Raw genomic sequence first — 260,566 nt, 5'->3', positions numbered from 1 at the left:
GCCGACCCGGGTTCAAATCCCAGCAACCCATATGGTCCCCCGAGCACCGCAAGGGGTAATTCCTGAGTGCAGAGCCAGGAGTAACCCCTGTGCATCGCCAGGTGTGACCCAAAAAGCAAAAAAAAAAAAAAACTGTAGTCCAGGGCCAAGTGATATAGTACAGAGTTACACAGCCGTCCTGGGTTCCATCCCCGGCATCCCACATATATAGTTCCAAAGACCCACCAGGAGTAAGCCCTGAGCATCTTTGGTAGTCCAAAAACAAAACAAAAATTGTACTCTAGGATTTGACAGTTTTAGTTATTAATTAAATTTCACCATCTGCGCTGAAGGCTGGTATTTAGGTTTCTTAACTCCTGATTTATTTTGTGTTCCATCTGGAATGTCAGCGTTACTAATAAATTTCTGTCCAATTCCACCCGCTTCTTAGTCTTCAGTAGTTAGAGATGCGACTCACCCATGCATTATATCAATGTTAAGGAAGTTATATCAATTATATTCAATGTTAAGGAAGTTATATAAATTATTATAAATGTACGGTATCTTAATGATGACAGCTCTAGTCGGTAATTAATCCACTTGGTACTCTTCATGGAAGTCAGTGCTACAATTATTTTAATATGATTGTCAGTTTTGAATGATGCAGTTTAAAATTGGTGTTGTTAACAGGGGAAGTCAGGTTAATCCTCTTAATGTTCAATGTCAGATTACTGAAATCTCCAAACATTCCACTCGGTTTATAATTAAACAAGGGAACATTTCCTAATACGCTCAGATTTTATAAACAGGACTATTATTTTATGGTATATTTTGACATATTCTAAACAGAACTTAGTTTTTCCCACCTTTTAAAATTGAAATATATTTCATATGCTACATGCAGTATTGGGGATCAAACTTCGGTTGGCCACATTGTAGGCAAGTGCCTTAGCCTACTGGGTCCTTCTGTCTCTCAGATCCAAATTTGTAGTTTATTAAACTTTTGTCCAATAGCATGTTAGGTGGTAGTTACAAATGTTCACAAAGAAAATCCAGCCTTAAATCCTAAACACAGGCCAGAAAGATGCCCATGCTTTGCATGAAGGTTCAGTCCTCAGAATCTTGCACTACCAGATGTACCCCAACCCGCTAACATAAACATACCTTTTGGGTCCCCCCCTTACTCCCTTCTCCTTTATCCCTGTTTTGTTGTGGTGATGTGATGACAGGAGAGTCACATATGTGATTGTAGTAACTTTCATACTACATTGGTTTCATACTACATTGGTTTCATTGGTTGCAGTATGTCCAAGATTGAAATCTTGTGGTGGCACCTGGAAACCCAATATTAGTGTTACCAGCTGTGTTTGGCACATGTAAGGTGGTGCCAAGGTTTGAGCTGGCAGCCTCACAGTTGCAAAGCAGGCATTCTGCCTCTGCGCTCTCCCCAGACCCCAATCCTGCATTTCTTTAATGGCAAAACAAAATTAGTTGAATGCTAATTAATGCCATGGTCAAAGTAATCAGATTACAGAATCAAATTGTAGCAACATTTTAATTATTTTAACAAAGATTTGCACAGCTCTTAGTTATATTATCGACTGTTATCCACTAGCAAACATTTGATGAAAATTCTCATGACTCATAAACAGAACAAATATTGCTCTCCAAGGAACCAGGATTAGAAACTATTGGTTTTACCTGCAGTCAAATGCATAACACACACACACATACACATTTTTCTTTTTCATATATAAAGGAGAAAGCATCAGATTAGATGCTCAGAAATTAGTCAGAGATTTGAGTTTAAATCTGTGTTCCTCTTATTAATTAGATGGGATAGCTCCTTAAGGAAAGTTAAAGGACTTTCACCTTATTTTCCACACTGTAAAATCAGGCGATAATAAATATACTAGATTCAACAATTATTGGAGGCACAGGGATCATTCATCAAGATAGAAAATAAAGTCTTGGGGGTTAGAGAGCTAGTACAAGGGTTAAGGCACATGCATTAAATGTGACAGACCCTGGTTCAGCCACCAACACCCCATGATCCCCTTAGCTAAGACTGACCTCTGAGTACAGGACCAGGAGTAAGTTCCGAGCACCAACAGACCTATGGGTGTGACTAAAAACTCAGCCCCTTCCCCCACAAAAGAAAAGAAAAGAAAAGAAAAATTGGCTAGGCATATAACAAATCTTTGTAAGTTTGACAGGTCATTGATGCACTGTCTGCCTGTAAGAGTTTTCCTATAATATAGTTGTTCAGCAAACATTTCCTCTGAGCTCAGAGAACTAATAGAGAGAGAAAGATGCTTATTTTGCACGCGGCCAACCCAGGTTCAATCCAGGTACCACACATGGTCCCTGAAGCACCACCAGAGTGATCCCTGAGCACTGCCAGGTGTCATGCAAAAATAAGTCCAAAATAAATGTTTTCTCACTAGAAAATGAAAATGACCCAGATTCCCAAAGCCAATCTGCCTGTGAGATTAGGTTCATCGTGACCATCTCTCTCACCTCCTGCCTCTGTGAAGCAGCAACTTCCGAAGTAGCATTCCAAAGCGTACAACTGTAGTACCGGTCTTAAAGAAACAAACCAAGACATATTTCTACTTGGACTCACTTGCTTGGTGAAGGAATTCAATGACTGGTATTTGGTCAAGGTCAACACAACTTCTGTTGTCAAAGACCTGGCTGGAAGGCTGCAGTGTCCCAGCCTATCATGAGTGGGGAGGTACCCAGTCCATATGGGACCATTTCCTTGGGCAGATTAATGGAGGAATGTATGGATAAGTCACCAGGAAGGCAATTTCTGAAACAATGATGTCACTTGATGAGTAAAGCTCTATCTCCTCAGTTCCTATATTAAGCAAGATCCTCCCAAGGGGAATTCAAGGTTAAACAGAGTTCACACCTGAACCAGAACTTCAGCAAGCAGGATAATAATCACAGTGATCACAGTTATTTATTCAAAATGACCTTGAAAGCCAGATACTACATTGAGGACTTCATGGAATGTATTTTGTTTATTTTTACAATTTTAATGATATACTATTATTTTCCCATTTGCAGACCTTAGGCTCAGGATTTGAAGACAAGCAATGTAATTTCAGAATTAATATCTTAACAGCTTTACTATACGTTAGGAATGCTTTTGTCTCTTTAAAATAAATGCCCAGATTTCTCAAAACTACCCTAGAAAAATTCCCAGGGAGGGGGCTGGCAGGGGAAATCCTCTTAAAAAATAAATAGGAGCTGTAGAGAGCTCAGTGGGTCGAGCACATTCTTCACATGCTGGAAACCCAGGTTCCATCCCAGCACTGTGTGGTCCCTTGGACTCTGACTGGGAGTAGCTCCTGAACATCACCAGGTGTGGCCCATAAATATTTTTTTTAAGTAGTTTAAAGGCATCTTATTGGTAAGAATAAACCAATCAGTGCTTCCCCTAACAACCATGTGTAACTTTTTTTTCTTTGCTTTTTTTTGGGGGGGTCACACCCGGCAATGCACAGGGGTCACTCCTGGCTCTGTACTCAGAAATTACTCCTGGCGGTGTCGGGGGACCATATGGGATGCTGGGAATCGAACCCCGGTTGCCTGCGTGCAAGGCAAACGCCCTACCCGCTGTGCTATTACTCCAGTCCCCCAACCATGTGTAACTTTTAAACATTACTAGACCAAATGAACAAATCTCCATTACACTAAGAATCCGTTTCCATAAACTTCAAGAACAGGTAAAACTAAAATGGCATTATTTGGAGATACACATGGAAGTGTGAAACGACAAAGAAAAGCAAGAATGTGTGTGTATGTGTGTACGCATGCACACACCAAAAATTATACATATAAGTGATCTACTACTGAACTACATCCCCTGCTCTAGCAAAGAAACTTTTATCTTGAAGTCCAGCTTTGTCTACTTCACAGACGATGAGAGGGTGAGGACTAGAAAAGAGAGCAAGGATGTGATGGGTGCTGCTGACAGTTTGTGGCCTGACCTGGAAACACATTGCAGGGCTTTTAGCTTTACAGAAATTGATTGAGAGTCAGACATCTGTACCTATATATTCATTGCAGCACTGTTCACAATAGCCAAAATATGGAAATAACCCGAGTGCCCTAAAACAGATGATTGGTTAAAGAAACTTTGGTACATCTACACAATGGAATACTATGCAGCTGTTAAGAGAGAGGAAGTCATGAAATTTGCTTATATATGGATAAACATGGAGAGTATCATGCTAAGTGAAATGAGTCAGAAAGAGAGGGATAGACATAGAGGGACTGCACTCATTTGTGGAGTGTAGGGTAGCATCACATGAGACTGACACCCAAGGACAGTAGATACAAGGGCAGGTGGATTGCCCCATAGCTGGAAGACTGCTTCATGAGCAGAGGGGAGAAGGCAGATGGAATAGAGAAGGGATCACTAAGAAAATGATGGCTGGAGGAACCAGTTGGGATGGGAGATGCATGCCGAAAGTAGATAATGATGACCTCTCAGTGTCTGTGTTGCAAGCTATAATGCCCAAAAGTAGAGAGAGAGTATGGGGAATATTGTCTGCCATGGGGGCAGGGGGAGGATGGGAAAGGGGGGCTATACTGGGGATATTGGTGGTGGGGAATGTGCACTGGTGGGTGTTTGATCATTGTGAGATTGTAACCCAAACATGAAAGCTTGTAACTATCTCACAGTAATTCAATAAAATTTTTAAAAAATTTAAAAAAAAAAGAAATTGAGAGTCAGAGAAATAGTACAGGGGTTATAGATGCTTTACAGTCAATCTGCTTCATCCCCAGCTCTGCATAGAGTCCCCCAGCACCACCAACAGTGATCCCTGAATGCAACCAAAAGTGACTCCCAAGCCCAAAAAACAACCAACAATTTATTAAGCTATAAACATATGTTTTGTGTACTTTTGATGAGAATTGTATATTTCATAGTAAAAATGTTATTTGAAAGAACAGGATTTATTGAAAGGCATTCCTAAAAATAGAAATACATCCTAAAAATAGAAATACATCCAGGTGTTTTATAAATAACATTCTTCAAATACCAGCCTTGTAGGATTAGAATAAAGGGAGATTGTCTGAAGAGGGATAGACCATCCATTGATCTAGGACAGAATGCTTCCACAAAAAAACTGGAGTGCTCAAAAACAGATGGCTGGCTAAAGAAACTTTGGTACATCTACACAGTGGAATACTATGCAGCTGTTAGAAATTATTAAGTCATGAAATTTGCGTATAAGTGCATCAACATGGAAAGTATCGTGTTAAGTGAAATGAGTCAGAAAGAGAGAGACAAACATAGAAAGATTGCTCTCATCTGTGCAATATAAAGTAACAGAGTGGAAGACTAACACCCAAGAGTAGTAGAGATAAGGACCAGGAGGTCTGCCCCACAGCTTGGAAACTGGCCTCACATGCTGGGGGAAAAGGCAGCTGAGATAGGGAAAGGAACACCAAGTAGAGGATGTTGGGAGGACCCATTCAGGTTGAAAGATGCGTGCCGAAAGCAGACTATAGATCTAACACGATGGCCACTCAATATCTCTATTGCAAACTACAACACCCAAAGGAGGGAGAACAAAAGGGAATGCCCTCCGCAGAGGCAGGGTGGGGTGGCGGGGGATGGGGTGGGGGTGGTGGGAGGGATACTGGGAACATTGGTGGAGGAGAATGGGCACTGGTGGAGGGATGGGTAAATGATCACTGTATGACTTGACTAAAATGCAAACACGAAAGTTCATAAGTTTGTAATAGTACCTCACAGAGATTCACTAATAAAAAAATTTTTTAAATAAAAAATAAATTAAAAAAAAGAATAAAAAAAACAATGCTGCCACAATTCTATGGATGAAGCAGAAAAAGAGATTTGCTACTGATTTTGTTTGGTTTGGTGCCACATTCAATTGTGCTGGGGGTCTACTCCCATATAATTGCTGGGGGCCAAACCTGGGGGTGCACCACACAAAGCATGTGCTCCAGTCCTTGGTGCTATCTCCCCAGCCCTGGCACAGGCTTTTCCTTCTTTCTTTCATTCTCTCTCTCTTCCTTCCTTCCTTCCTTCCTTCCTTCCTTCCTTCCTTCCTTCCTTCCTTCCTTCCTTTCTTTCTTTCTTTCTTTCTTTCTTTCTTTCTTCCTTTCTTTCTTCCTTCCTTTCTTTCTTTCTTTTTTTCTTTCTTTCATGGGTCGCATATTGCAGTAGAAATTGGCTTTGCTGACTTTTCAGGAACTAGTCTCTGAATCATTTTTGCTCAAGAAAGGAAGGAGGTTGGCTGTAGCACCATCTTCCTGGAAGCTGCTGCACCATGAAAGCTAGTGGAGGAAGGAGCAAATGCGCGGACTGAAGTGCAAAAGATGAAAGATGAGGAAGAGGTTCAAGTAAACTGTGAGCTTGTGTATCATGGAGGCTGCAGGAGCAGAAGCAAGGAGTGGTGGAGACCGGGAAAGTTGGTACGAAATACTAACACGCATACTCTCTTTAACTCATCTCGCTGGATCTGGAACTTATCTTCTGATCGCTGCCGCCTCCTTTGAGAGAAAGACCCTCCCAAAGAGTCCCTGTTAGTCCTTTGCGCCTGACCTAACACCGTGGTCTAATTCTGTGTTTGACTGGCTGAATGTAACATGCACACAATAAATCATCCCTTCTGTCTTGGCTGAAGATTTGAGGAAGAAAAAAAAAACGGAAGAAAAGGAAAGAGAAAAAAAGGAAACACTAACCAAACACTCCACTCTCATATCTAAATTTAACTTCGTCGGGCTCTTTACTTCCTATATTCCCCAAACTTTGAAAAATACAACTAATAATCTTTACCATAAGAATCTGAATCTGTAGAAAAATCACTTGACCTAGGTCAATACGAAAATAAAAAATACTCTCAGTGATTTACAGATATTCTGTTGGTTTGGGGGGCACATTTTTTACCCAGTTATCATGGAATTTTCATGTGGCAGCTCCCCTGATTTGACTTGATTATGTACGGTTCTTATTAGTGTGGTTGGTTTTTGGTTTGGGGGACATCCCTGGGAGTGCTCACAGATTGCTCTAGGACCTTTGCTCTGGAGACCACCAAACATGCACTCCAGCTGAGACAGATATCAGCTGTCTCACTGACCCACACTTCTGATTTTACTTAGAGGATCACCACTGGCATCAATCCCTGAGCTCATAGCCGGGAGAAGTTCTGAAGTACTATCTGATGTGGACCCCAAAACAAAAATAATAATTTTTAAAAATCAAATGGAAATATTTAAGGCCGAAAAGGTTGATCAACAGGTTGTAGTGCATGCTTTGCACCCAGGAGGTCAGGGTTAGATCCCAGGCACTGCATGGTCCCCCAACAGTGCCTGTTATAAAGATTATTAGTTGTTAAAGATTATTAGCTGGGCAGAGCCCTCAAGCACAGTGTTAGGGGTAGCACCTGAACACTGCAGGGTGCACCCTCTCCCTAAAGCAAAACCAAACCAAAACAAAACAAAACTTTGTACCTGTAACCCTGGAGACACAGTGAGCTTAAGACAGACAGGATCCCCAGTGGAGATTTATCCCTTAGCTGGCAGAAAACAGGCAGCCAAGATGATTAGACTGAAATGAGTCTTGCAGACAGGGAGGAAATGAAGCAGGCTGCAGGCTAGACCCTGGGAGAGCTCTGTGCCAGGAGTCGCTGTCTTGGCAGAGAGCATCCAGCAGCTGTGTGGAAGGGCCATGTTCCAGCTGAGACTTTAATGATAAGAAAGAGGCTGGAGATTCACAAAACTTGAGCACATGTTTTGCATGTAGGAGTCCTGGTACCACATGGTTCCCCCAGAAGTGACCCAAGCATTGAGCTAGGATTAGCCCCCAAACACCACCTGATATGGCCCCAAAACAAAACCAAAAAAGCAAACCAAAAACGTACAACCATCTTGGACGCAAAGTACAGGAAGACACCACCCGTGAGCAAGTCTTCTAGCTACTACCGGAAGCTTTGGGCTGCTTCAATCATTATTTCATGATGAATCACAACCTAAATTTATGTATTGAATTTGGTGGCATTCTAAGTATCAACCTAAGCATTGTCTCTCTCTCTCTCTCTCTCTCTCTCTCTCTCTCTCTCTCTCTCTCTCTCTCTCTGGTAACAGAGGTATGTTTATCTTTTAAAAACTTGTAGCTTCTGGGGCTGGAGTGATAACACGGTAGGTAGGGCATTTGCCTTGCACACAGCCGACCCGGGTTCGATTCCCAGCATTCCATATAGTCCCCCGAGCACCACCAGGAGTAATTCCTGAGTGCATGAACCAGGAGTAACCCCTGTGCAACACTGGGTGTGGCCCAAAAAAAGCAAAAACAAAAAAAACGTGTAGCTTCTGAATAGAAAGGACCGAATCAAATTTGAGAAAGAGCCAGGGCGATCTGCAACTCCACTGATAAGATCTTTGACAAATGTAAACGACTTTGAGACTCTTCTTATGTGAATCTTAACTCTTAATTTGGAAGGTTGATTAGGATGAAGAAGGAGATGGGAAGAGAAGCCCTGCCACAATCACATATATATTTTATGTTCCATGCTCCTATATTTTCCTAAAAGAAATTGGTGAGGGGGGAAAGGTCCCCCCCATGCAGTGACCCCAGGACCATTCCTAGTGGTCCTTGACCAACTAGGCAAGATAGTTCAATACTCGGGCAGAAAATGCAATGCAGCTTGGGTCCAGGGGTATTGAGGCCTTCAAGACTATATACCCAGAAGTGTTTCATGAAATGCTGGGGTTCAAAATCAGATCTTTGTGCATTCAAGCCACGTACCCTTGACCCCAGCTATCTTCCTAGTCCCCAGTGTGTATATTTTACTTCAACCGTTTATGTCCAAACATGTCTACATTTTTGTTCAGCCACTTAAAAGTAATTTTCAGGAACTGGGGTGATAGTACAGCAGGTAAGGTACTTGCCTTGTGCCTAGTCAACCCAGGATTCAATCTGAGTTTCATATGGATTCCCGAGCACCACCAAGAATAATTCCTGAGTACAGAGCCAGGAGTAATCCCTGGGTACTTCCAGGTGTGAACCAAAAAACAATAAATAAATAAAAGTAGTTTGCAGAGTTGGGGAGGCTCAAAGGTTGTGTATATGCCATCCAACACATGGGTGTTCTCTCCTGGACCGCCTCCTAATGCCCAAAAAGTAATTTCAAGATTGGACACTACAGTCCTACGTACCTCAGCGTATATTTGTAAGAACCAAGCTGTATTCCTACAGAACTTCTTATCTCACTTTATTCAGCTCTAGCAGAATCTTATAGACTGGGTGACTTATAAATTAATTTCTCAGCTCAGGGAGATGGCCCAAAGGGTTGGAGATTGTGCTTCCTCTGCCTGAGCTCTGAGAATCATCCTCAGCACCATAGGGTTCCCCAAGCACTGCCCACTTCCCCATTGCCCCAGTATTTCTCTTCTGAATAGAAATACAAGAGAGAAGTACTCAATTATGAAGAGGAGGCACAAACATTCCATTTACAACAACCACACTACTCTTACTATATTTCCCCAAATAGCTTGTAGAGTTTGTTTAAGGGGTCCTCCAGAGCAGTGCTCAGTGGGCCTGTGAACCACTCCTGGCAATACGCAGTCCCTGAAAAGCAGTTCAGTGCCAGGCCCTGAGGAAGTGGTGCTGCTCAGACTCTGCAGGGCCAGGACCACCCAGACCACCCCACTGATCCAGAGTTGTACCTTGAGGTGCTTGGGAGCCCATGTGGCACCCGGGAGCCAGTCCACATCAGGTCCCTGCTTATATGCACCCTAATTACTGTGGTCTCCTGGCTCGTTTGGGTTTTGGTGGAGCTAGAACCCATGGTCCTATCTAAACCATGCAGATTTCTGTTGCTGTATTTTATCTACAAACCATTGGGGATTATTTTCTGCATTTCATTATTATGTTTCTCTAGTTTCCTTTTTTGGTTTGGCCTTTTTATTTTTGCGGTGGGGGGAGGGGTCACACCTGGCGATGCTCAGGGGTTACTCTTGGTTCTACACTCAGGAATTAATTACTCCTAACAGTGCTCGTGGGACCATATGGGATACTGGGGATTGAACCCCGGTCAGTCGCATGCAAGGTAAACTTAGTACAAGTTAATACATGTACTTAGTATAAACTAAGCACAAATTTAATGTGTGCAAGGCCCCACCTGTTGTATTATTGCTCCAGCCTCAGTTTCCTTAATTCTTGAACATTCTCATTATTGTCTTCACTATGTTTTATTTCTGGTTGTTTGGATTTGGGTCCCATTCACAGTGCTCAGGGTTCACTCCTGGCTCTGTGCTCAGGGATCATTTCCTGGAGGAGCTCAGGGGACCATATGGGGTGCCAGGGATCAAGTAAAGTACCCCACATTTTATTATCTTTCTAGCTCAAGTTTAGGATCTTTTGAGCATACCTGTAGCATGCCAGGGAATTTCAGAGTTTGAAAGAGGAAGAGATTTGTTTTCTGCCTTATGTAAAGTTGTGGAACTATAGGGATCTGCCCTTATATTAGTGGAATACATATTATCCTGGGGACATATCAAGGAGAACAGAAGCATTGAGTATAGACTAAAAAAATTACCCAGACCACCTTAATATTCTCTCTGACGCTTCAATGTCAGCTCATTCCGACCCTCCACGTAGAAAGACATCCTATCAGAAAGGCTTCCCAGCACAGCTGGTCAGAGGCGGGAAGAGAACCAGCTATCTACTTCCGCTGTTCACCTTCTCCAGAGAAAACAGGCCTCACTCTCAGCCACGAGCACCTGAGGTCTTAGTAGTTTGTCTTGTTTTGTGTTTTGACAATGTCATTCTTTAAGAGGACCTTGTGCAAGGACTGGGGCTGTGGTTGAGATGAGAGCAGGCCTTGTAGGTGGAAGACCTGGATTTGATGCCCAGTCTCTCCAAAATAAAATATAAAATCAAATAAAAGGATCATGTCCAGTTGTCCCATTGGATATCTCACCATCTAGGTTTATATTTTGCCCCCATTACATTATTAGACTTTAGGAAACCCTGTTGGCAGGGCTAGTTCAGATGCTGTTCTGATCACCAAAATTCATCCCATGGTGAGTGAAGTTGAGTTAGTCTCACAGCGCCCTTTTCCTGGATAGTTAGCAAGTATACCTTGGGGTAACACATTAATTCTGTGTGAGTATTTGATTCCCTAATAATCTTTCTCCCAAGGAAAACTTGGAGTGTCCATTACTGAGTCTTGTCCGAGTCAATACTTAAGTTGGTACTTAATTTTTTCCCCCACTACTATGATATGGACTGGAGCGATATCACAGTGGGTAGGGCATTTGCCTTGCACATGGCTGACCCGGGTTCGATTCATCTGTCCCTCTCGGAAAGCCTGGCAAGCTACCGAGAGTATCCCGCCCTCACGGCAGAGCCTGGCAAGCTACCCGTGGCATATTCGATATGCCAAAAACAGTAACAACAAGTCTCACAATAGAGACGTTACTGGTGTCCACTTGAGCAAATCAATGAACAACGGGATGACAGTGCTACTATGATATATTAGTACCCACACTATCAGTGCTACCAAAAGTGGGAAGAGGTTTTCATAGTACAGAGGGTAAGACACTTGCCCTATACATGATCAAACCAGGTTCAATCCCTGCCCCCACATATGGTCCCTCGAACCCTGCCAGGAGTGATCACTGAGTGTACAGCCAGGTGTAAGCCCTGAGCACAGCCATATGTGGCCCCAAACCCAAAAATCACCACCAACAACAAAAAGTTTTCAGTATAAGGGGAGGAGAAGGTGAAATATCGGTTATTAACACACTGATTTTTTCATGGGAAATGTTTTCTTGTGATGAGATCATTTCTTTCTGTCTTGCCTTTAAGCAGCAACTGGTCCCTTACCAGCATCAACACATCCATATCCCCAGCTCTTTTGTTTACTAAGCACCGCTAGGTGATGTGGGAAGGAATCAAAGCAGGCCGAGTGCAGTGCTCTTTCCCTCGGAGTCTAGGAGATGGGGTGTACACTCACAATAACAACAACAGCAACAAATTATGAAATAGAAGGACAGATAAGGGCAGGTGCGTGAGAGATAAGACCTGGACTCACAGTTGCTCGCCCGCCCAGCCCCTGCCCCTCCCCCTCCTGTCTCTGTGGTTTGCCCTTCGATCACAATAATCCCTCTATCTGGAATGTTCTTCTTCCACCTTTGTGCCTGTAGGTTCAGGCCCTGAAATAGTAGGCACAAGGCTGAGAGCAAACACCTCTCCTATTCAACAGCAAACCTTCGAAAACTATTTTCCTTCTCTGAGACGAGGCTTCTGTTTGTTTTGGTTTTTGTTTTGGGGCCACACCTAGCCATGCTCAGACTCCTGGCTCTGTGCTCAGGGAACCATATGGGGTGCAGGAGATGGAACCTGAGTTAGCCTTGTGCACGGCAAGTGTCCTTCAAACTGAACTTTCTCTCCGGACCCCACTGAGAAGTGGGTCCTGCCACTAGTGCACATACTCCAAAATCAATTGAAGTCTTTCTGGGTTTTGGCTGTGTGTGTGTGTGTGTGTGTGTGTGTGTGTGGTGGGGGGGGTTAAGGGTGGGTTGGCTATACCCTGCAGGACTAAACCTTGGCATCTCGCCTATAGAGCAAGTACTTCAGTCCTTTGAAGTAACTCTTAATCTTATCTAAATGAAAAAAAAATTTTGTTGTTGTTATCCATCCCTCCTAAAGCTAAATCTTTTGACTGTCTAAGGTTAAGTCATTTTTGATCTTGGATAGTCTTAAGTGTGTGGGGTCCCTCTGCCTGGCAGACACACTCGGGCCTTTCCCTCTCATTGGTCTGGCTCTCTGGGGCTTCCTCCTGCTACTCCTCACTCCTGCTGCTTTAAGTGGCAACACATCAGATCAGGCTTCAGTGCCTTCGGGTAATGCCGCCAATACTCTGGAGGAGAAGCTCCCCTCCTGCTCCGTGTGCATTTTCTTTCAATCTGTTCCTTACAGTAGGAGGTGAACAAGGAAGTTTCCTTTGCTCCCTTCCCCTACACAGAAAAGGGAAAAATAACAGGAAACCAAACCACAGAAAACAATGAAGATGAATATCAAATATTTGTTCCTCTCTGGAAGAGAAGAGGTGGACACAACATTAGATCATCATCTTCGTAACATTTGAAAGATTCAAAGTTACTTTGAGAATTTCTGCTAGTTAAAAAAAAAAAGAAGAAGAAGAAGAAAGATAGAAAAGCCAAAAAAAATTAAAAGAATTTCCAATTGGAGCAATTTGGCTGCTTTTTTATCTAAACGAAGGAAAGTTAACAATACAGCCTATAGGGCCAGGGCTATAACTCAGTGGTTAGAGGGTATGCCTCACATTTATAGGGTTCTGGGGTGGCCCCTGGTACCAAAAATCAAAACAGAACAGACCAAAATAAAAAATCACACACACACACACACACACACACACACACACACATACACACACAGAGACTTTTAATAGAAGCAGGAAGCAGTTCTTCCAAATATTCAAAAATCATCATATCAAGGCAGTGCTTATCATGGAGCTTGTTATCCCGGAGCCTGGTTTGATGTTGCAAGCAGGCAAGTTGCTTCCTTACTGTGCTCATAGACCATGGGTGCACTGACATCCTGTTCTAGATCTGACCACCCCAAAATGTACCAAAGTAGTGTATTTGATCATTTTGAAGATGAGCGAGACCCTAACCTCCTCTTCTCGGAAAGCTGGAACTAGATCTGTATGCAAAAGGAATCCTGCCTGCGGCCGCACACACACACACACACACACACACACACACACACACACACACACACACACACACACACACAATCCTGGAGAGTCAGACATGAATAAGGGTGTGAAGCTGTGTGAGAAGATTCAGCTTAGCTGGGTAAATCAGTTGGCCCAATGGAAATTTTTCAAAATTTCATTGTCCTGTCTATTCACAGATTTATTGCTTCTTTGTCTAACTCTGTATTAACTTATTAGCCATTGTTTGGGTCTTTTACTGGATTCCGTATCTTACAGACCTCTGCATGTATCACGTTCCATTTCTCATGTTGATCTCTCTCCTGCCAATTTATATTTGGGCCAGTCAAAGGCACTGGTGTCTGAGAGGGAGATCCCTGAAATCGTCCCCTTCTGTGAGGTACCGTTTGTTGGGCAACTTCTCTGTCTCACCAAAGTCTCACTAGTTAAATATTATCTCCTTTGTAGAGATAAGAAAGTTGAATTTCATGGGGGCTGGGAGATAGATAAAGAATGAAGCACATGCCTTGTGGGGCCCTGGGTTTGATCCCCAGCACCATAAGACCCCCAAATACTGTGCTGCCACCCCCTCCTCCCCACACCCCCCAGAAAATAAGAAAAAGAAAAAAGCATGGGCTAGAGAGACAGCAAAAGGCACTCACTTGCCTCGCGTACACTGACCAGGGTTTAATCCCTGGCATTATATATGGTCCCCAGAGCCACACCAGGGATAGGTGTAACCCTTGAGAACCTCAGGGTGTGGAGAGAGAGAGGGAGGAAGAGAGAGAGAGAGAGAGAGAGAGAGAGAGAGAGAGAGAGAGAGAGAGAGAGAGAAATAACTTGATATTGCACTGGGATTTGAAGACACATGGTGCATGCATGCGTGTGTGCCTGCGTGCGTGTGTGTATGTGTGTGTGTGTGTGTTTGAACACTTGCCTCGCGTACACTGACCAGGGTTTAATCCCTGGCATTATATATGGTCCCCAGAGCCACACCAGGGATAGGTGTAACCCTTGAGAACCTCAGGGTGTGGAGAGAGAGAGAGAGAGAGAGAGAGAGAGAGAGGGAGAGAGAGAAATAACTTGATATTGCACTGGGATTTGAAGACACATGGTGCGTGCGTGCGTGTGTGTGTGTGTGTGTGTGTGTGTGTGTGTGTGTGTGTGTGTTTGAACCCTGGTTACACACATGATACAAAACAAGTGCTAAGACATTTCTGACCATGCTTGTTTGTTTGCTCATTTAAGAAATGTGGGTTTTGTTGTTGTTGTTGTTGTTGTTGGGGTGCTCAGAATGCTGGATTGTGGCACCACGAATCTCCAGGGACAGTGCCATCAGGATCACACTCAGTGGTGGTGCTGCATCTACTGCAAAGTCTCACCAGTGTGCTAGCCCCACCCCCAACACATGCTTCTTTGAACCCTAAATTCACATCACCATAGGATAGTGCTTTCTTTTTTCGGCAGGGGCAGGGGTGGGGTGGGCCACACTTGGCAATGCTCAGGGCTTATTCCTGGCTCTATGCTCAGGGATCACTCCTGGAGAGCTCAGGGACGAGGGACTTTATGGTTTGCTGGGGATTAGAACCAGGTTGGCCACATGCAAGGGAAACACCCTTCTGGCCACCTATCACTCCGGGCCTCAACAGCGTTTATTTCGATGCTTGTCCACACTAAACTGTGAGGTCTTTATGTTCACATCTGTCTCAGTGCTTAGCAGATGAACAATGACTAGCATAGCAATAGAATAATATTTCCCAGTTCTCAATTCCATGTAACCCTGATTTGGCCTAACTCCTGGTTCTGTACTCAGGGATGTCTCCTGGCATGGCTTAGGGGACCATATGTAGGTGCTGGGAATCAAACCCAGGTTCTATTTGTGCAAGGCAAGTGCCTTATCCCCTGTAATATTCTCTGGCCCTTCTTTAAGGTACTTTATACTTTTATTTTTCTGCCTTGAGCTGAAAGTGTACTGAAAGAGAAATGCATTTAGAAGATGTTTGTTCTTTTCTTTTCTTTTTTTTTTACTCTTTGAGTCGTACCCAGTGATGCTCAGGGGTTACTCCTCACTCTGCACTCAGGAACTACTCCTGGCGGTGCTTGGGGAACCATATGGGATGCCAGGAATTGAACCTGGCTCAGCCATGTGTAAGGCAAATGGCAAACACCCTATCTGCTGTAACATCGCTCTGGCCTCCAGTAAGATGTTCATTCTTTTGGTTTGCTTGTTATTGTTTTTTAATTTTTGGTCCACACCTGGTGATGCTCAGGGGTTAATCCTAGTTCTCCACTTAGAAATTCCTTCTGGCAGTGCTTAGGGGACCATATGGGATGCAGGGATCAAACCCAGGAGAGCAGCATGCAAGGCAAGTGTCGTACCAGCTATACTATAGCTCCAGCCCCCAGATGTCTATTCTGTAACATTTCTTTTATGTCAGAAGTAAGGCAGAGAAGGGCTGCTGCTATAGTACAGTGAGCATGTTGACTGTGTGCCTCACACACAGTCAACCCAGGTTCAATCTCTGATACTCCATGTGGTCCTCTGAGCCTACAAGAAGTGATTTTGAATGCAGCATCTTTTTGGGTCACACCTGGTGATGCACAGGGGTTACTCCTAGCTCATGCACTCAGGAATTACTCCTGGCAGTGCTCAGGGGACCATATGGGATGCTGGGAATCGAACCTGCGTCAGCCGTGTGCAAGGCAAACGCCCTACCTGCTGTACTCTCGCTCCAGCCCCTAAGGCTATATAATTCTAAACAGGTGAGTACTGTCTTCTTCTCTCTTTCATACATCAGGAATTGAGCCTTGGCAGGGCAAGTGATTTGCTGAAGATGTGGATGCAGAATTTGGGGGAGACGTCTCGTTGGGACTTTCCGCCTCCAGACCCCCTTACCTCCCATACCCAGCAGGGGTAAATCCTGCCTCCGTGACACTTTCTCTTAAGAAAGAACTTACAAGTCTTCACATCAGTATGAACAAGTTTCATTTCTGCCTCCTGCCTACATATTTACCACAAACCTTTCCGGACATAGACCCAAAATTAAAGATCCAAAATGGCACAGAAAGTGGGGGCGATTCAGTGACAAGACATGAGGTTATTAGACTGGAGTCATGGAAACCTCATAAAATCTTCATGACCCAGGACCATGAAGGCGTATTTAGTGTTCATGCTCCTTGAACAACGTCATTGGGGTCTTTGCTCACAATTCCCCAGGGTGTTTGTGCAACCACTTCAAATGTCACCTGACAGCGTGAAAGGAAAGGCACATTCTTTAAGTCAAAGATTCCTTCGGAGCTTGTGTTTTGCATGTGGGGGCCTGGGCTTTGACCCCTAACATGACCTGGGCCCTCTGACCACCTCAAAAGTGATCCCCAGTAGCTCAGTGCCTACATAAAAGTAAAGAATAAATTAAAAGCAAATAAAACATACCTGTACCATTCAAGTGCTGGCAGTGGTCTGAAGGACCCCCTCCCCCTGCTCCCAGTGATGGGATCTGTAGTTAGCTGGTGTCAGACCCAAATCTGCCCAGCCATGATCATCTATGTCAAACTTACTCAAATATTACCCAAACAGGTGAAATACGATGGGTTCTCCAAAGGGAGGAGTTCTGTTTGTGCAGGTTTATGACATGTTTTGATCTCCAGCCTCAGTCCGCCCTGCTGAGTTGATATTCAAATTACTGGTCCCAACTATGTTAGGTATGAGAGCAACAATCTGTTGACTCCAAAATGGTGTTGCCTGGAGCAGGTGGATGGTGGGCTGAAGGTGACCTTGAGCCACAGCCCATGGGAGTGCAGAGGCTGTGAGGCGCCCAGAAACCATTGCAACCTGCTTTGACTTGACTCTGTTTTTCTGTTCTGTGGCCACATACGGGGGTGCTCAGGGTTTTCACCTGGCTCTGAGCTGGGGAATTCCTCTTGGCAGGGCTCAAGGGACCCAGTGTAGTTCAGGGGATCCAACTCAGGTCAGTCATATACAAGGCAAGTGCCCTTACCAGAAAATAAAAGCTGGCAGAAAAGACAAGCCTTGGGTCCATTGGCACAGGCTTTCTGATCTCACCATTAACCCTCTTACTTTATTTATCTATTGGTTTGGGAGCTACATCTAGCAGTGTTCAGACTCACTCCTGGCTTTGTGCTCCAGGATCACTCCTGGCAGGGCTCAGGGGACCCTCTGGGATACCAGGTATTAAACCCATGTCAGCTGCATGCAAGGTAAGTATCCCACCTGCTGCATATCGCTGCAGCCCAACCCTTATACATTTAGAGGCCAGAGCGATAGTAGAGCAGTTAGGATGCTTGATCCCTTTCATCCCACATAACCCCCTGAGCACAGAGCCAAGATTTAGACCTGAGTGGCACCATTTTGGCATGCCCTCCCCCCCCCACAGCCCCCCAAAAAACCCTACACATTTGAAAACTTCAATGCCTCCTCCAAAGTGCTCAAATAAATTCTGAACAATGCCGGTGTATTGTATCATCCCTGGATTAAGATGGAGGGAGAGTCTAGGATTAAAGCAAATCCTGTCACCTTCATCAGCCTGAGGACCCAGTGAATCTAAATTGGTGGACTGGGGAACTAAATCAAAGGGCTGGAGTATAAGCGCTCCCCTGTGTGGTGCTCCTGCATTTCATCCCAGCACCACACAGCCCCACATCCCTGACCCAGCTGCCAAAATTTTAAATTTACTTTCAAGACCCCAAAACTTCAGGATGATTCATTTACTAGCAACAGAGTAATTAATACAATATATTAATGATACATGATTATATATAATATAAAGCAAGAGTAATATGATATATTCATCTTTCTTTCTTAGGGTATTTATCAGCAGGGCTCAGGAAACCATGCAGTGAGCCAGGAGTTGAACCTGGGGCTTCTGCATCCAAAGCTTGTGCCCTAGCCCTTAGATCATCTCCCTGGCCTTTTTTTTTTTTTAAAGAAAAAAAAATTTTAATTGGATCACCATGAGGTACAGATACAAAGTTGTTCATGATTGAGTTTCAGTTATAAAATGTTCTAGCACCCATCCCTTCACCAGTGTACATTTCCTGCCACCAATACCCCCAGGTTCCTCCCCCAGCCTGTCTCTATGGCACTCCCTGGCTTTATTTATCTTTATTTCCAACAACATTTGAATGCAATCATATAATGATGATGTACTATATGTATCCTTGCATTCTATAGTTGATCGGGATGCCTGGCATCTAAGAGGTAAGCAGATGAAACCATTTAAAGAAGGGCCAGAGAAATAGTACAGTAGGTAGAGTGTTTTTCTGGTAGATGACCACGCCTGGTTCAATCCCCAGCATCACATATGATCACCTGAGCACCACCAGCAGAGATCCCTGAGCACAGAGGAGTATTAATTCTGCCAGATGTCGTCCAAAAAACAAACCAAAAAATGTCAAAGAAACTTAACTTGCTTGGATAAAGATGCATTCCAAAAATAAGGAAGAGAGGGGTTTGAGCAATAGCACAGCAGGTAAGGTGCTTGCCTTGTATTTGGCTGACCCAGGTTCAATCCCTGGCATCCACATGGTCCTCTGAGCCTGCCAAAGTAATTCCTGAGTGCAGAGCCAGAGTAACCCCTGAGCATCACGGTGTGGGCCAAAAACAAGAAATAAGGAAGAGACTATACGAAAGCCTGTCTCCCCAAAATAAAATCTCTCCTCTTACCCCACACTGACACTACTGCAGTGGAGTACAGTGGAAACCATGGAACATCTGGGCTGAGTGGAATTTTCTCCTGGTGGAGGCATGGGGAAGGAGCTTAACAGGAGAGTTCCACAAGCAAAACAAGGACAGTTTATTTTTCTTTGTTATGGCCACACCCTGCAGTGCTCAATAATCATCAGGGCTACTCCCAAGGGTGCTGGGGATCAAAGTCAGGCACTGCCTGTGCAGACATATGCTTGGGGACCCCACAGACCCTGGGAACCAGGAAGACTCCTCTAAAACAAATGTCAACCATAAGGAAACAGGGCTGGGGGCGGGGGGACTAAAGCTGAGGCTGAAGAATCTGATAACTACTGTCTGGTCCTTCAAAACCTGGCTTTCCTGCCTCCGGATACCCTTGGGGTTTGAGTTCTGAGCCACCTCTAGTTCAGCTGCTTAAAGCTTCTTCTGTACCTTATGTAGGGCTCACCTACATCTCCATCAGCCTTACTTCCTCCAAATATTTTCTCACCATTCCAGCTTATTATAGCTTCTCCAGGACTGTCCGTCCCCAGAGCTCCTGGCACGAACAGGGTCTGAGATAACTGTGTGATCGTGCTGAAGAGAGGGTTAGGACTCTATGAAGATAAATATATAGTCTCTCTGGGATTGCTACTGAAACATAAACATATCCCCCCTTCTCAGCTCAGTGGAAAATTCCTGGAGATCTGAAAATGTTTTTCAAACTTCTCTAAACTCTAGGGAGCAGTAGACTTTCTAGTGCCAGGGCATATTCCAAATCTCCAATCTGCTACAGCCTTCACATTCTTTCAAGCTTGGGGCAAAAGTGTTCTGCTTTCTTTCTTTTTTTTAATTTTCTTTTTTTAATTGAATCACCATGAAAAAAGTTACAAAGCTTTCAGGTTCAATTCTCAGTCACTCAATAATCAGACCCCCATCCCTTCACCAGTGCACATGTTCCACTACCAAGAACTCCAGTATACCCTTCATACCCCCCGCACCTGTGTGGCTACTGGTCTTCACTTTATTCTCTCTATACTTTGACTACATTTAGTATTTCAACAGAAAACTCATATTATTATTTGGAATTTTCCCCTAATAATCAAACCTGTTGAAAAGGCATCATTTGATAATTTGTTTTCCATTGCTGAGAATGAAGAGTATATGAGCTTGCGCAGCTGCAACAGCGGTTGCGTGGTTTTGGATTTTTGATATTTTAGCTCAGTTCACAGTCTAGATGCATTTCTATAAGAATCCACTGGGTGCCAAAATTGGTTAGTAGTCCTCTAGGATCATAATCTTAAGGAGCAGAGGAGCCGTTTCGTGTGTGGCTGCTCCAGATCTCGTCTGGGCGGAGAGCATCAAAAGTGTTCTGCTTTCACTGTGAAAATCTAAGCCACTTGTCCACTTCTTCCCGCCCACCCCCCCCCCACACACACACACATACACACATGCACATGCACAACCCAGCTCTGTCTTCTTCTCTCCCCATTCCATCCCCTCTCTTGACCCTCTCTCAGGAGTAGTTTTTTTGTTTTGTTTTGTTTTGCTTTTTGAATCACACCCAGCGATGCTCAGGGGTTACTCCTGGCTCTGCACTCAGGAATTACTACTCCTAGTGGTGCTTGGGGGAACCATATGGGATACCGGGGATCACACCTGCGTGCAAGGCAAACATCCTACCCACTGTACTATCGCTCCAGCCCAAACTCAGGAGAAGTTTTTATTCCTCATGTGCACCTCCTAAAGGGGACTCTGAACTACTCCAAATTGGATGTTGTGTGCAGAATCCAAGATTTTTGTTGGTTGATTTGGGGTTTGGTTTTTAAGCCATGCTCAGTGGTGCTCAAGCTTCCTTCTGACTTTCCTCTCAGGGATCACGCCTAGCAATGCTCCGGAGACCTTATGCAGTGCCAGCAATTGAACCAGGGTTGACTGTATGAAATGCAAATTCCTTAACCCTTGTACTATGTCTTCAACCCTTAAGAAGTACACTTTTTTAATATAACGCTATACATTCTGCTGAAGTTATTAAAAGTATCTCATTTAAGTTAGTCAGAAGCCAAAGGAATGGCACCTAACTCAAGTTTAAATAGCAATTAGTTCAGCATTATACTAAGAAGTTGACTTACCAGCAGTTTAGCACAGCTCGCTGAAACAACAGCCCAGATAGTTGAAATTCCTGTTTTCCAGCTAAAAGCCTTTGCTAAGGGCACATTATCAATGCTGGCTTTGGCTGGATTAGTCTTTTCTTTAAGGCCAGTCATTGCTAGATTAGTGGCATTATGATCAAGGTAGTGCTTTGCATTGCAAACATTAAAGGCTTTGGTGATGCTTAGTTACTTCAATAGAAATTTTCAAGGAATTAGATTTTTTTTTTCTTTTTGGGTCACACCCTGAGATGTACAGGAGTTACTCCTGGCTTTGCACTCAGGAATTACTCCTGGCGAAGCTCAGGGGGCCATATGGGATGCTGGGAATCGAACCCGGGTCGGCTGCGTGTAAGGCAAATGCCCTACCTGCTGTGCTATTGCTCCAGCCGCCAAATTGTGTTGGGTTTTTAAATTTTATTTATTTTTACTTTTTGGAGTCACACCTATTGGTGCTAGGGACTGCTCCTGCTTTGAACTCAAGGATCATGTCAAATGGTGCCTCCCCTTGCAGTGCTGGTAAATTCACTCCTGGAAATGTTACTCCTGACGATGCTCAGGGGACCATATGGGATTCTGGGAATCGAACCTGGGTTGGCCGCGTGCAAGGCAAACACCCTACCCGCTGTGCTATCACTCCAGCCCCAACTCCTGGGAGGTGTTGAGCATGTGGGGGACTCACACCTCTTCCCCCACAGGATTCCCTACCCTGGCCCAGCTTCTTCTTTTCCCTCTTCTTGGGCCATTTACTCTCCCGGGTCGGGGTAGCAGTCAGAGGAGAGAGGCACAGAGGTGAAGGTGCCAGCCCTTCTTGCTGCCGTCCACACTCCGGCTTGCTTTAGCTCTTGCTTCCTGCTGTCTCCTTCGCAGGGATAAATGCTGTGGGACCCAGGAAGTGTTCCCTTTGCCCTCACCGGACAGCTGACCCTGAGGACGTGCCCGCCAGCTGACCCCACCTTTGGGGACGAGGCTGGAGAGTGAGTTCTGGCGAGCCCTCCAGAGCCCCTGCCTCTCGGGTCCTTGTTCCAGTCCCCTGAGCTGAGTCAGGAGCGAAGGTACTGAGGACTGTCTCGCTGTGACTGGGGAGGGGTTGCCCCACCAGGTGCTTGACTGGGTTCTCCACTGGAGCTGGGTTTCCTGCCCTGCACCTTCATACCTGCCTTCCCCCTGACTGCAGACCTGAGGTGAAAGAGATGAGTCTGGACATATGAGTCTGGACCCACCTATTCAAAAGGGACTAAAGGAACAGGAGTGGACTTTATTGATCTACTTTTATTTTAATTGACTGTGGGTTTGGGGCCACACGCAGCAGTGCTCAGGGCTTACTCCTGGCTCTGTGTGCAGGGATCATTCCTGGTGGGACTTAGGGGACCACATGTGGTGCCAGGGATCACACCCGAGTCAGCCACATACAAGGCAAGGACCCTACATGCTGTACTATCACTCCAGGTCCTGGATTTTCGGGGGGGGGGGGAGGAGGTCCCATCCAGTGGTGCTTGTGGTCCACTGCAGGTTGGTGCTCAGAGGTTGCTCAGAGGACCAAGCAAGAAACCCTTCACTTCGGCACAAACATTATTATCTTTTTGCAGGTAGGAGGTAAGGGGTGTTCTCCCAAGCAATGTCTGGGAGCCTTGGGTCCACATCCAGCGATACCATACCAACAGGCAGCAGTGCCAGGAGGGGGCAAGCGGTGCTGGGGGGCTTGAGTCCCAGTTATATGCCCTAACGCCTGAGTTATCTCTCCCCAAACGCTATTATTATTATTATTATTATTATTATTATTATTGGACTGGAGTGATAGTGGGTAGGGTGCTTGCCTTGCATGTAGCCGACCCGGGTTCGATTCCTCCATCTCTCTCGGAGAGCCCGGCAAGCTACCGAGAGTATCCCGCACTTACGGCAGAGCCTGGCAAGCTACCCGTGGCGTATTCGATATGCCAAAAACAGTAACAACAAGTCTCACAATGGAGATGTTACTGGTGCCCGCTTGAGCAAGTCGATGAACAACAGGAGGACAGTGCTACAGTGCTATTATTATTATTATTATTATCATCATCATCACTGTATTTTGCAGTGCCGGCGATCAAACTCAAGGCCTCACATATGCAAGGCAAAAGCTCCGCTGAGCCACACCCCTATCCCCAAATGCTTTGTTTGTCAGTGTGAGTGTGTATGTGGTGTCAAAACTGGAACCCAGGGTGTCCCAGGAGGCAGGGTTCTGAGAGAGACTGACAGGATGGGAGGCTGGCAGGAGTCAGAGGACCTGTACGGGTTTCTGAGAGGTCAGTGAGAAGCTGTTTTCCGTAGGAATGTCATTCCTGTACAGGGGACCCTTGGCTGCCGCCACCATAGTTGAAAACGCTTTCTCAGGAAGGGTGATTCCAAAGTCTAGAAGCAGCTTTGGGTAGAACTGACTTCGCCCTGTTTTGTAATTTACGGGAGCAATTAGCTCTCCGAAACCTCACGCTTCCCTCACTCAGTACACGTCTATCTAGTTTTATTGCACTTTGCTTTATTGGGTTTGGCAGAGGCTGAATTTCTTACAAATTGAAGGGTTGCAGCAACTCTGCATTTATTGGTGCCATATTCCCAGGGCACGTGACCACTCTGAGTCTGTGTTGCACTTAATCAAGGGATGGACGTTGAGTTTTTTGGACATAACGCTGTTGCACAATTATTTCTCTGCAGTATTGTGTAAATGTAACTTTCTTGGAGGGGCCCGCCTGGCGCACTTGGGGCCATTCCTCACTCTGTGCTCCATGGCCGTACCCAGTGGTGCTCAGAGACTGCGTGGTGCCAGAGATGGAGACCAGGGCTCCTGCATACAAAGCAATGATCCATCCTTTGAGCATCTCCCTGGCCCCTGTAAATGTCACTTTTCCATGCACTGGATCACAAAAACAATCCCCGTGACCTACTTTATTGCTCTGTCCGCTTTCTTGTGGAGGTCTGAAGCCAAACCCATGGTCTCTCTCACATGTGCCTGCATTCATTCCCAGGGTTGTGGAGAAGAGCTATTTCCTGAGGGAGCATCTCAGGATGGGCAGCAAATAGGAGCAGAAATCTGATACCAGAGGCTCAGGGTAAAGCAAACAGCACTGTCATGAGGGACAATAAAGGGTGGTGGCTGGATTGACAGATGACGTTCTGAGAAACTGAGGGCTGCAGACCCTTTATCCTTCCCCCATTCCCAGTGAAAAAGCCAGGGGGCTGGAGTGATACAGCAGGTCGGGCGCTTGCCTTCCGTCCTGTCAAGCTGACCTTGCTTCTCTCCCCAGCGCTACATATGGTCCCCAAAGCCCCATCAGCAGTGATCCCTGGGGGCAGACCCAGGAGTAAGCCCTGAGTACAAGCCGGTGTGTCCCCAAACCCAAAATAATAATAATAATAATAATAATAATAATAATAATAATAATGATAAAGAGGACTGGAGCGACAGTACAGCAGGTAGGGAACTTATTTTGTACATGGCCAACCCGGATTTGATCCCTGCATCCCATATGGTTCCTCCGAGCACTGCAAGGAGTAATTTCTGAGTGCCCAAAATAAATAAATAAATAAATAATCAGGAGTCAGGGAGGTGGCTGAAAGGCTAGCGGATTTGGCACCCCAATTTTAATCGCCAGGACCAACATGTACCCTGAGGATTGCTGGGATCCGCAGCACTGAACCGGAGCACCGGGAGTGGTCCCACCCTCCCCCCCAGAGCACTGCTTGAGAGCACTCTGCTCCCAAATAATAGTAAAGTAATCCCATTTTCACTGTATCTGCTGCTGCCCCCAGAGCCACAGATGTAAGGGGCCACATCTGCACCTCGCCCCTGGGCACCAGGCTCAGCTGTCTAGAGATTTTCAATTTTGTGGAGAAAGGAAGTAAGCCTGGCAGGTCCTCTGAAGGGGGGTCCTCCCCAGTCTGTGCCCAGCCCAGCGGCCAACCAGGAAAGAAAGGGGGATGTTCAAAGCAGGCCTGTAACAAAGCCCGGTGTTTTGAAATAGAAACAAAAATAAACATTCCAAACCATTTTCACTTGTCTGGCCCCCTTCAGGCAAAGGTTTTATAAGAAAAGGGTTACCCTCAGGGCTGGGGTGATAGCACAGTGGGTAGGTCCCCTGAGCACCCCCAGGAGAGATTTCTAAATGCTCAGGAGTCACCCCACAGCATCACTGTGTGTGCCCCCTGCTGCCCGCCAAAAATGACCAAAAAAAGTTAACCTTTGTTCTCTCCCATTTTCAGATTTTTATTTGTTTTGTTTGTTTTGTTTAGGGGCCATATCTGGTGGTGCTCGCGGTTTATTCCTGGCTCTGAGCTCAGGAATCACTCCTGGTGAGGCTCAGAGGATCCTATGGGATACCAGGGATTGAACTTGGGTTGGTCACATGGAAGGCAAACGCCCTACCCGCTATACTATTGCTTCTTCAGTCTTTGATTTTAAGATACTTTTTTTTTGTTTTTGTTTTTTTGGTTTTTTTTTTTTTTTTTGCTTTTTGGGTCACACCCGGCGTTGCACAGGGGTTACTCCTGGCTCATGCACGCAGGAATCACTCCTGGCGTCGCTCAGGGATCCATATGGGATGCTGGGAATTGAACTCGGGTCAGTCACATGCAAGGCAAACGCCCTACCCACTGTGCTATCGCTCCAGCCCCAAGATACGTTATTTTTAAAAAGTCCCCACACCACTTTTCTATTAAGTTGTAGGTATCAAATATTAACATATTAAGTGTGATGAAAGGTATGTGTCATTAAATTTGTTTACAAATGTATGATATGGTTTAGGCCATTTATTTAGGGCTAAGAGGGCTGAAGTCCATGCTAGACACATGGAAACCATGAGTTCAGACCCTGACATGGCAGGGTTCCCTGAGTATGGCCAGTCATTGCTGCTCTCTACCCCGAAAAAAAAAATTAACTAAAAATCACTGTCACTGTCACTGTCATCCCGTTGCTCATCGATTTGCTCGAGCGAGCACCAGTAACATCTCCATTTTGAGACTTGTTACTGTTTTTGGTATATCGAATACACCACGGGGAGCTTGCCAGGCTCTGCCGTGCGTGCAAGATACTCTCAGTAGCTTGCCGGGCTCTCCGAGAGAAGTAGAGGAATCAAACTCGAGTCAGTCGTGTGCAAGGCAAACACCCTACCCGCTGTGCTATCGCTCCAGCCCAACTAAAAATAAATTTAAAAAATTTTAAATCTACAGATTGGGAATGTTTGGGGTTTTTTGTTTGTTAGTTTTGTGGACAGGGTGGTTTTGGGACACACCCGGCTGTACTCCTGGCTCTGCACTCAGGAATCACTCCTGGCGGTGCTCAAAACAGGAAGGATGTCAGGGATGAAGCTCAGGTTGTCCTATCAGCCACATCCGTGGTAGGTGCCTTATCAGCTCTGCTACTCTCTGGTCCAGGACTGGAAATGTTGCTCAGTGGTCAAGCACACGCTCCTCTGAGGTCCTGGGTTCAATCCTTGTCACTGTGAGGAGTGGGGGAACCAGCTATTTTAGAAAATTAAACAAAAAGGACTTATTTTGGGTTTGGAGCAATAGCACAGCAGGGAGGGGGCTTGCCCTGCATGGGTCAGAACTGGGTTCAATCCCCGGCATCCCATACAGATCCCTGAGCCCCACCAGGCATGATCCCTGAGTGCAGAGCCAAGAGTAAGCCCTGAGCATCATCAGGTGTGCCCCAAACAAACAGACACTGACAAACAGATACTGATCTTTGCTCCTTTCTGGCCACGCTCAGGGGCCCTGGGAGGTCAGTGCAAAGGCCCAAAGAGGTGATGCTGTGTGGGTCCTGCAGTGCCCACCTTGAAGTGCTTGGAGTCTATAGGACTACGTCCACTGACGCTCGGGGGGCCACGAGGTAATGGGAATTGAACCCTGATCAGTCATGTGAGAGGCAAGAGTCTTGACTCCTGTACTCTATCTCAAACCTCTGTTTAGGTTATTATTTATTTACTTTTATTTTATTTTTAGGTCAATTTTTTTTCAAAATGTTTCTTTATATTTTGCTTTGTCACACCTAGCAGTATTCAGGGGTCACTCCTGGCTCTGCTCTCAGGAAATCATGCCTGATGGTGCTGGGGGACCATATGAAGTGCTGGGGATTGAACCTGGGTCGGATATGTGCAAGGCAAATAGCCTAACCACTTACTATCGCTCGCTCTGGCCCCTTTTAGGTAATTTTTGGTTCATGAAAGCAGAGATGTCTAGGGCCCACACGAGGTACTGGGTCTGAACCTGGGCCTCCTGCAGTCAGCATGAGCCCAGTCCCCTGAGCTGTGTCCTCACTGCTACTCAGTCTGGAAGGGGATTATTATTATTATTATTATTATTATTATTATTATTATTATTATTATTATTATTTGTAGCACTGTTTTGGCACTGTCATCCCCTTTGTTCATCGATTTGCTCTAGTGGACACCAGTTACACCTCCATTGTGAGACTTGTTACTTTTTTTGGCATATCGAATACGCCATGGGGAGCTTGCCAGGCTCTGCCCTGCGGGCTGGATACTCTTGGTAGCTTGCTGGGCTCTCCGAGAGGGATGGAGGAATCAGACCAGGGTCGGCTGCATCAGAGGCAAACGCCCTACCTGCTGTGCTATCGCTCCAGCCCCCTGGAAGGGGATTATTAACTGTTTTTTGTTAAATTTTCACATGGCATTGCCTCCTCTCTGGGGGGAATACACGCTGAATCCTTTAAATGAAATAATTAGATAAAACTAGCTCTTGGTAAAATTAGAAATACACTATTTCAGAAAGGCCCATTTCAGTTAGCGTGGTGCTTCTGTGATTTGTGATATTTGTGGAACGATCTTCCAGCACTAGAGCCTGTGTCTGGTCTTCAGTAAAGGCTTAATTAAACAAACAAGGCAAAGGTTACAGCATGGAAGTAAATATTTAGGCTGCCTCTAAAGTAACTGCCAACCGCACTATTCCCATAAAACCCTGGTTTGTTTTTATCTGCATAGCCCAGCCCCAAAGGATGACATCTGTGTAAGAATTCACACATTCTACCACTAAATATTTATAGCTAAATGCCCACCCTCTGCAGGGCTCTGAACGTGCACGTTCCTAATTCCATTCCTATCCCTCACGGGGTGTTCACCACCAAATACATGCTCCTTCTGTTTCCTCCGGAATCTTTTGAACTTGAGGACCTGGCAGCCTGGCTTTGGCCCTGCTAGCCCAATCGTCTCTGAAAACGGCTGCTTCCATTCTGCCCTAGTACGTGGACATCTAAGTCAGAGTAGAGAAGCCAGCTGCGGGTTTGGATGCCAAGATGTACAGAAGTCACAGGTCTGCAAAGAGTTTACATTTTTGTTGATTTTTTGTTGGTGCTGGTGTTGACTTTTTTTTTTCTTTTTTCAATGTGTCCCGGTGTCCTTAGTTGATCTGGTCTGGCCAGGAAGCTACCCAGAAGTCAACATTCGCTGACCAAAGTGTGTTCCAATGTCGTTGAAGGCCCCATCAGATGATATTATTTATTTTGCCATGTTTGTTTCTAACATGTTATTTATTTTTGGTTTTGGGGCCACACCAGGCAGTGTTCTGGGGCTACTTCTCAGCCTGTTCTCTGAGGCCCCTCCTAGCAGTGCCTTGTGGGGGTGCCAGGGATGAGCCAGGGTCAGCTGCATGCCAGGCAAGGGACTTAACCTCTGTGCTGTCTGTCTGGCCCATGCCTAGACTTATGTCTTCTATAAAATTAATAAAGTCCAAAATGAAATCAAATCCAGAATATTTAAACAACTCAGAACTCAGCAATAACAAAACAACCCAATTAAAAAAAAAAAGGGCACCAGTTCTCTGGACCGGAGTATGTATTTTGCATCCAGGAGACCTGAGTTTGATCCTGGATACCACGTGGTGCCTGAGCACTTACAGGTGTGGCTCCAAAACAAAAACAAACAAAAAATGTGGGGGTGAAGCAGAGGCTATGAAAATAGTTTTTTTAAAAAGGGCTGGGGGGGGGGGCTGGAGCGATAGCACAGCGGGTAGGGTGTTTGCCTTGCACCTGGCTGACCTGGGTTCAATTCCCAGCATCCCATATGGTCCCCCGAGCACCGCCAGGAGTAATTCCTGAGTGCATGAACCAGGAGTAACCATTGTGCATCGCCGGGTGTGACCCAAAAAGCAAAATAATAATAATAACAATATTAATAATAATAATAATAAAATTAAAAAGGGCTGTATGTTATTTATGTGCTTAATATTGAACGCCTGATCACAATTCTGAACACCCTATGGTCTTCCCAGAAGCACTGGGAGCACTGGACTTGGAGTAGCCCGAGAATCACTGAATTAAAAAAAATGCAAAATAATAAGTAAAAAAACTTGAATAGACATTTTTCCAAAGATGGTCACCATGGGACCCATGGTTGCATGTAAAAATGTTCAACTTTACTCATTTTAGGAGAACAATTCAAAACCACAAAGCAATGCCATTTCACACCCATTAGATGGTCTTTTTTGGGGGGAGGGCACACCCAGCAGTGCTCAGGGCTTAGTCCTGGTACTTCTCAGGGGACCATATGTGGTGCCTGGATTGAACTCAGGTCAGCTGTATGCAAGGCAAACGCCTTCACTTCTGTACTGTCTCTCTAGTCCTAGGAAGGCCTTTTATTTTTATTATTTTTGATTTATTTTTAGCCACACCTGGCTGTGCTCAGGGCTTACTCCTGGCTCTGCATTCAGAGATCACTCCTGGTAATTGGAGTGATCCATAGGGGGTTGGAGAACCATAGGGGGTGAGGGGATTGAACCCAAGTTGGCCTCTTGCCCTACCGGCTGAACCCACCCCAACACCCTGTTTTCGGCTGCATGCAAGATAAGTGCCTTATCCCTGTCTCTCTGGCGTTCATCCAGCTGGTGCCACAGCTCATGGGCCCACTGAAGACTTCTATGGAAGAATAATCACGGTCAAATCTGATGATTAGCAAAAGTGTCGGCCGTGTATGCAGAAGGTGCTCAATTCGTGTCCATCTGACATGACAAAGCAAAGATAGGGCGAGTGGGAGATAGCATTGAGCTGCTGAGGACGAAGAGAAAGCGATACTTCCCCTCCTGTCCCAGTTCCTCGTCGTGGGAATGTGAGAGACAGTGACCAGGGAGGTGCATCCCGTAGGGACACTGGAAAGCGGCCCTGGGCAGGTCGACAGCACCATCTCACCATGCTCTTGACTGCAAACCCTGCACACCAAGGGTTTCTAAGAAAATTCCGGAGCACGGCAACAGCCACTGTGCTGAGTCACGTGCAGGCACTTTCCAAATACTTTCCAAGGTGGTTCTGCACCGGCTGCTCTGCCCTCAGGCGCTCACGCTCCCCAGAGTCCCCTGGAACGGCAGCAGTGTTGGTGGACCCCTGCGCTCACAACAGCCCACAGCCGACTGGCTGACCAGAAAGGCTGGAGCGTGTCCCACACTGGCCAGTGCTTTCCTCGCCTGTCACACAGCCTTCAGCCAGGGCCCATGTGCAAGGGAAGACCTTCAGCGGCAAGAGCCCAATGATGCTAGAACACAAGCATTTATTTTCATTATACAAGCCTGGACGATGTGGGGGTGGGTGGTGTGAATCACAATCAGTAGTGCTCAGGGGCTTATTCTGTGCTCAGGGATCATTCCTGGCAGTGCCCAGTGTAATGCAAGCAATCAAACCAGAGCTGGCTATGTGCAAGGGAAGCACCTTAGTCCCTGTCCTAGCTCTTTGGATCTTACATCTTTGGTTTTGTTTGGGGGCCACATGCAGCCAGGCTCAGGCATTACTGCTGGCTCTGCACTCAGGAGTCGCTCCTGGTGGTGCTTGGAGGACCATATAGGATGCCTGGGTCAGCTGTGTGGAAGGCAAGCGCCCTACTACCTGCTGTACTATGGTTCTGGCCCCTGTATACATTTTTTGAGTCACACCTGGTAGTGCAATGGGGCGACTCTTGGCTCTGTGCCCAGGGGTTGCTCCTGGTGTTGCTCCTGCAAAACACATGCTCAGCTCATCATGCTTCGTGCTCTCGCTCACTGTCTCTTTCTTCCTGGTCCTTGGCAGATTTTTTCCATACGTGCCACACCCACCAGGACTGCAGAAACTGGGGTCACTCCCAGCCCAGCAGTGCAATTCTCATGGTCTGATGCTTGGCGCCACCAGGGCGGTTCTGGGGCTATTAGGCATGTGTTGCTGGGAGCAGACTCAGGGCCTCTCACAGAATGAGGCGTGTGCTCTAGCATTTGAACCATTGCCCCAGCCTTCACCAGACTTCAGAAACAACTTTGTAATCGATCTGTTAGGAACCTATGTTGAATGAGTAAAACGAAAGTAATCTCAAGGTGAGCATGACTTGAGATTTAAATGTGTCTGTACGTGGACCTAACCTCCCCGTCCCCCCCCCCCCCCCCCCCGACAGGGGTGCACAGAGCGTTTCCATGCCCAACAGCTCTTAGGCCCCTAGCCAGTGAGGAACTGGCTTCCCCAAGAAGCGCTATTCTGAACTCACCATCACTTCCTTGTGCCTGTTTGCAGGTTTTCTGCAACTGAAAAAAAAGTGCAGTGTCTAACAGTGTGTGAAAAAAGTATCTGACTTTTGTTCAGCTGTGTTTAGCATTCTGCATGTAACAGCACTCAATTCTTTTTTTTTTAGGGGGAGCAGGGGGTACATACCTATCAGTGTTTGGAGAACACATAATACCAGGTGCGAAACCTGGGAGTCCTACATGCAAAACATAAGCTCCAGCCCTTTGAGCTCATCCCAGACCATGAAACGCACCTGTGGCTTATTTTGTTTTTTTTTTGGGGGGGCATGTTCAGGGGTGCTCAGGGCTTACTCCTGGCTCTATGCTCAAGGGAACACTCCTAGTAGGGATTGGGAGGCTATAAAGAGTGACGGGAATCGAACCCGGACTGGCTAGGACACATGCAAGGCAAGCACCCTGCCCACTGTACTATCTCTTGAGACCTAATTTGAAATATATTTATGGCTTGGGGGTCTCATGTGGTGGTGCTCAGGGGCTGCTCTTGGGACAGTGCTTAGGCGTTACAACTGGCGGTGCTCAGTGAATCACACTTAGTGCCAGGATTTGGACTTCACATAGTTTCATCCCTCTGGTCTCTCATTTGTACTTTTGTAGGCACCACACCCAGCAGTGCTGGGGTCTGGGGTCTCTCCCTGAGGTGCTCTTGGCCAGTCCTCTGGCAGTGGGCTGGTGAGTGGTGGGTGGTGGGCGGCATGAGATGCCAGGACTTAGCTCAGCACCCCTACATGCTCTACTTCTCGAGTTTTCTTCCTGGCCCCATTGCTGAAGTTTGTCTTGTAGGAGGAAGCTGTGGTGTGCATCGTGGCACACGTCCTCCTGGTATGCTTCTGGGCTCCGTTCAGTCAGGGGTTGGGCATGCAGGAGCGTGTGACAGGAGGAACTGGCCTCGTCTGCAAAGACAGGGCGATGCACTGTGGGGAGCAATGTCTTCTGCACATGGAGCCAGCGGGCCGGAAGCACATGGCCGAGTGTCAGGGAGGAGACCCCTCCGTCCTTTACTTCCAGCCCCCCAAGTTTCAGGCTCTGGAGGTCCCGGCAATGGCTGTGTGTGGGTGTCTGTTCAGTGATGAAGAGACATTCCTGAAGACACTAGCGGTACAACCAAAATTCTGTGTGTGTGTCTCTTTGTTATTTTTTCTGCCTGTCTGTATCCAAAGCCCTTGCTCCTCCCTCAACCACCCTACCTCTCTGCAGGAGAACCCCCCAGGGGAGCATCTCAGCAGAAGGCCAGACCACCTTCTGGAGCGCAAAGTCCTGTTCTCCAGCCTCCCTGCAACCATAGTCTGGCAGAGAGACTAACTTCATATGACCCGATTCTCACTCTGAATCATTGCAGGGCTTGGGGTGGCTGGGGAGGGGGTTGTGGTATTCACACACATTCTCAGGGACCAGAAACCAGCTCCAGTGTGGGGGGAGGAAGGGACTGGAGATGCAGTGCTGGGCCATGAAAGCCAGGGTTCCTGCCTGCAGAGCCTGTGCTCCAGCCCCAGGGGCCACCTCCCGGGCCCCTCACTCTGAGTCAGAGACTTCCCACGGCGAGGATGGCAGGTGCAGGCTGTGAAGGGGGTGCTAGCGACACAAGCAAGGCTGGGGTGTTGTTCCTAGGGCAGAGGCTCGGGGCTCCGGCCCTCTCTGAGAGTGGATCAGTGAGTGCTTCCATTTCTTAGGGCTGGAGCCAGTTGCTAAGGGCTGGGAGCGTGGCTTCTGGTGGGCACTGTGTGAGTGCCACCACTGCCACCTGTGTGACCCCTGATGAGCTCATGCTTGGCCACCACCATGTGACATGGGGCCTGCGGTGAGCACCAAGTCTGGAAACATGCCCCACAGCCTGGCATGTGTGCGTGCCACTCCCCACTACAACCCTGTCACCTCAGCAGTGCCAACAACAGGGCAAAGGGGAGTAAAAACAATATTAAAATGAAATTTTAAAAAAAAGGAGGGCCGGAGAGACAGTACCGTGGGTAGGGCACTTGCCTTGCACACGGCCAGCCTGAGTTCGATCCCTGGCATCCCATATGGTCCTCTGACACCACCAGGTGTAATTCCTGAGTACAGAGCCAGGAGTAACTGCTGAGCGCTGCCTGGTGTGGCAAAAGAAAAAAAAAAGTCTTAAAAAAAAAAAGAGTCAAAAAATAAAACCAAAAGCAGGGTGGGAGAGATAGTCCAAAGGTTAAGGTGTTTGCCTTGCAAAGCCAGCCTCCTGGTTTGATCCCAGGTGGAAATAGTCCCCTGAGCCCTTCCAGGAGTGATTCCTGAGCATTGCAGGGTGTGGATCTAAAAGCAAAAGAAAAATAAAATACAAAAGCAGTCTCTGTGAGACTAGAGGCTGGTAGGTGGAGTCACCAACAGAAGCCCAGGGCCACCAATCCTCCAGTCGTGGACAGACCCGCGTGGAGTCTGAGCTCCGCAGAGCCTCCGTCCCAGAGCCCACAGTGCCCAGAACTTATACTCCTGCCGCAGTGACCAGTTCAGGGTGACGGGTGCCCAGGAAAGCAAGACGGTGGCCGTGACATTGAATGCTTGCAAATAACAGGGACGAGGAAAGAGTGAGTCAGCTGGACACCATGACCTTCCGGCTTTCAATGACGTTCCAGTTTATTTCCTGATAATCGAAAGTAATTTCCAGAACATGCCCAGTCAACACAGGAATTCGAGGAGAGCAAACAGTCGGGGCACCGCTCAACAATAGGGCACGGAAATGTTAATTTGTCCCGCCACAGGTGTCAAAACCCCAAAGATCAGCTTTACAATATTGGGTTTCAAAGATTAACATTTACAAATGCAGTAAAAAAACAAGAGTCCCACAGAGCTAAATTTCTTTCACATCACTTCAAGACGGATCTGAGTCCTAGAATTTCCCCCAAATAGTAATACTGCGTCTTTTATCTTTCTTTCGTAAATTTTCAGTGCCAAGGGTCTCGTGAAGGCTGGGCTGGCACCTTATCCCTGAGCCCCAGCACTCATATTAACTTATTTATTTAAATTACTGATGCTCTTTTATTCTCATCCCTCAAGTGCAAGGGATGGAACCCAGCGCCCAGGTCACGCACAGCCTCTTGCTCTACCACTGAGCCCCACCCCTCCCCTCGGAACTCTTGAGTGAATCGGGCTCGGGGGTGTCAGAGGCGTCATGAGACTCAGGATGCTCAACGCAGCCTAAGAACCACAGATTTAGAATATTACCAGCAGGCACTGGAGAGACAGTACAGCAGGTGGGGCACTTGCCTTCCATGCGGATGGCCAGGGTTCGATCCCCAGCACCCTTTAAGGTCCTCTGAGCCCCACCAGAAGTGAGCCCTGAGTAGAAAAGCAGGAATAAGCCCAGAGTACTGCCAGGTGTGGCCCCAAATAAAAAAACAAAACAAACAAAACCAACAAAAAACAAAACCCAAAACCCAAAATTAGCAACAGATAGGAAATAAGATTTCACTGGGAAAGAAACCCCAAGATCTCACCAGTGACAGGCTTTTTTTCAGGGGAGGAGGGTATTGGGCCACAACCAGTGATGCTCAGGGTTTCGCCTGGCTCTGGGCTCAGAAATTACTCCTGGTGGGCTTGAGGACCACATGGGATGCCAGGAAACTAACCTGGGTCAGCCGTGTGCAGGGCAATGCCCTCCCCACCGCACTCTGGCCCCTGCCGCAGTTTTGGAAAGCCTCTGCTTTTTAGGAAACTAGAACTGTCCCAAAGCCAGCACGGTAGGCAACGAGCACCAGGCAGCACCTGGGAAAAGGCAAAAGGCAGATGCTGCCCAACAGGAGTTAATAACAAAGGGCATTAAAGACCTTTCTGTTCCTGCAGTTTTTGCTTTTTTTTTTATCATATTTTTTAAGGCATTCATTGTTCATATGAATAAAAATAAGGCATTCTGGCTAGGGAGGTAGCTCCATGGGTGAGAGCAAGTGCTTTACAGGAAAACCTCAGGCACACCAAAAAAAGTATTTCTTTCCCCACCCCGCCCCCCCCTTGTTGCTTGGGGACAGGGGGCTCACTCCTGGTGATGTTCGGAGGAGACCAGGGCCACACCCAGTGGTGCTGGGGAGCTAAACTCAGGACCATACACATACTGGGCATGTGCTCAACTACCGAGTCGCACCCAGGCCCCTGAGGTCGCCCTTAGGTTAACAAGAACTGTGATTAAGAAGTTATATATAGACGAATACATAATGTCTCTCAGTCTTAGTTAGGGCCCTTAATACACCTGACTTTGTTGAGAATTGGGTTATTTTGGAGTCACACCGGGTGGTACTCCGGGATTACTCCTGGCTCTATGCTGAGGGTTTGTTCTGGCAGTGCTCAGGGACCATACGGTGCTGAGGATAATCCCAGACCCCAAGCATGCAAAGCATGTGCTCAGCCCTTTGTGCCATCTCTCTGGCCCTGCTGTGAAATGTTTGCATGAAATTATAGTGTTTGACCACTGCATATTGGCCAAACCAACTCAGAGCTCCATCAGGAAGCCCTGGCTTCTCTATCTGAGATTCAGATTAAAAAAAAAGTCAGTAAATAAATATCAAGTTTTTATATAAAAAAGTGGTTTCAAATAAGGCTTAACGGTAACCTTGTATATCCCAATTCATTACTTTATCATATTCTTGGATTCTTTGTTTTATATGAGACAGTTTATTCTTCAGATAATCACAGCGTTCTTTTTTTTCCAGAAATGTAGGATCCTGGAAAAGAAAAAAAAAATCAACATTATTCCAACTCCTGACTTCTTCACAGATATTACCCGGAGAGTGACTTTCACAGCACTCTCCTGTAGTCAATTTCTAAGCCTGTCTACCAAGAGAGATACTTGAGTAATGCACTTATTTTCCTGCCCTTGGTAGAAGAGTATGGAACCAGGTCTCATGCATACGAGGCATGTGCTTTACTGCTCAGCCACATCTTCTTTTACTGGAATTTCTTTTTCTTTTCTTTTATTTTTTTGGGCCACACCCACACCTGAGCTCAGGGTTCACTCCTGGCAGGGCTTCTGAGGACCGAGGACTGTATGTAGTGCCTTGGATTGAATCAGGGTCAGTGACATGCAAGGCAAGCACAAGGTAAGTAAGTACTGTACAGGTTGTACTATCGCTCCAGCCGTGGAGTCTATTTTTCTAAGAGTCTTCATAGTAAAATCAAGTGGGAAGCCCACCTTTCAGTGTCTCAGCATATTAAATGTCATTAGTGCCATAAAATACATTTTTTAAATAGTAAAGGACAGAAAGATAGATGGAAGCTTCCCACGCTTTAATTGTGAGCGTTTAGGGGAAGTTAGAAGCAGTCCTCTTGCAGGACATGCCGGCGGGGAGTTCTAGACAGAGACTCATTTCCCTAGCGGCTAAACCGGCTAGGGGCTGAATTATTCAGGACAGAGATAAGAAGAGAAGCACGCAGCAGCCACCCATGCCCCCAGCACTTACAGACTCTTAAAAACAAAGAATCTATCTATCAGGTAAGCAAATCTAAAGACTGCCAGCCATCACTATTGTACCTATAAGTGAAGGAGGAAATAGTTTACTCACATTCTTTTTTCTCTTAAATTCTTCGTGGATTCTTGAAATTCTCTCATGTTCCTAAAAATAATATATTGACACTTGAGCGAAAACATTTGCATTTACTCAAATCATATCTCAGAGTTAACTCAGATAACATTTGTGCCTAAGACTATCATGAGAATGTTCATGCACGCAAATGCAAATGCAATGCACTTGACAAGCACTGCAGAGCTGCCCGGCATTGGGACCCAGAGGTGACAAGGGAGACAGCCCAGGCCTTCAGGAGAACTGAAACCAACCCCCAGGTCTGGCCACTGCTAGCCAGATGCGTGCTCTGTACACAGACTCAGTTTCCATATCAGGAAAAAAGGAATTAATAACCATTGTGACTTCACAGGGTTGTGAGCAGTTTCACTTACTTGAAATAATCCTTAAAAAGTACGTGGCACATAATAACAAGAACATTAATTGTCATTGGGACTTATATTCATCCTCTTTGGGAAGGCCTTTTTTTTTTTTTTTTCTTGGTACTAGGGACGGAACACAGGCAAGTGCTCTAGTGCAGAAACACAATCTCAGCCCCTGGAAGTTCTCTTACAATTCTTTCTTAGTGTTAGAATTTACGTAAGGCATCTGAAAATATGTATGTCAAGACATTGGAAAATAGCTAACACATGATTCCTTCTGAATGCATTGATTACTTATTTTTGGTCACACCCTGTGGTGCTCAGGGCTTACTCTGGGAGACCATACGTGATGCCAGGGTTCAAATAAGGGTTGGCCAAGTGCAAGGCAAGCACCCTACCCGCTGTACTATCTCTCTGCCCTCTACCTTTATTCTGTTAAAGTTAATATAAAAATCTGTTACAATTCACCAACTTCTTTTACATATTTTAACAAGTTTCTTGAAAGTCTATCCACAGGAGATAAGCTGTCAGACAATGCTCTCAACTTATTCAATAAAACTATGTTTTCAGATTGTTAGAAGTGGTGAGCCTAATAAAGAAATCTTATGACGTACAGTTCTAAACACTTCCCTGGGCTCAGAGCGATAGTGCAGCGATAGGGCATTTGCCTCATGTGTGGCCAACCCTGGTTTGATCCCCGGCATCCCATTTGGTCCCCCAGCAGAGTCAGGAGTGATTCCTGAGTGCAGAGCCAGAAGTAATCCCTGAGCATCACTGGATATGACCCCAAAAGCCAAAAAAACCCACAAAACAAACAAATAAAAAACCCCAAAATAAACCTTCCCCTTATAGCATTTTGCACTACTTACCAAAATTATTTCTCAATAAATTTTAATATAAAAAATTGTTTAGTTTTATTCTGGGCCACACCTAGTGGTGCTCAGGGCTTACAGCTGGCTCTAAGTTGAGGGATCACTTCTGGAGGGGATCAGTAGACTATATGGGTGCTGAAGGTTGAACCCAGGTCAGCTGCATGCAAAGCAACTGCCCTACCTGCTGTACTAACACTCTGGTCCCTTCTTTTTTTTTTTTTTTTTTTTTTTTTGCTTTTTGGGTCACACCCGGCGATGCACAGGGGTTACTCCTGGCTCTTGCACTCAGGAATTACCCCTGGCAGTGCTCAGGGGACCATATGGGATGCTGGGAATCGAACCCGGGTCGGCCGCGTGCAAGGCAAACGCCTTACCCGCTGTGCTATCACTCCAGCCCCATCTGGTCCCTTCTTATTCTTCCTTCCTTCCTTTCTCCCTCCCTCCCTCCCTCCCTCCCTCCCTCCCTCCCTCCCTCCCTCCCTCCCTCCCTCCCTCCCTCCCTCCTTTCCTTCTCTCCTTCCTTCCTTCCTTCCTTCCTTCCTTCCTTCCTTCCTTCCTTCCTTCCTTCCTTCCTTCCTTCCTTCCTTCCTTCCTTCCTTCCTTCCATCCTCCCTCCCCTCCTCCCTCCTCCCTCCCCTCCTCTCTCTCTCTCTCTCTCTCTCTCTCTCTCTCTCTCTCTCTCTCTCTCTCTCTCTCTCTCTTTAAAATTATTTGGCCACACTCAGCAGTGCACAGGCTTTACTCCTGATTCTGTACTCAGGAATGAATCTAGGCCATCTTGGGAGAACCACACAGTATGACTGGAATTGAACCAGCGTGGCTGCATGCAAGGCAAGCACCCTACAGGCTGTACTATCTCTTGGTTTCCAGTATGTTTTAATTCTTTGGTGACTTTTACATACCAAGACTACAGGTACTTTAACAACAGTTTGGTGTTTTGATTTCTTGCCAAAGCGAAGAGAAATAATCTCAATTATCATCTATCTGGGGCTGGAGCTGGAGCTTTAGCACAGCAGGTAGGGCATTTGCCTTTTACGAGGCTGACCCGGGTTCGATTCCTCCACCCCTCTCGGAGAGCCCGGCAAGCTACCAAGAGTATCTCGCCTGCACGGCAGGGCCTGGCAAGTTCCCCGTGGTGTATTCGATATGCCAAAAACATAACAAGTCTCACAATGGAGACATTACTGGTTCCCACTCGAGGAAATTGATGAGCAACGGGATGACAGTGACCGTGACAGTCATCTATCTATGTTGGTATCTATGTCCGTTTTGGGGGCTACTCTCAGCTCTGTGTTCCGGAATCATAGACAGTACCGGGCCTCAAGCCAGGGCTGGCTATATGCAAGACAAGCACCTCACCCACTGTCCTCTCTCTGGCCCCTGAACTGTCACCTTGGCCTTCTTGAAGGACTCTGGTGGCCACAGAAAGCAGATGAGATTGGCATCCTGACACTTCAGGAAGGCCAGAGCTCCCCTCCCTGTCTGTCCAGTACGCCCCCTGCGGCCGCAGGACTGACCTGGTGGTGTTCCGAGCGGTGGGGCAGTCTGCTCATCACTGCGTCCAGCTCGTCCAGCTTCCGCAGGATGGCCTGCACCTCTGCTGAGAGCTCTTTGTACTCGGAGAACTGGTCCTGGAACACGGCTTTATAGCGCTCCCGCTCGTCATCCGTCTGAATGACTGGGTATTTTCTGAGAGGGGAAAAAAAATAAACTGGAGTTTAAACAAGCTCAAGGGGAAATCAGGTTCGCTTATTCCTCATGGGTCATGCTATACCCTCAATTCAACAAACACGATGACACACAGATTACACAGAAATCAGATTTTTGTGGGGTGGGGGCTCGTGAGTGATGCTCCAGAAGCCAGGAGGTCCCTACCAGGGATTCTGGGTTCCATTCGAGGGTCCCATGGTGCCAGAGATGGAAGTGGGATCCATCCCGTGCAAAGGATGCAGCCAAGCCCAGCACTATTCTGAAGCCCCACAGACATGATCCTCTGCAGAGTGTTAATGTGGGGACAGACGGAAATGAAAGACGGCAGGTCAGCGTCCACCAGGAGGACAGAGCTACTTACGCCACATAGTCAGGCAACACCACAGGCTTCGGGATGTGGCCTGGTGGGATGTAGCCGCTCAGGACTTCGGGCTTCATTTGGGGGCCTCTCAGCCCTTGGAAATTCACCTCGTGGTCCCTCTGCCTGTCCCCGCCAGCTGCTGTTTCAAACTGCAGGAAGGGGAGGAAAGAGGATTCATTTTTAAACAGAGGCAGAATTTTTTTTTGCTTTTTTTTGGGTCACACCCAGTTATGCACAGGGATTACTCCTGGCTCATGCACTCGGGAATTACTCCTAGCGGTGCTGGGGGACCATATGGGATATTAGGGATTGAACCCGGGTCGGCCGTGTGCAAACGCCCTATCCAATGTGCTATCCTCCAGCCCCAAGGCAGATTTTAAAAAAATAAACCTCCACCACTTTTACTCTGAGAAGACAGGGGGGAAAGGGACTGGCCAGAGGAAGAAAAGTGGAAAGGGCAATTAACCTCGCACGCCTGGGTCAGAGAGAGAATGCAAGGGTTAAGGCGCTGCTTGCCTTCCAGTGCTCACCCAGGTTTAACCCCTGGCACCACATAGGGCTCTCCAAGCACAGAGTCGGACTAGCCATCCCCCCCCCCCCAGCACTGTCAGGTAGGGACCCACAGTGAAAAATCAAACAAAACCCTGTACTCCAGAATGACCTACCACAGTAACAAAGCAGTCTGGATGCTTTTGTCCAAACTGAAGGACACCTCCCTGAGAAATGCCATGACCTACCCCGCAGTCTTGGGGCCAGAGAGATAGTAGAGGGGTTAAGGTGCTTGTCTTGCACACTGCCAGCCCCAACCCCAGACACTGTGTGATCCCCTGAACACTTCTGGGAGTGACCGCTGAGCACAGAGAGGAATAACTGCCAGCTACACCAGCTATGACCCCCCCCTCTCCTCAGGAACAAAGTCCCATAAAGTCACATGTGTATGTGTCAGACGTGGATGATGGTTCTTTGGGGAGTTGTGGGGGGTGTTGGGGCCCTACCTGTGGTGCTAGGTACTACTTCTGGCTCTGTGCTCAGAAGTGATCCTGGCGAAGCTCAGGGGACCATGTGTGATGCTGGGGACTCAGGCCCGGGTCACGGCTGCTGCAGCAGCAACTTGCAAACCCAGAGCCTTTCTTCCTGTACTATAGATCTGGTCCCGGATGTGGGGGGTCTTACGTATGTTATTTATAGTGTATGGTTCATGGAACTGGAAAAAGAGGTAAAGGTTCAAAATAAATTCCGGAAGAGAAAACAAAGCTACAGAAATGGACAGAAAAATTTTTAAAAATCGCACCTGAATCAATGACCAGCATCCCCTGAGCAGATCAGAAAGGGAAATGAGTTACATTGTTTCCCAGCCACTAAAAGGGAAGGAAGCAACTCCACAGGAAAGGCTGTGAATATCTGTAACTCGCTTAAGTGCCCTTCAAAGTGTGGTTCCCCGAATGGGGCTGCAGGAATTACCCTCTTTCCCCAACATAAAGAGTTCTTGAGGCTTTTTTTGTTTGTTTTCTGGGCCACACCCAAGCTATGCTCAGGTGTTACTCCCGGCTCTGGACTGTGGGATCACTCCTGGAGAAGTTGGGGACTTGGGGTAGGAGGGGTTTGGGGGGAGGGCGGGGGAGTTTACCATATGGGACACCAGGATTAAAATCTAGGTTGGTGGTGTGCAGTGCCTTATCTGTGTCCTATCACTCTAGAGGCATTTTTAATTTAAAAAAAAAAAAAATTTTTTTTTCCAAAAGAGGAGAAAGAGGCTAGGGGATGGCTCATTAGTAAAAGTGACTACCTCGAAAGCCAGAGGCCATGAGTTTAAACTCCACTTAGCCACCTGCTCAGTGCACATCCCAAAGGCTCTGCCTGCTGGGCCTCTCTGGCACCTCAACCAAGGTGTGCACTCCCTAGGGAGCACCCCCAAATAAAGCACTGTCGCCAGGAGGGCGACCCCAGCAAGAGGTGTGAGTATGTGACCCTGGGTGAGTGTGACAGCTATAATGAGTGCGAGCACCACAACTGGTTGTGGTGACCCCTGTCACCGAAATCACTGCCAAGGGAAGAGATGATGGGAACAAAGAGGGGAAGGGAGCGAAGCGAAGGCATGGCTGGTCCTAATCCCACTTTTGTACTTAAGTGGGGAGTCATCTCTGCTGGCCTCATAAAAAAAAAAAAACCTGCCCTGATTTTCTTGCCATTAAAAAAAGAAAGAGGGGCTGGAGCAATAATACAGCAGGGAGGCAATGGTCTTGCATGCAGACAACCCAGGTTCAATCCCCGGCACTGGGTTTGACTCCCCACACCCCCAAAAAAGAACGAAAAAGACCAGAGCGATAGTACAGTGGGCAGGGCATTTGCCTTAAATGGTGGCTGACCCAGCTTCATCTCTGGCACCCCATGGGGGGGGTCCCCTGAACCCACCAGGAGTGATTCCTTAGTGCAGATTCAGGAGTAAGTCCTGAGAACCACCCAGTGTGGCCACCAAAATAAATGTTATTTTTAAAAAATTTAAAAGAAAGAAAAAGGCTAGAGAGACGGCTTGATCGAATGAACACATGCTTTGCATGTAGGAAGTCCAGGTTCAATCCTCAGCACTTTGTGGACACCCCCCCCACCCCCTAGCACTCCAGAAATAACCCCCCAACCCCACAGAGCGGGGACTCAGCAAGTTCTTTGGGTCCTCTCTCCATACCTCCCACCCTGCTACCCAAAGGAGAGGAAAACAAGGCCATGGAGAGAAGTGACTGGGCTGAACCAAGCCCGGCTGGCACTGGCACAATATCAGAAACAGGAACAATGAAAGAAGAGGAATGATGAGGAAACAGCCTACGGCTGGGGGTGCGACTCAGCCCAGGGGGGTTCGATGCCCAGCACCGCAAGGCCCCGGATCCGAGCAGACTCTGAACAACGCAGGGTGTGGCCCCAAACAGAACCACAGGAAGTACGGGGGAGGGGGGCAGACCTTCAGCTCCAGAAGCAGGCTGAAGGGAAGGAGGAGCGGTGGGCCACGTGGGCAAAGACGGACACACAGGTTTTGGGCTCGGGAAAGAGCTCTGGGGGCCCACTGAGGCAGTGCTCACGTGGGTGAGGCCAGTGGATCCCAGAAAAGAGATTTCTGTTTTGTACACGAAGAGCTCGGGTGCAGAGAAGCCTCCTGGTGGTCACGGCGGTGAGGATGTATTCAGGCACGGGGAAACCCGGGCACTGAGTATGTATGTGGTTGCACAGGAACTGCAGCTCAGGACCGCATGAGCTGGAAGCATAGGGGGGGGGGCAGAGGCACCAGAAGCCCTCCCGCCCTGCCCCTCCAGGGCCCCCCCCCCAAGCCTTCCAGGACTCTCTGAACTGAACTGAGTGTGGCCTGGGAGGGGCCCTACTTGTTGGAGAACAAAAGATGAAAGCCTTTCAAGCCTGGCTCTTGGCTCTGCCAGGGAACTTAGAAAACCCTGTTTCCTGACTTCCCTACTTCTGTGGCTGCCTCTGAGGTCTGGCTGAACGTGAGCTCATTCTCAAAACAAGCGGCTCTTGCTCTTAACTCCCTGGCCGGCACGCACTCGGGGTGCCGGCTGTGAGCCAGCCCTCCGGGAAGGTGAGGGGAAGGAGACGCTCGCCAGAATGGCGGGGTGGAAGGGGGACTGTCATGGGCAAGCAGAAGGTAGGCTGAGCCAGTGCACCCCAGGCAGCCAGGCTGGAGTGGGGCTAGTGTCAGCACACCCGGGTCTAACTCCCTAGAGGGGAGATGACGGAAAGGCCCGAGGCTTTGACGATTAGTAGAAATCGATTAACTTTGAGTTCTACTAATTTTATAATGCAATTATCCCAAATAATTTTTTTTTTTAACTTTTGGGTCATACCTAGCAGTACTCAGGGGACACTTCCAATGTGGTGTTGGGGACGGGAGGTGTGAGTGAACCTGACCTGCGTGCAAAGTTCGTGCACAATAATCCATGGAGCTAACTCTCTAGTTCTACCCTAAATAATTTGACTGTACAAGGAAATGAGAGCCAAAAAGATATATAAGTGCTGGGTATTTTACAGCAACTGGCCTAACAATTTCTACCACTGATGTATTTACAACACTCCCACTCTGCTCCAGAAGGCAGGGAATGACCGTTGCCCCCTCCCTCCCCAGAGTCTCCACTGTCCAGGGCATTTTAGGGAGGCCAGAGGTTGGAGCAGATCTTTTCTGCCTTGTTATTCGCAGGTTAGGATGCCACTTCTTCATGCCAGTGAATGATGTTTAATCTTGAAAGTGAATCACAGTATGGAGCATTAAATATAAATGTTTCTGATTATTAGAGTGCCAGGGATCAAATCCAAGGCCTTACACATGCAAGGCAAGCGCTGCACTGCTGAGCTACGTCCTGGGCCCACAGAGCTGAATTTCAATGTATGGTCTCCTCATTTAGCTTCCTGATAATTAACAAGCCCTGACCCAGGGCACCACAGAGCCTGGCCAGTGTAGGAGTTGTGTTCAAGGGGTCGCACTGGCAGAAAGTCAAGTGGGTTTGTTTCAGCCTAACTAGATTTGCAAACCAATGCAAACACAATTTCTATGAGTATTATTCAAACTACCTACCCAGTGTTTCATTGGCACGTTAAAATTTTTTTAAATTTATTTTTGTTTTTTTGTGGGGGCCACAACCAGTGATGCTCAGGGCTTACTCCTAGCTCCACACTCAGGAATCACTCCTGGTGGGGCTCAGAGGACTATACGAAATGCTGGGGATTGAAACCAGGTCAGCAGCATGCAAGGCAAATGTCCTACCCACGGTATTATGGCTCCAGCCGCTCACTGGCACATTTGTTCAATGAATAAATTAATAATTGCACTGATGTATGAATTAGGGTTCCTTGTGTCCAAACTACCTATTTCATAAATTACTTCAGCATGAATACAATATTTTTAGATAGGATATATGTGTTACAACAAAAGAAAATAAACTTAACTTTAGAGAAGCTAAATGCAACCTTGTCTAATCTGTTCCTTTTGGCACTGAAAAAGCGGAAAGTTCTATTATGAACTCAGTGTTCTGCAGATATATGATCTATCCTGTACTGTACATAAACAGATGAGAGAAAAGTTGCAAGTCTGAAAATAAAATACAAATTGAACTTTGTTCTTACCACTCTCCTTTTCGATGGAAATGATGGCTCACTTATCTGGAATGAAAAGAGTTAGAATTAAAATCTTTCATAAGTATGTGAAGCTATCTGTAAATATTTCCATCCTTTTTCATTTAAGACCCAATCTCAATTCACAGAGGCCAATTTTCTATTGGCTAGATGTTTCTCATCTCCTTTGTTCTCGTTTCCTGGGTGGCAGAGAATTAGAGGGGGTGGAGGAGGAATGGGTGCCTGGGACCATTTCCTACCAATGAGGCTGAGAGCACAGAGTGGAAACAGGTGGTGACGGAGACGGCTAGGTTTGGATTACCTAGAGATTTTACTGGCAATTAGTATCTCCCATTATCCTGCACAATTAAATGACTCGGAATGAACACACTATAAAATTAATAGAACTAAACATAAACTAATGCCGGGAATAGAACCTGCATGGGCCGTGTGCAAGGCAAACTCCCTCTCCACTGCACTATCGCTCCAGTCATTACTTAACAGACAAAAAAAGCCACAGGCTGGCCATTCTAGCATACGGAAGGCTGCAAATACACAAACAGGTCCAGCCTCCAACATCAGAGTGATTCAAGTCTAGTCAATCGTTATGAGAAGTTTTATGGACGGGAAAAGAAATTAACTTACTCTAAATAGATAATTATAATCACTGGAATTTTGAAATGACATTAAGAATTCTGCTATTAAACAGAAATAAAACTGGGCCTGCATGACAGAATAGCAGCTAGGGTACTTGCTTTTCACAAAGCTGGCCTGGGTTTAATCCCTGGCACCCTACAGGGTCCCCCAAGCATGCCAATACAGATCCCTAAGCACAGAGCCAGGAGTAAGCCCAGAGCACCACTGGTGTGGTCCCAAAGCCATAAATAAAGAAATAAAATTCTGAGAGGGCAGGAAAGGAATGTAGCTTAGCGGTAGAGAATTTACTGTGCCTGTGAGTCCCTAGGATCAATCACAGGCATTGCTGGGAGTTTAAAAAAAAAAAAAGAAAGAAAAGGAAAGGAAATGCGTGTGGTTTACTATTACTATTCACACTAATTAAAAGTTCAAGTTTGGGGGCCGGAGCGATAGTCCAGAGGACTGGTCATTTGCCTTGCACATGGCTGACCCGGGTTTGATCCCCGGCATCCTATATGGTCCCCTGAGCACCGTCAAGGAGTGATTCCTGAGTGCAGAGCCAGGAGTAACCCCTGATCATCGCCCAAAAGGATTTAAAAAAAAAGTTCAAGTTATCTGTATATCCAGATATACATGTTTTAGAAATATGCTTAAAGTATTGAGATAAATTTGCAAAAATGACTGGAACCCAGGCTGAGTTCTGGTAAGAGGAACAGATGACGAGGGAGAGAGTGGAACCGTGGCAACACAGTCGGTTCTCTTTCACTTCTGTGTGCCAAACAAGGATGCAACATTGATGAAGAGGCAAGACAAACTACAAAAGGCAAACAAATGGATCTGGATAACACAACTGAAGTTACCCGAGGAGAAGCGAGTACGGGGAAGTCAGGGGTAAGGTAGGAAAATTAATTTCACATACACACACACACACACACATATGTGTACATATATATACCGAGAGATCTCGCCTGCACGGCAGAGCCTGGCAAGCTACCCATGGCGTATTCGATATGCCAAAAACAGTAACAACAAGTCTCACTTGGAGACATTACTAGTGCCCGCTCGAGCAAATCAATGATCAAGGATGACAGTGACAGTGACATATATATATGGAGAGAAAGAGAGAGCACTCATTACAAAATAATAAAATGAACAAAATAATAAAATTTCCAGAAACAATCCCAGAGCACAGACTCCAAGTAGCACGTCCCCCCATACCTACAGCACTCCACCGGGTGTGGCCCCCAAACAAAAGTAAACAAGCAAGCAAAGGATCGCTTTGAAACGTGCACATTTAACAGAGGGGAGAGCAAGAGAGGGCCAGAAGAAGTCTCCCTCCTGACCTCCTGCTGCTCCAGGTACTCCCTGTGTCGCCGGGCCGCCTCGTGCCTCCACAGCTTGAGGCACACCAAGGCGCTGATGAGATAAACAATCATGGTGACGAACAGGAAGATGATGGCTGCTATCTGCCCGCTCTCCACCCGGCAGAACATGGCGTTCACCGGCGTGTTGAATAAGGGGTAGGAGCAGAGTCCACCCCGGTTGGTATCGTTCACGTAGACGATGGCTGCTGCCATGTACAGCACGAACAAGGCCACGTTGATCCCAAACTCGGTGAGGGGCCACCAGTTGGAGTCCAGGAGGATGGTCCGGTAGTACATGGACATGCCGAGGACCAGGACGATGATGGTGGTGATCCAGGCCAGCCCGGCCACCACGAGCACAAAGGGGGTCTTGGGGCCGCTGTAGTAGTAGCCACTGTAGGCGCTGCCCAGGCCGCCCACACTGGCCATGCCATAGGGCTGCGAGTAGCCGAACAGGTTGTACCACTCGCTGTCCTTGTGGATGTAGGCGGTGACGCAGGCGAAGACGCCGGCCCCCAGGAGCAGCTCGGCCACCCCCAGGATCCTCAGCAGGCCGGCCCAGGACTTCATGTAGGCGTACTTGAGGTGGTAGAACTCCACCTTCTCGCTGTAGGTGCGGGCCGTGTGTGCGGGGCGGCCCAGGGAGCCGTAGGGGTCTGCGGGGGATGTGGCACCTGCACCTCCCCGGGAATCCATGCTTCCCCCGCTCCCTCGGCCGGGCTCTTGGCACCAGCTGCTGCTGCTGCCGCCGCCGTGGGGGGGCCGATGCCCCGGCCAGCCCGGCGAGGCGGGTGGGGAGCACTCCACCCCGTTGGAAATGTATCGGATGTCCGACACGGGCTTATCCCATTCCAGGTCCTTCCTCCTCTTCCCTCGGAAGAAGTGCTTCCAGGACTCGGGGACGAAGCGCCGCACGGGCTTGAGATCCGGGGCCACGGCCGGCTCCTCGGTGTCGCTGGCACCGAAGTGCGGGCCGAAGGGTGGCTGTAAGGGGAGAGGGGGCGGAGGCAGCGGGTCGGCGCTGAGTGCCAGCTCACAGTCTCGGAGCTCCTGGAGGCTTCTCACCGAGCCATCGCCATCGGGCAGATCCCGCGGGACCTCGTTGTAGTGCCTGTCCTGGTTCCTCCACCTTCTGTCACTGGACGACATTGGTGAGGGTCACGCCTGTGGCCAAGAAAAGAAAAGTCATCCTAGGGCTGGAGCGATAGCACAGGGACAGGGCGTTTGCCTTGCACGTGGCCGACCCGGGTTCGATTCCCAGCATCCCATATGGTCCCCTGAGCATCGCCAGGGGTAATTCCTGAGTGCAGAGCCAGGAATAACCCCTGTGCATCACCAGGTGTGACCCAAAAGGCAAAAATAAATAAATAAATAAAAAGTAAAAAAAAAGTAATTTATATTAAAAAAAAAAAAAAGAAAAGTCATCCCTATGGTTATCTACGGACTGGAGCGATAGCACAGCGGGTAGGGCGTTTGCCTTGCACGAGGCCCACCCGGGTTCGATTCCTCTGTCCCTCTTGGAGAGCCCAGCAAGCTACAGAGAGTATCCCGCCTGCACGGCAGAGCCTGGCAAGCTACCCATGGGGTATTGGATATGCCAAAAACAGTAACAAGTCTCACAATGGAAATGTTACTGGTGGCTGCTTGAGCAAATTGATGAACAACGGGGCTACAGTGCTATGATTATCTATGCTTTATTTTATTTATTATTTGGGGCAGTTGTGCACACCAGGTGGTGCTCAGGGCTTACGTCTAGCTCTGCACTCCTGGCAGTGCTGGGGTACCATGTGGGATGTCAAGGACAGAAGCCGGGGCAGCAGCATGCAAGGTAAGCGCTCTACCGGCTGTACTATCACTTTGGCCTGTTACTTCTCCTCTTAATGATGCTGCACCTAAGAGCAAATTTTATGTGCCAAGGAGCAAATGCTAACATCCAGAAAAACATGATCACGTGTATTATAACAAAAAAAATACAGAAGTGTGCATTTCAATATAGCCAACAGCTCTATAGGGCTGTAATCAGTGGACACGAATGGAGTTCATTTCCTAGGCAGCCTCCCCCACCCCCTCCGTCCCTTCCTGTCTGCTGCTGCTCAGATGAGCTGGGGTCAGGCACATGCCTGGGGTGTGATGTTTGCACACAGAACTGTAGGTGGCACACCGGGCTAGGGGACTAGATTCCTTTGATTGTACAGCTTGAGAACAATCTGGCTGTAGAGCTGCCAGGGGTTGCTGTGGAGCTGGCACATGTGTTTCCCGGGGTTCACAACTCCTGGTGCTGCTGTGTACACACCTGTATGTCCCAGCCTCCACTACCCCCTGCTACCTTTCTGGTGGTGGTGGTGGGGTGCCATATTTTTGGTGCTCGGGAGCCCTGTGCAGTGCTGAAGACTGAACCTGGGGCTCTCGGATGCAAGCAAGTGCTTTAGCCAGTTATCTCCGTGACCTCTCACACACCTATTTTAGCTGCAGTGATCCTGGGGGTGACACCTTTTTGCTGGAGCACTTGCACACACCTGGCTACAGTGTGACCAGAAACAACCTGTAGCCCCTGCAATCAGAGACACAGAGCTACCAGGTCCAAAGAGCAGAGCCACTGGGGCTGAGACCAACAGATGAAGGAGCCTTGGGAAATTATGGCTCTACGGCACGTTCTGTAGAGCCGTAGAAGGAATCTTGGAAGGTCCCAGATTCCTAAACTGTGGGTTGCAACTTCCTAGGCGGTACTGTCCCTAAATGTGGGGTCATGAAATTTTTGTTTTAAAATAAATTTATGATTTATTATCAGTAAACATATGATTTGTGTATGTACATTTTATATACCCAAAGTCATGTAAAAATTTCTCTAGAAAAAAGGTGTCACGAGTGAAAAGTAGTTTAAGGAAGCCTGCTCTAAGGCACTGGGGTCACATGCAGATTTAGGGCAGTCAAAAAATTTTTTATTTTTTAGTTTTGCTTTTGAGCCACACCTGGAAGTATTCAGGGGCTACTTCTGGCTCTGTGTTTGGGGGAATCACTCTTGGCGGGGCTCAGGGGTCATGCAGCGCTATTCTGGGGGTCAAATCCAGGGCCCCCTATATGCAAGAAATTATCTCGAGCCACATTACAGGCCCTCAAACTTGAAATTTAAATCCTAACTCTGAATTAAAACATCTAGAAGTTTAAGGCCAGTGAGAGAGCTTGGCAGGCAGGGTGCATGTTTTATAGGGTTTATAGGCTACCGTGCACCACGAAGTCCCCTGAGCACCAAGCTAGGAGCAGCTCCTCAAAGTACTGCTAGTTGTGACTCCAAGGGAAAGAAAAAACCAACAGTTAAGGGGCTGGAGCTATAGTACAGCAGGTAGGGCATTTCCCTTGCATGAGGCTGACCCAGGTTCGATCCCCAGTATCCATACGGTCCCCTGAGCACCGCCAGGAGTAATTCCTGAGTGCAGAGCCAGGAGTAATTTTGTGCGCTGTGGGGTGTGACCCAAAAAAGCAAAAAAATTAAAAAAAAAAAAAGTTAAGAGGATTAAGGCACTTGCCTTGCACAAAACTGACCCCAATCTGATCTTGGGCATGGTAGGAGAGACCTCAGAGCAGAGTCAGAAGTAAGCCCTGAGCTCCATTCCCCCCTACACACAAATCTGTAAGTCTCATTTATCTATGAGATCAACAAAGAAAAAAGATATAAAAATACAAGGAGACTGATTTGAGCAATGTAGGATGCCAACTTATCCCTAACAAGAGTCCTTTCCTAAGACACCCAAATCAAAATATTTCAGGGTTTGAACATTACTTGATGGGTCAGCAAATACTCTTCATTTTTATACACTCAACTCTGCCTTGGAATGGCCTGGGAGAAGAAGTTACACGCAGGGAGGGAGGAACCCCTTTCACTCCTAGTGCAGGGGAATCACTTTTAGAGAGATGCTGCTTTTCCAAAAAATATGAGCATTAGGGCCAGAGTGATAGTATGCAGTCCACCTGGGTTCAATCAATCCCAGGCAGCCCATATGGTCCCCCAGGCACTGCTAGGAGTGATCCCTGAGCACCACCAGGTGTGGCCCTGAAACAAAACAAAATGAACACCTGACAGTACATTTAAAGCATGAACAGTACATCTGAAGCACGTGCAGTCAAAAAAGTCACCAAAGGTTAAGATTCCAGGGCCTGGACTGGCCTGGTGACTAAAGTCCCTGCTGTGGAAATATGACACTGGGGGTGGTGCCTTGAGGCTGCCCAGAGCCTAAGAGGCCCTCCCCCTCCCCTGAGGGTTCTAGTGGCTGGGACCCTGGTGTTGTCAGACTGCTAGTCTCTGAAGCATAGCCCACCATGGGAGATGCCGGCAGTGGGAGCACGTGCCCCTAGGAAGCACAGATGTGAAGACAACTAAGGCGTGCAGCCTGAGTGGGCAGCAGCAGAAAGGGAAAGGAAGGGGGAGAAGATACCCTCGACGCACAGCCCAGAGCAGCAGCGATGACATGCCCACCACTGTCTCCAGAGCAGTTCCTTAAAGGAGATCTGCGGCTGCCATAGAGAAGCACCTAGAAGGAGTTCTCGTCACTTAAAAAGAAAGCAGAGAGGGCTAGTGAGATGGTTCACAGGCTGGAGCATGTGCCGCGCATTCGGGAGCCCCGGGTTTGAGCAGCACGCGTCCCCTGAGTGCTGTCGCTGTGGCTTCCAGACAACAGTCAAAAAGTTATCAAAATAAAGCATTTCCTGGGACACTGGTGAAGGGATGTTGACACTGTTGGTGGGACTGGGGCTGGAACATTGTAAACCTGAAGTTCAACTATGAACAACTGTAAATTACAGTGCCTTCATTTTTTTTTTCGTTTTATCATTTCCTTTGTTTTGGGAATCACACAAGGAAGTGCTCAGGGGTTATTCCTGCCTCTTAGCTCAGGAATCACTCCTGGCGTAATCAGGATGCTTGGGACAGGACCCAGGTTGAGAACTCACCTAACTGCTGTACTACCACTCTAGTCCCAATGCTGCCTTAATATTTAATTTAAAAAGGGAGAAAAATATAGAATCTCATTTAGCACTTAAAAAAATAAAGCAGTATTCCCTGTGCTCTCCTGAATGCGTATCTCTAAGTAAATTAAATCTCCTTCAATAAAAACTATTTTGCTTCACTCAAAAACAAACAAACAAACAAACAAAGCATTTACTAAACTTACTCATTTCTCTTCATAAAGCAATGTCCTGGACCGAGCAAAAAAAAAAAAAAAGAATGCCACATGCGAAGGTGACAGGTAGTTTAAGGCGAACTGAAATTTGCTCTTGAAGCCACTGGGAAGCATGTATTTATTGAAGCACATGGCACTACCAAAGCTCAAAACCATTTCATGATGCAGAACAGTTTAGAAATCCCAGGGGCTCGAGAGATAGTATGGGTGTAGTGTGCTTGCCTTACATGTGGCCAACCGGGGTATGATCCCCCGTACCCCATCTGCCAGGAGTGAGTCCTGGGCAGAGCCAGGAGTAAGCCCTCAGCACCACAGGGTGTGCCCCCCCACAATAAAAGAACAACAAAAGAAATCCCTAAGACTCTGATATACTTTACTTGGTAAAATAGAGACCTACCACTCATAACGTATTCCCTGAGCACCTGCCATGCACAAAAACCTACCAGTGAGACACAATGACTGAAATCTTGGCCACAGTGAAATTTAAATTCCAGGAGGGCTGATAGAGGCTAGATAAGGGAAGTGAACTAGATACAGCATGCCAGGGACCAAAGTTCTGGGATTAAGGCATGGCCAGATCGTACAGTTTAAAATAGGAACCAGGGAAATCTTCATGAAGAATATCACTTCTGAAGTAGGTGACAAGAAGAGCACTATGGACAGCCCGAGCCATGCAGCAACAGTACAGCGTCATGGCGGCACTGTTAATCAGGAAGAGATGCAAGTCAAGCTACTAGAACTCACAGGTACACTGGTCTTCCAGCTGTTGGGCAGATGGGGGCTGAGTCCCTGTCCTGATGAAGCCCCCACACCTGCACCCACAGCCCACAAACGCCTCCATGCAAACAGCCCAACTTACTTCTTCAAGAGCAATCTCTGAAGAGATGCCAAGCCGATAAATAATTCCAGATACACTGGTTTTCGGGCTAAGGCACCTCCAAATTCTACAATACTGAGAGACTAGTAGGAGCACGCCAGATTAAATGGAAAGTAGCATAGAAGCCAACTAAGCTCTTGGAAAAAAAAAAATACAGAAAGCTCAACTAGCAACAAACAGCTCAGTAAGCCCTCAGACAAGGACTTGAATGACCCCACTGTAAGATTTAACAATTTTCACAAAATTTCTTTTTCTTTTTGGTAATTCCATTAGCCATTTTGTTGTAACAAACAACATAAAATAATTGTTTTGCCTAAGGAGGCAGGCTGAAAGGGAAGTGGATGGGAAACTGGGGATAGTGGAGGAGGGCAGGTCACAGGGTGGCGGGATTGGTGTTGTTAAGACTGAATGCCCGAAACAACTGTATTATGAACAAGCTTTGTAAACCATGGCGTTAAAATAAAGCGAAAAACTTTTGGAAATTAAAAAAATCTACGATGAACGTATAACTACTCATCAAGCAGCTTCAACTAATTCAAGTAATTATCTATTCATGACCCATCTACTTTTGTCTGCATACCCTCTGCCAATAAGTACTCCGAAGCAAATCCCAGACATCAGATAATTTCATCTGCAAGATTTCTCCACCCTTTCATTTCTTCACCGCTTCTGCCTTGGGGAGAAGCAGCGTGGTGGAGTTTGTAATTCCTGTTAGAAACCCAGCTGGAGCTGTCAAGTGCACAGTCAAGTGCACACCTAGGAGGTGTGCACGATCCCAGATTAAATACAATCTCCGAGGGAATGGGTGGAAGATGGAGCAGAGGTCTCAAGTCCAACCCTTCCGAGGGGACCCTCCAATTCCAGAACTAACAACAGTTCCTGCCTAGTGCCAAAGCAAAGCAAGAGCTCTGTAAGCGAGAGCGACCGACGTCTATTTTCCTTCTCTCTTGGAAAAAAGGCTGAAATTCTAAAAAAGCAAAGTATTTATAGCGGAGAAACATTTTCTGAAGAAACAAAAAGCACAAGTAATCTGAGTAACTTTCACAGTCGCTCCCAAGTTATCCTATAGATACATTTTACAGGACAACTCTCCAGCCTTAACGCATTGGTAAAAGTGTTTCCCTGAATAGTTAACCGTTGTGACTCATGGAACTTAGACCACCTTACCAGAGTTTAAACACAAAGCCGTAGAGAATATACATTTAAAGGACTGTCGAGTAGCCAAGGATGTGCCTCTAGACGGGTCCGCAGTTTTGATCCCACCGTAGACTATTCCGCACGGAGACGCAGCGGGTCTTTGTTCTGCTCAAGCCCAGGACCCCGACTCCGTGCCCTGGGACGCAAGTGTGGTCGGAGTCGAACTGTCACCGTCAAGCATCCCCGCCTCTGGGAATCTCCCAGAGGGGTTGGGACCAAGAAAAGGGCCGATTCCCGGGGCTTTCAGGACGCCTGGGGTTGGGGGCGGCCCCGGGGCGTTGGAAGTGAAAAGGCGGAGACTTCTGGCCCGGGTCTCTCCCACCACGCCGAGCGGTGCGCGGTGCCGGCCCACCGCACTCTTCCGGCCGGAACTCAATCTCAGTCCCCCAAGTGACCGGAACGACGTCGGGGGCGGCCGGTTCCCGCGCCCGGAAGCCCCGCGGCCCCGAAGGGCGCGCCCCGCCGCGCACCTGTGCGCCGCCCGCGGCCGCTCCCTCCCCGAGCAGGCGCCCGCTGCCCAGCCACGCCGGCCAGGCCGGCCACGGCAGCTGCAGGGGGCGCCCGGGGAAGCCCCGCCGCCACCCCTGGCCCCCCGCGAACCTGACCCGGGGGCCCGGTCACGTGGGCCAGGCCCGCGCCCCACTCACCTGCGCGCCGCCGGGGAAGAGCGCGCCGCCTGCGGCACCGAAACGCCCGAGTCCCGGGGCGGGGCTCCCTCCGGCCACGCCCCCTCCGGGCCCCGCAGCCCGCGCCCCGCCCGCCCCGCCCCGCCCCGCCAGGCTGGGTAAGGACCCCCTAAGCCCTCACTACCCAGTTTCTCTACAAGGTGGCCGGCCACCTCTTCGTGCTTACTTTTTGAAGTTGGTTTTATTTTTTGACTGTAGGAAAGGACAACAACGGTGGACTATGACCCGGGAGTGATACATGACCAACAGTGCGTGCTGGGCCATGTTAAGAGGAAAGAGACAGAGAGAAATTCAACATTTTAATTCTCATATAAATTATGTAAATAACTCTTCCAAATGTATCCTAAATATTCCATTGTACAATAGTTAATGGTAGTATTTGAGAAGCCAGAGACCAAGGAAACTGAATAAGGCACAGATGTTTTACTTACACTTATAACTGTAACCATGAACTATTTTACAATTCATATTTACAACCCTCATGCAATTTCTATATTTTCAGTTCCTTCACATTGAGATTTGGCATAATCTTCGATATACCTCTGAGACCACACACAAGACTCAATAAATACTAAAGAGTTACAGGGACCAGGGATGTGGCTCAAAATGCGGAGCACATGCTCTGCATGACCCAGGGGTCAACCAGGCTCCCTGGCACTGCTGGGTGTGGCCACCACTGGGCCCAGCAGGTCAGGGTGCGGCCTGCATTCCAACCCCCAAAAAGGTAAGAGATTACTTTAAAGGCTGCATCTTCTATTTACTTCAAGATGACAGTAGTCAGTTCCTTGTGCTGACACACTACAGGAATGAGCAAACTGCAAATCACCTGAAAAGTATCATCTCTTTCCACTATCACTGAGTAAAAGGATTGAGCATCAATCAAGTAGCAATGTGAGGGCAGCATGGTGTCTATGTCCCATCGCTATCATAGTCCTCTATGATCATAACTTCTTCCTCGTCCGTGTCCTCCTGGGCTGAGAAGGGCTGAGGCTGGCTGGCGGGCAGTTCACTTCCACTATTCTGACTCAAAGGAAGCAAGCAAGTTTCCAGGTCAGTGCCATGAGCAGAATCACTGGAAGCTTCCTTTGCAGGCTGACCTGTGGAAAGTTGAGCTTCGTCTCCGCTATCAAGGTCCATCATTCCATGTTCTCTGTCAGTTAGTGCTTCCATTTTCAACCTGTGCCAGATTCATAGCGCAAATATTACTAATCACCTAAGGAAAGGAGTCCTTTAAATGACACCAAGTGTGATAACCGTAAAACCATTGTGTTTACTCTTATTTATCATCATCCTCACTGTATTCAGATTGTCCATGCTCTATGAATAAATTGCAACTTACAAATAAGTTAATTTGTAAATAAGTCTAAAGCAGAGAAAAAAATTTAAATGGACATAAAACATAAAAAGACAATCTATAGAAATGTGTGACTGGCTATGAAGAAATTATTCAAACTATTTTATTTTGGGGCCATATCCAGCAGTGCCTGGGGTCACTGCCAGCGGTGCTAAGGACTGAACCTGGGTCTCCAGCATGGAATACATGTGTTTCAGTCCTTTGGGCTCCCTTACCCTTAATTTGCAACTTTACAGATGAAAATCAAAGGGCAAGTATAGTTCAAATGGTAAAATACACACCGAGCACGTGCAAAGCCTTGAGTTCAAGCCTTTTCACCCCTAAAAATCACCCAGTGTGAACTTGGTGTCCCCAGAGTACAGTGCAGGCTGAAAGACGGGTGTGGCTCTTGGTGGCCCCCAACACCACTAGCCTGAGCATAGCTGGTCCAAGCCAGACAAAACTCTTATTAGAATGGCTCTGGGTCTCCAAGCACTGCTGGGATAGAATATAAAAAATAAAATCAAAAATGAAAAGTAAAGTAACAAGAACAAAAGTTTTTTTTTAAAAAAAAAAAAAAAAGAAAGAAAAGAGGGCTGGAGCGATAGTAGAGCAGATAGGGCGTTTGCCTTGCACATGGCCGACCCCAGTATCCAATATGGCCCCCTGAGCACCACCAGGAGTAATTCCTGAGTGCAAAGCCAGGAGCAACCCCTGTGCAACGTGCTAGGTGTGACCCAAAAAGCAAAAACAAAAACAAACAAACAAAAAAAACCCACAAATAAAACATTAAAGAGAGCATAAAAGAAAGTTAACAGTAGTTATCGTAATAACACTGATAAAACCTGCCTCATATCAGATTAAGTAACTGAACCCATAAAAAATTGTGAGCTGCCTTTTATTATCCTTCCTTGATTTTTGATGTCATAACCTTGGGGAGAGAGGAGCCAGTGAAAAGAGTTGGTTCTGTTTTGAGTCAGAGGACTATAAGGGGAAAACCACACTTTATAAAAGGAAACAAGCCCTTATCAGAGCCCAGAAGTGGGATACTATTAAGATTCATCCATCATAAGTCTTTTTGGAGAGGCCCCAGAGACGGTACAGTGGGCGGGACATTTGCTTTGAATGTGGCTGACCCAGGTTTGATAGCTGGCACCCCAAACAGTCCCCCAAAATATGCTGGGGGTGACCCCTGAACACAGAGCCAGTAGTAAACCCTGAGCACTGCTGGGTGTGGGCTCCCCAAAACAAACAAACAAAACATAGGTTTTTTTGTAATTGAACAGGTAAATTCCACATACCTACCACAAAAATCACCCAAAAAAACCAATTTAACATTAAAAAGTTTATATTCAATCTGAGGAGGAAAAAGTGCTTAGGGATGCGAGATTTCCATTTGGGACCAGTAATAGAAGAGATGGGCAAAGTAATAGGTGCCATTTACAACTATTGCTACAACCAGGAAGCAAGCTATTTTAAACCTTTTACAAAGGCCTGAGTGTGTAATTTTAACCTTACAAATAAGCTAAGTATAGATAAAACATAGAGACTGTGCCTGTTACTAGTAATTGCATCAAAGCCATTTTCAATAAAACAGTATGTGTATGTGTATGTATTTTTTATGTAAGAAATATGGGGCTGGAGAGATAATGCAGGGATTAAGGCACTTGTCTTGCATGCAGCTGACCCCAATTCTATCCCCAGCACTGCATTTGGTCTCCTCAAGGACTACCAGAACTAGCCCTGAGCACAGAGCCAGATGAAGTGCAGTGCTGAGCACCTGTGGGTGTGGCCAAGCACCTCCCCACCCACCAAAGCAGTTCTTCCTTCCATCCCACAGAAGATGGTCCTTCCTTCCCTTCCTTAAATTTTCTACACTAAAGAAATGAGAAAGTGTTGTCTTTTGGGGTTATTATGGTCCCCAAAGTCTTCAAACATAGGCTAAGACATTTCTTGGCAAGGGTTTGGGGGGCCTGGGGGGAGTAAATACTTTTCCAGGGCTGGGGAGATGGCTCAAAGGACTAGCGCACAGGCCTGAGGAATGGGTTAGCACGACAGGTGCCCTTGAGCTCCACCAGGAGCACTCCCTGAGCTGAGTTGGGAGAAGACCCAAGAACATTGAGAGGTATGGTGGCCCAAAATAAAAAGAAGCATTTTCAGACATGCAAGATTTAGTTGAATTAGAGAATTAAAAAAATATTCTCTGGGAGAGAGAGAGAGAGAGAGGGAGAGAGAGAGAGAGAGAGAGGGGGAGAGAGAGAGAGAGAGAGAGAGACAGAGAGAGAGACAGAGAGAGAGAGAGACAGAGAGAGAGACAGAGAAGAAAAGAGAAAGAAGGCTGGATGGGGCAGGAGGTGATGGAGGGAACCTGGGGACCGTGGTGCTGGGAAATATACACTAGTGGAGGGATGGGTGTTGGAACACCGTATGAATGAAACCTAATTATGAACAGCTGTGAGATCTCACAGTGATTCAATAATAAAATCTTAATTTTTTTTTTTTTTTTTTGCTTTTTGGGTCACACCCAGTGGTGCTCAGGGGTTACTCCTGGCTTTGCACTCAGGAATTATTCCTGGCGGTGCTTGGGGGACCATATGGGATGCCGGGGATCGAACCCGGGTTGGCTGCGTGCAAGGCGAATGCCCTACCTGCTGTGCTATCGCTCTGGCCCCTCTTAAAAATTTTTTTTTTGGGTCACACCCAGCGATGCTCAGGGGTTACTCCTGGCTTTGCACTCAGGAATTATTCCTGACGGTGCTTGGGGGACCATATGGGATGCCGGGGATCGAAGCCGGGTCGGCCGTGTGCAAGGCAAACGCCCTACCCGCTGTGCTATCGCTCCGGCCCCCCTTCTTAAAAATTTTTTTAAAAATTCAAAACAATATTCTCTGGAGCTAGAGAGATTGTACAGGTCAGGTGCTTGCTTGCCTTGCACATGGCTAACTCCAGCTACTGTATATTAAACAACGTTCAGGAAATTTTAGCAACAGCCTATCAAATAATTATCAGCTTACCCTCCAAAGTGTCGTTTCAGAGGAAGCCTTCCAATATCCTGGATGAAAGAAATCTGACCTGAAACAAAAATTTAAAAAAAGAAAAAGTAAATAGATATTTCTTCAAGAAGATCCACATACGGCCAATATGAGAAAAGATATTTATAAAATCACCAGTTAGGAAAACACAGATCAAGGCTGGGGAGAAAGTTCAGGAGACAAGGTCCTTACACATAGAGCTAGCTGATCTTGGTTTGAATCCCTGGTACTGCATATATGGCTCCCTAAATGCCACAGGTCACTCCTAGCAGAGTCAGGAAGAGCCCCTGAGCACTGCTAGGTTAAGGCACAAAAACAACACAAAGCAAATACAGTAAAACCATAGGATACTATTATACACTCCTTAGGATTACGAATGCCAAAACAGAAAATGCCAAGGCTTGGCAAGGATGCAGAGAAACTGGAAGCCTGTGCAGTGCTAACGGCGTACCTGCTGCAGAGAAGGATAAGGCACTTCTTCAAAAATTTAAAACTAGAATTACCATCTGCTATAATAATTCTACTACTAGATATGCAATCAACAAGACTGAAAATAGGGTTTTGAGGAGGTATCTGTACATCCAAACTCAAACACGATTCCAAATACTTTTTTTTTTTTTTTTTAAGTGGAAGCAGGGCTGGAGCAATAGCACAGCGGGTAGGGCGTTTGCCTTCCACAAGGCCAACCCAGTTTCAATTCCTCCACCCCTCTTGGAGAGCCCAGCAAGCTACCGAGAGTATCTCACCTGCAGGGCAGAGCCTGGCAAGTCACCCATGGCATATTCGATATGCCCAAAAAGTAACAAGTCTCACAATGGAGACATTACTGGTGCCCACTTAAGCAAATCGATGAGCAATGGGATGACAGTGATACTGTGATACAGTGAAGTGGAAGTAGGGGCTGAAGAGACAGCTCAGGGGTTAAGGCACTTGTCCTGAATTTGGCTAACCCAGGTTCAATTCTCTTTACCTACAGGGATCCTGAAAACTGCTAGTGTCAGGAGTAAACCCTGAGCACAGCAAGATGTGGCCCAAGGCCCCCACCCCCCACCAAAAAAAAAAAAAAGGTGGAAGCAATTCATTTGTTAATCACTGACAGATGAATGGATAAACAAGATGCAGTTATACATACAATGCAATTTTATTCAACTTCCAATCTTAAAAAGGAAATGATATTTTGATACATGCAAAAAATGAGAATGAACCCTGACATGGTAAGTAGTAAGTTCAAAAGAGGACTATTATTTTATGATTTTACTCTGCAAGGTGCCAAGAATCATCAAATTATTAAAAGAGAAGCTGGAGAGATAGTACAATGAGTATGGTACTTGCCTTACATGTAGCCGACCCCAAAACAAAACCAAATTACTGAAGCAGAAACCAAATGGTGTGGGGTATAGTTAATGTTTAATACATGTAATTTCAATTATGTAAGATGAAAATGTACAGAAACAAGGTGAGTATGATTGCCAATACTGAACTGTGTACTTAAAAAATAGTTCAGGGGCTGGAGTGATAGTATAGTGGATAGGGTGCTTGCCTTGCACGAGGCCAACCAGGGTTCAATCCCTGGCACCTGAAATGGTCCCACTGAATGCAGAGCCAGGAGTAAGCCCTGAGCACCACCCCTGGTTGGGGTGGCCCAGAAACACAAATGACAACAAAAATAAGAGTTGCTTGCCCACTGATTTATCAAACACAGAGCATGCTGTGCATGGGAAGTGACATGAGCAAACTGAAGCTTATATCCATTAGTTGTACAATTTGTCAAAAGGAATTACATATGGGGATAGTCTAAGTCTTTTATTTTCATTTCACTTTTTTAAGTGCATGGTTCCCAGGATTGTATGCTGGGTCTCACATGCAGAGGATGAGATCTACCATATCTCTTCTCTGAGATCTTCTCTGAGATCACATCTCTGGATCTTCTATCTGAAAATAATTTGAAGTCAGAGATATAGCATGGGTTTAGGCGCTGACTTTGCTTGTGGTAAACCTTGGTTCCATTGCCAACAACGCAGAGGGTTTCCTGAACACCAATAGGAGCAATCCCTGAGCAGAGCTCCTGATCATACCGGGGTCAGGGGGACAGTGCAAGAGGTGAGAGCTTACGTATTGATACTGAAGGCCCAGGATGGATTCTTTGCAATACCAGGTAAGGCCCAAGTTGCCCGAAGTATGGCCCCAAACTACACACCCTGATCCCGTGTCCACCCTCCCCCCAATAGAGAAGTTCACGTCACTTATACAACTTATCACTAAATTTCTTGAATGAATTGAGCAAAAAATAATGTTCTAAAACTAACTCCCAGACAAAATAAAAACCGGTATTTACCTTGATTTCTCATTGGAATGGTTAGCAAAGATAGGTACGGCAACAACTGTGTTTGGAGGCATAAAGTTGGTAAGCAGAAGTCAGAAAAAAGTGCTTTTGCTGCCAGGCAATTTTCTCGGTACTGTATAGAAGAAAATGATAAAACAAAAATAAAAATTTAAATGGCTATATATTTTTATTTTTTACTTACTCATTTTAAATCTTACTTTGTCTATATATTCTTTTTTTTTTTCCTTTTTGGGTTACACCCGGCAATGCACAGGGGTTACTCCTGGCTCATGCACTCAGAAATTACTCCTGGTAGTGCTCAGGGGACTATATGGGATGCTAGGAATCGAACCCAGGTTGGCCAGTTGCAAGGCAAACGCCCTACCCGCTGTACTGTACTTTGTCACTCCAGCCCCCCCCTTTTTTTTTAATGGAGAAAAAATATTTCATTTAGTATTAGGCAGCTGGACTGTTTCGATGATTTCAATTCTGTTGGCAACATCCAAGGCATCATAGTAAGGAGCCAGCTGAAGAACATCTGCTTTTTTTTCTCCATCAGGCCTAATCAGGGTGTTGACCTTGGCGACGTCAATGTCATAGCTTCTTCACGGACTGTATAATCTGGAGTTTTTTGGCCTTGGCATCCACAATGAACACAAGGGTGCTGTTACCCTGTATCTTCTTCATGGCTGACTCAGTGCTCAGAGGGAACCTGATGATGGCATAATGGCCAAGCTTGTTTCCCCCGGGGCCGCTCTTACGATGGTATTTGGGCTGCTTTCTCAGCTGTACAGCGTTGTGGGTCTTTAGGAGGGGGTAACATGTAGATCTTTTTCTTTTTGTGGCTGCGAATGCCTTTCAGCACTGCCATCTTGGCCTTCAAAGCTTTGACTTCGGCTTCAACTTTGGGAGGGGCAGGGGCTTTCTTCTTGGCTTCTGGCACCATCTTTGTAAAGTGGACCATATGGGATGCTAGGATTCGAATCCAGGTTGCCTATTTATATATTCTTAAATAAAGCCTACTATGTTGTAGTTGTGGGTTTATATAATAAAAGTATACTTTCAAGAGTTTTTCTAATTTTTTTTATAATGTTCTAGCATTATCTGATCAAGATTTTTTTTGGGGGGTCACACCCAGTGATGCACAGGGATTATTCCTGGCTCATGCACTCAGAAATTACTCCTGGCAGTGCTCGGGGGACCATATGGGATGCTGGAAATCGAACCTGGGTCGGCCGTATGCAAGGCAAACACCCTACCCGCTGTGCTATTGCTCCAGTCCCCACTCATCAAGATTTTACCTAAACAACCCATTCATTCATTCATTTAATCATTCATATTCTTTCATTTACTCAGTGTTGGGGATAGCAAACAAGGATTAAAACTACCAAAGCAGGGGCCAGAGTAATAGTAGGGTATCTGGCTTGCATGCAGTCAACCTGGGTTTGATCTCTAGTACCCAGATGGTCCCTCGAGCCCACCAGAAATGATCCTTGAATGCAGAGCCCTGAGCAACACTGGATGTGATCCCAAAAGACCAAACAAACTACCAAATCATAAATTGTGCCAATAAGCTACAGCTCTGGACCCTATACAACTACCTACATTTGCTATAAAAGCACTATAAATTTTAAAAAAAGATTTATGGTAGTTGAAAAATTTTAAATCCAAAGGCGGCAAGAAGACCTATGAAAAAATGTTCTGCATCACTAATTATCAAGGAAATGCAAATCATCTCTCACCAGAGACTGGCTCAGATAAAAAAAAAAAAAAAGTAACACCCAAAGAAGCAACGAATGCTGGTATGGATATGGCAAAAGGGGCACTCACTCACTGTTGATGAGAATATAGACTTTTTCAGCCTTTTTGTAAAACAATATAAATACTTATCAAAAAATAAAAAATAAAAGGAACTGAGCTTTCATATGGCCCATCAATTCTGCTTCTTGGTATCTACCCCAGGGCCCAAAAACACTCTTTAGAAAAGACATTTGCAATGCCATGTTCATTAGAGCCCAACTCATAATAGCCAAAATCTGGAAACAACTCAAGTGTCCAGGAACAGGTGACTGGATAAAAAAAAACTATGATACATTTATACAATGGAATACTACTCAGCTATTAAAAAAAAAAAAAAAGAGAGAGAGAGACTCCCCAGGTCCTGGCATCCCATATGATCCCCTGAGCACCGCCAGGAGTAGTTCCTGAGTACAGATTCAAGAGTAACCACTGAGCATTCCTGGAGCTGACCTAAAAAGCCAAAAATAGGGGCTGGAGGGACAGCGCAGTGGGTAGGGCGTTTGCCTTGCACGTGGTCGACCTGGGTTCAATTCCCAGCATCCCATATGGTCCCCCAAGCAGTTATTCCTGAGTGCATGAGCCAGGAATAACCCCTGTGCCTCGCCGAGTGTGACCCAAAAAGAAAAACGAAAGCCAAAAATAATTTTAAAAATAAAAAAATAAAAAAAAGATTCATTATTTAGCCACATTATTTTAGAGCTGGAAGGTACTTTAGAGATGGCTGAGTCCAGGGGTGACAAATTAGGATGTGGATAGGTGGTAATAAAAATCAGTGGCAGTGATAGTTAAGCGGGTTGGGTATTTGCCTTGTAGGCTGTCCATCCAGGTTCAATACCTGGCATCCCATAGGGTTTCCTAAGCACTGCCAGGAGTTAACTTGTGAGTGTAGAGCCAGGAATAACCCCTGAACATCACCAGGTGTGACCTGAAAAGAAAAAAAAAAAAGGAAAAGAAAAACCTTGGCCTAGAGATAGCTTTAATTGGCTGAGCACATGCTTGGCATGTCAAAGGCCTTGGTTTGATCCCAGCCCTGCATGGCCTCCCAAGCACCACTGAGATTAGTCTCTGAGCACCATCAGAGCCACAAACCCAACAACAACAAAGACAGACAAAGCATTTAAGAAGATAGTGCTTGTGATGTCCCTTTAAAAACTTCTTCCCCTTCTGAGGGGGAGGGGAATTGATGGAGACTGAACTCAGAGTCTCTCATTCAGGGCATATGTTCTACCACTGAACCATATCCCTAGACCAGCTTTTTCCCTTTTTTAGTAACTGTCACACGGTGGTGCTGGAGGGAGAGAAGGCCAGAGGTGGAACTCGGGAGGCCTGGCATACATTTGGTAGGCATGTGCTCTACCAAAAGAAATAAATGCCCAGCACATGTGACCTTTTTATTACACTTCTAAAACAAGTAATGGGTCTTAGCAACTATTTCTATGAATAAAACACTTAGTTTTCTTTCCTTTTTATTTTTTAAAAATTTTTACAGGGCTGGAATTCAATGCCAGGGCTGCAGATGTGTGAGGCAAACACCTCACTGAGTGACATTCTAGGTCCCAGATTTCTTTTTTTTTTTTGCTTTTTGGGTCATACCTAGCGATGCACAGGGGTTACTCCTGGCTCTGCACTCAGGAATTAATTACTCCTGGCGGTGCTCAGGGGACCATACGGGATGCTGGGAATTGGACCCGGGTCAGCCGCGTGCAAGGCAAACGCCCTACCCGCTGTGCTATTGCTCCAGCCCCCGGTCCCAGATTTCTAACTTAAAAAAATAAAAGTGCTTTTGGGAATAGAATTCACATAAAGTTCACCTACTAAATGTGTTTGATTACTTTTTTACCTTTTTATTTACTAGAAACCACTGAGGTTTGTGCAAGGGCCGAAAGCCTGATCCTCCTCCTTGACAATGAGCAAATCCTCGGGCTTTGTTGGAATGGATCACACCTCTCGTAGCTATAGATGTGCTATATTCCCTGAGTAACGAGCGTGTCTAATAAAGGAGACAAGATGAGAAATTGAGAAATAAGAGATCGAGAAGGTATTAGTGACATTAACGTAAGTCATATTTACTTTCCACATGGTCACTATTTTTTGGGGGGCAGGGGTGGCAGGTGAGGTGAGGAGAGGCCTCCAAGCAGTGATCAGGGTCCCCAGGACCACTCCTGTAGAAATCTGAGCCAGCAATGATGGTCCAATGTGAGGACCCATTGAGGTGAGCTGCTTGGGCCCTAGTGCCTAGGCCACCAGAGTCCTGCAACTGGTGGTGCTTGGGAGCTACTGGGGTCATATCAGTTTATGTCTGGAGGCCTCCAGGGTTATACTGGGCAACACCGAAGGGAGGGGGAAGTGGGAGGGAGTGATCCCTGAGTGCAGTTGGAAGTTAACTCTGAAAACCACCAGGTGTGGCCCCAAAATAAAATCAAGCAAAAAGTTACTTATTTGGAGGGGCTTGGGGACCACTGCTGGTTCTGTACTCAGGGATCACTTCCAGCGGCACTTGGGGTACCATGTGTGGTGGTGGGAATGTTTATGGTCAGCAGGAGCCCTACATCCTATACAATCTGCTGGCACTCTTTCCTTTTTTTGGTTTTGGACCACACCTGGCGGTGCTCAGGTCTTACTCCTGACTGCTCAGGGATCACTCCCAGCAGACTCAGGGTACCATATGTGGTGCAGGATCAAACCTGGGTTGGTCATATGCAAGGCAAGGGCCTTGCCTGCTGCACTATCACTCTAGCCCCTCTTTCATTTAAAAAATTACTGTTATTTCAGCATTTTTAACTGGAAAATGTTCCCAGTCAAACCAGGGCAGCAAAACTTTCTTCACTGGAAACAATTCGTACACAGGCTGCTCAGTACAGTAGTTTATAAGCATATGTAGGCATCAAATGCTAGAAATGTAGATAACGTGAGCAAATAACTTTTAAATTCAATTTACCAACTGTGGCAGCACTGGAGGGGAACATATGTGGTGTGGTGGGTAAAACCCAGGTCAGCTGCAAGTAAGGCAAGTGCTTTAAACATGGTACTCTCTCTCAATCCCTCCCTTTAAAATGAAACGAATTTTTTTCAAACTATCAAAGTGTAAGCACCAGTTCTTTTCCATCTGTTGCTTTTCAAAAGCTGTCAAAATTCTTGAATCTGAACTTGGTCCTATATTAAATTCCTCCCCACATAGAGTTACTTTTCCTCTCTGCTCTACTTTCCAAAAAACTTTAAAAAACAAATCAAAGAACAACAAATTCCTGAATCTGTATTAAAATACTATGATCAGAAAATAACATTAGGAGAAAGTGATGCTATATCATTGCCAGAAAAACCAGATTAACTGCTTGTGTTTATAAACTCTGGGTTGAAGGAATTTTCAGTTATTAAAGTTACATAAAACAGTATCAAATAAAATAAGAGTAGCAGTAAACTTTCTGTGCCAGAGAATAGCTCGGTGGGCTGTTGTACATGTGTTTCACGCCAGAGGCCCAGGTTTGATCCCTGGCAGCACATGGTATCCCAAGCACAGCCAGGTGTGACCCTTTAGTACAAAACCAGAAGTAGCCCAGGAGCGCTGCTAGATATAGTCCCAAAACATAGTAAATAAATGTTCTTTCTCAATTCTGAGGACATATTCATAAAAACATTGAAGACAAATGGTCTCACATTCCAATCACTGCTGAGGATATCTGCAAAACTTAGATATTCACTGGCTCTCACAAGATCATCTATATCCATGAAGAAGTCTACATAGTTTTGATGAAGATATAAATTAAATAACTCTCCAGGCATGTGTGACATTTCCACTACTTCCTATAAAAGAAAAGCATAGAGGAAAATATTTTTTTTACAAATGCAGTAGTTATACATAGATGCACACACACAACAGCTATCTTCTGAACAGTACTCCATGTTGTAAGACCTTACCTCTGGTTGAATAAGTAATGTATCCCGTTCATACTCTGATAAATGCAAAGGCAATCTCGGCAAGTCTAATTCCATTAAAGGTGCTCCTGCAAAATAAATTTTCTGCAATTATTCAAAGTGACACTACACTTAGTATTAAACAGTGAGTGCCTCTCAATATAAGATTTTTAATATTTTAGGCACAGAATGCTAAATACTAAGCAAACTGTTAAAAACAGGAAGGCTTTGCACACGGCTGACCAGGGTCAATTCCCAACCTCTCATGCTGTCCTCCAGGGACTCCCAGGAATAGTTCCTGAATGTAGCGCCAGGAGAACACTGAGCATTGCCAGGTGTACCCCCTCTCCTCCCCAAGAAACCAATAAAATAAAAAATAAATTAAAAAAAAAAAAAAAGGAAGCTAATGAGAGAATGGGAAGGTTTTTCATGAACCAGAAAAGCACCACTGGGTATGTCCAAAACAAAAATAAAGCCCCAATTGAGCCTCTTATATAACAGGTCTATTTTAATGGTTAATCTTGATTATTGTCATTTGCTTGTCTGTTTTGGGGACACGTTAGACAGTGATTAGAGAAATAAGTGGTGCTGGGGCTCACACCCAATTTTTCCACACACGAAGAATGGGCTTTCATATTTTGCTCTAATATACAAAACTATTCCTAACTATGGTGAAGACTTTTTTTCCATCATTTTGTGTAAATTGTTTCAGTTTCTATAAAATATAAACATCAGATTGAAAAAATGAAACTTTGGGCCAGAGCGATAGCACAGTAGGTAGGGTGTTTGCCTTGCACACAGTCGACCTGGGTTTGATCCCCGGCATCCCATATGGTCCCCCAAGCACCGCCAAGAGTAATTCCTGAGTGCAGAGCCAGGAGTAACCTCTGAGCATCACCACATGTGACCCAAAAAGCAAAAAATAAATAAAATAAATAAAAGTTCAATTTTTTTCCATCAAACTCAAAAAATAATTATTTTCAACATATAGAACAGGAGGCACTGGAGAGAAAGTACAGCTGGTATTTACTGCTTGCCTTCTACACAGCTGACCTGGGTTCGATCCCTAGCAGCCCATAGTCTCTCGAGCTGCGGGGTGGGATTCCTGAGTGCAGAGCCAGAAGGAAGTCCTGAGCACTGCCAGGTATGCCTCCCACCCACCCACCCAATCCCTGCCCCCCAAAAAGGGTTGGAACGACAGTAAAGCAGTTAGTTAGGGCATTTGTCTTGCACGTGATCGACCTGGGTTTGATCCCAGAATCCCATATTGTCCCCTGAGCACCACCAAGAGCAATTCCTGAGTGCAGAGCCAGGAGTAACCCCTGAGCATCATTGGTGTAGTCCAAAAAGCCAAAATAAAAAAGAAATAGTTTGATATTTTACTCAAAAGATGGGTAACTTAGGGGGGTTGGAGGCAGACAATGAGCTGAGGGGGCACAGACATCTCAAGGACAGAATATGATGCCTGAATTACATGGGTACACCCTGAACAGCTGCACCCTGCTAGGCACGTTTCTGCCAGGTGAGAGCGCATCTAGTGAAGACATAGACACAGAAGTGAATCCAGAGAAATCTCAACTACTGGGCACTTTGCCTCTTCTGCTGGTGGATGGAGTTCAATGTAAGAGCACTGTGGGCCACCAACACCTGCCACAAAGAGCTGAGATGGACTGGCAACCGGAATCTGGTCAAAGGGCTACAACACATGTTTCACATGGGAGAGGCCCCAAGTTAGACCCTGAGCACTGCCAGGTATAGTCCAAAATTGAGAAAGGTCCAGCAAGACAGTAGGAGGGTTAAGGCACTTGCCTTGCACACTGTCAACCAGAGTTCGATCCCCAGCACCACATATGGTCCCCCAAGGACTGCCAAGAATTATCCTTGAGCACAGAGTCAGAAGTGTTGACCAGATAGGAGTTTAAGTCCTGCTCACTGTCAGGTGTGATCCAAAACAAAAAGGAAAACAAAAATGGTCCAAATGGACAAAAGTCTTACTTTGAGCAAAGTATTATCTAAAAGATTTCCATACCTAAAATAGCTAAGTTTTAAATTTCATTCCTCTCATAGTTCAAAAATACTTCAATAAAATGTTTTCGTGCTTTGTCTGAGGCCCTGACATATAGTTAGACCTGGTCCTCTTTCTTCTAACAACTGAATCAAGTAGTATTTCCGGTTCTAAGACTTAAGAATCAAACAATTTAAATAGTATAAAGAATTCTTACTTTTACAATATAGTATTTTCCCCAAAGCTCTGAAGAGAAAGAGAGAAACATCTTTGCCACCAAGAGTTTGAACCTCATGATTTTCAAAAACACCATCAGTTCTTTTTCTTCTTTTTGATTTTGTCAGCGCATTTGATTTTAAAGAAGACACTCCTGTTTTCCTTGTCCATAAGTTGTTTCCTAAATAACGAAACCAAATAACAATATTTTAACTAAAATTAAGATATAAAAAATTAAAATGGGGGCTGGAGCGAAGAATATTTAAGATTACCATACTAAATGTTTTGCTCAAAATAAATTTTTCTAAAAAACAAAAGATATAAAATATGTGAACAGAATATCTTTAAGTTACTAAATTATCAAAATGGTATCTAATAATCCCTCATGTCACTTCAAATTTTCATTACACAACGACATACTAAGTCCCATCACCTTGATTTCTCAGTATTTTGTATACTATAATTAGCGTATATGTTTGATCTAATTTAATCCTCATAGAAATGCTATTAGAAGAGAACTATCACAGGTTAAGAAAATGAGATTAAAATAGTTTAATTGGCTCAGTTAGGCAATGATCTAAATCCAGGCCAGTTGGCTCTATAACCCAGACTTAACAATTATTTTTATCACTCTATGTACTAGGGCAATCTCTAATTTACAAATAAACCTATATTCAAGTTAACTTGCAATTCCACTCAGAATGCATGACTTTCAAAACAGCAGACTGTAAAGACAGTAAGAACATAGGATTGGCTTCAGTTTTAGTATTGCCTATCTGACTAGGTTGGTCTTAAATTAAAGGAGAAACAGGCCCACTTTCTAGTACTTTTCCAAACTCACTCAAGCTCAATTGCCTAAGCACAGACTTTGAATGAAGGAGGCCTGGGTTTGTCCCAAGTACTTCATGATTCCCCAGCACTGCCTTAGTTTCCCCCAAACACAGAGCTGGTAGTAGCCCTGAGCACTAGCCCTAAAACAAAAATAACAAACCCCAGACCTATTATTTTCTTACCTTTAAAATTAGTAACAGGGGCAGGAGATGTAGTGTAGAGGGTGAGACTCTTGCTTGCACACACCCAACCTGGGTTTTACCCCTGACACTCATATGGTCCTCTAAATCCACCAGGAGTAATCCCTGAGTACAGTGCCAGAAGTTAAGCCCAGAGTGTGACCCCAAGACCAAGTAATATTTTAAAAATAAAAATAAAATAAGGGCTGGAGAGATAGTATAGCAGGCAGGGCATCTGCCTTGCACGCAGCCGACCCAGGCTCAGTTAGGCAATGATCTAATCCAGGCCATCTGGCTCTATAACCCAGGCATCCCTGGCATCCCATATGGGCCCCTGAGCACCACCAGGTGTGACCCATAAAGCAAAATAAATAAATAAAAATAAAATTAGTAATCGTAATAATAAACACTCTAAGCTCAGAAAAATGTTATAAATGATAGTTTTAAAACCCCAAAATGCAGGCCAGAGAAACAGTACAGTGGGCCGGGCAGTTGCCTTACACATGGCCGACTATGTTTGATCTCTGGTATCACAAAGGACCCCCGAGAACTGCCAGGAGTGATCCCTGAGCACAGAGCCAGGAGTAAGTCCTGAGCACCAATGGGTGTGGCCCCAAAAAACAAGCAACAGAACTTAAATCCAAATTAGTGCTAGGGAAAAGCACTTGCCTGGCGTGTGGCCAAGCCCAGTTGGAGCCCCACACCGGCTAAGGCACAGAACCCCAGAGCATAGGGTTAGAAAGAGCCTCTGAGAACTACCAGAACCCAAAAATTAAATGCCAACCAGGAGGTGGAGAGACAACTCGGAGGGCTAGAGCTTGGGGGTTAGAGCTGGGGAGGTAGTTCCCAGGGGCTGTACACATGCCTTCATGTGGGAGATGTGGAGTGGATCCCACGTGCCTCACGGCCCTGCCCTGCCCCGCAGCCCAGGAAAGCCCAGAGGTCAGAGTGGGAGAAGCTGCTGAGCACCGGTCCCAAGGCAGGAAACCCAAGAGCTGGAGAGCACACTCTGCAGACAGCAGGCCCAACTCTAGCCCAGGGCAGCATGGTCCCCCGAGTCAACAGCTTCTGAGAATGGCTTCTGGCACAGGACTGCCACTGGCCCACATGGGAACCACTCAATCCAGCCGTGAGAGTCAGCACTGTTTACACTCAAGCTTCTACAGCAATAAGCAAAATTCTGACTTCAGTGGGGTTAGGCTACCTATTTTTTTTTTTTTTTTCTTTTTGGGTCACACCCAGCAATGCTCAGGGGTCACTCCTGGCTTTGCACTCAGGAATTACTCCTGGCAGTGGTTGGGGGACCATATGGGATGCCGAGGATTGAACCCGGGTCGGCCGCGTGCAAGGCAAACGCCCAACCCGCTGTGCTATCGCTCCGGTCCCTAGGCTACCTATTTGTTGGGAGCTATTTTTTTCAACAAAGATGAACTGGCAGCAACTAGAATTTTGAGCGCTCCAGAGGTGGCTTTTAATATTTTAATATCAATTCTTAACGCTAACCATCAATTAAGTCACTTCATGAATATTTTTCTGATGAGGACTGTGCAGTAAACTATAATTATTAGAGTAAAAAATGTAATTCATAATCTTTAAAGGGCTTTCTTTAGTATATATATGCATTATCTTAATATATCAACAAGGATATGTGAACTTTATATAATTATGTAGTTCGAGTAAACAAATCTTAGCATAATACTATTAGATTCCTTAACTGCTGGCCATTTAATAAGCCTTAATATGAGTCAAACATTGTAATAAACCTTGTATTACTTTTTACTTACTCTATAATTTCTAATATAAAAAGTGAAGAATTAGGCACACTGTACACCTTGGAGAATTGCCTGAAATGTGTGCCCTAGAGTTTTCCCTCCTTCTCTGGAGAAGCTGTTTTTTTCCCCTCATAAAAAAAGAAAAAAAAGGTGAGAAATAGAGGTATAGAAAGATGAAGTCATGTCTAAGTCACCATTAAGAGAGAGGATTTTCATCATGAGTCTAACTCCAAACCAACAAATCAAAACACAGAGATGAATCATGTGTATGAACATTCATATTCACAAAGGTGTATGTTTACATATGTAGATACACAGATTTATGAGTCTCAAAAACAGTAAGCAAAAATAGGAAACTATCAATTATAAGTAAAAATGTTTCATTTCATTTCATGATTTTAAACAATCATCCCTATGAGATGTGTGAGTCTGTGAGAATGTCTCTCCCAGTTACTTTATTTGAGCAGTGCAGGGCATGGGATCTAGCGCCTCAGACAAGCAGTACAATAGTACAATCTACTGCTGAGTCACACCCCCATCTCCCACAGTTACCTTTTGAGGAAAACTGGAGACTATTTATTGCACTCCTGATATCACCAGAACATCCTTGACAGAGCGACTCCAGAGACGTTTTATCAGGGACAACAATCTTACCACCATTCTAAAATGAGAAAATTAAAATTAAAACAAAGAAACAATGCTTTCTAAAAGATCTAATCCCCCAACAACTGAATGGAAACATCTAAGAATTTAAATATAGAATAAACATGACTGTTAAGAAAGCCCCATGTTGGGGCTGGAGCGATAGCACAGCGGGTAGGGGTAGGGCGTTTGCCTTGCACGCGGCCGACCTGGGTTCAAATCCCAGCATCCCATATGGTACCCTGAGCACCGCCAGGGGTAATTCCTGAGTGCATGAGCCAGGATTGACCCCTGTGCATCGCCAGGTGTGACCCAAAAAGAAGCAAAAAAAAAAAAAAAAAAAAAAAAGAAAGCCCCATGTTAAAAATATCAGTCTGCCTATAAAGGGTCCAAATGTCAGTGACTTAACGTAGTTTAAGGCAAAACTTCAAGAGTGAAAAATAAAAAGCTAAGTAAAAAGTAATTACATGAGATGATGAAGGTATTAACTAATGTCTTTTGTTTTTTCTTCCAGTTTTTGGATTATACCTCGTGATGGGGCTCGACCACAGCAGGTAGGGCATTTGCCTTGCACTCGGCTAACCCAGATTCAATTCCTCCATCCGTCTCAGAGAGCCCAGCAAGCTACCGAGAGTATCCCCCCTGCACGGAAGAGCCTGGCAAGCTACCTGTGGCGTATTCAATATGCCAAAAACAGTAACATCAAATCTCACAATGGAGACGTTACTGGTGCTCGCTCGAGCAAATCGATAAACAACTGGACAACAGTGCTACAGCGCTACCTCATGATGCTCAGGGGTTACTCCTGGCTCTGCACTCAGGAATCACTCCTAGCCATACTTGAGCAACCATCTGGGGTTCTGGGAATTGAACCAACTAATGTTTTGATGATAAACATTTTGCAATATACAAACTTTAAACTTACATGGCACTAATATATCAATTATACCTCATGCTAAAAAAACTGAATGAAAAATTTTATGCTTTTTATCAGAATAAAAAATAAAATAAAAAAGGAAATAGCTATCAGAATTGGGTTGATAATGACTAATGCACTTAAGATGTCAGGGAATAGCTGACTGATAATAGGGGCTGAGAGGATAGCTCAAAGAGTTGGAGTGACTGCCTCCTTGGAGGAAGCCCAGGTTCAATAATCAGATATCGGAGTACCATCAGGGACCCTCTGACCATAAAAATAGTGAGGTTACATTTAAAATTAGGGCCAGAGAGATAGTACAAAGGTCACGGTGCTTGTCTAGGATGCGGCTAAAGCTGGGTTTCTGCTTTGAAACCAGCACTGCATCTAGTCCCCTGAGCAGCTGAGTATATGCTCCCCGCCTATGACCCAACATAAAGAAATAAAAGGGCCAGAAATGTGACTAAACAGCAAAGCACTTGCCTCACTTACATATGAGGCCGTAGGTTTGTTTCCTAGACACACACCCACACCCACGAATTTAAAAATTTTTGAAAAAATGAAAGTCACAAAAGTCATGGAGGGCTTACCCTAGAGTCAGGAGTTAAGTCCTTTATCTCCCGTGCCCTTAAAAAAGAGCACGGGAGATAAAGGCTGAAGCACATGCTTTACATGTGGGAGGCCCATATACAATCCCCTGTATCACATGGTCCTGAGTGCCATGAGAGGGACTCCAAGCATGGGGTCAGGAACAGCCCCCTATACATTGCCAGACATGGCACAAAAACAAAATGCAAAAGGTAAACAATCTGAAGGCCTGTGGATAGAGCGAGTGCCCAGCAGCATGCTACAGCAAGTCTGCCCCCAGTATGGCCCTGCACATCTTGGGAGGTGCTGGGGGCTGTGGACTGGTCCCAAGGCTTCAACACATGCGCTCTACCACTGAGTACAACCCTGGCTTCAAAAAGGAAGATTTTGCTATATCTTATTTTATTTTATTTCAAAAGTATTTTCCCATACACATATACTAATATATTTTAAAACAAGCAAAAAAAAAAAGAGATAAGTTATACTTTATGGGGACGGGAGCAACAGTTCAGTGGGAAGGGCACTTGCCTTGCACATGGTAGACCTGGGTTCAATCCTAAGGACTCCGTATGGCCCACTAAGACCCCAAGAGTGATCCCTGAGCACAGAGCCAGGAAGAAACCCGGAGCACCACTGGGTATGGCCCCCCAAACCAACAAGATATAATTTATACTAATCAGATCAACAAAAGACTTTGGTTTTGATTATAGGTGCTGTGATCCCCAGCTCAACAGAAAGATGAGTTTAGAACATTCTAGTGACTCAGAATGTTTTAATAATCCCCTGCATATACTATATATATTGTATTAACAAAACAGTTGCCCCTTTCAACAATAACTCATGAATTATTCTAAACCTTAAGAAGGCCTACTCCTGTATCTCTTTATTCCGTATTTATCTGAGGGGTATCTACAGAGATTTATATTTCACTAGCACCATCACTGCTATCTGATTATATTTTAAGCAAGGAAATTTTTTACTATTTTGTTCCCATTATTATTTTTTCTCTATTCTGGTCTTGTTTTTAGGTTATCCCTGGTTCCATGCACAGGGGACATTTAATAACAACTAAATTTCGTTCTTGTTCTTTAAATTTTTTTTTTCCTTTTAGGGTCACACTCAGCACTGCTCAGGCATTACTTCTGGCTCTGCAGTCAAGGCTCAGTCCTGGTAGTGCTCAGGGGACCATATGGGATGCCAGAGATTGAACCAGGTTGCCTGTGTGAAATGCAAACACCCTACCTGCTGTACTATCGCTCTGGCCAACTCTACCTTATTTTTTTAACTCCTCACATAACTTCAATTCTGCTCTATCATCAAGGTACAGTGGTTTTTTATTTTTTTTGCTGATGCAACTTCTGTATCTGCATATATCCTCCCACCTCTTTCCTTCTCTCCATTGCTTGCACCATGACTGAGGGTCACACCTATGACCTTGGATGTGGTGGTTCAGTGATCTCCCTCAACTGTGGTATCAAGGATCTCAGACAGCAGAGCTGGTAAACCATGTTCTGCACACATGCACTGAAGACTGAAATCACAGTCACATGCAAAGCAGGTGCTTCCTGAATAACGAGCTGTCCCCTGTGCCCAATTCAATTTTATATCCTTATACTGTACACACAGGTGAAATCATCCGAAAGACAAATCTTTTAACTTCCCCCGCCCCCTTTTTCAGCCCTGGGGATGGAACCCAAGGCCTCTCATATGCAAGTCAAATACTCTAGACTGAGTCACACACCTGGTTCTGTCTTTTATCCTAACTCACTCTACTAACAGTTTCCTCAGGTTTCTATTTGGGGCTGGAGCACTTCATATAGTCCCTTGAGCCTTCCAGGAGTGATATCTGGGCACAGAGCCATGAGTAAGCCCTAAGCATCGCTGAATGCGGCTCAAAAAACAAACAAAAATAGGTTCTTCTATCTTGCTGAAAGATAGGGAAGTTTTCTCTCTTTAATAGCGTTAACAGCTTCTATTTTATAAATTGTATCTTCTTTAATCATCTATCAATGGGAACTTGAGTTTCTCGCATATTTCAGTTATTATATATAAACTAAGTCTAGCTTCCTATAATTGCATTGCAAGATTCCAGCGAATCAATTCTAAGAAGACTTACCTTATTGGCTTCTCTTGTTATTATTCGACTCAGAACTTTCATCATAATTGTTGGAGCCACAGGATTGAAACTGTAAAAATTTTAAAGAATGTCACCAAATTCTATTTAAAACACAAAATTTATATATGAAGATTATGAGCAAAAATTTCTTTTTTACCTAATGTTTGAAATACCACACTCTTCTTGTATTTCTTTGGGAAACAGTAACCTCTGAGTACTATCCCCAGTGACACTGTCAGAGATGACGAACACTAGAGGACACCGACCAATCCGTACATACTTTCTAAAATAAAACAAAGTTACACTGAAATTTAAGCAATTTACATTTAATTAGGAGGGTGAGAAAATTTTTACTAAAACTCACCTTAGAACTTCATGTAAAGTATGAGAATCTCGATAAAACTGATTAGGTAAATCCTAATGAAAACACAGGATAAACACCAGTTTAGTTTTAGTCCCACGAAAACTTATTTTTACACTTATATTTATTAATACAAAAAAACTTACCCAAATAATGTACTATAACCAAAATCTTACAGGAAAACACTAAATAGTTGATAGTTATAGCTAGTATGTGTCAATGGAAGCCAAAATTTTCAGGTCGAATCTTATGAAATCACTCTATGACATAGGACTTATTTAGACAGCATTTTAAAAATATTTGCTTTGTTCTTTTGTACTTAAGCCATTAAAACTTAAAGCTCATTATCTATAGCTCGTCTTGTCAAATTTACTGAAAAAGATTTTACATTTCTGCTATCAAAGATTGTTTATGGCGCTGGAACGATAGTACAGCAGGTAGGGCGTTTGCCTTGCATGCAGCCGACCTGGGTTAGATCCCCGGCAACCCATATGGTCCCCCATGCACCTCCAGGAGTAATTCCTGCATGCAGAGCCAGGAGTAAGCCCTGAGCATTGCTGGGTTTGACCCAAAAATGAAAAAAAAAAAAAGAATTATTTTGCTGCCATTAAAACTATGAAAAAAGTTATTATTACATAACGTATCATGCAACTTTTTACTCAAGTATTAGAACAGGATTTCAGAAGTCTTCCTTACTTCAACCAGAATTATCTTCTTTTCAGTTCTTAGGTCATCTCCAAGCATTTGTAGTTTGTTGTACTTGGTTGCTCTTAGAAGAAACTCTTTAAAAACTGCTATCTGAGACTGATAGGAAAACATATGAAAGCTTGATTCTAAAAGGAAACATATTTCACACTTTTATTTTTACAAATTATATATATGTATGCATAAAATATAAATATTTACATATTTGAGAAGTACTTTACAATACTATAGATTGTCTTCTAAACCAGGAAATGGTTCAAACTTAAAATAAGATCACTTTCAGTTATTTTAAATATATGGGTCATTCATGTGGGGAATGGAACCCAGGTCTTTGTACATGCCAGGCTTGTGCTCTATCACTTGTGCTACTTCTGTGGCCTCAGGACATTCACTGTCAAAGACAACAGTCACCATGGACCACAGTAAATTCTCTACAATAATGTAACATGGTGCTAAAGGACTTCAGCTATTATAAGGCGACCCAACTATCATTACAATGGTAATATAAATGATAAAAAAAATTTCAGGCTCTGCCTACAGACAGACAGATGGGCAGACAGACAGGCAGGCAGGCAGACAGACAGACAGACAGACACACACACACACACACAAACACACTGCACTGAAGTAATATAATAAGCGTGTATGTTAAGTTCCCCAGTGTACATATTTGATTAGTTACCATTATTCCTATTGTATCTTTTTGTTGGGGGTTGGAAGTATTGGGACCAAACCTGGTTATGTTCAGGGCTCTTTGCTATGTGCTCAGGGGACCGAATGTGATACCAGAAATCCAACCAGGATTGGCTACATGCAAGGGAAGCACCTTAACCCCTATAGTATCTCTCTGGGTCCTAGATCTTTGTCTGGAAGGTTGCCTATTTCCAAAGACAGTCTTTGTCTTATGTTTGATTAACAGTTAAAGATTTTATTTACTGATTTCCCAAGCAGAGTGAGAAAAAAGTGTATTAATAGTGCAAATTTAGTTTTTAACAAAACAGCTGAGGAACAAAACTTGATAATCAAAGAATCATATACTCTCTACTAGGGACACTATTCTCTTCCTCCTACAACAAAAAATTTTCAGGAAGAGGAAGAAATGCTTTCAATTTTATGAAGTGATGACTCTGACTTCATAAAGCAACTGGAGGTCAATCAAGAAAAGGAGTGGCAATATGTACCTTCCTCTCAGCCAGGAGATGGCTCTAAGGGCTGGAGCACATGCTTTGCATATGGGCGTCCTGGGTTTAATACCCAGCATCTCACGGTCAGCACCCTTCCCCACCCCTTGTACTGAGAAAAGTGGCGCCCCCCCCCCCAAAAAAAAAGACTGGAATTTTAAAAAACTTATGTACAACAGGAACTCAAGAACCTTAAGGATAGAGTCAAGATGTTTGTGTGTTAACCACTACTACATAGAATTTTCCCTCTATTCCTACTATTTTCACATAAAACCTTACCAGGATTAAACATCTCATTGAAATCATCTTTTTGGAAGTCTGGTAAAACTGGATTAATCCACTCTTGAACCTGAATACCATACTCCTTTGAGAGTATTTTTATAGTAGTTGTTTTTCCACATCCAGGAGGACCTGTTACTAATAAAATAGAGCCACGCTGCAACCAAAAACACACACAGTTAAAAATCAAAGCAAGTGGGCTAGAAAAATATTAGAGCAGTAAAAACATCTGCGCTGTAAATGGCTGACCCCAGTTCGATCCCCAGCACCCCATATGGTCCCCTTAGCACTGACAGAAGTGATCTCTGAGCACAGAGCCAGAATAAGCCCAACACACTGCCAGGTAGGGCCACAACACACCCCGTTTTCCTCCAGGAAATAATCAAAATGCTACAGTATTATACCTGAATTTTCTTCTTTTTTTTTTTTTTTTTTGCTTTTTGGGTCACACCCAGCGATGCTCAGGGGTTACTCCTCGCTTTGCACTCAGGAATTACTCCTGGCGGTGCTTAGGGGACCATATGGGATGCCGGGGATTGAACCCGGGTCGGCCGCGTGCAAGGCAAACGCCCTATCCGCTGTGCTATCGCTCCGGCCCCCTATACCTGAATTTTCTTCCTAAATATTTTTACATTTACTGAATATCTCATATAAGCAACCCAAACTTCACAATGATGCAATCTAACTTTAGATAAAATAAGAACAACTTATTTCATGAACTGTAAATCCTCAATTTTTGTATTTTATCTCTCCATAGGACTACTTATAGTCAAAATTAAAAAAGCTGCACTGTAGCACTGTTGTCCCATTGTTCATCGATTTGCTCGAGCGGGCAATAGTAATGTCTCCACTGTGAGACTTGTTACTGTTTTTGGCATATCAAATACGCCATGGGTAGCTTGCCAGGCTCTTCTGTGAGAGCGGGATAGTTTAGGTAGCTTGCCGGGCTCTCCAAGAAGGACGAAAGAATCGAACCTGGGTTGGCCGCGTGCAAGGCAAACACCCTACCCACTGTGTTAAGCACTGAAAAATTAGGGAAATAGCATTTGAAACAAGTGGATCTTTATAGGTTACATAAGCTTGAAAAATTTACTTTTTAAAACTCAAAATTCAATCTTAATTAACAAACCTCTCCTTAGAGGATTGTGTGTGTGTGTGTGTGCGCATATGCGCGCGCGCGTGTAAATATATATATATATATACACATATATATATATATATTGTTATCACCACTGGTTTTCCTTATTTACCCTTAGTTTACACAATGCTCTTTGTTGGGGCCCTTGTGATTCCAGAAGCAGTGTTGCCAGATTTGCCCTTATCACCTGGGGGACCGTGCTGGTGAGCATGATGACCAAAATGTGTAAGAACTTAAGCAGAAAGTGAGTACCTTCAGCAGGGAGATTCTTGCAGGTAAGCTTTAACCACACATCAACAAAAAGGTAAGCAAAGTATATCAAACACTCTTAAAGTCTGACAAAAACACATTTATTTTCAGATACTTAAACAGGAAAGGAGGTGGGGGGTGTAAAGAAGATCTTATGGATCTATAAATATTCCTTTAGTATTCTTTCTTTCCATTATGTTCAAAGGATCTCAAAATAAAAGTTTAAAGAGAAAGTATATTCTACCTTGTGAACTAAGGGTAACTGTACAATTAGAAAGTAAAAGAAAACCAATGATGACTGCTTTAGGATACATTTAGTTCAAAAACTACCATGTGATTTGCCTGCTTGTTTCAATTTGAGATAAGCTGATGTTGTAAATATACTAACTCCCTAACTGACTTACTGTGTTTTACATTGATAAGATTTAAAAGGGAAAAAGAAATACAAATAAAAGTTTCTTCTTTGTAGAGGTTTAACTTTAAACTTTTATCTTTATTTTATTTATTTATTTATTTTTTGGTCACACCTGGCAACACACAGGGGTTACTCCTGGCTCTGCACTCAGGAAATACCCCTGGCGGTGCTCAGGGGACCATATGGGATGCTGGGAATTGAACCCGGGTAGGCCGCATGCAAGGCAAATGCCCTACCCGCCGTGCTATCGCTCCAGCCCCTTAACTTTAAACTTTTACAGTATAATTGTAACATTTGATGGTAAATACCTTAAACTACACTTATTCAATTACCTGTTTGAGGTGCCTTTCCAAGATTTCAGTTTTTAACCAATTTTCAACTTCTTCGATTTTCTTTTTATGTACAGCAAGTTCATGCTAAATAATTCAAGATTAAAATAAAACATATTAACCCAAGAACTTCTGGTGCATCAGCAAAGACTAATATAAACTAAGCAAAAATATGAACTATACTTTGTTTTATTTGAGGTTTTTGGGTCACACACCCGGTGATGCACTGGGGTTACTCCTGGCTCTGCTCAGGAATTACTTCTGGCAGTGCTTGGGGGACCATATGAGATGCTGGGGATCAAATCCAGGTTGGTCGTGTGTAAGGCAAACACCCAACCAGCTATATTATAGCTCCAGGCCCCTAATTTCTTAATATTGTTCTGGAAAAATCCTATCATTAAGTTAACATGAAAATTTGGACAAATCCACAATACATTTCGGGGGGGCAGGAATCTTTGGGGCCACAACCAGCTCTGTTGAGGGCTTAACTCCTGGCTTTGTGCTGAAGGATCACTCCTGACAGTAGCAGGGAGACTAAACATGGTGCTGGGAATCAAAGTGGAATTGGCCAGATGCAAGGCAAGTGCCTTAACCCCTGTACAATCTTTCCAGTACCCTCCCACCCCTGGCTTTTTTTTTTTTTTTTGGTTTTTGGGTCACACACGATGCACAGGGGTCACTCCTGGCTCTTCACTCAGGAATCACCCCTGGCGGTGCTCAGGGGACCATATGGGATGCTGGGATTTGAACCCGGGTCGGCTGTGTGCAAGGCAAACGCCCTACCCACTGTGCTATCACTCCAGCCCCGCCCCTGGCTTTTTTAAAAATACACCTGGAGAAGGTACTTATTTGATAAGGCACTGAAGTTACAAAAATAAATAGAACAATTTTATTTGGGGGTTAAATTAAACCAAGACAGATAACTAATGGCATAGACTTAGAATAACTATAGGGAAAATCTGAGTGGGGGGGGGTAGGGAGGACCTATATGATTTTGGTTTTGTCATTTAGACTGATTTTTATGAGTAATAATCTGGAAACACATCCTTCTTCCTGAAATCAAATTATGTAGATTCATTTACATGGTATTTAATACCTGAGTTTCTGGTCTGTATTTATCCACCCATGGTTCATTGTCAGATAGGTATTCTTTTGAATTTTCTAGAAAAGTCTGTTCCGAGGAAGATAATTTTCCTCTTTTTCCAGGTGGAAATCTACCACCACTTCTTAATGTGGAAGGAAAGTTTTTTCTTCTACGATTTGAGTTATTCACACCAACTGACGTGGTAATGACAGTAGAGAGGCTTGCATTCACTGAAAAATCATCAAATGATGGATCTACCCAATCTGTTACCTGAAAAACAAACATGGAAATACCATTTTATTTTTTTGTATTTACTCCCAACATTAATGAATTACTTCTATATATTGTACTCTAGAAGAACAAATTCTTTCCTCTGCAGTATGTTATGTTTTGGGGCCACACTGGCAGTGCTTTTGAGCCATCTCCTGGTTCTGTGCTCAGGGGATATTTCTAGTGGTGTCTAATGCCAATCAGATTGGCACCTTCAACCGCCATCCAAAAGAGACCAGACTCAGAGAATGGAAACAAACACACAGAGACAAACACACAGACTATCCAACTTTAGGTCACCTAAAAGCCATTGTTGAGGTCCGAGCAAGGCAGGCCATTTATTCAATACAATATTCAATACAAGCCCACCACCCCACCAGCTCCCAAGAGGTAAGCCTGGGTTTTAAGTTCAGAGACATTAAGAACAATTAGTAAGGACATCAACATTCAATAGGTAAAGAGCAGAGACTAGGTACTTCACCTAGTTAAGCAGCAGGCACCCATCCTGTTCTATTTTTGCCCATGCTGCCCCTACATTTGAAAAGACACTAAACATTCTAATGCTATACTTGCCTGGCATTTGCAGCTGGCAGAGATTTGTCATCTGTTCTCTCCGAGGTGTACATTTGCAAATCCTTTGCAAATCCTTTGCATTCTAAGACCTAAGCTATTTACCTAGCAGTATAACCCATCCTCAGGTATTTTTGTCGTTGTTGTTAAGGGGACTAATTCCCACAGTGGTGCTTTGGAGGATCATGAGGTGCTGGGGACCTAACTCAATTCCCTGCCCATTAAATATATTTGCAATATTTAAAATAAAAAACTCAGAAATCCCTCTCAGTCTATTTTATAAAATGAGCAAATGCATACTTGTCAATCTGACCAGAGTAATGGTGAATGCCATGTAAAGAAATACAGAATACAAACTTAATTGTTTTAAGTAATTGCAATCTTCCCAAGTCAAAGAGTAAAATCATTCTGTTAAAAACTCATCTATTGGAATAAATTGTTTAAGTATCAGATTATCTGCCCTCAAGAAAGCAAAACCAATACCTAAAATACTGTTCAGCCACAAACCAAAAAAAGCAAAACGCCTACCTTGACCATTTATAATATACATTTTCTACATAAAATCTAAGAACCATTTTCTACATATCTGAGTAATTCCTGTAAGTTTTAAGACTTTGTAAAGATGTAAGAATTCTAATACTTAGATCAGAGTGTTATGTGGTGCTTGGAACGAAACCCAGGGTCTCAGGGCCAGAAAGATAACAGAGTGGGTGAGGTACCTGTCTGCTTATGCGTGTAAGGTACCTGTTTGCTTGTGGATAACTTAGTTCAATCCCCAGCATCCCATATGGTGCCCAAGCAATGCATGTGTTCTGCTGCTGAGTTATATCTCCAGCCCCAATGATGAGAATTTTTAAGGACAAATTTTCTCATCTGGCAGTGTTCAGAAGCCAGTGCTGGCTCTGTGCTCAGGACTAAAACTGGCACATGTAAGCCAAGTTTTTTTACCCTCATACTATCTCTCCAGCTTTAAGATGAATTTTCTTACGATTCTAGCAGTTAAGGTCAGAGCGATAGTACAGGGATTAAGGCACTTGTTTTGCATGCAGTCGACCAGGTTTCCTCCTCAGCACCACATACAGGTCATGTCTGCACACCTCCAACTCAGCGAGGAGTAGTTCCTGAGCAAAGCCACAATCAGACCCTGAACACCAGACAGGTGTGGCCCAACTCCACCCCACTCTGCCCCCATACCAAAAAAAAATCTACATTAATTCTTGAACTTGGGAATTTCCTGCCTGGTTAACAAAGAGAAACAAGATCTTATTTCCCTGTAAAAATATTAATCTAGGGGCTGGAGCAATAGCACAGTAGGTAGGGCTTTTGCCCTGCATGTAGCCGACTCGGGTTCAATTCCCAGAGTCCCATATGGTCTCCTGAGCACTGCCAGGAGTAATTCCTGAGTGCAGAGCCAGGAGTAACCCCTGTGCATAACCAGGTGTGACCCAAAAAGAAAAAAAAAATTTTTTAATTTTGAAAAATCCATCCATAACTATGAGACTTTATTAAACAGTGCTCCTCTTTGGAAAAAGAACCCAGAGCTGAAAAGAGGTTTGGAAGAAACCTCTTTTCTTCCAAGTTAGCTCTCTCTCCTCTCACTCTCTGTCCCTCCTCTCCTCCCTCTATTCCTCTCTCTCCCTCTCTCCTTCCTTCCCTCCCTTCCTCCCTTCTTTTGGTTTTCTGGTCAAAACTGGCTGTGCTGGAGTGACCAATTCAGGGATGCTTGTCGTGTCAAGTATCCAACTAGGAGTCCCAGTATACAAAGCACACACTCCAGCCTTAGCAGTTATTTCCCAGGGCCCGTCTCTCTTAAGAGACAGAGGATAAAAAATATTATCAGCAGTGGAATGAGAAATAGACATCTGGGAACAAATTAAATAATATCCACCTATTCATTTCTTTCTCTTCAAGACAGTAACCAATAAAACTCTTTTAGTATTTCCCTCTATTTTTAACAATAAATAAAATTATCTATTATAGTAAACCTATAGCAATTTTGATCTGCATTTTAAACATTTAAAAAAAATTTTTTTCCCACAAAAATGGAACTCTCACTGAGTAACTGCAAAACTCAATTACTATATAAAAGTAGATGTAAACACCAGGGGCCAGAAAATCTAATAAAGTGGGTAAAAACACTTGCCATGTAAGCAGCCAACCTGTGTTTGATCCCTAGCACCGCATATGGTCCCCTAAGCCCTGCACAAATGATCTCTGTCTGAACACAGTGTCAGGAGTTTGACCCAGCACTGTGTGACGACCACCCTATTCAACTGCTTTAGCTTTACAGAGAACTGGGTTCCAATACCACACCCAAATCATGTATTCGTCCTTTTTCATTTCTCTGCTTTCATCCTGCTCACGGGTCAGGGGAGCGGAAACAACACTGTAACTGAAAATGCAAATAATCTTCCAAAGTGAAGGTTGTGCTGGCAGTACACAACTGTTTCACAATTTCTCAGACAAGTTTTTGGTAGGTGGGTATGAGGGGGAAGGGGGGAAACTGGGGAGAGACAGCGCACCACACCCAGTGGTACTCAAGGATCACTTCTGGTGGGGCCCAGAAATAGTATGTGGCATTACAGATTAAAGCTGGTAGGCTGATGGGCTGCAGGCAAGGTAGGCATCCTACGTGCTATACTATCAGTCTGGCCCAGTATTAGACAATTTAAGATCAACTATAACAGAGACTAGAAATAATTAGTTCGACATCATTAAGAACATGTGAAATTTTATAGTTCGTTTTAGGCAATTATTATATGACCATTTGAAACGTATCATACCTTTGTAGAAGACAGCTTTGGTCTAAGAGAAGTTTCTGACATCATAAACTTTAACAGTTCCCATCCATAGTATATAATCTATATGACATTAAAGTATAATTCTCCTAGGGCAAAAAGAAAAAAATTTCAAATTAAAACTAAAACAGAGTATGGTAATTGATGTGTACCAATATCAATAGCTCAAAGCTCAAGAATATAAGAAAATAGCAAACAAAAATGAAGCAAAAAATCAAAATGCTAAAGGAAATTTAACTTCTAATGATGGCAATTGTTAAATTATTTGCAGTACTATAGATGAATGTTTTTCTTTGCTGTTGTTTGGATTCTGGATCACACTGTAGTCCTCAGGCACTATGCTGGGATAAAGAACAGCTATTGGCAGAGCTCAGAAAACCTTATGGAGAATCCAATCTGGGCGTCCTGCAGGCAAAGCATGAGCTCAATCTGTTTAGTATTTTTTCTGTTTGTTTAAATCAACACTCAACAGTGTAGGGGCCAGAGCAACAGTATAGTGGGTAGGATGCTGGCCTTGCATAGAGCCAACCACCTTCAATCCAAAGTGACTCATAAGTCCCCTGCCAGGAGTGACCCCTGAGCAAATAGCCAGGAGTAAGCCCTAACACTAGTGGCTGGGCATGGTCCAAAACCAAACACAAACACACACACACACACACAAAACTCTCAACAGTACTACAGAATACAGGAGAGAGAGAGAGAGAGAGAGAGAGAGAGAGAAGATGCATTTGTGCACCTACCATTAGTCATTAAAGAATATCAAATAATTATACTGGTGTAGATTTTATACTGAAAATTAAATTTCAAATTACAGCAGCAATTTTTTTATTCACAAATTCACTCAAAGAATGAATTCAGACCTGTCACTAACTTTGGAGGATTTGATTCTAAATTTTTCTGATACTTTTTTAACTATTCCTATTATTATTTTTGTGGCATCAGAGATGGAAACCAGATCGAACATGCTAGGCCTGCACTCTTTTACTGAGTGTCATCCCCGACCCCGACATTGCTTACATCTTTTGGTAACATCCGACTTCACCAATCCATTAATATTTACTGATAAACAAGTACTGAAAATTTTAATGTCTAAATATCTAGGAATTGGAAGGCATGCGTATTTAACGCAGATTTTGAAAGAAAACATAATTATAACGTGCAAGTATTATACAATCAGAAAAATTAGGCATACTAGAAAATGAATCGTAGAAGCGCACACAAATCGTTCAGTTATGTTTTTTTCCCCTCCTTTGGAATTTCAAAGAGGTAGGCAGGTGGGAACAACATGTATTTGAGTGAATATAGCTGGCCGATCATAGTAACAGACGTAGAATGCTGTTACAATTCATCCAGTCTCCAGCCCCTGTTCGGAAATAGGATTGATAATTACCTTCTTTGGGAAAAAAAAAAAAAATCAGGTAACCGGCCCTGCCTGTTGACGCTAGGTTCCTGAAATGAGACGTCAGAGGGAGGAGAGATTTCAAAAAATTGTCCAGCAGACTCCACCGCCCAACGCGCTACACAGGTGACAAGACGCTCAAACGTCCGTGCCAACCAGCAATGCTGGAATCAGCGGCGAGGGGAACGGAGTCGCGGGCCCCGGGCCAGCGCCCTGCACCCCCACCCCTCTCATCCCGAGCAGGGATGGGCTCGTCGGGGGGCGGAGCCACGAGAGCCCGGGAAGGCATGAAGGCAGCGGTGGACACGGTCGCTAACACACACGCACGCGCACGCAGACGCGCGCGCGCACATCCACACACACAGACACACAAGCCACAACCGCGGCCGCCTTACGTTCGGGAGCCGCATCCCCTCGCGGGCAGGGGAGCGGAGGCGGCCAGGCTCAACTCCAGCTGGAAGGGCAGCACCGCAGAGTCCCTAACCGGGCCCCCAGCACAGGCGCGCGCAGATCCCGCCTCCCGGGGTCCTTTCTCACCGCCCGGCGCACACGCGACGCTGCCTGAAAGGCGGGGCCGCCCCCGAGCGGGTGACTTAGGCCTCCAGCGCGCCGCCTGAGCCGAACGCGCACCCGGCCCCGGGGCGCCCGCCTCAGCTCCCGCGGCTCAAGCGTGGGACCGAGGGGCGCGGTGAGCGCTCGGCCGGGGACGAGGTGGAGGAGGCGGGTGGCCTCGCGCGACGCCTGACGCTGAGGACCCCGGAGGCGCTGGCGCTCGCAGCTGCCCGTCCCATCCGGCTCCTCCCCGTGCTGCGTCGCGCGCGTGAACTCTTCACCCCCGCCCCCACCCCCGCTGCTCCCGGGAGCTGTCGCGGCGAGGACCATGTTGCTGCCGAACATCCTGCTCACGGGTCAGGGCGCGCGGCGGGGAGGGGCCGGCGCCGGCCGGCGGGGACCCCTGGGCCCTGCTTCGGCGTCGGGCTCGCTTTCGGGGCGGGGGGGGGGGAGGAAGCAGCTGAACTGCGTTTCCGCGCGGGGCCGCGTGGCGTGGCGAGGGCGGCTGCGCTTCTGGAAGGCGCTCGCGCGCGCGCGCACCCGGGGGGGGAGGGGACGCGACGGGGCCGTCCGGGACGCTGAGGGCCGCGGCGGCTCGGGGCGGCGGCGAGCAGGTAACGCGCGCGGCCCCGCGCTCCTCCCCGGCCGGCCGGGGCCCGGCTCCCTCGCGGCCTGCGCGTCGCCTTTCCTCAGCGCGTCTCCGCCGGGCTCTGCCCGCCGCCGAGCCGCCTCCCGCGGGGCCGCTTTTCGTTTCCTCCTCGTCTCTTCAGCGCGCTGACTCCGCCCGCGCCGCGGCCCTCCTCTGTGGACGTAGGCTGCGGGCGCCCCACAGGCTGTTCCTTTCTTGTCTTTATTATTGGTTTATTTGATTTTTTTTTTTTGACGGAGGAAAGACGGTTCGGGCGCTGTGTCGCGGGCGCCGCGGGGTCGTGTTCCGGGACTGGCCGGGCGCCGCGGGAGCCGGACTCGTCCGGGACTCCGGGCCCGGTGTCATTCCTCCGCCCCGTCAGGCCCCGCGAACGGGCAGGGTCGCGAGGACCAACGTCCCCGGGCGCCTTTCCTGCGCTCCTCCCCGACGGCCCGGGGCCGGGGAAGGACGACGGGGGCGAGGAGGGGGGGGGCGTGGACGCTGTGGGCCCGCGCGGAGCGGAGCCTGAGCGCGTGTTCGTGTGGGCCCGGGACTAGTGGAGGGGGCGGGGGTGTCTCAGCCACGCTGGCTCGTGTCGTCTCCAGAGGTTCGTGTTTGGCGTGGGGAGGGCGTGGACTTGCGGGTCAGCGTGACTGTCTTGTTTGAGCCCTGTTGTTTTCTCCTTGTAATACCTTGCCCGCTGAAGGCTCTGCATTGAATTAGCTTGAACTGCTCTTGATAAGAAAAAGAGGATGCGGAACAGCTTAGCAGTGCTGTTCGGTTGTCAAATGGGGAACTGTATGTGCCTAGATGCGGGAGAGTGCGCTCAACGTGGAGTGTGCAGGAGAGTGTTTGGAAAGTGATCTTAGAAACTGTTAGCAGGGATCTCTAGGGTAGAACATGGGGGCGAATTTCAGTAGTGGTAATGGGATTTTTCTGCTTGATTCCCCCCCCCCATCTTAATCTTCCCCAAAACAAAAGTGGTTCAAAAAAAAAAATTTTCCCTCCTAATTGCAATGTGCTGGGGTTTGCTCATTCCTTCTGGGAATTTCCGTGGTGCTGGGATCCAGTTAGAGTTGCTCAAACTCTACCTACTTCTGATAGAGTCAGATAGAGGAGGTGAGATCCTGGCATCTAAGAGGCTTTGGATAGTTTTGATTAAGTCACGGGGTGTATTCTTGTGGGGTTACTAATTCGGAAACTTCATTTCAGTTGAGACTCTTAAGGGTAGATAGGTGGCCAACGTATGTAATAAGTATTTCACGTACAGTGTTTTTGTGGTTTGTCTACAGGTACACCAGGTGTTGGAAAAACCACGCTGGGCAAAGAACTTGCATCAAGATCAGGACTGAAATACGTTAATGTGGGTGATTTAGCTCGAGAAGGTAAGGGACACATTGGTTTAGATTTTCTCTTTTTGAAGGAAAGTATTGTAGAGAGTTGGTGTTGTGAGAGAGAAGGAAAACAGGAAAGATGATTATGAAGGAATTAGTTCTTTCTTGGGGGTCAGAAATAGAAATATTGTGTCGAGTAGTGTGTCCTGATGTTCTGTCTGTGACTTGCCCTCTCTAACCTCATGTAAGACTAGCAGTTCCTCTGGAGAGGAATCACTGGGAAGGTGACTGCCCTGAGGAGATTAGACTTAGGTTAGCTAGAATTTAGTAATAGGGAGGAGGGGAAAGGTTTTTAATTAGGCCGCTCATTAGCATTAAGATTTGGGGGCTGCTGATGTTAAGTTACAGTTACTGAAAGGTGAGTGTTTTGGTGGTGGTTACCAGAGTAACCCTGGTGGGGGGAGTGGAAAGTTAGTGTGTTTATTGTTTGGGTTTTGTTTTATGGTGCCAGGGAGCAAGTATAGGATCTTAAGTCATGTGTGGTTGACATGTACTCCTACTGAGCTACATCCCCATCCCCAGGTTAGATTATTTTGAACTCAGACTGTCCTTTGATATCTTAAATTAGTTTCATAGTTGCATGCCTGCACAAAACTGCATATTTTTTAAATGATTCATTTTTACTTATTTTACTCCGTTTGCACCGAGTCTCTTATTGTTGTCTTCACCTCTTTTTTATACAATGATTGCATGAAGTAAAAGTTCAGGAAGTGTAGAGAGAACTTTCAAGTGTGCCTCATAAAAATTTCAAATATTTTGCATGTGTTTTAAATTTTTGACATATAAGTTCCTGACAGTTGCTGCTGAAGTAACTATTTCAGGTTTGATCTAATGTGCGTATTTTTTTCAAATGATCTAAAGTCTGATCACCGGATATCATGGAGACTGGCAAGATGGCTTCTCCCAAGAGCATGCCGAAAGATGCACAGATGATGGCACAAATCCTGAAGGATATGGGGATTACAGAATATGAGCCGAGAGTTATAAATCAGATGTTGGAGTTTGCCTTCCGATATGTGACTACAATTTTAGATGATGCAAAAATCTATTCAAGTCATGCTAAGAAAGCTACTGTTGATGCAGATGATGTGCGATTGGCAATCCAATGTCGTGCTGACCAGTCTTTTACCTCTCCTCCCCCAAGAGATTTTTTACTGGATATTGCAAGGCAAAGAAATCAGACCCCTTTGCCATTGATCAAGCCATATTCTGGCCCTAGATTACCACCTGATAGATACTGCTTGACTGCTCCAAACTATAGACTTAAGTCTTTACAAAAAAAGGCATCCACTTCTGCAGGAAGAATAACAGTTCCACGATTAAGTGTTGGTTCAGTTAGTAGTAGACCAAGTACTCCTACACTTGGCACACCAACCCCACAAACAATGTCTGTTGCAACTAAAGTAGGGACTCCGATGTCCCTTACAGGGCAAAGGTTTACTGTACAGATGCCCACTTCACAGGCCCCAGCTGTAAAAGCATCAATTCCTACAGCATCAGCAGTTCAGAATGTTCTTATTAATCCATCTCTAATTGGATCCAAAAACATTCTTATTACCACGAATATGGTGTCATCACAAAATACTGCCAATGAATCATCAAATGCATTGAAAAGAAAACGTGAAGATGATGATGATGACGATGATGATGACGATGATGATTATGATAATTTGTAATCTAGCCTTGAAACATATAATGTGTATGCTTGGCCTTGAGTTAATTGAATTGAGATTGAAACTGCATGCCGAATATTTTTGAGTTTTGAGTAAATGTAGTTACCATACTTTGCTGTTTACATGTTGGATTTTCCTTAAGTTTAAAAATGTTTTTTTTTCATTGGCCTTTAAAAATAAAGTTTTTGTTTGTCAGTTTGATTGTTAGTACTTCGGGAATTGTTTTCACAAGTTTTCCTCTATCACTACCAGGAATAACCAGCAACAACTCTTAAGTTGCTATACCATTAGCATGTCACTGCTGATGTCTTCAGATGTTTAGATCAGAGCTCTTCAGATGTGGGATTGTGTAACTAAAACATTTTGTTCTGAAATAAATTTGTGATTTTATCAGTAAGTGGTTTACACACCTATTTCATAAATATTACATATGTATGTGGATTGTGTGAGTATTTCTCAAATGAAAGGGGCCACACGTCTAGTTAGATTTCAGTTAGAATCTCTGGCATATGAGTCATTCTTGCACATGTATTTTTTTTTCCTTGCGCCTCCCAAACAGAGCACCTCCCTTAGTGTGTAAGGCAGTAGGGGTTTGATCCCTGGCACAAAAAAGATAAGACTTTTGTTTATTATAAATAGGCATTCTTTATATTGTCATAAAATGTCCCTTATTGAGCATTAATTATTGTTGACTATTTTTGACAAGTTGGCTTCAGAAATATGGTCTTGTTTTCCAGTTGAAATCACTTGCTCAATATTTCTCAATATTGAAGTAGCTATATAATCTACCACAAACAGTGTTGAGAGGAACAGTTAAACTTCATCTAGAAGTCTTATGATGGGAGAGATCATCACTTTCTCATCACTGAATTCTCTTCTCTTGTACTCACTAATTTAGCATGTTGTGTGCCTACCATCCTCTTTGTATTCCACTGGTGAGATCATTGAATCTTAAAGCAAAAGGATTTTCCTTCTCTAATACCAGCTAAAGAATTTATGGTACTAGATGAAGTACTTTGCAAAGTTCTTAATAATATACCAGATTTCCCCTATGTGGTTCCCTGATATTACTTGATTTTATCTGAAAAATAATCTGAGACAGGCCAGAGAGATAGTACGGAGCTAAAGTACTTGCTTTGAACACAGCTGTGCCCCAGTTAAAGTTCCGCACCAGTTATCTCCTTTGAGCACAGAGCAAAAGTAAGCCCTGAGCATTGGTGAGGGTTCCTCTCCAACACACACCCAAATAAATAATCTGAGATGTGTATTTTAAGGCAGATTGTCAGTCTGTAAAGCACTGCTCATCTGTGGGGGCAAAGGGGAGTGATTTTGTGACATCTGACAATTTCTGGAGACTTTCTGTAGTCGTAACTAGAATGTGGTGGGTGGGGGGAGGGTGCTGCTGTTAACCATAAGAGGATAAGAGGCAGGGATGCTACTCCATAGAATACAGTGAACAAGACAATTCTCCGTTCTTTCAGCTCATAAAACACACTGGTCTCTATAAGCTAGAGTGAAGTTGGAGAGATTGTATAGCCAACCCTATTTGATCCCCAGCTGCATATAAAACCCCTACTGCTGAGCACCGCCTATGTGAACCAAAAAATATTCTTGAGTCAGAGAGATACGTAGTAAGTAGCGTGTTTACCTTGCATGGAGGCCACCTGGGTTTAATCCCTAGCACTGACTATGGTCCCCCAAGCACAAGGAGTGATCCCTGAACAGAGCCAGAAATGAACCCTGAGCACAGCTAGGATGTCCTCTAACCTCTCCTCCCAATCCATTCCCCCCCAAAAAAAACAAGCAAATATGTCTAAATGGAATTATCATACTAAACTAAGATCTGTAAAATGCATTATTTGTAAGAAAGCATTTTATGCCCTTTAAACCAAGTTCAAGAAAAATTGATGAATTAGTTTAATGAAAAATATACCAGGATACCAGGGGCTGGAAAGATCAGCACCAACAGGTAAGGTGCTTGCCTTACATACAGCCAACCCAGGTTCAATCCCTGGCACCCTGTATTGTCCCTTGAGGCCCACCAGGAGTAAGCCCTGAACACTTCTGATTGATTGGAAACAAAAAATATATAACATGCCAGTGTCCTTACTTTTCCTGATACCAGTTGTATCAATCTTAAGCTGTTTCTTCCCCCTTCAGTATCCATAGATCTAAAAATAATTAGGATCATATTTGCAATAAACCCAACCTAGGTTCCATCCCAGAAACGCCATATGGTTGATCTGATCTATACCTAATTTCTAAGCATAGAATCAGGCATAAGCCCTGAGCACTGCTCCCACTGCCTGGTGTGTCCTGAAAATAAAACAATAAAAGCTACTTGAAACCTTGATAATTTATTGCCTAGCAGTGTTTGTTTTTGTAGCAATCAATAATGGCAGCTGAGGTATTTTCTGTCCTTAGAGAAGAGACTCGTCCCTGCTTTAAACTTTTATGACAGACATTACCCTCTGCCAGCCTTTTGACTTGAGCTCCCTTGGCCTCATGGACATTGCTGTCCTAATCTTAGCATTTGCTCTCTTACAGTAACTTTCTCCAGTGATTTTGTTACAGCCTTTCCCTCTGATAGCCTTAATTATTTAGGACTTAATCCCCCCTTCTATAATGCCTCTTTATAATGAAAACTTAGTTGAGGCTCTGGGGAGAAAGCTTAGTGAGGACCACAAGCCTCTCCATGTCTGAGGCCATGGATACAAAATAGAATATTCTAGATTTTCTAGATCTCTATAAGATGGAATCATCTCTGTAGAATTACTAATGTATCCAATCAAATTTAAAAAGCACAAGCTCTGGGGCCAGAGAAATAGTACGCATTCACATGGGGCTTTGAGGTGCTGGGGATTGTGGACCTCAGGACCTTAATTTGGTACCCCATGTCACACCAGAGACCTGTGCCACTTACCCCATCCTGTTCTGAGGACCATGTTGAAATCTACTCTTGATTATCACTTTTTCTTCTATACCATCCTGTTTCTTGTTATGCTGGGAATCAAATCCTGAGTTACACACAGGCAAGGCCTACTACCTTCTACCACTGAGCAATGTCCTGGTCTGAGGATATAATGCTGCCTGAAATTGTGCTGTTAACCCAGGAAAAACAGCAGAGCAGTTTCAACTACAGTCATTTTCTGCACGCCGTGTCCCCTTCATCTGCAGCATTCTATTCCTAAATTCACTTTCATCTTTTGTTGCCTTAAGATCTAGAATCTAAACCAATGTTACTTTTTTTTAAAAATTTGGCTTTTGAGCTATACCCGGCAATGCTTGGGGCTTACTCCTGGGTCTGCAATTGGGGATCCCCCTTGTGGGCTCAGAAAACCAGATGGGGTACTGGAATCAAACCTGGGCTGGCCACCTACAAGGCAAGCATCCTACCTACTATACTCATCAGTGTTTCTCAACTTCTTGCAGTCCTGTTTCTTTTGTGTTGGCCCCCTAGTCTTATGTGTGGCTGTCATTTTATGCCGTTTTTATCTGTGTCCGATGCAGTATTCCTTTTTTGGTTTTGTTTTGGGGGACAGACCTGCTTGTGTTCAGGGCTTATTCCTGGCTCTGTACTCAGGGATCACTCCTGGAGGTGATTGATTGGGAAACCATATCCCACTTGGAGTATTCTGAGGGCCCACATGGGGCCAGATGGTCTTCATTTAGGAAACATTATTCTAAACAACTATAAATTGGATTTGAAACCTAAATTTTCTAATGTCACATAGATTATTTTCCTCTTCCAAAATTTGATTGTTGTTTGTTTTAAGGCCACACCCAGTAGTGCTTAGGGCTTATTTCTGGAGTTCAGGAATCACTCCTGGTGGGTGTTGGGAATAGAACCCAGGGCAACTGTGTGCAAGACAAGCACCCAGCCTGCTGTAATATTGCTCTGTTTCTTGTTATACTGGTTTATCCCAAAGTTTGAAATGAAGGGGCCAGAGAAAGTATAGGAGAGAAGGCACTTGCCTAGTGTGTGCTCACTCATCTTCAGACCTCCAGTATCATGTTGTCCTCCAAGCATCGCCAGGGTTCACTCGATCACAGGAGTCAGTTCCTCCAGGAAACTCCCTAATATTTTACATTTGTATTCCTGATATATTCAGTGTCCATCTATAGCATCGTGAGCTTTAACATTACAATATTATCACAGCGTGTTAGGTAATTGTCTACCCCCATTTATTGCAAGGTCTGATGAAAAGACTGTCTTTTCATTTGTTTTAGCCTGACTTAAGAAGTACAGCAGGGACGGGAGAGATAGACAGTGGGAGGGTACTTACCTTGCCAACCCGAATTTGATCTCCGGCAACCCAAGCACCACCTGAGCACTGCCAGGTGTGACCCAAAAGTAATAAATTGCAATTCAGGCCTGGGAATTGGCTCAAAGGATAAGTATACATGCTTAGCATGCAGGAGCCCCTGGATCAATCCCCAAATTCCATATATTTCCCTGAACACTCTGAGACCCCTGACCAGTAAACTGAAACCCCTGATTACTGCCAGCTATGCTCCTTCCCTCTGTCCACCCCCGTTCAAAAAAGTATGTATAGTCTATGTATAGTCTTACAGTATAAAGATTAATTTGAAAGCGTTTCTGGGGCTAGAGTGACAGTACAACTTGCAGGGCATCTTGTTTGCAGCTGACTGGGGTTTAGTCACCAACACCACAGTATGGTCCCCAGTGCCCTGCCAGGAGTGATTGATCCCTGAGCACAGAGCCTCTAAACCCTAAGCGCTGTAGGGTGTGGCCCCAAAAAAACAGTATTGCTTGAGGGTTTTTTGTATTTTTTTTTTAAGATTTGACTAGTTCTTGAATAGGCAAATACATCATACTTAAAATATGAAGAAACCTCACATTAATCAGTTCTAGATTATCACATAGTATAGTTACCTGGAATAGAATTTTGGCACTAAAACACTCATTATTTTAAAAAATACTGTAGCACTGTAGCACTATCGTCCCGTTGTTCATCAGTTTGCTCGAGCAGGCATCAGTAACACTAAGACTTGTTACTGTTTTTTGGCATATCAAATACGCCATGGGTAACAGAAAAATAACTCCATTTTGGCTAAAAATGACTCTTAATACTGACTCCTTGCTCCGGGGTCCATGCAGTTTTGGCGATCAAATCTGCCTGCATGTAAACTATGTTCTTCAGCGCATTGAGCAATCTGTCCGGCCCCAAGAGAGCTTAACTCTTTTTTTTTTTTTTTTTGCTTTTTGGGTCACACCCGGCAATGCACAGGGGTTACTCCTGGCTCTGCACTCAGGAATCACTCCTGCCCGTGCTCAGGGGACCATATGGGATGCTGGGAATCGTACCTGGGTCGACCGCATGCAAGGCAAACACCCTACCCGCTGTACTATCAGAGAGCTTAACTCTTTAGGATGATAGGTTTCCTGGTAACTGAGCAGCAACCCAAGCAGACAAAAGTCATATTTAGCTAGACAGGGGGTTTACAGGTCCAAAGTGTGTCCACACACCCTTCAGGCAAGACAAATGCAGATGCCTCTTGTTTTCTGCTCACCCTCAGGACTGCCCCTCCTCACTTGATGACACTTGCTCCTTTTCACTTCATTTCACTGTGCCAAAACTCTGCGGGGCGGGGGCAGCAAACTTTATAGCACATGCTTAAACGTGGCTCAAAGGATGAGCCTGCCTGAGATCCCTCATCTATGATTCATGCTGAGGGTGGAAATAGTAAGCTTCATTCCTTGAAGACTTTGGAAACCGCTATGTCTTATTAGGAAATTCTTCTCTTAGTCACAAGGAAGATGCCAAAGAGAGGGACTGGAGAGATAGTACAGCGGGCAAGGTGTTTGCCTTTCTAACCTTCAGGCCCTGCTAACACAGATAGTCCCCCCCAAGCTCCACCAGCAGTGATTCCCTGAGCATAGAGCCAGGTGTAAACACTGAGCAAAGAGAATTGCATCATTTAAAAAACATCACAAATTGGGGCTGGAGCGATAGCACAGCGGGTAGGGCGTTTGCCTTGCACCCGGCTGACCCGGGTTCTAATCCCAGCCTCCCATATGGTTCCCTGAGCACCGCCAGGGGTAATTCCTGAGTGCAGAGCCAGGAGTAACCCCTGTGCATCACCTGGTGTGACCCAAAAACAAACAAAAAAAAGCCCATCACAAAATGCCACATTGTGCTTTAAGACCTCCCACATCAGAACTTGTCCTGTGCAAACAAGACCACCTTGCCCAGTGGCAGAGAAAACATAACGAGTGCCCCGGATGAAAGACCAAGTGCTGCTGCATCCTGTTGAACATAGCTCCTGGACAATGTAGCCTGCTAATTGAGGTGGGACCTTTGTGACAGAGGCACGAGGCACCCCTAAGTCAGAGAACAGCTGCAGAAGTATCCTAGTCATCTTAAGGGTTTCCCTGATAAATTACACAATCCATGTTCTCATTTTAGAAATGAAAGTTCTTACAGGCTATAGTTGTGCTCTATTGGTAGAACACACGCCTTTCACAGGCAAGGCCCTGAGTTTAATTCTAGGCTCAGCATGGAGACCCCTCTTCCCTCCACCCCCCACACACGCACTGTTGGGTGTGACCCCATCCCAATGACAAAAAGTTCTGAGTGTTAGATTTAAGTGAGGTGTTTTGTTGTTTTTGGTTTTTGAGCCACACCCAGCAGTACTCGGGTTACTCCTGGCTCATGCATTTTTCCACGCTATCCATGGGGAACCATATGGGATGCTGTCAGTTAAACCCAGGTCGACTGTGTTCAAGGCAAATGCCCTACCTGCTATACTGTCACTCTGGCCCCCTCTTCTCTTTTTTTGAATAGGTTTCACCATTGCTTTTAAGAAGCATCACATACATTGCTATTCAAATTTCCTTCTAGACACAACTAATTGACCAATATTTTCTATTATAATATATGGCTGTATCCGTGTCTCTATAATAACTATTACTAGTGCCTTCCCTTGACTTCTAATAAAGTACTAGATAGAGATTCCATTCTGAAAGTCCACAGATAACTCAGAAACTACTTAGAAAACACTAATCTAATAGTCCAATATCTCTTTCAGGGCAGTTGTTTGATGGCTATGATGAAGAGTATGAGTGCTCCATTTTAGATGAAGATAGAGTAAGTACAATTTTGCATGCAGTGTACCTTTTTAAATTTAATAGTAAAGTTGACATTTTTGGGGTGGATGAGGTTGGGGCCACATCCAACTCAGGTTATTCCTGGCTCTGTACTCAGGAGTGACCTCTGGTAGTACTCCAGGAACCATATGTAGTCCCAGGAATCTAACTGGGGTCAGCTGCATGCAAATCAGGTGCTTTTTCTGTACTACTTTTCCTCTACTCCCTCTGGAGTGGACTGGTCTGTCAGGCCACAGCCAGCATTGCTCAGTCAGGCTCTTCCTGACTGCTCAGGAGGGACCCCTGTAGTGCTCTGGGGATCTGATGTCGTGCTGGGGATTTGAACTGGGTCAGTCATGCCAAGTGCCTTACATCTCCTATACTTTTTTGGCCCCGGCTGTTTTTTTTTTTTTTTTTTAAATTTTAAAACCTTTCTTACAGGTGATTGATGAATTGGAAAATCAAATGAGTGAAGGTGGAGTTATTGTGGATTACCACGGTTGTGATTTCTTCCCAGAACGCTGGTTTCATATCGTTTTTGTGCTAAGAACAGATAACACGGTGCTGTACAAAAGACTTGAAACAAGGTAAAAGGGGAATACATTAAATTATATTGAGGGATCTCTTGGAGATCTTGGAGATCTCAAAGTCTGCTCCGATCAAGACTGGGCCTCTTCCGCCCAGATTTCTCATTCTCCAGTAGCTAGGTGGTCACACCCAGGGACTACCCCCTTTTCCCCCCAGTGTAATCCCATCAACAGCCAACATCCAGAGACTTAAAACCAAGCTCCCGGAAGTGTGCGGTCGCTTTGTGGCTGTGCGATATCTCATTGCCTACTTTACCCCCTGGGAGACACTGGCAAGCTACCAAGAGTTTCCTGCCCACTTGGGAGAGCCTCCCAAACTCCCCATGGTGTATTCATATGCCAAAACCAATAACAAGCTGGGGCTCATTCTTCTGACCCTGAAAGAGCCTCCACTGCAGCATGGTTGGGAAGGACGAGTAGAGAGAGGCTTCTGAAATCTCAGGGCTAGGATGAATAGAGATGTTACTGAGACCGCTCGAGAAATTCGACGATCAATGGGATGATGATGATGATGATATTGAGGGAGGTTGACTCAACACCCAGAAGCTTTGGGATCATGCAGTGGCAGGGATCAGATGGGTACCCACACATAAAGTGTGTACTCTAGCCCTTTGAGTCATCTCCCTCACCCCTTCCCCTTAAATTCTTAGAGTATAAACTTTGTTCAGATTTCTGAAATAGGTCGATACTACTATGTTGAAGAGTTATTTTTAGAAATGTAACTATTTTATTTTTTATTGATTTGGTTGTTTTTGTTTTGTTTGTTTGATCATGCCCAGCTGTGCTCAGGGCTTTTTCCTAGCTCTGTGCTCAGAGATCCCTCCAGGTGGTGCTTGAGGGCACTGTACACGTTGTTGAAAATCTAACCTTAGGGAGCTGGAGCGATAGTATAGCATGTAGGTGTTTGCCTTGCACGAGGCTGACCCGGGTTCGATTCCCAGCATTCCATATCGTCCCCTGAGCACTGCCAGGCTAATACCTGAGTGCAGAGCCAGGAGTAACCTCTGTGCATCACCAGGTGTGACCCAAAAAGCCAAAAAAAAAAAAAAGAAAATCTAACCCTAGCTGGTCACACGCAGGGCAAATACCTTACCCTCTATACTCTCTCCATAGCCTCTAATTTGTTTTTTGGGGAGAATTTTTGGCTCATATTTGATGGTGGGTGGGGACTGTGTTGTGCCAGACATCAGAACCAGAGCTCCTGCATATACAGCATATTCTCAAATCCTTTGAACTATCCCCTGATTCTTTTTCCTGTTGTTGGGGATCAAGTGCTTTATACATGCAGGGCAAGTGCACTGCTGCTCAGCTACATCCCCAACTTGATAGCGGGTAGGGTATTTGCCTTGCACGCGGCCGACCTGGGTTCGATTACTCCGTCCCTCTAGGAGAGCCCAGCAAGCTACTGAGAGTATCCCGCCCGCACAGCAGAGCCTGGCAAGCTACCCATGGCGTATTCAGTATGCCAAAAATAGTAACAAGTGTCACAATGGAGACGTTACTGGTGCCCGCTCGAGCAAATTGATGAACAACGGGATGACAGTGCTACAGATAGTACTATTGTAAAACCAGTATTTTGAATATAAAAGAGTAAAAGTTTTAAAACATGACATTTTCTGAATAAGTGAATACTTAAATGGACAGTTTGATTTAGCATAAAATCCATAAAACAATTCCATCCAGACATGCTTTTTCCTTTATGTAAAACCTTGATAGGAAGACACCAACAACAGTAATATTACTTGCTACTAAATGAACAAACATTAGCCAGAGTGTCCTCATAACATGAATAGAAAAATAACAAGATAAATAAGCATTTTATAACCTATAACATATTTTTGAGGTGTCCCTCTAAGAGAGCATCAGATTTAGTCCAGACTGCTTTCCATGGTATCTACAGTTTGATATTACAAGAGTAGTCTGTGAGGTGAAGACAGCCAGGTGGGGCCCATTAGATAAGGGGTTGATATCAAGGATATACAAGGCACTGGTTGGAATCTACAAGAAGAAAACTCCCAACCTCATCAAAAAATGGGGAGGAAGCAAAAAGGCACATGAAAAAATGCTTTTCCTCACTAATCAGAGAAATGCAGATCAAAACAACCATGAGATACCACCTCACACCACAGAGACTGGTACACATCCAAAAGAACAAAAGCAACCGCTATTGGCGTGGATGTGGGGAGAAAGGGACCCTCCTACACTGCTGGTGGGAATGCCGACTGTTTCAGCCTTTTTAGAAAATAGTATGGTCGCTTCTCAAAAAATTAGAAATTGAGGCTCCCATTTGACCCAGAAATACCACTTCTGGGAATATATCCCTGAGGCAAAAAAGTATAGTCAAAATGACATCTGCACTTACATGTTCATCACAGCACTGTTTACAATAGCCAGAATCTGGAAAAAACCCGAGTGCCCGAGAACAAATGACTGGTTAAAGAAACTTTGGTACATCTACCTAATGGAATACTATGCTGCTGTTAGAAAAGATGAAGTCATGACCTTTGCATATAAGTGGATCAACATGGAAAGTATCATGCTAAGTGAAATGAGTCAGAAAGAGAGAGACAGGGGCTGGAGCGATAGCACAGCGGGTAGGGCGTTTGCCTTGCATGTGGCCGACCCGAGTTCAATTCCCAGCATCCCATATGGTCCCCTGAGCACTGCCAGGGGTGGTTCCTGAGTGCAGAGCCAGGAGTAACCCCTGTGCATTGCCGGGTGTGACCCAAAAAGAAAAAAAAAAGAGAGAGAGACAGACATTGAAAGATTGCACTCATCTGTGGAACATAAAATAACAGAATAGGAGACTAACACCCAAGAATAGTAGAGATAAGTACCAGGAGGTTGGCTCCAAGGCTTGGAAGCTGGCCCCACATGCTGGAGGAAGGGGCAGCTCACATAGAGAAGGGAACACCAGATAAGTGTGGTTTGAGGACCCGCACGGGATGGGAGATGTGCGCTGAAAATAGAATATAGACCAAACACAATGGCCATGCAGTGCCTCTGTTACAAACCACAATATCCAATAGGAGAGAGAACAAAAGGGAATGCCCTGCCACAGAGGTGGGGTGGGGTGGGGGGTGGGGTGGGAGGGATACTGGGAACATTGGTGGAGGTGAGTGGGCACTGGTGGAGGGATATAAACAAAATGCAAACATGAAAGTTTATAAGTTTGTAACTGTAACTCATGGTGATTCACTAATAATAAAAGTCCCCACACCCCAAATTAATTTTTATCTTTTTACCAGCTAACATCTGCTGAAAGATAGATTTTTTTAAAAAATCTCTTTGGGATTGATAAAGTACAGATATATCTGATCATCCATCAAATAATACAAAATGGTTCTTACATGAGCATTTAATTTACTGGGAGAATGTGTGGCTTAAGCCACTCCAGGACGTCTTTAGGAATCACTCCTGGTTGTGCTCTAGGGACCTTATGCAGTGTTGTGCCTCATGCAAAGCAAGTACCTTAACCCCATAATAGCTGAAAGAAAAACAGGGGTGTGGACAGGTTCTTGGAAATTAAAAATTTTTTTTTTAACCTCCCAATCTATGCTTAGGAGGCTGGGACCCCCATTACTATTTTCATTCAACCTGGCCAGTGATTTAGTCCAGTGGCCCGCGGAGGCCTTTCTGCCTTGCAGTGCTGCAGATACCCAGGCCACAGCCAGTGGTGCTCTAGGCACTCTGCATCTGGGGGTGAAACTTCACCAGGTTGGGCACCTGCTGGGCATGTACCTGAACTGCTGTACTTTATCTGTTGGCCCTTCTCTTGACTCTAAAATCTAAGACCCTGGCTAGAGATGTCTCACAGTTTAGAATCTGGCTTAAGATCAGTATATATGTTCGCATACTGAGTGCCTGACAAATTGCTGGGCGAGATGGGAATTCAGAGAAACCTAATTATTGGTCCCTCGTTTAGCTTCCCTTAAAGAAAACAAGCCTGGGGGGAGACAGGATGGGGGGTGGGAGGGATGCTGGGGTCATCTGTAGAGGAGAACAGGCACTGGTGGAGGGATGGGTATTCGAGCATTGTATGACTGAAACACAAGCATGAAAATATGTAAATCTGTATCTGTACCCTCACGGTGATTCATTAATAAAAAACAAAAAGAAAAAAGAAAACAAGCCTCTATATTACAGATGAGAGTCTAATTTTTCCAGGTAAGGAGGCTGAGACGTATTTGTGTTCGGTTTTATGTTTTTAAAGTGTCCAGATTTTAATAATGTCCCTAATTATTGTCATTCACTTTGCTTTTGTTTGCTTATCTTCTTGCCTCCTAGGGGTTATAATGAGAAGAAACTGAAAGAGAACATTCAGTGTGAAATTTTTCAAGTTCTTTATGAAGAAGCCTTAGCATCCTACAAGGAAGAAATAGTGCATCAGCTGCTCAGCAATAGTCCGGATGATCTAGAGAATAATATCAACCAGATAATGGCATGGATTGAGCAGTGGGTCAAAGATCATAGCTCTTGAAGTATAAGATCGACATTTTATAATCTCTTGCTATCTCTCCCCATGCCATATAAATGACCCAATTATTAATAAATTTAAAAAACTGTTGCAAGTGGGGCAGGAGAGATAGTACATCTTGTAGGTCCTTGCATGGCAGCCGACTGGGGTTTGATCCATACCATATGGCCCTCCAAGTTCACCAGGAGTGATCCCTGAATGCAGAGTCAGGAGAAACCCTGGAGCATGGCCAAGTGTGTCTCCAAATCCGCCACCACCATGCACCCTCCCCCCCAAAAAAAAAAAACTGTTACAAGACTAGAAGATGGATTATATGAAAGTTTTTGTTTGGGTTTTCTCCATGAGAAAGTTAAATCTAAGGTATAATGAATATAATAAAGGAAAAAGAGTAAAAAGCATCTTTTCATGTTTCAGTTGCTAAAGAATAAATTTGACTAAATGTATGGCCTCTAAAATTCATTACAGAATGGGAATAAAGTGGGGATTTCCTAAAATAAAATTTATGTCGAAAGAAAAAGTACCCGAGGGGCTGGAGCAATAGCACAGCGGGTAGGGCATTTGCCTTGCACGCGGCCGACCCCGGCTTCGATTCCCAGCATCCCACATAGTCCCCCAGCACCACCAGGAGTAATTCCTGAGTGCAGAGCCAGGAGTAACCCCTGTGCATCGCAGGGTGTGACCCAAAAAGACCCCAAAATACCGGAGGAGCGGAGGAGATGGTTCAGGCGGCGGGCACTGCCTTAGGACCCTGCCAGCGGGAGGGCCGAGCCCTGAGCATCAGTGGGAAGAGCCCCTCACCCGCCCCACATCTGGTGGCCCTTAAAGGCAAGCGTGGTTCCAAAGACCCGCGACTCCTGCAGGACAGAATCTGGGTTCTGCAAGGGCAGTGTCCCCAGGAACCCGAGCCCGCCTTTGGTCTATTGCCACACTGACGCGCTCAGGGCCCGGCGGGCCGAGCCTTTCCGGCCGGCTGCGCGGCGCGTCACGTGTCCGGGCGTCCCCAGCGGCGAAGGCGGCGGCGGCGCGCTACGTGGAGGCTTGGCGCGGGGTGAGCGCGCGGTCGGGGGCGCGGGGGTGGGGGTGGGGGGCTCCCGGGTCCAGCACCCGCGGGGAGGCTGTCGACGCGGCTGGCCGCGAGACTTGGCAGGGGAAACCCCGGAGTGGGAGCGCACAGGCTGGAGACCACTTGGCAGGTTGCAGATTAGCCGCCAAGTGGCCCCTTCCCCCACGATTACTAGTTTCCTGGCTCCGCAGGCATTAAAAAATAATAATAATAACTGGAATTGAAAGACTTTCTGCCTTCGCCCCTCCTCCATTGTAGTGATATTTTTTTCTATTCATGTCAAGCCTTCAAATTAGAGCGCAGTCATTGCAATGTGCTATCCTGCCCAGGGTCCGGGAGTGGGAAACGCACTTCATCGGTAGGAGAACGGGGCAAACAATCCTAGGAGGGCCAGTGGTCTCGTTGCTCTGTTCCAAGGACGCTTTGATCACCCGGATCCGTGGAGCCTGATGTTCACATTAGAGGGCGTACAGGAGCTGCTGGTGCAATCTTAGCATCATACTTTAAGTCTGCTAAGTTTTCAGAAGCAAAGCCACAGTGGTGAGCCAGCGCTGTGGATCAGCAGGGGGGGCTGAAGTAGCTCTTTGACCAGCCTGCTTGCCCAGGCAGAGCAGCGGGGGTCGTGGGGCAGATGCCCCTAACCCAGGATTTCTCTTTCCATTCTCTTTGGAACATCTGGTAAGCACCATGAGGCGGGGCTCTGTGGCCAGGGTGGAGGGTGATACCTGAGTCAGGGAGGAAGGGGCCCATTACACAAGACTGAGTAAGTGAGGAATCACTGGTGGCCCAGGGCAGAGGAGACAGCCTTCCTGAGGTGGGGGCAGGGATCCAAGAGGCAGAGGGACTGGGAGCAGGTGCAGAGCTCCTTAGAAGCACAGAGCCAGCTCAGGGAGATGTGAGCGATGAAATGGGAAGTGAAAACGGGGACCTCCCGGTAGAAAACATGGTGACTCATTAAGTCTATATGGTGTGGGAGCCAGGGCACCTGCTCTAGGACAGGAGAGGCGAGGCTGCCCGGGTGCTGGGAGGCATTGGCTGACTGGCCTGTGTGTGGCACTGTCACTGGCCTGGAGCCACCGCCAGCTGGGGGAATCACTGGTTTAGTCCTGCTGAGGTCCTGAGACATTCAGCCAGGACTCTGAAAACACAAAGTCAAGGTTTGGGGGGGATTGTGGACCAAGAGAACTTGTCAGTGAAGGATATTAAAGAGAAGGGGCGGGTGTATGTGTAGGGGGAGGGGAACCAAGACATTGTGGCGTTCAGTGTTTGGAGTCGAGGTAGATGCATGTGCAGACTTAGTCTGGGGGAGCATAATGCAATGAGAATTGCACCCGAATTTCCTGAGTCCAGGCCTTTCGGACATCATTCTGCTACCCCTGTCCTTCAGCACCAAATTGAATTGAATGAAAGGAATGTAACTGCAGATGCTTCCCCTTGCTTGAAAGTTATGTACGGGCCATTGAGGTAGCATGAGGATATAGGTGCCTGACTTGACAGACCCGGCTGGGTTCCATCCCCTGCACCACATATGTCCCCTAGCATCACCAGGAGTTATCCTTGCGCACAGAGCCAATAGGTAAGCCCTGAGCATCCGGGAGTTTGCCCCCCCAAAAAACAAGGGCAAAGGTACCCATAATGCCTGAATATGTGGAACATTAAAAATATTCTTGACTAAAGGGATAAAATACAGTGGGTAAGATGCTTTTCTTGCATATACCCAACCCAGTTTCGCCTGGTCAGTAGGGGAAGGTGCATGCCCGAGTTCAACCCATGTTTGATCCACTGAGAGCACTGCAAATGTCCCCTGAGCCCCACTGGGATGATCCCTGAGCTCAGAGCCAGAAGTAATGCCCGAGCACTGCCAGATGTGGTCCCCAAACCAAAAAAAGTACACATATTCTTAACCAACCCCACAGTTGCTTACTCTTTCCTGTTACTACTGTTTCCCTTTGTGTTGACTCATTCCGTTTTCATCACTGACTGCCAACCTCCACCCTCACCTCGATGGAGTATGAGGCTGTCTGTATAAGCAGGAATATCCTGCACGGGGAGTGGAGCCCAGCCTCTTGGGATTCTTCTATTTTCAATAAATAAATTTCTATTTATCATGCAAATAAAAATTGATGGACTCACTCGAGGTCAATAAATAAAAGAAATTTGTAAAATTTCTAGAAGAATCAAGAAAATTTAACAAAAATTGGAAGGAAATTGGGTTCAGTGGACTGTTGAGTGTTGCCAGACTAGTTAGTTTAGACTTTCCCTTACAGTTTGACTTGATGGCATAATTAATAGAAATTTGGTTTACTTTAGGGTTAATCTTATTGCAAATCTCCTAATGACAGAAAGCAGTGACTGAGTAGAACAGTGGCCAGGCTCTGAGGTCTTGTTGGTCTTTATTCAACCTCTTAGCTTCCATTTGTCTATGCTCAGACAATAAGAGTATAGTCGGACAGTCTGTGAAGATAAAATAGATGCATCTAAGTGAAATACTTGGGAATGCTTGGAAAACAATCAACAGGTGTCAGCAATTATTGTAGCACTAAAACCTCATTGCTGATAGTTGTGGAGGGGTTGGCACTAGGTGGTAGGTACAGTGAAGCACATTTTGAAGAGCTATAAAATTGGACCCCTAATCATCCAGCAACAACCAAACAACCAACTGGGCAGAAGAAGGCATACAGATTAATGATAAATGGGGCTGGAGCGATAGCACAGCGGGTAGAGCATTTGCCTTGCACACAGCCGACCAGGGTTCGATTCCCAGCATCCCATATGGTCCCTTCAGCACTGCCCAGAGTAATTCCTGAGTGCAGAGCCAGGTATAACCCCTGGGCATCGACAGGTGTGACCCAAAAAGAAAAAAATAAAGAACAGATTAATGATACACATGCAAAACACCTGGACCTAATTGAGAACAGCAGGGAAGCCAGGAAGCTTAGGAGAGTATGGGCTGCTTAGCCTTGGCCGGACTGCCACGCAGGACCGTGGAAGACTACGACACAGGACATGCAACTTCAGCTAGAAGGAGCCGGGTGAGAAAAGGGAAGGTCACCCTCTTCGTTCATTCCTACTCCATATGCAAAACATCTGCAAAGAGTGTCTGAGTGGCCAACATCTGAGCCCAGTACGAAGGGGGTCAGGGGACGCAGAAGGGAAGAGGCTGGTGGGTCTGGGTGTGATGGAGTTTCAGCCAATGGGAGTTTATTTCTTCAAAAGCTCTTTTCAACATCCTGACGCTCTTAAGACCTGTGAAAACGAACTCTTTTAGGAACGGCTACACCAAGCATGTTCTGTTTCCTGGCTCAGAATAATCTGCTCTATCTCGGTTGGCACATGATAGAAATTCTGAAAGCCTTTCTGCTTCCTGACCACGTGGGTCTCTCTCTGATATAATGGCTGGGCCATTTCTTTTTTTTTTTTTTGTGGGGGCAACCCTGGGCAATGCTTTGGGGTTACTCCAGGCTCTGTACTCAGGAATTACTCCTGGCAGGGCTCGAGGGACCATATGGGGCGCTGGGGATTGGATCCAGGTTGGCCATGTGCAAGGCAAACACCCCACCTGCGATACTATCACACAGCCCCCAAGAGCTGAGTCATTTCTTACTTACAAAGTCCTGATTCGTTACAGGGTGTTGGCTAGTATTTTGGGGATGGGGTGTGCCTGGCATCATAGGGAAAGGAACTTTTTTTCCCTCTAAAACCAACTTTATCACACTGATGGATTCTGACCCTGGTTTTTCCCTCTGCAGACCACTGGCTTTCCTTATGATCCTCACAGCACCTGGCTGATGAGCGGGGAGACGAGTCCACCGTGGGAGGCAGAGGCTGGGCCCTGGGAAACCGAGCAAGATGACATGGCTGAAGGCGACTTAGGGTACGGTCTGGGAAGAAGGCCTGGTGGTATTTACGAGGTGCCAGTTTCACACTTACGTACATCTAGAAAGAGATCAGATGCAAAGGACTCTAGCCCGCCTCCATCGCCGAGAAAGGGGGAAGAAAGAAGAGGAACCTTCCGCCAGTATTCCCAGCAGCACAGCTGGCAAGATACATACCCCGAAGAATCCAGAATCTCCTGTTACAGAGGCCAAAGTAGCCCAGGTAAGATTCAACACAGCGAGAAGGGTGCTTGCCTTGCACATGGCTGACTTGAGTTCAATCCCTGGCATCCCACATGGTCCCCTGAGCCCACCAGGAGTGATTGCTGAGTGCAGAGCCAGGAATAACACCCAAGTACTTCAAGGTGTGGCTCGAAGACCAAAAAAAAAAAAAAAAAAAGAAAGAAAGAATACCCGGGTGCTCCCTCCCCCCGTGCCCACTGTATAATCCCACTTGATTCCTTCAGGCCGGCACCCTTCCAAATATACCAAAAACGGTCACCGTGGGGCTGGAGCAATAGCACAGCGGCTAGGGCATTTGCCTTGCACGCAGCTGACCCGGGTTCGATTCCCAGCATCCCATATGGTCCTCGAGCACTGCCAGGAGTAATTCCTGAGTGTAAAGCCAGGAGTAACCCCTGAGCATCGCCGAGTGTGACCTAAAGAGCAAAAAAAAAAAAAGGTCACCGGCATGAATTTTCAAAATTTTATCTTTATTCCCCTCGACCAAAGACTGGTCTGTCTCTGTTAGGGAAGGGCTGTCCTCTTCGACCGACTGCCAAGCTTCAAGAGGGACGCACATGGAGCAGTGAGGGAGGAAGGGGATACCCGCCTAGCCAGCCAGATCAGCCGAATCAACCCTGACGATCAATGGGGTGACAGACATCGCAGCCAGATCGCCCTCACATAGCACAGTGGGTAGGGCATTTGCCCTGCATGGGGCCGACCTGGGTTCGATTCCTCCGTCCCTCTCGGAGAGGCAGGCAAGCTACCGAGAGTATCCTGCCCACATGGCAGAGGCTGGCAAGCTACCCATGGCGTATTCGATATGCCAAAAACAGTAACAACAAGTCTCACAATGGAGATGTTACTGGTGCCCGCTCGAGCAAATTTATGAACAACGGGACGACAGTGCTACAGTGCTATGAGATTGGTGAGTACACAAGTGTCGTGCTTCTGCTTCCAGACTGGGCACCATGTGTGATGCATTTGCTGATGTGGCTTAGTGGGGCAGTGGGTGCTCCAACAAACAAGGCTGGGGACCCACCCAGTGCCTAGATAGCTCCAGGCTCTCGAATATAACACCAGGGAGCAAAGTCACCAAAGGCCCTACTGTCATCATGTTGTATCCTAGCAGGGGACAGAAGGGAAGACTCCAAGGTCGTTGGCTCTGGAATGTCAGGTGCGGGAAGGGAAGGGAGAGTGAGTGAGGCAAGGAACTCTGGCCAGGGTCAGGGTCAGCATCCCTGGGGAGAAGCCAGAGCCCCATAATGAATAGAGGAGCAAGTCTGGGATATGTGTGTGTGGCAGGCGGGCTCCAGGCAGAACACAGACGAACACACGAACACACACACACACACACACACACACACACGAGTACCTGCTTGCAGTGATTTTAGCAATACCATCAAAGACTCAAAACAAAATTACTTTTCTCCTAAGATTAATCTTATAACCCCAGATTAATAATGCTATGCATGAAGGAAAGAATCAGTTCAGGAGCATGCTGGGGTGGAAGGTCACTTCTCCTGAGTGGCTGGGAGTGTGTGGAGGGCTCCACGCCTGCCTGCCTGCCAGCCTACCTGCCTGCCGCACAGCTCACGGGGGCAGAATTGCTGGTGGATGGCCTCATAATGCATCTCAGGCCCTGAACAAAATCCTCAACCCCCTTTATTCTTTTTTTTTTTTTTGCTTTCTTTTGCTTTTTGGGTCACACTCAGCAATGCACAGGGGTAACTCCTGGCTTTGCACTCAGGAATTACTCCTAGCAGTGCTCAGGGGACCATATGGGATGCTGGGAATCGAACCTGGGTCGGCCGTGTGCAAGGCAAATGCCCTACCTGCTGTGCTATCACTCCAGCCCCAGCCCCTTTTATTCTTAATCTCTTACTTGTACCACTTGAATCTTTTCCTTTTTTTTTTTTGATTAATGGGGCCACATTTGGTATTGCTTGGGGGTCATTCCTGGTAGGGCTGGGAATCCACTGGTTCTGGGGCCAGAACTCGGTGCTCTAGCCCTTGGGCTCTCTCCCCAGCCTTGAATCTTTTTCTGTTGCCAGTGAATATGAAGCTTCTGGAAAGCTCAGAATAATGTGTCAACTGGTCACATTAGAGGCAAGAATCACTGGACTTACAGGAGTCTTCCTAGTCATTTCCCTTGGGAAGAAATGAAATACATGATTTCTTAAATACGCATATCAATATATTGATAAAACTTAAGGAAAACATCAAAATTTACTTCACCCACCATGTTCATAGTTTTTAATAATGTCTTAATGCAGCAATGGCCCAATTCGTTAGCAAGCATTTTATATTTGTCCTTTCTACAGTCTTTTTTAATTTAAACCTAGTGTCTTTCCATTTGTGAAGTGATTCAAGATACTAATTTTTGATCATTATTTGCTTTTAGTTACTATTCCTTTCTCTTTTCAATGTAGAGAGCAACTTGAATGTGATATTTCATCAAGAAAAGTTCTATGTTTGACAAGTTAAAAATATCTAGTTTTCTCCCTTCCAATAGATTCTAATTCAGAATTGTCAAATGCAGAATTAAAGCACCGTCTCTATGAAACTTTAGAGGTACGTAATCTGTATGCAAATTGTCCTGTGAATAAATAATTGATATGCTAAGTAATACAGAAACTGGAAGGAAAATAATGACTTTCAAGATGCTTATGAAGGGGCTGGCATACAGCAGGTAAGGTGCTTGCCCTGCACGTGGCTGGCCTGGGTTTGATCCCCAGCAGCCCAGAGCCCATAGGCAACCCTGAGCATAGACCCTCAGCACTTCTGGGTGGAGCACCCACCCGCCCTCCCCACACACTCAGAGAAGACATTTGTGAGGCCTGTGCGATAGTACAGCAGGTAAGGTGTTTGCCTTGCACTCGACTGACCCGAGTTCAATTCCCGGCATCCCAGATGGTCCCCCAAGCACCGCCAGGAGTAATTCCTGAGTGCAGAGCCAGGAGTAACCCCTGAGCATCGCTGGGTATGACCCAAAAAGCAAAACAAACATTTGTGATAAGGCACAATCTCACACTCTACAGGCTCCTGTGCCTTATGCTCCTCACAGCTCACGGGGCTGCTGGTGTAAAGATTCCTCCAGTTCCCTTTACAGGTCTCCCCCAAGTCCCCCACAGTTCTCCCTTGTTCATGGAAGAGGCTGACTTTGTAAATTGGAAGACGAGAAAGGCTGGTGTGGGAGGCATGAGGCTGCCGGGAGGACACAGATAGGAGAGAGAGCGCGAATACAACAGAGCTTTGCTTTCTCATTCAAGAGCCCAGAAGTCCAAACCAAGGTGCCATGCTCCCGGGTGGAGGGGCGCCTCCCCAGCCTCTGGCGGTCAGTTGCCCGTGACTGCCCTTGGCAGCCCTTGGCTTGGCGCCTGCCTGGTTCCAGCTGCTACCTTTGTTGCCGTGGGAGCTTCTTCCCTGCTGGTCTCTGTCCACATTCCTCCCAGCTCAGCTCAGACATCGGTTCTGACTGGACCCCCCACACACACTCTCCTCTAAGCTGGACACATCTGCAGAGATTCAGCTTCACCATCGGGAGTGCTGGGGCTGTGGACTTGCACAAAGCGTTTGGGCTGCGCTGTTCAAACCTCAGCAGCCAACCGCAGCCATATTAAGGATGAAATAAAGATGAGCCTTATTTCATTGGGCCAAAGATGTTTCTCAAGTTACTGGCTGTGGGGCCTAGAGGAGTGAAAGGGAGAAACTGGACTTGTAGGGTTGGAGTGATAGCACATGCCTTGCACGCGGCCGACCCAGGTTCGAATCTCAGCATCCTATATGGTCCCCTGAGCACCGCCAGGAGTAATTCCTAAATGCAGAGCCAGGAGTAACCCCTGTGCATCACCGGGTGTGACCCAAAAAGAAAGCAAAAAAATAAAAAATAAACTGGACTTGTAGTCAGAGATGACTTGAGGGTGCAGCTCTTCGTTTCAGCCTGTTTGGGCCACATGGAGTCCTGGAAGGACTTTTCCATCCCATTGGTAAGGTTGCTGTGCTCAGAGGCACGGGGCCGGGGGTGGCGGGTCAGTGGTAGAGGGCCTGCCTGGCAAGCTCCCCCAGAGTCCCACGTCACCAGGTGACTCCGGGTGTGCAGAATCCCCCACATCACAGCCACAAAGGGAAGGCACATGGGGGAGCAAGCCAAACCCGCCCCGGCCACACCAGGCTGCATGGCGTGTTCGGGTTGTGAATTTTGCAGACGAGTAATTCATTTTCTTTCTGTTCTCAGGAAGTAGAAGTATTAAAAACTGAACTTGAAGCATTTCAAAGACAACTGGAAGGTAAAGAGGAAGCACTGAAAATTCTTCAGAGTATGGTAAGAAAACACCCTAGAGCAATTTAAACTCACCTTTCACATGCTCCAGTAACAAGTGGCATAGCTTTAGCTTTCATCTTTTAAAATCATTTATGTTGTTTTTTCGGCCACACCTAGTGGCACTCAGGGCTTACTCCTGGCTCTGTGCTCAGGGATCACTCCTGGAGGGGCTCAGGGGGCTTCATCTGGTTTGGGGGATCCAACCCCGATTGGCCTTGTGGAGAGCAAGTGCCCTACCCGTACCCTGGCCCCCCTTAACACAAAAGCTACATGGGTTTCTGTTGTTGTTTTGGTATAAATATTTTAAAGTTTTATTGGGGAGCTACTTATATGTCATGAATTTCACTCATGTTAAGCAAACAAGTTTTACTAAGAAGTGTGTGACCGGGGCTGGAGCGATGGCACAGTGGGTAGGGCATTTGCCTAACATGCGGCCAAACCAGGTTCGATTCCCAGCATCCCATATGGTCCCCTGAGCACCGCCAGGGGTAATTCTTGAGTGCAGAACAAGGAGTGACCCCTGTGCATTGCCAGGTGTGACCCAAAAGGCAAAAAAGAAAGAAAGAAAGAAAGAAAGAAAGAAAGAAAGAAAGAAAGAAAGAAAGAAAGAAAGAAAGAAAGAAAGAAAGAAAGAAAGAAAGAAAGAAAGAAAGAAAGAAAGAAAGAAAGGAAGAGAAAGAAAGAAAGAGAGAGAAAGAAAGAGAGAGAAAGAAAGAGAGAAAGAAAGAAAGAAAGAAGTGTGTGACCATCACCTCGACCTAATTTCAGAACATTTCCAAATAGCACCACCCAAGAACTTCATGCACACTTGAGAGCGTCCCCTTCCCCTCACACAGCCTCTGGTCTGCAGGTGTCCAGCAGCCTTTCCTATGGCCCTATATAAGCTCTGACAGCATTGGCAGGGTTCTTCCAAGCACCTGCATTGGAGGCCCAAAGGGTAGATCCTGGGTCAGAATCTCCTTTATTATTGCTAAGTAATGCCAAACTGTAGAGACACACCATATTTTGTTTCTCCATTCACCAGGGGATGGATCTTTAGCTAGAATAATACTCCTGGAATAAGTATGTATGAATAAATAAAGGATGAATAAACATTCCTGTTTCCTCTGTATACACTTGTCTTAGTTTGGAAAACGCATTCATTCTCCTGTTCCTGGGGAGAGAGCCAAATATTCCACCAATGGGGGTGTGGAAATTCTCAGCTCAAGCTGATTTCCTGTTATCTTTCCTTTTAAAACTGTGAACTCTGCCCTGCATGTAGGTGTGCTGGGAAAGTTCGTTTGTACTGACACGCTCTGTGTTTCCCTTAGGCTGTCTTGGACAAAGCCACCAGTCATACCCAGGCAGTGCTGCAGAAAACTGTAGAACAAAAGAGGTCCTTGGAAAAGGTATTTGCACCGAGTAGCACAGACTCCTTCCGGCCGTCCGCTTTCAGTTGTCATCCAGGTGAAGTCTCTTCGGCTTCACCTCGCTGCTGGCCCCTGGGCATGTGTGAGCCCAGACACTGTTGTGGGCAAAGGATCAAAGTCCCTTCCATGTCCCATGTCCCAGTTTTAATGTGGTGGGCACCTCCGCGCCTCCTAATTCTATATTTCTGTTTTGCTGAGTTTTTTTTCCTCTATTTTTTTTTTTTTTGGACCACACCTGTCAGTGCACAGGGATCACTCCTGGAAGGAGGACTCAGTGCAGGGCTATGTGGTATCAAGGCTCGAACCCTGGTTGGCTGAGTGCAGGCACGAGCCATACCTGCTGTGCTTGCTGAGGAGCCTGCTCCTGCTTTTTCCTTTTTCAGTTCCCAGCTGCCTGGTGGGACACTCTCCTTTCTAACCATCTCCCCACTGCTAGTACTCAGTTCACCTTCAGTAGCTGTGTGCAGGTGACCGTGTCTCCTCCTGGAAGCAAATGCCCAGGAAAGCCTTCAGGATGGGGTTTTGCCTGTGGGGCTTGCAGAGGCTGGCAGCAATGAGAGATCTAGGTGCAAATGAGCACTTTTCCTTTGCAAGTGAAACAATCTGATCTCCCCCCTCACCCCAAAACTGTTTAACAATAAGCCTTGCCAATGCTTATCTGTCCGTGTCTAAAGTGTGTGTGGGGTGGGGGGAATATGTTGACAGACTTCATAGACCGGAGCAAAATCTAGTTTTGCTCTTTAACCTATTTCTGTGAAATGATGAAATTACATGCTGAACTCCCTGACTGGTAGTAATTTTCCATAACTCTGCTATTTTCTCTAGGAAATAAATGCATTGCAGTGGGAAATAGAATTTGATCACAATAGATTTAAAAATATAGAGGAGTCTTGGACCCAGAAGTATGACAGGTTTGTATGTCCACAGTATATACTTTTTCCTCTGGAAATCTTTATTTTTGAAATCTTTAAAATGTGCGTATTTGGGGACTAGAGCAATAGTATAGTGGGTAGGGCATTTGCCTTGCACGCAGCCGATCTGGGTTTGATTGACCCAGCATCCCATATGGTCCCCTGAGGCACCGCCAGGAGTAATTCCTGAGTGAAAAGCCAGTAGTGACCCCGGTGCAATGCCGAGTGTGACCCAAAAAAGCAAAAAAAAAAAAAAAAGTTCGTATTCTTTGAGAGGTACCCAAGGGGTGGAACACACACCCTGCATGCATGAGGTCCCAAGTTTGATTCCTGGCACCACTGGGGGGCCAGGTGTGGCCTCTGAGTGCCACCACCGTGCTGACCAGTCAGGCCTTCATCACCCCGATGAAGGATTCCCCATTTAATGAATTATATGTGTAACTCCAAAATACCTTAGGCTCTCTTCTGAGGTATCTGCAAATATTATAAACTTCTGGGAGATACCTCAAAGGGTGAAGGTGTGTCTTATAGGCTGGAGGGCTTGAGTTTGAACCACATACCACTAAGATTTGCTAAAAGATCCTATCAGAGTATAGTTGGAACTCTCTCTCTCTCTCCCTCTCCCTCTCTTTCTCTCTCTCTTCCTCTCTCTCTCCCTCCCTCTCTCTTTCTCTCTCTCTCTTCCTCTCCCTCTCTCTCTCTTCCTCTCTCTCTTCCTCTCCCTCTCTCTCTCTTCCTCTCCCTCTCTCTCTTCCTTTCCCTCTCTCTCTCACATTCTTTCTCCCCCTCTTTCCCTCTCTCTTCTCTTTTCATCTTCACACTCTTTCTTCCATCAAGTGACCTACCAGTTGTCTATCTAGTTTTTGATCTATGTACAAACCATTCCTCTATTTACTCTATTTTGGGAATCTGTTTTGGAAAGCTGAGGCTGGTGCATGCTTCATATGCTTGGAAGCCTGAGTTTGATCTTCTAGACACTGAATATTCCCCCAGCACCACTAGGAGTGACACCCCCAACCCTACGCACTGAGTCAGGAGTAGTCTCTGAGCACTTCTGGAGGTAGTTCCAGAAATTAAAAAAGTTTAAAATCTGTTTTCTGCATTTTGGGGTAGTGCTCTTCCCTGGGAACCCTCACACTGACTTTCAGCCAACCATGTTGGCAGTTCAGTGTGAGGGCCCGAGATGCACCGCCAGCGAGTACTCACAGACTCGGAGGATCATGTGATACTGGAGATTGAACCTGGGTGGCCACATGCAAGGCGAGTCCTTAACTCGCCTAGACTATTTTCCTGGTCTGTAAAGGACATTTCTTGTTTTTGAGCCACTTTCAGCAGTGCTCAGTGGTCACTCCGTGTGGTGCTGGAGACCAGATCCGAGCCTCCTGCACTCCAGGCCTGTGAGCTCTCCCTCTGGCCCCTTCAGGACCAAGTCTTGTTTTGGGGGATCCAGGGTCCGTTCTCTGTGGTCCTTGGCCAACCAGAACAGTGGTCCAGTGCTAGCCTCTGAGGTGTAACACAGGCCCTGTGATGCTGGGATTTCTCAGGTCAGCCCTGAGGTGCTCCATCATCTCCACATCCAGGGGCCTCCAGGGCTGTGCCCAGCTAGCCTGGGAGACCACCTGGTGCTGGGAATGGAACTCAGGCCTCCAGCCTGCAAGGCGCGTGCTCAACCCATCGAGCCATCTCTCTAGCCGTATACATGGTGGTTTTTTTAATTTTTTTTTTCTATTTTGGGGTCACTCCTGGCGATGTTCAGAACTTACTCCTGGCTCTGTGCTAAAGGATCACTCCTGGTGGAGCTCAGGTGACCATATGGGGTGCTGGGGATTGAACTCAGGTCAGCAGCTTGCAAGGCAAGTGCCCTATTTACTATACTATTTCTACAGCCCATTCTATGTGTTTTTACCTTATTTTTTTGGGGGGGGTTGGGGGCCAAACCCAGCAGTATCAGGGCTTACTCCTGGCTCTGTAGGCAGGGATCACTCCTGATAATGCTCAGAGGACCATATGGTGCCGGGGATCAAACACAGGTTGGCAGCATGTAAGAAAACCTCTCTACCCACTGCATGATCTCTCCAGTCCCAACATTATAAATGTTTTTAAGTGTATCATTCTTCTGTGGGTGTCCACATGGTTATTTAATTGAATGAAAACTTTAGTACAGAAAGTAAGTATTCAAAATGGGTGTCTCTCAATATTTCTGGTTCTGCCTCCCATCCAAGTATACAGAAGGCTAAAGAGCATGTTCAAAATCTTACTACAGTCTATGGGGCCGGAGCGATAGCACAGCGGGTAGGGCGTTTGCCTTGCACGCGGCCGACCCGGGTTCGATCCCCGGCATCCCATATGGTCCCCCAAGCACCGCCAGGAGTAATTCCTCAGTGCAAAGCCAGGAGTAACTCCTGAGCATTGCTGGGTGTGACCCAAAAAGCAAAAAAAAAAAAAAAAAAAAAATCTTACTACAGTCCTTTAAATTATTTTTATTTGTTGGCCAAGCATATGCTGCCTGAGCCCATGTGCTGATTGTGCCCATGGGGCCGAGCACATGTGTCACCCAAGCACATGTGTCGCTCGCACCTCCCCTCTTGAGATGTGTACTTTCATGCTTTCATACTTTTGTGTCTAAGGCTCAGTAATGTGTAGGGGCTTCCTCCACCCTTGGAGAAGCCCGAGTTCTCTCTTGATTGCATTATTCTTACTATTCTCTTTCCCACTTACCCCTTCCTCCTTCCCTCGGAAACCTCTAAATAAAATTTGTTTACTTAAAAAAATTATTTTTATTTGTGAGACATCTAAAATTCGAAGCTGTTTTGAAGTAGGAAAAATTCTATTTAGATTTCTGTGTTCTGGGGCTGGAGCGATAGCACAGTGGGTAGGGCGTTTGCCTTGCACACGGCCGACCCGGGTTCGATCCCCAGCATCCCATATGGTCCCCTGAGCACTGCCAGGAGTAATTCCTGAATGCAGAGCCAGGAGTAACCCCTGTGCATCGCCAGGTGTGACCCTAAAAGCAAAAAAAAAAAAAAAAAAAAAAGATTTCTGTGTTCTAATTGTGGGATAAAAATTCTCATTCAACTCTGAAGTGTTACTATGTTAGTGATCTGGAGGGTTCTTTTCCCCAGGCTAAACTGTGAAAATGAAGTTCTCAAGGAAACTTTGAAATTGAAAACAGAAGAAGTTAAAATGCTGAAGTCTGAGAATGCAAGTAAGTGAAGTATTATTTTGGTGATTTGATGATGACCATATTTTTAAGGGGCCAGCGAGAGTACAGAGGGTTGGCATATGCCTTGCCCGCACTGCCAACCTGGGTTTATTCCCTGGCACCCCATATGGTTCCCTGAGAAGTGACTACTGCCTGTTCTGCCTTTTCAGAGAAACCTTTTTTTTTCTTTCTTTCTTTTGGGACACACCAGGTGGTGCTCAGGGCTTACTCCTGGCTCTGTGCTCAGGATTCACTCCTGGAGGGCCTGGGGGTCAAACCCAGGTCAGCCAGTGGAAGGCAAGTATAGCCCCTAGAGAGACTTTCTTATAGTGGTGGTTTAGGGTTGGGTAGATAGCTCAAAGGGGGCTCGAGTACAAGCTTTGGTTCCCAGAGCCCTACCAGTATGATCCACAACCCAAAGATTCTATTAAAAATAATGGCATTGAGGCTGGAGTGATAGCACAGCGGGTAGGGCGTTTGCCTTGCATGCAGTCAACCCGAGTTCGATTCCCATCATCCCATACGGTCCCCTGAGCACTGCCAGGAGTAATTCCTGAGTGTAAAACCAAGAGTAACCCCTGTGCATCACTGGGTGTGACCCAAAAAGCAAAATAAATAAATAAATAATGGCATTTAGGCTATTATTTATTTATAATAAATAAGTAATTTATTATAAATAATAAATTTATATTTATTATACATTTATTTTATAATAATAAATTTATTACAAAAACAGTACAGGGCTCACGCCAGTTTCCATGTATATGGCTGACCTTGATTCCATTCCTGGCACTCCATAAGGTCTCCTACCAGCAGTGAACCCAAGCACTGCTAAGTGTGGCCCCCAAACCACAAATGATTACTACAGTAAGTTTTAACCACATTTGATTGAAAACCCAATGTTACATGGGTTTTATCTCACTCAATTCCTACTGATCTATCAGATTTTCTGAGGGATGCAGATTTTTGTGGGTGTTCTTGTCTGTGTCTTGTTTATAAGTGAGTGCATGATGTTGGGGTAACGAGGTGGGGTGAGGTGGGACTGCGACCCCTAGCTAATACTGGATTCTGTGGCCCTTCCTAGTTTTGAATCAACACTACTTGGAAGCCCTCGCCATGCTGGACATCAGACAGCCAAAGACAGCAGAGGGGCATGCGTGCTGTGATGTGAGTGGCTTCACAGAGGTGTCCCGTCTGGAGGTAGGCGAGTGGGCGGCAGGGACATTTTCTACTTTCCCTTTCATCCCACTAGCGCCCTCTGCAACCATGTTCTAAACTTGGGCACTATCCCCGGCTACTGGAGGTTGATTTTGGGGGGATCCAAGTACCAGACCCTCACGGGAGACCAGGGGCAGGGGTGGGGTGGGGGTGTGTGTGCGCAGGCTACTTGCTTCTCTGGTTTCCTCTTATACTGTCACATAAGTCTTGCTTGTCGTGTCTTACCTGGGGTACAAACTTTTAGGGTCCTGTCGCACATTATTTTATCTGCCCCTTCCAGTGGTCTTGGAAGAGTTGCAAAGCAGTTTTATGTTTGTTTTGTTTTTGCAAAGTGGTGTTTTGTCCTTCACTTAACAGAGGAGGGCACCAGGGCTCAGACAGGTTCAACTTCTGTCCCAAAGTACATGGTTATTCCGCCATGGAGCCAGATTGAGAATAAGGATCTGTGGATTCATTACTGATCACTGCTGGGGTGTCAGATGTCTTACAAGGTGCAAGTGTGGGTAATCAGAGGCAAAGTGTCCTCAGGCTTCTAATAAGCAAGTTAAGCTGGGGATGTGGCTCAGCACAAGGGCATGCACAAGGCGCCAGGTTTAATTTAAATTTAAATTAACTGAAAAAAAAAGAAACTAGCAAGTATCCCAGGAAACAAACAAGTGCATCAAGAAATAAAGCAGTGCCCTGTGGAGCCAGAAGGTGCAGCCACTTCTGCCATGGGAACAATCAATAATTACTGCTACTGTAACGAGCATCATCCTTACGAAGTGCCAGGTGGAGCTGTAAGGCTCCGCAGTCTAAGTCACTGAATTCTCCCAGCTGTCTGTAAGGTGAGCAGTTATTCTCCCAGTTCTACAGAAGAGATAGCAGAGGCACCGAGGGGTGAAGCAGTGAGTCAAAGTTGCATGACTCCCAAGGGCTAACTGGGATTAGAATGAAGTTTTATTTGTTTTGGGATCACTCACAGTGCAAAGGGGACAATCTCGACTTGGTGTTTGGGGGTCACTCCCAGCAAGGCTCAGGGAACCATGTGATGCTGGGGATCAAACTTGGGCCTCCTTGGCATGCAAACATGCTCAGCCATTGAGCTCTCTCTCTCTCTCTCTCTCTCTCTCTCTCTCTCTCTCTCTCTCTCTTCCTCTCCAACCCTGGACTGAATTTAGAACTGTGCTTTTTTGATTACTATATACTACTGCCTGTGTAGAAAACTAGTGTAATAGCAAAACAGTAAGAAACTGAACTGAGGGAAAGCCAAAAATGAGGGCTTTATTGTGGTCTTGAGTAGGTCCTGAGGCCACAATCAAGAATAGAATTAGGATTATTTAGAGATACTTGCAAAAGCCTTGTTTTTATATTGGTCTCCTCAGGCCAGTCACAGAATTGCTTTTGGCAAAATTTATAAGGGCAATTATCAGGAGTAGGGAAATGAAAAGGGAAAGTACCAATGTTCCATGCAGCCACCTGATACCTATTTTTAATGTTTATTTTGGGCCACACCTGGCAGTCCTCAAGGCTTACTCCTGGCTCTGTACTCAGAGATCACTCCTAGTATGCTCAGGGGGCCATATGGGATGCCAGGAATAGAACCAAGGTCAGCCACATGCAAGGGAAGTGCCTTATCTCCTGTATTACCTCTCCAACCCTATATTTATTTATAATTTGTAACTGAAAGCTATGTGCTTAACAATAATCTTTGATAAAAAAAATTTTCTGAAACCATCCTTTTTACTATAGAAGCAGTAAATCTTCCTCCCTCAGAATCTCTAAAATAGGAGAGTAGGGGTCAGAGAGATAGTACAGGGGGTAAAGGCATTTGCCTTACATTCTGCCAACTCCAGTTCAACTCTCAGTACTACATATGATCCACTAAGTACTACCAGGAGTCACTCAAGCATAGAACAAGGAATAACCTCTGAGCACTGTTGGGTATGGTCCATCTTCCCCCAACCCCCCCAGTGCAATTTTGGGATTGGAGAAGTGAACTCAAGACACTTGAACCCCGGCCTCCTGCATGCACAGCAGGTACTCCAGCCCACTGAGCTATCTCTGGCTCTCTGGCACAGTTAAATTCTTTAGAGAGCAGAAAGATAACTATTTTCCTCATTGATACTAAGATTAATTCATCTTTGCTTTCCTTATTGGGATGGGGGGATAATTTGGACCATACTCAGTATGCTTATGGGCTGATCCTGGTTTTGTGCTTGAGGTCACTCCTGGTGGTGCCCAGAGGACCATGTGATCTGCAAATTAAACATGCGCACATTCTGGTGATGCTCAGGTGGCGCTTGGAGATCCTATGCAGTCCTGGGATCAAACTGGGATCAGTCACATACAAGGCGCCTTGTCCCATCCTAGCTCGCTGGCTGCCACTGGGCAGCATGCAGCATGCATTTCGCAGCATGCAGCTCACTGTGGCAGGAGCTGGCAGGAGCAAACACTGTGGCAGGGCCAAGCCCAGTCACAGAAAATCCATGTTGTGGATGTTAATCTATTTCATCTGGTCAAGTTTCTGCCAAGGCGGTAGGAAACTGAAGATGGAAAGTCTGCACAGAGTGAAAAATAGATCGACATCCGGCTTTTGTTCCAAGCCATATTCTTTCCTCTGGATTTCCACTTGGATCCTGTAACCCTTTTCTCACTGTCCTGTTTCTCTTTTCCTTTCCAGTTTCTTGGGATCAGACGCTTGCAGAGAAAGCGTGGGTCTGTGCGTGCCTGTGGGTGTGTGCTGCCCGGGGGACTCTGGGTAACAGACTCTTGCCCGGGGTTTCAAGCTTGCAGTGCTCGGAGCCTGTCTCTGTCGTGGCCCCGGAGAGAGCCCCTGTTCCTGCGCAGAAATGGCGGCATCCACCCAGAAAACACTTCTTCAGCTCAGACAAGAGGTATGCAAAGGGCCAAGGATGCATTGCTGTCTGGGCCCTGTGGGTTACCGCAGGCGTTCCCACCTGGTGATGCTAAGGGAACCCTGTGGTGCCGGGAACATCACCAGAGTTGGCGGTATGCAAGGCAAGTGCCTTAACTTTTCTACTATCTTTCTGGCCCCTGAAAGGCGGTCTTCTTAATTCTCAGTGTCTGGTCTAGAACAGCCCCAGGCCGACTCTGCCTCCAACATCCATAAGGACCATTCTGAGCAATGAGGGCCAAGAGCTGAATGAACAGGGAGTTGAAGGGCTTTGCAGGGAAATCGGTCATTTAACTCAAAATGACAGAAGAGACTCAGCAGCTACAGAGTGTCAGCAGAGGCATTTGCCATTCCGACTCAGCCAGCAGACAAGACTTGTTCTGGTTTTGTCTCTGACAACTCCCAAATTTTCTCCCGAAACCAGCTGCAACTTTCACAAAAGAGTACAGAAGAAGCTTACATAATGGCAGATGCATTCAGAATTGCATTTGAGCAGCAACTAATGAGGAAAAATGACCAGGCGCTAAAATGGACACAAATGGATAAAATGTGTGAAAAAGCAACAAAACGGAACAATTGGAAGAATCTTAAAGAGGAAGGTAAATATGAATATATTGGCAATAATAAGCTGTGCTTTCAGTTGCTCTGGGCAGTTATCAAAACTCAGCATGGTTAACTTAATGATTTAATTGAACTTTCACATACAGTTGTGATCTAAAAATCTACCAACAGTGACTGAGTGGTAGAGTACATGCTTCACATATGTGAAGCCCTGGGTCTGCACCCCTAGTACCCCCTGGGAAAAAAATTAGCACTTATGGGAAAAAAATCGGTCCTTGGATGTTATATACACACATAAGCTATTCAGATTTACAAGACCATAAATAACACTCTTAGTACTGCTGGGAGTGAACCCCCACCAGAAATAATTAAGCTGACTATTACTTCTTTTTCGTTTTTGTGCCAATCCTGGCAATGGTCAGGGACTATTCCCAAATCAGTTCCTTGGAGACCATGTAGTCCTGAACCGGGCCTCCTGCATGCAGAACTCTGCCCAGCCCTTGAAGCTCTCTCCCTGACTACTGAATATTTTCTAATATTGTCAAAATCTATAACCCTAATTCTGATCTCACATTTTTTAGCTAAACTACAGTGGTAATAAGCTCTTTTTTTTTTTTTTTTTTTTTTTTTTGCTTTTTGGGTCACACCCGGTGATGCACAGGGGTTACTCCTGGTTCATGCACTCAGGAATTACTCCTGGTGGTGCTCAAGGGACCATATGGGATGCTGGGAATTGAACCCGGATTGGTCGTGTTTAAGGCAAACACCCTACCCGCTATGCTATCTCTCCAGCCCTGCTAATAAGCATTTTACAAGTACTAATTTCATTTAAAATATTTTTTAATCGCCTTGCGTGTGGCTGGTATGGGTTCAATCTTCAGCATCCCACGTAGTCCCCTCAGCACCACCAGGAGTGATTCCTGAGTGCAGAACTAGGAGTAACACAAGCATCACCAGGAGTGGCCCAAAATTAAGAAAAAAATTACAAAAGAAATTGAAATAGGACATATCTAAGTAAACAGTATTATGTCCAATGCTGTCAGTTTTTACTTTAACTTCACCCATCTCTGTACTGAAATGGCAAGTAGTGACTTAACAGGGATGATGAAGGTGTAGCAGGGGTGGGCAGCTCACCAAAGGGCAGCAAACAGTGCACGTCTGCCATGCATCGGAGCCTTTTTGGAACTGGTGGGAAACATGCCTTTGACCAGGCAGTTGATGTGCTCTGTGTCCCTCGGATCATCCCTCTCCTCTTTCCTCCTCTTGAAGCTGGGTGTTCTCTGCGGCTTGCCTTCCAAAGGCAAACTCTCCAAGGGGGTCTTTCTGTTCTGTGCCCTTCTCTCCCCTTGCAAATCTGGTCTTGTCTGCAGGAGTCTGGCAGAAAGGGCAGAACTGCCCTGGGAGAGTTCACTAGAACACCTGCTTTGGAAATGTGAGACCACGTCCAATCCTCACTGTGGTCCGTATCTCCAAGATTCATCATTCCCCCCACCCCCAGTGACTGAGACACATATACCCATGGGTGGGTGGATGGGAGTTGTCAAGTCATTGAATAACAGAAAACAGTGCTTTGTACACAAAGCTTTTCTGTGCTAAGATTCAATTCATGTTAGTACTTCAGTGTGCTGGAGTGACAGCACAGCGGGTAGGGTGTTTGCCTTGCACATGGCCGACCTGGGTTTGATTTCTCCATCCCTCTGGGAGACCCAGCAAGCTACCAAGAGTATCCTGCCCACACAGCAGAGCCTGGCAAGCTACCCGTGGCATATTCGATATGCCAAAAACAGTAACAAGTCTCACAATGGAGACGCTATTGGTGCCTGCCCAAGCAAATCGATGAACAATGGGAAGACAGTGCTACAGTGCAGTGCTACTTCAGTGTATGCTCAATTTTATATTCCAGACTTTCATATTCTGGAATATAAACTATATTCCTGCTTTTCTAAGCTACTTGCAATTTTCTGGGCCATTTACAAAGAAAATATACTTCTGAGAAGTACAGCCCCCAATTTTTTTTTTTTTTTTTTTTTTGCTTTTTGGGTCACACCCAGCGATACTCAGGGGTTACTCCTGGCTTTGCACTCAGGAATTACTCCTGGCGGTGCTTGGGGGACCATATGGGATGCCGGGGATCGAACCCTGGTCGGCCACATGCAAGGCAAACGTCCTACCCGCTGTGCTATTGCTCCGGCTCCTGAGCCCCCAATTTTTGTGATCCATTAGGAGATTCTGAGAGAGATCGGAAGCAGAATTTAAAATAACTGATTCTTGGGCCACAGTGGTAATATAGTGGTAGGGTGCTTGCCTTGCACCTGACTAACCTGAGTTCGATCCCTGATACTCCATATGGTCCCCTGAGGACCGCCAGGAGTAATTTCTGAGCACACAACCAGAAGTAACCCCTGGCTATACAGCATTGCCAGGTAGGGCCCCAAAACAAAAAATATATAAAAAAAAAAACAACTCATTTCTGAAAAGCTATTACAGGTCCACACGAATTTCAGAAACTCTTTTATTTTTTATTTTTGCTCTTTTGGGTCACACCCAGCGATGCTCAGGGGTTACTCATGGCTCTGCACTCAGGAATTACTCCTGGCAGTGCTTGGTTGACCATTCGGGATGCTGGAAATAGAACCCGGGTCAGCTGTGTGCAAGGCAAACGCCCTACCCTCTGTGCTATTGCTCCAGCCCCAAATCTTTTTTTTTTCTTTTTGGGTCACACCTAGCAATACACAGGGGTTACTCCTGGCTCTGCACTCAGGAATCAGTCCTGGTGGTGCTCAGGGGACCATATGGGATGCTGGGAATCAAATACAGGTCACCCGCGTGCAAGGCAAACGCCCTACCTGCTGTGCTATTGCTCCAGCCCGAATTTCAGAAACTGTTATCAATGAGTTTGATCCATTTTATTAGTGTATTACAATAATCTGGAAAGGTGTGAATGACTGGTAGACCTCATATTCTTGCTATATGTGGTCACAATACACTTCATCAATCTTTTTTGACTTGATATGGTAGTTTTGACAAGTTTTCAAAAATACTGAGGAACTTTTTGTTTGTTTTTGGATCATGTTCAGCTGTGCTCAGGGACCATGGGATTGAACCACGGTCTGCCAGGAGCAAGGCAAACCTTAACCCCAAGCAAGTCTGGGGTTTGGGCCCTCTCCCCTGCTGCACCCTCCTGGCTCTAAAGGGTGTTTCACCCCCCCTCCCACCCCCATGCTAGTGGCTCACTGTTCCAGGCACCTCCTGAATGACTCAGGGATGAACTGGCCCAGTCCTTCATACTCACCTCTTCCTGGAGTACATAAGTGGTCATTTATTTATTTGCTTTTTGGATCACACCTGGCGATACTCAGGGGTTACTCCTGGCTTTGCACTCAGCAATTACTCCTGGCAGTGCTTACTCAGAAATCACCCCTAGTGGTGCTCAGGGGACCATTTGGGATGCTGGAGATTGAACCCAGGTCGGCTTTGTGCAAGGCAAATGACCTACCCGCTGTGCTATCACTCCAGCCCCCATAGTTTTTAATGTCATTTATGTTTTGCAATTTTGTTCATTTATCTATTTATTGGTATTTGAGCCATATCCAGCAGTGTTCAGGAGTCAGTCCTGGCTGTGGCCAAGGGACCATATGGTGCTGAGATTGTACTGGATGTTTTAAGCCTCCTACATGCAAAGGATGCACTCCAGCCCCCTGAGTCATCTATCCAGCCGTAAATGAATGTATTCTGATGCCTCAGCTGGATTTCCATGTTCAGTTTTAGGATTACCATCATCAAGGAATAAGAAAAGCTTCAGGCAGAAATTACTGAGTATGCTCCCTACAGACAACAGTTCTAGGAGAACTGAGGACCAGGATAATCCTCAAGAAGTCATTAAGACGCTAGTCGATTTGGTTAGTATCTGTTTTCTTTCTGTTAGAACTTGTGTTGAAGGTTTTTTCTTTTTTTTAACCTCCTCTCATTCTGTGCTTGCCTTTATGTCCTTTTCCTTCATATAGGAATACATTCTGCAGAATTAGGATCTTCATCTCCACCTACCCACATGTCCTTCCGACATCTCCCATCTGTGTTCTTCCCCTACACATTTAAAGACCCACTTCTAGGGACTAGAGACATAGTACAGGGGGTTAAGGTATGTTCCTTACATGCTCTGACCCCGATTGATTCCTGGCACCCAAGTACAGCCAGGAGTAAGCCCTGAGCATACCGGGTATGGCTCCCCTAAAAAAAAACAATAAAACTCCACCTCTGAAAAGAGGCACCTGTCATTATTAAAGCCAGACATCCTGTCACCTATGCTCCTGTGTATATAGTTCATGACAAGGCTATACCTTCAGAATACTTTTAAGTACTCAAGGTGCTTCCTCATAAATGCTATCCTTTAATCACCAACACAGCCCTGCACTCAGTCCTGTTAGCCCAAGTCCAATTTCACTAAACTGACACTCATAGGAACATATCTTTAGAAGAGGGATGAATTCATGAATATACAAGGACAATTATATATATAATTATATATACATATAACTTAAAAAGTCTTAGAAATTCTGAGTACTATGGTTTTTATAACATATTCTTTGCCAGTTTCTTTCTCTTCAGATGTCTTCTTTCTCTTTAGATGATTTAAAACGTCTTCAATACAAGGAATACTCTTTCGTGTTCTTCCTTAAAAATCCTCAGTAATGTGTGTTAGAATGCTTAGGAATTATGATTAACTCATTCATATTAACTGATTCAAGATTGGAAAATGTGATAAAATGCTGTAATAACTTATTTCTATGAATATAACTTTATATTATGTCATTGTTGACTCACTGGTACATTTGATCTCCCCCCCCCCCACCACCTGACTCTACATTTTAAATTTCTGTGTATGCAGTTGAATGATAAAGAAGAAGCACTGGCTCATCAAAGAAAAGTTAGTTACATGCTTGCTCGGGCGTTAGAAGACAAAAACTCTGCCTCAAAAGAAAATGAAGAAAAAAATCCTAGGAAAGAGAATTTTCCATTCAAACACCCCTGGCAGGAAACTCCAGACTTCTGCATTTTGTCTGATCCTATACATTCAAGTGTTCAAATTTTTAACTCTACGGCCTGTATTTGTTCAATCCAGCACCTCCACACAGATCAAAACTACCCAAGAACTCTTAAAAGATCCTGTTCTTTGCCATCAAGTATAATGTTTTGAATATAAGCCAACTGAAATAAGAACTGAACTGTTAATATCCAGAGACTGAGTAACTCTGTAAATTTTACTGTATCTTGAGAAGTTGTGTTTTCCAGTTTTGCTTTTTTTTTGGCGGGGGGGCAGGGAGTGTATACTTGGTGGTGATCAGAGCTTACTCCTGGCTCAGCACTCAAGGATCACTCCTGTCAGGCTTGGGAGGGGGGCATATGTGATGCTGGGATAGAACCCAGTGGGCCATGTGTAAGGCAAACCCCCTACCTGCTGCAATCCTCAGGGATCACTCCCACCAGGGGTCACTCCTGGTGGGAATGATCCCATACAGGGGTTCTAGGGATCAAATCTGGTCAGTTGCGTGAAGGCAGGTCCTCTACCTGCTCCAACCCTTGTCAATTTTTTTCCCGCCCCCCCACCCTCTCCTCCCCTTGTCAATTTTTAAAAAAATTATTATATTTATATTTTATGAAGTGATCTGTATTGCCAGTATCTTAAAAACAAAATGATTTTTGAGAAAAACAGAAAATGCTCTAAAGAAATACTGTTTAGGAGTGATTTAACTTTTAAAATATTTTATTTTGTGTTTTTCAGGATTTACTTCTGTAATATAAGATTTCTTTTTATTTATTTTTTTATAGAATCACCATGTGGAAAGTTACAAAGTACTCAGGCTTATGTCTCAGTTATACAACAAACACCCATCCCTTCACCAGTGCCCATAATTCCACCACCAAAAACCTCAGTATACCTCCCTTCCCCCCTGACCCCCAATTGCATAACTGATGAATTTCACTTCATTTTCTCTTTACCTTGAAGTAATATAAGATTTTTAACAGATAGTTTTCTTTCTTAAAAAAGATGTTGCAGGATTTCCACCATAGTATCTTCAATGTTATTGTTAGTTACTTTTATGGATTTTTTTTTTGTTGGAAGTGTAGAGAATTCTGGCACTCAGATCATTCTGAACTAATTCTTTGGTTTTGATGCTGAATTTTAGGCCATAATTTTATTTTTTTCTTGCTATGTTACCTTATAATAATCTAATATTTTGGGGGAATATTGTTATATTAATAGCATCACAATTATGCTAAAGAAAATTTGTCAGAAGTTGTAATAAACACTTGTTTTTTCTTGGTATTTGGGTCATACCAGGGGCTACTCTGCTCAGTGCTTGGGAGACAATGTGGTATTAGGTAGCAAAACCAGGTTCCCTGTTTGAAAGCATGTCTTATAGTCACTGAGCTATATTGTTTAAAGAAATGTTTTACCAGCAGGCCAGTAAATTAAAATAAAGACCAGACACAGGCAGGAGAGATCACTCACTTACTAAGATACTTGCTGTCTTGTGGCTGACCCAGGTTTGAACCCTGGCACCCCATATGATCCCCCAAGCCAGCCAGGAGTGATCCCTGAGCGAAAAGTCAGAATTAAGCTGTGTATTAGGTCCCCAAGCACTGCCAAGAGTAAGCCTTAGGGCCCCCACTCCTATACAAACACATAAAAGTGAATCAAGGGCCAGAAAGATAACTAAAATCGCTGGAGCTCATGGTCTGCAAACAGGAGGCTCAGGTCTGATTCTCAATCCAATATGGTCCTCTGAGGACTGCTGTAGCCCCTGAGCACCACTGGGTATAGTGAAAAAAAAAAAAAAGTGAAGTGAGTCGATAGTCCACAAAAAAGGAATTACAGAAGATGAAGAGATAGTATGGCAGGCAGGATGCTTGCCTTGTACACTACTGTAAACTTGTGATGCCGTATGGATCAGATCATCAAAACAGCTGACAGTGATTTTTATTAATGTTTCCTTAATGCATTTATAATTCTATACTTCTGGGAACTTTTGAACTTCAATTAAAAAAAAGAGAATTGTTTGTTTTAAAATACATTTAATAAAAATAACCCAGTTTTACATATTTTACAGTGTAGAATATTTACAGTTTCCTTCTACAGCATTTACTGTTTACTATTTTTCCATTATTTGCCTTCTGGACTTCTTTTCCTTCAGTAGTAAAATACTGTCCAGTTTCTCTGTAACTAAAAAATTAGCTTCTTGGGTAATACTCCTAGAAAGGGAAAAGAATGAAGTTGTTCATAGGTAATCTTATTAAAATCTTAACCAGCTACCACTGCATTCCAACCAATTATTTTTTTAGTAGCACTTGTTAAATATCAACCACACTCCATAACAGTTGGAATTTATAACGTAGTTATACTTGATTCTCAAAACTCAGACAATACTTAGTGCCCATTTCTAGGACCTGAGTATTCTCTTCCTGTTTTTGTTTTTGTGCCTGTGCAGTGCTCAGGGGTCACACCTGGCGCTGCACTCAGGAATCACTCTTGGCAGAGCTGGGGAACCATATTAGATGCCAGGGATCAAGCTGGGTTCAAACCTGGGTGAGCTGTGTACAACGCAAACACCCCACTCACACTGTACTATCACTCCAGCAGCAGATTTTTTTTTTCTTTTTTTGCTTTTTGGGTCACACCCAGTGATGCTCAGGGGTTACTCCTGGCTCTGCACTCAGGAATTACTCCTGGCAGTGCCTGGGGGACCATATGGGGTACCAGGGATCAAACCGGGTGCCGGAGATCGAACCCGGGTCTGCCACGTGCAAGGCAAACGCCTTACCCACTGTGCTATGGCTTGGGCTCCCCAGCAGCAGAATTTTTAATGGAAGCAAATTTGGCTAAAATACTATTCTACCCACTCTTTGTAATTTACATTCACAAAGCAGTGGTGAGAATGGTTCACAACTAACATATCTTAGCTGTCCTTCAGTCATTCGCTATAAATTAGCTATTTAGTTTTTTGAACTCACTCCATTTCTTATTAAAATGAGAAGATTTTTCACCTTGTTCCAAGGTCTCCGTTCGTTTCCGCTTTGTTGCCACAGCCGGGTTTGACTGCTCCTTTAAAGTTTCCACTGGACAGTTTGGTCTTGGCAACTGACATCCAGGTGTTGGCCCTGGCCGATTACTGAAATACTTAGTTTTCAATGCCTTTTAAAAGAAAAGATGCCACAAAAAATAGATCTTAAGTGAACAGATGAACTATGTTTTTTGAAAAACTAACCTCCAAAATTGTTGGGAGCATAAAAATAAAAGGGCCAGAGAGAAGGTACAAAGGTTAACACCCTTACCTAGCTTGCTAGGTTGAATCCCAGCATGGCATATGGTCTCCCAAGCAACCCACATGTGGCCTGAGTACAGAGCCAAGGTGGTCCCTGAGCATTGCTGGTTGTGTGGCCCAAACACCAAAACAAACAAAACCCTATGTAAGGGCCAGAGACAATATAGAGGTTATGCCATTTGCTGACCCTATATGGATCCCTGGCATCTCGGTCCTCCGGCACTGCTGGGCTAGAACCCTTTCCACGGCTCCAACTCAAACAAACAAAACAAACAAAACACAATGTGACTACTCCTACTTCCAACACAAAAGTTCAATTATTCAGACATGCAAATAACTAGCAGCCTAAGATGATAATTCCATTACTGTAAAAAAAGATATACTACATTTGAATTTTATTTAATTATTCTACCTGAAAACCTAGAAGTTAGGGAGATAGCTCGAGGAATAGGAACACATACCTTTCATGCAAGAGACCTAGGTCAGACACTGCACAGTCACCTAAGCAACAAGCTGTGAGTGTTCTCCGAGCACTGCCTGTGTAGGCATCCCATCCCACAAGAAAGCTAGAGATGGCTGAATGGGCTGGAGCACATGCTTTATATGCAGGCCTAGAGTGACTGCCTGAACCACATGACCCCTTGCGCACTGCCAGGCTTGCCCCCCCCCCGCCCTGCCCCAAATCAAAACAAAACTTCTAAAGGGAAAAAAATAGTTTAAGGAACTTCTCACAATTTATCTATCTACAAATTTCTACATCTATACATGTTTAAATTTCAAAGCATATATTGGGGTTGGGGGTTGGAAGTGGGGTTTAAGGTCATGACCATTGTGTTGTATTTAGGGTTTACTCCTAGATCTGTGCTCAGAGATCGTTCCTGGTAGGCTCGGGGGACCATATGTAATGCTGGGAATCAAACCAGGATCAGCTATATGAAAGGCAAGCACCTTACCGTCCTGTACTATCTCTCCAGCCCATATAAATTAATTTTGTAGAAACTTGTTTAAAGGTACAATAAGTGAAAATGATTTAAATTCCAACAATCCTCCACAATTTCATGTTTTACTTAGAAGGGTTTGCCAAAAATTATTCTTAATAGAACTTAATTCTAAAATAGTTTACCAAATTCGTACTTTATTTTTATCGTAATACTATTCAACAGTCATAATAATTTAATAATTTCCTTTTGGGTGATCCAATTTGTATTGTCTTATTGTACTTTAACAAAATACAGGAGCATATTGTTAAATATAGACGTATAACTTTCTTTTATTTTTGTCAATTTCCTTCTTCTTGGGCTCCACCCAGCAGTGCTCAGAGTATTCTCCTGGCTCTGTATTCGGGATCACACCTGGTAAGGTTAGGGGGATCATATGTGGTGCCAGGAATAGAAACTGGGTCTGCCACATGCAAAGAAAGTGCCTTACCTGCTCTCCAATCTCCCAGAGTTTTTTTTTAGTCACAATGGCAGAGCTCAAAGATCATTCCTGGCAGACTCGGGGGATGCCAGGAATCAAACCAAGGTCTGCCATGTGCAAGGGAAGCATCTTAAACGCTATACTATCTCTCCAGCCTTATAGCCTGTCTATCTTATAAGCACAAAAACCATGTTTTCTTTCATCTAAAGTCAATTATGAAATATATATATATTTTTTTCAAAAGTAAGCATAAATCTATAGTTGTATATGATGTAATCTGAATGATACTTGAACACCTTGGGAGGGAAAATAGTATTCTTTAGAACAAAGCAAAAATAAATCTTCCCAATATTTAGAAATTATGTTACAGCTGCTATGAAATTCTATTTTTTTTTTTTTTGCTTTTTGGGTCACACCCGGCAATGCACAGGGGTTACTCCTGGCTCTGAACTCAGGAATTATTCCTGGCGGTGCTCAGGGGACCATATGGGATGCTGGGAATCAAACCCGGGTCGGCCACATGCAAGGCAAACGCCCTACCCGCTGTGCTATTGCTCCAGCCCCTATTTTTATTTTATTGATGCTATACTTAGTAATATACTCAAGAAGAGCAAGGAAATAGCTCAACAGGCTAGAGCACATACTTTGTATGTGCAAACCACAAGTTCAGTCCCTGGCACTGCACATCATAGACCCCTGTCACCCCCTTGCCGTGCCACTGAACTATAAAAGCCTATACCATGACACATGACTTATCTGAGAACTGCTTGGGAGCAACCCCTAGCCCCTTAAAACAAAAGATAATCCTCAAAGAGATAAGCCGAAATACCTGTGTAGCTGTAATTCGAGTACACGGATTAAATAAAAATAAGCCTTGTATGAGATCCAATAAATCGTCTCCGGCTGCAATGAAGATGTGTTGTAACGGGATTCCAGGGAAGCTTTTAAATGTCACAAAATCTGGAAGACTACACATATCCTGGAAAATTATTATTATAATTAAAGCGAGTAAAAGACTGAAAAGCACACAAATCTCAAGTGAAAGAAATAAACACCAAGAAGATATAATCTACACAGAAAATTCCAAGTAATAAATTTTAACCTCTTAGAATTAGTGAGCCGTCAGTTGCAGAATATAAGATAAACATACTAAAATACAGTAATTCTAAATGCAAGCAATGGACAGAGAGACACAAAAATTAAATATAAGTGCCATTTAAAAAGCACTCAAAAAGAATAAGGGGCTGAGCAGGTAGTTCAAGAGACTGGAGTGAATGCCTTGCATAAGAAGCTCCAAGTTCAATCCTGGGAATTCCAAGGACCAAAAAGCATTGCTGGAAATGATCCTTCCTCCTGCCTGCACCACCGAGAGGGCTTCTATCCCCAAAACAATAAAACTGCTTAGGTACAGAACTCCTACATTAAGCTACATTACACTGAGAATCAAAATTGTAAAAAAACTTCGAGACCTATCATGTTCATGAATTGGAAGAGTCAACACAATACGTCATACACATCAAGTGATGAGCAGGTTTAACATAATTCTTGTCGTAACCCCTGAGCATCACCAAGTGTGATACAAAAATATTTAAAAAAAAAAAAGAAGTTAAAAAAATTATAGTGAATCATCACAACACTTCCATCCATCAGAATACCTAAAATAAAATGAAAACACAATATCCTGATAATGTTATACAGAGAAGATGAAAGCCATAGCAAGCAATACAAAACAAATAGTCTAGCATTGCCTTTTCAGCAGCTTTGAGTGGTGGTAAGACTGGTGCTGAAATATCAAATGTAACCAAAATAGAGAGAGAGAATGGGGGAAATTGTCTGCCACACAAACAGGGTTGCGGGGGGGAAGAGGGGGAATATACTCGGGATTTTGGTGGTGGAAAGTGTGCACTGGTGAAGGGCTGGATGTTTGATGATTATATGACTGAAGCTCAAACATGAAAACTTTGTAGCTGTATCTCACGGTGAATCAAAAAGGGGGGGCGGGAATAATAAAGTTAACATTCAGAATAGAATTAAAAAAATTAATGTGGGGGCCAGAGCGATAGCACAGCGGGTAGGGCGTTTGCCTTGCACGCGGCCGACCCGGGTTCGATCCCCGGCATCCCATATGGTCCCCCAAGCACTGCCAGGAGTAGTTCCTGAGTGCAAAGCCAGGAGTAACCCCTGAGCATCGCTGGGTGTGACCCAAAAAGCAAAAAAAAAAAAAATTAATGTGGAGTTCATGCCCAATTCAATCAGCTTAATCAATGGCTGAATAAATAGCAGTCCTCCTACTTTATTAAAAAAGAAAAATCCATACATGAATGCTTGACTGCAACCATAGTTTTTTTTTTCTTTTACCAATTCTTAAATTTTGCTTTTTGAGTCATACCCAGCAATGCTCAGGGGTTACTCCCAGTTCTGGTGGTGCTCGGGGGACCATATGGGATGCTAGGGATCGAACTCAGGTCAGCTGCATGCACAGCAAGCACCCTACTGGCTGTACTATCTCTCCAACCTCCCATAGCTTTATTTTTCAATAGAGCTCAAACACAAAAGACCTTCAATGAAATGGTTAAACTGTAGAATATTCATATTTCATGACAATAAAAAAGAATTATTGATACAATAATTTACAGACTGGGTGAATTTACAGACTGTACTTTTTTCTTTTGCTTTTTGGGTCATACCTAGGGATGCTCAGAAGTTACTCCTGGGTCTGCACTCAGAATGACTCCTGGCAGTGTTTGGAGGACCATACATGATACTGGGGTTTGAACCCCGGTCAGCCCCGTCAAAGGCAAATACACTACCCACTGTCCTATCATTCTAGCCTTACAGACAATGTACTTGAATGTAGAAAATGTCAATCCCCAAAGTTAACATATTTTTTTTTTTTTTTTGCTTTTTGGGTCACACCTGGCATTGCACAGGGGCTACTCCAGGCTCATGCATTCAGGAATTACTCCTGAGTGCTCAGGGGACCATATGGGATGCTGAGAATCAAACCGAGGTCAGCCTTGTGCAAGCCCTACCCCACTGTGCTATTGCTCCAGCCCCACCAAAGCTAACATATTACATGATCCCACTGATAAGGTTCTTGAAATGACATGATAGAAATGGTAACAGATTAAGGAAGGCACTGGGTGGAAGGGAAGTGACTATTGCTATAAAAAGATAAGAGAAGTCTCTGTGGTAATGTGCTGTCTTAACCACATCAATGTCAACATCCAAGATGTGATGTTGCACTAATATCCTAAGAAGTTACAGTGTGGGAAGCTGTGCAACAGGGCTCTAGGAAAAGGCTAGAGACAGGTGTTAAGATGCTTGCCCTGCAAATAGCCCATTATGTTCGATCCCTAGCACCATAAGGTTCCCAAACAACACAGGGGTGGTCCCAAACTGTCCCTCCCTGCCAAAAAAAAAAAAAAAAGTATCAGGGATAACTGTTATCTTTTTTTACAATTGCATTTAATCTATAATAATTTTAAAATAAGAAACTTAATTAGGTAGTAGAGAAAAGAAATATGCAGATGATTGCATGTAGTCCCCTGAGCACACTTTAGGAGTGATTCCTGAGCAGAGCCAGGAGTAAACCATTAGCACAGCTGGGTGTGGCTCAAGAGCAAAATGAACAACAAAAAGGATCCCACACCCCCATTCCACATTTGGGCGACATCCAGCAGTGCTCAGGGCTTACTTCTGGCCCTGCACTCAAGAATCACTCCTAGAAGGGCTTGGGGGGTAGGGGGTGGGGCTCTGGGGATTAAACCAGGTATAACTGTATTTAAGACAAGCACTCTACCTGTTGTACTATCGCTCCACCCCAAAAAAAGGGAATTTAATAAATACCTATAGTGTGGGCTGGAGCGGTAGTGCATCAGGCCATCAGTGGTCCAAACCCACTGCCACCCCCAATTTCTTTAATTTAAAAAAATGGTAACTGAGGCTGGAGCAATAGTTTGCCCATTTGCCCTGCACATGGCCAACCAGGGTTCAATTCCCAGCATCCCATATGGTTCCCAAGCACTGCCAGGAGTAATTCCTGAGTGCAGAGCCAGGAGTAAGCCCTGAGCATTGCTGGTGTGACTCAAAATGCAAAATAAGTAAATACAAATACAAATAAAAATGAGTAACCTTGGATAAATCACTTAATTTCACTACTCTACAATTCTCTCATCTATAAAATGCAAATAGCACCTACCTAATAGGACTGTTGAATTAAAGAAAACATAACTAAGTGTAGTTTAAATGTAAATCTATGAGATGTCCAAATGAATGGTACTACATGAACTAATTAACAAATCATAGCTATTTTTCAACTGGGACATATAGCAAATTTAAATATAAAGTTGAGGGGGGCAAAAAATAACACAAGTAGGGGGCCGGAGCGATAGCACAGCGGGGTGTTTGCCTTGCACGCGGCCGACCCGGGTTCGATCCCCGGCATCCCATATGGTCCCCCAAGCACCGCCAGGAGTAATTCCTGAGTGCAAAGCCAGGAGTAACCCCTGAGCATCACTGGGTGTGACCCAAAAAAGCAAAAAAAAAAAAAAAAAACCCACAAGTAGTAGAGCACGTCTGAGTGAGGCCCTAACTTCATTCATCCCCAGCACACTGCCAGGTGGAATAGAACAGTGCTTCAGGCATGTGCTCAGGGATCATTCTTGTAGGGACAATGAGGACTATTAGGATATATATAAGGTGCCGAGGATCGAACCTGGATTGGCCACATGCAAGGCAAGTGACTTTACCATGTTATCTCTTCCTCACCCACACTCAGTACTTTTTGTTGGCAATATAATGGGTGAAAGTAATACTTAAGAACCAGGGAGATAAGGTATTGTCCTTGTATGTATGCTTGTATACACATCCTTAGCTATGTTTTACACCAAATTAATGTATAGGCTTAACAATGTAAGTAATCATATATGCTATCAGAAGGCTAACTGTAAACAGATCACAATTTGGTGGGGCGGGGGAGAGGGGACGCTGGGCCAAACCTGATGATGTCCAGGGGTTACTTCTGGCTCTGCACTCAGGAATTACTCCTGGCGATGCTTGAGGGACAATATGGGATGCCGAGCCAGCCATGTGCAAGGCAAATAAATGTCTTACCCACTGTACATTCTGGATCACAATTTTAACCTTTTACTTCATACAAGTTGTGCAATAAGTATTTAAAACAAAAAGGGAAAAATTAAGACAACACATTTCTTTAAGCAATTTTCACATGTTTGCTCTATACAAAGTATATAACAATTAAGTAATTTTATAGAAACCTAATAAACTTCAAAGAAGAAAATCTGAAAGCTTACAGGCCATTGTTCTTCTGTTGGTGTGCCCAAAGTTTCAAAAATTCTTGTAAGCTGATCAAGATCTGAGTCTCCAGGCAAAAAAGGAACCTGAAAGAAAGAGAAATTTCAAGAAATGTATGTCTTGATCTCTTCTGTACGCTGCCAAATGGATGAGCTCAAAAGCTAAAAATATACTAAAAAAGATGTTTATGAGATAAACTTGGCAGAGAGAGTTCAAAGAACTGAGTGTAACACTTTTGCTTGCAGAAGGCCAGGATTCAGTCCCCAGCATCGAACAGTCCTCAGACAACCAAGGGATATGGCCCCCAAACATCAAAAAAGTAACTTTTCTCTCTGTTATGCAGAAGCAATTTCTGTGTTCAGGGGAACAAAAAAGCTGTATTTAAGTCCTGTGTCACATTTATTTCAATATATATGGCTTACAGGAAGGAGAATAGGGCCTGGTATCCAGAATGTAGAGTAAACAATATCTCAACTTTAGGAGGATTCTCCAATATTCCTTGGTCTTTACTGTTCAGAAGGACTAACTTTTGTTGTTTTTGTTTTGGAGCCATACTCATTGGTGCTCAGGAACTACTCCTGGGGCTGGAGCAATATCATGGTGGGTAGGGCGTTTGCCTTGCACGCAGCTGACCCGGGCTCAATTCCCAGCATCCCATATGGTCCCCCGAGCACTGCCAGGAGTAATTCCTGAGTTCAGAGCCAGGAGTAACCCCTGTGCATTGCCGGGTGTGACCCCCCCCCAAAAAAAAGAAATCACTCCAAAGAGTGCACAGAGAATCATGCATTGTCAGAAATTAACCCAGGCCTCCTGCATGCAGAGCACACACACTAGCCCTCTGAGCTATCACCCCAACCTAAACTAAATATATTTACAGTAGCACAGAGTTCCACTTACTATGGGTTGTATAAATATCTCTTCAATTGTACTTTTCTTTTTTTTGGGGGGGGGAGGTACTTTCAAATAGCCCAAACAAAATTAAGTCTCAGGAGTACAAAAGTTCATCCTACACACATTTTGTTGCTATAGAGACACTACCATATTCCAAACCAATAAAGCTGTTTTTTTTTTCTTCAAAATTTCAGATCACAGAGATCTCTAATAAAACATTAATGGCTCCAAATGAGAGTTGCTCTAACCTCACATTATGATTCTTTATGTATGGAGATGTGGTTGTTTTTTTTTCTTTTCTTTTCTAACAGTTCTGCTCACTGATTTTTTGTTTATCTCAACAATGTCTTTCCACTCTGGGAAGATAATTATTTTCTTTTTATTTTGGATTTTGTGTTTTGGGGACATACCAGTGATGCTCAGGGTTTATTTCTGACTCTGCACTGATAAATTACTTCCGGTGGTGCTCAGGGGGCCATATGGGACAATGGAATGCTATGAATCAAACCCAGATCATTACATGCGAGATAAGTACCCTGCCTGCTGTGCTACTGCTCTGACTCTGGGAAGAAAATTCTTAAATATAATAACAGATACCTAATGAGGTATGTACATCAATACAAGACTTACTCTCAGAAGCAATTCTGCCAATATACAGCCAACTGCCCACATGTCCACACCTACACCGTACATTCTGGCACCAAATAGTAACTCAGGGGCCCGATACCACCTGAAAGGAAAAGAATCATTTTAGAATAGAATTACTGGAGAATTTTTTCTAGAGAATGTGAGATGGGGTTTAGGAGAACTGAATCCAGGGCTCATACATACAAGGCCTATGCTCTATTATTCAATTACCTCCCCTAACTGTAAGGCATTTCTTTTTTGGGGGAGAAGAGGGTGGGCCACACCCAGCAATGCCCAGAGGTTAAACATGGCTCTGCAATCGGAAATCACACCTGATGGTGCTCAGGAATGCTGGAGATCAAACCCAAGTCAGCTGCAAGCAAGGCAGTACACACAGTACTTTACACACTGATCTTAGTGAGGGGTCAGAGACAATAGTACAGCAAGGTAGAGCACTTACCTTGCATGTGGCCAACCAGGTTGAATCCCAACACCTATCAGGAGCAATCCCTGACCATAAGAGTCAGGAGTAAGCTGTGAGCACAGTTGGTGCGGTCCAAAGACAAAAATAAACTCCTCAGTGAAACACATCAGATCACTGATTAAATCATTTTATTAATTCAAAGAAAAGATGGCCCTGGGGTCGGAGTGATAGTATAGCTATAGGGCCTTTGCCTTGCATGCAGCCTACCCGGGTTCAATCCTCGGCATCCCACAAGCACCGCCAGGAGTGATTCCTGAGCGCAGAGCCAGGAGTAATCCCTGAGCATTGCTGGGTATGACCCAAAAGGGGGGAAAGAAAAGAAAATAGAAAAGAAAAGAAAAGAAAAGAAAAGAAAAGAAAAGAAAAGAAAAGAAAAGAAAAGAAAAGAAAAGAAAAGAAAAGAAAAGAAAAGAAAAGGAAAGGAAAGAAAAAGAAAAAGAAAAGAAAAGATGGCCCCGGGGCCAGAGAGAGAACAGTGCACTTGCCTTGAACAGCGCCTACCCTATTTGATCCCTAGCACTACATATGGTTCCAAGAGTCCCACCAGGATGATGGAGAACCCTTCCAGGTATGACCCCAAACCAAAAGTACAAGTGGCAATATGAAAAACTCCAAGTATCACGAGCCATGAAATAAGGACAGAGGTTAAGGTGCTTGCCTTGCATGCTGCTGACCCCAGTTCAATCTCTAGCACCACATATGGTCTTACCCAAAGTACCACAAAAAGAGATCCAAGTGTATGTATGCCCTGAGCATAGCTGGGAGTGACCCAAGCCACCTCCGCATATAAATGCTTTTAAATAGTGCATGACATAAAATGTGTCATCAGAACTAATCAATAAAATTTACATAAGACATAAGACCCTTCTCCCAAAGTCAGATGATTGTTCAAGAAGTTTTAAAACTACCTTAAAAAATGTAAAAGAACTATAAATTACTCTCAAGTTTAAGTAAAACTGAACTTACTAATACCCAGAACTAGACTAATTCAATTGCATTTGAAAGAAAGATTGTAGTTTTTAAAATCAGAGGCTGGAGAGATAGTATAGGGGTTAAGGTGCTTGCTTCACATGGTGCTAACCCAGATTCTATCCTTAGAACTACATGGGACCCGAGAATCACTGCAAGCAGAGTTAGGAGTAGCCCCAAATACTGACAGGTGAGGACCCCTGTATCTCGCAAAAGAGATATACGTTAACATAAACAGTTTACAATTTTAAAAGATCAACCATTTCTGAAATCTACCAAAATATTTCAGAGAAGCCAAACAGCGTTTACTTATGATTAACATCCTATATAATGAAAGATTTAAGTGACAAGCAATTCTTACCTGGTCACTACCTGATGTGTATAGGCTCTATTGGGGCTCCCAAATGATTTTGCGAGGCCAAAATCTGCCAGTTTTAGAACTCCATTCTCATCTAGCAACAAGTTGTTTGGCTTTAGATCCTGTATCATGGAGTTTTTTAAAAGGTTAACAGGATGAGGTAGAATGACATCACGATACATTCAGTTGGTTTAACTCTAAATTTATTAACAACAGGGTAATGCCCACATTTAAGCTTATTTTGTTGTTTTGGGGCTACACCCAGCCATGCTCAGGGCATACTCCTGACTGCACTCAGGAATTGCTCCTGGCAATACTCTGGGGAACCATATGGGATGCCAGAGATCAAATTCCAGTTGGTTTGGTGCAAAGCAATATAACCTTACACGTTGTACTATCACTCCAACCAGAATCATTATGTATTTTTAAATTTTTTTGGCATTTGGGGTCACACCAAGTGATGCTCAGGGGTTACTCCTGGCTCTACACTCAGGAATTACTCCTGGCGATGCTCAGGGAACCATATGGGATGCCAGGGATCGAACCCAGGTCAGCTGAGTGCAAGGCAAACACCCTACCTGCTGTTCTATCGCTCTGGCTCCTCATTATATTTTAGACTGATGTAAAATACTATTAAAAAATCAAAGTAAGATTGATCACATACAAAGTAAAACCTTAAGATACCTAACTTCAAGTTACCTACTTTACAAAGTTGCTATGAGTATTAACTTTTTTGTGTGTGTTTGCTTTTTGGGTCACACCCAGCGATGCTCAGGGGTTACGCCTGGCTATGCACTCAGGAATCACTCCTGGCAGTACTGGGGGACCATATGGGATGCCAGGAATCAAACCCGGGTCAGATGCGTACAAGGCAAACGTCCTCCCCGCTGGACTATGGCTCCTTAATATATTTTCTATGAAGAACCTTTGGAAACTGAAATGTGGCCCCAACCTTTCTCATATCAATCCCCAAACCTACCCTGCCCCGCCCACCAAAGGTGGGCACCCATAAAAGGTCAGTGTCCTTCATGCCCATGTTCTTCAACCATTTTATCTCAGTACCAGGTAAAACAGCAGTGTTTCCCAGACCAATGATACTAAAACAAAAGTCAATGTAGTGTCCTGCTTGCCCTGCAATAATGTAGTGTAATAATAAATTTAATGATAATGTACTGCAATAATGACAAATATGTAATTGCGATATGATGGGGGCGAGGGGAGTTTCAGCAGATAACCAGGAAATTTCTGGAACCAGCACAGCCTGAAGAACTTTATGCTATACTTGTTTCTGTGGAGGGTAGGGACTGGGAGTACAATACAATGAGTCTTTATAAAGATATATAACTAAAAAAATATATAAAATATGTAATTAAAATATCTTTAGAATTTTATTCATAGAATCTATACAATTCAATGTGATAATGAAATAAAACTTCCAATGATTTAGTCATCAACAGAAACTTTTAGGAACTGGAAACACAGAAATTTTTTAGGAGTTGGAAAGATAGTACAGTGGGCAAAGCACTTGCCTTACTTGCAGTAGTAGGTCCGAGTTCAATCCTCGGAGTCTCATATGGTCCCCTGAACCCCATCAGGTATGACTCCTGAGTGCAGAGCCAGAAGTGACCCAAACATCATTGGGTATGGCCCCAAAACAAAACACCAAATTTTTAGCTATTAAAATAAGATTGATATTTTAATTTTTTATTTGGAGTGTCACGGATAAAACCCAGGGCCTTGTACATTTATTTATTTATTTTTTTGGTTTTTTTTTTTTTTTGCTTTTTGGGTCACACCTGGCGATGCACAGGGGTTACTCCTGGCTCTGCACTCAGGAATTATCCCTGGCCGTGCTCAGGGGACCATATGGGATGCTGGGATTTGAACCCGGGTCGGCCGCGTGCAAGGCAAACGCCCTACCCGCTGTGCTATCTCTCCAGCCCCCATGGGCCTTGTACATTTAAAGGTTCACAGTTTGGGACCATAGTGATAGTATAGTGGACAGGGCACCTACTTTGCACGAGGTCAACCTGGATTTGGTCCCTGACACTTCATATGGTTCCCCAAAGCCTTGCCAGGAGTGATCTTTGATAGGGAATAATTTCTGAGTACTGTTGGGTGTGGCCCCAAGTAAAAATAAATAAGTAAATAAAGGCTCTTACTTGGAGGACGTGGGATAACAGGGATTTGACCTTGTAACCATGTGTGCATGGCAAACTGTTTAATCCCTGGTCCTATTCCACCAGGCCACCAAGTGTCCAATTAAATTTACTAATGTGCATATATAATGTTGTTATTACATTACACAGAACAACCATTTATTGAGTATTTATGAGGAGCCATTCAAAGGCTCCTGGAGGGAGAGGAAAGGGCCGTTGGGGCCACACCCAACTGCGCTCAAGGCTCACTCTTGACTCTGTGCTAAGGGACCATATTGGGTGTTGGGGACTAAACCTGAGTCAGACAGGTGCAAGGGAAGTGCCTCAACCGTTGTACTACACATCTCAGGCTCCTAAAGAAGCATCTTGAGGGCAGGAATTTTGCCACACCCAGCCGGCTGTGCTCCAGAGGTCACTCCTGGCAGTGTGCTCAGGGGTCCATATGCAATAGTGGGGATGCATAAGTAGAGGTCAGCTGCATGCATGACAAGAGTCTTAATCCCTGTACCTCCTTCTCTGGTCCCAGCTCAATGGTCCATTGGCTTTAGAACCTTTTAGGTTCTGACACTGTGACTTATTAACTACTGATCTTGAAAACAACATATAATCCTGGTCAGGTCACTTAGCAACTTCATCAATTAAAAAAAAAATAAAAAACCAGAAGAATTGGGTCTCTTCCACTTCTGAAGTTCAAAAAATAGGGGTCTTAAGGAATAACTCATTAGCTTAGACCAGCTGCCCTGCAAGTATATGGCCACAAGCTCAAATCCCCAGTGCAGTCACCTGCACCGAGCCTGACCTGGCAGCTCTGCTCTGTTCTGTGATGTCTGACAGACACCACAAGTAATTTCCAGCTATACTGCAGTCAGATTTGTGTAAACACCACCCAGGTGTACGGTGCCCAGTTAAGTAGTGCCACTCAAATATTCATGCCCAACTCAAGAGTGTCACCCTCAGGTGCTTGGGTACAAGCATGACAGCCAACAGAGTGCTACTGGTGCAAATGGTGGTGTAGTAACAGTGTTTGCTCAAAGCAAAAACATTAACAGTGCCAGGTAAGAGAGTGTTTGCATTGCATTATGCAGACCCAGGTTCAATTCCCACTCTGTATGGTCACCCAAAGTTCCACCAGGAGTGATCCCTGAGTGCAAAGCCAAGAATAAGCCATGAGCACTGCCGGGTGTGGCCCCAAAACTATAATAAAGGATTTTTTTAAAAAAACTAAGCACTACCCCCCCCCCAAAAAAAACACCATCAATGATATTCTAAACTACATAGCCATAAAAGAAAAATGGAGGGGATTAGAGGATAGTGTAGCAAGTAAGGCACTTGCCTAGCAACGCAACCCACCCAGGTTCTATCCCAGGAGCACTACCAAGAAAAACTCCTGAGTGCAGGGCCAAGAAAAAGCCCTGTGTACAGCCGGTGTGGCCCAGAAACAAAACAAAAAAAGGTCAGGCCCAGTGATTACATGAGTCAACTGTGCGAGCACTGCACTCCAATGTGCGGCCTTTGGCACACACCACAGAGGTGTGAGCACCACAGTCAAGCGTGTGGGCAATCCCTGATCATTACAGTATCGTCATCATCAACAATGAAGGAAGATGAATGGCAAGAATTTATTTTTAATAAAAGGGTTAACAAAGTTTTTAGTATTCTCACAAGCACCACTGGGTCAACAACTGAGTAGATATAGAGGAATAAGATGGGACAAATAGTCCAGCTCTATCTTTGTATAATCAATTTATAGACAGAGGTCATTTATGAACTAAATTGGTTACAAAAAACTTGTCTGAAACAAAATCTGAAAAACTTGTCCACATCAGTAAGATTGAGTTCAAAACCTTACCCTGTGTAGGATCCAATGTTGATGTAAATACTCCAACCCTTGGAGGGTCATCAGCATGTAGGCTTTGATGTGTGATGGTGTCAGCACAAGACTATTATCCTTTATAATTACCTATAAAGCAGGCATATAACACAACCATAATTATTTCAAATAAAGCCCAGCATATGAAATCATTTGCTGACATGATTGTGTTCATTCACACAAGAAAATCTCAAGAGAGGGTGCCTTAGTTTTCCTTAGAAGCAATGTCAGAATTTCTAGTTATGTTATCAGGGGTTATTATCTTTGCTGGGGGTGGAGGGTAGGAAAGGTGGTGCTTTACCTTCTTACTCTTTTGCCTTTAGGCATGAATGTAGCAAGCTATCTGTTGTCTGTACTTGCCCCAGGACATAAGACTGTTCAGATAATAGGGCTGAGCATTCATTCCTTTGGGAACCTACCTGTTTCCAGCTCTGTGCACATAGCTAAAACAGCAGTGATCACTACTTATGGCCTTCAGAGGCCGATCCATAACCTAGCCATCACAGTACAGTTTGCTGGTCAAGAGACAGATTCAGGAATGTATGTATGATCCAAGCCAAGTCAATCAGCCAAGTACTGGTGCTAGTATCCATGGGAATGAAGCTAAATTCCAAGCAAATAAAGCATTTTCTTTCCTCCAGGATTATTTAACTCTAAAGATATAAGCTAGAGGTACCAGAATCACTATACAAGCCCATAACAAGGGCAACAAATAAAATAGAACTGAGTTAAAACAGAGAGTTCCAATAGCATTATTTATGATTCATAATTAACATTAGTTAATTTCTAAACTTAACAGCTTTTGGAGCTATAAATTTCTTTTGATATAAGCCAAGATCTCAATAAAATAGTCCCCCTTTGGTTATGTAACTACCATAGTAAAAATAAAATCCAATGAACTCTTAGAAATTTCTTTAGATCCTTAATAGTCAATCCTTCCCTCTATTCCCAATATTGACAATAACTGATCTCTAATGTCTATTTTGTCTTTAAGGAGAGGCTACCCAGAAGTGCTCAGGAGCCCAGAGGCCACTCCCGGTATTACTACATGGGCTGATGGTTCAATGCTCAGGCTCGGTAGTGACACTGCCTGGGCCAACAGTGCTGGGGGTTCCCAGGGCCATCACATCTAACCCAATGCTGCTCAAGAGTCATGTGGCACTCAAGATCAAATCTGGAGCTTCCACATACAAGGCATAAGCCTGATCCTCCAGACTACCGTGTGAGTGAATCAACTCATACAGTCTTCTGAGCCTGATTCTTTCATCATCTGCTGCATATTTCAGTTTTTGGAGGAAGGTTTGGGGGTCACATTTAGTGGTGCTCAGGGCTTATCACTGACTCTGTGTGCTCATGAACATTCCTGGCAAGACTTGGAACCATATAGGGTATAGGGAAAGGAACCTGTTCAGCCGCATACAAAGCAATTTACCTGCTGAACTTTTGTCTCCAGCTCCAGCAGTGACCCTTTTTTTTTTGGTTTTGAGCCAAACCCATCAGTGCTCAGGGTTTATTCCTGCTCTGAGCTCAGGAATCAGTCCTGGACAGGCTCAGGAGACCGTATGGGGTGCTGGGGATCAAGCACCAGCTAGCTGCGTGCAAAACCACCCATTGTACTACCTCTCCAGCCCATTCTAGCAGTATTTTTTTTTAATTTCTGTACAGCATTCTATAATATAAACTTATTACGTTGTTTATACCATTGTTACATCAAGGATAATTTGGTTGCTTTCTGTTTTGAGCAATTATGAATAAAATTAAACATCTATACCATCTGATTTCAGCAGAGACATATTCGTTTCTCTCAGGTAAACACCTAGATTGGTATTACTACATCATAAATGGAATGTACATTTAACTATGTAAGAAACTGCAACGTATCCTAAACTGAACCCCCTGATCCTATCTTATCTATAAGCAGGATTGGGTGATTAGTGGATGGATTAGGAGACTGCCTGGGAATACCAGTGCTCCAGGATTTGGGGTTGGAGAGATAGTACAGTGAATAAAGTGTTTGCCTATAGCAAAATGATCCCCAAATCCTAAAAACAGCTGGTTTTGGTTTTTTAAAGAAATAGCATTTTTTGTATGTTTTTGCTTGTTTTTGTGATCACACCCAGAGGTGCTCAGAATTTATTCCTGGATCTGAGCTCTGGGATTGTAACTGGCAAGAGGAAACGTACCGGATGCCGGGGATTAAACCCGGGTCAGCTGCATACAGGGGAAGTGCCCTACCCACTTTACGATAGCTCCAGTCCCTGAAACAGCATTTTCAAAATGTTGAAATTTTGTTAACAATATGCAAAAACTAAATTCTCAAATACTCCTCTAAAAAACGAAGGCAGTAAGGTATAGAAAAGTTGGTATTCACAAATGCTAATGAAATCCATTTTCAAAGGAATACTGCTAATGACTGGGCTAAGAGGGAGAGCTCAACTGGCAGAGCACATGTCTAGCAAGTGCACGGCCTCAAGTTCTATCCCTGGGACTGTTTCTTATGAAAGTACTCAGGAGAATCTTGACTTCAGATTACATCCAGATTTCAGCACAATTAAACATTCTTCTACTAGCAGTATTTTCATAAGTGAAAAATAAATGTACTCTTTTGATAAACAACAAATCCTCTTGAATCTTGAGAATCTTAATCTTACCTCTAGATCAGTTTCCATAAAATCAAAGACTAAGCTAATATTAGATTTATGTCCAAAAGCATCCAAGAGCTGCAAAACACAATTTTAAACATCACAATATGGTTCTCTATTGAATATGAGACAGTACCAAGCCAACGGACATTATTTTAAAAAACTTAGACTTAATTCCATATAATGTTTAAGTAATTTTATTAGACGCGATATCTATCCTTTTTATTTGCTAGAAATCAGTACTCTGAGACACAAAAATGATTAAACTTTACTATTTCTTAATAATCATTAAAAATTTCTTTCCTCAAATTTCAGCAGCTATATTAAAACAGAATTAAAGAAAACTTTAATCTCCAATTCAGAAAAATGCCCCAAATTGGTATTTAAGAAATCGTCTAAATATAGCAACAGTAATTATCTCTCATTAAGTGAGTACACTCTCCATGCATGCACTATTTCAGGTACTTTACATGAATTCAATTAGTTTCACAACCACTCCATAAAAAAGGGAATGTGGCACAATAAAAGAATTGTACTTAATGTATTACATATGATAAGAGCTTCCAAGGCTTCACAATCTGATAAAACTAACCTGCATGCCAAACGTTATTTGCTCAACCAGACTTCAATGCTTTTTAAATACAATGTCTCCTGCAATAATTAGAAGTTATATTCTATCCTGAAAACATTTAATTGTTTCTGAGCCACACTTTCTGGTTTTATTCCCAATGGCAACATGCCAGAGACCTTATCTAGTGCTCTTGAGTACAAAAATCCTCTTGAATACAAAAATACAGAATCAACTCCAAGGTCCATTATTCTGCTAAACTTTTACCTTTCCTACAAGGTTCACCTAAAAGCACTCATTCTGCTGAGCCTTCAGAGTCAGTGACGGCAAGGTTCCAAGCCCCAGAAACAATTTAGATCATACTCACACCAATTATATTTGGATGACTTAGCTCCTGTAATAATTTTATCTCTCTTAAGGCTGTTCTATTTATACCTGCATAAAAAGACAAAGTCAGAAGTAAAAAATAATTCTATTTAATTAATTAATTTATTTATTTGCTTTATGGGTTACACCCAGCGATGCACAGGAGTCACTCCTGGCTCTGCACTCAGGAATTACCCCTGGCAGTGCTCAGGGGAACATATGGGATGCTGGGAATCGAACTTGGGTCGGCCGCCTGCAAGGCAAACGCCCTACCCGTTATGCTATTGCTCCAGCCCCTAAAAAATAGTTCTAAAGATTGCATCTTTCTTAAAAATGTATTTCAGGAGAAAGGTTAGTCTCTCAGGAAATAGTAATGAAATATCCAGAGGAAAAAAGTTGAAGTTGAAAAGATAGTATGGCAGGTAGGGAGCTTGTCTTGCATGCAGCTGACCCAGGTTTTTGCTTTTGTTTTTTTTTGCTTTTTGGGTCACACCCGGCGATGCACAGGGGTTACTCCTGGCTCTGCACTCAGGAATTATCCCTGGCCGTGCTCAGGGGACCATATGGGATGCTGGGATTCGAACCCGGGTCGGCCGCGTGCAAAGCAAACGCCCTACCCGCTGTGCTATCGCTCCTGACCCAGGTTTGATCCCCAACATCCCATATGGTTTCCCAGGAATAATTTCTGAGTGCAGAGCCAGAAGTAACCCCTGAGCATCACTGAGTGTGGCCCAAAAAACAAGGTGAAAAAAAAAATAAAGAAAAGAAAAATAATGGGGATTATTTTAGCAATTTTTGTAAAATGTTTTTCTGTAACATTTATTTTTTAGCATAACACTAACTATGCGAAGTACTTATTTTATGGCATAACATCTAAAGACTGCTGAAATGGCATTACAAGTAGATAGTGTGTAATAGCCAAGTTAATAATTTCCCTTCTCAAGACAAGGGGACAAGCTGCACAAATAAATATGCACTGTAGCACTATCATCCCGCTGTTCATCAATTTGCTCGAGTGGTCACCAGTAATGTCTCCATTGTGAGACTTGAAACTGTTTGGCATATCGAGTACACCACGGGTAGCTTGCCAAGCTCTCAAAGCGGGACGGAGGAATCGAACCCAGGTTGGCCTTGTGCAAGGCAATGCCCTACCCGCTGTGCTATCTCTCCAGCCCAGAAATGCTAATACTAGTATTAATTCTATTAAGTGGCTCATTTCTTTAGAATGAGAAACTTTCTGTTTTGTCAGAGTTCACAAAGTACTTACCATCTTTAGCTTCTGACCTATGTCCAAGTTTGATCTAGTAAAGGAGAAAAATCAGAGTATATTAAAATGTGCTGAATTATTATTTAAATCATAAACAATGCAAAACAGTCATAGCCAAAATATGTTGCAACTCACACACACAGAATTAGCAGGCATCAAGGGAGTGGATTTTTTTTTTTTTTACAATATAAGATTAACAATTAACAATATAAGAGCAAACCCTGTCATTCCTTGTCTGTTAAGTCTTTTACTTACACGTACAATGAAATTCAGAAAATAAGTGTTCTTTACTTTTGGAAGAGTAAACGTGAAATAACTGAGGGCAGTTTGCCCTGAAGGAAAACAAAATTAAAAACAAACAAACAAAAAAACCCGGAGAAAGTACAGGGGTTAAGGCCACAGGAGTGTGGCCCCACAACACAAAAATGGGTGCCAGAGAGATAGTACAGCAGGTAGGGTTTGATCCCTGGCATCCTATATGGTCCCCTGAGCACCAACAGGAGCAACTCTTGAGTGCAGAGCCAGGAGCATTGCCAGATATGATAATAAACAAAATAAAAATAACCCACAAAAACGTGTGAATTTTGGCTTTTGTTCTGAAGCCACACCCAAAGGAGGGGTGTTACCCAGAAGAAGGATCAGGGACAATGCAACAGGAATCTGGCTCTAGATTCCCCACCTAGAAGGCCTAGGGGGAAACCAGAAGCTAAAAGCAGCCAGAGAGGCAGGAACCCTCACAGCAGTGGTAGGAGAGGGAGCCTAGGTTTGGAGGACTGAAAGCTAGTCACTTCTATTTACTTGCCACAAATATTTGTTCTTAAACAAAATCAAAACAAACTCAGACATCCAGCAGTGCTCAGGGCTTACTCCTGGCTCAGGGATCACTCCTGACAGGGTTCAGGGGACAGTATGTGATGCCAGGGATCAAACCTGAAGTCAAGTACATGCAAGGCAAGTGCTTTATCCACTATACTATCTCTCTGGCCTCTATTAAAATGTTTTAAGCACCACTGGGTGTGGCCCCAAAACAAAGACAAAGAAGACAGAACAAATGAAATAACCTGAGAATCAGAAGGAACTTCAAATGCTCAACGGACAGATGTTCAGTGTGACTAGAATACAATGAACCTGACAGAATCAAACAGATAAATTTCAAGTCTGCAAAGGCACTGGCATTGTGGAGAGTCAATCAATCCTGTCATCATCTGCCATCAGTTTTCTGAGACAACAATTACCATGACTTCCAGTGCTTTGCTGGAGCCTTAGCTATGTGACCTTTTGGTCAGTGTGTGCTTTCTATTTCTGCAGCGCTAATTTCTATTACTGAAGCAGTCATTGTATCTTCAGGAGCTGCAGCTTCTCTGTACGTTTGCTTCTCTGTAAGTTTGGCAGGTTAAAGAAAGAAGGCACATACACATTTGTACAGAAATTCCATGGAAGATTTTGAAAAGCTCAATCTCTCAGAGAGCGCAGTAACTGAGGGATATAAAAAGTTTCTTTGGATAAGTCAGCACCCAACTTCTACCCCAAGCGATCCCTCCAACCATCATTGACAGAATGGTCCTTTCTCTTTCCCAACTGCCTTTCCCCCTTTTGAAGCAGGCTTCCAAGCAATGGAGTGATCCTCCTGGCCCTTGTTTCTTAGATGTTAGTCTCATATTATACTAAAAGTTATAAAACTTCTTGTCTTTGTCAGAGGTATCACTAACAGAGTTTTCCATGTGAAAAGAGGAAAACATTTTCACTGCACATTTTTCTTCCTGATAATATTAATTTTAATACTTTACTTTTACCTTTTATTTTCCTTGTTTGTAATTTAAACTGGGCCAGTTGATTTTGCCCTATATGTGTCTGAACTGCCTCTTAACAGGAAGGAGACATTGTGGCTTGTTTCAGAATTATGGAAAAGTCTACCTTAGGGAGCGGTAAAGGAAAAGCTACTGAGGGGTACTGGCTCATGCACATGAAGAGAATTCATAGGTCTAACTACTTTGCATAGTAATAAAGTTCAGTAATAATTAGAAAAAAATAAAAATAAAAATAAAAAGTTTCTTTGGGTTAACTCTCAGGAAAGTTAGTCACTAGCCTTTACTCCTAAGCAACAAAACATGGTACTCTGGGCCACAAAACAATTTCCCTTGATAAACAATTAATAAATGTCACAGGTAGGAAAAAGAGTTAGTTTAAAATAGGTCAGGAGGGTTCAGGAATTTCAGAAGGGGCTAGCTCTAAATTAGCTGGAACCCAGGACATAAGAGAAGTCAGGAAGAAGTAAATACAAAAAGGGCAGGAAGAACTGCGGACTGGAAAAGAGGAAACCGAGAGAATTCAGTGAACCAGGGCGCCATGCTTCAAAAAGAAGCGACGGGATGGGAAATGTGTGCTGAAAGTAGATAAAGGACCAAACATGATGGTCTCTCAGTGTCTGTATTGCAAACCATAACGCCCAAAAGGAGAGGGTAAGAGGGAAATTATCTGCCATAGAGGCTGGGGAGGGTTGCTGGTGGGGAGGGATACTGGGACACTGGTGGAAAATGTGCACTGGAAAGGGATAGGTGTTCAACCACTGTATGACTGTAACTCAAACTTGAAAGCTTTGGAACTGTATCTCATGGTAATTCAATTAAAAAAAAAAAACAGAAGCTGAGAGAAGAGCTGGCTAGAGCCATAGGGGAGGGTATTTGCCTTGCACGCTGCCAACCAGGGTTTGGTCCCCAGCATCCTATATGGTTCCCTGAGCACTGCCAGAAGTGATTCCTGAGGGCAGAGCCAGAAGTGACCCCTAAGGAGCTGGGACTCTGAAGGAGCAACAGATTCAAAGTAGAAACAAAAACCACTCAGGTGGGACTGAAGCAACAGTACAGCGGGTTAAATGCTTTCTCTGTACAATTCCCTCCTAGATTCAATCCCTTGAACCTCATATGGCCCTCAGACAAGCCCCTCCCGGCCTCCCCCCCAACACATACACACAAAGAGTGTACAGCCAAAGTGTAGACCCAGGAGTAAACCCTGAGCACAACTGAGTGTGACTTCCCCCTCTCTCCACCCCCTGCTCCCCCACAAAAAAGAACAACTCAGGTGAGGTCATCTGCTCCAGCAACAGACCCTGAAGTCTCTGAAATTTTACAGCCTCTCTTTTAGGGCAGGATCTCTTATGTCAGTGGTTAAGGGTACAACAGTACAGTGGATAGGGCATTTGCCTTGCAGAAGGCTCACACGGGTTCCATCCCCTGCATCCTCTACATCCCATATGGTCCCTCAGCACCACCAGGACTAATTCCTGACCATCGCAGGGTATGGCCACAAAGCCACCCCCATATATATGTGTGATTGTGACTGTCATCCAGTTGCTCATCGATTTGTTCGAGCGGGCACCAGTAACATCTCTCATTGTGAGACTTATTGTTACTGGTTTTTGGCATATTGAACATGCCACGGGTAGCTTGCCAGGCTCTGCCTTGTGGGCGCAATACTCTCTGTAGCTTGTCGGGCTCTCCAAGGAGCGGAGGAATAGAACATAGAACCCAGGTCGGCCACGTGAAAGGCGAATGCCCTACTACTGTGCTATCGCTCCAGCCTGTGTATGTGTGTGTGTGTGTGTGTGTGTGTGTGTGTATATATATATATATATATATATATATATATATATATGTAGCATTGTTGTCCCGTTGTTCATCAATTTGTTCCAGTGGGCACCAGTAACGTCTCCAGTATGAGACTTGTTTTTACTGTTTTTGGCATATCGAATACGCCACAGCTGTTTGCCAGGCTCTGCCGTGCAGGCAGGATACTCTCGGGAGCTTGCCAGGCTCTCCACGAGGGGCGGAGAAATCATATATATATATATATATATATATATATATGTAAGTGGGCAATAACTTCATGCCCAGCTCTAACGGTGGCATCCTGCCACATCACCTTCGTGCCAAAGCAGACAGTAATTCACAGCCCATGGCTGTTCTGAGGTCAGAGGACCTAGGGATCTTGGAGCTGCAAGTACAAAAGCCACTGAGTGGCCGTTGGAGGTGACAGAAGTGTTTCCCGGACGATCTGTGCACAGAAAACAGCGACGCCGCCCAACATGTGGGCAACCACTTGCCCCCTACAGCCCCCATCTCCGAGGCAGGCGGCCGGCCTCGTGGTCATTTCCTTCTTCAACAAAAGCAGCCTAAACGAGTCCATCCCGGAGTGCCGGCCAAGAGGCCGCGGCCAGGAGCTCGCGCGCGTGGGCGGTGGGCGGCAGGCCAGGGGCTGGCGGACATCGTCCCTCAGGGGCTCCCGGGAGCCCACTCACTCACTTTCTTAATGGCGACAATCTGGTTGGTGTTCTTGTCTCTGGCCTTGTAAACCGTGGCAAACTAGAGAGGGGGGAAAAGAAAAAAAAAATATTTTTTTGTTTTTAAGTTTTCCTAACGTTAAGTTTGGGGGGCCGGCGTCTCCCCGTTGGCCATTTTGTTCATTCCGACCCGGAGAGAGCCACGAAGCCAGGGTGCGTGGAGACGCGCTGACGCAGCCACGCCGCGGCCCCGGGTGGGCGAGAGCGAGCAGCCGGGCCCGCCCTGAGGGGCGCCCCTCACGCCCCAGCCGGCCCGGCCGCTCCCCATCCCGCCTCGGAGTCTCACCTGTCCCTCCCCGAGGAAGTCCAGTTTCTCATAACGCTTGGCTCGCGACTTGACGTCCACAGCCATGGGGGACGCGACTCTGGCTCCCGCAGCGATGGGCGAGCTCACCAAACAGCAGGAGCTTACAGCTCTCCAGTCCCAGCCTCCAACAGCCACTTCCGGCGTGCGGGCTGCGGGGCTTCGCTTAGAGACGCCCCACTTCCGGAATGGGCGGGGTTAAAGGGAAAACCCTCTGGCCCGGGGCGGGCCCTGCGGAAGCTGAGAGACCATGCTGGTTGGCTCTCCGCGGCGGACCCGCCCCGTCACGCGACTTCCGGTCCCGCGCCAAGGTGGAGGGTTTTTTGGCAATACCCAGCTTTATCACTCCACCAATGTGCATTTAACTTAAATGTTTTCCGCAGTTACCTGACGTTTCTCATAGGATGCTCTTAAGATATCCGCAATTTTATAGGTGTGTATGAGTGTGGAAGGCTTTGGGATTGTCGCTAACCTCTCTTTCCGGTTCTTGGGCGTCCTGTCGCCATGGTGACTGTGGGCGTGTAGTCCTGCAGGCTTGTTACCTAGACCGACCTTAAGTTATCCAGGGCTACAAAAGTAGAGAGAGAGTATGAGGGAAATTGTCTGTCATAGAGGCCGGGGAGGGGTTGGATAGGCTGGGGGTGTTACTGGAAACACTGGTGGTGGAAAATGTGCACTGGTGGAGGGATGGGTGTTTGATCTTTGTATGCCTGAAAATCATAAAAACTTTGTAACTACACGGTGATTCCATTTAATGAAAAAAAAAAAGGTTATTCAGGGCTAGTCAAGAAGCTTTCTTGGAGCTGAAGTGATAGCACAGCGGGTAGGGCGTTTGCCTTGCACGCAGCCGACCCAGGTTTGATTCCCAGCATCCCGTATGGTCCCCTGTGCACTGCCAGGAGTAATTCCTGAGTGCAGAGCCAGGAGTAACTCCTGTGCATCGCTGGGTGTGACTCAAAAAGCCAAAAAAAGAATGCTTTCTTACTCCATTGCCTTTAGTCATTGAGGAAAACAAATCCTAGTTACAGGCCTCGGTTGGGACTCAGTGGTAAAGCGCTTGAATGTGTGAGATCTTGGGCTCAATCAATCCCATATAGCAAAACAAATAAATCAGGAGTTGGAGTTGGAATGTATCCTGGTATCCCGCATGGTCCCTGAGTCCCACAGCACAGAGCCTGGAGTAAGCCCTGAGCATTGCTGGATGTGTCCCTCACACAACCTAGCCAACTGATTTTATGGTATGTCACAGACTCGGTCATCAGTTTTCTACTCTGTAAAATGGAAATAATAGATGACGCCATTGGTAATTGTGAGAATTAAAAAATTTAGACATCTATGTTAATTTATCAGACTTAATTTATTATAATAAACTTGTGTTTGGGCTGGAGAGATTCCTTTTAATCACGGTGATTCTATTTTTTTTTTTTTTTGCTTTTTGGGTCACACCTGGTGATGCTCAGGGATTACTCCTGGCTTCACACTCAGGAATCATTCCTGGCAGTGCTCGGGAGACCATATGGGATGCTGGGAATCGAACCCGGGTCAGCCGCTTGGGAGGCAAACGCCTTACCCGCTTTGCTATCACTTCCAGCCCCGTGACTAATTTTTTGTTTTGTTTTGTTTTGTTTTGCTTTTTGGGTCACACCTGGCAATGCACAGGGTTTACTCCTGGCTCTGCACTCAGGAGTTACTCCTGGCGGTGCTCAGGGAACCATATGGGATGCTGGGAATCGAACCCGGGTCGGCCGCGTGCAAGGCAAACGCCCTACCCGCTGTGCTATCTCTCCAGCCCCACGGTGATTCTATTTTTAAAAAATGGTTATTCAGGGCTAGTCAAGCTTTCTTGGGGCTGGAGCGATAGCACAACGGTAGGGCATTTGCCTTGCACATGTCTGACCCCGGCTCGGTTCCTCCACCCCTCTCGAGAGCCCAGCAAACTACCGAGGGTATCTGGCCCACACGGCAGAGCCTGGCAAGCTACCCATGCATACTGGATATGCCAAAAATAGTAACAACGAGTCTCACAATGGAGATGTTACTGGTGCCCGCTCAAGCAAATTCATGACCGTGATACAATAAAACTGTTCATTTATCAGATATAATTTATTACAATAAACTAAAAAGTAAAAACCAATTATTTATTCAATGAATGTACATTGGATTCTTACTCTGTGTTAAACTGTGTTTTAGGCTCTGAGCAATCAGCAGGAACAAAAGACAAAAAAGCTGCCTCTGTCAGTCAACCCAGATAGATGGCCTTCTCAGAATGGGGGTTGCAGATTCCCCTTTCTGCCTGAAGGAGTAAGAGCCCCACCCACACCTGAAATCCTTATACACAGAAACATCCAGCTCCACATCTGAACCCCTGGTAACTGGGAAGAGGGCTCAAAGGGTTAAAGCATATGCTTTGTATGCTGGAGCCTGGGTGTGATCCCTGGCACCCTCATGGTAAAGACATCCTTAAGTATAGTTGCCACTCAAAAAAAAAAAAAATGGTTTTAGCCTCACTTGCTGGAGAAGTAATTCAAGGACAAGCCCATGCATTGCATATAGGAGATCTGGGTTTGATATTCCAGGAGTGAAACACACCATGCCCCAACCACAGAGCTAGGAGTGTTTTCAGGGCACTTCCAGGGTAATTCCAAAACAGAAAAAAACACTGCATGGCTATTATAAAAGGTTATATCATAGACCTAGAGGCAGGGAAAAGCTGAAATGTCAGGAGCCAAAGAGACAGCCCAAGGTGCTGAGCACATGCTTTGCATTGCAGAACACCTGGGTTTGATCCCAAACTACAGTTTCCTCCTACCCCACCACTCCCATTCACCAAAACGCTGGGAGTTCAAAACTTATTGCAGTGGTAAAGTGGCTGTACATCTGACAAGATTTGAAAACACTACTGTGACTTCAGTCTGTGTCTGAAGAGCCACCATCTAAACCTATTATCCCCAAATATCTTCCTCAAAGCACTGGTTCTTTGCGTAAATTAAGAACTAAAAAAAGTGTCAGGGCTGGAGTGATAGCACAGCAGGTAGAGCGTTTGCCTTGCATGTTGCTGACCCCGATTTGATTTCCAGCATCCCATATGGTTCCCCGAGCACCGCCAGGAGTAATTCCTGAGTGCATGAGCCAGGAGTAACCCTTGAGCATCACCAGATGTGACCCAAAAAAGCAAAAGAAAAAAAGTGTCTATTTGGTAAATTTGCTGATATATATGAGTTGTGGGAGCAGGAGCAGCAGTAAGGATAATTCCAAGGTATTGAGCTAGAATACTTGATGTGTCTTAAGAATCCTGATATTCATAGGTCTTCTAAAGGCAACAAAATACTAAGGTTCATAATTTAGAAAATGCAATGTAAAGGCTGCATCTTGCATTGGATCTAGACTACCTGTATTTATTTGTATACTGGCACCACCTGTATGTAGTCACTAGATATATTATTTCCACAAATTATTTACCTTTCTTTTCCTATTCCCTCTCCATAAAAAGATCTATTTCTAGGAAAGCTACCTGGCTAAAATGATTACACATTTTAAAAGCCCCGAGAATTTATTAGTCATTTTAGAGATAGTATATTGGAAACTTCCAGATTTTGATAAGTACTTGGTTCTTTATAAAACTGGTTCGTAAAAGTCTCATATATTGCAGAAAATACATCATTTTTACAGCTTCTGATAGTCATCTAAATGCCTCTCAGCCTCTGCATAGCTTAACAGTTTACACAGCCCTATCATACATCTGTGGCACCCAGTTCCCAAGATGACCCCACATATTTTTGCATTTAAATTCACTTTGTAGTTTCCTTCCAAATATAAAGGCTGTACTGTGTGACCAGTGGATATATACAAATATTTGTGTGATTCTGAGGCTAAATCATAAAAGTGTTGCTTGGGAACTAGGGTCATCTGCTCAGGGATGACTCAGCCATAGAGCACCAGAGATAGTAAAAGGATTAAGGCATATGCCTTGCATGCAGACACTCTGGTTTGATCCCTGGCACCACATGCTCCTGATCCAATAACAAAATGGCTAGCACCAAACCTCTAGATCATATTTGCACTTGACAACATTTAGCCATAACAATTCGTGAGAGGAGCCAATCCCCTCTTCTTCAGAAACTAGAATTAACCCTCTTGAGTTAAAAGATCAACCCATAAGCAATTGGGCAAATATAAAAATGCACGCAACAAGAATTGTCTGTATTATTCACATACTACTCATACTATAGGGATGACTTCTTTAAAACATTCTAGAAATCATTAAAGGTATGGAATAAATTTATTTAGTTTGTGAGACTTTCACAATATTAAATACCCTTGGCACAGGAAGACCCTGCTAATAGTTTCATAAATAAATATTTAGGTTAATTTTATAAAGCTTTCAGACATTAGGTTTGAGAAAAGTAACTTATCAGATTTTGCATACATAATAAAAATGATAAAATGGAAAAAAAACAAGACTTTCTTAATAATCCTTAAACAGAACTAAAATGCAATTTTCTCATTAACATTTATACCTATGCTATATTCATTTTAACTTATATATCCCACCTTATACTGTAATTCTTGTTTTTTAGATTGAAATTTACACATAATTATGTTAATTCCAGTTTTTAATACCACAAAGTCACCTGTCTTACTTTGGCTATATTTTTATCATTTACAGTAGCATATATTTATTAAGCCAGTTGTATTTGAATAACTTTTGAGAATAACAAATATGGAGTCATTACGGAATATCACTGATTTCATCCAATTTCAAGAATATCAGTTTCCAAAAGCAGCAATTCTGCCTGATCAACTCTATCTAATGAGAAACTGAAAGAAAAGCAAAACTATGGGAAACCTAAGATAGTTAGACAGTGTGTGCTTTTCTTAGTTCAACACTGGTAATATCTGATAACTACAGTAAATTAATACGCTACATTGAAAAATGTATATTTTAATAAGTATAAAGTATATAAACAACTAGGTAAGCTTGTGGAGAAGCTGACCATGATACATAAATTAGAAGATATGTGTCCTAAGTTTTCTATATGCTTTTTAAACATAATATTTATTAAAGTTGTTTAATGTACAATTTCTCATTCGTCATTTTGGAAGTCCTTTATTGTAAAGATCATTCTTTTGTCTGATGACAAACAGCAGCCATATTCTGAGTGATTATTCTGGACCTCCACGCTAAAAAAAAGAAAAAATAAAGATATAAAATTAGATGATACATTTATAAAAGATGTTTTCACAGCCACTATTCATATTTACACTATTTTAGGCACATAACCTTTAATTATCAGAGTATCATTTTGGGTTCCCCATAGTTGGGGGACACACCTATCAATGTTAAATAAAGATTATTTCACATATGAAAGATCAAGGTTGACCTATATTGGTAGTTTCAAGATTTCTTGGACTCAGAAGCGCTATACATATTATAAAAACATATTGAAGATCCTAAAGAGCTTTTTTCCCATTTAACTTACCTATAGCTATTTTACCACACTACACTTGTAACATATTCCTTTATCCACATTTACTAAGGCTTTCCTGACTTAGTCATTTTTCACAATGCTAGCAGACTATTTCTTAGTTACAAGCACATCTTGCAAAGACAATAGGTTGGGGGCTGAAGTACAGGGGTAAGGTGCTTGCCCTGCAAGCAGCCGACCTGGATTCGATCCCCAGCACCCCATATGGTCTCCCAAGCCTGCCAGAGTGATTTCCTGAGTGAAGACCCAGAAGTAACTACTGGCGAAGAACAACAAAATATAGAAAAAGAAAAAAGAAAAGGCAATGGGAAAAACACATAAATCAACATAGAAAACCCCCAAAGCCAAAATTGTATATATTTTTCTTTGTTTTGGAGCCATACCTGGCAGTTTTCAGAGGTTTCTCCTGGCTCAGCACTCAAGATTTATTTTTGGTGGTACTCAAGAAACCATACGGGGGGCTGGAGCAATAGCACAGCGGGTAGGGCGTTTGCCTTGCACGTGGCCAACACGGGTTCGAATCCCAGTATCCCATATGGTCCCCCAAGCACCGCCAGGAGTAATTCCTGAGTGCATGAGCCAGGAGTGACCCCTGTGCATCGCTGGGTGTGACCCAAAAACCAAAAAAAAAAAAAAAGAAACCATACGGGATGCCAGGGCTAGAACCCAGGTTGGACTCATGCAAGACAAATGCCCTACCCGCAGTACTATTTCTCAGGCCCTTTGTTTTGTAAGGAGTACACCCAGCAGTACTCAGGGATCACACCTAGCAGCTCAGGGACCATATATGTGCCAGGGATCGAATGTGGGTCAGCGCATACCAGGCAAACCCTTTGTGCTCTCTACTCTGTGGTCTGGTCCTGAAAATCAAAAAATGTTAAGGTGTTTTAGATAGCATCATGCTAAAAAGCAAGAACATACTTGGATAAATTCCATTTCTTCTTGAGAAACAAGTTTCCTTCTGTACTTCTGAGGTAATGTTTTGATCATTTCTGCAGTATCTGGTGGACCCTGGTGCATGAGCCAGTCTGGTGCTTTACTTCCCTTAGAATGCTGTGACATTGAAGAAGAGTGAGAAGGTAGCCCTGCTGATCCCAAAGCTTCAGACACTGAAAAAACAGAATGAAACAGACCAAAATAGTAATTGGAGAAACTGTTCAGGTGATGCTTTTTAATCTATTTTTGAAATGGTATTATATTCAAAGAGGTAACCATTAGAGTGCAACTAGACTGGGCAGCTATACGTAATTTCATCAGGTTCTTTGTATTTACATTTTTAAATTTTTACATAGGATGCGGGGATTGGACCACACTTAGTGGTGCTTGGGGGCTACTTTTGGCTCAGTGCTTAGTAGACCATGAGGTGGCAGGGACAAACCAGAGCCCCCAAGATGCAAAGCATGTACTCAACCTTTTGAGCCATCTCGCTAACCCCCAAAAGTTCTTTTCAAACAAATAAGGAGGGTCAGTGGTGAGACCAGTGGTAGAGCACATGCCTTAAATACAAGGCCCTGGGTTCCATCCCTGGCACTGTAGTTTACTCCTAGCTCTGCACTAAGGAATCACTCCTGGCTGTGCTCAGGGGACCGTATGAGGTGCTGGGGATCAAACCTGGGTCAGCTGCATGCAAGGTAAATACCCTACTATCTGTATTAATGCTCTGATCCCTGAATAAATTTTTAAAAAGATTAGCTGGGGGGCTGGAGCGATAGCACAGCAGGTAGGGTGTTTGCCTTGCACGTGGCCGACCCCGGTTCGATTCCCAGCATCCCATATGGTCCCTTGAGCACCACCAGGACACCAGGAGTTAATTCCTGAGTGCAGAGCCAGGAGTAAACCCTGTGCATTGCCGGGTGTGACCCTAAAGACAAAAAAAAAAAAGATTAGCTGTGAGAGAAATTTAGGAATGACTATTATACTCCGAAGTCTCTGCAAATGTATATTCTTCTCAAAGATAGAAAGGGGGAAAAGATAGAATAAAAATTCCCCAATATAGGAGATGGAGCGATAATAAAGCGGGTAGGGCATTTGCCTTGCACACGGTCGACCCTGGTTTGATTCCCACCATCCTTTATGGTTCCCTGAACACTACCAGGAGTAATTCCTGAGTACAAAGCCAGAAATAACCCCTGTGCATCACTGGGTGTGACCCAAAAAGAAAAAAAAAATTCCCGTATATAAACTATGTATTATTGAAAAATGGAGACAACCATTATTAAATCACCTTTTAAATGACAGCAATAAAAACTAAATTTCTATCTGCATGCAATTTAAGGTAACATTTTGATCTTAACTACAAAAAGCTGCCTTATTTAAACAAGGAATCATCTATAATAGACTATTTATTATAAATATGTGTAAATATATACTTTTTAATCTAAAGTATAACTTACCATTGGGTTTAGGATTGTCTCTTCTGTCAGGAAACCTTATTAATGGAGTATGTGGCTTGACTACCTAAAATAAAAATGAATGTGGGGGGAAAAATATGAAGCACTAAAATAATCTCATTAACCATAAAAGAGATATTCTATCAAGCTTTTTAGATATTTTTCTTTAAAAAAACTTAGTTTTTACTGGTCATTTTAAATTTTACTATTTATTCCTTTCCAGTAGGAACCTAGTTTAAGAGTTATGAATGTGTTTATCTTATCTACTATCATAATAAGATGTACTTTATACATTACATTTTACTATATTAACAACTGACCTTGGAGCCAGAGTGCTAGTACAGTGGGTAGGGCACTTGCCTTGCATGAAGTTGACCAGGGTTCAATCCCTGACAACCCAAATGATCCCTCGAACTCCACCTGCAGTTCCCTGAGCTCAGGGACATTTTTGAACGTCATATTTATGGTGGGGGTGGCAGGTTCCAAGCAGTGTTTACGAGGCTCTGGGGTCCCACTGGCACTCCTTGGCCCTGTGTTCAATTACCTAGGAAACCCAGGCTAGTTAGTGCTCAGAGCCTCCTGAATTATACTCGGTGATACTTGAGGGACCATGTAGTGCCAGAGATGGAACCCCACTTGGGCACACACTAGTCACTGTGTCTTACCCACTATTTCACAGCTCAGAAATATATTTTAGAATAACATTTTTATAACAGACATTTGAAGAGTAGAACTTAAGTGGACCTTTCATTACAAAACCTTTAGACTATACAATGCTAATTCTATAGTGTATTATCTGCATCTAAATTGTTTCTGCATAATAATGTTTGTATGCATTTGTATATAAGTATATATACAAATTTTATATTATATATATTTTGCATTTTATGAGTACAGAAATAAATAGGTTTCTTAAGACTTACCTAAAAACTCACCACCATAATTCTGCTGGCGTGAGAAAATGCTGAAATATATAGTCTTCCTCAGCATAAAGTATACTTGTCTTTCATATTAAAAAAACAAAGCATGTGCCCCCTATTGCTTCTTCCTTTTTATATCCCACCTTCTTAAAAACATGATCCATCCCACTGTCCCTACCCCATGTAACAATTTAAATGTTCAACATCTGCAGAACGCACTTCAAACTTGGTTTTGGACCATACAAGGCTACTTTAATGTAGTTTTTTCATTATCTCTAGCCTCAGTCCTCATTGCTGTCTTGTGTACCTTTTCCTGAAGTTCATGGCTTTTGTTTTTGGGTGGGGGGGGTAGGAAGTTGTTGGGCCACACCTGGGCTGTATTGGGGATCCTCTATGCAATGCTGAGGTTCAAACCTGTTAGCCGCACGAAAGGCAAGCACCTTATCCGCTGTATCACCTCCCTCTCCGGCCCCTATTACAAGTGTTCTGAAGAGCTTGCAATTCCCAAATTCTTCGTGCCATTTCTCTTCCCATTCAATCTAGAGCTAGTGTTCACTGCCTGGAAATCTCTCCTTAATCCCCACCAACTTTCAGACTTCCTCTTTCTCTAGACTGATTCTTTTAAACTAGTTCAAATGATACTCTTCTATTCAGCTTCCAGATTCCAAAAGATTTTAAAACTCCTCCTGAGCCCTGGAAAGAGAGCTCAAGGGCTGCACTTAGGTTCCATCCCAGCACTGCAGGGTCCCCTTAGCACCACTAGGAGCAGAGAAGGGAGGAGGTCCCAATACCACCAGCTGTGCCCCCAAACCAAAAACTAATAAGGTCCCCTTTTGCAGTCAGGGAGAGGCTCAAATTGGTTGATTGGAGAGAATGCTTTGCATCCCCAGCACCTACTCCTTCCTCCTCTTCACTCCCCATCAATAACACACACACGCCCCCCCCCTTTATTTCCATGATATTCTATACATCTTAATAGTTTTCAGGGGGTAAAAAAATAGTATTGTTCAGGGCTGGGGAGATACTCAAAAGGGCTGGAAGCCCTAGGTGCCTGTGTGTGTACATGGAAGGCATGTGCCACTGACCTCTGGGGTTATCTTCTCAGCCCACTAATTACAAATCTTAACTGTGAACTTTAGCCTTTAGTATTTTGGGACTGGAAAGGGTTGGGACACATCCGGCCATGCTAAAGGGTTACTCCTGGCTCTACACTAGGGAGTTCACTCTCAGAGATGGTCAGGGACCACGAAGTACCAGAGATTAAGGCAGGGTCAGCCACAGGCAAGGCAAACACCTTAACCCTATATACTATCTCTCTGGCTCCTATAAAAAGTTTTTAAGTTTCAATTTTACTTATCTACTACCAACTGGCAATTAAAAGTAACACTACTGTACACTATTCACAGCCTGTGTGTGGTATTAAATTTTCAACATATTTGGGTATATACCAAAGAATGTGACTGATGAATTATATTCTGATAAAAGTACGGGTTCTTCAGTAGGAAGAACTGCCAATCTAAATTTCAAAACAGCAGTATTTTTGAAAATTCAATCCCAATGCAACGAATAGAATTATTTCACATGTTTATCAGAATTTTGTTATTACCAGGGTTCTAGATTTTGGCCATTCTAATAGGAATGTAGTAGAATCTCATTACTGTTCTAATCTGCAATTTCCTAACAACATATGATGTACCCTTTTTCATATGCTTATTTGACATCTGTTTATGTTTGATAAAGTGTCTGTTCCAGGAGCTAGAGATAGTACAGAAGATAGGGCACTTGTCTTGCATGCAGCCAACCAGGGTTCAATCCCTGGTATACGGTATAGTACCCTGAGCCTGCCAGGAGAGATTCCTAAGCAGAGAGGCAGGAGAAAACCCTGAGCACCACTGGGTGAGAGCCCCAAGACCAAATAAATATATTAATAAAAATAAAGCTGAAGGAAAGGCTTTCCGTCTTCTATTAAAAAAAAAAAGTGTCTTTTAAAGCTTTTAGCCATTTCCGAGTCTTCTACATTTATTCACGTCTTCAATGATATTCAAAGCCCTGAAAGTGCTGAGTTTTGTTGGCTGGATCACTATTGTTTTCTTTAAAAATCTAATAATTCCACTAAATTATACCAACTTGTCAACTTTACTGGATCAGTTCACTGCTCATCTTTTATGTTCCTTTTAGTTTAGTTTTAACTTCTGAAAGGTTCTTTGCCTTTATGTTTTTCCCTTTATGGGAGGGAAACTGGGGCCACACCTGTCTGTGCTCAAGGGCCACTTGTGGTGGTGCACAGGGGATAAGATACAGTGCTGGGGATAAAAATAGGATCTCCTTGGGGCTGGAACAATAGCACAGCGGGTAGGGCGTTTGCCTTGCACGCGACCGACCCGGGTTCGATTCCCAGCATCCCATATGGTCCCATCCCATATGGTCCCCTGAGCACCACCAGGGGTAATTCCTGAGTGCAGAGCCAGGAGCAACCCCTGTGCATCGCCGGGTGTGACCCAAAAAAAAAAAAAAAAGGATCTCCTGCATGCAGAAAACCCAGCCTTTTCTTTCAACGAGGTTACACTATCAGTTTCAAACCCCTTCACTTCAATTGTTCCCTTTTCTTCCAATCACTCTTTCCATCCTTTCCTCTGTATCTAGCCAATAACCCACAGTATTCAACATTGTCTCACCAACTGTTTCCTTGCTTTCACCTCTCATACAGATTTATAACCTGAATCAATCCAACCACTCACCTCCTCCTGTGCCTCCTGCAAGTGATTTCCTGACTGAAACACTAGCACCTGTCTATTCTTTTATTTGCCCAAATGTACCAAATATGTAAATATATATATTTTGCTTTTTGGGTCACACCCGACGATGCACAGGGGTTAGTCCTGGCTCTGCACTCAGGAATTACTCCTGGCGGTGTCGGGGGACCATAAGGGATGCTGGGAATTGAACCTAGGTCGGCCGCGTGCAAGGCAAACAAACGCCTTACCTGCTGTGCCATTGCTCCAAGCCCCAAATATGTACTTTTTTTTTTTTTTTTTTTGCTTTTTGGGTCACACCTGGCGATGCACAGGGGTTACTCCTGGCTCTGCACTCAGGAATTACTCCTGGCAGTGCTCAGGGGACCATATGGGATGCTGGGATTTGAACCCGGGCTGGCCGCATGCAAGGCAAACGCCCTACCCGTTATGCTATCACTCCAGCCCCAAATATGTACTTTTTGGTATTAGAGAATTATTTAATTTGTACCTATATTTCTTCTTAAATTTCTTCTGCATACCCTACAGTATAAACATCCCTACTTAACACTGACGTGGTATTTTGTGAATGCCAACCAGTCTGTGCCAGTCTGTTGAAATACTATTCTTTCTTCAAATTTTGGATCAACAGCCAAATTCAGCTCTCTGGAGACACCATGTCCACGTTGGCACCATAATCTAATATGAGCAAAGGCCTCACAAAGATACTCAAGAAATTTTGCTGGGCTGGAGATAGTACAAAGGTGAAGGTGCCTGCTTCGCATGCAGCTGTGGCCACTACAAGCCAATCCCAGCACCACACATTTTCCCTGAGCACCATCAGGAGGGATCCTCAGGTGCAGTTCCTGAGCACAGCTGTGTGCCCTCCCCACCATTTAATCTTTCTTGCTACAGTAATATGCAATTAATGCTTTTTTTGGTGGGGAGGGTAAACCCACTTGACTGTGCTCAGGGTCACTCCTGTTTCAGTACTAGGAATTACTCTTGGCGGTGGTGAGACCATACGGAATACCAGAGATTGAACCCGGATCAGCCTCGTGCAAGGCAAGTGCCCTATCCACTGTTAAATCTTCCCTGCCCCAAGTAGCACACAATTATTTGCATACTGTTAGCAATATTTTATTTGCGTTATGAATATGGGCACGAGTTTTTTGTACCCTTTAGGAGCGAGACCATTCCTTATGATATATCTCACATTACCAAGCCCCCTTTCTTGCATGTATTGTAGTTGTGATTACTGCGTACAACTCTCATTTTAACAAATCTATCACACATTGTTTACACCTTTTTTGCCCACTAATCCAATTTTAAACCCAGCTATCAATATATTAAAGAAGCCTGTCCTTTGCTAGGCATTCCTTTTATCGTCACAGAATCTTAGCATTCAGTAATTTCCCACGAAGTTAACTTCCCGCTAAGTAAACGAGGTTTATTTGCTGCAATGGTAACAAACACTATGATCTAGGGTTATCATCCTCACTGCTTCAGCTTAAAATTAGGTCATTGAAGAGATGAGGGTGGAGAGACAGTATAAAGGAGAAGACCCAGCTTCCTCCACAGCACTGCAGGGGTAGTGTCTCCGCTCCCCCTCACTCCCCACCTACCCCTCACTATAGGCACCAAAACAATAATAAAATGCACGGTGCAAAAAGAAGTGCAGTTCTCACATCAAAGCTAAAGCTGACCATACCATACTACACTTCCTTCATTACAATAAAAAGAGTCATGTAAACCAGTCACATATACGTAGGTTTTTATAAACCATGTATTTAACCCACTTCCCCTCTCCCGCTTCGGCTAACGACTACCGCTGGGGAAGCAAATACACCAGCTGTCAGGCGTTATTAATTGATACCTGGCTTAACAATACAGTCCCTCTAAACCGCCTCTCTAAGCTCAAAAGTAAAAGCCTGCGAAACTCAACACTAAAACCTATACAGATGAACAAAAAACGGTCTTTGTATTTTTTTTTTTTCCTCCCCCGTTCTCCTCCGATCTGGTCTGCAGCCAGCAGCTTGCACTGGTAGTAAGGGAAGCGGCCGCGGGCGAGGGCGTACCCCGCAGGGGCCAGCGCTCGGGTCATTGCCGAGACCTTGAAGGGACACCGGGTCAGAAGCGGGGTTCGCTTCCTCTCCCTCCCGGCGACCGCCTTCCTTCCCATTGGCCGCCCGGGCACATCACGGGCAGCGGCAGCCGGCGATTGGCCCGGCCGCCGCCGGAGCGACCAGCCCGCACTCTCCGCGGGAGGAACGTGGTCTCGGCGGAGGGTAGCCCGGGGCTGTCCGTGCCCACCCTCCCCGGCGCCCCGTCCCCAGGCCCCACCTCCTCCCGGGCCCGGCATCACCGCCCGACCCCACGGGCTCAGGTGCCAGCTCTCACGCCCACCCCGCGGGGCAGCCCCGCTGGCCCTGCCAGGCCGCGGTCTCCGCAAGCCGCCGCCGCCGCCTTTCCTCCCCGGCGCTGTGACTCTCGTGGGCGCCAGCCCTGCCGCCCCCCGGCGCGGAAAGGCCACGGAAGCTTTTTACCTGAACGACCCTGCTGGCGGACGCCATCTTGCTGCCCATCATGACCCCCGAGAAGGGGCAGCTTCCGGGGCGCTCGCGTACCGCTCTGTTAACTATAAGTCTCCGGCAGCCGGGGGCGGGCGGGCGGTGACGTCACGGGGAGGGGCGAGGCGACGCTGGATGCTCCTCCCACCGCGTGGCTGGCCCCGCCCCGCCGCGCCCGACTCCGCCCCTTCCCTCTTATTGCCTAAGAATTGCCCCTAGGAACTGTTTTCTTCTCTTTCTGCCTTCCACACTTCCTTCCTTTCTTTTCCTTCCTTCTTTCATTCATTCATTCTTTCTTTCCTTTCTTTCTCTTTTCTTCCTTCCTTTCTAGAATCACCATGAGGTAGTTATAAAGCCTTCATGATTTTCAGTCATACATGATCAAACACCCATCCCTCCACCAGTGTACATTTTTCACCATCAATGTCCCCAGTATCCCTCATGCCATCCCACCTCACCCCACCCCTGCCTCTATATAGGCCAGGCGTTTTCTCTCTTTCTCTCTACTTTGGGGCATTATGATTTGTAATACAATACTGAGAGGCCATCATGTTTGGTCCTTAGTCTACTTTTAGCATACATCTCCCATCCCAAGCAATCCCTCCAATCATCATTGACTTAGTGGTCCCTCCTCCATCCCAGCTACCTTCTCCCCCAGTACATGAGGCAGGCTTCCAACCATGGAGCAATCCTGATCCTTTTCTCTACTGTCCTTAGTGTTAGTCTCACACTATGTTATTTTAGATTCACAAATGAGTGTACTTATTCTGTCTGTCCCTTTCTTTCTGACTCATTTCACAAAGCATGATACTCTCCATGTCCATCAACTTATAAGAAAATTTTATGACCATCTTTTCTAACAGCTGCATAGTATTCGTTGTGTAGATGTACCATGGTTTCTTTAACCAGTTGTCTGTTCTTGGAACTTAGATTGTTTCCAGATTCTAGCTATTGAAAACAGTGCTGCAATGAATATACAAGTGCAGAATTGTGTTTTCTATTGTTGGGTTTTTTTTTTAACCACTGATTATTTGTCTAAGTTCCCCATTAGCTTTGTGTGATGTGGGAACACGGCCTTTTCAGATAGCCAAAATTCAATTTAAAACCAAGTAATGCAACTGGCTACTTCTCAAGCGAATTATATATGGGGCACTAGGGGTATGCTTAGGAGGAGTGGTAGATGCCAGTTGTAATGGAAGGGACTTCATGGTCCCAAGCATGGTTTCAAGTGGCTTTCTGTTACCTTTAATCCTGACTTTAGTAATCTTGTTGATCGAGTCTAGTTGAAAGTTGTAGTGTTGAAGTTTCAGCCATAGTACGGTGGGTAGGACACTTGCCTTGCACGCAGTGGACCCAGGTTCCAACCCCAACACCTCATATATATGGCCCTCCCAGGCACAGAGAAGAATAAACCCGAGTACTGCTGCTTGTAGCCCCCAGACAAAAACAACTTAGGTGTTTAAGGTTTGGGTATGGGAAGCACACCCACTGGTGCTTACTGAACACTGAATTCATACTATGCCTGGGATTCAGGGGGACTCGAGCATTGTAAAGTACATGCTTCAGCCTTCTGAGCCTCAAGTTTTTCTTTTCGATTTTTTTTTTTTTTGCTTTTTGGGTCACACCTGGCGATGCACAGGGGTTACTCCTGGCTCTGCACTCAGGAATTACTCCTGGCGGTGCTCAGGGGACCACCTGGGTCAGCTGCGTGCAAGGCAAACGCCCTACCTGCTGTGCTATTGCTCCAGCCCCAAGTTTTTCTTTTTGAATCATAAGCCATCCATATCATTCCTACAAAATTATATTAAGTTTTATTATCTATATTAACTTTACATTATAGTTTGGAATATCACTGTGTCATGGGCATTTATGTATCTGTAGCTAAGGTAGCTTTAAACTATTGCAAATAGTTTGAATGTCACATTTGTTTTGATAATGTTTCTAAATCTGAGAAGTTTCTTAGAAATATAATGTACTAAACTCAAATGTGGACTTTTGATTCAGTAAGCCTGTAGAGGAACACTCAAATTAATTCTCTGGGTCAGGCCTGTTTACTATCTCTCCAGCCCAAACTTGGCAATTGTTGTTTTGTTTTGGGGCCTCACCTGGCAATGCTCAGGGGTTATTTCTGGCTCTGTGTTCAGGATTTACTTTTGGCAGTGCCTGGGATTCCAAGCACCATAAGCAACTCCAGGGATCAAACTGGGCTGGCTTTGTGCAAGGCAAGTCCCTACCGCTTAACTTTATCTGTGGGCCTATAACTTGGCAAGTTTTAAATGCAAAATGACCAATGATTTATCATCTTGTTTAGCACACTTCAGAGAATTTGTCCTACAAATATTCTTGCATATGTTTTGTTTTTAGTTTTGGGGTCACACATGGTGGTGCTCAGGGGCTACTCCTGGCTCTGCACTCAGGAATTACTCCTGGCAGTGCTTGGGGGCACCACATGGGATGCCAGGAATAGAACCTAGGTTGGCTGTGTGCAAGGCAAGCACACTACCCACTGTAGTATCACTCCGGCCCCACTCTTGCATGTGTTTTTAATGATAGTTAATTCAGTGTGACATTCTCTGCATTATTAAAAACTAGAAATTGGGGTTGGAGAGAATACAAGGATGAAGTTGCTTGCCTTGCACATGACTGGCAAACACTTAGACCCTAATCTCTCTCTCCAGCCCACCATTGCCTTTCCTATCTCATGTTTACCCTGCTGCAGTTACTTGGAGGCTGTGGGATTCAAGTGGTGCAGCTTAAACTGGATTGACACAATTATACAGTATTCTGAAATAAGGTGAGACAAGCCTCTATAGTGCAAACTCAGTTTGTCTGTTGCAGCAGCTAGGCTGTGGATTATCCTAATAAAGAAACTAGCATCTGATGGGCTTAAAAGATAGCTCAATGGGCTGAGCTGCACATAGCCAAGACTAGCCTTCTGGTGTGGCTCCAACATAAACAAAAGAAAAAGACAAAAAGAAAGTGGCACACAAGATGGCACACAAGCAATTGGCACACAACAAAATCTACAATCTATTATGTTAACTTGGTGATAAGGCTTAAGCAAAAGTGAAATTCGTATCAAGAGTTTTGAAAAAGTTACAATCATTCCATTTGGTAGAACTACCTGGAGGTAACATAGAATGAGCCATGTATACCTCTGATATTAGAGCATATAAGGAATACCCTCTGGGCATGCCACAGCCAAGAGTACTGGACCTATGCCAATTATAACAAAAGAAATACTCAGCAGAGAACTGTCCATTTTGCAAACAGAAATAAAAGGGAACAGACTGCATTCAGATATTCAGGTATTTGTTGAGTTGAGCAGCTTCTAGACCAGAAAATAAAGAAATGAGTTTTGGAGAGCCAAAGAGATAATGCAGAATTTAAGGCGCTTACCTGGCATCTGATATGACTTCCTGGCAGGTGGCCCTGGTTCAATCCCCAACACCACATCCAGTCCTCTAAGCCCTGCCAGGATTGATCCCTCAACACAGAGCCAGGAGGAAGCTCTGAACACAACCAGATTGCCCCCCACACCCACCAAAAGTAAAAGGTTTTGTTTGGTTTGGGGGCCACATCTGGTGGTACTCAGGGGTAACTCCCGATTCTGCACTCACTCCTAGCAGTGCTCAAAGGATTATATGGGATGCTGGGGAATTGAACCTGGTTGGCTGTGTGCAAGGCAAAAATTCTACCCACTGTATTTTTTTTCCAGCCCTGGAGTTTTGTTTATAAATAGGGGGCCTCACCTAGCAGTGCTCAGTTGTGTTGAGGGATCAATCCTGTTGAGATATGGGGAATCATATGCTATGCTGGGGATCGAATTGGGACCGACTGCATGTCCCGCAAGGGCCTTGACCTCTACACTATCTCTCTGGCCCTAGAAATGAGGTTTTTGGGTGGCTGGGAACTTCCTGCCCAAAGGACTCAAGTACATGCCTGACATTCAGAGGTACCAATTTTGCTTCCCTGAGCCCCACGGCCCCCCCAAGCACCACTAGGGTGGTCCTTATTGATCTTGGCTCTACTGGGCCTGAGCAGCAAGAGGTCTGATAATATCTGAGTGGCTTTCAGTTCCCAAGTAATGCTTGGGAGGTCCCCCACCAAATAATTTTTCTGACCAAGAACGGACTTTGGTGACAGATCAAATACTTTGCCATGTATAAGACCTACGAATTCTCTCCCCAACACCAAAATATAATAGTAATAATTTTAGCACACTGTGATTTGTCACAATGCAGTTACTTCAATTTAAAAAAATTACTTTGAGATCTTTGTACACTCACATGCAAGTGTAAGAATAACATCACCTGTACCTTTTACCTAGATTTGCCCAGAGATATCTTGCAAAATAGCACAAGATCATAACCAGGATATTCTCATTGATAGTCAGGATATAGAACAATCCCACCGACACAGGCACCTGCCCTGCTGCCCATGTACAGCTGTACCCAATTTTCTCCCACCCTTCCTCCCTTCTTAACCCATGTTCTCTGTTTCAATCATCTTCTTTGATGTTGTAATGAAATCCCACATGTGGGATTGGCATTTCACTCAAATTCATGGCTTCTGGGACTGTCAAATTCTCTGGTCATTCATCCGGGCTTATATCCGGCTGGTTTTACAGAGGGAGGGGATGGCGATGCTAGCTCAGCAGATGGAACATGGGCCAGATCAGAAAGCACTTGATACTTCTTGGTGCAGAGTGCTAAGCAAGCCCAGAAACCAGCCCCATTCTTGACCTGGGTTTGGCAAGAGCTTTAGTTCAGCAAAACACATGCCTCCACGTCTCTGTTCTCATGTCCAGGTCTCAAAGATGCTGAGAAGATGTGGCACATTTGAGAGGTCACCTTTCCCAGGCTCAGTTAGTCTGAACTCTTCTCTGGCCCATCCAGGCAAAGAAATGGACAGGCACTGGGTCATCCAGCGGGGCTACCAGAATCTGACAGAGCGGCACCCTGGCGCTGGTGGTTGATACTTCTCAAACGATCCTCGTCTTCCTGTTCAACATCTGCAGGTTTCTCAGGGAAGACAGACATCACCAGGATACATCAGGCTTGCTGCAAGCATTAAGTTTTTACTATTTTATTTTTGAATAGTAAATCATGTTTTAGATAAACCATCTATTCAATTACCCAATGGGCATCTATGTTTATAGTTTGGGGGCTACAACAAATCAAACATGCTACAGACATTCAACAGGTTTTTGTGTAAGCACAGGTCTTTATTTCTCTGGGATAAATGTTCAAGTGTCATTCCAAGTGCAATATTGTAGTTCCTTGTGGTTGTTTTTTGTTTGTTTGTTTTGGGACCACACCTGACAGTGCTCCGGGCTTTACTCTCGACTCCACACTCAGGGGTCACTTGTGGCTGGGCTCAGGGGACCATATGGGGCATCAGGGATTGAACCCAGGTTGGTGGTGTGCAAGGCAAGCACCTTATCTGCCAAACTATCTTTCTGGTTCCTGTGTGTGTTTTTAAATAAACTTTTCTAGCATGGTGGTACTGTGCCACATTTCAGTAGCATAGTCTAAATAATCTAATTTCTCCACATCTTTCCACCATTTGGCATTATCACTTTTTTCCCACACAGCCAAGATCCTACCCAGGGAGGCACATGGCATATGCTGTACCACTGAGCCATATCCCTGGCCCCTGGGGTGTTCATATTTTCAGCATTCTAACAAGTATGTAGCAATCTCCCACTGTAGTTTTAATTTGCTTTTCCTTCATGATGATGACTATCCTTTAGCATGCTTATTAACTTTAATGGTATTGTTGGTGAAATGTCTCTTTTGTGTCTTTTCCATTTTTTAACTGAAGTGTGTGTGTCCCCCCGACCCCACCCCTCTTTCTCTTCCCTTTGTTCCTGCTGTTATTTCGATGACTTGGTGAGTCCCACACATTTGATTGTAGCACTGGGACAGCACTAGGAATATCAGGGATTGAACTTGCAGTCACATGCCCAACAAGATTGGTGATCTACCACTGATGCACAACCCTGCCCCCTAATAAATTTCATATTTCAGAGGCCAAAGCGATAGTATAGTGACTAAAAGACTTGCCTTGCATGCGGCCGACCAGGGTTCCATCCCAGCATCCCATATGGTTCCCCAAGCATCACCAGGAATAACACCTGAGCACTGCCAGGTGTGGCCTCCCCTCCCCTCCCTTCCAAAAAAAAAAAACCCTAAACTAAACTACACTAAAATAAAATAAAGTTCATGGTTCAGTATGATTAAGTACATTCATAGTGCTATACAATTATACCACTTCTGGAACTTTATCTCTTTTTTTTTTCCCACCTTCCCTAATAAATCTCTGTACCAACAAATTAAATGTTAAATAAAATAAACTCCTCTCAGGGCTGAAGTGATAACACAGCAGGTAGGGTGTTTGCCTTGCACATGGCCGACCCAGGTTCAATTCCCAGCATCCCACATGGTTCCCTGAGCACCGCCAGGAGTAATTCCTGAGTGCAAAGCCAGGAGTAACCCCTGTGCATCGCTGGGTGTGACCCAAAAAGCAAATAAATAAAATAAAATAAATAAATAAATAAATAAGCTCTTCTCTCTTCAACTCCGGACAACCAACAATGACTTATTATTTATTTGACTACTCAAGGAACTCACATAAGTGGAATCATACAGTATTTGTTCTTTAGCAACCGGTTTATTTCACAAAGCACAATACCTTCACAATGCCTATTTTCTTTCTTTCTTTTATAAAATCAACAGAATAGAATTGAGAATCCAGCTATAAAGCCTCACATGTATGGACAGTTAATTCACAACAAAAAGGCTAAAAGCTTGAAACCGAGCCAGAAAAGGCTGTTCAACAAATGGTGCCAGGAAAGCTGGCTAGCCACATGCGAAAATATGAATGTAGATTCCCTAACTCACATCACACATAAAGACTAACTCAAAATGGATTAGAGACATTAATAACATACCTATCTCTATGTTAAACATCAAGGAAGAAAACAGAGGTAGAACTTTTCAAGATTTTGACTTCAGGGCTTTGGCACAGATTCAACTATTCATACTGTGTCAGGATATTCTTCCTTTTCAAGGCTAAATAACACTGCATTACATGCATATAGTGTATTTTATTTATCCACTCATCTGTGGTAATTCTTGTTTGGTAAAATTCTACAATGAAACCATTTGAGTCTAAAAAGAAAAAAATAGGGGTTGGAGAGATAGTACAGGGGATAAAGCACTTGCCTTGCATTCAGCCAACCCTGGGTTTAATCCTGAGCACTGCATGCATTGTTTCCTGAGCACCACTGGAAGTGATCCGTGAGCACAGAGTAGAAGTTCTGAGCAGTCATGTGTCCACTGGAAGTGATCCTTGAGCATGGAGCAGAAGTTCTGAGCAGTCATGTGTCCCCAAAACAAACTAAAACCCCCCAAAAGAAAAAAATAAAAATTTAAGGTTCCAAGGGCAGTTCAGTGGCTGAGCCTTGCAGGTGTGAGTCCACAGTCCATGAGTCCCATCGCATGCCGAGTTTGTTCCTGGTGTCACTGCCATTCAGAACCTCTAATGCCACAGGGTATGCAATTTCAGTATATGACAGCCAAGAATATGTCAACAACGCCACTAAAAGAAGTGTGAAACCCCAGTGAGCCCTAAAATTAAAAGTGGATGACCAGAGAGACAGTACCATGGTCTTGCACACTGCACACTGGGCCAGAGAGATAGTACAGTGGTCTTGCACACAGCAGACCACGGTTTGATCCCCAGCTTTCCATCCAGAGTGCTCCCTGATGCAGAGCTAGGAGTAAGCCCTGAGTGTCTTCATGTGTGGCCCAAAACAAAGAGGAAAGGGAAAGGGGATACTAATAATTTAAAATTACAAATTCAATTTTCTTAGTAGTTATTCTACTATTCAGACTGCATGTTTAAAGTTGAGTATATTGTGGCAGTTTGTCCTGGGGCTGTACCCAGCAGCACTCAGTACTCTTGACTTTTTGCTCATGCATCATTCCTGAAAGTGTTCATGGCAGTATATGGTGTGCTGGGTATCACACCCAAGTCAGCTGCACACAAGGCAAGTGCCTTAATCCCTGTACTATCTCTCCTGCCCCAAAGCTGGCATTTTTGAGGAAGTGGTTTATATAGTCTAATTTATTGAATACATAAGATACCAAGAGTATCCTGCCTGCATGGCAGAGCCTGGCAAGCTACCTGAGGCATATTCGATATGCCAAAAACACTAACAACAAATCTCACAATGGAGACGTTACCGGTGCCCACTCGAGCAAACCGATGAACAACGGGACAGTAGTACAATTTATTGAATACATATTCATAATTATCACTTTCTTTTAATATCTGTACTGCCTATAGTAACATTCCTGTTTCACTCCTGAAAATGGATATTTCTGCTTTCTCTAGTAGTCAATTGAAACAAAATTAAAACATTTTGTTGAATTTTTCAAGGAACTGGCTCGGCTGCCAGCACTGCCTGGTGTCGCCTGGACAGTCCTGAGCACCACTAGCCCTGATGGCCCCTGAGCACTGAACAGTGAGTCCTGGTTACCAAGTATCACTAGAAAGGGCCCTGGGCCCTCGGAGCACTGCTTGGGAGGCTCCAGTCTAAAAAGGAACCGGTTCTTAGTTTCATTGGTTCTCTTGGTTGTTTTATTTTTTTTCCATCACACCCGGCGATGCACAGGGGTTACTCCTGGCTCTGCACTCAGGAATTACTCCTGGTGGTGCACGGGGGACCATATGGGATGCTGGGAATCAAACACGGGTCGGCCACGTGTAAGGCAAAGGCCCTACCCGCTATGCTATAGCTCCAGCCCCTCCTGTTATTTTTCTTTTTTTTTTTTCCTGTTATTTTTCTACTCATACTTTCATTGATTTGTTTTTATCTTTGGGTTCTCTTTTATTTTTGGTGTGTGGGTTTGAGTCACACAAACCCATAGTTCCCCCGGGGTCATCCACTTTTGAGTTCCTGGCAGAACTCACCTGCTCTGCAATCATGGGTCACTCTTGGTGGAGGGGTTTGGGAAGGGCTGGAGCGGGACAGTTCGGAACTGGGGTCTGCCACAGCTGCGCACCTTACATGGGATGCTTGGGATTGAGCCCCGTCAGCCACGTATAGGACACATGCCCTATCTGCTGTACTATGGCTTCAGTCCCAGTATTTGGCTTTCTGATACACCAGGACAGCCTGGCCCTCATTCAGCTTCACTATCCACCAATCCTGCAGAGAATGTCTTTCTTCAGTCACTCCCCACCCTGTGTATATGGGGGCAGAGTTTCAGAATGATCCTTGTAAGAGCATGGAGAAGGCTCAAAGGGGCAAATACCTCGCATGCACAGGGCTCCGGGTTCTATTCCTAGCACTCAATGCCTTTCTTGTCACCAAGGGGACAATCAAAACCAGATAGATATATTTTACCTGTCGGTACTGCAGTATACTCCAATTATTTCCACAAAGTTATGTGTTTGTTTTTTTTTCCTTTTTAGGTTTTGGGTCACACCCAGTTGTGCTCAGGACTTAACTCCTGGCTCTATGCTCAGAGATCACTCCTGGTGGGCACAGGGAACCATATGGGGTGCTGGGGATTGAATCCAGGTCTGCCACATGCAAAGCAAGTGCTCTACCCGCAGTACTGTCACTCCAATCCTAGAAAATCTTTTCAGAGTCACAGTCTCCCGATAGATAGTCATGACTGTTATGGCTGTGGATATGCTTTCCTTTTCTCCCAGGTTGGAATGCCTTATTTTCTGTTTAATGAAATGCTTTCCTAATATTTTGGCAAATAAATGAATGTATATGAGTACTCCAAATGAGAGCTGAAACACTCAGGATTGTTGAAGAACAAAATATCCATATTCATTAGAAAGTTAGGTTAGATGTTCTTTAGGGCTTTTTTTTTGGGGGGGGGAGGGCATACCCAGCAATGCTCAGGGATTACTCCTGGCAGTGCTCAGGGGATATATGTGATGCCAGGAATTGGACTCAGGTCAGCCATGAGCAAGACAAGCACTCTACCTTCTGTCCTATCACTCCGGCTCATCCTTTAGGACATTTCAAAGGCAAAGAATTTCAGATTCTTTTAAAGCAAGCAGTCATTTTAATGATCATATTTGAAACAATTATGTTTGTAGCAATTTGCTCTTACAGTGCTAACTCAAACTAAAAAAATATCAATTCTGCAGCATTACATTACTCCTAAACACACTGAAAAAACCATTTCACTTAAAATTTTCATTTTAAGTGACATATAAAATACAAAGTCAAAATAAAAAAACAGAATTTTTTGCGGGGAAAAGGGGTTTGGACCACACCTGTGGTGCATGGAGGTTAGTCGACTCTGTTCTGTGGATGTCTCCAGCCCCAAAGAGAATTCTTATCAGATCTTGCTGAGGTTCTTCTCAAGCTGAAGAACAGTTTCCTTCAGGACGGGATCCTCTGCCCAATTGATTTTACTCCCCAAAATAAGGTTCTGTAATTAAAACAAAAAAATTCACTGAAGTTATAAGTATTCAGAAAAAAAAAGTACAGAATTATTAAAAAAAAAAAAAGCATTCTCCATATAATATTGGGATTGGAACATTAGTAGGGCATTTGCATGTGGCTGACCCAGGTTAGATCCCCAGCATCCCATATGGTCCCTGAGCACCACCAGGGAATAATTTCTGAGTGCAGAGCCAGGAGTAACACCCGTGCATTGCCAGGTATGACCCAAAAAGCCCCCTTAAAAAAAGAAAGAAAGAAAAAAAGAAAGAGAGAGAGAGAGAGAGAGAGAGAGAGAGAGAGAGAGAAAGAAAGAGAGAAAGAAAAAAAAAAACAGATTTAGGCAGGGGGTGACACACCCAGCATGGCTCAGGAACTATTTCTGGCTCCTGATGATGCTCAGGGGACTATGCAGTGCCTGCAATCAAGCCAGGACCTCATGTGAAGAATACTTTGTATGTGTTTAATCCCATACACTTTCTCTAGCCCATCCTATCCCCAATAATAGTTTTGATTCTTTATTTCTACTTCTATAAAAAAATATTTTTTGGATTTTGGCCCACACTCAACAATACTAAGGGGTCAATCCTGGCTCTATACTCAGGAATCAATTTTGGCAGTGCTCGGGGACCTTCTGGAGTGCTGGGATGGAACCTGAGTCAGCCATTTGCAAGGCAAGCACCCACCTAGTCTGGCCTCTTCATTTCCACTTTATTTTCGGGGGAGAGTCTTGGGCCACACTCAGTTGTGTTCAGGAATCACTCCTGGTGGACTCACGAGGCAGCATGAGATGTCCCAGTCAAACCCAGGTCAGCCGTGTACAAGGCAAACACCCTACCCACTGTACTATCTCTCCAGTCCCTTCCTTTCCAGTTAAAACAGTGATAGTACACTGGGTAAGGCACTCACCTTGCATGCGCCCAACCTGGGTTCAATCCCTGCCACCCCAAATGATCCTCTGCGACTGCCAGGAGTGATCTTTGTGCACAGAGCTCGGAGTAAGTCCTGAGTCCTGCATCAGATGTGGTCCCAAAACAAAGAAAACAAAACACTCCACAGGGATGGGGTCAGGGAGATGCTCTGCTTAGAGGCCTGGGCCAGTTCAAGTCATAAGTCCCCAGAGTCACCACAGCAAAACCCAGGCGTTGAGTCAGGGATAGCTACTGATCGCTGTTAGGTGTGGCTTCAACGCAACAAAAAGCACAGGGGAAACAGGATGTCACACTCCACTAGGATATCCTTTACAGACATACAGAGCTCAACTATACACCCTTAAACTTTAAAACTGATAGTCTCAGAGATGTTTTACAATTCAAACTAACAAATAAAAACCTCAGGATTAGGGCTGGAGGCAGTGCTGGGGTTAAGGTATACGCCTTCCCTGCACGTGCTGACCCCAGGTTGATGCCCAGCACCATGGATCCCACCAGCATCACCTAGTACAGCTCTGCAGACCCTGCAGACCCCCATGTATGCTTCTGGAGATTCCCAAGCACTGTTGGGATGCCTCGTGTACCCAAGACTTCAGAACTCTGCACTGAGCTACTGGCCCTGTTGGCATAGAAGCACCAGATGGTTCCCAAGGCCTCCTAACCAATGAAACATTTTGTGAACCCTCCAGACGGAATAATACATTAAAATAGGAAATGAACGGAACTGCCAACATTTATTTAGAATTTACTTGAATCAAACATTGTGCTAACAGATGAATATGAACCATCTTTTTTGGCTTTCACAACTATACTGATAAGGAAAGTGATGCTTAAAAAAGGCAAATCATAGAGGCAAGAGAGACACTACAGAGGTTAAGGGGTTAAACATGTATATGGATAACCCCATTAAAATCCCCAGCACCACATGCTGTTCCCCTCAATACCACCAGGAGTGCTCCCTGAGCACAGAATCAGGAGTGCTCCCTAAGCACTGCTGGGGATGACACAAAACAAGAAGCGAAAAAGAAAAGACTGACGAAGAGACTGTATAGGGGTAAGGTGCTCGTCATGCAGGCACCTGTCCTGGCTTCATTACTCAGAACCCCATATATGATACCTGAGCCCCACCAGGAGTGATCCATGAGCACAGATCCAGGAGTAATCCTCGAGCAGTCAAGTGTGGCCCCCAAACAAACCATAATGCAACGTAACAATATACCCAGATATATGTAAAAATACCAATATCCAGTTCTGAATTATCTTGTTAAGATAAGAAACCAGCTTGCTCTTCAGACCTGAGTTTTCCCCTGAACATGTAGCTTGCTTGCTGGCTCTCTGCTCATTTGAGCTTGTGTTCTCTCTTGAACATGAATTTCTTTTTTTTTTTTTTTTTTTGCTTTTTGGGTCACACCCAGCAATGCACAGGGGTTACTCCTGGCTCTGCACTCAGGAATTACTCCTGGCGGTGCTCAGGAGACCATATGGGATGCTGGGAATGGAACCCGGGTCGGCCGCGTGCAAGGCAAATGCCCTACCTGCTGTGCTATCACTCCAGCCCCTAAAATATTTTCTTTTTCTTTTCTTTTACTCCGCCCCCCGCCCCCCATCTCTTTGCAGTGCTGGGAATCAAACCCAGAGCCTCACACATGCAAGGCACACATTTTATCCTTGAGCCACCAACCTCCCTTACACCTTCCTAAGTAAGTTTCAATCAATAAAAACTATCTAGCTTCACTAAAAACAAAACAACAACATCAAAAAAAACCTGAAAGTATGTCGATACACTCCCTCCAAGTGTATGCCCTGAAGGGAATGTTCTTATAAAGACTTCTCCTCCCTTCCCAGTTTATATCAAAATTACCTGAAACACATTCTGCACAACTGTGGTGATGTGTATCTCCATCTGTAGGTTCTGTTTTATGGCCTTTATCTTGTCTGAACTTTCCATACTATCCAGATCCTCTTTCTGCTTGTTCTTTTCAGTCTGTATTTCTGAAAACTTACTTTCTGAAGCGTGTTTTAATTCTATTTGGTTAAAAATAAAACAATATATTAGAAAAGACAATAATACAAGGCAGAATCTTTAGGAGAGGCCCACACCCAGTGATGCTCAGGGGTCACGCCTCCAGACGGTTGGCAATCTGACCTAGGGCCCTCGGGTTGCAAGCAGAATGCCTTACCCCCTGTACTCTCTCTCTCCAGCCCCAAGAGTATCTGGAAAATTATGAAGCAGAATAGTTTCTGGTTATTTCAGTCAAGAGAAAAATTTAAATGTTACAGGCCAGAGAGAGAGAGAGAAAGAGAGAACAGGGGTAAAACACTTGCCTTGAATGCAGCTGGCCAGGGTTTAATGTCCAGCAGCATGTATGGTCCCCTAGACCCGGCCAGGAATGATTTCCCACAGAAAGCCAGTAGGAAGCCCCGAGCACCACCAGCTGTGGCCCCCAGCACCCCTCACTCCCCCTCCTCAAATTAAATACTGAAAATTTATTGTATTTTTATAGCAAAATAGAATTTTTTTTTACTACTAAAAAAAAAAAGTAAAAAGCTGGAGAGATAGTACAGAGGGTACACACTTGCCTTGAACCCAGCAGACTCTTTCATAGGGCACCTGAAACACGAACTAGGAGTAACTCCTAAACACTGTTGGGTGTGGCCCCCCAAAATAAGAATAAAACAAAAAGCAACTGGAGAGATAGTACATGGCCAAGGCAGTGGATAAAGGGTTTGCACATGACCAGCCTGAGTTTGATTCCCAGCATGGCACATGGTCCCGAGGCACACCAGTGTGATTCCTGAGTGCAGAGCCAGGAGAAAGCCCTGAGCACCACTTGGTATGGTCCCCAAACAAACACAAAAACAAAACTTTGGGGATGGAGCAATAGCACAGCGGGTAGGGTGTTTGCCTTGCACGAGGCCGACCCGGGTTTGATTCCCAGCATCCCATATGGTCTCCTGAGCACCGCCAGGAGTAATTCCTGAGTGTAGAGCCAGGGATAACCCCTGTGCATCGATGGGTGTGACCCAAAATGCAAAAAACAAACAAACAAACAAAAAAAACTTTACTTTATCCACATACATTTTTCTGATTGCAAATTCTATAGAATATGTGTGTGATTTTGAAAATATAAAATGAATTCAGTAAGTTCAGTGTAAAACCATTTCATGTTAAGTTAAAAAGGTGCTTAAGGGGCCAGAGCGATAGTACAGGGAGTAGGTCATTTGCCTTGCACGTGGCCGACCGGTTTCAATCCCCGGCATCCCAAATAGTCCCCCGAGAATCACCAGGAGTAATTCCTGAGTACAGAGCCAGGAGTGATCCCTGAGCATCGCCAGGAGAACCCCAAAAGCCAGAGAAAAAAAAGGTGTTTAAGGGGCCAGAAAGATAGAATAGGGGTGATTACCTTGTGTGCAGCTGACACTCAATCCACATATGGTCCCCTGAGCACAGAGCCAGGAGTAACCTCTGAGCAGTCAGGTACACACATATAAAATAAGACCTATATTTGTACACATATTTACATGGGGTGCAAAGGAAATGGGAAAGACACCTGCCTAACCTGCTCACATGGGAAGGGAGCACGACTTTCCCGTTATGCTCCTGCATCACTGAGAATATATTAATCCCCCAGCCCCCACTGAGAATGTATGAATTCTCCAGCCCCCACTGAGAATGTATGAATTCCCCCAGCTCCCACTAAGAATGCATTAATCCCCCAGCCCCCACTGAGAATGTATTAATTTTGTGACATAGAGTACCAAACAATAAGACTTAACCCAAGCAAATTGCATCTGTATTCTATTTTTAAGCTGCCATGTCCAAACCTTAAGATTTTTTTTTTGTGCGTGTGTGTATGTGTGCTGTCTCCAAGACCTTAGTCTGAAAGCCTGATCGAGTCAGTCAGAAATGGGTCGTTGGACTTTCTTTCGCACTGGAATGGAACCCATGAGCCACGGCAGACTAATAGGTCACGAACAGTGCTCCAAAATTTTGAAAAAATTTGAAAATAAGTTTCTCAGTGGTTGAGAGATCTAGCCTTCTGTATCTTTGCAGTAAGTGAAAATATGGTATTTAAAAAAAAATGGGGGCAGGAGTGATAGTATAGTGGTACGGTGGTTTGATTCCCAGCATCCCATATGGTCCCCTAACTACAGACAGAAGTAATTCTGGAGTGCAGAACCAGGAGTAAGCCTTGAGCATGGCTGGGTGACCCAAAGAGCAAATTAAATAAATAAATGAAAGTTGTAAAAGGAAAAAAGAATTTTTTTCTAAAAGTTAAAAAAATCATTATTTTTTTACATACGCAATCTCTTCTTCCTTACATCCAACAGTTTTTCCTCCAGATCCCAAGATTCCTGTGGAAAAATAGGAAAAAAAAAAAAAGGAAAAAATAAAAGTCCATTATTTTTTGCAGGAAGTGGGAAAAGGAGATTTCCCCAACATATTTGGGGGCCTTGGGACCACTCTGTGACACTTGGTCACATGGTATGGGCCTGTTAATTAAGTTTGCCACATGATGCTAGGGGCCAGGCAGGTCATATGGTGGCAGAGATCATGTGGATCAAAATTAGGGCCTCATGCATGTAGGAAGGAAGGAAGGACAGGAAGGTTGGTTGGTCATATGTACAGGCACTGTGATTTACAAAGCTTTTCTTTTGCTTTTTGGGTCACACCTGGCGATGCTCAGGGGTTACTCCTGGCTTTGCACTCAGGAATTACTCCTGGCAGTGCTTGGGGGACCATATGGGATGCTGGGGATCGAACCCAGGTTGGCCGCGTGCTATCGCTCTGGCCCCTACAAAGCTTTTAAAGATAATTTTAGGCACTCAATGTTCTACCAGTGTCGGTGTCCCTCCACCAATAACCCATAGTTCCCTCCCTCCCTCTTTAGCAAATGATTTTTTTTTTTTAATCCACTCATTAGAGGCTGGAGCGATAGCACAAGTTGAACATTTGCCTTGCATGTGGCCGACCTGGGTTCAATCTCACGCATCCCTCATCGTCCCCCCAGCACCGCCAGGAGTGATCGCTGAGTGCAGACTCTGGGAGTAATTCCTGAGCATTGTTGGGTGTGGCCCCAAAACAAAACAAAACAAACATTCACTTATCCAAGTCTGAGTCAAACACATACAACAGTGTCCTCGCTCTGTCCTCGAAGCTGTCTGCCTGGTCTCTGACAACATATTGTCTGACAACAAACATGTAATATTTAAATCACTGAATTTTATCTATTAGTTCATGTTTTCTAAAGTTCTGGGTTTTGAGAAAGGTTCCTTTTAGGTTTGGGGGCCTCGCCTGGCTGAGCTCAGACCTTATCCCTGGCAGGGCTCGAGGGACCATAGGCAGTGCTGCGACCAAACCTGGGTCAGCCACACTCGAGGCTAGTGCCCCTCCCCTGTGCTCCTCTCTGGCCCAAGTCTCATTCCTAATTCTGCTCTTTCCAGAAAACAAAAGGGACAGGCAGTACTTAAAATTTTAAGCAGTTAATAAGCAACACAGGAAATAACAGAATTATGGAAAAGAAAATTTATAAACAGTGAATTCCAACCATACAGTTCCCTTGGGCAATCCTATTTAATCATATACAATGAACTTCAACCACAAAAAATTACTAATGAAATCCTGAAAATAAATAAGCAGCAGAATGTGCAAACTTACCTGCTGTGATTTTATTATTGAATTAGTTAGCTTTAATGTGTGTTTCATGTTATTCAGGAGCACACTGAAAAGAATAAAAATGCAACTATTAACCTTTACATTACAAATAATCTAATTAATGAAGTCAATTAGTATATGTTTATTTCGACTACATCTATTACACATCTTAATACAGTCATTCTTTATCAGATAAACTTAGAAAACTTTGATACAACTAAATTTCTGTTTAAAACCAGAGCTGCAGAGGATGAGAGACAGAATATCGGATAGAGCACCTGCATTGCATGTGGCTGGCCCAGCTTCAATCCCCAGCACCCTATGTTATCCCCTGAACACCACCAGAAGTGATTCCCTGAGCATAGGGAAGAACACGGAGCACAGCTAGGTGTGGCCCAAAATCAAAAATAAAATAAAATGAGAGGTGTGAGCCAGAAAGACAGTGCAGTACACAGGGCATTTGCCTTACATATGGACAAGCCTGGTTTTTTTTTTTTTTTTTGCTTTTTGGGTCACACCCAGCGATGCTCAGGGGTTACTCCTGGCTCTGCACTCAGGAATTACTCCTGGCGGTGCTTGGGGGACCATATGGGATGCCGGGGATCGAACCCGGGTCAGCTGCATGCAAGACAAACGCCCTACCCGCTGTGCTATCGCTCCGGCCCCAGACCTGGTTTGAGTCCTTGTATTACACACAGTCTCCTGAGCCCTGCCAGGAGTGATCCCTGGGTAGAGAGCCAGAAGTAAGCCCTAAGAACTGCTGGATGTGGGTGAAAAACAAACAATAAAGGAAGTGTAAGAAGTGTACCTCGTGTCGGTGTCAAATTTTTTCAGGTTTCTTTTAAGAACAGTTGAAAGTTGTATCCTATGGTGAAAGGAAAGACAGGCATTATAAATCACAGATAACATATATGGTTCATTAAACAAACTTTATCATAGCAAACTAAAGACTAATTTCTCTTTATTTTATTTTTCTTAATTGTTGTATAGTTCACATATTTTATTAAATTCAGGTATAAAATATAATGATGATGATGATGATTTGTGTTACTGGGGATCAAACCCGAGTCCGCCCACATGCAATGGACAGTGCTCAACCACCGAGTATGCTCTTTACATATACAACATGAAATGACCACCGCAAAAGCCAAGCTGACATGAAACATAAGCAGGGCCTGACGCAGTACTGGATGACAAACACTGATGAATAAATCACAGAAACAGGAAATATCATGAAGACGAAGGAACTGTTGCACAAGGTCATGCACCAGAGGCTGACGCTAACTAGGCCTGAAAGAGCCTGAGCTTTACTTCCCAGCCGCCCGCCACGTGAAGGGCCAGAATAGAGCTGTCAGGCAGAGAGATCAGCACAGGGCTGGCCTTGGATGACAAAACTGCAATTACCAAGCAAGGAGGTAAGGGCCTAGGAGCAGGACTAGACGGACTGCTCCGGGAACTGCGGAAGGATCTTTGAGCACCCTAGTGGTGGTGAGGTGCAATAACTGTACATCAAAACCATAAAGGATAGGGCTGGAGCGATAGCACAGCAGGTAGGGCGTTTGCCTTGCATGCAGCAGAGATGAGTTCAATTCGCAGCATCCCATATGGTCCCCTGAGCACCGCCAGGAGTAATTCCTGAGTACAGAGCCAGGAGTAATCCTGAGCATCGCTGGGAGTGACCCAAAAAGCCAAAAAAGAAAAAACAGATTTGAGTCTTTGGGCTGGAGCGATAGCACAGCGGGTAGGGTGTTTGCCTTGCACGAGGCTGACCTGGGTTCGATTCCCAGCATCCTATATGGTCCCCTGAGCACTGCCAGTCTAGTGCAAAGCCAGGAATAGCCCCTGTGCATCACAGGTGTGATCCAAAAAGGGATAGTAACAAACATATTTAAATCCCATGACAATTTTTTGTGCTTAATTGGACCATATTTGGTGGTACCTAGAGATTAATTTATGGTGGAAAGTCAGGGGACCATATGTGGTAGCATGGATGGAATGTGGTTTGGTTGTGGACAAGGCAAGTGCCTTATCAGATGTACTCTCTCTCTAGCCTCTCCATGACAATTCTTTTACTTGATCAATAAATACCAAAAATTAGATTAATTCATGCAACACTTTCTTTTTTTGTTTGTTTTTTGGGTCACACCCAGCAATGTTCAGGGGGTTATTCCTGGCTCTGCGTTCAGGAATTACTCCTGGCAGTGCTTGGGGGATCATATGGGATATCGGGGATTGAACCTGGGTCGGCTACATGCAAGGCAAATGCCCTACCCGCTGTGCTATCGCTCTGTTCAATTCATGTAACACTTTCGCTCTGTCCAATTCATGTAACACTTTCAAACACCAAATGGGAGGTAATGTCTTCTATGCTCTTGATTACTCTTTCTTTATTAACCCTACCTTATATAGCTTCTTCAAATGAAAATTTTAACAAACGAGTAACTTTTCTCTTAGAGCTCAAAATTTGTGACTATTATCTAGTCATTTCATCTGGACTAACTAAAATATTCTCCCCACCTTACACCATATCCATTTTGCATTTAGTCCATAAAGTTTTTATTTAAAAAGTGCAATAATTACCTGTCTAATGCAAGCTTTTTTATTTCAAAGGCAACTTTCGCTTCTTCAATTTCATTTTCCAGGTCTTCAATTTTACTACCAAAGAAGCAGGAAAGAAAAAAATCATTGGATAATAATAAAAGTAAACCTTTGAAAAAAGTAAAAATTATACTCCCTAGTCTTCTACAGACTCACCATACTGATGTATTTACAAATTTGAAAACTGGTGCCTACTGAGACACATCTAGCTAAGTACCTTGGTAAAGAGATGCCAGACAGGACTCTGTGATCACTGCGTATATATGAGTCTACACCTTACATCAATATTTTCTCCACTCACTTCTGATAAATTATTTTGGCAAAATTCAGGGAAATAAAAAGACACAGTTGTAAAAAAGATAATATAAAAGTAATGACTACAAATAAAACTTAAGACATATTAAAAAAACTCGAAAATATGACATACGCTTCAATTTGCTGTTCTTGCATGAATCGTTCCGGAGTTTTTTCTTCACCTACGAATAAATAGTTTTTAAAAATCAGTATTATTTTAGAATAGTGCTGTCCACAGTAAACATAAGCCACAGAATCAGAGTGGAAATACAGGGGTTAAGAGGCTCATTGGCATGGGAGCTGAGCCGGGTCTGATCCTTGGCACCACAAGGTTCCACGAGCAGTGCCTGCAAGAACTCCTGAGCATGGACCCAGGAAAAGCCCAAGTACTGCTAGCTGCAACCCCAAACTCTCCTCTCTCCAAAATATACATAAGCTATAAGTGCAAATCAAGTCTGCAAATTTAAAGTTCTAGTCTCCACATTATGACAGCAAAGAAACTAACAGTAATATAGCTTATTAAACGTAATGCATCCAAATCAGGCTAACATTGTACAGAACTACTGGCCATCATAGTTTTAGTAAAACAGAAAATAACTGAGATTAAGAAAATAAGAAGTAAAAAAAAAAAATCCTAACTTATGTCTATATGGTAGCAATCAGCACTGTAGCACTGTCGTCCCGTGTTCACCAATTTGCTCAAGCGGCGCCAGTAACGTCTCATTGTGAGACTTATTACTGTTTTTGGTATATTGAATATACCACGGGTAGCTTGCCAGGTTCTGACGTGCAAGCGGGATACTCTCAGTAGCTTGCCGGGCCCTCCGAGAGGGATGGAAGAATTGAACCCGGGTCGGCTATGTGCACAGCAGATGACCTACCTGCTGTGCTAAATGTCATGTACTTGAAGGATAGAATTTAATAACATATATACACATGCTGATTTTCAATCAATGACTCATGACTGAAATTAAGCTTCCAGAGGTGCTCTGCAATTCTGTGTATGAAACATAGGGACTTGTGTGCAAAGTACATACTTAGTCTCAATTTTTTTTTTTTTTTTGGAACTCCACTGCCACGCTGTTTTCCATGTTGGATATACCAATTTGTACTCCCACCATGCCAATAATACTTTAACTTAAATATGAAATATGCAGGGCCGAGCAGAAGGCTTAAGGGGCTAGCAGGCATGCTCTGCATGCAGGACTGAGTTCAATGCCTGGCACCACGAGGCCCCCTGAGCACCGTGGAGCAGCCCTCAAACACCCCAAGGGATGGTCCAAAACCCAAATCTCCCCAAAAGCATTAACTCAGACATTTCCCCCTTCTCTTGTGGCTGATGCCACAAGGCCCAGGGGTCACACATGCTTCACTGCGTAGTGCCACTGAATATGCTCATCTGGCGGCAGCGCTTCTGCTTGGCAACAGTGCTTGCCGGGGCAGGCTCACCACAGGCTTCTGTGGCGCTCCCATGTGCATTTGCTGGAGGCCACACACCCAGCTGCTGAGGGTTGGCAGGGTGAGAGGAGACGTAGGGACAGTGGTAGAAAGGTCCTGGCACTTTGGTGGTGGCTGTGGTATGGTAACATCGCAGGTCTGAAACACTACTATTCAGAGTACTGTGAACTGGGGCTGGAGTGATAGTACAAAGGGTAGAATGCTTGCCTGGCAAGCAACCAACCAGGATTCAATGTCTGACACTTCATGTGGTCCCCCAAGCCCCACCAGGAGTGATCCCTGAGAGCAAAGCAGGAGTATGCAATCATGAGCACAAATATAAAATCCCTACTGTAGGATGGGGGTGTTACTGGCACGCCCTCCGCCCAGATGAGATCTGGAGCAGCCGAGGACAACACGGCCCTTCTGCTCCTTAAAGACTATGATCCAGGAGGTCTCTTAACCCATTTTGGCACCCAGCGGCTTCTTATAGAAATGCATCTAGACTATGAACTGAGCTAAAATAACAAATCCAAAACCTCATATAATCTTCATTCTCAGCAATGGAAAACAAATTATCAAATGATACCTTTTCAGCAGGTTTGATTGCTGGGGGGAAATTCCAAGTAATAATAGTGAGTTCTCTGTTGAAATATTGAATGTATTCAAAGTATGGAGAGAATTAAGTGAAGATCATTAGCCACTCGGGTGGGGGGTATGGGAGGGGGGTATATTGGGGTTCTTGGTGGGAGAACATGTGCATTGGTGAAGGGATGGGGGTTTGATCATTATATGACTGAGACTTAAACCTGAATGCTTTGTAACTTTTGTCACAGTGATTCAATAAAACAAAAGTTAAAAAAAAAAAAAAGTTTCTACTGTATATGACAGTGCCTAAGTAAAAAAAAAAAAAGGGCTGAAAATAAGCAATAAACAATATTGGAAAGAATATAAAGCAACTGGAAATCAAATAGTGATGGAAATATACTAAGTGATAAAAGCATTTTAGCTTTTCTTTTTAAAAAATTAAACAGGACATATGACCTCAAAATTTTGCTTTTAGGGGGCATGGCATATGGTTCCCTGAGCATCACCAGGAGTGACCCCTGAGCCCAAAGCCCTGAACACCTTTTTTTTCTTTCTTTTTTGGTCACACCCAGCGATACACAGGGGTTATCTCTGGCTCTGCTCAGGGGACCATATGGAATGCTGGAAATCAAACCTGGGTCAGATTTGATTCAGATTTGCCGGATGCAAGGCAAATGTCCTACCCGTTGTGCTACTACTCCAGCCCCAAGCTCTGAACACCTTGGGTGTGGCCCCAGTCCTTTTGCTGCCCCCCAAAAAGCCAAAATCCATAGTAGCTTTATTCACAATGGACAAAGAAAGTATAAACAATTCAAAAAACCATCAATAGGCAAACAAATAAATGCTTTTAAAAATAAAGCCATCGTGAACTATTCTACAACCTAAAGAAAATGAATTACTGAAAATAACAATATGGACGAGTCATAAAAAAACTATGCTATGGGGGCACGGGAGGTAGTTTAAAGTGCTGAATGCATGCGTTGCATGTGGGAGGTCCCAGTTAGACACCTGAACACTCCAGGGAGCAACCCCAGAGTGGTGGGGGTCACTAAGGCTACACCTGGCAGTGTGTGAGAAGCCTGAGCCTAGTAACTGACCCGTCCCTACCAGGCATGTGCCCCTGGTCCTGAACTCTATTAAGATGGTGAATTTTGCAGGCCAGAGAGACAATCCATAGGTTAAGGCACTTACTTGCCTCTTTCCTGCTGACACTGATTTAAATCCCCAGCACTGCCAGGGATCATGAGCACAGAGTCAGGAATAGCCCCTGAGCACTCTTGGGAGTGAACCGCCCACCCCCCCACCCCTCCAAAAAAGGAAATAAAATACTCAATTTTAGGGGCTAGAGATAAAGTCAGGGGCCTTAAAATTTAAGGCACATGCCTTAAATTTCACCATTTCTGGTTTGAATCACCAATACCATATCTAGTCCCCTGGACTCATAACCCGGAACAGCCTGAGCACCTCCAAGTGAGGCCCAACTCCCCCCATTTAAAATGAGAAGTAAGGGGCTGGAGCGATTGCACAGCAGGTAGGGCGTTTGCCTTGCACGCGGCCGACCCGGGTTCGAATCCCAGCATCCCATATGGTCCCCTGAGCACAGCCAGGGGTAATTCCTGAGTGCATGAGCCAGGAATGACCCCTGTGCATTGCCGGGTGTGACCCAAAAAGCAAAAAAAAAAAAAAAAAAAAAAAAAAGAGAAGTAAAATAATTTTTAAATAATGATAATAATTTTAGGGGACAGAGAGAAAGTAGAGAGCTTAATGCATTTGCCTTGCACAGGTTCATCAGACAAACCCTAGTTTGATCCCTGGTACAACACAGGGACCCCTGAATATCACCAGGAGTGATCTCTGAGAACAGAGCCAAGAGAAACCACTGAATACCAATGGGTATGGTCCAACCCCTCCTCCCTAAAATCATATATAGTAAAAATGGAGCTCACAAAATCTTATTTAAAACGAAAAACACTTACTTGCATCAACTATTGATTTATATTCCAAGAGTTGTTGTTTTGTCTGTGCTCTCAGTCTAGAAACAGATGAAAGAGAAAGACATCTTTACTGACACATGATTAATTACTATATGATAAACCATCTCATTCTTTATGAGATAAAGCAAAAATCATTAAACTTCCAGTTTGACTTCAGTTTGTGTGTATTCTTTTCACATTTGGGGGGTGGGGTGTGTGGGAGGAATGGTGTTTATTTGATATACACCTGTCCGTGCTCAGCACTTATTCCTGGTTCTGTGCAAAGAAATCACTCTTGGAGGTGCTCAAGGGACCACATGTGATACCAGGGATCAAACTGGGATTGGTCACATGCAAGATATATCTTAGCCCTGTACTATCTCTCCAGACTGGTCTCATTTACTTAAAATGGGCATACAAAGCAGGAGTGATAATACAGCAGGTAGGGTGTTTGCCTTACATGAGGCCAAACTGTTTTGATCCCAGGCACTCCTTATGGTCCACTGAACCCCAAAAGCAGTGATTCCTGAGTACAGAGGCAGGAATAAGCCCTGAGTAAGCTGAATGTGTTCCCCCTCCAAATAAAATGGGCTGGAGTACGGCTTATCTGCAGTACATTTGCTCAGAGGTGGGTGGCCCTGGGTTTGATCACCAGATGAGAGAGATCTAAAGCCAGGGCTATAGCTCAGCAGTTGGGTGCTTGCCCCACTTTAAAGAGGCCCTCGGAGGGCCGAAGAGATAGTAGAACAGGTAAGGTGATTGCCTTGCATGGCAGACCCAGACACCTCGGCACCCCATATGATCCCCCTGGCAACTCTGAGTGCAGAGCCAGGAGAAACCTCTGAGCATCACTGGCTGGTTGTGGTCCCAAAATAAACAAAAGAGCTAAAAGTAGAGCAGCATTTCAGTTTTTTTTTTTTTTGGGGGGGGAAGACACACCCCACAAAGTTCAGAGCTTACTCCTGACTGCACTCAGGGATCACTCCTGGTGGTGTTCAAGGGATCAATTGGGATGCACCTAACATTGTACTATCTATTCGGCTCCTACAGTCTAGCATTTTTAAAACACTGAAAGAATTCCTTTTTCTTTTTTTTTCGCTTTTTGGGTCACCGGGCAATGCACAGGGGTTACTCCTGGCTCTGCACTCAGGAATTACTCCTGGTGGTGCTCAGGGGATCATATGGGATGCTGGGATTCGAACCCAGGTCGGCCTCGTGCAAGGCAAATGCCCTACCCGCTGTGCTATCACTCCAGCCCCCTGCTGTGCTATTGCTCCAGCCACGAAAGAGGTCTTTTTAAAAAAAATTTTTATTAGAGAATCACTGTGATGTACAGTTACAAACTTAAGAACTTTTGTGTTTGCATTTCACTCATACAGTGATCGTTTACCCATCCCTCCACCAGTGCCCATTCACCAGAAAGAGGTGTTTAGATCTTGTTTGATTTTGAGTCATACCCCGAGGTGCTCTCAGAGAGCCCGGAGTATCCCGCCCGCACAGCATGGCAAGCTACCCGCTCCAGGTATTCGATAGGCCAAAAACAGTAACAGCAAGTATCACAAAGGAGATGTTACTGGTGCCCGCTGGAGCAAATCGATGAACAGGACAACAGTGCTACAGTGCTGCCCTGAGGTGCTCAGGGCTTACTCCTGGCTGTATTCAGGGAACTCTCCTGGTATTGCTCAGGTAACCATATAGGGGTGCCAGGGATGGAATCCAGGTTGACAGAATACAAATGCAAACGCCTTATCTGCTGTACTCTCTCTCTCTCTCTCTCTCTCTCTCTCTGGCTCTGCAACAAAATTTCATTCTATTTATTTATTTATTTTCCGGGCCATACCCAGCAATGCTCAGGGGTTCCTCCTGGCTCTGTACTTAGGAATCACTCCTGGCGGTGCTCGGGGTATCCTATGGGATGCCGGGGCTCGAGCCCGGCTGGACACATGCAAAGACAGCGCCCTACCTCCCCGCTATACTATCTCTCCGGCTCCTCCCATAAAATTTTAGACATTGCAATTCTAACTTCATAAAAACAAACAAACTTTTCACTGCCAGAGCTGCGCGCGCTGGGATTCCTGCACACGGCCGGGTCTCTGCCACACCCACCACATTTCCCACAAGGTCTATGTGAGCACCTTCGCTCCAGAACCAGAATACAGGTGCACCTCTTCCTCAACGCGTGGTCCAGGCCCCAGCAAGCACGTCGGGGAGCACCGCCACTGTTGTGCTGTGTTGGGGTAGGCGCAGAGCCAGCTCATCAGCAAGGGCGGGAAAGAGGACAGAGCGCGGCGGGAAACTGATCTCGGGCCAGGGACGGGGCCCAGCGGTGGACTCCCTGCACCACCTCCTGGGAAATCCCAGATAATCCGGGTCCCGGGCCTCAGGGGTGTGGGGCGGCCACAGCCCCGGGCGCAAGGCACCAACTCCGCCGAGCCCCGAATCCCCAGAGCAATCCCCGGGGCGCGCGTCCTCTTTCTCTCCGTTTCCAAGCAACGACCCTGGCTTCCAAAGGTGCCGAGAGGCCCACAGCAGTCACCCGCGTGCGAGGGGCCCTGGTCCGAACAGGGGATCCCGGTTTCCCGGGCCCAGGGCGGAGCTGGAGCCCACCCCGCTGCTCCAACCTTGAGGAACAACCTGAGCAGCAGAGCCACGTGGTCGTCCAGGGATGCTGATAGGCCGTCTGCTTCCGGCGGCGTCCCACCTCCCTCTCCGGAGTCCAGGGGCTCTGGGGACGGCTTTTCCATTTCGGCTCGCGGTGGGACTGGGAAGCCCCCGCAGGAGCAGCAGAAGACGCTCCCGACCCGGCGGCCAGCCCGGAAGAGGCCGAGTAACGGCGCCCTCCGCCCCGCCCCTTCCGCCCGAGCGCCTCGCGCGCAGCCCTCGTTGCTATGGTGACGGCGGAGCGCGTTTGTCCCCAGTCTACTACTCGGCAACCTGCCTACAGCGCGCGGTTTTCAAAATTCGAGACGCTGTAAGCCTCCGTTCTAGGGAGCGAGGGGCAGGGCTACAGCGGTTCCAGCGAATCGCAGCCTGGGATTGAAACACGCCCACCTGTTGGACCTGCTCTTTCCTCTTTTTGGCAAGGGGACTCCAGGAGAGCAGGGGGAGAGCATCCTAGCACTTAGGAACTGAGGTGCCTGGCGGACTGAGAAAAATATTTGGGGTTGGGGGCAATTTTTTTTACTTCTGATCGAGGTCAGAAGGTCCAAACCAAAGTAAACCAAACCAAAGAAAGGGACGGTGCAGGTATTTGAACCCCTGATTTCCAGGGTGAAATCCCGGTGTAAAATTTTCATTAATGATTGACGGCCCCGGAGCGATGGTACAACGGGTAAGGCGCTTGCTTGCCTTGCTATGCGGCCAACTCGGGTTGGATCACCCGCATCCCACATAGTCCCCGGTGCAGAGCCAGGAGTAAACCCTAAGCACCGCAGGGGGTGGGCCCTTAAAACAAAACCAAAAAAATTTCACTAATAATTGAGTTGGGCATCCCCAAGTACAAACTTGATAATTCAGCTTTGTTATTCCCAGGGCTGTGATGGAGAAGGGGGCGGGGGGAAAGGCAGGTCATACAGCGGCTGGTTGGTTTGTAGGTTTTCGTTAGGGCGGGTCATGTAAGCGTTCACCCTCGGGGCCCAAGCACTGCAACCTTGTACTTTGTATGTTTTACTTTAGGGCCACACCCAGCAGGGGCCAGGGCTGCTGCAAGCGGGTGCTCAGGGTCCTTCGCATGCTTTCCAGCCTTACCTCCCTGACCTGATGGCTATCTTTTAAGCAGTTGCCTACTGTGTCCAGTGGCAACAGTTGGGAGAAAGGCAAAGCAATAGTTCTTCTGTTCTCTTATATGCATAAGATTCATGGGGTGGGTGAGTTTCAATAGATTAGTAGGTGCCTAAATAACTCTTTCTGATTTAAATTTCTAGTGTCAGGTGTAGTTGATGTTGCTGGTTGGGGATGACATTCGTGAAAATAACGCAATAAGATCTTAATTAACATTTTTAATTCAGACCAAAACCCAAAAGGCCAGTGTGGGTGGGGAGCTATTCTACAGGAAGAATGGCAAATAATTAATACACATGCAATGATACACAACTACACTCATGCCAGTGGCTGGAGATAAAATAATTCAAAGCAATTATTAATAAATGCTGAAATTGAGCAGTGACTTTATAGCTAAATTCTATTTCCAGATGATCAAACTTGGCAAGACCATTAATGAACAAGATGAGGTACTCTGATGTGTGCATAATTTACAGACATAACATATACTTTCCAAAATGCATAACCTGAACTTTACTGTTTTTATATAGCATGTTCCTTCACTATGAAGAAACAATCAGGTGGTCAAAAGGATATGGCTGTGTTTACCCACGTTTGATTCCCAGGACCACAAATGGCCCCCAAGTAACACCAGAACTAATCTCTGGGCTGAGTTAGGAGCAAGCCCTGAGCACTAAAGGGTGTGCCCTCAAAACCAAAAACCAAAGGTAAGTAGCCATAAAAACATTTTAACATTGTATCAGAGAATATGCATAAGACTCATTAAGCAAAATGTTTCTGAATGGCAAATCTGTCCTGAGCTAGAACACAACATAACACAAACATCAAAGGAACAATTCGAACCTAGTTTAACTTCATGTTGTTTCATTTGAGAGATAGCTGGCAGTGCTCAGCACCTATTCTCGGCTGTGCCAAGGGGCTATTCCTGGTGGTGCTCTGGGTACCATGTGATTCGGGGATCGGTCATACACAGGTCCTTAATCCCTACACTATCTTTCCAGTGCCAACTGTTATGACCATTGATGTTTCAGTTCAATTGAAACAAAAATTGTGTGGTCTGCGTGGTAGGTGTGGCTTGGGGGTGGTGGTGTCCATTCCTGATGGTACTAGGAAACTATGCAATTGAACCTATGAACTAGGAAACTATGCAATTGAACCTATGAACTAGGAAACTAGGTACTAGGAAACTATGCAATTGAACCTATGAACCAACTGCCCCTACTCCTGGACAAAGATCGTTTTAATCCTATGGTACTAGACTAAAATGAGAGAATCCCTCCACATACCACAGTGTTTACTGAAAACCTGTCAAAAATTTGGAATTTTAGGTATTTATGGTTTGGGGTATAATTGATCTAAGGGCTGGAGCTAGCACACCAGTTGGGCAATCGCCTTTCATGCGGCCGACCCGAGTTCGATTCCTCCGCCCCTCTTGGAGAGCCCGGCAAGTTACTGAGATTATCTCCCCCGCTCAGCAGAGCCTGGCAAGCTACCCGTGGTGTAGTCGATATGCCAAAAACAGTAAAACAAGTCTCACGATGGTGCCCGCTTGAGCAAATCAATGAGCAACAGGATGGCAGTGACATAAGACAGAGAATATAAAAGCTGACATAAAAAAAAAAAACAACTTCAAGAACATAAAATGTATTCATAGCAAAAGACAACATAATAAAGAACATGATAGGGGGTGGAGCGATAGCACAGTGGGGAGGGCATTTGCCTTGCATGCGGTCGACCCAAGTTTGATTCCCAGCATCCCATATGGTCCCCTGAGCACCGCCAGGAGTAATTCCTGAGTGCAGAGCCACGAATAACCCCTGTGCATTGCCAGGTGTGACCCAAAAAGCAAAAATAAATAAATAAATAAATGAAATACACGATAAACTAATATAGTAAGTGAAAAAACATTTATTCAGCTAGTATCATAAAACAGCAAACAAGATAGGGTGTTTTTTGCCAAATTCACAGACATGGAAGACAATGATAAAGTTTATCTTCAGTTTTGGCAAGCACAGAGAAAACCAGGTTTTTGTGTTGCTGACATTATCTGAAACTACCTGCCGTGAACGTAAAACACTTAAAGCTTAAAACACCGTGAACTTAAACTGCTGGTAGGATTGAAATACAGGGGGGGTAAAATGTAGTTGACTTTAAAAAGATACTTTTGGGGGTGGGAAAATAGTCAAAGGGTTAGAGTTAGAGGGAGAGATAGACGCCTCTAGCTTTGGTCCCTGGCACCATGTGGTACACTGAGCACTGAGATGGATGTGCCACAAAGACCCAAATCTGTTTTAAGGTGCCTGTTATTTTCTTAGTCAATAAACAAAAAAGGAAACTATCGGTTTTTTTTTTTTTTAATTAAAGTTCCTTTACATGTGGTTGATCTCAATTCAGTTCCCAGCACCACTGAAGCAATACCAATGCTGCCAGATCATGTCCCATTGCCCTCCCCCAAGAAAGGAAAACTAAGTTCTGGGCCCCAAGCCACAGTTTTGTGGGGCATGGCCTGCCCGGAGACCAGAAGCAGAGAAAGGGGCAGTGCTCATGTGGAACCTTCAGCACACACCAGGTGTGACTTCTCCAACACTGCACAGTGACAAAGGCAAGAAACAAGGGAAACAAAGGGAAAGAAATAAAACAAGTTCTTCTCTTTCTAACTGAAAATAGTTTATAATAGAAGATTACTAAGATTATAAAAGCAACCACCAAAACAAATGGAAAACAAGTGGAGGGAGTTGACAGACTTAAGCAGAACTGACAGAAAATCCTGCCAAGGCAACTGGGGCCCACAGGGAGCCTCTTCTACCAAGCAAAGGTTTTAAATGTCTTTACAACATCAGTCTTTCACAGTTCACATCAATAACGTAAAAGCCAGGTACACAGAACAAGAGCCAAGCACAAAAGTAACAATTATTCACATGTCAGTTTAAGTCCATAGGCAAACCGAAAGCATCTTTTATACCCCACTAAACATCACCATCATGTTCAAACAATTTTTAAGTTACCCTAGGAAATAGCCATGAGTTAAGGTCTAAGTAAAAAGGATGACAAACTTTATTAAAAGTAATGAAACATATGTACAAATAGCACATGGTGCCAATTTTATTTGCAGATATTGTACTCCCAGTCTCCAAGTTCAGTTACACCTTTGCCACCGCCTTGGCTAGATCTTGAACTAGTGCTGAATTCAGCTGTGCCAGAGTGCTGATCTTAGCATGCTTGGATGTGGCATATTTGTTCTTGATAGTCTGGAAGAAAACAGTGTAGCAATTATTAAAGAAGAGAAAAATTTAAGATCCAACCGAATTCTCATTTGAAACACTTAAATCCCTTTAAAAATAAACTATACACTTGTGGGTGTAAGGTCTTAATCTTCACTGTCTTCAACATCCTAGAGCATGCCAGTGCACACTCACCATGTGCTTTGTTAGTCCGCTGTTCACCACCACCAGATTCTTAGCCAGATGCTGCATAACAACAAGAAGGGATTCTTCGGTGTATGATAGGTAATGCTGTAGTGTCGGTGTCTAAGAAAATAACATATTAAAATTGTGCATCAAAAAATTGTTCCATAAAATTTTGAGTGTTGTTAACAATAAGGTAGGGAGACAGAAACCATGATGGGTTAGCTGAAATTTAAGTTAAGCTAAAGACTCCCTTCCCCTCAGGTTCATGTTTCATAGGCTCAAAATCTAATTATACAGTTCTAATTGAGTCATTTCCCCACACTTGATTCTAAGTTCCTTGAGGCCACCTTTTCCACCCATATTCCTAGGGGCTAGATGCACATAACACATAGGAGAATATTTAATGAATAAATGAAACTGAATAAATTTGCAGTAGGTCAATTGACCAGCTTTAATGTCACATGTGTAATACAACTGACTGGTTTCCTCACAGGATTATAGAAAGATTTTTCTTTTTTTTTTTTTGCCACACCTGGAGATGCTGAGAGCTTACTTTTGGTTCTATGCTCAGGGCACCATATGGAGTGCTGAGGATGGAACTCAAGTTTGCCTTTCATGAAACAAGCAAAGCTACCTGGTAGACTATCACTCTAGCCCCAGGGTATAGAAGATATTAGGTAACACAAGAATTCTGACATTCTTGCACAAATAACATAGCATCATTTTTGCTTTGCTTTATTTGTTTTGGAACCACACCCAGTGATACTCAGGGCTCACTCCTGGCTGTGCTGAGGGATCCTATGCAGTGTCAAGATCAAACCGAGCCAGCCATATGCAAGATATGCCTTACCCCCATACTGTGTCTCTCGTACAAGATAATCATTTAACCATCCCCTGACTAGATTCCATATTTAGACATAAGCTGAACCATCTTTAAATAGAAACAATCCTGTAATCTGCCAAAATCTAAGTGAATTTCTAAATCAAAAGCTTAGGGCAACATAGGCCTCTGGGCCGAAGCTTACCCATTCACCATTATCGAGTATTTTCAGTGCTAAGCAAAAAGCTCCAGCAGCAATTTGAGATGGAGGAAAGTGCACCATTTCGTAGTCCAACATGGTTAGTTCCATCAGGTATTTAGCCAAAGTATGTTGCTCAACATCAACCTGGAACAAAACCCCACAGGTCACTGACCTTTCAGTCAGACCCACGCTGACAATAACAGGTAAGCCCACACCTGCAACTGAGAATGCTTCTCTTCTCCAAACGCAATTGCCCACAAGGCCTTAGTAATATGGGACTTGAGCACAAATAGAAGCATCTTTACCCCTTCTCTATTCAGTTTCATGTCAGTCAGCTGAATTAGGTCTGTCTGGCTGGCAGTATTCCCTGATGTTCCGAGACCCAAGCTTTTTCAAGAAATCTGTACCTCTCCAATCTTAGATGCTCTTCGAAGGAAGTGCAGGGGCAGAGGGCGACCTAAACCAAAATTTAGGGCTCTCAGAATCTTCATTTCCATCTGTCTGATTTGGTGTTTAGAGTAAGTATTGTCGGTCACAAAGGCAAAGTCGCCAATTTCTGGAGGGTACATTTCTTCATATTTGCTTGCAATAAACATGGCGGTAACTCCAACCAGCTGCAGCATCTTCTTGGGCACACAGTTATTCTGCAGTAAGAAATTTAAACTGAATGAAAACACAATGAACTAAAATAATAATAATGAGATGCAGAACTATGAAGCAGAAGCGGTGGGGTGGGGGAGAAGACACTTGAGTGATGACACCAAGGCAAAGTCTCAGGTAATGACACTGAGACCAATTTTTATATACCCTCAGTCACGGATAATGCTCACCTGCATGAACCGATCAATAATGGAGACAGTCATATACATGGTCTCCTGCAGCAACCGGAATTTCATTTGGACTTGGACTAGCCAATCAATTAGGATAGCTCTCATGTTTCCAGTGACTTCCCGACCCATGAGGTATTTGGGCTTAATTGCTTGCTCTTCCTGCAAGAAAAATGTTTATTACTCTTAGTTGGTTTGGGGGCCACACCTGGAGGTGCTCAGGAATTACTCCCAGCTCTGCTCAAACCCAGGGCTCTTCCATGCACGTTAAGCATGCTGCCATCTAGTCCTCTGTGTTCTTTCGGGCTCTTTTGTGGGGCACTTCTTTTTTTTTTTTTGCTTTTTGGGTCACACCTGGCGATGCACAGGGGTTACTCCTGGTTTTACACTCAGGAATTACTCCCAGCGGTGCTCAGGGGACCATATGGGATGCTGGGAATCGAACACGGGTCAGCCGCGTGCAAGGCAAACACCCTACCCGCTGTGCTATTGCTCCAGCCCCCTGTGGGGCATTTCTGACTAGAAAATCTAGGGACCACAAAGTATTATTCTGGAGCATGTAAGATTTAACATTTTTGTTTTTGGCTTGGGAGCCATAGAGGGCAATGGTCAAATACTACTCCTGGTTCAGTGCTTGGAGAAACATATAGTGGCAGACATGAAACTCAGGGCTCCCACATATAGAGTAAATGCCATAGCCCCCCTACAATTCTTGTGTGTGTTTGTGTGTGTGTGTCAGGGCTCCCAGAGTAAGTGCCATGTGCCATAGCCCCCTCTACAATTCTTCATGTGTGTGTGTGTGTGTGTGTGTGTGTGTGTGTGTGTGTGTGTGTGTGTGTGTAGGGGCGGGGGTGGGGGTTTCATACCCAAAAAGGCTCAGGGATAACCCCGATGATAATCAGGTGACCATGTGTATTGCTAGACACCAAACCCAGGTAGGCTGCTGTAATAGCTGTCTGGCCCCTTTGAAAAATTCTTTGGAGGGGCTGGAGTGATAGCACAGTGGGTAGGGCGTTTGCCTTGCAGGCGGCCGACTCGGGTTCAATTCCCAGCATCCCATATGGTCCCTGAGCAACACCAGGGGTGATTCCTGAGTGCAAAGCCAGGAGTAACCCTGTGCATCGCCGGGTGTGACCCCCCCCAAAAAAAAAAAAAAGCAAGAAAAATTCTTTGGATTTTTTGTTGTTGTTGCTGTTGTTTTGTTTTGTGCTACACCTGTCTGTGCTCAGGGATTAGTCCCAGTTCTGTGCTTATGGGTCACTCCTGGAGATCAAGCCCAGGCTGCCAGGGTTGGGCACATGAAAGGTAAGCACCCTATCTACTTTCTATCACTCTAGCCCCAATTTTCTCTCCCCTTATTCCCTCCTCCACCCCCACCCCTCCTTTTGCCACACCAGGCAGTGCTCAGGCATTACTCCTGGCAGTGCTGGGGAACTATGGGACGTCAGGGATCAAATCCAGGTCAGCTGTGTGGAAGGCAAGCACCCTGCCCACTGTACTGTCTCTCTCTGGCCCCAATTTTTATATTTATGTTGATTCTCCAAACAGCTCTATTACCAAGCAAGAACCAAACATTACACAGGGCAGATAGTGATGGGTCTTTCATATTGGGAGTTCTTAAATTATTCATCACCACTAGCAGACACCTTATACTGGCTTACTCTCGACCCCTGCCCATAAATCACCAAACTATTATTTCAGGTTTTTCTCCTTTTTTTCTCGCTTTTTTGGGTCACACCCACTGATGCACAGGGGTTACTCCTGGCTCTACGCTCAAGAATTACTCCTAGCGGTGCTCAGGGAACCATATGGGATGCTGGGAATCGAACCCAGGTTGACCGTGTGCAAGGCAAACGCCCTACCCGCTGCGCTATTGCTCCAGCCCCTATTTCAGGTTTTTTCACTTAAAATTCCTAACACACAAAAATGTTACTTACGTTTTGAGTTTCAGGCATATACTGAACTCAACTTCCCTCGGCTAATGTCCCCAGGTTCCTTCTACATCCAGGCTGCCTCTTCACCATGCATTTCTAAGTTTGGATTCAATGCTTTCAGTAAAGTTGACTCTGTGATTTGCATACATAACTATACCATGGCTCTAACCACCAATGTACAGGAGACCCTTGACTCCCTACCCTGCCTTACTTCCTGTCTGCCTCTTCCTACTCCCCTGCTTGATTTCTTTCCCTCCCTGTCCTCCTTCCGAAATTCTGGGCTCCGGGTGATGAAGTTATTCCCCTTTAATGCCTTGTTTTCCCTCTTCCTATTATTCTATATTCTACAGTTAAGTGAGATCATCCTACGTCATCCTTCTTTCAACTTACTCCACTTAACATAATATCCTCCAGTTCTAAGTTGCAGTAAATTTTATTATTTCATCATTTCTTGCAGCTGCATAGTAGGTCACAGCCTGTCTTGCTCAGGGATTACCCCTGTCACTGCTCAGGCGGCCAAATAGGATGCCAAGGATCAAACCCTGGTTGGCCGTGTACAAGGCAAACCCCTCCTCGCTGTACTATCGCTCTGGCCCTCCCCATTATGTTTTTATACCACACCTTCATAGTACACTCATCTTTTGCTCTATACCTATGTTGATTCCATAGCCTAGCTATTGTGCTAATAATGGTGTGCCTATACTCTCTTTTGAATGTTTTTGGGTCCTGAGAGTACAAACCCTGAAGCGGAATTGTTGGGTCACATGGAAGCTTAATTCTTATTTTACTAAGAAATCTCCCACCAACTCCTACTTTTATGAAATACAGAAAATAGGAGAGCTACTACATCAGCTGGAAACACATTCCTACTGCAGGTCATTAACTCCCAAAACAGATTAAGGAAAATGACCAGCACATGTATTTGCTAAAGCTACTTCTCCAATGTGAGAACATGAAGAACTGTCTTTTAAAAAAAGACACCAGGGGCTGGAGCGATAGCACAGCGGGTGGGGCGTTTGCCTTGCACGCGGCCGACCCGGGTTCTAATCCCAGCGTCCCATATGGTCCCCTGAGCACCGCCAGGGGTAATTCCTGAGTGAAGAGCCAGGAGTAACCCCTGTGCATCGCCCTTTGTTTGATTCTTGCACCATATGGGTGCCTGAGCACTGCCAGAAGTGGCCCATAAACCAAAAGATAAATCCAACTTGTGTTCATGCAAACTACAGTTCTGGGGACAAGAGTCCACCGTCTTTCTGATCTGCGGGCTCGTTTCCAATATAGATGATCTTCTGCCTGTCACAGTGTTTTAAAAAATAAAAAGAAAGTACTTAAAAGATAAAAGAAACCAAAGCAGAAGGCTGCTCCTGAAGAGGAAATTCTCACAGAACAATACCTCTTCTTGTAGAAAATAGGAATGTCTAATGGAACTAAGCAAGACCTTATGATGTAATTGTTATGAAGAGGCAAAAATGCATCATAGGGCCAGAGAGATAGCTCTAAAGGGCTAAGGTCATGCTTTGCATGCAGGAGCCCTGGGTTACCAGCATCCCCAACTACCTCAGCAAGCATCAAGCTGTGAGTAGTCCCTGGGCAACACCAGGTGTGAATCATAAATAAATTACAAAAGAATATATTATGTGGCAGGAGAATCATAGGACTGGAAAGGTAACAGAGTGGTTAATATTGGCATGCTGCCAATCTCAGTTCAATTCCCAGAACTGCATATAGTTCCCAAGTACTATTCAGAATGATCCATGATCAGAGCCCAGGTGTGACCCCTAAACAAAGCAAACAAAAATAAAACCAAATTTGGGGCTTGTGCTTTCAGCTGTGATGACTATAAATTGTAGACTTTCCAGAAAGAGCAACTGAGGAGATTCCTGCATGTAGAGATACTGAGGGATACATGTAGAATGCATGCTTTCATGTTTGACTGGTAAAGGACATGTGTCTCAAGTGGTAGCAAACATGCCTTGCATGTGTGGCGACCAGTGTCTCATACCTGGCACCATATACTGCTGTGCCTGAGTCGTGTTTGGCCTGGTCTGGAAGCCACAACACTTGAACTAGGGGAGCATGTAGTCTTAGTTGTAACTCTTCCTACATAAAAAATGACACAGAGTAAAGTGGGTAGGGTGCTTGCCTGCCTTGTATGTAACCAACCAGGGTTCAAGCCCCAGCACCACATATGGTCCCCCAAACACCACCAGGAATGATTCCTTTAGGGCCACAGAGCCAGGGGTTGGCCCCAAAACAAAACCAGACCAAAAAAGTCCAAAAGATTTCATTGGCTTGCTGAGTGACTCATTGTTTTTGGCATTCTAAACGGAGAATTTTAAAGTGAAAAGCTGCTCATTTCCTGCTTAAATGATTGCAAACTGCTTAACAAAGTTAGGAAGAATTTAGGAAAAAAAAAAAAAGGAGCAGTTTCTAATAAGAATACTGACCTCGAGTTGTCTCAGGTAAGCATAGATGTCTTTCACATATTCACTGCAAAGGTTTGGGTCTGCTCCGTCATCTGCGTCCACATCACTCACGGCAAGAATCACATCTGAGAAAGCCTGACACAGATACTCTTCAGCAGGGGCACATCCTGATGTTTCCATTGGGCTTGGAGAGGGAGTGTCAACCTTCAAACAGAGAGACCTCTTAAAAACAGCAGAGACATGGCAAAAAAATAGATAACTTAGAGGGCTAAGAATGGCAGGGCCTGGTCCATTCCAGGTATTGGCATGATCCTGCGAGCACCCGAAAACCAAACCAAAACAAAGTCAGTAGCCCAAAGAAGCATATACTACAGCTCAGAAGATTAGATTATTGATAACAACTCATAAGACCATCTGCTGCTGAATGGTTCATTTCTTCAAATGAAAAGGTATTTCTAGTAAATGTGTTCTATTTTCTAAGTCATGGATGTGAAAAATAAAATGTCAACGAAGATGGTGCCAACTTATAACTTTGACGTTAAACTTTATTCATATACACGTGAAACAGAGGAAGCAAATTCATATGCCTTCCCTCCAGTGAAACTCGTAACTGATGAATGTTTTATTAGCATCATGTGAAGTTAATTCAAATGAATGACAGGCTGGACCTTAGCATTTTTTTTCTCTCTTTCTTTTTGGTTTGGGGCCATATTCGACTGTGCTCAGGGATCACTCCTGGCAGGGGACTGTACCCAGATCAGCTGCATGGAAAGCAAGTACCCTATCCCTGTACTCTCTCTAGTCCTGGCCTTAGACTTCTTTCAAAACATAGGCTAGAGTTCTCACTGCTCAGAAGGACAGATTCTGCCCTGACTACCAAGGATTAAATACCGTGTCAGTAACCATATTCACCTCCCCCTACTCCACTTCTTGTTTTTTTTTGGGGGGAGATTCTGGCTCTGTACTGTGGCACCAGTCTCGGAACAAACCTGGGTCTTCTGCACCTGAAGCATGGGCTCTGCCCATTGAGTCACACAACCCCTCCAGTCCTTACCCCTCTTCCTTATTGCGCATTTATTGAGCACCTTCTCCCAGCAAGCGCTGTGTTAGGCACTAACTTTAAGGTGCGGCAAAGGGCTTTGAATTTTAAAAAATAAACAAACGTGGTCCGGAGAAAATTCAATGGCTGAGCATGTTTTCCATGCATGCAGGAGATTGGGATTCTGCCTGAACACTGTAAGGAGTCAAATACCAAGTCGGAAGTAGTAGTAGCCCTTGGACCCTGTTTGGGACGTAGCCCCCAAACAATAAGTAGGAAATTGATTCTAGGAAGAGGAAAAGAACTGTAGGAAGGAGAAAGAAAACCTCAGGAGGGGATGGTTGAGTTGTTTTGAGGAATGAATGGGTTAAGTAAGAGGGTGGGGCTGACAAACAGAAAGGCAAGAATCAGCATGAGATTGCCAAAGAACCCTCAGATAATTTGATATGCCTATAAAGAAAGCAAAGCAGACTCTTCTTAGGCCTATCCACCCTGTGCCCCTCCGCCTCACAGAATGGATATATTTACATATGATATTCAATATAAAGTTTCTTGTTGGGAGGCTAATTATGAACTACTCAGCAATTTTCTGAAGTTACTTTTTTTTTCTCTTTCACACCTTACCATTACACCTTCAATGTTACAAGCTTGTTATTCTGTGGTCATATCCTAGAGATCAAGAGAACACTTTCAGACAAATTCTGTAGAGAGATAGGTTGTGCCAGAGATAGTAAAATCAGGCAGCTATTACCCCAAACCACTAATAAATGGAGACAGCATTAGAAATCCAAGAAAACCATGGGCTGCCAAGCCAGACAGCTAGGATTTGGACCTCCTAGGTGCCCACCTGGCATACAAACATTAGTAAAAACAATATCTTGCTTAATCAGCATGTGTGATAACACAGGCGGAGAGAATATTTGTAAAGGTTGTGGGCATCAGTAGTGCTCAGCAGAGTTTGCCTGACGTCCATCAATGTTACTATTTACTCAAACACTTTTCTATGCATCAGTAAAACCAGAAGAAAAAGAAATGAGAGAATCCAAAGAAGGGAGGAAAAGAAGGTTTACCATGGGGCTGGTGCGATAGCATAGTGGGTAGGGCCTTTGCCTTGCATGCCGCGGCCCCGGGTTCGATTCCCAGCATCCCATATGGTGTGTGTGTGTGTTCCCCTCCCCCTGCCCCCAGCACCGCCAGTAGTAACCCCTGTGCATCCCCCCGTGTGACACCCCCCCCCCCCCCAAAAAAAGAGAAGGTTTACCAAAATAGGCTCAGGCGAAAGTTTTTCTTCCTTAACAAGCTCCGGCTCCAGTTCAGGCTCAGGCTGGGGCTCCATGGCTACCTTCTCCAGAGGTTTGGGCAGCTTTTTAGGAACTTTCCCAGCAGCTAAGGACTTCGCTTCCTGTGGATGCAAAGGGAGAGGGAATGGCATGTTTCCTCCACCGGCGGCCCCCGTGAAAGTCGAACCCTGAGCCTTCCCGAGAAGCCAGAGCGCAGATAAACCTTTTTCAGAGGCATCCGGGCCTGCGGCTGTTCCCCGACTTTGTTCCCAATGTCTCCCAGCGCTGTTCTCGGCCTCAGCCCGGGCTTGGAGGCCACGGCCGTGGCCATGGGCACCCGCTTGGCGCCGGCCAGGGGGATCTTGGTCTTATTTTCGACATTGATTTTCGTGTTCTGAAAAAGAGCAAGAGCATTTTTTGAAAGCTGGGCCCGGTCCAGGCTAGAACCAAAGGTTCATCAGGGCGAGGCGAGAAGGAGGAAAGAGAGCAGAAGGGGGGGGGGGAAGGGTGGACGCAGGGGGAAACTGAGGCTTCAAGGTCTCGGCCGGGCGGTGACAGGCCAGATTTCCTCCCAGAAACTCCATTCCCCGCTTGGGGCAGGCGTCTTTGGTCCCCGCCGGCCCTCCTATACCACGAACTTCCATATCAAAGAAAACCGTCCAGGGCTTTCATTGCAAGCCCCCTCTCTTTTCCCGGGGTGGGCGGGAGGCAAGCAGGTGGTAGGAGCTCCTTCTGCGCCCCTCCACCCGCTTTGAAGGCAACTTTCCCCACCGCAACATCGTGTACCATTTACGCAAGGCCGGGCCGCTCCCTTTCTCCCCTTCCTCCATTCCGCCCGACCGTTCCCCGAAGCTCCCCCGACCCTGCCAGAGGCCCCGCCGGGCCCCTGCACCCCAAATCGCCGCCCAGATTCTCCCCGGGCGTCCCGGGGAGGTGGGGGCGGGGGGCTCCGGCCGGAGACACGGGGCGGGAGAACCTGCGGCGAACGAGGGCCGCCGCGCTCGCTCGCAGTCCGCAGCGGCCTACCCTGGTGACCCGGAGCGCCATGGCGGCCTCGATCCCCTGGCCGGAGCTCAGCGAGGGCGAAGAGCACGGGAGCCCCGGACGAGACAGAGATGCGAGCTGGACGCTAGGTCAACAGCCGTTCCTCCGCAGCACGCCGGGAGACGCCGGCCGCACCTAAGGTTTAAACCCCGCGCCGCTCCCTCCTCATTGGCCGGTTCGTGGCACTCGCTCCCTGCCGATTGGCCGCCGGCCGTTCCTCCAAAATGCGTTTCCAGGGCGATCCCGCGACCCCATTCGGGAGGGGGCGTGGCCAGAGCGCGCCTGCGCCCGGCTGCGCGGGGCCCAGCGCTCACGTGGTCTGGCTCCGCGTCTGCGCGCTCGGGCAGCGGCGGCGGCCGCCTGGAAGGAGCGAGCTGATTGCGCGAGCGCTCCCCGCGGGGGCTGCCGGAGACTGTGCATCTCCTGCATTTAGGACTTTAGTCCTATGTGTTATGCTTTCTTTTCCTCTTGCACATTGGCATAGAGCATCCTTCCCACCCTCCCTCCCTCGCTTCTTTCCCTCCCTCCCCCCTGGGTATGGCCTCTACCCCCACCTAAAGTAAATAAATAAAGAATCAAGAAACATGGGGCTGGAGCACAGCAGGTAGGGCATTTGCCTTGCACGCGGCCAACCCGGGTGCGAATCCCAGCATCTCATGGTTCCCTGAGCACCGCCAGGAGTAATTCCTGAGTGCAGAGCCAGGAGTGACCCCTGTGACCCAAAAAGAAAAGAAAAATAAAGAAACAGAAGGGGCCAGCCGGCCCTCCCTCCCTCCCTCCCTCCCTTCCTTCCTTCCTTCCTTCCTTCCTTCCTTCCTTCCTTCCTTCCTTCCTTCCTTCCTTCCTTCCTTCCTTCCTTCCTTCCTTCCTTCCTCTCCCTCCCTTCCTTCCTACTCTTCCTCCCTTCCGCCTTCCCTCTGTCCCTCCCTCCCTCCCTCCCTCCCTCCCTCCCTCCCTCCCTCCCTCCCTCCCTCCCTCCCTTCCTTCCTTCCTTCCTTCCTTCCTTCCTTCCTTCCTTCCTTCCTTCCTTCCTTCCTTCCTTCCTTCCTTCCTTCCTTCCTTCCTTCCTTCCTTTCTTCCATCCATCCACATTCTGCTGTGCTGATGCCTTATATCTGGGCCTTACTTCTGGTTCCATACTCAAGGATCACTCCTGGCAGAGTTAAAGTTAACATGTGCAAGGCTAGCAGTTTACCTGCTGAACAGTGTCTCCTCTCTGGCCCCTTTGATACATACATTCTTGCCTTTTATCAGTGTTACAAGCATTCTGCTAGAGGAACCCAGACCCAAATGAGCTTTGGGCGAATTTCCCAAGATCACTAATGAGCAAAGCGCTGCAGACATTGAGGAGGGTTTTTTGACCCACACCTAAGTGCTGGGAGCTATTTCAGGCTTGCCTCCCAGTGCTTTCAGAAATTTTGAGGTTCCCAGGAATGAACCCTGCTATTGACATTTTTTTAATCTGTACTGTTTCCACAATATTAATAGTCTCTTAAGAATGTAGCCACTTTCCTAACTTGTTAGATTACTTGAATCAACTTGTTTCCCAAGTTAAGCTTAAAAAAAATAATTTATTTGAAAGTTCAAACATCTAAGTGAGGAGGGACCTTGGACTAATGGTGAGTGGATCCTGGCACTCAGGTGATGGGCATGGAGTAGCAGCACTGCAAGTATAAAACAATAATGTTAGTATTATAGAAAAAACATTTATTTTTTTTATGGAGCTGGAGAGATACTACAGGGGGGTAGGGTGTTTGCAAAGCATGTGGTCAAACCAGGTTCGATCCTCGGCATTCTATATGGTTTCTGAACATCACCAGGAATGATTCCTGAGTGCAGAGCTAGGAGTTAGCCCTAAGTATCACTGCGTATGACCATCCCTCCTCCCCTCAAAAAAAAAAAACCCACATTTTATTTATTTATTTATTTATTTATTTATTTATTTTGCTTTTTGGGTCACACCCAGCGATGCTCAGGGGTTACTCCTGGCTTTGCGCTCAGGAATTACTCCTGGCGGTGCTTGGGGGACCATATGGGATGCCGGGGATCGAACCCGGGTCGGCCGCGTGCAAGGCAAACGCCCTACCCGCTGTGCTATCGCTCCGGCCCCAAAAAACCCACATTTTAATTTAATTTATTTATTAATAGCGAATCACCGTGAGGTACAGTTACATACTTACAAACTTTCGTGTTTGCGTCTCAGTCATGCAATGATTAAGTACCCGTCCCTCCACCAGTGCCCATTCTCCACCATCAATAATCCCAGTATCCCCTCCACCACCATCCTCAAACCATCCTCCTCTCCCCACCCTGCCTCTGTGGCAGGGTATTCCCTTTGATTCTCTCTCTCCTTTTGGGTGTTGTGGTTTGCAATAGAGGCACTGAGTGGTCATTGTGTTCAATCTCTAGCCTACATTCAGCATGCATCTCCCAACCCAAGCGGGTCCTCCAAACACCCTTTATTTGGTGTTCCTTTCTCTATCTGAGCTGTCTTTCCCCCCAGCATGTGAGGCTGGCTTCCAAGTCATGGGGCAAACCTCCTGGTCCTTATTTCTACTATTCATGGGTGTTAGTCTCCCATTCTGTTATTTTATATTCCACAGATGAGTGCAATTTTTCTATGTCTATCCCTCTCTTTCTGACTCTTTCACTTAACATGATACTTTCCATGTTGATCCACTTATATGCAAATTTCATGACTTCATCTGTTCTAATAGCTGCATAGTATTCCATTGTGTAGATGTACTAAAGTTTCTTTAACCAGTTATCTGTTCTTGGGCACTCAAAACTCTCACTTTTTTTTTTTTTTGCTTTTTGGGTCACACCTGGCGATGCACAGGGGTTACTCCTGGCTTGCACTCAGGAATTACTCCTGGCAGTGCTCAGGGGACCATATGGGATGCTGGGAATCAAACCCAAGTCGGCCACATGCAAGGCAAACGCCCTACCTGCTGTGCTATTACTCCAGCCCCACATTTTTTAAGACTAGAAGAAGCATAAGGACAGTGGAGTGTCTTTTTTTTTTTTTTGCTTTTTTGGGTCACACCCGGCGATGCACGGGGTTACTCCTGGCTTTGCACTCAGGAATCACCCCTGGCGTTGCTCAGGGGACCATATGGGATGCTAGGAATCGAACCTGGGTCGGCCACATGCAAGGCAAACACCCTACCCGCTGTGCTATCACTCCAGCCCCAGGACAGTGGAGTGTCTTTGGCACTGGTAAAGATGCAGCAACTTTTTACATAAAAAGATAAAGATTAACAGTATTGTGCCCTTAGTACCTTAACAATAATAAAAGAAAAAAGGATGAGAAAAAAGGAAAAAAATCAAATGTAGAAAAATTGCAAACAAGAACATTACAAGGAATACACTTTATCCTACTAATTCAATGATTTTTAAAATATCCCCCTTCTGTTTCTTTAGTTTTCTTTTCTTTTTGGGTCACAGGGGTCACTCCTGGCTCTGCATTCAGGAATTACTCCTGGTGGTGCTCAGGGAAACATATGAGATGCTGGGATTCGAACTTGGGTTGGCCGAATGCAAGGCAAATTCGCTATCTGCTGTGCTATCTCTCCAGCCCCAAGTTTCTTGATTCTTTATTTATTTACTTTAGGTGGGGGTAGAGGCCATACCCAGTGATGCTCAGGACTTACTGCTGGCTCTGTGCTCAGGGATCACTCCTGGCGGTGCTGGGATAGAGTTTGCTGGAGGTGAGGGACACACACACTATATGAAGGGCTGGCGATTGAACCTGGTTGGTCATGTATAAGGTCAGCATCGTATCCACTGGACTATCTCTCCAGTTCATGTTCTTTATTCCTCATTATGTATTTCCTAATCTATCTTTGTTTCTATATATGTTATATATTCCTCTCTGTTCATATATACCTTTCTTTATTCCTTATGTATTTCTTTTTTTTTTTTTTTTTTTTGCTTTTTGGGTCACACCTGGCGATGCACAGGGGTCACTCCTGGCTCTGCACTCAGGAATTACTCCTGGCGGTGCTCAGGGGACCATATGGGATGCTGGGAATCGAACCTGGGTTGGCCGCATGCAAGGCAAATGCCCTACCCGCTGTGCTATCGCTCCAGCCCCTATTCCTTATGTATTTCTTAATGAAGAGATATTCCCCTGAATATCATTGTGTTACACCAAAAGAATACACACACACATATACACACAAAAACAATAAATCTAGGCAACTGGTGATTTCTTGTGATTGAAAGAAAGTTATACATTTTTGGCTGTGTGACATCTAGTTCTCAGGAGATCAGCTCTACAGACTCCTGATAACTCCATGTGAGAGAAATTTGCGTGTGAGAGAAATCCTAATTGCTCGGTTGACGTTTTTCTGCTTGCCTTCACTGTACACTGAGTAGCTGTTGAATTTTTTTTTTGTCCTCACAACTAATAAATTATATTTGAAAAACACTGTAGGACCATTCTTTTCATCAGAGTTCCCTAGATTTCATATTCACTCATAGAAGATGAGCGCTGTTTTATTGTTTTTTTTGTTTTATTGTTTCTGTGTATTTGAATTATTTCTAAATAAGTTCTAATTATTTACAGCTTTATTGCCAATAGCTCTAGCTGAAATTGATAACACACACAAATACACACAATTTTTGTTTTTGTTTTTTTTTTCTTTTTGGGTCACACCCAGCGATGCTCAGGGGTCATTCCTGGCTCTGCACTCAGGAATTACCACTAGCCGTGCTCAGGGGACCATATGGGATGCTGGGAATCGAACCTGGGTCGGCTGCGTGCAAGGCAAATGCCCTACCCGCTATACTATCACTCCAGCCCCCATACAATTTTTTTAAATGACATTAGGATGCCTGGCCTTTACTATGCTAGTTGAAGACCCTTTTCAAACCACTGCATCGTGAAGTAACTGTTACCTCAGCAGCTCTTCTGTGGAACAGTTAGTTCCATGAAGGACAACAGCAATGTCTGGGGACATTTGTGGTTATCAGAGCTTGGGAGGTTGCTACTAGCATCTAGGAGGTAGTGATCAGACATACTGCTAAACTGAACTGCATTGGGGGCTGGAGAGATAGCATAGCGGGTAGGGCGTTTGCCTTGCAAGCGGCTGACCCGGGTTCAAACCCCAGCATCCCATATGGTCCCCTGAGCACAGCCAGGGGTAATTCCTGAGTGCAGAGCCAGGAGTAACCCCTGTGCCTTGCCAGGTGTGACCCAAAAAGCAAAAAATAAGTAAAAAATAAAAAATAAATAAACTGAGCTGCACTGCTCAGCCCCGTGTCACACACACTCACACAGAGTTATCCAGCTCAAAATATTGATAGTCCAATAATGCCAAACTTGAGTGCTCTTACCAGTAATGTACAGACTTATGTTCATTATTAATCAAAGTGTTAGTTTTGCTTCTATCATGAGTAGTACAAAAGGATCATGCCCTTCCTTTGTCACTATTAAAAACTTTTTTTTTTTGCTTGTTGGGTCACATTTGGTGATGCTCAGGGGTTACTCCTGGCTTTGCACTCAGGAATCACTCCTGGTGGTGCTCAAGGGACCATATGGGATGCTGGGAATCGAACCTGGGTTGACCGCATGCAAGGCAGACACCCTACCCGCTGTACTATTTCTCCAGCCCTACTATTAAAAACTTTTGACTTTGGAACCAGAGAAATAGCAAGTAGGGTGCTTGCCTTGCATGTGACCATCCAGGGTTTGGTCTCTGGCACCATATGTTCCCAAGCACTGCTGGGAGCAATCCCTGAGCACAGTGCCAGGAGTAAACACCAAGCACATCAGGTTTGGCCCAGAAACCACACAGACACAGACACACACACACATACAATTTCTGACTCTGTAGCTGTAGAGACAGCAGAGTGGGTGAGGCACCTGTCTGCACATTCCAATATAGATTCAACCCCCTTCATCACATGTACACAGTGCCCTAAGCATAACATCAGCAATAATTCAGTTCTATTTTTAAAGTCAGATTCCTGGGGGCTATGAGGCCTTGATGCTGCCTGTTCTTTGCATCTTTCTTATTAGGCATGCCCATCCTGCTCTCCCATGAGAAACGAAGGCACCAAACAATGGAAAATCCTAGGCAGAGGTGGTTGAAAAAAATCTATCATTATAATTGATTTGATATACTTTTAACGGGGCTAGACAAGGAAGCCACATCAGATTACCTACCAGGTGTATGGTAACTGGGAATCTAGTATTAAATGCCCTTAATACCCTGTTCCTAGTCTGTCTAATTACATGTTCACTAATTTCAGACCTGAGAATCAAGATTATGCAACACTGCAGCGCTCGTGGGCTTACCCATTTTACTCCAGAGAGAACCAATTCTTTCACTATTGTATTTCCTCCCCACTACACCACCTCCTTTAGATCTACCAAATTCCCCCCAAGAGCAGCCTCACTTTCTGGCATTCAGATAAAAGTAATCCCTGTTGGGGCTGAAGAGACAGTGTAGTGGGCAGGGTACATACCTTGCATGTAGTCGAACCAGGTTTAATCTCCATGTCCCATGTGGTACCCAGAGCACTTTCAGTGCTGCCCAGAGTAACTCTGAGCATCACTGGATGTGGCCCCAAAACCAATTTTTTTTAAAACACCCTCTTTTGTAAACTAGTTTGCTCCCTCATAGCGCCTCACAGCACTCTTGAATTACAACTGTTTACATCAGTGATAAACAGAGTAAAGGCAGGTTTTGCATCTGATTTTGAGTACCACTAGGTGTAGTCTAAAAACCAAAAAAGATCAGGGAAAAAAAGTAATTTGGTGCCAGAAAGAGAGCTAAATTAGCAAAGCACCTGCCAAGCACGTGCAGGCACTGAGTTCCATTCACAACACTGCATGCCACCCCCCCCCAACCCCATCACTGCATTGTCACTCCACCCCCAACCCTAGCCTTTAGCATCAAAAAACACCAGGTGTCACCCTGGTCATTTCTGGCACAGCAGGTAATTGCTGACCTGCGTAGAGCTGAGTCCTCGTGGGGGTGACCTTGGTCCCTTTCACAAAGCACCCTGGTACCCAGGCCCTATAAACAAACAAACAAAAAAACCCACTTAGGAACAGGGAGATAGTTCAAAGGATGGTAAGTATGCATTGCATGTGCCAGGCACTGTTTGGGAGACCCCACCATCCCCCCAAATCCAATTTAGCCTTTTGATTATTTATTACCACTGCCATTGGGCTTTGGAGCCACACCCAACAATGCAAGGGGCTTAATCTTGTCTCTGTGCTCAGAGATCACTCCTGCTGACGCTCAGGCCACCATAGGAGGTGCTGGGGATCACACCTGGGTCACTTCATGCCATACAAGCACCGTGTACAATCTCTCTGGTACCCTTTTTAACTGCATGATAGACTTAAAAAGAACATCTTCTTTTTAGGGCTCTTTTTTCCAAGCACAGGTTCTTCTTGAATTTGTATTCCTCTTTCTCCCCTTAAATCTATCTCTCTAAATTTCTTTCAATAAAAATTATTTTGTTTCATTAAATTTCTTTTTTCCTTTTAGGACCAACAAGATAGTACAAAAGATTGAAGCACTTCTTTCCTTGTCTATGGCAGACACCACTTGGACCCCTAACCCTCCAGGAGCCATTAATGAGAGGGAGCCAGGGGTCCAACACCCCACCCTCCCCAAAGAAAGCATTCCTTCTGAAAAAACAATCACTAAAATGGAAAATTCCTGGTTTTATAATTGCACTGTTTGGCATCTCTATATAATTCCTCTGCATATTAAGACCATAAAAATTGTTTACATTAAGATTTTTGAGGAGCCAGAGAGATAGATCAATGGCTAGGATGAATGTTTGGTTTCCAGCACTGCACATGGCTCTCTGAGCACTGCCAGGAAGGACTCCTGATCAGCCAGCAAGGAGTTACCCGAGTATTACTGAGTGTGGTTCCAAAACCAAATCAAAATTTTTGTTTCAGATATCTAACTTTGCTCATGGATGGGTGAACTGTTACAATCTAAGTGGAGGGCACCAGGGGGCCCGAGCAATAGTACAGCGGGTAGAGAGCTTGCCTTTCACTTGGCTAACCTGGGTTTGATGCTCAGCATCTCGTATGGTCCCCTGAGCACTGTCAGGAGTAATTCCTAAGTGCAGATCCACATGTAAGTCCTGAGCCTTGCTGGGTGCCCAAAGACCAAAAAAAAAAAGTGTGAAATTATCTTGACTATAAAATTCTGCTGTAGGGATGCAATTTATTTGCACATATGCAAAATTATGTTTGTACAGGGTTGGACATGTTGACATTGTCTATAAGAGCTAAAGACTGGAGCCAGCCTGAAAATAAAGAAATTCATCAACAGGGTTACCATGCAGCTAAGCAAAGAACGGAATGCTTTCTAATGTTTCAACTACAGCGGTTTTTTTTTTTTACTCTTTTAGGGCACACCCAGTGGTTATTGGGGTGGAGGCAGTCCCAAAGCCTGACCAAGGCATATGACAGTCTGCTGAAAGAGCACGCCGGCTGCATGCGGCTGATGGGCCCACAGACAAGACGAGGAGTGAAGCTGGTGCCTCCTGAGTCGCTCTGCACCATGCACAGATCTCTCTGCTCCTGCTTGCCGCCCACCCACTGCCATGGGGCTGCCTTTGGGCTCAGTGCCCTTCCTTCCTGCATGTTGCAGTTCAGAGCGCCAAGGCTCCTTCTCTCTTGTTGCCAGGAGGGGACGAGGAGGCAGCTGCGTGTTTATCTTGGGGTCAATAAAAGATCAGTTCTTCTTGAAAAATAAAACAATACAAACAAAACAAAATACCCCGGGGGCTATAGTACTGCGAGTAGGGCGTTTGCCTTGCATGCAGCCGACCCAGGTTTGATTCCCAGCATCTCATATGGTCCTCTAAGCACCGCTGGGAGTAATTCCTGAGTGCAAAGCCAGGAGCTAACCCTTGAGCATCACCGGGTGTGACCCAAAAAGCAAAAAGTAAATAAACAAATAAGTAAAAACAAAAGTTTTAAAAAAACATCTTTTTGGTTTGGCCCCCAAACCTGTTTTTTTTCAGAACAGTGAGGACTTTAATGGGGTGAGTAGAGGCAGGTTTCCTGGTGCTGAAGTGGGCACATGCCATCCCACTGACTCCACCGAGCACGGTAAGGAGGGGGCTGTTGAGGCTTCCAGACAGGCCAGGGGATCCCATGCTAATGGGTGGTCTCAGGCCAATTCTGTTAGGGGAGCAAGGGAGGGAATTAACATGAGGCCAGGTTAAGGCACCATCTGCCACCATTTGAGGACAATGGGCACCCTGCGGATGCTGGCACAGGCAGTTGAAGTCATCTATAAAGGTGCATTTGAAATCCAGGGACTCCAGCACCTGCCAGATCTTCTCCAGGCAGCCATGTCCTTGATCTGGGGCGCAAATGGACTCAGAGATGCTCAGACTCTTGCCTGACCACCATCTGCAACAGGTTTGGGAAATAGGGCAGCACAAAGAGCATGCCAGGGGGCTAGAGCAACAGTACAGCAGGTAAGGCGTTTGTTCGATTCCCAGCATCCCAAATGGTTTCCCGAGCTACCGCTAAGAGTAATTTCTGAGTGCAAAGTCAGAGTAACCCCTGTGCAGAGCCAGGTGTGACCCAAAAAGAAAAAAAAGAAAAGAACTTGTAAGCCAGCTGACGGGAGGGCATGTTGATCAGCTGCTCCAGGCAGAAGAGTTGGGGTACATCGTGCCCCGCCAGGCCAGCTCCCTCTTCAGCAGGGTTTGGTTCAGGTTTAATTCATTTCTCCATCCACGAAGCCATTCTGCTCCCATGGGTCCTTGTTGGCCAGCAGCTGTTTGATGGTGTGGGCGTCCTTCATCCTAGACAGGAGCTGCTCCTCTGGGACGTCTTCAAGCAGCTGTGTATCTCCACAGCCCTGTCCTGCTCTTGGAAGTGTGCAGCAGGAGCTGTGGCTGGTCAGGAGCAGCTGGAAGTTCTCCTGGCCTCTGCTCTTGACCTCCAGGGGGACACCTGTTTCAGACATCTAACTTTGCTCACGCGTTGGTGAACTGTTACAGCTTAAACAGAGAGCAGTAAGAGGCCAGAGCAATAGTACAGGGGGTAGAGAGCTTGCCTTTCACGTGGCTGACCTGGGTTTGATCCCTAGAATCCCATATGGTCCCCTGAGCACAGCCAGGAGTAAGCCTGGTTTTTACTGGTTTTTCGGGGGGACTTTTTGGGTGTGGCCCGAAAAGTCCCCCCGAAAAACCCAAAACAGTATTGCAGGAGAAAGATCACCTTACATTTTAAACAGAAGAATTCCTTAGGAATAAGCTATATAGGGCCAGAAAGATCGTGCTGAGGTTAATGGTCGTTCCCTGCATCCTAGTTTGATCTCTGGCACCACATGCTGGCCCCACCCAAGAACCACCATGAGGGTCCCAGAGCAGAACTGTGAGCAGGCCCTGAGCATCGAAGTGTGGCCCCATTCCCTCCTCTTCATTCTACACATATAGCTTCATTATAATTCTCCTGATAGTAGAAAATTTGAATGGTTAGATCAACAATCATATAAAATGTAAAGTTTGGGTTTTTTTGGCCACACCTGGTGAGATTCAGGGCATCCTCTAGGCTGTGATCAGGAATACTCCTGCATGTGAATCTATATGCACAGTTTGACAATTTCACTCTTCCAATCCATTAACGGAATGTATTTCCACTTCCAAATGTCCTCTTATTCTTTTAGTAGTGTTTGAGAATCTTCTTTGTATGTCTTTCACCTCTTCTGCTGATCTCAAGATGCTGGGAATCCAACCTAGGTCGCCCACATGCAAGGGAAGTGCTTTACCTGCTGTGCTATCTCTCTGGACCCCAAGATACTTGATATTCTGAGGCACAATTGTGAACAGTATTTTTTAAAAATTTCTTTTTTTTCTATCTCATTATTTGAAAATAGAAAAGCCATGAATTTCTGTATATTGATTGGTACTCTGCAACTTTGTAAGTCATTGTTTCTAGCATTTGTCAAGTATTCAGGGTTTTCTTAGTATCATGTCATCCACAAGTAGTGAGTTCAACACCATGCACAAAAATCAAATAAAAATAAATTAAAGACCTTGATATCAGACCTGAATCCATAAGCTATAATGGGGAAAACAGGCAGAAAACTAAAGGTATCTTCAAGGATTCAGGGAGGCCTTGCACACATCCGACCTGGCATCTCATATGATCCCCTAAACATCCCCAGGAGTGATCCCTGAGCACCACAGGGTGTGGCCATAAAAACCACCCCCCAAAGCCCCAACAAGGATTCAACACTATTAGCCAAGCCAATGGAAGCAAAGATAAACAAATGGGACTAGATCAAATAAAGAAGCTTTTGCACTGCAAAATGCTCTGTATCACTTGCCATCAAGCATTTGCAAACCAAAACAAGGTATTTCATGCCAGTGAGATTGGCACTTATCACAAAGAACAAAACAACCAGCATTGGTATGCATGTGGGGAGAGGGACTCTCATTTGCTGCTGATGGAAATATAAAATGATCCATCCCTCTCGGAAAACAATATGTCCACTTGTAAAAAAAAAATTGTAAGATCTGAGCATCTATGTGATCCAGCAATTCCACTTCTTGACATCTATCCCCAGAACCCAAAAACTCTTTTCAGAAAAGACATTTGCACTCCTATGTTCATTACAATTCTATTCACAACTGCTAAAATTTGGAAACAACCAAAGTATCTAAGAACAGGTGAATGGATAAGGAAACTATAGTACATAAACGCAACGGAATACTATTTAGTTCTACGATGAAATCATGCAACTCACTGCTACATAATTGGAGAGTATTATGCTATGTCAGAAGGAGAAGGCTGACACAGAATCATCTTCCTCATATGTGGGATATTAAAAAGAAAACAAAAACTAAAGTGGGGATACAACAAATGCCCCAAAGGAGACTTATCAGAAATTCAGACTGGTCTTCAGAAGGAAGCTTACTTACTACAGGAGGGGGGGGGGGGTGGCGGGGAAACAACATGGGAAAGGCACAAAGGTGGAGGAAGCTGCCCCTCTAGTGGAGGGGGTGGTTCTGGAATGTGTTAGGCACGAAACCCTACCATTAACAGTATTGTAAACCACAGTGCCAAATATTAAAAACAATTCCTCAATTTTATTGAACTCTTTTCAATTTTCAATTCATAGTCACAAACATTACTTTTTTCCTTATAACCCTGTGAATTTGGAGTTTTATTCTGATTTCATGTAGAGAGACTGATTTGCCTCCAATCCCAGGGTTTGTATGAAGTGGATCAATACTCTGGTACTCTCACTTGCGAGTTTCTCTACTCCCCATCTGCATCCCCTCCACCTTCAGCCTTGGCGTCTCTCTCAAATTGTTTCTCTCACATGAACTTTTCTTCTATGAATATGTTTTATTTTTTAGTTTCTGTACCACAATGGGCAGTTCTCAGGAATCATTCCTGGTGGAGTTCAGGGGACCAATGTAGTGCCAGGAATCAAACCTGGGTCAGCCGTGCCCAGGGCAAGCAACCTAACTGCTGTCTTATCCCCTATTGATGGGCTCTGAAAAGAAATGACATCTTTAATAATGGTGTAATGCTTATTGTACTTACCTACTTTGTTTTCAGTGTACAAAAACTGCATTAAAAAATCAGTATGAAATAGTTTTCCCACCACTCAAAAATTTTAATATGTATTGAAGATTCTGGACCAGAAAATGTGCAAAAGACAAGGAATATCAAAATAACTTATAACAAATTTCTAAAACTGCTCACATATTAAAATTGGTAAGACAAAAATATGGTTTACAATACAGGTTTATCATTATGGTATAGATAAAAAAATAGAACCCATACTAAAATTAATTCATTGTATCAAAATTCCTAGTAAAGAATGAAAATATTCAGATGCTTATAAATAGGTATTCAAAAGTTTTCTTTTTGGACAACATTCTTTGGTGTTCATAAAATGGTATATAAACCTACTTATTCTTTGATATTTCTATTTTATATAATTATAGATTGTGTATATTGATAATCTTCAATATATAGATATGTATGTATACATAAGGCTCCAGGAAAAAAAAGAGTTACATGTACAAATGGAAAATTCAACTCTTGAGTTGACAGTCGCTTATGATTCTCTCATATGGCTGCTTCATACTATATAGAACTCAAAGAAAAGATAAATTTCCAGCATTTCTTGGATATCAGCTTGATAAGCACCTTGAAAAGCCAGATGTATAACAAGAATGTAGTATTACATTTTAAGGGAAGAAGACAAGTGAATGACAAACATGGAAACAACTTGGTGTAACTTCTTTACCCTAACAAAGCAATTATTCACTTGCAAGAATTACCCAAAGTAAAAAAAATTTATTTTACAGAGTGGTTGTTTTTTTGTAATACATCAGAAACTGTAATGTTAAGCTTCCCTGTTCTTACTGATCCTCTCACATCAGTAACTGGAGTTTCTCTGCAATAATTTAGTTTACATTTAGAGTAGCAATACAGATGTTACTTAATGAATTTGTTATAATTAGAAACCAGTTTTATATACAGAAAATCCATAAATATAGAATTTTTATTCGTATTTACCCTAGGGCTATGCAAAAAATTGACTAAAAAGTTTTCATCTGGGTCTTGTAGTAAACATGTAAATACAGTATTTACAATGGAGAAACCTCTGACAGAAAGCAAACATAGAAGTAATTTTGGTCTTCACTAAAATCCATCATTTCATGTTCATGGTCGAAGCTGATGTAAAGTTTTCTAATTATACAAACTTTTAAGATTCTGTTAGACACATAATTCAAATAATTATTTTACTTGTACAATGAATGCTTCATTCATATTTAAATTTCCTTGAAGGGTATTTCTTGATCCAATTATAGGGAGCTCTTTTTCCCAAATATAGCAAAATGTTTCTGTACAATTTATATGCAATTTCTTTCCTTCTGGCAGCAATATTATAAATACTGAGTCATTTAATCTTCATTGCTCACACTCCAGGGTGAATTCTTGGGTTTATCACATTATGTAAGTACCATCTTTGTAGTATTTCATGGATTCCATTTGTTTTGTCATAGCCAGAATGTCATGAAATCCAGTACTTAGGCCAGACATATGTTGGAAGTATGCCTCTTTTTCCACTTGAATTGTTAAGTTGTTTACTCCAGCATCTTTCAGTATTCCTGTAACCTGTTATAAAAATCCATTTATTTTAAAGCATTCAGATTAATGCACTTGGTGTACAGGCCTTAAATAACTGATATCACATTTTTCAGTGCCAGATATTAAACCCAGAGCCTCATACATCTGAAATATGCACTCTATGATTAGAATAACATCCTCTGATAGGACAATTATAGAAAATAGCAGTAGTCAAAGATAAATGTTCAAAGTAATGTTTATTATTTAGTTTAAATGTTAGACCAACTATATTAGTTGATCTAGAAAGTTAATAAGTTACTGACCTGTCACTTAAAACAGAAAAAGAGGAAGGCTTGGGTGGGAGGTCAAATGATTAAAAAAAGAAAAAGACAGTAAAATAAAGAGAGTAAGAACAGCTATTGCTTCCAATATGGTATGCGAAAGATAATACAGGGGTTATGATCCTTATTTCCAATCTCTGTATCTGACAACTCTGCTGCCATTTTATTTATTTGTTTTCTGTCCACACTCAGGTTGATTCCTGGGGTTGTGCTCAGGAATCACTCCTGATAATGCCCGGATTGATCATATGGCATGCCATAGATTAACCTTGGGCTGAGCATATGCAAGACAAGCGTCCTACCCTCTGTCCTATGGCCCCCACCCCGGATTTTAGCATTTTTTTTTTTTTTTTGGTTTTTGGACCACACCTGGTGGTGCCCAGGGCTTACTGCTGCATCTGAGCTCAGGGATCACTCCTGGCAAGTCTCAGGAAATGATGTGTGGTGCTGGGGAACAGACGCAGATCGGCTGTGCGCAAGGCAAGTTCTGTATCCACTGTACCATCTCTACTGGGCTTAAATACTGTCTAATGTAAAACATCTAGATATGGAAACTTCTATTCTTGAATAGCTACAAGATTAATAATTTTAAATCTTAAATAATGATCGAACTATATAACTTAAAATGTATGAAATGTTTTTATGTATGTTATTTCAACTGAAATGGCTTTTTTTCTTTTTGGCCATGTCTAGTGGGGCTCAAGGGTTATTCCTGGCTTGGTGCTTGGCGGGATATCGATACGGGGATCGAACTCAGGGCTCTTGCAGATAAAGCTTGCTCTTAAGTCCACTGAGCCATCTTCTTGACCCCTGAAATAACTGTTGCCCATTTGTTTTGGGGCCATCACTTCTGGCAGTGCCTGGGGGACCAAACATGGTACTGGGCCAGCCTTGTGCAAGGCAAGCACCCTCATAGCTGTACTATCTCCCCAGCTAGAAATTACTTTGAAAACAAGAGACTCTTACCTGCTGTACTATTCTTTGCTCCAGCACATCAGATGTTACTTGTAAATGAATTGTTCCTGCCACAATATTGGCCGAATGACGCCAAAAGTGAGGGTCTCGGTAGGATATCAATCCTTCAATTTTCTGTATCTGTAAAATAAAACGATATAAAAAAGGACTTAAAACTATAAAGGACTTGAAGATTAATTTACTTAACACAAAGCACTCTCTACAGTTCAAGAACCACTACTCAGCAGATGTTAAGAAGAGAAAAAAAAAGATCGGATGTGGGAATGTGGCTCAAGAAGTGAATGATGTGTCTTGGATATATGAGGCCCCGGTTTTGGCACCGATGGACCCTGAGTCACCCCCAAACCCCGCCAGGCAACAAGAACAAAAAGCAATAACAAAGAGATGATAGATAATGAGAAGGGAATGAAGAGGGACAATTAGCTAAAGGTGTTTGAAAGTGGGGAGAAGCCAGAAATAGCCTGGTGGTGGTCAGGTGCATGCTATATACACATAATTCCTTCTAGGTGATAGGATAATGTCTGATTTCTGTAGTTTTCTACAATCTGAAGTTTTCTGTAATGGAAACCTATTCCGTGTACATTCCTGGCTTTGGGAGAATCAATACAGTGTCAGGGATCATACCGGGTTTGGCCCCCTACAAGACAAGTACCTATACTCCTAGTGTAACCTCAAAATACATTATTTCTGAAATGAAACTTTCAGTAGGAGATAGAAGTAGGAGAGCGAGCGTACGGGTGAGAAGAGCCTTGCACACTCCTGCCCTGTCTCATTCCCAGATCCACAGGCCCCCAGTGTTTTCCGTTCATTCCCCCAAATCACTGCTCTTTCTCGAGTTAGAGACTCATGACTTGTTGGGGCCAGAGAGATAGTACAAGGGATAAGGCACTGCCATGCACACAGCTGACCTGGGTTTGATCCTGAGCACTATCAGATGTGGCCTGAAAACAAAAGGGGAATTATGAATTCCGAGTCTTTGCCTGTTTCTATGTGCTGCAAATACTTTCTCCTGCGGCTGGAGCAATAGCACAGCGGGTAGGGCGTTTGCTTTGCACGCGGCTGACCCGGGTTCGATTCCCAGCATCCCATATGGTCCCCTGAGCACCGCCAGGAGTGATTCCTGAAGGCAGAGCCAGGAGTAACCCCTGTGCATTGCCGGGTGTGACCCAAAAAGCAAAAAAAAAAAAAAAAAAACAACCTTTCTCCTGACTTGTCTTCTGTATTTTCATACTTGCTAATAGAATTCTTTGCCTGTTAATAATTTCCAGTTGGTGCGTTGTTTTCCCCCTCCTGGTTAAGCTTCTGGTCTCACGATAAGTTGTTTTTTTTTTTTTTCCCCTTTTTGGGTCACACCTGGCGATGCACAAGGGTCACTCCTGGCTCTGCACTCAGCAATTACCCCTGGCGGTGCTCAGGGGACCATATGGGATGCTGGGAATCGAACCCGGGTCGGCCGCGTGCAAGGCAAACGCCCTACCCGCTGTGCTATCACTCCAGCCCCACGATAAGTTGTTTTTTTGTTTTGTTTTTGGGTCATACCCAGCATTGCACAGGGGTTACTCCTGGCTCATGCACTCAGGAATTGCTCCTGGCGGTTCTCAGGGGATCACATGGGATGCTGAGAATCAAACCCGGGTCAGCCGCATGCAAGGCAAACGCCCTACCTGCTGTACTATCTCTCCAGCCCCCTCTCACGATAAGTTTTAACTATTTCCACCAGAGTGAGTCATACAGAACCCTTACTTGTACTGAGAGGGTTAGATCATCACTTTGGGCAGGATTAACAGTCCGGGTTGGGCAGTGTATCTCTGGAGAAGCAGGAAAGCAAGGCCAGGGGTGCACATTTGGGTCTGAGGCTGGAGCCCCAGGGCCAGTGGTGGCCCGAGCTCAGCCTGGCCTTTCAGAGGGACTCCCAGATGCAGGGCGAGCAGCCTCTGCTCCTTGCTTTCCCTTTCAGCAAAGGCTCTCAACAGAGCCATGACTTCATTCTCAAGTGTCTCTGTGGCTGGTTTTGCTTCCTTCTGCAGGCCAGCAGTTAACAGCCCCATCACTGGTGGCCTCATTCCGCAGACGGCGGAGGAGATTCAGCTGTTTTCCTGTCCTGTGTGCCGCTGTTCTTTAGCAAGAATGCTAAGCAGAACACAGTTTTCCAACATTCTTCTCTTCCTGCTCTCAGAGAGTGGGTGGGCTCTTTGGGTTTCTATGTGTTGGGCAAAGAAATGTCACTCGTGTCTCTTTGGGAATCTGTTAAGATGTGGCCTCTGCAAAAGGCTGGAATGACAGCAAGAGAGACAGGAGGCGGTGCTTAGAGCAGCAGCCGTGCTGAGGAGGGGGCACGGGAGCCAGAGCAGCATTTGCCCCGACCTGGCACGTTACCCTCAAGTCAAAACAAACAAAAAAAGGGCTTTCCCCATCTCTGGGATGACAAATATTCCATTTTATTTTACAAGGGTTTTGTTTTGTTTTGGGGCCACACCTGGCTGTGCTCAGGGTTTACTCCTAGCTCTGTGCTCAGAATCAGTGCTAGGGACTCAAAGGCTGGGGATCAGACAAGGCAAACACCCTACTTGTTGCACTATCGTTCTGGCCCCTATTTTAGAAGCTTTGTACTTCTTGCCACTTCCAGATTCAGTCCCCTAGAAACTGTTACATACGGCCTAGAGGTACAGCTCTTATTTTCCCTCCTCCCTCCTCTGGGGCACAGGAGGTGGTGTGCACACGTGCCCACATGCTGGGACAGAGCATCAGGACTGTAGCCCCCAGAGACACTTGTGCTGGAGAGGAAACACAGTTGTGGTGCTGGGGGGGGGAACAAAAGGGGGATCCACTCTTCACATGGGAGGGGCTGGGGTTGCAACTCTTGGCCTCATGCCTACAGGGTGGGAGCTCAAGCACGGAGATATCTCTTGGCCTCTGCAGACACAGCTCCCCACTGACACCCCACCCGTTTCACCCTCCCATTCGTTTGCACCATCCAGGACAGTGCCAGGGTGGTCACTCCTGTGGGCCCTCCAGTCCCCTGAACCAGCCCCTGGGCCCTGAGGTACAGTGCTTCTTTCCCAACCCAGTTTGGCTGCACGCAAGGCAAATGCCCTACCGGCTGCCCTACTATTTTTCTGGCTGCAGATATGCTATTTTGAAAGAAAAAAAACTGTTAGAAACACGAGACGCAGTACCTTTTCTAGAGCGTTATGCAACTCCTTTTCACATTCTGGCGGCAGTCTCAGAAGCAGAATCTGACAGGCATCTTTAAGCAGTGGTATAACACTGAGGAATATTAATATAGCAATAAAGAGAGAACAGAGGGGGTCAGCAATAAACCACCCAAACTGCTCTATAAGAATTGTGGACACGATCACACCAACACTGCCAAGTGTGTCTGCCAAAACATGCAGAAATACACCTGCGAGAAATACACAAAAAACATTTAAAATGAAAGCACATTAAACTGATTTTATCCATTCTACACAAACGGTGCTAGGAACACACGAACAAAGTGCTAAGAACAGTGCCAAGGACCTGGCACTCTAATACAGACTGGGACTTCAAAACTGGTCAAATCCTGGTCACTGATCCTCTCCGACTGCTGGCTGCTTTCTTCTTGTGAAATTCTACCAGTACTTTATGAATCTTAGATGTTAACCCTTTATCAGTAGTGGACAAATATTCTTCTAGCCTGTGGCTTGTATTCTGGTCATCAATTCTTTGTGGTGCAGAAACTTCTGAGTTTGACATAACCCCATTTGTTTATCTTTGTTTCCTTCCATTAAGTTAGGTAATGGCACTGACTCATTGACTTCTTCCATTTTTGTCATAAAACAATAAAAATTTACTTGTCCTTTTATAATAAAAGCCATAATGGCATATTCAGTGTTTGCCTTGCAAGCAACACTTGTGCAACTATTATTGTAAAGTGATTCTATAATTAAAATAATTTAAAAATAAACATTTTGGGTGCTGGAGCATAGCCAGCAGGCAGGGCATTTGTCTTGCACATGGCTGACCCGGGTTTGATTCCCAGCATCCCACATGATCCCCCGAGCACTTCCAGGAGTAATTCCTGAGTGCATGAGCCAGGAGTAACCCCTGTGCATTGCCAGGTATGACCCAAAAAGCCAAAAAAAAAAAAAAAAAACCCACCAAAACAAACAAACAAACAAAAAAAAACCATTTTTGAACAAATGTGAATGTTTTCTTCATCAGATGACTTCAGATCTTTAATTTTAGCCACAGTTTCTGATGTTCAAACATACAATTCTACCAAAAACCCAGTACTTAATACAAATAAGCAGGGCCATTTCAGAATCCGGTGACAGATAAGACACTATTTGGCTAGTACTCACCTCTCATATTAGCATTCATGCCTCCGCCTGCAGATCCATGACTGTGACCGTGTCCATGGTCACTGTGTCCATGCGAATGGTGCGAGTGACTGTGGTCAGATGCGTGACAGCTTCCATGAGAAGCTCCGTGGGTATGGGTATGGGCGTGGCTAAAGGCACAGATACCAATAAGGTTTACTATCAGCCCTCCAACTGAGACTGGCTAGCAAAAGGAGAAAAGAAAATTTTTAATTCGTGATCAAAAATTAACTTGATGTTTAAAAATTACTGTATCACTTTTTCCTATTTATAGTAAAATTTAAGACCTTATGAACTAAATCCAAAGCTGAAAAATGTGAATTTTAAAATAAACATTTTAGGGGCTGGAGCAATAGCATAACGGGTAGGGCGCTTGCCTTGCACACGGTCGACCCGGGTTCGATTCCTAGCATCCTATATGGTCCCCTGAGCACCACCAGGAGTAATTCCTGAGTGCAGAGCCAGGAATAACCCCTGTGCATTGCTGGGTGTGACCCAAAAAAGCAAAAATAAAAAAAATAATAAAATACACATTTTAAGTATAAAACCAAAGTATAAAAAAATATTTGGTGGAGGGAAATAATATATATTTTTTAAGAAATTAAAATTCACCAGTGTGGGGGAGGAGAGTAAGATGAAGGGGAGGGGCTGGAGTGATAGCACAGCAGGTAGGGCATTTGCCCTGAATGTGGCCGACTCAGGTTCGATTCCCAGCATCCCATATGGTCCCCTGAGCACCACCAGGAGTGATTCCTGAGTGCATGAGCCAGGAGTAACCTCTCTGCATCTCTGGGTGTGACCCAAAAAGCCAAAAAAGAAATTAAAAGAAGACAAAGTGGAGGAGGAGGAGAAGAAGCACCGCGCCAGGAGTAAGCCTTGGACATGGCTGAATGTGGCCCCCCTTCCCCGAAAAAGAAACTGAAATTCAATATGTATTTTCAAAATGTAGCATCATGGGCCAGGGAGACAGTTCAGAGGGCTAGAGCAAATGCTATGCAGCAGAAGGCTCATGCTTGATCCCTAATACTACACAATACCCCCCCTCCCCCCCCAAGCCCTAAGCTGAGGTAGCTCCTGAGCACCATCAAGTGTGGCCCCAAATCAAACAGAACTAAAAAGCCCTAGAATGTTAACTCCAAAACTATTTTACTAGTATGTTTTCACCAACAAGACAAGTAACTACTTTTAGTGGTTCAACTAATTTCTCATTTCCTTCTGTATGCTAGATGCTAAACTTCAAGATTAATGATATACTCTTGAGTTTATGAAGATACTTTGCATATCTTAATTGTGAAGGAATAACAACAATTAAACCTCAATGTTACTTTAAAAAGAAGTACAAGATACAATGAGAATGTTGAGAAAGAGAAACATGGCCCACTTAAAAGGGAAAATAAAGGAAAATATCTCTCTAGAAGAAAACTTTGGGTCTTAGATAAGATGAAAGAAAGGCAGGAGTAAGGAAAAGACATGCCAGCAGACATGTAAAGGTCTGCAGGTACAGGAAGATGATTCAAGATTTCTATGGAACTAATACAATGAAGCAAACACTGTATCACCGTCTTCCTGTTGTTCATTGATTTACTCAAGTGGGCACCAGTAATGTCTCCATTGGGAGACTTGTTACTGTTTTTGGCATATCGAGTACGCCATGGGTACTTGCCAGGCTCTGCCATGCAGGTGGGATACTCTCGGTAGCTTACCGGGCTTTCCAAGAGGAACAGAGGAATCGAACCCGGGTGGGCCACGTGCAAGGCAAACGCCCTACCCACTGTGCTATCGCTCCAGTCCATATTGAAGCAAAGTCGGGGCTGGAGCGATAACACAGCGGGTAGGGAGTTTGCCTTGCACATGGCCGACCCGGGTTCGATTCCTAGCATCCCATATGGTCCCCTGAGCATCGGCAGGAATAATTCCTGAATGCAGAGCCAAGAGTAACCCCTGTGCATTGCTGGGTGTGACCCAAAAAGAAAAAAAATAATAGCCCAGCAACATAATGAAGCAAAGTCTCTAAAATTATTGTATTTTTACAACTATTGCTAAGTTTATTAATTCTATCATTTTATTAATAAAAAACAACCTTCAAACAAAAACATTTGATAAATCAGAAATCTGTATGTTTTAGAATATGATCTAATATTTAGACTAGTGAAATATAGTAAGGGATTATTTTTGAGTCAGCACTATAAAATTGTAAGTAACAAGACTAAAATATTTAGCTTATATTTAAGTAAATTATAAGCCTTCTAGATAGCTATAATAACTATAGCTATATTTATACTTGAGCACGGAAAATATTATAAACAGAAACTCAGAGAGGAAAATATGACTTACTGTTAACATGTGTGTGTCTAATTCTGGAGGATCAATTAATCTAGTCACTGACTCCATAAACACAAAGAAAGCTATTACCATTAGAAAAAGTCCATTAATAAATCCAGAAAGAATTTCTATTCTTCCATACCTAAAAATATAAGATATATTTTTAGAAAAGAAAAATAACAAATATTTTAGAAGAATAAAATGATCACTAGTGAGGCAACAAGTAGATATTCATGTACATATGCAGTAAAGTCTTTAAAAAAAAAAATCACTGAAATTCTAAACAGCTTTGAGTTTGATCCCTGGAACTACAGCAGGTACTGAGCACAGTCCCAACACCTCTTTTTATTATTTTTGATGTATCTGGGTCATACCCAGTGATGCTCAGGGCTTATTCCTGGCTCTGTGCTCAGGAGTCCCTCCTGGCAGTGCTCAGTGGACTATCCAGGATGCTGGGAATCGAACCAGTGCCAGTTTCAGACAAGGCAAGCACATTACGCGCCGTACTATCCCTCTGGCCCCCTAGTGCCTATTCTGCTTATGCTTTGCTGCTCCGTGGTCTGTGATCCTAGCACAAGTGATACTTATCTGCACCCCAGCCAGGAGTGTGTGAGCAAAGAAACTGCAAATGGTGTGCGCCCTCTGCAAGCGTTACAACTAAAAAGCCAAGTGAAGGCCAGAGCAATAACACAGTGGGTAGAGCCCTTGCTTTGTGCATGGCCCACCCGGGCTCAATCCCTGGAACCCAAATTGGTCCCCCGAGGCCTGCTAGGAGTGATTCCTGAGCCAGGAGTAAGCCCTGAGTGCCACTGGGTATGGCCCCTAAAAACCAAAACCACCACAACAAAAAGCTAAGTGAAAGCTGGGTGAGGAAGTGTGACCCCTGGAGAGCAGTGATAATAAGCAGAAGATAAGCAGTCAGACCCCCTTTGAGCTCCTATACCAGTACCAGGAAGCTCATCTTTCTTCCAGAATAGGAATAACTAAAATTTATCCATCTGCTTAAAGTACATCTCACCAAAATCAGAGTTTTTAATATGTTAAGTCTAATTACTCAATGAGATATTATTTTAGGATCAGCCATTTCAAAGTCTGCACAGTTTAACAGCAATGATGTAAATAACATTCTTTTTTGTTGTTTTTGGGCCACACCCAACAATGCTCAGAGATTACTCCTGGTTCTGCACTCAGGGGTCACTTCTGGTGGGGCTCCACTATACAGAATGCCGGGGACCCAATGTGGACCAGACACGTGCAAGGCAAGTGCTCTACCTGCTGAACTATCGCTCTAGCCTCAACACTGTACATGCTACCACTTCAAATAAATATGCTGGGAAAGGAGCAGAACATTCACCTGATTTTTGCTCCTTGCCTGAATGATTTTCCATGGGATATGATCTTGAAATAAAAGCCACTCAGCATTTATTAGATGCCTGGTTCATTTCCACTTATCTACTTATCTTGTACAAAAATGAAGGTCTAAAATTTGTTTATATTAAAAATAATACAATTTTTATTATGAAGATGGAATCTTCTGTGAAGACTCTGTTATATCACCTGGATCATCCATGTACCCACCCGTAGGAGAATATTCGTGTAGCTTTCCATCGACTCATGAGGGCGGCAAAAAGCCCCATGACTAAAGCAGAGCAGTCAAAGAGCATGTGAAATCCATCTGAGATCAGACCAAGACTGTTGGTCAATACGCCATAAAATAATTCCACAAAGGTGAAAAGCTGCAATGTTTGGAAAAGAGAGGGATGGAATGCATTGAGAAACACTATTTGAATATAATTCATCAGAATTTAAACTATTAATTATCCAAACCTTACCTGAAGCTATAAGTACCCATTAACTGGTAACTATACTAGAAACTTATATAACAAACCATAAGAAACCGATAAGCTGAATCAGGTTACTTCCATCTTAGAACTATTTAAGAGAAGATAGGTTTTAAAAACATGTCTGTGGAGGGCGAGGGGGCGGGGGGTGGGGATGGGATGAATGTCCACAGAACACAATAAACTGGTGTATAAAAGGTTAGCATTCTACCAGACCTTCGAGACAGTGCAACGGCTTCTAAGCACTGCTGAACCCATGAGCACAGAGCCAGATTTATGGCCTGAGCACTGCTGAGTGTGACCTTCAAACCCTTACTCTTCTTTTCCCACCACCAACAAAAAAGTTGGGATTCTGGGCTATAGTGGTATTTTAATTTAATGTCTTTTGTTTGTTGTCTGTCTGGCTCACTCCTGGCTCTCCAGTCGGAGATTGCTCCTGATGGGTTCAGGGGACCATGTGGCCGGGGAACAAACCTGGATCAGCTGCATGCAAGGCAGGTGCCATGCTGGCTGTACTACCACTGTAGTTGCTCTGTTCAACCCCTTAATCTTATTTCTTAGCACACTTAGGGAGCTATGTTAATAGCAGAGCATCATCCTTAGTTATGAAAGGGGTATTTCTTTAGGAGCAGATGAAAGTTTCTAGAAGCTGCTGTATTTACTGATATGAAATAACACAATAAAACAATGTTTTTGAAAGAACTCAAGCTGTTTTGCTTAGTCTTTTTTTTTGCTTTTGCTTTTGCTTTTTGGGTCACACCCAGCAATGCACAGGGGTTACTCCTTGCTCTACAGTCGAAATACTCCTGGTGGTGCTCAAGAGACCCTATGGGATGCTGGGAATTGAACCCGGGTCGGCCGCATGCAAGGCAAATGCCCTACCCACTGTGCTATCACTCCAGCCCCTGTTTTGCTTAGTCTTAATATGATTCTGTGATCTTTCTACTAATTAAAGAAACTATAATGAGCATCTCTAGTTATTAGAAATCTGAGAATTAACTAAAATTATACAACAGAACTGCTAAAAGATTAAGCTTTTAAGATATGTCACTAATAGTTAAAAATCTTACCAGATTCAAGCACAAGAAGTAAAATATCTGCCTGGAGTCATTCTCCTCAAGAATCTGTTTAAGTGATTCCTTAATAAACCTAGGGATGGACTGGGAGCTATGCTGAAAAGCATCACCCATGAAGTTATAGAGAGGTGTTCCTTCAGGAGAATATCCAATGAGGGTACCTTTCTGTCCTCTCTTTGAGGGAGATGATAAAATGTTGGCAGCTAGAGAGAGAGTTAAGAGACAAAACAGAACATTATCATAAAACTTTTTAGAGTTTCAGCCACCAAAACCAACAATGAACCAATTCCCCAAACAAGTAAATAACTGGAACATCAGATGCAACAGGAGAGCCGTACTGAGGGGAGGGCCACTTACCCAAAATAAAGAACACAGCGCTCACGACCACCCCTCCAGACACAACGTGCTCCGTGCTCTCCTGGTGCGCGGCTCTGTTCATAGCCCGAAGCTGATCTGTTATTGGATGTGTCCAAAAATTTCCAAAAAGGAGAGCACTAATAAAAATGGGAAAGGATCCATAGCGGGCACATTTGGAAACTTCCATTTTGATGGAGCAAATGGAATCGACATAGAAATCCAGGATCATGACAAAAAAGATAACCGTTGTGAAAGGCATAATGAGAGAAAACCAAGACTCGACTTTACTCTAGAAATTAACAACAAACAAACAAACAAAAACCAACAGAAATTGTCAATACTATTTGGGTATAAAATTCACATCTTATAAGATGTTTTACTTAAACCTTTATGTATAAATAGTCTCATGATTCAGTATGATTTACAAAATGCCAAACATAAGCTATGATACGTTGGGGCATATTTTTTCAGTATCCCCCAGACAGCTTAAAAACAAAAGCATGATTGTCTAATAATTTTGTAGGTACCAGGAGACCCATAATCCCCATAATCACTGTGCCTAATTCATAATAGGTAATAAATTATTTCTTCAGCTGATTCCATTCTTATGAGCCAGAAAAATGGAAACAACATATAAGTATAATGCTGCTTGATTTGAATTTTTTCTTTTCCTTTTTTTTTTTTGGGTCACACCCAGCGATGTATAGGGGTTACTCCTGGCTCATGCACTCAGGAATTACTCCTGGTGGTGCTCAGGGGACCATATGGGATGCTGGGAATGAACCCGGGTCAGCCATGTGCAAGACAAACGCCCTACCTGCTGGCTATCGCTCCAGCCCCTCCTTTTTTTTTGTGGAGGGGGATGTTAGAGGAAATTTGGGCTATACCCAACACTGCTCAGGGCTTACTCTGGGCTCAGGAATCACTTCCGGTGGAGCTCAGGGGACTGTCTGTGGTACAGGGATTAAACCTTGGCAAGCCACATAACAAGGCAAGTAAGCACCCTACCTGCTGCACCATCCCTCCTGCCCCTGTATTTTCTATCAACAACAAAATAAGAGTTGGAGAGCTAGCTCAATAGACTGGAGTGTATACTTTAGGTGAAGGCAGTCTGGTTTCAATCTCCAGCAACACACGGTCCCCAAACACCCACTGGGAGCAACCTCCAGGTACCTGGGGGGGAGGGGTGTGACCCAAAAGCCCCAAAAAAAACCCCAAAAAACCTTACAAAAATTTATTTAATTACAAAAAAGGGGAAAAAGCAATGACAATAAGACTCTAGCAATCTTAAACTGAAGAAACAATATACTGAGTAAACGATTTAAGTGATATTTTACTTATTACCAGTAAATTTCTGCACTTACCTCAGTTGTCACAGAAAGAACAATGACCCATGGGCATAAGAGAAACACAGAAACAAGATGGGATAAAGCCTGAAGACGTTTGGCTCCACCAATGTCTATAGAGAGCTTTCTGGAAGCTGTGTGGAAACCAACTTTACAACACAAAGCCAGTACTAGCAGCAAGACTCCACCCTATGGTAAAAGGGAGTAAGTTTCATTAGAAAGACACGTTCAAAAACCCATCCTCATATACTTAATATATATATATATATTTTTTTTGCTTTTTGGGTCACACCCAGCGATGCTCAGGGGTTACTCCTGGCTTTGCACTCAGGAATTACTCCTGGCGGTGCTTGGGGGACCATATGGGATGCCGGGGATCGAACCCGGGTTGGCCGCGTGCAAGGCAAACGCCCTACCCGCTGTGCTATCGCTCCGGCCCCCATACTTAATATTTGAAAAAATGTAACTTTTTTTCCCATATCAAATTACCAATAGCATGAAGTATTATGTATTTACGGATGGCTTATTTTTAATGCACTTCCAAAGTGCTTTTGATTATGTTAGCAACAGAGAAAAGCACGTACCTTGTGATCTGCCACGCCCAAGAAAGCAATGGCCGTGTACAGCATGTGAGTCAGAGCACTGTCATGATGTCCTTCGGCTAAGGGAGAGTTAGAGTGAAGGAAAAAGACCCCAAATGTTAACTCTGAGAAAATAAAGTGAAATTTATCAGCTATACAGGCGGGGTGGGGGGCTGGGGAGGTAGGGGGTGAGGGGAGGTTTACTGTGGTTCTTGGTGGTGGAATATAATATGTGCACTGGTGAAGGGATGGGTGTTTGAGCATTGTGTAACAGAGACTTAAGCATGAAAGCTTTGTGACTTTTCACATGGTGATTCAATTAAAAAAAAAAAGTTAACTCTGAATCTTTCTGAAATTTTTTCACCTGGAGATGACTATGGTCTAGTCTGGGGTTTGCAAATGTGACTATGCTCAATAACATTTTTCCCTTAAAAACAAAATAACCTTGGGACATTTATCAATTGGATAAGCCTGGTTATCTTTTTGTTGGCTCCTAAGCAATTATACTAGTTGCTAAGACACGGTTGCTCAACTTTTGCAATTAACTTCAAAATGACATACAGAGCACACATATGCAGGACTAAGGGACAGGGGCAAGGACAATCCTGAGGTCACTACTATACAATGGAATTAAGGCTGTCCTTCTTGGAGGACAGAAGATCAGCTGTAAATCTGCTTCTAAATAATCAATCAAAAAGTACCATCACAGTTAAAAAGAGCAGGACAGGGAATAGTAATACGAGTAAGCTGGAGTTACGCATAGTTATCTCACCTCTTTAATTTAATTTGCTTTTGCGCCACACCTGGGCAATGTTCAAGGGTTACTCCTGGCAAGGCTGGGGATCATATGATAGATATGCCAGGGATCAAACCCGGGTTGACCCAGGTTGTGCAGAGCAATGCCTTACCTGCTGTACTATCTCTCCGGCCCCACATCTTAAATTTTAACATTATAAATTATTTTCAGTTAATTAACAGGTTAGAGGGCAGGAATACCAGTAACCAGAATAATCAAATCTGGCATTCTGATTACACTGAATGAAAGCATGCAGGTGAAAAAAAGTAGATGAAAAAAAGAAAAAGGCATGTCTGTAGAATACAAGTACACATATTTAATTGCAAAGAGAATGAGGACTGAACCAGAAATAATTTAGATCAAGAGTGTGCATTTAAAAAAAAAAAAAAAAAAGAGTGTGCATTTCACTTCCAGGAATCAGAACTTTTTACTTCAGGTATAAAGATGCCAAAGGCTTTTCATTTACCCTCAATAAAAAGTTCGTACTTATTAATCACCACTAATTTCTAAAAAGAACATTTAAGAGAGTAAATTGATTTTGTTTTGTGGCAAATTATCTATTTTCTTTTTCCTTCTTTTTTATTAACACCAGAACAATCTAAAATATTTTTTATTACCCCTAAATTTGGAGTGCTACAGAAAGTATCAAGATACTATATTTAATTTATAATTTTTTTTCATTATTTGAATACCAACTTGGTGATACTGAGCTATAGCAGGCTCATTCATGGATGATAATTTAATGCAATCAGTCTGTTTTTCTGTATTCTTCCATTCTTCTATTTTTCTGCACTGTATTATAAAAGGATACGGTGTTCAGCCATCTTAGCCATGAGGTCATCATTGTCGAAAAGCAACAGGCAGATCACAGCAATAATGAAAAAAGTAGCCCCTCTTGTCTGAAAATAAAGAAAATACACTCAGAAAGGTTTTTTAAAAGAATTGATTTTAAAAAATAAAAAAACCAAAAAAAAAAAACCAAAAAAAAATTGATTTTAAAGACCATGAGAATATAAAATACTAAAGAAAAATATTTTTTTTTTTTTTTTTGCTTTTTGGGTCACACCTGGCGATGCACAGGGGTTATTCCTGGCTCTACACTCAGGAATTACCCCTGGCCGTGCTTAGGGGACCATATGGGATGCTGGGATTTGAATCCGGGTCGGCCGCGTGCAAGGCAAACGCCCTACCCGCTGTCCTATCGCTCCAGCCCCAAAAGGAAAATATTTTTTAGTTAAAAAACTACCTAACATTAAAGTTCTAATACTATAGCACTGTAGCACTGTCCTGGCTCGAGCGGGCACCAGTAATGTTTACATTGTGAGACTTTTTGTTACTGTTTCTGGCATATCGAATATGCCACGAGTATCTTGCCAGGCTCTGCCACGTTGATGAGATACTTCCGGTAGCTTGTTGGACTCTCCGAGAGGGACGGAGGAATCAAACTGGGTCGGCCACATGCAAGGCAAAACTATCAAAAAAAAATAATAACACTGTACAAGTTAACAATAATATTTACATATAAGAGCTCCAATATATTTTGTGGATATTTAAAGGGACAGAGTAACTGGGTCACAGAGCTTAGTGGGCTGGTGTGCAAGCTTTGCATGAGGGGCTTGGGTTTGATCCCTGGTATTGCGGGGTCCCTGGAGTACTGCTTGAATATGGTACCCTGAAACAAAAACAAACAAAATTCCAAAAAACCCAACTAAGCAAGGGATATATGGAGCTATTTTTGCAACTTTTAAGGAATATATAATTTCAAAATTTAAAGTAAAAACCAGGGCTGAAGAGACACTACAGGAGAGAAGGCACCGCCTTGCACACTGCTGATCTCGTTGGATCCCAGCACTACATATGGTCCCCTGAGCGGCACCAGGCGAGAGCCCTTAGCAAAGAGCCAGGAGTAAGCCCTGAGCACTGCTGGGTGTGGTCCAACATCCCTCTCCAAAAAAAAAGTCACAACCAAAAGAGCTGTAAGAAAATGATAAAATGAACAATAACAAAAAGTCCTGTATCCTTTTAAATGCTAAATTATACTGCTTGGGATAAATTTTTTTGCTTGTGACTAATAATGGAAAATTCTACCTTTGCTGGTCCTCCTCCAGAACTGGTGAACAAAACACTAAGTAGTGAGATGACAACAATATCACTGTGTTCAAAAAGCAGCAGAGTCCTACAAAAAAAAAAAAAGCCCAACATTATCTTTCACGAGATACACCTAATTTTTATCAGGAAAACAAATAAATTAGAGTTAAACAAAAATTTCCCCTGATTTCATAAAACATTATGGGAATAATAAACAGGTACAACTGATTAGAAAATATTTTGGCATTACCTACCTAGAAAGCTAGCACTACTATACCACCAATATTATTGATGGGATTACATCACAGATTATCATGTGTGTGTATACAGGAAACACTTGCAAGACTGCTGCAGTAGCACTGTTCGAAGGAGCCCCAAACTAGAGACATAAATGCCCATAGATGCAGTGTGTGTGTGTGTGTGCGTGTGTGTGTGTGTATGTATGTGCGCTGTGAGCATATATACACAGCTAAACTACATGCATTAAAATAGGTAAATCTCAAACACACATTGAATGCAAAGAATGCTGTAGAAAAATATATGCAATGTAACTATAAGGTGAGAAACTTACAAAGTTAAATACTAAAAAGATAATGTGCAGATGTGGTAAAACTATAAAGAAAACGATAATGAAAACTATATATGCTCGCTATTACCTAATGATAGGGGAGATATGTAAGTTTTCAAAGATACTGGTAAGGTTTTTTCCTTTGGGGAGTTGAATACAGTAGGGTTAATTATTATCAAAAACGTATCTAGTCAGAGTTACTCTTTAAAAAAGTTTATTTTTGGTTTCTGGGACACCATTAGTGGTGCTCAGGTCTACTTTAGTACCTAGAATGAGATTCTTGAGAACATCCTTCATTTTATTCTGAACCTCCTGCTCACAATTCCCTCTGCTCGTCAAAGGCAAGACCCCTTTCCCGTATACTTCTAGGCAATAAGCAAAACTCACTGGAGACGGAAAACATCAAAACGCAACTATGAACAGTTACATGTTACAGCTCCTTTTAAAGGAAGAGGCTCTTTATCACTGTCCCATTGAACTGACCCCTTTATACAAAAACATGACACCAAGCACATCTAGAGGAATGTGAAATGTGAGTCAACTGCTCCTTCCTGGCTGGTCTGAAATAACCCCGGCTGGGTGACGGCACGTGCTTCCACTGCCGCCTCCAAGCACTGACTCAGGGATGAGGCCCAGGCCTGGCCCCTTCCCAGTGCCGTAGCTGGTGCCCCTGGCCTGCCCCGTCCTCCCTGGCCTTGGTTTCTGCATCTCTATACTCATGGTTACAACAGATTCCTAGACTGCGCTCTGCTTGGAACATTCACCGAGAATGTGGGTTTTGTTCTGTCGCGGTCCATAGGCAAAGCACTCGAGCTATTCGTTTTTGGCTCAGTGGCTGGAGCGACTCCCAGTCACGCGTGGGGACCGTGTGGTGCTGGTGACGGAACCCGGGCTCTCTCCTGCGTGCAGCCCTTTGAACTGTCTTCCCCATCCTGAGTTAATTCAGCTTTAATCTGATGACTGACACACTATTTCCAAGACATTTATTTAATATCAAATGTCATTTACAATCAAGACATGTACTTAGAAAAATACCCTAAAAAAAGAAAGATTTTGCTTTCTTCTTTATTGATTTATTTTCTTTACCAAGTTTAACCTTTTTATTTCTAAAATCAGCCACTAAAACAGAATACCAATGATAAAAAGTAAATCTCTTAGACTACAAATTTTGTGAAACTCAGTGAATTCAAATGAGTGAAACAGCTATAACATTACCAACAATACACGAGTGGATTCATCAGAGCTGCTCTAAAAACTCTATTTACACCTATTTGCTGAGTTATAGCCAATGCTATGGAAGTGACACTGGCATGTAATCTGACATGTGTAATATCAAAAGAGAACAAAGGTAATATTAAAAATAAATATAATCAAAATATGCACTTTAATTTACCTTAATGGTCCACAAAGAGTAAGGCCAAAAAACCACAGGAGAGAAATGATACACCCAGCAACTGCATGTTTAAATATTTTGATCCACTATAAATAAAAAGACACAACAGCAACCAAAAATTCAGTCATATACAGATATATGCTCTGGTAAATATCTCAAAATCTTCAATAAGAGACATAGGTAAAGATAATAATAACACACATTTAAAAGGCTAAATAATGACATTCTAAAGCAAAAGAAAAAAAAGTTAGGAGTCCATAAAATTTAGGTTTGCATGATAGTGTTAGATGCTGGAATGTTTTCTTTCTCCCATCCCCCTGCCCCCCTTTTTCAGTCCAGGCATTGAGCCCAGCTGCCCAGATGGAGTATGTGGTCTCCACGGAGTCACATCTCTGACCCTTTCCTACTGAACACTCTTCCCTAAAATCATCTGCATCCGAGCTTGGGGTGCCTAGTATCTCTTCCTTTATTCTATCCTTCTCTGGTCCCCACAACCCATGCCTCTCTGTTCCTCCCTCTGTTCTACATTCTCCTTAGAATTAGAATCTTCTTTTGGTAAAACTTTTTTTTTTAAGTTCCTGGGCCACAATGGCAATGCTCAGGGCTTACTCCCGTCTCTAGAAATCCATCCCAGCAGGGCTTGGGGACTGTATGGGGTCCTGGAGATCAAACTGGGGTTGACCACGTGCAGGGAAAATGCCCTACCAACTGTACTACTGTTCTAGACCTCTATTTACTTCATGAAAATAGCTAAAATTTCTCTTTTCCATCAGTTTCTTTTTTCTTTTTTTTTTTGTTTTTGCTTTTTGGGTCACACCTGGCGATGCTCAGGAGTTACTCCTGGCTCTGCACTCAGGAATCACTTCTGGCGGTGCTCGGGGGACCATATGGGATGCTGGAAATCGAACCCGGGTCGGCTGTGTGCAAGGCAAACACCCTACCTGCTGTGCTATCGCTCCAGCCCCTAGTTTTTACTAGTTTTCTAATAAAAGCACGTATTAGTCTTTAAATCTTCTCCCTTCAACCACAATCAGGGCTTTGAGCATTTGAAGAGAAACAGCTGAAGGAGCATAATTATGAATGCTAGGCCAGAGAGTACAGAGGATGAGGCACTCACTCAGCACTTGTGACTGGCCGAGTCCCCAGGGTTCCCTCACTACTCCCCAGGGTGACTCCAGAGCTCTGAGCCACGAGTAACCCAACCTCCTCTCCCCAAACAAATTAACCCTATTTTCCAAGATGCTCTTGTCTTTAAAATAGAGATACTTAGATCTGTTGTTTTAATAAAAATAAAACTGTGTTTCTAAGCTGTGGCATACATGAAACAAAGAGCAGGATATAATGACTGTCCAAAGAGATGACTGTGCAGGGTACTTCTGGTAAAAATCCCAAATCTGGGGCTGGATCGACAGCACAGCAGGTAGGGCATTTGCCTTGCACACGGCCAGCCCGGGTTTGATTCCCAGTATCCCATATGGTCCCCTGAGCACTGTCTGGGGTAATTCCTGAGTGCAGAGCCAGGAATAACCCCCGTGCATCGCCGGGTGTGACCCAAAAAAAGAAAAAAAAAAATCCCAAATCTGAAATACTCGAAGGGAATGGTAATGGTTAAGTGTGAGAGGTAGTCCATAGTTTACTCACTACATGATTTTATATGTATTAGAATTTTCTTTACTGTTCCATTAGAAAGATATATTCCCTGCCTGTTTTACAGGTGAAAAAGCAGAAAAATCTGCCAGAAGTAAGAGTAAATGGGACGTATAATATGAATTTTTGTGACTGCAGAAACCTCTCTCTTCCTCCAATCTAAACAAATATTTATCATAGTTTAAATAACAGGGTTACCATTGTTCATGCTTATGATTTTGGTAGACAAAGTTACTTATGGCACCTTCACTACACCCAAAATGCCCAGGGCCCTCCATCACTGTCCTGTCCCTTCTGAAAGACCAGAGAGGTTGTCCATTCTAATCTTCACATAATTCTAGCCATTCTAGTTTTTTGCTGTTGGTTTTGTTGACTTTTTTTATTGGCCACACCCTGTGATTCTCAGGGCTGTGCTCAGGGATCACTCTTGCTGGTGCTCAGGGTGCACCACATTCGGTCCTGGTGATCAAATTTGGTTAGCATGGCAAACAACATCACTCCTATATTGTCTCCCCAACCCAAGACAACTCAACTTTTAATCCCCACTCTCTACCTGCTTCCCAATGGCATTTCTATTAAGCTCTCGAGCAACATATCCATGTCTGATTTGTGAATTTTTAGAATAAAAAGCTTTTGTTAAAGAAAATAATTATAAACACACTTTTAAAATTGTTAAAAAATTTTTATTGAATCGCTGTGAATTACAAAGTTACAGTTATTCATGATTTGGTTTCAGGTGTACAATGTTCCAGACACCAATCCCTTTACCAGTGTCCCCTACCTGTCATCAATGTCCCAAGGCTCCTTCCTGCCTCCTAGTCTGCCTCCATAACAGGCATTTTTTTCTTTTTCCACCCCCAGCCCCTTTTAGGTACCATGGTTTACAATACTGTTACTGAGATGTCCCGTGCACATCACTTTCAGTACTTGGTGGTCCCTTCCCTGAACTATGCCACCTCCCTACCCAGTGGCCAGCTTCCTACTAAGGACCAGTTCTTCCACACTTTACACATTTTCTACTTTCTTCTTTAAACATTTCACTAGCTTAGCAATTATAGTTTAGTCCTGAGTCTCAACTCTGGAAAGACAAGTCAACAGCAGCAAGTGAACCACTATTCTGGTATACAATTAGATAATTCACCAAGGGACCCTGGGCAAGGACAGAGCACTGAACTCCTGACCCACTGAATTAGAGCTAGGAAAAAGATTACACTTTTTACTCACCTGGCGTTTGGTAATACTTTTCCCAGAAGAAAATGGCTTTTGAAACAAAACCATAAAAAACGCAGTCCTGTAAACATGGAAACATTAACATCAATCAATCTTAATAGTATGAAGTAATGATACATATATATTTTTTTATTTTACAAGAATTCTATGGTTTTGAAAAAATTTTGGTTTTGTTTTAGGGCCACACCTGGCTGTGCTCAGGACTTACTGCTGGCTCTGCACTCAGGACTCACTCCTGGTGGGCTCGGGGCACCATATGGGGTGCTGGGGATCAAACCCAGGTCATCTGCGTGCAAGACAAAAGCACCCTACCAGCTATACTACCTCTCTGATGCTGAAGATTCTCTGCTTTTTAGAAACTCCCTCCTTCCTTTAGCTGTTGATGATCATGGCTGCTCTGAGGCCTGGGTAGACTCAGCAGCAGTGCCCTCCGAGGTTGGCACTCCTTTACCTGCGGTACTCAGCACCCATGGCTTGGGGCCCATGCTGTTAGTGGAGCGCATGGACGTCACGACAGGGGTGTTTGCCAGGGGGTTTGTGATGCTCATGCATGTGCTGCCCAGGGGTTGTGTTTCTGGCTGTGGTGCTCGCACATCTTTTAAGCCGCAGGGATCAGAGAGCAGAGCTGCCTGGATTGTGCTGGACACACGCATGACACGTGGGATTTGGGTTTTTTTAAATTTTTTTTAGATCACCCCCGGCAGGTTCTCAGGTTGGTGCTTGGTCCTTCACTCCTGAGGACCGACCCCGGGGCTCCAGTATGCAAAGCACGCACACTGGGTATCCCCAGGCTCCTGACAGCAGGGATCTGAACTCAGTGCCACAGGCTTTCAAGTCAGGTGCTCTGAGCCTCTGCACTATGCCCCTAACCCCAAGACACTTATTTTTAAACGACTATTCCAGAGATTGCAAAATATGCCACCCTCTCGAGAAGTATTAAGGGAGAGCTATACTGATTTAAGTAGAGCAGAATTCTAAAGCTTCTACTGCAACATAATGGGAACTCCTATTTTGCAACTGTCTTTACAACCAGTTCACAAACCACAAAGGGAAAGAAGTCTCAATATTTTTTCATACTTTAACAAAATAATTAATAGTTTCCCCAAAATTTGGTGAAACCAAATTTTAAAATAATTACAATAAAGTATTTGACTTTACACTTATTTATAAACTAGTTGTATAAAATAACATAGTGGCACTTAGATTTTCCTAATAGTCACATTTCATAATTTTTTTTTTTTTTTTTTGCTTTTTGGGTCACACCTGGCAATGCAGAGGTTATTCCTGGCTCTGCACTCAGGAATTACTCCTGGCGATGCTCAGGGGACCATATGGGATGCTGGGAATCGAACCTGGGTTGGCCGTGTGCAAGGCAAATGCCCTACCTGCTGTGCTATCGCTCCAGCCCCCACATTTCATAATTATTAAAATTATACTTCCTGAGGTTTTAAGAATATTTTGAAAATTTATTTATTTTGGGGGGCTTTTTTTGGGCCACACCTGGCGATGCTAAGGGGCTACTCCTGACTTTATACTCTGGTATCGAAATTTCTCACAGTGCTCAGAGGACTGGGGCTTGAACCTGGGTTGGCTGCATGTAGGGCAAATACCCTACCAACTGTACTATTGCTCGGCCCTCTCTAAAGTTTTCAACAGATTTTTATTTACTTATTTATTTATTTTGCTTCTTGGATCACACCTGGCAATGACTTTGCACTCAGGTATTACTCCTGGTGGTGCTCAGGGGACCATATGGGATGCTGGGAATCGAACCCGAGTTGGCTGCGTGCAAGGCAAATGCCCTACCCGCTGTGCTATCGCTCCAGCCCCTTTAACAGATTTTATTAAAGAAGATGGTCACTATTAATTTCAAAGCCCAGAGAATTTTAAGAGAGAATTTCTTATTACATGCAGAACAATGTCAAAGTTGTATTACACAAGGATCTTGCATTGTGAGGAGCATGTAGTGAACAGAGAACAGTGTGTTTCCATGAGAAGGTAAGAAACAATTGTGCCAAAACTTGGCTGCGGCGACATTTGGTGACTGAAGAAGGTGGGGCCATTACCACCTTCTTCTAATACAGCTGAGAACCCTCAGACCAGAGAGACAGTACAGTGAATAGAGCACTTGTTCTGCACCTAGATGATATGGGTACCAGATATGGTCTCCTGAGCCCACCAGGAGTGATCCCTGTGCAGACTGAGGAGTAAGCCCTGAGCATCACCAAGCACGGCTCCCAAACCAAACCAAAACAAAACAAAAAAAAAACCCCAAAAGCCCCAAACAAGTAAACAAACAAAAAACCACACCAAAAAACCCAAATCCAAACCCCAGAATCCCTCAGGCAGTCACTGAGACTCTTTTCGAAAGTGTGAGGTTAAAACCACTTCTATTTGTTGTGGTGCTGGGAACTGAACCCAGGGCTCTAGGCATTTGAGGCATGTGCTCCACTATTCAAAGCTTTCCATAAACTCACAAACCCATGATTGCTTGTTTTAAGCTTATTCTCTCAGGGGTAAAGAGTGACTTTTTGGAGGCTAGCTGATCTGAGACTGAAGTAGACTGAGGGCAAAAGCTGCCAGGAAAATCATACTGTCCCTATTAAGTTTGACATTTGCAAACATCTCATTAACACAAACAAAAAAATAGTCTATGTTTTAGCAAACTAATACATACGATGCTCCTTATATAAAAGTCTTTTTTTGGTACTGCTAACTTTAGGGTACTCATTTTTAAAAAAAACTTACAAATACTTGTCAGGCATTGCAAAAAAATAGAATAAAAGTCTATGCAATATTTCCTAAAGATATTCTGATCAAACAGGATTGTCAAAGAAAATGAAATAAGAAACATTAGTCAAGGAAAAAAAAATCACACTTACCCAAGTTTTAATATAAAAATAAACTGAACAATGTGAACTACTTTTAGGAGATCATATGATTCAAAAAGTCCCACAGCCTTCAAAAATTTGGTGAGGCAGAGCAACACAATATATATCGTTAACCTGAAAAGTAAAAGCAAAAACAAGCTTCAGTATCATTAAAATACCAAGGAACTCTGTAACATTTCCCCCCCCTCTTAATGATACAGGTAATAGAAACCACAAACTCATACAAATAAAAACGAAACAGTACTAAAACCCTCACCATCCACACAACTACTGTTAACACCTTAGCATATACATTTCAGATTGTTATTTTCTTTTTTCTTTGGGGGTCACACCCAGCGATGCTCAAGGGCTACTCCTGGCTCTGCACTCAGGAATTACTCCTGGCAGTGCTTGGGGGACCATTTGGGAGCCAGGGATCGAACCCAGGTCGGCTGCATGCAAGGCAAACGCCCTACCCTCTGTACTACCACTCCAGCCCCCAGATCGTTATTTTCAAGGTACACAAATGTATATATTATATAGCCTCTGAAAAGATTAAAAACAATCATAACAACAGCAAAACAGGGCTAGGGAGAGAGTGCAGAGGTCAGGGGGTGTCAGCAACACTAGGCAAGGTCCGGAGCAGTCCCCAGCACTACAGGGGCCCCAGCACTCTGCACGGTCTAGTCCTAGCCCTGGCTGTCATGCCTGCTTGCCGGAGTACTGCTGCGCATGGCATCAGGCCCGAAAGTACTGCTTGGACGGGCCCCTACCCACACCAACCCCTGGGGAAAAAAAAAAGGGACAAAAGAAACGGTATTCCCAAAGAGGGAAAAAAAGAACCCAGAAACCATGGGCCAGAGATATGGCTCACGGGGAAGCGTACATTACTGCCATGTGTGAAGTAGCAAGTCTGATCCCAGCACTGCATTCCCTGCCCTAACTCACCCCCAACATTGCCAGGCGCACCCCCCTATTAGAAAGGTGAAAATGAAAACGAAACTTTATGATGAATCTAGAGGGCTGTAATCCAGGAGTATGAGTTCAAAGTATGGGTGCGTGACGTGTACATTCAGCGGCCAAGGGCCACCTCCCCAAGCTCAGGTGGCGAAAGCAGCCAACCCCAGCAGGGTCCTTATTCAGTTATTTCTTTTTGGGTCATGACAGAGTTTGTTCCACGACCGTGCTCTTAACTTATTATACTTCATATGGCGCTTAGCCTGAACTTTTTCTATACCGGGGTAGCTTACAGTTTACTCCGGGTCCATCTAAGTCCCTCACCGGTACCCTCCTTTCGGGAGTGTTAGGAAGTAAGGGTAACTGAGACTTAAGTCAGGTAAATATGATGGAGGCCCAGGAGTAAATATTATTCAGAGTTCATGTTACAAAAGCATAGCACCACCTATCTTTCTGTGTCTGTACAAAAAGGACATTACTAAACCAGGTGAAGGATATAATGGAAAGAGATAAGCAACAGAGGATTAGGAGTGCGTGATCTCGATCGAATTGGGTGTGCCTCAGGAGCAATGTGATGGGTGCATCTCAATAAACCTAAACTCCCTGCGGGAGGAGCAATAACCAACCAATGTAATCCAACATGAGGCTTCCTCTTCCTCTGCTCTGCTAAGTGACTGCAGTGAGGGCTGTGGCGGAAATGCCAACTGACAACACCTCTAGCCTGGAAAGGCTCTGGAATTAAAAGTGCCTCATAAAGGGAGCTGGGAAAACGGAGGTTCATTCACAAGTCATGCAGTAACTAGAAGCACAGACAAAGCCAGGCAATCAAGAGACATGAGGCTTGGCCTCAGGAAAGGTTCAGAGCAAGGCAACGAGGAAAGGGGGCTAGAGCACTGAACTAAAAGCAAAAGCATGAAGACTGAAAGAAGTTTCCTTTCTTACTGCAGATCCTCCCTTCTCTCATTGAATCCCAATATTCCAAAAGTAAGACTTCAATCTCCTGGACAAAGAACTTAGAGAAACCAACTCGGGGAGAAATCCCAAAACAGGGGTCTTCTAACTAGCTTTTTGAATCTGAATGGGTAATCGACCCTTATTTTTTTTTTCTGGAGTGTGGGCTAGAGCCATAGCACAGTGGGTAGGGCGTTTGCTTTGCACGAGGCCAACCTTGGTTCGATTCCTCCATCCCTCTCGGAGAGCCCGGCAAGCTACCAAGAATATCCTGCCTGCACGGCAGAGCCTGGCAAGCTCCCCTGTGGCGTATTCGATATGCCAAATACAGTAACAACAAGTCTCACAATGGAGACGTTACTGGTACCCACTCGAGCAAATCGATGAACAATGGGACAACAGTGCTCACAGTGGGGGTGGCACACCCAGTTTTCAGGATCTACTCTCAGCATGATGCTTAGGAATCATTCCCAATAGTGCTAGGGACTGAATCCAGGTTTTCTGTAAGCAAAGCACATGCTCCAACTATTTTATCTATCTCCCTAGAAAAATAATCCTTTAAGTCTACATGGGTTCGGAGAGATAATACAGTGGGGATGGCACTTGCCTAGCATGCCATTGACTGCGGTTCAATCCCAGGCATCCCATATGGTTCCTCGAACCTGCCAGGAGTAAGCCCTGAGCACCGCAAAAAATTGTGTAACCAAAAACTGCAGACTAAAAAAACAGTAATAATAAAAACTGAAAATGATACAGAGATGGTAGAGAACAGCATGAAAAAGAAATACAAAAGACCATAATATTCTGACATAAGAATTATGCATCTCTGAAAAAAATCAGGCTGCCATAAAAAGAAAAGCACTTTTTTTTTTTTACAAGTGTTAGGCCTTGAGGTCACGGGCCCACATGACCAGTCAACCCACAATCCCGTGGGTGATTCTAAGATACATACACTGCAACCAAGTCAATATGACGCTGGTTACTGCAACACAAAGAGGAAAAGGACAAGGGAGAGATAATGTAAGATTCCTTTAAAAAAAAAAAAAAAGCAAAGGAGGCTGGCTGGGAGATGGCTCACTGGGTTGGAGTGCATGTGGTGGCCAGGGTCTGATCCCTTGCAACACACGGTCTTCCGGCACTGCACTGCCAGGAGTGACCCTGGAACACTAAGCTGAGTGAGAGCAGTTCCTAGGGCTGAGGCCAAAAAAAAAAAAAAAAGAAAAGAAAAGAAAAAAAGAAAGAGGAAGGAAGGTATTGCCAAAGGAAAAACTAGAAAATAGGGACAAAATGTTGGGTTTTTTGTTTTTAAAGTTTTTGGGCCACAACCGGCAATACTCAGGGGTCTGGTGCTATGCTCAGGAATCACTCCTGGCAGTGCTCGGGGAACTATGTGGAACGCTGAGAACTGAGTCTCAAGGCAATTGCCCTATCTGCTGTACTATCACTCCTGTCCCCATTTTTTTTTTAGCTTAGTAATATTTGTGTTTGTTTGTTTTCTTTTGAGGCCAAACCTGAAGTTGCTCAGGGTTTACCCTTAGCTCTACACTGAGGGATCACTCCTGGTAGTGTTCTGGGAACTCTATGAGATGCCAGGGACTGAATCCAGGTCACCTGCTTGCAAGGCAAGTGCCCGACCTGCCGTGCTATCACTGCAGCCCTTAGACCAGGAAAAGTGAAAGTCACAACACTTTAGGAATCCTGCCATGGGGGAGTGAAGCACCTGCGTCCGCTGGTCTGCAGCAGCGCCCAGACATGCGTCCACTCTGTGGCGGAGACAGTGGCGGCAGTCCCTGAGCCCCGGGATGGAAGAGAAATACAGCGGGGATGGTGGTGGTGGCCTCGGACCGGTGGACGTGCCCAGCACTGGTAAGGGACCGACCAGACTCGTGCCGAGAGCCCCAGCCCGGGGCCCCTTGCTCTCCTACTCCGTGCCAGGTGCCAGGTGGCATACATGGCAAGAGTGCCTGAGGGAGGCATGAGACAATCAGCTTCCTCCTAGTAAAACTTATCTTTACTTTTTTTTTAAAATGCTGCGTCTATCTAACAAAGCTGTCTGCTTTATAACAAGCCTGATTATGAAAACTGGTCCAGGCAGGAGGGCAGGGGGTTAAAGACAAAGAATCCAGGTTCTTAGATGGTCTCACCGAGAAGCCAGACACATAACAGCAATCTCTGGTTTCTTCTATGTGAGAAAACACTCCTGTATGTTTAAAGCTCTCCTGGCTCAGTAACTTAACAATTAAACCTATTTCTGGGAGCTGTCCATAACTTTGAACAGTGTACTTAGTTGAGAGAGAGCCTGCCAACAAGGAGTCTGAGGTCTCAGAAAAGATAGGTAGTAGAGAAACATCTGTGTGAGCCAGGTAAGTAACAGTTCTAAAAAACAAGATGTGTACACAACTAATTGTAACTAGGCAAGTGAAGATCACCCTCTGAGTGTGTAGGAGTGGCAAGGCCAGGGAAGGTATTTCACAGGACACAGAGCAGCATATACAAATTAACAGCTAGGAAAGAACCTTTGAAGAAATAACAGCATTTACTCCCAGTTTACTAAATGATCCTCATAACAACTGAGAAATCAGCACAATTATATATAAATCGGTAAATTATATACTTCTTTTTGTTTTGGGGATATACTGGGCAATGCTCAGGGGTTACTTCTGGCTCTGCACTCAGGAATTACTCCTGGCATGCTTGGGGGATCATATGGGATGCTGGAGATTGAATCCGGGTCAGCCACGTGCAGGACGAACCCCCTACCTGCTGTACTATCGCTCTGGCCTCAAATTATATACTTCTTAAACATGAGCAACATATAAAGGTTATTTCTAAATAATTCTTGTTTGGTACTTCAATGGCTCAACTTGGTCCTACAGGACCATTAAATTATTTAATGATAACAATACAATTATGATATTTTCCGCCACAAACTTTTATTCTCTTTTCAATGTTTAGAATGCAGATTGGGGGCCAGAGAGATAGCTCAACGTGCTGAATGTGAATTCGTTTCATGCTGGAGGTCTGGATTTGATTCCTGTCCATGATCCCCAGAACAACTGTCACTGAGTTCTGAGCCAGGAGTAGTCCCCGCCCCCTCCATCCCCCTGTCCTGCTCCCTCTCCTCCCCAAAACACCACAAAAAGCAGAGATTACACAGAGCACACCACAAAAAGCAAGAAAAGAGATTATGCAGAGCACCATCGGGTGGATCTAAAATACTGAACTTTCCTCTCACAAAAAAGCAGAGATTACAGGAGCCAGAGAGATAAAATAGTAAAAATAGTGGTTAAGGGGCGGGAGAGATAATATAGCAGATAAGGTGCTTGCTTTGCACACAGATGAGTTGGATCCCTGGCATCTCATATGATCCCCCCAAATACCACCAGGAATAATTCCTGAGTGCAGAGCCAATGAGCAACCCCTGAGCATCACTGGGTGTGAGCCCCTCCACAAAAAAATAAAAAACAAAAATAGGGATTAAGGTGCTTGTTTTACACGTGGCTGATCCTGGTTAGATCTTAGCACGGTGTCTGGTTCCCAGGGCACTGCCAGGAGTGATCCCTGAGCAGAGCCAGGAATAAGCCCTGAACACAGAGCCAAGAGTACTGTCCTAAAACAAACAAAAAGAGCAGAGATTATAAAAGTCATCCCTGAGTAGCTGGTTGATGAAAATGTTGATTTATTTTGGTATTTAGGGCTTACTGATTTATACATCGTGTTTGGGTCGTTTCAGTAACTATCACAAGTATCCATTGTGAGACTTGTTGTTACTGTTTTGAGACGTTACTGGTGCCCACTCAAGCAAATCGATGAGCAACGGTATGACAGTGACAGTGACAGTTTGGGTCATTCAAAATTGTTTCTTGGATTTTTGCCTTCTGCAGCAGCTCACAGTTCTCTGATTAAAACAACAAAACAATATGCATAATTCAACTTCAATGGAGTCAACAGACACTGATGCTGTATTAAGGAGGCACGATGCATGGGGTCTGAGTAACAGACCCCATTATGAGGTGTGCAGTTGTGGGAAAATGTACTTAGGAAACCACAAGTTTAGTGTCTAACACTATCGTAACAATTAATTGAGATACTGAGCTGAGAGCACCTAGAACACAGTCACTGTCACTGTCATCCCATTGCTCAATGATTTGCTGGAGCGGGCACCAGCAATGTCTGCATTATGAGACTTATTGTTACTGTTTTTGGCATATCAAATACGCCACGGGTAGCTTGCCAGGCTCTCCGAGAGGGGCGGAGGAATCAAACTCAGGACAGCCTCGTGCAAGACAAATGCACTACCAGCTGTGCTATCGCTCCAGCCCACCTGGAACACAGGTATTTAATAAAAGTGGCTTATCACCCTCTGCCCTTTCCTGTAAAGAGGACTTACAGTAGTCAAAACAGAAGCACTTAAAAATTATTCTCATTTGTGTACTCAGGTACACACACACACACACACACACACACACACAAAACCCACACACATAATTAAAGAATTTTTAGATTACAGTTTGTTGCAGACACACCTTCCCCCCCCCCCTTTTCCTTTTTTGGTTTTTGGGCCACACACTGAAATACTCAGAGCTTACTTCTGGCTCTATATTTAGGGATCACTCAGGGCAGAGGATAAGCTGGGGTGCCAGGGATTGAATCGAGGTTAGCAGCATGCCAGCCAAGTGCCCTACCCGCTGTACTATCTCTCCAACCCCACTATTTGATTTTTCAATCTACCGAAGGACAACTCTTGGCCCCCTGAAATCTCTTCAAAATTCAATCAGTGCTGGGGCTGGAGTGATAGCACAGTGGGTAGGGCGTTTGCCTTGCACACGGCTGACCTGGGTTCAAATCCCAGCATCCCATACGGTCCCCTGAGCACCACCAGGGGTGATTCCTGAGTGCATGAGCCAGGAGTGACCCCTGTGCATTGGTGGGTGTGACCCAAAAAGAAAAAAAAATTCAATCAGTGCTGGGGCGGGAGAGAGTACAAATGAGCACCTGCTTTGATTGTGGGAGGAGCAGGTTCTATCCCTGGTAACAGAGGCTCCCCCCCAGGAACAGACCCACCCTCTAGCACTGGTCTGAGTATCCCCACCCTAAACTCATGGGGTGTGGCCGCCCAAAATGAAACAAAACTAAAACAATTCTACCAGTCCCTCATTTAATTTGATCCGCCAACGACAAGAGCAACTCTGGAATCAAATAATGCAAGTTCACAGGTAAATTGCAACAGCATCCCCTTTATCCGGCTGCCCTGGCTGGCCACGTACAGTCCGTTCCCAGAACTATTTAAGCTCCATACATCATGCCCCCCTCCCCCCTAAGTACTTGTATTTGCTAAGAACACAGGCAGCCTCTTGTAAGGTCTGTGGTTACCGACTTCAGATAACCACATTTATCACTGATAGGATACAGCTAATCTACCGTCCATGGTCCTTGTTTTGTCCATAGCTGACCTAGTACTATCCTTTACAGCAAGTCTGTTTCCTCTACTACCAGGTCCGGAGCCGAGCCGCTCCTGTCACAGTAAAATGTAACTGACCTGCTTGTTAGTTACAACGTTAAGTTGCTAAAAACAAAACAGAAAGCGCCGCTGATTTCCACGGTGCCAGCAGTCCGTGCGCTCTTTTCCTTCTCACGGGAAGGGGGGGACTCTTCCTCCCTCCAGCTCGGAAACGTTCTTCAGATTTCCAAGCCCACCGAGGACATGCGAATTCGAGAACCAGCATGAGAAGGAAGACTCGCACGGAAAGCCAAGGCCGGGCAAGGCACCTCCCGGCTCCCACCAGCACCGGCTGCGCGGCGCGGGCTTGTGCCAACTGGACACGACCCCGCAGTGACCGCGCGCCGGGCGGGCGCCACGCGAGGCGACTGGCTTCCCATTCACTTTTAAAAAATTTATTATTCTTATTATTATGGTTTCTTGACACGGTGTGCTTGGTTGGGGTGGGGAGGTGCGCGCACGTCGTCCTCAACGGGAAAGTAAGCCACGCAAAGGCAAACTAGGTGACGGGCCGGGGTGGTGGCGTGCGGGTGCGGGGGGTCCACATCGACCCCCAAGTCCCCCTGGGCCCTACGAGGCCGGTGACCCCTTGCTCCGAGGCGCGCGGCAGAACTAGGACAAGAGCGAGGACCCTCGGGGGTCCCGGGCAGCCCCGCGGCCGGCCCCGCACACCCTGCCGCGGGCCCGGGGGTGGGCGCGCCGGTCCCCGTGCGCCCCGGGCTGGGGCTCTCGGCGCGAGTCCCGATCGGTCCCTTACCGAGCGCTGGGCACGTCCACCGGTCCGAGGCCGCCGCCGCCGCCGCTGCCGCCGCCGCCCCCAGCGGGGCCAGCGAGCACGTCCCCGCTGTATTTCTCTTCCATCCCGGGGCTCAGGGGCCGCCGCCGCTGTCCCCGCCGCGGGGTGGACGCATGTCTGGGCGCTGCCGCGGACAGCGGGCGCAGGTGCTTCACTCCCCCATGGCAGCGCGGCCGTCCCGGGCTCGGGCTCCCAGTCCCCGGCGCGGCGCGGGCACTAGGCCGTGGGCAGTTCCGGTAGCGCCGGCTCCCCAAGGGCCGCACCGCGGCGGACGTTGCCAGGCCACGTCATCGGCCCAGCAGCCCTCACACCCCGGGGCCCGGCTGCGCCTGCGCACGGCGGGGCACGCACCGCCCTTGGCTCCGCCCACCGCGGGGACGGGGGCGGGGCCGGGAGGGAGCGATCCTTCGCCCTCTAGGGGCGCTTAACTTACACCTGTCCCTTCAGCGCCCCCTGTAGGCAGTCTGGGATGCAGTGGGCAAGGCGGAGGGGAGTATCGGAAATGCACAATGTGGAATTGAAAATAATTTATTTTATTTTATTTTTTATTTTTATAACATTTAAACATTTTTAATTTAATTTTTTCCATTTATTTTTTAATTGAATCACAGTGATATACACAGTTACAAAGTTGTTCCTGATTGGATTTCAGTTCTATAATGTTCCAACACCCATCCCTTCTCCAGTGTACATATCCCACCACCAATGATCCCAGTTTCCGTCCTCTGTCTCTCTCTCTCTGTCTCTCTCTCTCTGTCTCTCTCTCTCTGTTAATTCAAAGTTGACTGGATTTTGGGGTAATTTTGTTTGCTTGGGGTGTTTTTTGGGGGGGTTGAAAGGTCACACCCAATAGTTCTCAGGGCTTGCTTCTGGCCCTGCACTCGAGGATCACTCCTGTCCAGGTCAGGGGTAAATCATGTGAGATTCTGGGGATGGAGCCTGGTTTGGCCTTGTGCAAGGAAAGTATCTTACCTGCTGTACCATTGCTCTGTTCCTAAAAGTGACTGTTAAACTGTGCTGCTTAATCCTGGTACATCTGCAAAATTAGGCCAGGGAGGATTAACCCACTAGGGTCATTTTTCTAAAAACACTAATATTATTTGCTAAAACATTAGGAAGTGGCTCTTGGGTCTGTCTTGGTTTAAATATCAGCTCTGTCACCTAGTAATTGTGTCATCTTACTGTAACTTTTAGTTTTTTTTGGGGGGTGGCCACACCCAGAGGTGTTCAGGTCAGGGACTGTTCCTGGTTTTGTGCTCAGGGGTGACCCCTGGCCCGGCTTGAGGGACCATATGCTGTGTGGGGGGGGCCGAATCAGGGTGGGTGTCCCAAAAGACAAGCACCTATGTCCTGTATTCTCTCTTCACTTGCTGAACTTTAACATCTTATCTGTTAAGTAAGAGTTATAATATCCATATCAGGAGGCGGATGGGAGAATATTATAGGTTAATATGTGATAAGTTAATATGTAACTGGTATGTAGCAATCAGATGTTAGCTATTTTTATTACCCTGGGAAATTTGGAGGCTGGAATTTTTGAAATAAAAGTGGTATTCTGAGCAGTGATAAGTATGATTAATTTACAATACGTTGCTTAATACACACAAAGAGTCTCAGTAGAAAAGAACAAGGAATCTCAGTCTCTCTCTGTTGGGACTTCATAATCTACTGGGGAAATATTTAGTAGTTTGAGAGCAAGGTTTGTTTGCCATATTACCCATGAAAGGCACAGATGTTAAGGTTTCCTAAATAAGGCATGAAATGGGTTTAACTAGGAAGGACTTGCTAAGAAAAAAATCTGACTTAGAATATGGATACAGTTTTGGATATGGGAGAAAACGCTTTGTGGGAAGACATGTTCCATGTTTCCTGTGTAGAACACAGGAATTAAAGGCTAAAATCACAGGACTGGAGAGATAATACAGGCGTTAAGGTGCTTGTCTTGCACACAGTAGGACCCTGTTTAATCCTTGCCACCTCATACAGTCCTCTGAGAATCACCAGGATTGATTCCCAAGTGCAGTTCTGTAAGTCCTGAGCACTGCCAGGTGTGTTCTAAACACACACACACACACACATACACACACATAATTTTTAAAGTAAGTTCATTGAAATAAATGCTTTACTTTTTCCTTTATTTAAAAATTTTTCTCTCTAGGCGGATTGAAAGCAGACTACAGATTGAACAGGATAGCCACCCAGTGTCTCCATTGCAAACCATAACACCCAAAAGGAGAGAGAGAATAATAAGGAGTTCCCTGTCATGGGGTGTGGGGGAAGCATGGTGGGGAGGGACCCTGGGGCTATCGGTGGAGGAGAATGGGCACTGGTGGAAGGATGGGTACTCGAGTATTGTATAACTGTAACACAGGCACGAAACTCTGTAACTGCATCCTCACGGTGACTCATTAATAAATAAATAAATAAATAAAATTTCTCTCTAAAGAAAAAAAAAAACAAAAAGGGGCTGGAGAGATAGCACAGTGGGTAGGGTGTTTGCCTTGCACGCGGCTGACCTGGGTTTGATTCCCAGCATCCCATATGGTCCCCTGAGCACTGCCAGGAGTAATTCCTGAGTGCAGAGCCAGGAGTGATCCCTGTGCATCGCTGGGTGTGACCCAAAAAGAAAAAAAATCATAAAAATTTTTGGGGTTATACCTGGTGGCATTCATGGTTTACTCCCAGCTCAGCACTCAGGGATAAATCCTGGCAGCACTCAGGGGACCAAATGTGGTGCCAAGATTGAATCTGTGTCAGCTGCATGTAGGACAAGAGTCCTACCCTCTGTACAATCTCTCCAGACCCTAAAATTATGTGATTTAAAGAAACATAAAGAAGTGTGAAGGGAGAGAAAGAGAGATAAATATGTGTTCAAGAGAGAACATGGACTTATCCAGAGGGAAAAAGTCATTTTTTCCCCCCACAAATTTTCTTGTCATTCTTCCACAAGGGCTATGCTAATCTTTTCTGTATCATTCCAGCTTTAGTGTGTGTATTGCCAAAGCAAGCACCAATATTAGTTTTATTTTTTTAGGCCACATGTGGCAATGCTCAGGATTTACTTCGGGTTCTGCACTCGGGAATCACTCCTAGAAGTGCTCAGGGGACATATAGGGTGCTGGGGATCAAACTCAGGTCGGCTGTATGCAAAGCAAGCACCTTACCCACTGTGCTGTCTCTCCAGACTCCCCAGAAAAAGCTTTTAAGCAATACATATATATATATGTATATATATATTACTATTTGAAGTAAATAATGTTGTCATACTGGTATTG

At 44.6% G+C, this 260,566-nt stretch overlaps 10 protein-coding genes and 2 non-coding genes across 22 annotated transcripts; 3 read left to right on the top strand and 9 right to left on the bottom strand.

Annotated features, from left to right (window-relative positions):
• Positions 1-35,463: 35,463 nt before the first annotated feature.
• On the bottom strand, positions 35,464-55,580 carry MARVELD2 (MARVEL domain containing 2). Its single transcript, XM_004608545.2, has 7 exons — positions 55,221-55,580; positions 47,982-49,166; positions 46,015-46,050; positions 40,897-41,045; positions 40,343-40,514; positions 37,574-37,624; positions 35,464-36,736 (listed from the first exon to the last, which is right to left on the bottom strand). The coding sequence occupies exons 2-7, from the start codon at positions 49,149-49,151 to the stop codon at positions 36,614-36,616; spliced, it is 1,701 nt and encodes a 566-aa protein (XP_004608602.1). The 5' UTR covers positions 49,152-49,166; positions 55,221-55,580; the 3' UTR covers positions 35,464-36,613.
• A 642-nt stretch (positions 55,581-56,222) lies between these two features.
• RAD17 (RAD17 checkpoint clamp loader component) lies at positions 56,223-88,903 on the bottom strand. 4 transcript variants are annotated; one of them, XM_055133558.1, is made up of 18 exons: positions 88,775-88,903; positions 88,173-88,343; positions 86,966-87,069; positions 83,355-83,612; positions 82,262-82,345; positions 80,128-80,284; positions 78,659-78,795; positions 77,966-78,018; positions 77,759-77,884; positions 77,602-77,671; positions 73,892-74,000; positions 70,559-70,738; positions 68,340-68,425; positions 68,079-68,225; positions 66,265-66,414; positions 62,637-62,757; positions 60,284-60,341; positions 56,223-57,113 (listed from the first exon to the last, which is right to left on the bottom strand). In XM_055133558.1, exons 3-18 carry the CDS (start codon positions 87,008-87,010, stop codon positions 56,846-56,848), a joined length of 2,049 nt encoding a protein of 682 aa, XP_054989533.1. In that variant the 5' UTR covers positions 87,011-87,069; positions 88,173-88,343; positions 88,775-88,903; the 3' UTR covers positions 56,223-56,845. The 4 variants fall into 4 exon arrangements, with proteins under 4 accessions (XP_054989533.1, XP_054989518.1, XP_054989525.1 ...); XM_055133543.1 differs by lacking the exon at positions 88,173-88,343 and having other exon boundaries at positions 88,775-88,902; XM_055133550.1 differs by lacking the exons at positions 88,173-88,343; positions 88,775-88,903 and adding an exon at positions 88,371-88,523.
• Positions 88,904-89,155: 252 nt separating this feature from the next.
• On the top strand, positions 89,156-105,199 carry AK6 (adenylate kinase 6). The gene is made up of 5 exons (XM_055133573.1): positions 89,156-89,287; positions 90,852-90,944; positions 99,680-99,738; positions 100,179-100,324; positions 104,612-105,199. The coding sequence occupies exons 1-5, from the start codon at positions 89,260-89,262 to the stop codon at positions 104,802-104,804; spliced, it is 519 nt and encodes a 172-aa protein (XP_054989548.1). The 5' UTR covers positions 89,156-89,259; the 3' UTR covers positions 104,805-105,199.
• Positions 89,236-92,827, top strand: TAF9 (TATA-box binding protein associated factor 9). Of its 3 annotated transcripts, none has more exon segments than NM_001286187.1 (3): positions 89,236-89,287; positions 90,852-90,944; positions 91,815-92,779. In NM_001286187.1, a coding segment is annotated over 1 exon segment (798 nt). In that variant the 5' UTR covers positions 89,236-89,287; positions 90,852-90,944; positions 91,815-91,831; the 3' UTR covers positions 92,630-92,779.
• Positions 105,200-105,811: 612 nt separating the features above from the next.
• CCDC125 (coiled-coil domain containing 125) lies at positions 105,812-129,781 on the top strand. The gene is made up of 12 exons (XM_055140476.1): positions 105,812-105,849; positions 109,614-109,962; positions 112,480-112,538; positions 114,202-114,288; positions 115,599-115,676; positions 116,523-116,608; positions 119,731-119,813; positions 120,895-121,010; positions 123,797-123,904; positions 124,349-124,523; positions 128,248-128,384; positions 129,371-129,781. The coding sequence occupies exons 2-12, from the start codon at positions 109,653-109,655 to the stop codon at positions 129,677-129,679; spliced, it is 1,548 nt and encodes a 515-aa protein (XP_054996451.1). The 5' UTR covers positions 105,812-105,849; positions 109,614-109,652; the 3' UTR covers positions 129,680-129,781.
• A 1,667-nt stretch (positions 129,782-131,448) lies between these two features.
• On the bottom strand, positions 131,449-156,524 carry CDK7 (cyclin dependent kinase 7). 3 transcript variants are annotated; one of them, XM_004608496.2, is made up of 12 exons: positions 156,365-156,524; positions 156,041-156,100; positions 151,743-151,776; positions 150,477-150,544; positions 149,551-149,619; positions 146,879-146,989; positions 142,874-142,992; positions 141,063-141,162; positions 139,541-139,627; positions 135,055-135,204; positions 132,529-132,676; positions 131,449-131,736 (listed from the first exon to the last, which is right to left on the bottom strand). In XM_004608496.2, the coding sequence occupies exons 1-12, from the start codon at positions 156,428-156,430 to the stop codon at positions 131,708-131,710; spliced, it is 1,041 nt and encodes a 346-aa protein (XP_004608553.1). In that variant the 5' UTR covers positions 156,431-156,524; the 3' UTR covers positions 131,449-131,707. The 3 variants fall into 3 exon arrangements, with proteins under 3 accessions (XP_004608553.1, XP_055000779.1, XP_055000774.1); XM_055144804.1 differs by lacking the exons at positions 149,551-149,619; positions 150,477-150,544 and having other exon boundaries at positions 156,365-156,396; XM_055144799.1 differs by lacking the exons at positions 156,041-156,100; positions 156,365-156,524 and having other exon boundaries at positions 150,479-150,544.
• Positions 156,525-160,642: 4,118 nt separating this feature from the next.
• MRPS36 (mitochondrial ribosomal protein S36) lies at positions 160,643-170,604 on the bottom strand. Its single transcript, XM_004608495.2, has 4 exons — positions 170,457-170,604; positions 164,262-164,325; positions 162,790-162,977; positions 160,643-161,563 (listed from the first exon to the last, which is right to left on the bottom strand). The coding sequence occupies exons 1-4, from the start codon at positions 170,496-170,498 to the stop codon at positions 161,546-161,548; spliced, it is 312 nt and encodes a 103-aa protein (XP_004608552.1). The 5' UTR covers positions 170,499-170,604; the 3' UTR covers positions 160,643-161,545.
• Positions 170,605-172,327: 1,723 nt separating this feature from the next.
• On the bottom strand, positions 172,328-197,257 carry CENPH (centromere protein H). 4 transcript variants are annotated; one of them, XR_008630739.1, is made up of 10 exons: positions 197,073-197,257; positions 194,442-194,497; positions 190,574-190,622; positions 190,129-190,203; positions 188,357-188,413; positions 187,552-187,615; positions 186,197-186,248; positions 183,754-183,917; positions 180,792-180,949; positions 172,328-175,543 (listed from the first exon to the last, which is right to left on the bottom strand). XR_008630739.1 is itself a non-coding variant. In XM_055142842.1 (9 exons), exons 1-9 carry the CDS (start codon positions 197,180-197,182, stop codon positions 180,857-180,859), a joined length of 720 nt encoding a protein of 239 aa, XP_054998817.1. In that variant the 5' UTR covers positions 197,183-197,257; the 3' UTR covers positions 177,064-180,856. The 4 variants fall into 4 exon arrangements, 1 of the variants encoding a protein (XP_054998817.1); XR_008630738.1 differs by having other exon boundaries at positions 172,328-175,494; XR_008630740.1 differs by lacking the exon at positions 172,328-175,543 and adding an exon at positions 177,064-177,884.
• Positions 185,752-185,876, bottom strand: LOC129400964 (small nucleolar RNA SNORA54). The gene has a single exon (XR_008628008.1). It is a non-coding gene; the product is annotated as a small nucleolar RNA SNORA54 (small nucleolar RNA).
• Positions 197,258-201,250: 3,993 nt separating the features above from the next.
• Positions 201,251-211,306, bottom strand: CCNB1 (cyclin B1). Its single transcript, XM_055146059.1, has 9 exons — positions 211,180-211,306; positions 210,377-210,547; positions 210,135-210,275; positions 207,856-208,038; positions 203,478-203,636; positions 203,055-203,291; positions 202,651-202,791; positions 201,635-201,745; positions 201,251-201,466 (listed from the first exon to the last, which is right to left on the bottom strand). The coding sequence occupies exons 1-9, from the start codon at positions 211,198-211,200 to the stop codon at positions 201,359-201,361; spliced, it is 1,272 nt and encodes a 423-aa protein (XP_055002034.1). The 5' UTR covers positions 211,201-211,306; the 3' UTR covers positions 201,251-201,358.
• A 13,197-nt stretch (positions 211,307-224,503) lies between these two features.
• SLC30A5 (solute carrier family 30 member 5) lies at positions 224,504-257,610 on the bottom strand. Its single transcript, XM_055118160.1, has 16 exons — positions 257,253-257,610; positions 249,100-249,222; positions 246,212-246,278; positions 243,341-243,426; positions 241,380-241,467; positions 240,103-240,190; positions 238,499-238,575; positions 237,933-238,103; positions 236,569-236,857; positions 236,206-236,414; positions 234,873-235,030; positions 233,307-233,436; positions 230,955-231,156; positions 229,788-230,014; positions 226,603-226,731; positions 224,504-225,343 (listed from the first exon to the last, which is right to left on the bottom strand). Exons 1-16 carry the CDS (start codon positions 257,354-257,356, stop codon positions 225,173-225,175), a joined length of 2,319 nt encoding a protein of 772 aa, XP_054974135.1. The 5' UTR covers positions 257,357-257,610; the 3' UTR covers positions 224,504-225,172.
• Positions 257,611-260,193: 2,583 nt separating this feature from the next.
• Positions 260,194-260,302, bottom strand: LOC129401419 (U6 spliceosomal RNA). Its single transcript, XR_008628333.1, has one exon. It is a non-coding gene; the product is annotated as a U6 spliceosomal RNA (small nuclear RNA).
• Between the last annotated feature and the right edge of the window lie 264 nt (positions 260,303-260,566).

This window comes from Sorex araneus, chromosome 1 (assembly GCF_027595985.1).
Source record: "Sorex araneus isolate mSorAra2 chromosome 1, mSorAra2.pri, whole genome shotgun sequence".
Taxonomy (NCBI): Eukaryota; Metazoa; Chordata; class Mammalia; order Eulipotyphla; family Soricidae; genus Sorex; species Sorex araneus.
The sequence above is the reverse complement of the archived record's forward strand: the minus strand, read 5'-3'. Positions and strand labels throughout refer to the sequence as shown.

Excerpts from the sequence above, each read along its gene's own strand:
- MARVELD2 (XM_004608545.2), bottom strand. The coding sequence starts at position 49,151 with ATGTCGTCCAGTGACAGAAGGTGGAGGAACCAGGACAGGCACTACAAC. Across the intron at positions 41,046-46,014 it reads TTCCATCGAAAAGGAGAGTG|TTTGAAACAGCAGCTGGCGG; the intron begins GTAAGAACAAAG and ends CCCTTCCTGCAG. Across the intron at positions 37,625-40,342 it reads ACCGCTCGGAACACCACCAG|GAACATGAGAGAATTTCAAG; the intron begins GTCAGTCCTGCG and ends TATTATTTTTAG.
- RAD17 (XM_055133558.1), bottom strand. The coding sequence starts at position 87,010 with ATGATGTCAGAAACTTCTCTTAGACCAAAGCTGTCTTCTACAAAG. Across the intron at positions 66,415-68,078 it reads TCCTCAGCAGTGATTGGAAT|ACACGCTCGTTACTCAGGGA; the intron begins GTGAGACCATTT and ends CTCCTTTATTAG. Across the intron at positions 60,342-62,636 it reads CATTCCAATGAGAAATCAAG|GTCAGATTTCTTTCATCCAG; the intron begins GTAAATACCGGT and ends TTTTTGTTTCAG.
- AK6 (XM_055133573.1), top strand. The coding sequence starts at position 89,260 with ATGTTGCTGCCGAACATCCTGCTCACGG. Across the intron at positions 89,288-90,851 it reads GCCGAACATCCTGCTCACGG|GTACACCAGGTGTTGGAAAA; the intron begins GTCAGGGCGCGC and ends GTTTGTCTACAG. Across the intron at positions 99,739-100,178 it reads CCATTTTAGATGAAGATAGA|GTGATTGATGAATTGGAAAA; the intron begins GTAAGTACAATT and ends CCTTTCTTACAG.
- TAF9 (XM_055130951.1), top strand. The coding sequence starts at position 91,832 with ATGGAGACTGGCAAGATGGCTTCTCCCAAGAGCATGCCGAAAGATGCA.
- CCDC125 (XM_055140476.1), top strand. The coding sequence starts at position 109,653 with ATGAGCGGGGAGACGAGTCCACCGTGGGAGGCAGAGGCTGGGCCCTGG. Across the intron at positions 115,677-116,522 it reads AAAAGAGGTCCTTGGAAAAG|GAAATAAATGCATTGCAGTG; the intron begins GTATTTGCACCG and ends TATTTTCTCTAG. Across the intron at positions 121,011-123,796 it reads CAGAGGTGTCCCGTCTGGAG|CTTGCAGTGCTCGGAGCCTG; the intron begins GTAGGCGAGTGG and ends CGGGGTTTCAAG.
- CDK7 (XM_004608496.2), bottom strand. The coding sequence starts at position 156,430 with ATGGCTGTGGACGTCAAGTCGCGAGCCAAGCGTTATGAGAAACTGGAC. Across the intron at positions 150,545-151,742 it reads TAGGTCAGAAGCTAAAGATG|GTATAAATAGAACAGCCTTA; the intron begins GTAAGTACTTTG and ends CTTTTTATGCAG. Across the intron at positions 142,993-146,878 it reads AACATTGGATCCTACACAGG|GATCTAAAGCCAAACAACTT; the intron begins GTAAGGTTTTGA and ends TCCATGATACAG.
- MRPS36 (XM_004608495.2), bottom strand. The coding sequence starts at position 170,498 with ATGATGGGCAGCAAGATGGCGTCCGCCAGCAGGGTCGTTCAG. Across the intron at positions 164,326-170,456 it reads CCGCCAGCAGGGTCGTTCAG|GTAGTCAAGCCACATACTCC; the intron begins GTAAAAAGCTTC and ends TTTTTATTTTAG. Across the intron at positions 162,978-164,261 it reads AGACAATCCTAAACCCAATG|TGTCTGAAGCTTTGGGATCA; the intron begins GTAAGTTATACT and ends CTGTTTTTTCAG.
- CENPH (XM_055142842.1), bottom strand. The coding sequence starts at position 197,182 with ATGGAAAAGCCGTCCCCAGAGCCCCTGGACTCCGGAGAGGGAGGTGGG. Across the intron at positions 190,204-190,573 it reads CAAGAACAGCAAATTGAAGC|TAAAATTGAAGACCTGGAAA; the intron begins GTATGTCATATT and ends CTTCTTTGGTAG. Across the intron at positions 183,918-186,196 it reads TGTAAGGAAGAAGAGATTGC|AATTAAAACACGCTTCAGAA; the intron begins GTATGTAAAAAA and ends TTAACCAAATAG.
- CCNB1 (XM_055146059.1), bottom strand. The coding sequence starts at position 211,200 with ATGGCGCTCCGGGTCACCAGG. Across the intron at positions 210,276-210,376 it reads CCCGGATGCCTCTGAAAAAG|GAAGCGAAGTCCTTAGCTGC; the intron begins GTTTATCTGCGC and ends TTGCATCCACAG. Across the intron at positions 208,039-210,134 it reads TTTCGCCTGAGCCTATTTTG|GTTGACACTCCCTCTCCAAG; the intron begins GTAAACCTTCTC and ends CTCTGTTTGAAG.
- SLC30A5 (XM_055118160.1), bottom strand. The coding sequence starts at position 257,356 with ATGGAAGAGAAATACAGCGGGGACGTGCTCGCTGGCCCCGCTGGGGGC. Across the intron at positions 238,104-238,498 it reads TGGGCGTGGCAGATCACAAG|GGTGGAGTCTTGCTGCTAGT; the intron begins GTACGTGCTTTT and ends CTTTTACCATAG. Across the intron at positions 235,031-236,205 it reads ACTTCTTGTGCTTGAATCTG|CTTTTCACCTTTGTGGAATT; the intron begins GTAAGATTTTTA and ends CAAACATTGCAG.